The sequence below is a fragment of the Podarcis erhardii genome (assembly GCF_964252035.2).
Source record: "Podarcis erhardii genome assembly, chromosome: 8".
Lineage (NCBI taxonomy): Eukaryota > Metazoa > Chordata > Lepidosauria > Squamata > Lacertidae > Podarcis > Podarcis erhardii.
The window spans coordinates 37665385-37953742 of NC_138499.1; the positions used below are offsets into that span (position 1 = coordinate 37665385).

The 288358-nt window shown below is 39.9% G+C and overlaps 3 protein-coding genes and 1 long non-coding RNA gene across 10 annotated transcripts; 3 read left to right on the plus strand and 1 right to left on the minus strand.

Moving 5' to 3' along the window:
- The first annotated feature begins 7115 nt into the window (after positions 1-7115).
- Positions 7116-196414, plus strand: TOX (thymocyte selection associated high mobility group box). 3 transcript variants are annotated; one of them, XM_081874366.1, is made up of 10 exons: positions 7116-7984; positions 113950-114015; positions 125875-126117; positions 153582-153620; positions 157663-157941; positions 161982-162212; positions 179185-179265; positions 184580-184966; positions 191453-191604; positions 193519-196414. In XM_081874366.1, the coding sequence occupies exons 1-10, from the start codon at positions 7862-7864 to the stop codon at positions 193553-193555; spliced, it is 1638 nt and encodes a 545-aa protein (XP_081730492.1). In that variant the 5' UTR covers positions 7116-7861; the 3' UTR covers positions 193556-196414. The 3 variants fall into 3 exon arrangements, with proteins under 3 accessions (XP_081730492.1, XP_081730493.1, XP_081730494.1); XM_081874368.1 differs by lacking the exon at positions 7116-7984 and adding an exon at positions 8672-8813; XM_081874367.1 differs by lacking the exon at positions 153582-153620 and having other exon boundaries at positions 7118-7984.
- A 34587-nt stretch (positions 196415-231001) lies between these two features.
- Positions 231002-267952, plus strand: NSMAF (neutral sphingomyelinase activation associated factor). Of its 4 annotated transcripts, none has more exons than XM_081874107.1 (31): positions 231002-231152; positions 239862-239951; positions 240053-240131; positions 240224-240291; positions 240392-240428; positions 241504-241554; positions 242897-242968; positions 244101-244148; positions 244241-244293; positions 244904-245033; positions 246677-246748; positions 247335-247443; positions 248592-248768; positions 250032-250111; positions 250751-250841; positions 250929-250992; positions 251554-251605; positions 252989-253109; positions 253820-253951; positions 254409-254451; positions 256312-256475; positions 257103-257211; positions 258015-258079; positions 261343-261410; positions 262721-262788; positions 263037-263160; positions 264167-264247; positions 265266-265416; positions 266442-266544; positions 267062-267171; positions 267605-267952. In XM_081874107.1, exons 1-31 carry the CDS (start codon positions 231097-231099, stop codon positions 267697-267699), a joined length of 2763 nt encoding a protein of 920 aa, XP_081730233.1. In that variant the 5' UTR covers positions 231002-231096; the 3' UTR covers positions 267700-267952. The 4 variants fall into 4 exon arrangements, with proteins under 4 accessions (XP_081730233.1, XP_081730234.1, XP_081730231.1 ...); XM_081874108.1 differs by having other exon boundaries at positions 257112-257211; XM_081874105.1 differs by lacking the exon at positions 231002-231152 and adding an exon at positions 231376-231575.
- A 731-nt stretch (positions 267953-268683) lies between these two features.
- Positions 268684-281683, minus strand: SDCBP (syndecan binding protein). Of its 2 annotated transcripts, none has more exons than XM_081874709.1 (9): positions 281538-281683; positions 276234-276299; positions 275283-275361; positions 273979-274088; positions 273143-273301; positions 272111-272286; positions 270825-270996; positions 269863-269954; positions 268684-269349 (listed from the first exon to the last, which is right to left on the minus strand). In XM_081874709.1, exons 2-9 carry the CDS (start codon positions 276282-276284, stop codon positions 269295-269297), a joined length of 894 nt encoding a protein of 297 aa, XP_081730835.1. In that variant the 5' UTR covers positions 276285-276299; positions 281538-281683; the 3' UTR covers positions 268684-269294. The 2 variants fall into 2 exon arrangements, with proteins under 2 accessions (XP_081730835.1, XP_081730836.1); XM_081874710.1 differs by lacking the exon at positions 281538-281683 and adding an exon at positions 280846-280926.
- Positions 281684-281784: 101 nt separating this feature from the next.
- Positions 281785-283581, plus strand: LOC309349134. Its single transcript, XR_014159747.1, has 2 exons — positions 281785-282191; positions 282343-283581. It is a non-coding gene; the product is annotated as an uncharacterized lncRNA (long non-coding RNA).
- Positions 283582-288358: the final 4777 nt, after the last annotated feature.

A 288358-nucleotide genomic window follows, 5' to 3' on the forward strand; every position in this document is an offset into this window, starting at 1 on the left:
AACATTCAAAGCAAGCAAGACAGGGAGGGGAATCTGGTCATTGGCCCTGCTGGCTGGGGCTGATGGGAGTTGGACTCCAGTAACATCTGGATGTCGAAGGACCTCATCATTTGTAGGCCAATGAAGCATCCCTTAGTCCACAAGTAGATTGTAATCTGCCAGTTGGGCATCACTACAATTTAGATCTCTCTACTAAGAGAGACTTGTCTCTAGTTATGAAAAAACACAGCAAAAGAGATCATGGTAGATATTTAGGAAATGCTTGGTGTAGAGAAAGTAGACAGAGGTTTTTCTTCCTCTACCACAGTAACAGATCATGGTATCATCCCATGAAATTGATTGACAGTAAATCAGGATAAATAAACTTAAATGCTTCTTCACAGAATGGCTTAGATTGCTTCAAATAGGAATTAGATAAATTAATGTAAGAGAAGTCTGTTAGCCATGATGAAACTTCATATTCATGGGAGCTATGTCTCTCATTAACAGTTGCTGTGGACAAAAATGGGGAATTTTTTTTTTTTCCCTTTCCAGTAGCATTTGGTTGGTAACTGTGGGAAGCTGAATACTGATGGACCTTTTGGTGTAATCCAGCTGTGTTTCTCTTAAATTCTTATGAACTGAGGCCAGTCCACATATCTGAACTGGAGGTGGGAGGGAGAAGGTCTTCTGAATGGCTGAAACATTGTGAATATTCTAATATGAATACTGAATATTCCTGCATTAATCCTGATAATGAAATTTCTAAGAGAACGGGATTGCATGACTGTTTCTCCCATATAAATACAGACAACCCCATTCAAACCTAGAAAACATGTTTGTCAGGAATAAAGCTCACATGTTAGGGTTCCATGGACCAGGAGGGTTTGTTGTTACTGTATTGTTGTTTTATTATTAACCCAAGAAGCATTAAGACATGTGATACTACCGCCCAAATTTTGATACAGTTTCAAGAAAAGCCTTAATGTATAGACTGAACTTTGGAATATATTTATTTGCGGTACTCTATAAGAATATTGAGTATCATAACAAGCTTTAACATTTTTCAGTGAAACAGTAATGGAAAGAACATGCATCACTGACACATCACTGTATATTGTAAGAAAGAGGGCCAATGTGTCTCTGCCTAATTCTTCATAGAGAAATTGTTCAAGTACAGCTCAATTCTGTTAAAATTTATTTCCTTATTGCTGTCAAGGTTGTTGATGTGCTCTGTAAATGCTGATTCAGGAAATCACAATTTTCAAGGTCATCTTTGACGCGCTTTTTAAAAAGTAGACAGACCTCTCTGTTGAGCTGCTGGAGCTTAGAACAGATGCCCAAACATTCTGAAGGAGAATTATGGTTGAGATTGCCATGTTCCATTAGAGAAAGGTGCATTGAACAAATGAGAAATGAAACAAATTAGTTTTATTAATTTATTACTTCTATTCCTAGGCTGTTTACTATCCAAAGATCTTGAAGTCATTTTACAATACATGAACACACACACACACACGCGCATAATGAGTACAACAAAAACCATGTCAGCGGATTGTTAGTATTGTGGATATATCAGTGATGGTTGCTCCCTGACTCCAACTGCCCACTGCCAACAAGTGAAAACTTATTTCTACCACAGGCTGACTGAAATCTAGCTTTTCAGCCCCAGGAATGGTCATTGCTATCCTACTAACCAAAGGTTGTAAAGGTACTCCTAGCTACTTCAATCAACCCATGTTGCTAGGAAGTCTTCTTTTGTTAGCTGTTGGCAGTTTCCAGAAAACACCACTCACAAATGTCTTTGGAGGCAAGAGAGTGGGGCTGAATAGATTTGTTCACAATGCTATTGGTGCAAACAAATTTTAGTTGCCCAGAATCTATTTCTTAAAAATGGTTTTAAAATAATTACAGCTAGAAATGATTTCAGATAAAGCTATAACACCTTGGCCAATAAACCCAACCCCAGAAAGAGAGGTCTCTGCATAGAGTCCTGTGCACACAACCAACAGGGATACAGATGTGAATCTACATTGCAGACAAGAGTAGAATAGAGGTGGGGGTTACTGTGGTTGCTCCCTAGTGACAGCAGTGAGCTTCAGGGAGTGTGCAATTTTGCACCACCACTGAGCTTGAGCTTGAGTTGGGGAGCCAAAGTGAGTGTATTGCTGCCAATGGGGGCTTGCGCCCATTGGGACTGGTAGGGTGGAAGTCAGTGAGACCAACAGTAGGTGGAACCAGAGCCTATGACAGGTGGAGCCAGAGCCAATTCTACTTTGGCTACTATATTCCTCTTTGGAGAGTTAAAGAAGAACAAAACAGACTAAGGAGGAAACTGACAGACAGGGACACCCCCGGAACTGGTTGTAAGTAGAAAAGCAGGCAAGTGGGGGCTGGCACAGGGCAGACTGAAGTTGGTGAGGGCATTGCTCCATTTGCCTTAAAGGACACTGATAAATACATGATTGTATACTTGGTAGGTTGGGTTGGTTGCCTCTGTTGTATTTCTGTATTTTGGATCTGCTAGATTGGCTGTTTTAGTTTATCTCTATTCTATTCTATTCTATTCTATTCTATTCTATTCTATTCTATTCTATTCTATTCTATTCTATTCTGGGTTAATAATAATAATAATAATAATAATAATAATAATAATAATATAAATTTTATAAATATCCCACCCTCCCCGGCCAAAGCCAGGCTCAGAGCAGCTAACATCATACAAGACAATGCATAAAAACAAGTGATCAATAAATTAAGATACACCCCACAATTAATTCAAACAAATTAAAATTAAAACTGGACAAGTGGCCATCTTCAGGTTAAAATTGAAGGCGGTTACCAACTGTTTCCACTGATATTATAAGCACCTGTGAGCGGGATGGGAACCTCTTTCATGCTTGTTCTTATACAAGGAGAAAATGAGTCAGACTGAACCCTGACCAAAGGCCTGGCGGAACAGCTCTGTCTTGCAGGCCCTGCGGAAAGATGTCAAATCCCGCAGGGCCCTAGTCTCTTGTGTGAGAGCATTCCACCAAGGCAGGTTGAGGCCAGTCTGATCTCCCTGGGGCCCGGAATCTTTAGGATGCTGTTATTTGCAGAATTCAAGGTCCTCCGTGGGGCATACCAGGAGAGGCGGTCCCATAGGTACAAGGGTCCTAGGCCACATGGGACTTTAAAGGTTATCTATATTATCTAATTGTTACACTTTAAAATGTGGATTTTATATTTTTTGTATTTATTTGTGATGTTTTTGTAGATCGTTCAGAGACTTCTTTGAAATATAGAGTGGCAGATAAACTACCAAAATAATTCACCCAGACCCATTGAACTAGTAGCATACATCTTTCATTATGGATTATTACATGCAAACCAATCCAGATACTTAATGAGTTAATGTGGGTGTGTATTGTGTGTAGCAAGTCAGCTGTTTAAGGGAAAGGATCCTCCTAACTCCCACATGCTTGTTCGGCTTGCAGTTTTCTTGCACTTTCTTGTTCTCTTTTTCATACATTATAAGGCTGAGCAAGAAAAGCTGGAATTTGCTTTTTTAGGAGGGCCACAGGGGTAAATGGGAAACCAATTCCCACAGGTCTAGTGGGCAATTCAGTGAATTAATATTGCACTGGAGATTCTGCTGCTTCTGGATTATGTTGTTTTATAGCATTCGTCTTCTGTATATTGGATATACTGTCATCCTTTATTTTTATCTGTTGAGTGGGCATTTTTCCATTTTGTATATAAAGAGCAGTATTTAGGTTGAATAAAATAAAGATTTTAGGGGGAAACTGGGGAAAGTCATTTTTGGAAGGGGAAATGATATGTGGGGTTTAAAGTTTGGAGCTTAGTTATGTACTTTCGCTTTGTGCTCAGTTTACGGTCTTAAGCAAGTCACTTGTCTCCATCTAGACCAACACTTTGTTGCCCTGTTGTTGGTCTCCAGAGCTTGCATTTAGAGATATGCTGCCTCTGACATGAAGATGTTATTCAGCTACCTGTACTGATAGGAGCTGCTTCCATTGGTGTAGTATGTAGAAGGGACTTTGGGTCGGTGGGACTTAGGGAAGGTGTGATGGTAGTAGCTTGGCAGCATAAGTAGGGCTTGAAGAATCCCCACTAGCTGAAGGTACTGTCTGCTTGATGTACATATCTCATTGAGTTTATAGGAAAGCCAACTGGAATTGAAATGTTGAAGAAAAAAAGAAGTGTTGATCCACTGTTAGTTAATTCATTGTCTATCTCCCTCCTGTAAGCTATGAGCTTTTTGCTTTCCCGTGTGTTGTTCAGTTTTGTTAACTGTTTTACTGCTTATGGTTTCAAAGCTCAACAAGCTACCTGCTTAATTTCAAATCCTTTGCTTTTTTTAATTCTTCAGCTACTAGTGACAAACAGTAATCATCTTGGTGGGTTGTCAGTAAGAAAACCTGCTAAGTTCATTTAGGGTTTCCTGATTTCATTTTCAATTTAACCACCTCTATCTGTGCTTGACAACTTGACCTTGAGCTTTCTATTTCAAGAGAGACAGCATGTGCAAAGAGAACAGTATGGAGCCAGACTTTATCTCAAAGGTGATTCAAAATGGGTGGGTTGTTTGATTAAGAAGATATGGTATGTGCAGAAGAGAGTTAAACATTCTGAAATGCCACAGCTTCTGCTGTTTTAAAGAAAGCATTTGGAGCAAAGCCAGCTTAGGCCTCAAACTTAAGCACACCTACTTGGAAGTAACTCCATTTCTATTTAAATCAATGGGATTTACGTCCATGTAAATACATCTGGGTTCAGGAAACCACCTTGACAGAGTTGTACACAATGCTAAGGATTGAGGCAAATGGAATGGGAGATTGACAGAAATGTCTCCCCAAGTCTCTTTGCATTCAAATGGATTGTGGAAGGATGTGTGGGACAGAAAAGAGTAGAACTTTGAGATTCTGGAGAAAAACATAAAAAATGCTTGACATTTTACTGGGCAGGGCTGGGCCTTAGTTACCCTAATGGACCAGACTCCACTGACTTTAATAAAAAAACAGCATAAATGAAGAGTGGAAACAATGCAACAAACTAAAATACTACAATTCAACAATGGTGATTCATTGTAACTGTGTTTCAGAGGCATCCTCTCAGTTAACCACATCCTGATAACTAGGAGTGGGCTCTGCTGTACAGGTCTCTAATCCCACTCACACTACGCATACATGTAAATCTGCCACTGTGAACATGTGGTATTTGTATGTATGACTATAGGGGCAGAGACTCATCAACCGTTTTGCCCAAGCTTGCAAGGAATTCAGCCTTACAATCAGCTTGACAAACGCTGACAAATTTTCTACATGTAGGGATTTTTCTACCTGATTTCCAGAATTATAGGACCAGGACCATCTTTTGTGATAGCCCTGCAAATGCTGTACTTATTTATGTATCTAGAGCACTAAAATTATAATTCGTAAAGGTAAGAAAATGAAAAAAAAAATAAAGTTTCACTATATATACTAAAATAAAAGCTTTTATAGATCAGTTAAGCTAAATGATTATTATCAAATCCTATGAATTAATGCACATTCAGTTGTCTTTTGTGTTAAATGAATTTAATTACTTTTATAAATTAGTTTTATAAATTTTGACTACACCTGAACCACATACTTGTACCAATCCTTGAATTAAACAAAGCTAACTGGCCAAATTTGCATGACAACAAAACTAGAACAGGTTTGCTGTGGGGATTAAATGAGGGGGAGAACCGTAAACACCACCTTGAGCACCCTAGAGAAAAAGGTGGGATACAAATGCAATTAATTCAATAGTAAAAATAATGTTTTGTGTGTTCTTCTTTTTTTGGCCTCTGCTGTTGTCCCCACCCCACATGCACACTACTTTTCAAAGCTTTGCTTTACTTTCTTATGCCACTTTCCAGTTTCATTGTCCTAAATAATCATAAGAAAAAGGCTATGTTTGCAAGATGTATACGTCATCTAAAATTGTACATTCTCCAGTCCTGCTACTACCACTGCATCCGGGTGGCTGAAGTCATTATTCCCATTTTATGTGCTGGACAACTGAGACCCAAGTGGCTGAGGGAAAGATGTCACATGACTTAGGAATTCCCAAGCGCATGGGGAAGTTCCCCGTATTGTCTTACTGCTCTGTGAGCATTCAAAATCTCTTTGTGGTGTGCAGTAGGCCATGCCAGCGAAGCTTTGAATTGCCTTTTCTCAATCTTCATCTTGGCTATTAATTTCAAAATGGCTCATTTCAGTGGTAGAGCGTCTGCTTTGCATGCAAAAGCTCTCGCCTTCAATCTCAGTATCTCCAGGTAGAGATGGAAGACACTCTCTGCCTGAAACCCAGGACAGCCAGTGCAAGTCAGTGTTGACAATATTAAGAAAGATGGGCTAATGAATGGTCTGCCTTGACATAAGGCAGCTTTTTGTGCAAAATGCTTTGAAGCATCAATCTTGCATTCTGGACATAGGAAGCTTCCTTATACAATGTTGGACCACCGGACCACCTAGTCGATTTCTACCTTGCACTCACCATGACCCGTTCAGGATCTCAGACAATTTCACATCACCAGCTCCCTAGGGAGGCATGGCCCTGAACTTGCAGCTGACTGCAAGCCCAACTAGATCTGTTGGTCCGAGCATGGTGCTGATAATGCCAAGGTTTCAAGTTCGCTCCCTGTATGTGACAGCTGCATATTCCTGCATTGCAGGGGCTTGGACTCACTGGTCCTGGAGGTCCCTTTCAGCTCTGCAATTCTACACTTCTAAGCTGCAGGCTAGAGCTGCCTTGAAGAAGTTCAACTCTGCACATGCTCAGAGGCTCTCCCCTCTCTTCCACATTGCTTCCAACGGTCCAAGAGCAAAGCTAAACTACTGGGGACAGGCAGGAAATGGGGGCCCAGCCTTGCTCAAACTATCTTAAAGTCCTGGCACCCACCACCCACATTTTCTCTCTTCTTTTAATCGTCTCCTGTCTCCCCCCACCCCACCCCCCTTTTGCCTCGTTTCCCCTTCCTTCTTCCCACAGAAGCGCGGAGATGCCATAGTAACTAGCCCGGGTAAGGGCAGAAGTGCAGCAGGAGAGTTGGCAAGGGAGGCCCGGCTGGCGGGCGCCACAGCGCCCCCTGTCTGCGCTCCGCGCGCGCTCCGCGGCGAAAGCAGCAAATGGCTCTGGATTCGCGAGCTCCTTTGTGTGGAGCACACTCGCAGCGAAGCGGCCGAGGCGCACGCCGGCTGCCTCCTCTCCGCCCTGCCGCCAGCGACGCGGGGCAGCCCTGCCGGAGCCGGGGGTCCGCCTCAGTCCGAAACTCAGCGGCTCGACGGTAGCTAGCGGGGGGTGGTGCTTTTTTCCCCCCGGCTCTCTCCCTTGACTCCTCTCGAGGCGGGGAAATAAAGACCTCCGAAATAAAGCCGCTGCAAAGAGAGCGGAGAGAGCGACGAGAGGGCGCGGGCTGGGCAGGGAGAGGCGAGGGCGCCAACTCTCCTCAGGCGCAGCGCGGTCCTGGGCTGCTTCGGCGAGCGGCGCGTGTGGGGACAACGGAACTCCTCGAAGTTACCTGCCCGGCCGTGAGAGAGAGAGAGAGAGAGAGAGAGAGAGGAGGCGGCTTTTGCCTCAGGTAGCCGTCGCCGCGCCCGGCAAGACCGGTGCTTTTCGGAAGAGTTTCTCTTCCCTCCCACCAGCCCTTCTTCTCTTTTACGAACCGCAAACGGATGTGAGGCGGGGAAGGTGTTTCTTTCCCACCCCGCTCCTGCTTCTCCTCAGGCACCTCAGCTTTCAGGGGTTTCCCCGCCCCCCGCTTTCTCGCTCCCTCTCTCGTTTTGTTTTGTTTTGCCTGAACGCCGACACGAAGCGGGAAGACGAGGAGTTTGCTTGATGTTTTAGTGCGATGGACGTACGGTTTTACTCGCCGCCGCCTCAGCAGCCGCCGCCACCCTCGCAGTCCGCCGCCGCTCCGGAGACCCCTTGCCTGGGACCTTCTCCCTGCCTGGACCCCTACTACTGCAACAAGGTGATTCGGCGTGAGGGGGGGGCGGGCTACCCCCACCCCACCCTCTTCTTTCCTCGAAGGGAGTTTGGCTTGGTTGGCAGATGGCTGGGCAGCTTGAGCGAGACTTGGAGCGGGGCAGGTTGCAGGCTGGAGCCAAAGGCACCACCAGCGCCCTGTGTGTGTGTGTGTGTGTGTCTGCTTGCCTTGCCGTTGTGCAATGTTTGTGTTGTGCGCGACGGCGGGGGAGGCAACTGGGCGCTTTTGCGAAGCCCCTCTCGGCCTGTTGTGTGTGGCCTGGGCGCCTTCAAAATGCAAATCCATGAATTGGCCGAGGGAGGGAGGGAGGGGGAGGGAGAGAGAAAGCCGCCTCGGACTCGCCGCCCTTACTCGTGAGTAAGTCCCATGGCAGTTTATGGAGAATCCAACGTAGGGCAATGCTCCCGGGACTGCAGCCCTGCCTAAGCGCAAAGTCTTTTTTCAAGTGCCCCCCCCCCCACGCTTGGGATGCTCATGCGGGAGATTTAAATTCACCCCTCTTTGGGGTGTTACTTTAGGGGAGGGAGACTCGAAGGACACAGCGTGGTCAGATCGCAGGCTGGACAGAGTTGGGGTGGGTGGGTGGGTGGGGGACTGGGGGGGGGTTTCCAAATTGCAGAAGCGTGGCAAGTTTCGTATCGAATAGAAGGAAGCCCAGAATCAAACTGCACCCATACCCTTTATAACTTGATTCAGCGCCATCAGAACAAGTTTTCTCCTAAGTAGGAAAGACGAGGCGGAATTTGCAAAGCCCTGGGCAGGGCAGAAAGAGAGTGGAGTGTACTGCTCAAGAGTTTCGCGGGACTTATTCCAAGTATGTGTGCATAGGGTTGCAGTCCGGGTCGTCGTCTTCTCCTGTCTGGTTTTGTGCTACAATCTTTAACGCTTAAGGCTTCTGCCCCAGAACTTCAGGGCCACTGATTCCTTATTTTCCACATTCTTTTTTTCTCCCTGGCTTCAGCCAGCTGCTAATACTACTATGCATGATGTGCAACTCCCCCCACCCTCCTCTGTTGTAGAATGGGCAGTGCTGGCCATAGGAAATAATCAGGAAGTGCAAGCTTTCCAAAACACTCCCCCAGGAGGGGAGAGGAACAGAACTGCGAGCAAGCATTGGTAGTAAGATTTGTTTAAACCTGGGTGCCTGTTAAGCTTTTGTTTAAGCGCATAGTCTGGAAGGCTGGACCTTTTGCAGGCAGCACCAGATCTTTTTGTGCATGTGCCATATAAACTCCTCATCTGACTAATCAGCACCTGGCTATTCCTTGCTTGTTGGTGATTCTGTGCTTGGTTTGATTTGCAACAGAGAAGGCATTAAAGATGCCCTTTTACAAAAGGGGAGTGTGTTCACTTTATGTTCGAAAGTGGAGTGTGGGCATAAGCCCTGGGGTTTTTGTCTGTTGTCACCGGTGTGTTTGTGTTTAGGAGCTATTTCAAGTGTTTGTCTAAGGCAAATTGCACCTAGACATAGTGCTGTAAATACAGACTTCTGTTTGTTTTAAGAACACAAACTGTTGCACTGTGATAAAGACCCATTCACTTTTCAGGAAATATTTCCTGCATGATATCATCTGTCATTCATTATTTGAGGAACCCTGATGAGGACAAGACTTAAGAGTGTCCTAACGTCTTAAACTTGGAGCTTGATGGCAGAAATTCATTAGGTAGATTTGTGTACAGTGATCATCTGGGCTGCAGCACTTGGACTTTTAATTGTTACAATCAAGTAAAACCCTTCCTTTGAAAAAGTTACCTCTTTTATAAAGAAAGAAAGAAAAGACTGAAGTTTGCATAGCAGGAATGAACCCTGTATATGTGCCAGGCTGTTCATGCACTGAGGCTTCTTAAGTATTGAGCAATGATGATTATAGAACTACTTTCACTCTGTGACTTGCTACTATAAAATATAATCTTGATTATCTTTTATTGTGAATTGTAAGCGTGCCATGCTGAAAAGTAAAGAAGCATTGGGTAGAATTAATGACATAAGCGCCAAAGTGCCTGAAGAGCCATTTGGCAATGAAAACTGGACGAACGGTTATTAAATCTATCAGTGATTTAAAGCTTCAAAAAGAAGGTAATGACTTGAATACACATTTCGCTCATCATACTCAAGATGGTGAGCCAGATTTAATTTAAAAGTTAAATGCTTTGGAAAATCAGGAATTACGTTAATATATTAAATCATTTTCCAATTAAGTGCTTTAAATCATTTTGGGTGGCTATCATTTCTGATTGAATAAATTAATTTAGAAAGCTTCCCCCCTTCTCTGTTTGCCCTATATTCCTAGTCAGTTTTTTATTTGCCCCCCCCCCCCCGAAAAAACCTGGTTAAGTCTAAGCATAAAGAAGCAGACTTCTTTTGACTGTGAAAATGAGGCACTCTGTTTAACTTAGTCAGGACTGATAATGGATTTCAGACATGCTCAGTTGTAAGACTTGCTCTGTTCTTCTTTCTTTCTTTCTTTTTCTTTTTCTAAGCTTAGGAATGACATACCAGGAATGTTTCTTGTAAAACAACATTCTTCAAGCAATGTATATCTCTGTCAAACAGCCCTGCCAATGACCATTGATTATAGAAAATGGACTTAGAGTAGCTTTGCTGGCTGGGCCCCTATGAGGCATGTGTTGACTGAACATCTCATTTTCCTCCAGTCCCTCAGCCCCATCTATCCAGGCTGATTAACGTTGTTATAAAGCCTTAACTTTATGTGTGCTGTTGTTCTTGGGTACAAAGAACATTTTTATGAACAGCTGTTGGATAATTTCCCCCCTAAATGCTGCATCATCTTCAGCAGATTTTATGAGTACAGATGCAATGGGAAGCCCTATAACCTAGAACATGAATAGCAGACATGCCTGTGTTCACAGTTTCCTCTGAACTTTCAAGCTGATTAGACATTGCAGGGCAAACTTGTTTGCTTTGTATAAACTGTACTATAAGCTGCATTTACTTCAGAGTGATCCCTTTTAAGCCAGTAGAGTGGATCACAGTCTTAAACTTGTTTGAAATGATTGGCAATCAATCAGTGATCCTCGGGTGCAGGTCTTCTGACATACAATGTCATAGTTCATGTGTCGTATAAGAGTTGGCCGTATCTACATACGTTTGTGGCGCAAGTTAAAACGAATCACCCTTGGCCATGTTTTAAATAACATACAATAGCATAGATCTTTCTGCTCTGCTGATTTTTCTGTTGGCTGTCTTTGTTTCAAAAGATGACTGAGGTCTTTATAAACTTAAAAATAATGTCCCGAAACATTTTAGTTGGCCATTGCCATGTTTTGCCTTTCTGCATAGTGTGCTTTGTACGTATTGTATTGGATCATGTTTCTTTCCCATCAAAACCTCAGAGGGAGAAAAGTGAAAGAACAATGCAAACAATGTTGGTTATGGCAACTGTGTGAGGTATCTCTTGTACAAACAGAGAGAATGGATGGTATGCTGCTGTATATAGGTCAGCCTCTGAAATAACATAGTGAAGCTCATAGGCTGGGCAGGCAGATTTAGACTTGAGGTAATATGGTTTACCTCTGAAACTTCCAGGAGAGCTGTTTAGGGATGGAAGCCTAGATCCTCATAACTTAAATTTCCCTGGAAACAATTCTGTTGTTATATGCACAGGGCATGAGCACAGCAGTAAAATAACCCACTAGCCTTCTGCTGTTTAGAGATGTCATGCCTTTAGTTTGAAGATATATCCATAAAAACCAGTATTTACTCCTTACATATACTGATTTCTTAAGTACTGTGAGTAGACGGTTGCTTATAATTTTTGTAAAGTTGCTGTTATTTTGAGCACAGCTGAACTGTTTAAGTATCTGCTTTAATATAATTTTGTTTTGACACTGGTAATAACAGAGATGCTGACTTATGCCAACAACAGGAGGGGCATAATGGCCTTTATGGCTCCCAGTAGCTGGCATTGCAGAATTATGTACGGATTTTCTCCCACCCCCTGAGATTTACTGGTAAATATATATATGCCCATGGCTCATTTGCTGTTTACTTCTTTATACTTGTCAATGCAGTGGAAAAATACAAGCTGATGAGAGAGAGAGAGAGAGAGAGAGAGAGAGAGAGAGAGAGAGAGAAACATAGACTAAACAAAATGGGGGAAGGGAGCAATGCAACATAAGGAAATGAGTACATAAAACTTCTTTGTGGGCAAGTAGTATTTTAAAACTTCTTTGTGACTCCATAGTCAGAAAACCATAGTATTTACAACAAAGATTCTTGTTAGTCTTTAAGGAGCTATAAGACTCTTTGATATCTATGTTGCAATCTACAACACAGTGCAAAACAACTACCCCTTGGGAAATGTTTATAGTGTGTATTTTACTATTGTATCTTTATCATGCCAAACCAAAACTAAAATTGAGCTCTTTATAAAATGTCCCCAAAGTGTATCTCTTTCACAAGCATGCTTTGTTTCTGATGCCTGGTAGTCAAACTCCTACTCCCCATTGAATTCTAGGAGAGTCCCTCAGGAAAACTCTAAAGTGCTTATGTAGCTAATATTTCGAGAAATTTCAACATCTGTGTGGAATCAATTGGGTGTTGAATAAATTTTGTTCTTTATTGTTTTCTTGAAAGGGTAGTTTTGGGTGCTCGCAGAACATTTTTACTCCATTTTTACTCTTAAAGAGAGAGAAACTGTGCTTGTATTTGTTGTGTTGATGTTTTTAATAAGCTTTGATACATTTTATGGTACCAGGTAATGGCCACTTCTTATCGTGGACAAATTAGATTGCAGTATTCCAAAGAAGCTCAACAACTTTTGTTCCCCTAAAAAGCTGAACAACTTTGACCTGAACCCCCAAAAAGGGGGTAGATCACTGCCAGTTTTTAACTCTGTGAGTAGATTACAGTCTCTTGGGAGTTGGCCACCCCTGACATAGTGAGTTAGAGTCTCTAATATGTGTGTAATAATGAGTGGCTCAGACCATCGCTTTACATATAAACAGTGACTTCTGCCAGTCCTCTCTTGGGAAAGGCCTGCACGAAACATATTCTCATGAATGGATTCAGCAGGAGCTCTAGATTCCCATTCATTGCAATTCTTATGCAGCTGAAATATTTGCTATGTTGACCATGTTGAACTAGGACATGGATGAGGCCCTTCAGATGCTGTTGAACTCCAGTTCCCATTAGCTCCAGCCAGTCTGTGGTCAGGAATTATGGGAATTGTAGTCCAGCAACATCCAGAGTCTCACAGGATTCCCAAACCCTGGTGTGGGGAAATCAGGATATATTGTGCAGCTTGACCTGTCACGGTTTGAGATTTTCAGCTCTTAGGTCCTGATCTTGAAAGGCTTGTGTCCTCTGATACCAAAAAGTATTAGATAGCACAGAGCTATTTTCACAGTTACTTTTTTTAACAAACAGACCACAGAGGTTTTGATAAGAATATAACCTAATAAAAATATAACATAATAAAATATATTTAGGCTCCCTACCAAGGATACAAACCTAGTAAATGAAATGCCATTGATTCCAATAGACTTTGCTCAGAGGCATGTCTGTTTAGGATTAGGGTCTGAATACTTGCATTAGGTGAGAGACCAGAATTCCTGAAACTCTATATCCAAGGCTGACACAATAGCACATACTGAATACTCCTAGCACAAGTTTTCCCCTTTCAATCAGGGTTTTACAAACTTTTAATAGAAAGTAGGCGTCCATTCTCTTCTATCCATGCTCTTTGTGTCAAAACATATAACGGTGGCAATTTCTGACATTTTTTTTTTTTTACAAAAGTGATGCTTGCTCTGTGTGGATGTTTTCATGAAGGAATTGTTATTCATTAAGAAACCTGTTATAAGCTGATCAGTAAATGAGGTTCTCAATGCAAGTGCCAATAAACAGTTAATTATAGACAGCGAGACATGGAATTTGGTTAACCCCAAATGAGATTTTTCTGGTGGTAACATTTCCCCCCTACAACATTGGGCTTGAAAATGGCAATCTTGTAATATACTCTGCAATGAAAAGTACATTCCAGTTTGGCAACAGATTAGACAAAAAATTCTGTTCAGCTTGTTGTCTGTGCTGCAGTGTTCAGCGTAAAGTGGATAAATGATCTGGGCTGAAGAGACATCTTTTGTACTTACATTTTAAATGCCTGTTTGTATGTAGTCCTTTCATGTTCTTTTGTGTATATATATGCAAATATATAGCTATATAGTTACTTTCTTCAAATCTACTTTAGTGTATAAACCAAGTGAAGTTTGTTTTTGTATAATTGCTGTGCTCCAACCTCTTGTCCAACCATTTGATTTTGTTGGTTGTTGGGTCACCAGTCTTGAGATGATTCTGAATAGCTTGCATATCCATATTTGTGTATGAAACATGTTGGATTACCTTTACACTAGAAACCAGTAGCCAATGATTAGCCAATTTTGTTTAAATTGATGCACACACTATACATATATATTGTAGCTATTGGCTGTGTATAATACATCTCACTAGTGTTTAAATAACTACATTGTCTCCTGGTCTATTTCTGAGTACAAATTAGTTACTGCCATTAAACAAACAACTTGGCATGATGGTACTGAAGAACTGCCTTCTTCCTCATGGACTGCCTGAATGGTGAAATTCTCCTTGGAGTTCCTTTGCCCACAGAACTGGCCCTGCCATTAGGCAAAGTGACATTAAGCTGCTTCAGGCATCTGATTTTGGCTGTCACGAAAGGGCAGCAAATTATTTAATTTATTATTATTATATATTATTATTTTTAAAGGGGGGGGCAAGGTGCTTGCCAAAATAAGTGGCTGTGGGTACTTTGCACCTTTGAAGCATACCATATCCTGTTCTGTCTCAGACAGCAAAATGTTTGGGACTGGCTTTGTTCTCTGAGTCCCCAGCCTTTGAAGGTAAGGTGGATGGTCTGGCCTTTTCTGTTGAAAGGCCTTTTCTGTGGTGGTGACTCAATTATGGAACAGTATCCCCAGGGCAGCTTCTTTGTGCTAGTATTCATTGTTTTTGTTTTGTTTTGTTTTGTTTTATCATGGAGTGAAGACAGTTTTATTTGCTCAGGCCTTTTGCATTTGGTGGTTGTGCTAAGGTACAACTGGTTGTTGTTCATATTGTACTGAATTTTTTGGTCAGCAGTTTAACTACGTAGCATGAATTAATCTGAAAGCCTTTTGACAGAACAGCAGGATAGGCAATCTTTGGAATAAGTGAATAAAAGTATCAGTCATTCCTGTCCGTATCACTTCTTTGGCTGGCTTGTCCCATAGACCGTAATGCCACTGAATACAACAGCAACTTGTCATGAGAAGCCCTGTATCAGTTTCTCCCCTCAGTACTACCACCTTGTTTATTCAGTACATAGGCCTTTCTCAGGACTGTACAAACCATACATTTAAACCACTGGGAGCCAAAGGCAGTGGTTTAAATGTAGCCACTGGGACCCTTCACAGAGCTACAGTGCCCAGTACCCTTAACAACCTATAATTCCAAGGATTTTTTGGGTAAGCCATGTGCTTTAAATGTGTGATGCTTACACAGCCTCTGTCTCCTTTGCCCAACATTCTCTGCTTTTCAGTTAATAGTCTTCCATCTCTCAGCCACCACATCCTGACTTTAAACCTCCTTCTTAGCCCTCTGCTTTGACATTGCCCAGCACTTCTGTCCTTCCTTCCTATCTTATCCCTCCAAGCTGCATAAGCTATGGATTGGCAACTGGTCCAGATACCATTGGACTCTAATGCAGGGGTAGGCAACCTAAGGCCCATGGGCCGGATGCGGCCCAATTGCCTTCTCAATCCGCACGGTCCGGGAATCAGCATGTTTTTACAAGAGTAGAATGTGTCCTTTTATTTAAAATGCATCTCTGGGTTATTTGTGGGGCATAGGAATTTGTTCATCGCCCCCCAATATAGTCTGCCCACCACATGGTCTGAGGGACAGTCGACCAGCCCACAGTTGAAAAAGGTTGCTGACCCCTGCTCTAATGTCTATCAGCCCCAGGTGGTATAATCAGGGATGAAGGGAGCTGTCATCTAACAACATCTGGAGGGCCACAGGCAGCTTACACTGGCATTAACTTTTCCTGCAGTGAGCCTTGTGTAAAGGTTTCAGTGATGTGAGCCAGATAATTTTCTAGTACTTTTATTTTCCATGGGAAATTTTCCATTTCTTAAATTCATTAGTAATGATGTCAACATCTAATACCATATTGGGCAAGCTTGGAAGCTTTTAACTTCGTTGACTAACTAGAACTACAATAAACATGCTAAATTAGATAACTATCAAGAGCATCGGAAAAAATTCGTGTGCAAACTGATTCTTTTCTGATGCATCGGGTGGGGGAGGGGCGATCCAATTCTTAAAAAAAGAAGCCCACATCACTGGAAGGTTTCGCTATTTTCCTTTCTTATCCTGTCTCTAAGCTATGTATTTCCTCAGCTAAACCTAACCTCCTAGAAAATGCCTCACTCCACACAACCCCAACCTCTCTGGGGCACAAATGGTAGGAGGGAAATAGGACAGGCAAAACAAGAACAACCAAAAAAACCTGTGTACTATTTGTATACTTAATTTGTTGAAGTCTCTTATATCCAATTCAGCATTGTTTTCAAAGGTATATAAGGTACTGGCAACATACAGGGATTTACTGTATGTGTAACTTGTGTCCAAGGTGGGCCAGTGCACAGTGGTGGAGGAAGAGGAGTGTGAGGGGAGCGCCCCGCCCCCGGCAGCATGACCCCCAGGGTGCCATCGCAGCTGCTCCCCCTGTCCGTGCTGGGCGCCCCGCCCCCCGCAGGTGACGTGCCCTGCCCCCAGGACACGTGCCCCGCCCCTGCAGGTGGAGCAACCCACCCCCGCCTGCTCTCCGCCACTGCCAGTGCATACTGTGGTTCATGTAATGGGTTTCTCAACATTCGGACGGAATGCCTCCATCGTGCATGTAATGGGCAAATGGTAGAGTCCTTCTTCTTTTCCTTATTGAAACTGATACTATCGAAAGAGGGATACACTGTTTGTGTGGAAACAGCAATACCAGGGTATAGGCATCTGCCTCACTCATTCCAGCTTTCTCTACCTGTGCTCACTTTCTCACTGTTTTCACAATAGAGGAGCATAGGACGCTATCCATATCTAGCATGCCTACTTGATTATTTTGGACGCTAGTCTTCCTGCTGTGCTCGAAGAGAAGTTGATGTCCCTGCTGTCATTAGATGGGGAAAGGGATTTGGTATAAGAACATGAATTTCATTTCTTTTTTCTGCTGTGGTCAGTGCTGATTGGTGTGTCATCTAGGGCAGGGAGGGTCAGAAGATACAGTGGGATCATCGTCTACTGGTAGAACTTTGGGTGATTTGCAATAGAATGGAAGGATTTCTGCCCCCTAATTGCTAAAGAAGAGCAATACACCAAAATGATCCTTCTCCAAGAATCATTAGACTGCTGAAGTGAAAAAAAGATTTGAATAACCAGGAATGGATTTTTGTGTGAAAGGACTGTGAGTTCAGCTTATTTCTGGTACTCAAAGCAAATCCTTGTGCTCAGTAGCTGCTCAGAGGGAGGCTCCATGTTCTTGGATATTCCTTTGGAGCAGGCTACACACAGAGGAGGATCACTTTGTCTAATCCATGTAGAATTTGATTTATAGTTATAAAACATACATAAAGGGAGAAAAGAACTATCATTTTACAGGTTTCTGTGTTATATATTGTGGTTAGGCTGAGTGGTATCCTGCGTGTTCTCATCCATTAGAGTGTCCTCTCATTCACTAGTTAGTTTCACTTTATAAGCTTAAAGATTTCATACTCAGGGTCTCTTAACAGTTAAGGCATAGTTAATCTGTGTGGGGTAGCCAACATAATGCCGTACAGATGATATTGGACTATAGCTCTGATCAGCTCTAGCCATCATGGCCAATGGCCAAGGATGATAAGAGATGTAGTCCAAGAGATGTATACGGAGGGCATCATGTTGATTACTCCTGATCTATACTGAGCAATCCTCTCTGGGTTAAGAACATAAGTAATAAGTAGTTACTTGCCTATGCTTTGGAAGAATCCCAACAACACTCACACACTAATATTCCTCCAGAAACTGAACAGTCTATCTTCTGCCCATCTCCACAAGAAAACAAATCTTTATATCTGTATGTCTTCTCACCCCGTTAGTATATGATGTTAAAACTACTGAAGATGTTTTCCTAAAAATCCACATCCCTTGCTCATTTAATAGTGGAAAATAAACGACCAGTTCTGTGGTTTTTCAGCTGTGAACATAATAAATGACACTATAGTTCTCCTTCTTTCAAGTTCTAGCATTGTGATACTTCAGTATTATATTCCATCGCCGCCACCCTTTGCGAATGCAATCAAATTTTTTGAATGGGCTATAATTCTTCCACTTTGGGCAAGGCCATCCTTACATCAGACAATAAATGTTTAATGTGTTGTATTTCTCCCCCCCCTCCACAAAGATACATGTATTGTAAAGCTTGTCAATTTATTTCTGGATCAGTCCAGTTTTTGTTGTTTACAAGACTTGCTTTCCATGGAAGAGGCTTCCAATGTTACAAAGTCCCTTTGGCAAAGAATAAAATTAAGCTGATACACATTGTGCATATCAGCCTCAAGTAGCATGCTAAAAAAAAGGGGGGGGGAGTAAATGTAAAATGGCAAGAAAAACTTTCAACAAAGGTACATTTTACATTTGGCAAATGCAGTAATTAAAATTAGTCATAGAAACCTACAGATAGTAGAGCTTAGCATCATAGCTAATGATTTATTTTATGTTAATGACTTTCTGCTAGGGCATAAAAGACTGCTCATAATGGACTCTCAATGCTCTATTCAGTTGCCAAGGATAATGGGATAATCTTCCCCAAAATTAAGCTTTTTTTGAAGTATATTATGCTGTTATTTTTCAAGTTAACTCTTCAAAATTTATTGCAGCACTAATCTTTCAAGACCTACTTGTATCCTTAATGGAAATGTGTTTTAGAAACATCAGGTTCCTTGCTCGTTAACCAGGTCAGTTAATTATGTTGGAAATGTTTCATTTTATGTTTAGTTTTATATTCTAGAGATTAATATTCATGAAGTGGAAGTCTTAAATGTGGTGTTAGATTCTGTGCTGAAGCTGTAGATGTTCTAGCGGATTGCTTAAGTGAAGGGGTTGGAATATAAAGCTTTTTAGAAATTTCCAACCCATAACTAACTGACCAGTAGTGAAACCATTTTTTCATTTTGGACTGGGATGTTTGTGGGTTCTTTTTTTTAAAGAATGTTGATAATTGGTTATAACCAACACTATATTTCAATAACAGATAATTTGCCTACTGAAGTTTGCATAATGTGCTAATCATGTCTAGTGGTTAATAAAGGCCTCCTCTCTCACTCCCCTGATGGCTATAAAAGGCTATTATGTTTGTGGCAGCAGTTCAGGTACAGCTGCTGTGTGTTAATAATGCATCATTGTCCCACTAATAAACACAGCAAAGGTCATCACCCTAAGCACCTAAAATACCTATTTTCTATCCAAAATATTTATTAACACCTTAAAAGCATATCTATTCATTTTAGTTAACTGTATGTGAGTTAATGACACTCATAGCTTCTTGTGTATCAAAGCTTTTGACTCCTCTGTTGTACTGTGGACATATGTTAGTGCTGTAGGTAATCTTTTACTGCTATGTTCCCTGCCCCCACCCTTGCCCATTTTAGCAAGCTGTGCAGTATGTGAAGACTGGTCTGGCGTTGTACAATTAACTAGATATGCTGCTTAGCAGTAATGCTTAGTTTTTAGGTGGCTTAGTTGAAGATCATAGGATAAGAGATCAGGCTGGTGGGATGAGGGACAGGGGCTTTTATACCGTTGCCCTATAGCTATGGAACCCCCTTGCCGAAGATGTACAAGCAGCCACCTCCCTGAGAGTGTTTAGGTGGCCTCTGAAAACATTTTTGTTTAGGATTGCTTTTAGTGAAGGGTTTTAATAGGCAGTAGTCCCTGTTTTTAGTCTTTTGGGTGTCTGTATTATAGGGACAGAAATCCAATCACTTAGAAAGATATGAAATGTTATCATGGTGCTGTTTACATTTTATATGGTTTTAAATTGTTTCAAAAGTTGCCAGCTGTCGGGGGAAATACTGAATTTTGAACGGCACCTAGTAAAAGTATTAAATAAGTAAAAAATTTAATGAATACACAGTCTTGAAGACTGGCTGACAGTAATCATAGTTAAAATGTAGTGATGTTAATTTGTGTGTGTGGCCATGCACACATGAGTAGGGTGTGGATGAGTTTCTTGCATCTGTTTGTGCAGTACACTTATTTAAGTTTTAGCTCAGTGCTCTGTGCTGTATGTCTATGGCCTATTTGTTACTCACATATTCCCTTTTAAAAGGCAGGGATTGCTGTATTCATAAAGGCTTTATAAAATATACTTTCTCCAGACAAAGAGGATTCACATGGGATTTCCATTTTGCCAAGGAAACATGCAAATCAATAGGCCAGCACTTATCTGCATTGAAATTAGGTATACTGTAATTTATGGGCATAGCAATATTTATTCCTCTGTGTTCCATAGCCTAACATTCTTTAAGGTAACCCTGGTTATGTCTCCTTGGAGAGAAGCAACTGAACAAATCTCATTTTCATATCATGTGCTATTGTCTCATGTTTTCTGTTACTCATTTTGATAACCTTGCATTTCTCCCCTCCTGTTTTGATTTGGAAACAAATGTTCAGAGAGCAGAGTGATTCAACTGTGTTTCTATCATCAAGAGAAATGAGAAAAGCCTGACTAACTGAAGGAGTTTTATTTCTGCCGTACACAGCACACAACAGTTCATTTGTCATGGTTTAAATATATAATACAGACAATAAAATGTGTGCAGGCACAGTTGTGATATATGTAGTGTCTGGCCCCGTTCCTATTGTTCGTGGTCTCTACGGTTGTCATACATTGTTCTTTGCACATCATCCCCTTACTTTGACACAATTTCTAGCTTTCAGTGCTGTAGCATTTTCATTGCACAATATACATGAGTTTGACAGGGTGTGTTGAGGACAACTCTGGCAAGCAATTGATATTTTGAAGTGGCAAGCGTTTCAGCAGCTGCTTGCTTGTGAAAAAAGAATGATAAGATATACTGTATTGTTAGTTTCAGGCAAAGCATTAAGGTTTAAGCTCTGTAAAAATGTACACATTATTCGTCAGTGGTGAAGCAAGTCTTTTATGTTTTTTAGAGCTTAGCTCCCTGGCTGATGTGAACTAGAATGACATTGGTTTAATGGTCAGTAAATGAATAGGAGTACTTTGAATTTGAACTGCTGCCAATTTTGCACCAACAAAGAAACTGACAAAAGAAAGATTTTATGTGAAATGCAAAGCGCAAGAAATGTTTTGGAGGGAGAGGAGTAGCAAAACTCCAAAAGAAATATTCTTTAAGGCAGCGTATAATTTAAATGATACCAAAATGGTTAAATTATATTCATTTCATGTGGCTCAACAGTTTTGGACATAAGCTGTTACATTTAATGTCTTGCAGAACTTGTGTGTCTGCCCAGTCTTTTAGAATATATCTGTGTGGAATTCACAGTGTGTTTTTCTAAGTACTGCACTGTGCCCTGAAGGCCTGTTGGAAGAACATTAGCGTTGTCCACTGCTGGGGTTCCTAAGTATCTCTCGCTATCTGGTAGTGCGAAATTGTAGTTTAATCAGTTGTGGCATTTCCAGTGTGTAACATTCATTAGCAAGGCAATTTGTCATGACTGTTAATAGTCAGAATGCATCTGTTCTCCTCCTCAGTCACTGACCATGATAGGTACAAAGGCAAATATTTCCATTTCTGAACTTAACTTCTACTGAATTGTAATCCATGGTTAACTGCTTCAAGATGCATGCACCAGCAGCACATCAACAGGACTATGTTTCCCCGACTCTGCTTTTTATAGGTTTCCCCCCCCCCCATAAAGTATATTAAATGCATTAAAGGGTAGGCATTCTTTGATTAGTTGTTAAGCAGGAACTGTAAGTTATGGGTGTGGTATTATCTGTATTCTGAGAATAACACTATTTAGAGAGTATTATATATTAAAATGCATGAATATATATATTAAAATAATAGCAGCAAGTATATAGTCTGCCAGTGATTATTTATTTGGAGTGCTTCACTGATTTTATATTCACTTAATATTTTACAGCCAAAATCTTCCTTTAAATTAGAAAAAACTATTATTGTACATAGCAATATGATCAAGATCTAATTATAAAAACTTTATATGTTCACCCTATCCCTGCAAACTCCCTCGTAGTTATGGTTCTAAAAGTAAGAGGTTAATTTATTTCTGTTAGATGTTTTTTACACATAGATATTGCTCCTGTGAAAGACACAAGCTTTATGGTGCATTCTTAATTTTAATAAAAGGTCCTCTACATTTGATACTTAAAAAAAGAAGAATCTGAACCCAATGTTGATAAAATCTCTTCCTGCTGATAACAAAACTGTTACTGTTTAAGTTCTCATTTAGCAGTTAGTTGGTACGCTTCAGTGAATGTTGTCAAAAAGGCTTTTCTCTTGAGTGATAGCCTTGTAGGAATGTGAATAGAGATTTTAATTGTATGTCATGTGTGTATATCAGAGTGAGTGGATTCACTGACTCTACTTAGCTACATCTTTACAGGTCAAACATGCAAAAATACTATATATATGTGTGTGTGTGTGTGTGTGTGTATTGCTTAAAGATGCAGCCAACTACTGGGTTGCTTCCAGTATTATGTACAGTACCTTCATTTTCATTATAAAGTGACCAGAGAATGCCAGAATGTATTTTTTCATAGCCTTTGCTCAGCAAAAATTTATAGCTATCGCAAAACTAGGTTTATTTTCTAAGCCAGTGAAAATTTTAGCTGAGGCCAACTCTCCTTTAGTAACGTGGTTTCTACAGTCTTGATTCACAAATCAATAAATAGCAATGCATATGATTGAATGGGACCTGACTTGGCCTAAATCTAAGGCTGATATTTTACCTAGGATTGCACAAAGTGAGGATGACTTTGAATAAAAATGCACAAGGTTCTAGAACCAATGTGCACTCTCAACTGAGATGCCTACAAATGTGAGGAAGGAAGGAAGGAAGACCTTTCATTGCCTACAGACAGCCACCCAGTCTTAAACAACTCCTAACCCACAATAATACTACAACCAGACCTAAGACGGACACTGGCACCAGAGCCTGCAATAAACCCAGATGCCAACTTTGCTGCCACATACACCCGGACAACACCATTACTGGCCCCAACAACATCACACATACCATCTCGGGACTATTTAATTGCTCATCGTCTAACATTGTGTATGCCATAAAATGCCAACAGTGTCCTTCAGCTCTCTATATTGGACAAACAGGCCAGACCTTACGCCAAAGAATAAACGGACATAAATCGGACATCAGGAATCACAAGACAGAGAAACCAGTAGGAGAACACTTCAATCTCCCAGGACATTCTATACAAGATCTCAAAGTAGCTGTTTTACTACAAAGGAATTTCAGAAATAGACTGGAAAGAGAAGCTGCTGAATTACAACTTATCACCAAACTTAAAACCATGGAGAAACCTGGTCTGAACAAAGATCTTGGATTCTTATCTCATTATACATGACAAAGCCATTTTTCACCTTTTCACCTCTTGCTTTTTCCTGTAAGACCTATTGCAGTCGTTAAGAGTCGTCAACAGGCTCATCACAGCTATCTGCCAATCACCCATTCCCACCACCCTTCTGAGTAATACCCCTCCCCACCTTCTCACTATATAGAAGGGTCTGGAAACTTCTGTTTCAGTGTATCTGAAGAAGTGTGCATGCACACGAAAGCTCATACCAAGAACTGACTTAGTTGGTCTTTAAGGTGCTACTGGAAGGAATTTGTTTTGTTTTTACAAATGTGAAGATAGTGCAAGCCTCTTGCATGGGAGGAGATCTGGAAGCTCTGGTTTGTATTAGGAAGCAGAATGCTTGAATTACTCCACTTTCTTGTTTCTCCCTAAAGTTTCAAACATCTAGAGCTAGCTGCTCTTTCTGTGATGATTTAATGTTCGTTTTATACCACAAGGGTACTAAGCATTATAACAGTGTGAAAAGTGAAATTCTAACCAGAAAGCATAAAGCCTAATCAGGGGTCAGCAAACTTTTTCAGCAGGGGGCCGGTCCCTCAGACCTTGTGGGGGGCTGGACTATATTTTGAAAAAAACATATGAACGAATTCCTATGCCCCACAAATAACCCAGAGGTGCATTTTAAATAAAAGCACACGTTCTACTCATATAAAAACACACTGATTCCCGAACCAGGCCGGATTTAGAAGGCAGTTGGGCCAGATCCAGCCCCTGGGCCTTGGTTTGCCTACCCATGGCCTAAGTGTTAAACTACATATTACATTGAAAATCAATAGAGTACTGTGGTTTCCTGAACATTATTTAAAATTGAAATGAAGCTATTATTGGGAGAGGGGCTGCCAACTAGTTTGCAATGGTGGTGCTGAAGTTGCCCTCCTCCTCTCAATTGTTTTTACTCATATTGCCCACTATGGTTTACCTCATGAAGGGAATACCCCACCAGGCAAACAGCAGTTGCCCTTTGAAAAAGGGAAACTTGGCCCCACTCCAAAAAGATTGGCAGCTTCCAACAGCTCAGTTTGGGAAAAGAAGTCAGAGAATCCAATCACAATGTTTCATGTAAAGTGTAGCTTGTCCTTGAGTAGACTGAACAGGGCAGAAGTCAAAGGAATTTGTGACATCCCTGTAGCCTTTATCATCTTTACCCCGGTTCTGTTCTTAGCACCCCAGAAAGTCAACTGGATTTACCTCACGATTAGATCTTCCTTCAGATATTCGAGGAATCAACAGGTGATATCACTTGCTGCAAACAGTAAAACGCTTGCATACTATGAGGTAGTAGAAATCTCATTAGGATGCTTAGGTTCCAATCTTCAAGGCTGACCCTAATACAGGGTTGGCACACTGTCTCTGAAACTTGCTCATGAGCAGCACAACATCAACACAGGCCGGAGAAAAACATTTACTTGGACCAGACACTCCTGTATATGTTAACTGTGAAAGTACAGTAGTTTTTTTAAAAAATTGATTGAACATTTAATTGCAGTCGGGTGAAATGTGGAGAAAAAGTTATCTCTGCTTGCCTTGGCTGTTAATTAGGCAGGTAGGCCAACCCTGTCTTTATTTCAGTATAGTGTAAGATCTGATTGTTTTCCTTAAGTCTTTAGAGATTTGTAATAGTTCAGCATGGTTTGTAGTTGTTAGACACTCTGGTGTTTTAAGATTGTTGATGTTATTCATGGGTTTTATCTGTACTTTTGTTTTGTTATGACACTGTGTTTCAGGTGGAATTTATCTACCTTGCTCTTAAATGGATATGATATATCAATTGATTAAAAATAGTTTTACTTACTGAATAAATATCTTACATAGCACCAGGAGGTCCATAGTACCAGGTGGTAGGTATGAATTTAAAGTCTTTATTTCTGTGCACGTAGCAGAAGATGCTGCAAGGGCTACAGGGAACATAGCAAGCTAGCTCCACTGGAAGACCCTTAAGACCTGGTTGTAGCTGTATAGCACTCTGCCTAAGAAATTGATTCAAGGCCTGCTTAGGATATTGGGCCTTAGTGAGCAACATGTACTTTCCATTAGGAAAACAGGTAGATTTGGGTCTTGATGAAACAAATTACAGGTACAAATTTAGAAATAGTCTTAACATGTCTGTAATTTAATTTGTTGTATCTTGACTCTCTATGTTTTTTGAGAGTGAGATTTGATACTGAGGCCAGGGAAATGGGTGTCAGGGGATGCAGGGGAATGTCAGCAGATAGTTCAAAAAAGTAAGAACTAGATCCAGAAAGAACTTTGTCAGGAATTATGCAAGTCAGAGGGCAACTAGAACGTACAGGGTGGTGGAGGAACTAACATGCTTTCCACACTGCTTCCTCTCACACAGTAACTTAACACATAATTGGAACACCTCAGGTTAAGTACTTAATTCGTTCTGGAGGTCTGTTCTTAACCTGAAGCACCACTTTAGCTAATGGGGCCTCCTGCTGCTGCTGCGCCGCTGCTGCACGATTTCTGTTCTCATCCCGAAGCAAAATTCTTAACCCGAGGTAATATTTCTGGGTTAGCGGAGTCTGTAACCTGAAGTGTATGTAACCCGAGGTACCACTGTAAAGTTTTTGTTGATGTTTGACCAGTCCTGGACCCTAGGAATGTGTTCTAGTTTTGCCTAATGATGCTTACTTCTTACTAAGTAATGTAGCCTTTGCCAATGAATGAACCAATTATTATTTGGCTTTTTCTTTTTTATATACCAAGTGTAAAAATAGAAATTTTGTTTACATATACAGGAGCAAGGAAAGGGGGATGTCACATCCCATTGCTAACCTTGTTTATTTCTCTGTGATGAAAACTTCTGGTCTGTACTCTGCTTGTGCATAATCCCCAGCAGGAAAAACTGAAACAAGCCTGTGACACGGTTTGCTCACAGCACATCACAAATTGTTAAAAAACAAAACAAAACATGAAACCCATTGAATTACTGTACCATTCTGCAGTGTATCTGTGTTCCTGGGAATAATCCTGGGTGATTCATTCAGGAGAATGCTGTCAGATTAACTTGTGCTGTGTTCTCACCAAACTGAGGTAAATAAACGGAAGGTAAAATTACCATTAGTGAAGAAACTTCAGTTAAATGTGTGTTGCTTTTTACAGCATACTCTCATTGTCTTCACTTTCTTTCATGGCGTCCCCTGACTTTGATGCGGAAAGGGCTCATTTTTAATGCTTTTCAGTGTGACAGTCAGTCTATGCTGAAAACTGCAGCCATCTAGTTGCAAGCTGAAGTTAGCCCATATTTTTTTTAGCACAACGCTGTTACAATCTCATACTTATCCAGTTAATACAACAGTATAGTTTTGTTTATTGGTCAGAGAGTCAGGGTTTTGAACCAGAAGAGTTGGGTGCAGTACAACACTCTAATAATTTCATACAAGTCATTTTGGGCCTGCTGGGAGGAAATTTGACTTTCATAAGTCAGTGCTTGTAAACTGTTTATACTTGCAAGTATATAGTTGGATATACTATTGTAAGTGGGTGATGGAAATTACAGCATGGAAAAGCACCTTCCAAAAGAAAGTGCGTGGAAATATGTTTCATGTGAAGTCTTCTGACTGGAACACTGAATGGAAGCACTCGTGTGTTGTAGCATTCTGTTGCAGTTGCACTTGTACTTCTGAATACTAGATTCTTGGGTAAATATCTCAAGTATGCTGTTGCCTTCGTTCCCTGCTTGTACATTTGGCTAGGATTTGTGATGCCATTTGCCCAAAACAATGCAAGTGAGCGACCTTACTCCCAGCACCAACCACCAATACCCCATCATTCTTTAAAAAACTGCAACATGTGTCTCAAAATCAGTGGCATGCCATGCATGGTATGCTGTGAATTGTTTCTCCTCCAATCATAAAAGCCTAATGCATTCAGGGATCCAGTCTATAGGACAGAGCCACTAAATAAGAAGACGTCCATTCTTTATTGTGAGATGCCATACACTGACCTTTCCAAGAATTCCAACAGTAAATACAATATCCTTGGAATGCCTCTGCCTTCTGTAATAGCTTGTAGATAGCTCACTAGTAGTGAAATCCACTTTGTTGTCCTAGGGCTTTTGTGCCAGTAGAGGTGTCCCCTAATGGTGATTTTTTTTTTTTTTTTTTTTTTTTGCTGCAATACCTCTCCCTCCATGGCCTCAAAAATCTCTTTCTAGAGGGTTTTCCAATCTGCCAGATTTTCTTGTGAGTTCTGGGCACCACAGGTGGAATCTGCAAAAACATCTTCTCCACTGAATCAAAAGCCCTTGCCCAATTGAATACAACTGAAAGTTAACATTTATTTATTATACCTCACTGAGGAAGTATCTGTTTTAACACATTTATTATTTCATCTATAGATAATATCATTTATGATAATTTATTATTTTTAAAATATGTATATTTTTTAGAAGAAGCTCTGTTCACAGTAGCCTGGCTAATTTAGTAGTAGTTTATGTCTTGATTTCAAAAGATGAAGTCCACTTAAAAAGCAATTACCTGACAAAACATATTTGCAAGTAATTATGGCCAACCTTGCTTACAATAGTTCAACAAACCCTATATTTTCTTAACATGGTATGCAATTAGATTATGATTACACCTTCACAATGGTTTATTGTAAGAATTGAAATACACTCCAGGAGCTCTTATTGCATTTTAAACACTCTGTTTGCTTGGGACCACTGATGGCTGTCAGTAGCTCTTCCTTAATACAATCTCATCTCTCCGTTTTTACCTTCATGTGTTTTAAATTGAGTTCAGTGCCAATAAAATGCTTTCTTCTCTTTGTTTTTGAATTTTTAATGTTCCAGCACTTAAAATAGCTGAAAATGACACAATGCTAGCCACAGTTTGGTAGGCTATGTATGTCTTTAGAGTTGTTGGCTCACTAAAAAAAATGAAGCTACTTTTCATGTCAAAAAGAAGGGGGAGAGGATGGGTTCAGTACAGTGTGTGCCCTTTTCTTGTTTTTAATATTCATCTCTGAATTAAGAATTACCTCTTTAACATCTTTCTTACTTCACTGGTTTAAAATTTGCCTTTCATATGCAGGGCAATCTTTGGATGAGTCATTCCAAAGTGCTGGTGGTGTTTGTTCCTTCCTTATAATTGCATTTAGTGTAAAGCTCTCTGCTCTGGGTTATGTCCACTTAGTTGTTTAGATGAAATAGTGTGTTGCTGAGATGGACAGATCGCACTATTGCAATATGTTTAAATGCAACAACGCATGCAGAGTATATGTCATGTTTTTATATTAGCCATTTCCTTGGCTTCATCATAGCTTTGGGATTTTAGAAAACTTAGCACTAATAGTATATCTTAATGTCACAAGTTTCTTCCTGAAGACCTTATGCATAAATATTAAAGGAACTTTTGTCTACAAGCTCCTTTATTTTGTCAGAATTTAATTTTATTCAGGAGCAGACATAGCGTCCTAACATACATTGTAACATTTAATGTAACACGTAAATCACATCTTATTACGGATTCTATTAAATAATTAAATACTACAATGTCATATCTTGAACCTGTGACCAAAGTGTTATTGGCAAATAGATGCTTTATTGGAACCTGCAAAGAGTTTGTAGCTTTCTTCTAAGGAGGATTGACCAATGTTGTGTTTTTCTTTAAAATATTTTCCCAGAATTCTTATGCCTGTTATGCAGGTGCTAGTGTTGTTGGGCACCTAGTTTCCCATGCCACAGTCAGATGAACTGCACCACTTGAGTTAAACCACAATTTTTCCATAGTCAACAAGCACCAGGTCCATGAAGCCAGTAAACCTCATTGACACGTGCCTTGCAGTTACAAGCAGAGGACACTAAACAGTGTTATCAGTGACTACTACCAAAGCATATTCAGGGGCAGTATAATTCTGAGGACCAGAAGCTGGTGATAGGCATTGGGTGGTATTTGATTAAGTCAGACTAGATCCATGGATTTAACTTAATCCTAACACAACCCAATTAACCTCACTGAGCCCACTCTGAGCATGACATAGTTGAAAACACCCATCATTGGATTGTCATTGTCAGCTTGACTTAGTCCTAGAGGATGGATCAATTTGCATGATCAAGAAAACCATCTCTGTCTTACCTGAATTAGCAGCAGAGGATGGAAAGCCTTCCCATTAATTTATGATTTCTTCATATCTCTTAATAGGCATTTCTTGGAGTTGCCAGTGAAACTTTAGAAAGGAGCTTCTGCTGTGTGTAGTGGTTTTAATATAAAGGTCCTACTTGTGTGTGTGCAGACATGAAATGAATAATGCACCAAAACATGGATGCCGTGAGCAGACAGTGATCAACTAATCCCACTGTCAGGCCTAAGGCAGGTTCCTCAGAATACTTGTATCCATCAAAATATCTGTCCAGAACTATGAGAAAAGCAAAACTATGAGTCAATGAAATAGGTTGTCAGTTTTTGTAGTTCTGAAAGCCTTAGGGAGGCATTCATGATAAACTATGAATTCATTTTTTGTTTGTTAAAGGGAATATCTGTCTGTTGCTCTAAAAAGAGGGGGGGAAATCTATTTGTACAAATAAATTAAATTAAAATGTTTATTGTTTATAACTTTAATGTTTTTATTCAGTATTATTTACATAAAGGTTATCATCCAGAAGATAAAATTTTGTAAATAAAACAAAAAATACAGAAAATATCAAACAGATTTCTAAGTATTAAAATTAACCTAGCATAACTTCTTAAGCTGCTTGATTATGCTGTATCATATTTTTGTGGCAATTAATGTAATAAAGAATTAAGAGTAGAAAGAACAAAAAAAATGAAAACTCAAAACTATGCTGTGTTTTAAGGAAGCATAAGTTCTTCTTAAAGTATTTCAAAAATGGACTCCATTTTGCAATAAAATTGTTGTGCCCCTGTCCTATTTCCTTGGATTAAAAATAAAAATATAATCTATTTGATTTTGACCTTAGAGCAAAATCCCAAAGTTTATCAAACCATTTGGCTAATGTTTAATTCAACTGGGGACCTCTATTCCTGTATGAGCAAAACTCATATGGCAACTATCAAATGCAAAGTCAAATCTAGATGTTCTGTATTGATGATAATGATAATGATAATAATAATAATAATAATAATAATAATAATAATAATAATGGGGGAAGTGGTAATTGGTATCCCAATATGTTAAATATTAAATTTGTAGCTTTCCCACAATACCGGTATTTGTGCACTATACAGCAGGGGTTCCCAAACTGTGGACCACCAGTGGTCCATGAGCGTCATTCTCATGTTTCATGGCATGTGGCGTCAAATATTAGTGTTATTTTAAATTGTGTTTTTATTGCTTCTTTTATTTTGTATCTTGTATTTTACTGTATTACAGTTTGAATTCTATGGATTACACATTGTAATTCAATAAAATACAGGATGCAAAATAAAAGAAGCAATAAAAATACAATACAATACAATACAAACAGCATCTAGCACAGTGGATCACAACTGCAACAAAAGGCAGAGAAATCATTAAGTGGTTCTTTAAGACCATCAGCAATTTTCAAATGGTCCATTGGGGGGGGGATTTCAGAACCACTACTATACCAACACATACAGTGCTAGCCTCCAGGTTGTTTCCTACACCAACATGTTTTTGAAGAGTACATTTTATTCTATTAATTGTTACTGGAGTTAGCTACCAGCTTGACAACACCTTAATATATAATGAGAACCTAAGGGCTTTATTTCAGAGTTTTTCCCAGACTCTCTTGGAAATATTACATCCAACATCTTGTGCTCATTTTACTATTTATTCTTTCACTTGCTCATTTTAGCTTTCATATTTTAGCTTTCATTTTAGCTTTCACAGAGTGAGCTGCCATTGCTCGGTCCCTGCTCCTGCCCACCTAGCAGTTCGAAAGCATGCCAAAAAGTGCAAGTAGATAAATAGGTACCACTCTTGTGGGAAGGTAAACAGCGTTTCCCTGCACTGCTCTGGTTTCGCTAGAAGTGGCTTAGTCATGCTGGCCACATTACCGGGAAAAACTGTCTGTGGACAAACGTCGGCTCCCTCGACCAGTAAAGCAAGATGAGTGCCGAAACCCCGAGTCGTTTGCGACTGGACTTAACTGTCAGGGGTCCTTTACCTTTTATGTGAGGAGCATCCTATAAAATGCCTCTAAATGCTCGCCTGTTTCTGGCTCTCTAGCTCACTCTTCAATCCAGACCAAAAAAATCTACCCTGCATGTCAGCTACCAGGCAGGGAGTCTGAGCAGTTGAAACAAAGCTCCGTTGTACCTCCAGTCTCTTTGGGGCTTCTTCCACCCTCATGTCTTCTTCTGGCTATGGGGAAGATCTCCTCATGAGCCACAAGGACTCTCCAGGTCTCTCCTACCATTTCCTGGTATGATTTTATTCATTTATTTCCCAGCACTGCACGTATACGTGGTTGCACGTGAGTCAGTCACATGTAAGTCGGGAGACTCCTGTATTTTCTGGTGGAATTCTGTATATACTGTAGTGGCAAATTCAGGTTATGCAGTCGTTGTTGATTAAGAGACCTTGCATAACAAACCTGCGTCCTGCAAAAAGAGAGAGAGAGAGAGAGACCTTTTTGTGAAAAGGATAGTTTTGGGAGATTTGCTGGGCATTGTAGTATAACACATTGTAATCTAACCTTCCTGGAGACAAATAAGAATGAACAGGTTGTCTGGAAGGTCCTTCTGCTGTCTAACACAGCTACTTCTCTGCACGTTTTTAGCAGAACATGCATTTTCCCAAATCACATTCATATTGTCGTGTGCTCCATGTGAGCTAAATGACTAACCTTTAAATTTATAGGTCTCCTGGTCTTTTAGTCACTAAATACATTTTGGCCCAACAGCAGAGCCCTATAGTAGTTGTTCTTGGTCCATTGCCTATATTCATGCAGACAGGTTTTATAGGCGATGTGGTTTGTTTGTGGTTGTATGAAATAAATGAAAATGTTTACATTGATCTCAATTGACTGTAGATTGAATATAAATACTCCCTACTCTTTCATTTTAGAAGGAATGCACAGTTATTTAATAGTTTCTATATACTGGGAGTATCAATATTCAGTGCTGCATGAATTAATAACATTTTTAAAGTAAATATATGATGCAGCCATGCTATTTAATTTGGGGTTAATAAATGCTTGCCAGACAAATGTGCAGTCATGTAGTTGGGCAAATGCACAAAAATGTCATTAACTTGTTTATATCTCTAGGCAGTGATGTATGTGACAATGACTCTGAATTGTCTTGCTTTGCATACATCAAAAACTACCTCATTTGCCAAATAAGGCTGTGATCTTTTGTCTGTATTAATTGAGAATGGCATCCTTATTCATCATGTACAATTTTCTTTGTAACCATTAAAATACCATCCAGAAATGACCCAACTGAGGAGAACCACAGAATAATACATAGCTCTCAATGATCTGTTGTTGTAAGCTTTCAGTTTTATGCCACTGAAATGAATGAGACCAGAATGATATTTGAGTTGTAGTACAATTGCTACAGAGTAGAGATTTCTTTCTTTCTTTCTTTTCTTTTTTCTTTTTGGAATATATCAGTAACAGCATTTTGCTTAAAGCAATTTCATCAGCAGTGCATTTTTGTTGCCTCCTTTGACCTTCTGGCAAAAACAAAAGCTCATGAAAAATATATTAAGATAATTTACATTACTTGTCAAAAACTGTGTTTGTTTCTTGGATAATAAAGGTTTCATTCCCTTGATTAAATTTATGTTTATATTTGACATTTTCCTGGGGTACATAAATCCACATGGCAGTTAAAGTCTATGCACTCCCAGTACCGAGTGCCAGCTTGAGTTGAATTTGGACACATCGCATAAATAAAAGTGGTTTTACATTTCACCTTCATCTGGTAGGTAAGCACTCCACCTTTTCTTGTGAAACATAATCGCTTTTGACATGGCAAAATTAGATCCTGGCTATTTATTATTTGCTGAAATCAAAAACCATAACTGGAAAAAGCATGTGGCAAGTCCATTGGAGCAGCTTGCGTGCAGAGAGGAAAAGAGAAGACTTTCCAATTTTTTTAGCTCAAGGTGATTTTCCTCTAACACCCAGAGCATTTTAATTAATTACCCTGAAAGATAGAGTAAATTATTATTTGAATACTTTATGGCATTACATGTTAACATTTCAAGGACAAAGTGCTTTACTTGCTTTTCAACAATGCTTCATCTTTCAGAATATATCTTGTGAATTTATGCAGTATACCACAGTGTAAAGGATAGTCAGGTCTTGACTACTATGAATTATTATTAGGAGTCTTAGTAAAATTTGGTCTCCTGGAATAGAACCGAATATTTTTGAATGCTTTGTTTGGGCCTGAAAATTAGCAAAAGTGCAGATCTCTCCTGCTTCTTGCAGTTCATACAACCTTTATATGGTTGCCCCCCATTATGTCAGTATAGCATGGAGGTTTTATTGTATAGAGTTGTGTACTGATGTTGTGTATCATTTTTACAAATTTAGTATATAACAATTGTCCCCAGCCCTCAGCATAGTAGTCTTTTTTTTGTACATTTTTTTTGTACATTTATATCCCATTTATATCCCACCATTCCATTTCACAATGGAACTCAAGGCAACTGTAGATGGGGTTTCTATGCAGTCTGCTATCAAAGCACTGACCCTGACCTAAACCTGCTTAGTTTCAGCAAGGTGGCTCCATCATGTGATCTCCAGCCATGCCCTGGCACAGTGTCTGGGCCCCATGCCAGCTCTAGCTCATGTTGGGTGGGTATTTTAATGTATAATAAATAATGTAATGTATTGTAATCTGTTTAGCAACACCTCTGTGTGTGGCAACCTAGGGGGTGACACTGGGGGGGGGGAAGGGCTCTAGCGCTTTGTCCACTGTCCTTTGCTTTGTCCCATATCAGGATTGGACTGCTCCTGCATGGAGGTATAAGCTCCCATTGGGTTGTGAGGAGGATTGGGAATGCAGTGGGGCACAAAGAGCTAAAGCCCCCATACCCATACCCACCTCGGTGTTCCAATCTAGATCTTGTCTGGAAGAAAACTCCTGCGCTGAAAGACAAACTATGAGATTAATGTAATGTGTTGTTTGGCTCTTAGCTACAGTATGGCAATCAACCTTTACCTGGGCTTTGCTGTATTGCCACATCACTGATGCTAAGAAAAGATGAAAGAAGGCAAATATTCTTCTTGGTTCCACTAATCAGAACAGTTACAGTACACACCCTAAGGTGGGAGCAGTTCTTCACATTGGAAATCCAAGACTGAGATCGTGGAACCTATGTGCATTGGCCATTGAGGCTGCCATATGTGCATCTTGGAAGTGCCAGGGTGGCTCTGTTTTCTATGCATTTTTCACAATCACAGTTGTCCTATAGCAGGGAGACTTTCATCTGTGCACCACCACCTCCAAAATCTGGATGAGGCTCATAAAAATATTCAGTTTTCATGTCTGTACATTTATAGTATCTATACCTGCACCTTGTACACTATTAATGAGGACAGAACAGTGGCCTTCAGTTGTCAATTTCATTGTTGCAAACTATTGCAACTAGACTATGCATCTATTTGCCAAGTTCAGCAATGATTTCATTTGTTGGACATTAAGTGCATTTAATGAATTCCGTTTACTCCAGATTCTGTAATTTTATGCGATTAGTGAAAGAAAACAAGATATAAAGCTGACACTTGCCAGTGAGTCTACTTAGAGGTGGAAAGCACATAAAATGTCTGAGCTGTTAACTGAACTTTCTAATCAATAATAACAAGCTGTACTCAACAGATATAATATGTCTTTTGCTATAAAAGCACCACAACCTTCTCCTGACTTCAGCCAACCATCAGCAGATTAGATTAAATTCCCATTTGCTGCATTATATTAATATTTTCAGTCCAAGAAATAAATGCGTCAGTTTCTATGGCTACACTATAATGGGCACAGCCATAAGAGAATGCCTTAAGGGCACATAAAATACTTAATGTACAGATTGAATAGGTGCACATTATTTATTACTAACCTATCAAGTCAAGAATTTAGTGATCTCATTTTTTCAGATTTGCTATTTGAACCAAACTAATTTGCTTGGCCGAGGTTATTGACTATTTAAAGACACAGTGGGGTTTCTTTTTAAAAAAAACTTTTAAGGAAAATTTGGTATAGAGTCTTTTCATTATTACTCTGTCATATTTTGTTAATAATAAAACATAGCAGTCTTCTTGCATGCCAACTATCACGTGACAATAATACAATGTTTGTTAAATGGATAAGTTGTGAAGTTTAGTTCTGAAGTTTGTTTTATAAAAATATATAGCAGTTTTTACAAAACTTCTTGCTTAGTCTGTTTTATATTACTGTATGTGTATCTGAAAGCATCCTTTCCATGTGTTCCATGTTTGAGTACTCTGCTATGTCAGAAACCTACTGTACGTGGGAAGTTAGCACATTGTGGAAGATGCTAGCAAGCAAGATATGCTTTCACTGTTTAGAAATACAACTTATAACTTTTGCTATCAAAACACTGCAGACACTCACAGCACCTATATGTGGTCTCAGAATTAGGGCAATTAAAATAGTGTGTTGGTGTAGGGGAAGCCTGCCAAGCAGTTTATGAAATGCAATTGACCCTCTTGATTGGTTCTACCTTCAGTTAAAAACAAGCAGCATTCTGTCATTTGGGAAGGAAACGTCATGAACTAGTAAAGCATTATACAGTGGTGCCTGGCAAGACGAAATTAATCCGTTCCGTGAGACTCTTCGTATAGCGGTTTTTTCGTCTTGCGAAGCAAGCCCATTGACAGCTTAGCGGATTAGTGCTATTAGCGGTTTAGCGGCTTTTAGCGATCAGCTGTTAAGCGGCTTATCAGCGGAACAGCTGATAAGCAGCTTAGCGGCATAGGAAAGGGCGAAAAAAAGCGAAAAAACCCCGTGGGAACTCGCAAGATTTTTTCGTCTTGCGAAGTAACCCCATAGAGAAATTCGTTTAGCGAAGCGCCTCCAAAACAGAAAACCCTTTCGTCTAGCGGGTTTTCCGTCTTGCGAGGCGTTCGTCTTGCGGGGCACCACTGTACTTACAGGCTTTATTGGCATTTCCGGTTGATGTGCACCTAAGTCATATCCAGATCATATTTTAAAAACCTGCTGCACATGGAAAGCTAGTACATGAGAGCGAGGGCTAAAACCCTCATATATTGTGCTACTTATACTCCAAACATGTGATCCTCACCTGCAGTCTGAAGTGGTAACAATTTCAGAAGAGTGTTGCGGGTTAAGTGTCATACAAACTAGATTAGGGAATCCACCATGTTAATAACAATAATATTCAAATATGTTATATGCAATAGTTAGCTGCAGCCCTTTGACTTGCATTTTATTTCTAATGAGTCCACTGTTGTTGAACAGCATACTAGTAGCCCTCTGCTTTAGAGCTAGCAGATTTAGAAGAAGGCTTTACAAATGTGCAGGATGAGATCCCCCCCCCACTGTTTGTTGAAAGTAGTGGGGAGAGTCGATACATGGTGTCCTAGAGGAGTTGCCACAATCCTAGCAGGGCCAACTATTATGTCTGTCCTGGAGCACCCTCTAGGGGAAAAAATGACTTGTCTGGTTGCTCTGGGGCACTAAAAAAATGTAAATGGTGGCTTTTAAACCCAACTGGTTTGTGTTATTTCTGGTGCTGCTGTCCATTTTCATGACCCACCAGCAGAGTACAGGGTTCTACTAAAGGGCATTTGGGAAAATGTTGATTAGAAATTATTGAACCTGGTGCTTGCATACTCATAAACAACATCTCTGTATCAACACTAGTGTCATATCTCTTGTGGGTTTTATCATGAACAGTTGGAAGTATGTGGAATGGATTGCAACAATCCCCAACTTGTTAACATTTTTACAATAGGGTATGACTGGGAAGCCACTGAGATTGTTTCCTGACCATAGACTGTGAATATACCCATTCTGAAAGATTTGATGAAGGAAAAAGCTGTATAAAATATTATTTTGCACTTCCTATGTCTACTGATATTATGCTTGATCTTAGTATTCTAATATAACAGTAGTAGACTGCAGTGCTGCCAAGAGCTGACATTTCCAGAATTTCACATGTCAATAAAACTGTTTAAAACATTGTAGGGAGTCTGAGTGAAGACAAGAGAGACTTAGCAGAACATATTAGTGGTTTTAACAGAGGCCTCCCAATCTAGTTAAGCCTTAAAATTTATGTTGTGGAAAATCCCATTTTTAGTAAGTCAAAATAACCTTTGTGACAACTTTTATAAACATAAAATGCTAAAGAAAAGTGACAGTTATTTACAGAGCATAGCTTATGTAGAGTGTGAACATAAAGTTATAACCTATGAACTGGTTAGAATAGAGTAATATGTCCATGAAGTACTACAGACTTGGGAAAACATAGAGTGTAATGTCTTTGCCACCTCATAAGTGACTAACGTTTATAGGCCCTTTGTGGGCATTTGCCATTATCAACACTACAGTAGTCTTTTGCTTTTAAGTACTCTTGTGGATTAAATACATCTTGTTAAAACAACCAACTGACTATTAGATTCCAGAGAAAACATAACTTCTGCAGTTTTTCTGCTGCTGATGGAAAGAAATATGGAAGGAAATGAAACATCTGTAGAGTGTGCAATTGATTTAGCTAGGCTGTGTAAAGAAATACCTTCAAAGACAGTGATATTTCTGTAAAGCCACTCCTCTCTGGTGCTGTGGCAAACTATTATGATGCAACTGTTTGGATATGTTAATTACATTTAGAATATGTTACACTATCCAAGGCAAAATGTCCTGGAAAGTATGAGGAAATAGTTGCTTCATGCTCCTTTATATAACCTCCGCATGAACAAATCAGGATGAATGCTCAAGAAAAAAGGTTAACTGTAAGAGCCTGTAAGGTTAACTGTAAGAGGGGAAATAATTTAGACCGAAAGTGTTCACAGTTTTAGGTCTAATATATGCCCCATATTTGCCACTTCCAACCTCTTCTCTGGGTGGACAGGCACAAATAAGACATGAAGCAGGCATCCCATATTTGCCAACAGAGGTTTTGAATCATGTGTATACATCAACTTTATTTTGTGAGTTTCCTTTTCCCCCACTAAAGGTTGAAGGTTAGTGCAATGTAAGATACAAATAGAAACTATGTTATCAATGCAGAACATTGGCTTATGTTGTCAAGTGTCTTATCTGATTGGCAGCTGCTCTTTGAAGCTTCAGGCGGATAACTTTTGCCAGCTGTGTACCAGCAGTTTTACTGCAAACCATTCATTTTTTTTTTATAAATATTTATTAAGATTTTAAATACAAATGCAAAAATAATAAACAATGTAACATGTATCATAACATAGTTTCATAGCTTCTTTGGACTCCCTCACGTCTCCCGTTCCCACTTACATCATTATAGATTTTTACCAGCAATTTATCATCTTGTTTGCGTTCTTATGTCCCGCTCATTTAAATATAATCTAATAATTCTCCCAAAAATTTATATTTTCCTCAATCTCACTTGTCATCCTAATTCCATCTAATTTAGTGGTGCTCAATTATTTATGATCTGGCATCCTTCTTAACATTCAACCAAATTACAGTATTTTTGTAAATAAATCTTGAATTTCTTCCAGTCTTCTTCAACCTTCTCCTCTCCCAGGTCTCGGATTCTGCCGGTCATCTCAGCCAGTTCCATATAGTCTATCAGTTGCATCTGCCATTCTTCCAGTGTGGGTAGATCTTGAGTTTTCCAATGCTTGGCGATGAGTATCCTTGCTGCCGTTGTTGCATACAGGAAAAGAGTTCTGTCCTTCTTTATCACCCTCTGGTCGACAATACCCAGGAGGAAGGCCTCTGGTTTCTTAGGGAAGGTATACTTAAATACCTTTTTCAACTCATTATATATCATTTCCCAGAAAGCCTTCACTCTAGGGCACGTCCACCAGAGGTGAAAGAATGTTCCTTCTTTACTGCAAACCATTCAAATGGTGATGCCAAGCTCTGAAATATACCAAGAGAACAACCAGCATGATGTGGGCCTGGAAAACAAGTCCTGCAAGTAATGGCTACCTTTGAAGGTGACTCGGAAACTACAACTAATCCAGAATGCGGCAGCTAGACTGGTGACTGGGAGCGGCCTCGGTCCAGTATACCTGAAGGAGCGTCTCCACCCCCATCATTCTGCCCGGACGCTGAGGTCCAGCGCCGAGGGCCTTCTGGCGGTTCCCTCATTGCGAGAAGCAAAGCTACAGGGAACCAGGCAGAGGGCCTTCTCGGTAGTGGCGCCCACCCTGTGGAACGCCCTTCCAGCAGATGTCAAACTGATAAACAACTACCTGACATTCAGAAGACATCTTAAGGCAGCCCTGTTCAGGGAAGTTTTTAACGTGTGATATTTTACTGTATTTTTGGTTTTTATGTAATCCGCCCAGAGTGGCTGGGGAGGCCCAGCCAGATGGGCGGGGTATAAATAATAAATTATTATTATTATTATTATTATTATTATTATTATGGCTAGAATAGCTGGGTGTCTCTAGTATGGAGAAGAGAAGGTAGAGAGGAGACATGATACAGTGGTACCTCAGGTTACATACACTTCAGGTTACATACACTTCAGGTTACAGACTCCACTAACCCAGAAATAGTGCTTCAGGTTAAGAACTTTGCTTCAGGATGAGAACAGAAATCGTGCTCCGGTGGCACGGTGGCAGCAGGAGGCCCCATTAGCTAAAGTGGTGCTTCAAGTTAAGAACAGTTTCAGGTTAAGTATGGACCTCCGGAACGAATTAAGTACTTAACCTGAGGTACCACTGTAGTTGCTTCAAATACCTGAAAGCTTACACAACATCAGATGGAGCAGAACTGGGCAGGACTGGAACTAATGGGTGGAAACTGCAGAGAAACTGATTTTGATTAGAGATCAGGAAAACATCCTAATGGATGTTTGACACTGGAACAGACTGCCTTGGGAGGTGCTGGACCCTCCTTAACTGCAAGTATTACAGCAAAGACTAAATGGCCATCTGTCAGGGATGCTGTAGATGCAACCTGCATTTTAGATCTTAAGCTGAGCAAGGGATTGGCTTAGATGTCCTACAAGGTACCTTCCAACTTTAAAATTCTGTGATCCAGTAAAATAGATCCCAGTGTGCTAGCATGGATTGAGGCTTGGGCTTTCTTTGTCGGCAGACTGTTGAAATCTGCGCTTCAACACAGGATCGCCAAGTTACATACAAATACATCAACCAAGGCTGGCTTACTTTGCATTGCTCCCTGTGAATGATATTAATATAACACCAATAATCCAGTACAGTTATAATGATTAGTGATACTATTTGTGTATTTTTTAGTATTTATGTTTCATATCTTTTTCTCTCTTTTTTGGTAATGGGTTTATCAGTCTGAATTATCTTTAATAAGATATTACCTCTGCTGCTGGTGGTGATACTAGCTTAAAGTTAATTGCACATAATATAAATGTATATTAGGGGCTCAGTTACAGCATTTTAGTTTGCTTTTAATGAAATAAAATGGGATTACAGTATCAGGAGCAATACTTGTGTTCATGTTGCATTCTGATGCTTAGCGGTGGTGTGGGAGATAATCAGCAGAGAAAGGTATTGCTCTTCTCTCTAGGAGCATAAACAATGAGAGGTACAGGATTCTGCACTCTACCATCCTTGCTTTCATATCTTTTCCAATACAGCAGTACCAGCTGGCTTCTTCATAAATTAATAGGAAATTATTAATTGCTTGTGTTGGTGGTCTTTACTTTTTTATTTATCAGCCCTGTAAACCAATATTTTTTTTTAGGATGTAGCATTTAATCTTGTTCTGGTAGATTGGTGGGACATACCCTCCATCATTTCTTTGATGAAAAAGGGACGTCCCGTTCCATAATGATACTTTTACTATTTATACCCCACACATTTTACTGGGTTGCCCCAGCCACTCTAGACAGCTTCCAACATATACAGTGGTGCCTCGCAAGACGAAATTAATTCGTTCCACAAGTCTCTTCGTCTTGCGGTTTTTTCGTCTTGCGAAGCACGGCTATTAGCGGATTAGCACTATTAGCGGCTTAGCGGCTTAGAAAAAGGGGAAAAAAGGAAAAAAACTCGCAAGACGTTTTCGTCTTGCGAAGCAAGCCCATAGGGAAATTTGTCTTGTGAAGCACCTCGAAAAACGGAAAACCCTTTCGTCTAGCGAGTTTTTCGTCTTGCAAGGCATTCATCTTGCAGGGCACCACTGTATAAAAACATAATAAAACATTAAACATTTTTTTCTCTAAATCAGGGTTGTCCTGGGAAAATAGGGACACTTGGAGGGTCTGGTGGGATAGTGTGAGAGGGAAAAGTGACACTTAAATTCATGCAATCTGCTTTTGAGAGGAAGTTAACAAAGCTTTAGAGCAGGCATAGGCAAACTCAGCCCTCCAGATGTTTTGGGACTACAACTCCTATTATCCCTGACCACTGGTCCTGTTAGCTAGGGATGATGGGAGCTATAGTCCCAAAACATCTGGAGTTTGCCTATGCCTGCTTAAGAGCCTATGATTGAGAAGCTTTTTCTAGCCCAATACTGGTAAAATTAATGTAACAAAAGCACATATGAGCATATGGGACAAGGATTTCTAAAATGGGAACTCAAAGGATACAGTCTTAAGCAAGGAGTAAGGCCCATTGAACTGTGTGAGACTTACTTCTAAGAAAATCTGCCCAGGATTGTACTTTCATTATTGACTCAGAAAGCTATGCTTAGAGGTTTTTCACAAGTATCTATTTTCCTTGAGAGTTTCTTCTTTGTACAGTGCTACCTGAGTGGAATGCAGTGGTTCAGGTTGGCAAATGCTGCTTATCCAGCATGCATATTAAATCCCAAGTATTATGCTTATGTTTCACAAGTGTTGTTCTGTATAAAAAGTCCCACTCCACATTATCAAGGGCATTTTTGGATATTGGTTTGTAGCTTTCTCTTTGATGAAGTTCTTTTGATCCTGGCCAATATCATTGTTAATTCCATTAGCAATTATTGTAGTCCCAATTTTAAAATCCTGTATGAATAACAATATATTGAAAATGTGAAATATCAATTTGAAATTCAGTCAAAAATTCCAGGTCATTAAATTTATATTTTAAAAAATGTAACAGATTTCAAAGTACCTGATTTGTTGCCAACTTACACAGCATCAAAGCCATCAAAAAAAGTATTGATATTTTCAAAAATGCTGGGGCCATGGCAAGTCTCCATGGAGAGAAAGAGAGATCATTGTTTTCTTTCTATAATGAAATGAGTGAATAGTGTGTTCTTATGAAACAATCCATTGTTTTAGTGAGAGTGATGCCCTTTTATATACAGTACTTGAAACATAGAGAGGCAAACCCATTTCAGGTGGTCACAAAGAACATGTGGCATTGCAGCGAGTGTTTGGATGTATCCACTCCACTCCAACCTTTCAGACTTCTGCAGGAACAGTGGCATAGCTGAACACGCTTAAAAAATTCCTATCTGATAATGCAGTGTTCTTGATTGCAGGAGGCATATAAGTATATACATACAACAGAACAAACTTAGTATCTTTGCTCAACATGGAAAGGTTGTTAGTGCAGCGGGCTTCCCCAGTGCACACAGGAGTTGGAGAAGCCCCAATTACTCTTCCTAGTTTGAGCCATCCTGCACTCATTTTTAAATGCCTACATTTCTTACAACAAAAATCTTTCTCCATTTGTTCTAGTTGCATTACAATGAGCAAATCAGACCTTTGAAGTAACATCTCCCCTGTCTTCTAATAAATAATTTTCTATGCCTAGGTTAAGCACAGAGTTTTATCCTTTGAGTCATCTCTGTGCCTTTTGGAGAGACATTAGCAAAATATATTTAAATAAGAAAATGTGAATGATATATTTTGAAGCATTCTTAGAAGTGAGCTTTTGCTCCTTTCTGCTGTAGTCATTAATAATGACAGATGTATACAGTGTTCACCCACATTATTGTCAGTACCAGTGAAAGAGAGAGAATATTTATTACTTGAGGAGGAGAGAGGGAAAAGACATGAGGTTTCATTGGAAGAAAAGAACAAAGCTGAATGTGTTTCTTTCAGATATTTAACGAAGTGCCTTTGTGAGGGTTTGGAGCTCAGTAGAAGTGAATATCAATATTTATATAGCATTCGCTCACTACTTAGTCCTCTAGGTGCTTTTCAAAATATAGTGAAGTAAACTCAGTGCTTACATTATATAATAATATTTACATATCATGTGAATGTTATTATGGAGAAAAGTGTGGATATATATCCACTCACATTTTGGGGAAGGGCTTTAGCTTAGTGGTAGAGCATCTGCTTTGTATGCAGAACGTCCCAGGTTCAATCCCAGCATTATCAGGTCGGACAGGGAATCTCTTCTTCCTGAAACACTGGAATGTGGCTTCCAGTCCGTGTAGGCAATACAGCTAGATGGTCCAATTTTCCGACTTGAGACTAGATGGTTTCTCATGACCCTGAAATAGAACAGAAAATTTTAAAATAGAAATCTGTGACAAAAGAGTGAGGTTAAGAGTAAGCACTACAATTTCAGATTTCAGTAACTGTTTATAGGGGGAGTGTGATTCTTCACAGAAAGTTTTAAACTACTCCCAAAAAAAGTTCATAGGAGCATATGTTGTGGTTACTTTGTGTACCTTGTAATAACATTGCTGTAGTTATCAGCACAAATTAAACAGTCCCTACCTCTACACCCATCAAGGGTATGTAGGCCTTTGGCATGCACAACTAGTATAGATTCAGTTTTAAAGTGATTTTTAAATGTGAGAATGAAAACCAAGATAAACATTTGGAAGAAACAAGTTCCACGCTGCAGGATCTAACAAAGCAAAGGTCAGATCATTCTCTAATTTAAGATATGATGGCCTTGGCAAGTGCCTTAAAGAGGGGGTTCTTCTGCATGATCCCTACAGTGAGGCCTTAGGAGCGGGTCTACCTAGCAATATATCTTGACTTAGCTATGGTGTAGTTTTGACAGATAAATACAGGCTTAGTTCTCACTAATGTGGATCTGGAGATCCTCAGTGAAGTTCACAAAATCTTCATTAGCATGGCTGGTCTAGATGTTGCACTTAAAGAATTTAACCTGCATTTGTGTTTCTTCACATGAAGAGATTGTCAGTGATTTGGAGGGCAGTAAGAAGAGGCCTAATCATAGGGATTAAGAGATGAAATGAAAGTCAGAAAGTTGAGTCAGCTGAAAGAAACATCATATTTCAGGAGTCTGGTGGCAAAGGTTTGGAAAATCAGACAGGAGAGGGAGAATGGATCAATGGATTTTATGTAATATAAGATGTTTTTGAATGTAGTAGGAAAGAAGAGATGAGTGCAGATGAGTGATTATGTGCTTGAGAGGAGGGATACTGTCATGGGAGATAGTGACAGGGAGTTGGGAGCAGATAGGGTCAAGGGAGCGTGTAAGGGATTACACAAGGACATCACTGAATGAGATGGCAGGAGGAGGGTTGACGGTATGTAAGAGGAAGGAAAGCTAAAAGAGAAGAAAAGGGTCAGGAAAAAGAGAGAGGGGGGGGGGGAATCAAAGTGGATAGTTTCATTTTTATTGTGGAATAAGGATGCAAACTCCTGAGCAGAGAAGAAAGAGTAGTGAAATAGTGTGGACCCTGCCTTGGTAAGGCACAAAACTCTAAAGATTCTTAGCCCTGAATCATAAAGGTAAAGTAGTGTTATTTAGCCAGGTAAATGGAAGACAATAGTGCACCAACCTCCTAGGGGTGGGGGGAAAGTGTCATGTACTGGGGAGCTATAAACCCTGTTTAGATAGGATACATTCCTGTTGGCTGCTATTCTGAATATATGGTACAGATATGCATACCATTGCTGTGTTTTAGGAACATGAAAGAGCTGGCCTGGCATTTCATTGGACTTGAGGGCTTTAAAAATAAGGTGCTGAACTGAGTACTGTAGCTCTATAGGTGCTGTGGTTTAAGAGTGCTGTTCTAATACTACTCTTATTTCTCAGCTGATTTAATGACTATTATTTTTAGGGTAACGTTACTGTTGTACAGAAGATGCTTTTACAAAGGAGATGGCAGTGTAAAAGTTGTGAAATAATGATTTCCACCTGTGTTTACATATAAAAGTAACTTGGAGCATGATCTTATTACAGATTACATGATCTTATTGCCTCTATTGTGGGAGGGGGGAATATTATTTTTCTTTTTCTTTCTTTCTTTTTGGTAAACTGAGCATTTTAAAAGTTTTGTATCTATTATGGGGTTTATTTTTACAAACAAAGAATTTTAATTAGGGATATGTTTTGGGTTTTGAAAACACTGGAATGAAAGTTGAATTTAATTCATTGGGTTGGGTCCAAAGTGGGGTGAGCAGACATGATAACAATTAAAGCACACAATTATAGAGCAAAATATTTAGGTCGCTCTTTTGTATAAGGATGTTTCAGTCTGAAGCTGGAATCAATCTCTCTGATAGTGAGGAGGACTCCCTTTGCTTACGACATTTTAGGGAAGAATTTGTAGATGGCACTAGTACTGTATTATTATTATACTGTAATCAGCTCTGGTTAATTATTAACCTGCTTGATAAAATCCTGTCCTGGTCAAAATGACTGTGATACTGTTGTAAGGAACAAAGAAATAAAATGTAGGCCCCATATAGGAATCTCCAACCTTTGCGGACCACCTGAATGTCCATCTTTGACCATCATTGCTGTGAGAATCATTGAACTAGAGTCTTCAGCAATGTCTAATGGAGTCCTTGGTATGGGAATAGGGATTTTTATAAGGATGTCCCTATTGGATAAATGTTGCTTAGAGTTTACTGTGTGTGGAGCTGGGCTCATGTGGTTTTGTTTAAGGCAGTCTTCTAGTCAAGGGCCTGCTTGTGTGAACAGGGTCTAAGAAGTACTACTATGATAGTGAATGTGGTGCTGTGCTTCTGAATCATGACTCCTAACCTGTATTTACTTGTACTGTTGATTAAGCATACTCTTTTGTCATAGCTGCTTAATAATATCATTTTGGAAGTACAACAGATAGACAAAAGCAAAGATAATTGCACTATAGCAGTGATGCATGTTGACTCTATTGACATGTGACCCCCCCCCCCATCTTCCCATGCACATAAAAAAGTTAATTGACTAGGTTTCTTTTGGCTCATTACATAGAAGACATTTCTTCTAGCCAGAATCATATTCTGAATTTCTTCAAATGAGAGCAGAATGGAAATATAACAAATAAACTGTGTTCTCTTTTTGTGTTTCAAACTGCTGTGATTTTCTTTTCTTCTCTTACGAAAATGTTTCTGAAAATGCAGTTTATTTCTTGTCACAGTTTAAAATGCTGCATTATTAAAGAAGGCATGAAAGGGCTTACTATTTGCTCTTTAATTTCCTTACTAATATGTTGGCATGTTTGGTTTATTCTTAACCAAAGCAGTTCCTTTTGGAAGAAAGTAGGTTAAATGTGAGTTGTAGAGCCCCAGGGCTCTTTTTTTTGTTCAGCTTTAAAACTCCTTCAAGTGGGCCTCCTTTTAGAGACCTGGATTCATATGTTTGCGAGGTTGATCCAAATTAACATCAGAATACTTCCTTTCAACTTTTATATATACAAAGGACTGAAGAAGAAAAAAACCCCCTACTATACTAAACTAACAGGGTTTGAAATCCCTCTGAATAAAGAGAGTTAATTTTCCTTTTGCTCAACGGGATTTTTAAATGCCTGTAAGAGTATGTTAAGGTGCTGTAGAGTATAATAAAACGCTATTACTGTCAAAAAAAAGGTACATAATGAAGGCATCTGCACAAAAGGCTCGTATAAATGTCAATCACTTCCTTCTGGCTTATACTCTTAAGTGCAATATTTGAAGCAGATAATGTTTAATGTTTGGACAACATTTCAGAACCTTCCATTTTCATCAAAATATCAATCTGTCTTTATCGCACCATGGTAGAATGGCTTTGTGCGTTATTTAAGTGGCATTATTTAGGAAACAAACCAATATTGCATAAAACATTTTTAGTCCCCAAATGCATGCATGTGTGTATGTGTGCATGTACTCACATGAACACACACATAAATGCACACGTGCATGTGCACACATGTTACAGCATGTTCAGGTTGCTGCTTAAAGAAAGTGGGCAGCCATTTCCACAGTTATTTCAGTTCCTTTGTTATTTCCACCCAAGTCTCATCGCTTCCACAGTGCACAGTGCAGGTTAACTGGGAAGGCTAGGATAAGGTTGTATCCTTCATAAGATCTAGTTGTGTGTTGGTAACATGTAACGATTTGAAAAAAACAATGTGGAAACTGAGAAAACAGATTATGTTAACTTCTGTGTTCAACTGATCATATGAAAAGCAATGTTCAAAGAACATCAGATCTGATCTATAATAGGGAGATCTTTTTAGCCTTTAGAAATTATCATAGAATATATCTTACTTTACTTAAATTACTGTTATTTGGCCTTAAAACATTTAAAGACTTTGTATTACTTAGATACATACATACATTCACTCAATAAATTAAAATTGAATTTAAAAATTTAAAAATTGATGTGTTCTACTGCTCTGTGTAATCATCCAAAGTTATGCCTGAAATGTGTATAATTCCATCAACTAAGCTTATAGTTTTGCTTCTATACAGCAAATAAACACTGTGTCTGAAAGTAGCATTGTAACATCCAGTAATTGTAGGTCTCTATAGCCTGAAACTTCATGCTTATCTATTTTTATCGTCAAGTTTATTAAAAGCTCAAACATATATTATTTCAAAGCATATATCAAGAACAAACCATAGTCAAGAGCAAGTTCAGAGGATAAATAAAAACAACAATAATATTAGTTTCAATTACACACTTAAGCTTATTCACAATAGTACGTGGAGATGTACAGCTTGTGTGGAAGGCTTCATATCAAATATGAGTTTTGAGAGAAGGTTTGAAAGAAGCAAAGGAGGGGTGACTGAATTTATGGGACTGGCAGAGATGACCGGCAGAATCCGTGACCAGAGGAGAGAGACAGTGGAAGAAGACTGGAAAAAATTCAAAATCTATCTTAAAAATTGTTGTAAAATCTCGGAATGTTAAGATGTCAAGGGATTGGATATAAAGAATTACAGCTGTAAAAATTGAAATTTTAAAAAAAGCTTTAAAGAGAATTAAATATAAAAAGGGATGAAGGATTGCTAAAAAATTTTAAAATAAGGATGCAGTGAAGGGGAGGTTTGGGGAAGTCGTGTTATGTTTGTCTGTTTTTTGTTTATGTTGTAAAATTAATAAAAATTATTTTTAAAAAAAAATGAAAGAAGCAAAGGAGGTAGAATCACATAGGTGAGGGTGTTTCGAACAGAAGAGGCAGGATGGGAGAAAAGTTGGAGGGAGAAGGAGAGCTTTTGACAGCTGCAAATAAAGGGGCTGGTGGAGCAGAGCTCATGAGCAAAGATGTATTGGGATATGAGAGCAGAGAGATAAAAGAGGACAAAGCTATGGCGAGCTTTTAAGATAAACACAAGAAGCTTATGTTGTTTATGGAAATGAACAGGGATTTAAGGAGGTAAGAACATAGAACATAAGAAGCTGCCTTATTCTGGGTCAGACCATTAGTCTGTCTAGCTCAGTATTATCTACAGTTTCAGGCAGGGGTCTCTCCAAGCCGTACCTGGAGATGCTAGAGATTGAATCGGGGGCTTTCTGCATGTAAGGCATATTCTCTACCCCTCCCCAATGTTCAGTTACCCCTTTCCTCATGTGAGGTGTCCTGCATGATTAGAAGGATGAAAGAAGTGAACAGTTTAGGCAGCAGAGTACTGGATAGCTGAGGGAAAGATCAGAGGTAACTATTGTGTGGAACACCCCATAGTCACCTTTGACTGGACTTAACCATCCAGGGGTCATTTACCTTGGCAACATTCTGAATGTGGGGAGCAAAGGAGTCAAAGCTTCTTCATGTCTGCTAATCCAGGGTGTCCTGTTATTATCAATAGCTAGGGTGAGGAGTGAGGAAAGCAGGATGCCAGGCTTGGGAGAAAAGATGAGAAGCTCAGTCTCTGTACATAGTGAGTTTTAGAGGACAATGGAGCATCCAGGCAAAAATCCCACAGGCAGGTAGAGATGAGTGACTGGATCCATAGTAACATTTAAACCTGGGAAGAAAGTGGTGGTGGGAGTGTCAGCAGTTGTCAGGGAACTGCCATCGGAGAGTCAGGTGGTGGAAGGGCTCACAGAGGCTAAGAGACCCTCGGATGCAGAGGAAGGAACCAGCAGGGGGAGAGGGAGAGTTCCTGCAGAAACTCAATCGGAGGGATGGCTCCAAGATGCTTCCAGTGAAAACAGCGGGGAGGGCTCAGGACCTCCGCTGGGGACGCCTACTCCGCGCAGGAAACTGTCACGCCGAGAATCCCAAAGGAGAGTTTCCGTCAAAGAACTCTTATGTTGGCGCAAATTCCGGAAACGCCCACTGACGGATTCTGCCAGCGATTGAGGTAGCCATGCACCCATGGCTCCGCAGACTGGGAGAGTTTTAGAAACTGATTGCATGAGTTGAGAGCTCAACCATTTATGCACAAGCAGCCCCCTTAACCCATAACAGCAGTGTTGGCAGGGTTCCAGTGGCTTTCAAAAAGCTCTTTGGTTGATTTTTTAAAGGATTTAAATGCTAAGAAGGAGCAGAAGGAAACAAGGCTGTGTGTTGAACTATAACAAGGTGTCCTAGTTCTGTGCACCAGAAATGTAAGTCCACCTTAATCATCATCTTCATCTTCATCTTCATTTATTTGGATTTGATATCCCGCTTTATCACTACCCTCAGGAGTCTCAAAGCGGCTAACCTTCTCCTTTCCCTCCCCCACAACAAACACTCTGTGAGGTGAGTGAGGCTGAGAGACTTCAGAGAAGTGTGACTGGCCCAAGGTCACCCAGCAGCTGCATGTGGAGGAGCGGAGACACGAACCCGGTTCCCCAGATTACGAGTCTATCGCTCTTAACCACTACACCACACTGGCTCTCTTAAATCATATTTGAGCATTTTGTTATTTAATTTTTACATGGTAAGTTGTAAACACACTGACTAAGAGATGAGGTAATATTAAATAGAGCAATAACACTATACACCTAGGATTTCCATTTTCAACAGTTTTGTCCAATTTCTTGAATGGAGAATAAACCTTCAGTGCTTGTCAGAATTTCTGGGCTGGTTCAGACTTTAACTTTTATGCTCCATTCCACTCTTTCCCCTCCATCCATGTGGTCTGATTTCACCTCTGATCTGCTGTTTGGGCAAAGCATGGCTGTTTGTTTTATCTGAATCAACTAGAAATCATAGTTTGGAGGGCAAGCATGAAGATAAGTGTGCTGATTAAGAAGTAATGGCAAATTATGGCTTGCTTAAATAATAAAGCCATGTAGGTCTTTAGGTTATATAAAGGGCATAGGAAACACAGAAGCCCTAGCTCTTTGATCAAACAGTGGTTTGCATCTGGAGCAATCTATTATCATTTCTGAGGTCGAAAAGAAAAGGAAATGTAAGTGTAATGAGTAAATATTTGAAAATTTATACAATTTATTTAAAGGCCAAGTCTTTCTATGCTTTTTAAAGGACTGGCTCTATGGATCCTGATCTATGATGCAGCAGCAAAAATGCTATTCTAGGCTGCATCAACAAAAGTATAGCGTCCAAGAGAAGTAATAGTAGCACTCTATTCTGCATTGGTCAGACCACACCTGGAAGTCTCTGTCCAATTCTGGGCACCACAATTTAAAAAGGATGTTGACAATTTGGAAGGGCAACCAAAGGAGGGCAACCAAGATGATCAAGGATCTGGAAACCAAGCCTTATGAAGAACGGTTGAAGGAGCTGTGTATGTTTAGCCTGGAAAAATGAGACTGAGAAAATATGTGATAGCCATTCCAATATCTCAAGGGCTGTCACATGGAAGAGGGAGCAAGCTTGATTTCTCTGGTTTTGGAGGGCAGGACCCAAACCAATGGTTTGCAATAAAGGAAATACCAGCTAAACATCAGGATGAATTTTCTAATAGTAAGAGCTATTTGACAGTGGAACAGACTCCCTCTGAAGGTGGTAGCTCTCCTTCCTTGGAAGTTTTTAAGTGGTGATTGAATGGCTGTCTGCCATGGATGCTTTAGTTGAGATTCCTGCATTGCGGGGGGTTGAACTAGATGACCCTTGGAGTCCCTTCCAACTCTACAATTCTATGTTTTATGCTTTAAGTGTTCTGGCAATATTGTTCACAACCAGAGTACTTTCTGACATTTATGCAGCAGAGCTAGAGAAGTTTTTGATCAAGATAAATAAGAAGCTACGCTATTAGATACTGTTCATATTAAAAAAAGATGTTGAAGTGGTGTGCTTCTGTTTTCCGGTTACCTTGGCTGTTTTCCCAACACAGACAATCCGCTATGACTGTGAGTTGCATGTTGGGTTCTTCTGAATCTATTAGTATGTTGTGAACAAAGCAATGAAACTGGGCACCAAGGCAGTTTGCTTGAAATATTTGAAGATCAAGATAAGTTACAAGCACTTTTCATGCCACCCTTTAGGCTGCAATCCTGTACCTACTTTTTGAATAGTCATTGTGTTGTTAAGGTATGTAATAGCTCAACTACAATACGGGCACTACCAAGAAGTCCTCTGTAGATGTTAAATGGGCCTCTCAAATATGTAGGTAAGTGTAAATTATTTATTTATTTATTTATTTAAAAAACATTTTATTAAATTTATTTTATTTTATTTTATTAAATAAATAAATAAATAAAATATTTCCTTTATTACCTTTCCTTATTTCTGGGAAGGGTACAAAAGAAGCATGGAAAATATCTGCAGGAAATATTATGATGCTAAAATACATTCAGGAATTATTTGGCAACAGACTAAGAATATATTGAGGAAATGTGTAAGAGATACTTATCAACTTCATCTTGAGATGCAATAGAATTTTTCCTAAACTGTTTCAGGCTACTGTTGAAACACTACAGAAGTTATTGATATCTAAATAATTTGTAGATTATGGTACCTGGTTCCCAGGTGAGCTCTATTCTGCTGTTACTTGCAGTTAATTCTAGAATTGCCTGGCTCTAAATCTGTTTCTTTTCAGTTATTTTACTCAAGATAAAGTGGTTTTCTTTCCCTACAAATGTAGATGTTCAAAGGCACATCTTGTAGAAGGACTCATCTACAAAAATGTCTTTTATATTTCTTAGCATATATTTCTTAGCGTATCTAGTATGTATGACAAATGCAAATACCCTTTAAAACATTTATCTGGAAAGGTTTACAGATTTTAGTAAACATGTTGGATTTCCCCCCATTTTACTTAGGAACTGGATTAGCATTTTTAGACTTTTACACTTTAACAAGTTACAGATAGGTAGCCGTGTTGGTCTGCCATAGTCAAAACAAAAAATTCCTTCCAGTAGCACCTTAAAGACCAACTAAGTTAGTTCTAGGTATGAGCTTTCGTGTGCATGCACACTTCTTCAGATACACAGTGTGTATCTGAAGAAGTGTGCATGCACACGAAAGCTCATACCTAGAACTAACTTAGTTGGTCTTTAAGGTGCTACTGGAAGGAATTTTTTGTTTTGACACTTTAACAAGTTACTGTCATTGATCAGCTACTTAATTACCATTGATTCTCCATGTGAGTACATAATCTCATGGCATAGCTAGAGTAACAGTTGTTAAGAACTACCGTATTTAACATCATACTCTCCCTGTGTGTAAATATATAAAATCATTTGCTTTCCTTTTTGGGCAACATGTTTCCTAACAGCTGGGATTTTTTGAATAACTGCCATCACTTATGAAAAATGGCAAATCTTTTTGCAGATTTGTGGTCAGTGTTATTGAATTCCAATCCATATAAATGTTGATTAAAATCTGTTTAAGAGCATAAACATTCTGAGATTGTGCTGAGGATCCATGGTTTATAAAAGTAGGTTTTCTGTGTGAAAAAATATGGAGATAAACACATATATTATTAAATACATACAGCATTTCAGTGTTCGGATTTGATTATTCTGTGATTTGCCCTGAGATCTATGTAGAAAGGGCAGTATACAAATTTAATAAATAATAAGTGAACAAAATATTGATAATTATGAATCTTTGCTAAAATATGAAAGTCCTGACAATGGCAGTTTATTAGCTTTTCATTACACCTATGTTAACAATCCACTTTTTTTTTTTTGCTCAAATCCTGCTACGTGATCCATTCTGTGGTGAAGTACGTGTTTCTATGTTCAGGGCATCTTCTTGTCAAATATTTCCTATCAGGTTCTAATGTTAACATCTCAGGATGCAGTGTGTTTGGGCACAGGAGTCTCTGTCAAAGTGGAAAGGCCAGTTGAATATGACAGGGTGGTTCCTTGGGACTGCCATTGACTTCTGAGAATCAAGAGATTAAGGTGCTGAATGTCATTGGAACCTTTGGCTCAGGCTCTTGCTATCAGGAAAAGACAAATGCAGTTCCAATAGTTCACTCTCAGGTCTGCCATAGTCCATCTATTTTTCTGACCTTGAAGTCAGTATCTGTTTCAAAGATTTAAGTTATTGGACCCGTGAAGATTTAGGCATGCCTTTTGTTTTGTGGTGAAGTCTGCCAAGCTTATTTATTAAATTTGTATGCCTCCCTTCATCTGTAGATCTCAGGGTATTTCACAACACAAAATACACAATAAAAACAAAACCCACAAACCAATAAACCTCCCTTCTCCCCTTCTTCCTTCTCCTCCTAACAAATTTTTAAAGGGGTATAAATAAGATGTTAATCATTCAAAGGTCTGGTTGCTCAGGTGCCTGTATAGGTGTTACCTAGAAACCTACCTAATGGTGGTAAATCAGAGCATGTTACTCCCAGAAGTACCATAATTTCACAAGGATGGCTGGGAGACTTTATAGCACTGGGGGAACATAGTTCTTAGTTGATGGCTGGGGTCAGAGATACAGTGGTATAGCTGGGGTGAAAAAGTGGTCTTGCTACAAAATTTAATTTGCCCACTTTTCAGAAAACAGGCTTGTCCTGTTCATAATGACCATAGGCTGTGGGCCTGTTTTTGGGGTGAAGTAGTCCAAATCTACAACTGGAATTAGTGGTGTGTTACAGAGTGTTGGATCCACCACAGTGTTGGAATTTCCATTCCACCTTAAGGAGGATTGTTACGTGTCACATGTTTGTTTACATTCCAACACAGTTTGCTGGGAACCGTTGTGTATAGCTTTTGCTTTTGACTCTCTCTCTGAGGAGATGAAAGAGAGACATGTTTTCTTTGTCCTGATTTATGCTTAATAAATCTGTAGCTTGTTAGTATGCTTCCACAAGCCTCACGCCATTTCTGTTTGCGCAGTATGCTCTGCTGATATAGTGTGCTCAGGCTTTGAAGTCTGAGTCACTGATTTACATTGCACCAGAGATCGGGGGTTTGTCATGAATGGAAGGGCATGATCCAGCTGGGGGCTAGCCAGCTGGCTTCTCGACCCCCGAAGGATGCCAACACGCAGCACCCAGAGCCCTTCTGCTTGTGCTGGTCAGGTTGGAAGGTGTTGAGGGAAATGCATTTTGTTTTTTTGCTGGGCACCCCATCCATCAGCATTGCGGGGTTAAGCAGAATCATTTATACATTCTTTTAAATACTGTGGGGTTAAGCAGAATCATTTACACATTCTTTTAAGTACCACATTTTCATCATTTTTTTTAAAAAAATAAAGTTCTAAAAATGTAGTTACAGAACTAAAGTAAAGTAATAATAAATTCATCCTATGCATACTATATTTTTGGAAATGCCTAACTATTAAGACATGCCCTTGGTTACACCATGTTTATTTCACAGTAAATTACTGTAATGTTGCACAAGACATGTGTATATATCTAATGAGTCAAAAGAAACAGTAAAACAACCCAGAGTATAAAGGAACAAAAAGAATTTTCAACAAATAGAATGTATTCCCACCTTAACAAAAGAGCTTTAGAACTTCCCAAGGGTCATCAGTAGGTCAGCAACCCAGAGAAGATAAAGAATAGTATTTTGATAATGTCTGTTTGCCTTGCCTCCCACAAGTGTAATATATACACTGTTTTAAAAATTGCAGTTTTAACACTCCAACCCTTCTTCTTAATTGTTTATACCATTTCTCCATTTTATTTCACTGGGCATTATCCTGTTTTTATCTGCCTCATTACACTTATGAAAAATAGCTTTATGGCCTGATCTTATAGATTGGTGTTAACTGACATTGTCCGTTTCAGAATCATTCCTACTAGTAGACTTGTGTCTTTCTTTAAAATGGAGAACTATTGTTATCTACATACTGAAATAGCTTTCTATGCCAGCGTTCTTTCTTTCTCACAATGCTCAAGGTACATAGGAAATCCTGCACTTTTGTTCATTTAAACGCCAGTGACCATGTAAGATATATATATATATATTTGCTATAGATGGGGTGGGCGCTATGAAGATTGGAAACATATTTTTTTTCTGTTCCCCAAATATCTGTTACATGTACTGTTGAAATGGGGCAGGTTTATTGGAAGGCAAATGTTGCAGCTATCAAACATAAGCTACACTTCTTGGCTGCCAAATGTGAGTGATTGGCATAAGCTGCTTATTTCAAAATGTGTTAATTATTCACAGTTTCTGCAGAATTGTTTTCCTTCACACATGATTGGTGGCTGTGATGACCATTTTGATGAGCTGCTTATAACATTATTAGGGTGTTTTTGTTATTTGTTTTGCTTTCTGGTGCCTTGCGGGTGGGTATGCTTCTCCATCACAATTAAAGCATGTTTCTTACATGCCTAAAGCCAGAAACTGAAACACACAATTTACCAAGTCTACCTCCTTTCACTAGGTGCTCATAAATGTAAGTTATGCAAGTTCATGAATAATGATACATTAAGAGTGCTCTTTAGGACATTAAAAGTTAAGTACTGTGGTTCAGCAAAAAATATTATACAGAAGAAGATTTGTGGGGCAGAAGGAGTTTAAGGATGAGAGCATAACATATATATCATGTGTGTTTATGACTAAACAAAGATGATAGAAAGGTACACTGCATCCATAACTGCAATTTCTTGCTTGCGCTTAGTACAAGCTTGTGGCATAGTGGCAAATTCTGAAGTGCAGGCATTCTTCCTGACAACCCCATAGCCAGGTACCCTTAGCCATGCCCCTTTGTAAGACTATATAACAAAAGTGCATTTTTAATCAGTGCAGACATTATTTCTTCAGTAACAAGCTTGCTTCCCCCCTCAACCTCTGCTCTGTCTAACATCCAACTTGATGAAAAGTTCTGTTGGACTCAGTATTTTATGGTACTTGGTTGGTCACAATAAAGAGGCCTTGGAATATTACAAAATAATGCGCAGTTTAACCCTTAGCCTTGCCTGCTAATGCAACCCGCCTCTTCCTATGCTTAGCTTATTTGGTTGGATTGTAAAGAAAGTTTATTTATTTGGAGGAGGATTAGGCAATAACATCCCAAGAGATGAAATCATTGACATCTTATTGTAATTATTTGTATGGTTTTAATAGATGTTATATATGTATATCGTTTTAATTCTATCAATGTTTAATTGGTTTTCAATGATAGTTTTCTCTTTTTTGGTTTGTTTTTAATCTGTCAGCCACCTTGAGTCCTGTCAGGGAAAAAGGCAGGGTTTAAATAAATATATTATACTAATAATCAACCATACTGTGAAATAAGTGGTGACGCTGCATTCTCACTTATCCCGGCTCCATTACAATAATTACTTCTGTAACTGTGTTCATTAAGTTATTATATCAGCTTCGGAAGTTAAACTGGATCTCTTGGTTCCAAACAAACTATTATTTTAATATGCAGAATGACTTACAAATAATCGTTTTCCATCCATTATTATCACAGGTAGCAAAACTTTTGTGCTTGAATGAGGACTGCACCAGACTTTGGGGGTGTGGCATGACATGGTGCTCATGATGAGTCCTTAGCCGGACTATAGATTTATGAAACCAATAAATTTCATAGATGTAAGGGCTAGATCTTCACATTTTGGGTAACTCAGCATGTTGGGAGGCCACCACCGATAGGAGCTTCACTTCACTTCCATTTCCGAGCACAATTCAAAGTGTTGGTGCTGACCTTTAAAGCCCTAAACGGCCTCGGTCCTGTATACCTGAAGGAGCGTCTCCACCCCCATCGTTCAGCCCGGACGCTTAGGTCCAGTGCCGAGGGCCTTCTGGCGGTTCCCTCATTGCGAGAAGTAAGGTTACAGGGAACCAGGCAGAGGGCCTTCTCGGTAGTGGCACCTGCCCTGTGGAATGCCCTCCCAGCAGATGTCAAAGCAATAAACAACTATTTTACTTTTAAAAGACAACTGAAGGCAGCCCTCTTTAGGGAAGCTTTTAATGTCTGATGCTGTACTGTTTTTAATATTCAGTTGGAAGCCACCCAGAGTGGCTGGGGAAACCTAGCCAGATGGGCGGGGTATAAATAACATATTATTATTATTATTATTATTATTATTATTATTATTATTATTACTATTATTATTATTATTATTACATTTAAAACCAGCACCAGCACCTGCTCCTTAAAAGCATCCCAGGGTCTGGCAGGAGTTGTGCCAGTGCCGTGCCCCTCAAGTCCCTTGGGACCTTGGCGGGTGTCCAGGCTTGGCTTGATTGACCAGAAATTAAGGAATCTTCCGTTTTGTGTCCATACAAATAGAATGGTAGCAGGTCCCTCATATTTAAGGTACAGTGCAGAAAATGGAGGCTTTTGCTAGGGAAGAGTATGTTTTTAAAGGAATGATTTGGATTAAATTATTTATACAAGGCATCTACCCATCCTTGTTTCAATTTGCCTCTAGATGTTTGAGGCCAATGCGCTAAGAGTCACAGCTGCTGAGTTCACATGTTACATTATTCACATAAGTGCAGTTCACTTGATAGACTGAACTTGTGCTACTCCTGCCATCAGTTATTTCCCAATCCAGAGGGTATCTGTTGTGCATTTACATACTATTTGACTTAAATTGACTGAAATTATCCCCTTTGGACCATTTTACATTAGCAAGATTGTTGGAATATATCCTTTACCAGGTGTGCCATCTGCTGCCCATAGCCATATATCCCTCCAGTGGAAAGCTGAGAAACCAAGTCATCCCTGCAGCCACATTAGTCTTTTATCTGTTTGAAAGATTATGCTCCAGGAACTTGCGTAGCACATGGTGAAAAAGTTTCTTTTTCTTTATTTAAACCATTCTACGTTATTCTTTTATGCAGGCATTTTTCGACATGTTTTTGTTTCCATAGCTTCACATTAATAACTTGAGTACTCATTTCAAAGAGGTAGCAGAATAATATGATTGAATAATTTCTACCATAAACTAGATCCATAACTGTATATATACTATATCTATTTATCTATCTATCTATCTATCTATCTAAGCTGAAATTGCATATCATTTTTTCCTGGAATTATCTACAGATGTTTGTAGAATTTCCAGTCGTATGCTTTATGCAAGTTTCTTCATCCTAAGTCCCCCCCCCCCTTTTTGGGATGGAGGCAGGGCCTGCTATCTTCAGTTGCATGGATTTTAACTATAGGTTACCTAGGAACACTGGATTGATTCTAAACACTAGAATGGTGAACTTTGACCTCCTTCATAGCAGATGGAACATTTAGTGAGCAACTGGTCATGTGTAATGTTAACTCTTAGCAACTAACAAAGACACAACATATGCCCTGTGCTTTGCACACGCTGGAAATATATGTTATTAAAATTGCATCCTCCAAGCACTATACAGTTGTAACATGAAATATTATGTTCATTAGAATGGAGTAACATTTTCCTGTATTGCCTTTGCAACAACTGCACAGCATGTTTTTAAAATGAACATTAACAGACATTACACATAGCCACAGTTGTCAGTGTTTAATTAAGGAGGGTCTCTGCAATGTAGAATGTCACTGTTTGTAAATGTGTTATAAAAGGTTCAAATTAAAATGCTGTACAATTAGTTTGCATGACAAAATGACTTTGCAAGACCCCTACAATAGACAATTTAGAGAAATAACTATTCTGTGTTTAAAATACTAAAGGAGCAACAATTTAAGCAGATGGCAGTGGCTTTCCTCTTGATTATAACTTTGAGGCATGCTTTACTAAATGGAATCAGCGGGGTTCATTAAGGTCCCGTTTGATGTATCAGTATTATAAAAATACCATGTTAATTATCCTCAAACGTTGCAAGTTACCTCCATTTTCATGCAATCAGAAGATGAGAGAAACCCTGTGAAGCAAATTAGTCCTAATTGAAAGAAGACTGATTAATATTTAAATAAGGCATTGTGTGAGGGATTCTGCCATGAGAAAAATAGGCTGAACATCTGAATTAATTGCATAGCAGGTTAAATTAAATTTCATATAACGGGTTGGAAGATGAGTTGGCACAGTGCTTTAGCAAGGAACACAATGGCTGAAATACCCGTCTTTTCTTCCACTCTTGGCTGGATTCCATCAAGGTCCTTGTAGCCCTTACCTCTTTGTTGTCCCTCTTTCAATGCAAACAAAGGTACTAACAGAAAATTGCAACTACATTTTTTTAAAAAAATGTTAATCCTCCCCCTTTTTAGGGGAAAATGGAGGGAGGGGAGAAAACACCTGTCTACATTTTGTCTATTTCTCTTCCATGTTAGCTGCAAAACTAGGAAATATCAGTATCTTTCTTTCTTTTTCCCCACCCCTCTGTTCCACATTTAATGAGGATTGATGACATAAAATGCTAATGGCTGGAATTTAGTTAGAATTGTGCTATTAGTGGGTTATCACTGTCTGACATTTTCATGTACAGGAGCATACATGTGGAGCCTGTTTAAAGTGATTGGGTTACTTAAGGGTCCCTGTTAGGGATATTTAATCCAACATAAATTACTTATGCACTTTGTTAGTGTTCAAAGAGAGAGTGTCACGTTGTACATGTTGGCAGTTTTCCAGTCAAGAGCTGTTAATTACTGTACAGCTCGTGAATACATTTTGTGGCAATAGAAAGTGAGGGGGGGGGGCAGAGGAGGAGAAGAACTCTGTATCCATGGTCTGTTTTACAAAAAAAATGGCTAGGTGAGAGTGCAGGGGGACAGCAGAAAATTACACTGAAGTCATTTTCACCCTTAGGAGTTACAATGCAGTTTGTTTTCATGTTGAAAATAAAAACAAATGACAGTACAGCTCCCTAAGGGGGAGAGTACTTTAGCTTTAAAGAATCCCTGCCAAAAACAAGCCATTATCTATTTGTTTAGCAATAATAAAAAAAGATCTTCTCTAAAGCTTTATTTCAGAGTCTCACATCTTTGTAAAGTTCAGGGTTTGCTACGATACTGTTTGCTTATCAAATTGCATACAAGTGATAACTCAGGAAATTGTGCATACAACGTATCTATCATTTCTTTTAAGTGTATGACCATATATGTATAACCAAGTTCTCTTAACATTGTTGAACTTACATTAGTAAATTAGTTTTCATCCCTCAGTACAAGGGATGGGATGGGGGTGGGGAATAAGCAAATGTTGGTTGATATAGTTACACAGCTTAACCTTGGCAAGTAGCCATAAGAAATACCACTGACCAACTAAATATATTTAACATGCAGTCACATAGATCATGTTACTCTATTAGCAGGATAAAAAATATTATTGTTTTAGCAAGCTATCTGAGCACTGTGCAGATAAAGGGTCTTTTTCTGCCCTTCATTTTCGTAAAATGGAAACGAGGGGAGCTAACATTTGTCCTAAAGTAGTATCTTTCTTTCACATTGTAGTCTAACATTTCTATTACTTGCGGAGTTGTCCATAGAAATTCCTTATCATGAACACATTTCATTTTCTGTCTGTATTTTGAAAATATGCAATATTATGATTATGCAAGGGAACTGTTCTTTGCATGCATCATTTATAAAGCTGGGAGGGGGGCTTTTCCAGCAATTTTACAGATACCTTGCCCAGCTAAACACAGGCTGTGAGCTGTAGAAAATCTAACCAGCTGTTTAATAAGTTAACATACACTTGTTATGGGTCATCTTATCTGTGAACAGTTCTATTTCCTGTTTTGCAATTCATCAGAATCAGTATGAGGTCATCCAAGTAAGTTCAGGTTATGTCTTCTCTCTAGCTGAGAATGATTTTTCTGTGCCTTTTCTTTTTTGCAAGCTAGTAAACATGTGAGGAGCAAGGGTGCCAATCTCAAGCAACCCAGTACTCATTGGTACCTAAAAACATGGACCTGGCAACTGAGGAAGAAACTGGTTCCTCTTGCTCTGATGTATGCTGCTGTTAGTTGAATTTGGCATCAGCATAACTTTGTTGAATGTGTCCCACCTATTAATTCTGTTGCTTCACTTTATCTAACCCAATTACTATTTCATAGTTGAGATAATGGCCTGGTTGGAATGGCACTGTAAGCCACACTATGGCTTGCCAGGACTGTGTAAATGTGTGGCTCCCAAAGACAGAAGCTCATAGCCACTTTGCTCATAGCCCCAGTTTCCTTTACTGCTGCACTGCATGCCAACTGAACCTGGGCTCATGGCTAAACTCTCCTCAATAACTACCACCTTTAGCCAAGAACGAAGCTTGGCTACCACTCATGGTTGGTTGGATTGAAATAATAGGGACTCTTTAGATCCTTTTCCCACCTTGGGTTTGTAAAGAGCCTGGTTTTTTGCTAGAGTGTGTGATCTAAGACAGGTTTTTTTTACAATGAAGACTAGACTGGTTGTTGATTAAGATGTCCCAAAGCAGAAGTGTTGGAAATGATTGGTGGTCATTGCTGCTATTCAGCTGCTGCAAGAGCATGGGGCTTCCCATGCTTTCCCTCTAGGGCTGGTCAAAATATATACTGCCATTTTTTTCCAAAAACTATTTTTTTTTAGTGTTAACTTTACTAGAAGTCTAAAAACAAATACTTTTATCTTTCGATGCCTATATTAATTACAAAAAAATGAATTAGTTGACTGTTGTGAAATGATCAAACACTTTTTTAGGGTGGGGGGGACAAGGGTATAGAAATTTAATAAATAAAATAAATAAAATAAAGCAGCCCCCATTCCTACCCTATTAAATAAATGACACCATAATGAAATTAGAAAGGTACACTGCCACCAGCACAGTTGTATTTGTGGTTTCATATGGATGATTTACTGGTATTTTTATTATTGGATTTTATTCTTGTTTTAAATTGCATCAGGACCCCTTTTTGTGGGAAGCAATACATAAATTCAATACACCTAACCATTAAGGAAGGTTTGTAAACTGGAATAAAATAAACTGACTGACTGTGAGCAAATAATAGGTGGCTATTGGCTGATCTAACTTGTGGTCCACATCTACATAGTTCACCTCAACCTGTTGCTTGAGGTATTTTTTCATCAGGCAGGGGGAAAAAAGAACCTGGGGCAAGGGATGGAGAGGGATGTAAAGTGCAAGAGGCAGGCAAGAACCATCAGTAACTCTCTGCCAAATGTTCATTGAATGGAAGAAGTAAGCCATTTGCTTTATATGTGAATGGGGATGACATGTGCATAATGACCCTTGTGGCTTGCTTGGATCTTTGGGCACTAGCCCCGATTCTACAATTAAAACCAATTGGTTTTCTCTATATTGGTTAGCTTTCCCTTCAGTTGGTAGACGAGGACAAACCCCTGTCCTTTTTTGGCTTCTTCTAACAGTGCCTGCCCTTTCCTCACTATTAAGTGTTAAACAAGTCTGTTAGTTTAGCCTGTATTAAGCTGCAAACTTGGTCTACAGCATGTGCAGGCTAAAGTATCTATGGGATAAACAAATACACGAGGACAAAAAACCAGCAATACAGAAACCCAGAAACACTTTAAAATTCAAAAATATCCACAGCGGCCTAAGTACCAAAGTCCCACATTGACAGACACTTCAAAACAATTCACTAAAAGGACCTTTAAAAGGGTCAGTGGTTGCAACTTAATATTCAGGCACTACTGTGCTTGGATTGGCCTGTGGTTTTTCACTTGAAAGCCATGAGGGTTAATTATAGTAGTACAGATTTATATTATAAAAAATAATTGAGACAGCTTTTTTTACTAATTATTATTTAAATTTCAACTTACTGATTATTAAAGTTATTTTAACTACAGTATTATTTATGGAAGCTACGGTAATATGCAACCAGAGTATGTGCTCTGCTATTGCACCATAATCTGTAACTAGGGATCCCACTTATTCTAGCTTTCCTTCTGGAAAAGAAAAGGCAAAATTTATCTAAGGATGAATCTGTTGACGATTACAAACTGAAGTTCATTCATAGACAATTTATCATTTAATGTAAGAACTGATTCTCACAAGCCTATTCATAACTAAATTACTTCAGCTCCTGATGACATGCAGCTGAAAATGAAGTTGTCTCCCATTGAAAAATATTATGTTTCAAATGATGCCTGTTCAGAAGAAGAATATGCCTATGGCATTTGATCTCTGGAGGCTCTTTACACATATAAGCTTTAATTTGTAGCAACCATGCATGTAGAAATTCTCCTAAGAATATGGACTGACAAGAGACCACCGAGAGCCAGTGTGGATGGTTAAGAAAGCCATATGGTACAGTGCATCCAGGAACACACCTCCTCATAATGTACAGGCTGATTCATAATGAAGTATACAGTTTCCATTCACTATCAATGGAAACTGTACACAGTCATACCTCGTGTTGCGTTCTGCTCTTGTTACGGACTTTCAGCTTATGAATGTGGCAAACACGGAAGTGGTTACTTCTGGGTTCGCCACCCACGCATGCACGGAAGTGATCTGCACACATGCGGAGAAGAGCTCAGTCGTGCCGTGCACATGCGCAGAAGAGGAGCTCTAGTTGTGGACTTTTTGGGGTGCAAATGGCACCCCGAAACGGATTAAGTCCGCAACTAGAGGTACCATTGTACTTCATTATGAATCACCCTGTACTTTGCATGTATAGTATTAACATTCCATATTAAAATGGGCCTGCCACTTAAAACTAGGGTATCAGGGACAATATTGTAGCCTGCCAACACATGTGGATGGATGTAGGTGGGGGGTTGCCTGATCAAGCATTTCATAGCAGAATGACTGCAAAAATATGTGTCATTGTCTGTATCTTGTATTTGTCTAATAGAATTGAAGAACTTGATTAAAATAAACACCATAATGTACAATGTCTCCACTAAAAGACAAAGATTCACTGTTCCAAACCATGGTTATGAACAGCTGCCTAACTGTGAGAATTCCCCCCCCCCCCCCGTTTTCTTTGTAATGCCTGGTGATTTGCTTATCTTCACATTTGTTGAAAGATGTAATTAGAATATTTATTTCGTGAACAGCTTTTAATGCACAGTCAACAGTATCTGTGGTTATCTTAAAATGAAACAGTTATTACAAAGTGCTTATTGTTAAAATCAGGGACTGCAGATGCAAAGTTGTATTGTTTATTCTAGTTCTTTCTGTGCACTTTGTAAGTTCTTATAGCATGGTAAATTGTATCATCCTTGTTTGATTTCTAATTCTAGATGATTTCCACTGTTCACAAACTCAGACCCCTTAAAAAAGTTATAGGTGATAAATTTGCTGACCATAGGAATGATCAGACACTGGTTACTGAAATTTCTGGCAGATAACATATACAGTTGTACCTCGGGTTAAGAACTTAATTCGTTCCAGAGGTCCGTTCTTAACCTGAAACAGTTCTTAACCTGAGGCGCGCTTTCATTAATGGGGCTTCCTGCTGCTGCTGTGCCACTGGTGCGCGATTTCCGTTCTTATCCTGGGGCAAAGTTCTTAACCTGGAGCAACCCCTTCCTGGTTAGCGGAGTTTGTAACCCAAAGCATCTGTAACCCGAAGTACCACTGTATAGAGTGATCACAGCATTGCATTTAATGTAGTTTAGGTGGCCATCCCATTTCCATTTAAATCACAGGAAGCAATGAGAAACCTTTAAAATTAATGTATGTTTATTGTTAACATCAGCAAATATAATTGCACTGAGTGACTACAGGTTACCCAGCACACAGACACAAGTGATTTGTTTGGTGGTCTGTCTGTTCTTTAATACATCAACTTGATTCCTGTAATTTATTCCACCTTGACTTTCTGTTTTGATTATTGCAGTGCATTTCAGTTGTAGCTATCTTGGAAGATAGCTTGGAAAAGTACATATGGTAAAACCGAGTCTCTAATCTTTTTAGGAAGCATTAGCCATAGGGAACAGGTTACCCCAGTTCTTCAAAAACTTCACTGACATTGTTACTTCCAGGTCAAATTCATGTTATTTAGACTGATCTTTAAAGACGTATGTTGGCCATTACCTGTGGAACTATTTCTTAGGCTTGTTTCCTAAACTCCAAGAAAGGCAGTGCACTCGAACACCCTTTCAGTATTTTTTAATTCTTGCTTTCAATTGGAAATGACCTTTAACCTCTAAAGAAGCATGTGTGTGGGTGTCAGTCAGATCTTGCTCTTAGTTTTAAAGCAAATCTCCTGTTTCTTTACAAATAAAAAAAGAAAGTAACTGAATTAGGCAAGTGTTGTGTAAATTACAGTTTTTTCTTTGGAAACAGTTTCAAAGAAGAAACTGTAAATTACAGTTTCTTTTTCGAAGAGAATCAGCAGAGGTAAGAATAACAACGGATCTATGCAGGAAGTATTCAAATTACGGAATGTTTTGCAAAACATACATACTACTTACTAGGCAGAAGATCTCTAAGCTGTTTACAAAGGGCAATCCAAAAGATTCATTAAAGCACACGGATAAAAGGTAACATTGTTTAAAAAAATTAATATGATATTTAAAACTATAAATAAAACCATCAATTTAAAAAGTCATTATGCTTATTAAAGATCCTTGTTGGCCACATTGGTCAGAAATGTGCATATGCTCTTCATTTACTTATCACAATGTTGATTTTAACAGTGAGTTGCTTGCAGGTATTAAGTCACTCTTGTTTCATGTCCCATGCTATAAAAGTTACACCTATAAACTAGAACCATGTGCATCATGTGACAAATACAGTTGTTTTCCATCTTTACCTCCCACATATCAGATGCTAAATAACCTATAAATTGTGCCATAGAATCGATACTTTTGTGGGGTTGACTCCATAAATGTTTAATTCAACACTTCTGCTGAAATAGCTGACAGTTTTGGAGAAAGTTCACTGTTTTAAATGGACCTTTGATCTTGGTTTATTATAGCGGTTCTTATACAGTGGTACCTTGGGTTACATACGCTTCAGGTTACAGACTCCGCTAACCCATAAATAGTGCTTCAGGTTAAGAACTTTGCTTCAGGATGAGAACAGAAATTGTGCTCCGGTGGTGCGGCAGCAGCAGGAGGCCCCATTAGCTAAAGTGGTACTTCAGGTTCAGAACAGTTTCAGGTTAAGAACGGACCTCCAGAACGAATTAAGTACTTAACCCGAGATACCACTGTATTTGTGTGACGGATCCTGTGTCAGATACTAGGAGCGATGAATTAAAGGAAGATCTGGTTGCCCAGAAAAACATGTTGAAACTATATGAATAGCATTCTGTAGATTTTTCTTTCAGTGTGCAGGTACATAATTCCTCACAAAATAAGCCCAGACACCAAGTTACTTGACCCTGCTTTGTTGAAGTTGTTTGTCACAAAATAACCTCTCTGATACTATGGGTTCATAGCAACAAAAGTAGTAGGATTATGGCCTACTCTCTTCAAGACATCTTTGAAATTGGCAGAGTATCTTTAATTCTATTTCAGATTTGGGATTTAGATGTGAGTGCTTAGGTAGCTATTAGCTTGGGTGGATTCCAACACAGTAAAGAATGGAACTAAAAATCTCTAATAGCATACATGTTGAGAGAGTGTAGAGTACTTGAGTTGATAGAAGGCATCTGTAAACCAGCTGTGGTGGTGAGTGGCCTTTGTGGTCCTGGGGAATAGGTGACTAGGTGTTGAGTTTCAGTGCAAATGCACACTGTGTAGATGTTAGGCAGAAAAAGCATGAGGCAGTTTAAGCCTGCCCTGCCTCTCCATCAACCTGTCTTTGAGCACCCACCCTACCCACGTATAGGCATTGTTGGTTGCTGTTGGAGTCCAAGTAGGAATTTTTGGCTACCAGCTGATTGGTCTTGCTAGTGTGTTTTTCTACCTACTCTGTATTGATTGGGTGGCAGATTTAATTAGCTTTTGTGGGGGGGGGGACACACAGCTGTTAAATAGGTTAAATAAATGTGACCCAGTTCATCCAACCTTGTCTCCTGCTTTCTTATTTCCCTGTGTTTTCAAAATAACGGGACTAAAAATTCTCCTACAGAATGTGTTGAGAGAGTGTACGATTAAAAACAGAGCTCTATGGATTCATGGTTTCGTAGAAGCTGTCTAAAAGATTTTGATGCATTGGACTTGTTGCAGTTTGAGATAATACATTAATGCTGCAGAAACATGTAACTAACTAGATGCCACTACTAAATCTACAACTGCATGTTTTTTGAGCTATTGTTGGATGATACAAGCATCTGATTATGAGGGAAAACTTATAACTGTATTCTTATCTTTGAGAGATCCTTCTAATAAATGTTTTTGGTAAACGTGTGTTTCACATTGTGATGATCTTCTCTGTTGGCATTTGATGTTTATTTATGGTAGATTTGTTTTTGGACATCAGTGTTTTAGATTCATGACAATTCTTCTCATATGCTAAAATGACAAATTTCAAGACGTATAATATACCATTGAAGATCTCAAAGGGATCAATGATGTTTTAAGTTCTCAAACATAGGGCTAAAGTGACTTGAACTTTATCTATACATGCGTTATGATGACAGCAGATTCCAGATCTGGGTCTAGTGAAGAAGTTTAATTGATTTTCACTTCCTGGACTCAGCTACACTGGCAAAGAATATACCGTGTATATGTGTGTGTGTGTTATATGCATTATAACAATGTGACACTAGATGGCGCTGTGGAGTCCCATTTTTGCTAATACAAAGTTTAACAAACTGAAGCGGTTCTTTGATGTGTCTAGATCCAGGCCATCTTTGCTGGCAAGTGCATTACCCTAAAGCATGTAGGCTTAATTGAGGGTCAACCATGTATTCTAAATAGGGAGATAATGGGTTGTCCTAATATGCTGAATACTTAACCCTCAATAAGAATGGGTTGTTTTGGCAATCAGGCAGTTCAGCCTAGGTTGTTAGGGGTCCTGAATCTAAAATTCTGTGTGTGAAAGCCAGTGTGGTATAGTGCAGAGTATCAGACTAAGAACTGGGAGACAAGGGTTCTAGTCCCCACTTGACTGTGAAGCTCACTGGGTGACCTTGGGCCACTCACAGTCTCAGCCTAACCTACCTCACAGAGTTGTTGCAAGGATTAAATGGAGAGGGAAGGGAACTAGGTTTGCCACCTTGAGCTGCTGGGAGGAAAGGTAGAACCTAAATGAAATAAATGAATGTATGTATGTTTATGTGCCACTCCTTCTCAAAGGGTTAGGCGAGCAATGAGAATGGAAGCATATGTGACAGTCTGTGACTGTCTGTGCAGTTTATGGTGTTGAGAAGGTGCTTAAAGCTGTCAGAACTATTGGAGACTGTATTTTGGTGGGGGCAGCAGATGAAGACAAGGGGGCTTCTTGCATTATGGATATGTTTACCTCTTCCGGCTGTAAACCTCCATGTAGCAGGGCTTTCTCCTGCCAAAGACTCTTGGGAAAGTTTTTTTTTGGGGGGGGGGTGAAATAGCAAGAAAAGGCTAAAGACTTTTTTGATTCCTCTTCCCTTCTCAGCAGCACAATCATGTCTTTAGATTTTAATGATTTTGTAGCTTGCAAAAACTTTACCATATATATAAACCAAGAGTGATATCAGGTTGTCATATTCAGAGTGCACCCATTGAAATGAACCCTGAATATGACTTAGTTGTTATCACACTAATATTATAATATGTTTTTCTAAACATATTTACCCTCACTTTTTAGGATGTTGCAAGTGTTTTATACATTTGGCACAATGAAAGAGAGTGAGCTGAAATATATTTCAGCCAAGCAATCATTTTAAAATTTTCATACTTTCGACAGTGACTTTTATGCATGAAGTAAGGTAGGATGAATGGCCTACTTCTGTCTGTTTTCATTACTCCATTATTTCTCTGTGCTGCTCCATCTTTTTTTACTCTCTATGCCTTGTGGGATATTAAAATTTCTCTAATTATTTCAATAAGATCAGGGGTTATCGATTTTTAGGGTATCATTTGCTTGTTCCCTAATAAAACCTGGCTCTGTGCTGAAAGCCAACAAAGTTATTTAAAAACAAAACAAAATAAAAAAACTACCATTTTTTAGTAAAATAGATTAGAGTATATATTTAAAGGCCAAAATTATCTCACATGTAGTTTTTCTTAGCCTCACTTGTTCTAAAGGCTAGTATGTATTGCAGTTTTGGTGTTTCAAATAAAAAAATATTTAGGTTATGTGGCAAATTTCAAATATTAAGCGAACCTTTAAAATGAATAAATAGGGGACATTGGAATTTTAAAGAAGAACAAAAACAGGAACCATCAGTAAGTTTGTGTAGCATTGAAAGTTCAGAGCAGCTAACTGATTTTCTTACTTTTCATAATAAAGTATTTTATAAACATATTCCCTTAAAAATAACAGTGAAGGTGGATTAGGCAGCATACGATCTTCAAAACTATTTCATACACCCATTTATTATAGCTTACATTTATTTTTGCACCAGCCACCAAGGGCTTCTGCATAAATTGGATCTCATTAGTTCCTGCCTTGATGGCAGATTTGGCTCAACATGCATGGAATTCATTGCACTTATGATCTCACGTTAGAATGGTGGCTGACTGTGGAACCCTCAGGTAAATTCAACCTGTCTGCCTCGTCTTGCTCTCCCAAGGCCAAAGACAGTGATTCATATACATGATTATGCCTTCAGGACTTCATCAGATATGAATGATGACACAACATATACACACTGGATAGCCTTACCTAGGTAAAACACGGCAAAAAAACATAGATAACATCTTAGTTTGGGCTTTGTAGGCCACCTGTAGACCGCAATCACCCAGTAGCAGATGATGTTGGGGCAGTGGGGCTGACCTAACCTCTGGTTAGTGGCATCATTGTTGCTTACCAGGCAGCCAGAGGGAGTAAGGTAACAGTGTCATTCATGCATGGCAAGCACACTGCGGGGACACCAGATTGGCTCCACCAGTGCATTTGCACCACAGCCAACTCACTGCCCCCTTGCCCCCTCTACCTCCTAGTAAGCAGCAGCGAAACAACTGATCGGAGGGCAGCTGAGCACCCTCCAACCCACCACATTATCTGCTGCTGCAAGCTTCACTAGGAAATCCTTACAATCATAAAATATATGCAGTGTAATATATATATATATATATATCTTGATGACTGTTCCATGGCATTTGATAGGTCTTCTGCCTTGAGATTATTTTAAGTACATGAGTTTGGAATTGACTTTAGGGACATGTAATACATGTGCTAAATGTTAGCTATCTTGTCCCTCTCCCATTGTCCCATGGTAGTTCAAATTAATTATTATAACAGATTTTAGTTTGGATATAGACTACATGGTGTTTAAAGATTTTCATCACCTCAGATTTACATTATCTGGGGCAGTACTTGGGCACTGTAATAGATGAATATAATTCACATTGACATTTAAAAAGCATAGTTTATGTAGATGCTGCTAAATAATACCATAGCTTTGTTAAAAAAAAAAAAAATGGAAGCAAACTTGATGCCTGGATAAAAACCGCATTACTGTTTTTGATCAAGGCTTAAATGTTTACACATTGGGTGTTTTAACTAATGTACACAGACATCGTTTTAAGACTAACTGTGGAATTGTGCTACCTCTGACTGGAGTGCAAAGGCAATTGAGCTTTCAAATTGAGTAAAACTATACAAGCTCGTTTCTCTCTGTCTTTTGTTTTTAGCAGACATTGACATCCTACTTAACTTTCAGAAAAGATTTAAAACTATTTCTCAAAATCCTTGAGAAGATACGGAAAGCAAGCCTGTCCCTTCACGTCTCCACATAGTTTATATGTAGGCTGCAGGCATGTTTTGTCGGACTTCAACTTCCATTAGCACCAGCCAGCATTCCCAGTGGTCAGGGTGACTAAGGGAATATGGGAGGCATGGATCAGCATGTTGGCTACCCTTCATTAAAACTCTTGTTTTTACTGAAGGCACTACTTTGAAAGTTCTTTACAACCTTGCCTCCCATCTGTCTATGGTCATATATATCCCTGCTTTTGACCTTGCTTCTCCAACTTCATCAGCCCAAAGCCCCATCTTTTATTAAACAGTTCTTATTTGTTCTCCTCAGTGCCCATTGTACCACGGACACCCTCCTAGAGTTCTTAGCTGTGAACAGGGTCCACAAATTCACTTTTCATCTTTTGGCAAGCACAAGGTGGGGGTTAATCACTGACCATATGCTAGACTTTGAAGCACCTAGAAACACTGCTTTGGGGTACCTCTGAAACTGAGCTGTTTTGCAAGGCTGAAGAACTTCTGTCTTTCTCCCAGGGCAAGGGAGGTGTCTCTCTGCAATGTCTTTATTTTTATTTTAAAAATATTATACCTTCATCCATGTTTCATCTTACCTCCAAAATGAATTGAAGGCAGCTAACAAATCAATAAAAGCTATAAACCATATTAAAAATAAACATATTAATACAATATAGTTAGCAGGAAACAATACCTAGGGATAATTTTTTTAAAACCCTTTCAAATTAAACAGGAAAAATGTTCAGCCAAAGCCCTCTTTAAATAACCAAGTTTTTCTGGCCTTCCAAAACAGTGAAGAGTAAAGAACATCAGCTGACAGAGAGCAGGCACCACTACCGCTAAACTTTGCCTCTGGTAGCTGCCAGCCTCTAAGAATCTTAAGTAGAGCCTCCAAGGATAAAGGGAACATACAGAGAGGAATTTCTGAAATAAGGTTGTCCTTCAGGTACCCAGTTCCAAGCTAAACTTAACGGCTTGGACACCAGCAATTTGAACTGAACCCAGAAACAAGCCGGCAACAGTTACAGATCAAATGGGACAGGACTTCAAAGTGTCTTCAACTCTTCTAGTGGTTGCAGGTGTGATATTCTTGCCCTCATCCTGAAACTAAGAGAAGAGGAGGGTGGGATTGTTCCTTCAGTTGTGCTGAATTTTAGAGGCACCAGGAAACACCTCTTTTGGAATTCTTTCAAAGTATAATCCACAAGTGGAGAATGCTGTTGCACACAGCTTCTACTTACATACAGGATTCCCTTGAAAATCTGGTTGGCCGCTATAAGAACAAAGTGCTAAATTAGATGGGACTTTGGCCTGATTCAGAAGGGCTCTTCTTATATTTTTAGCTGCAGGATAAGTCTCAAGAGTGAAGGGGACTTTGGGAGGGGGGGAAGAGAGTTGGTGATGGCCACATTTTGGCTGACAGCAAGGCCATTCTACATTTGCTGGTTGAAGTTCTCCATCCTCAACTGAAAGTACACATTTCTTCTTTACTCCCTTGTTGCTCTTGTCTCTCTCCCTCCCATCCATCTGTTGTCACAGGAGCTTTGCCAGGAAAAACAAGCTGGAAACCCTAGCAGTGTGTAATTGTTAAGTGGAATAAAGGATACAGAGCAGTAAGATTATGCATTTAACAGTAACAGTAATTTGAGGTGAAAATAGGTTGCTTTGTCCTATTCAGCTGTTGACGTTTTCTGAAAATTGGGTGGGCTGGAGTGTGGACTCTTATGGGACAAAACTCAAAAGTAGGTGAGTGTCAATTTAAACTATGTGTGGAAGTTACTTTGCTTCAGGCAAAGCTCTAATCTATAGAGCAAGCATTTTAGCAAAATAAAACTAGTAGGTTGAAATGCCAGTTTATGCCTGGTAGGTAGCCTATGAACTACTTAGTGCATGGGGTGTGTGTATATAAAAGGGGTGAATAACTGGCTTAATTAGACATTTTAGTAACATAGCACCTAAAGCACAAGTGTAAAAACAACTTTTTCTGCTTGCTCTTTTATTTTGTGGTGGTCATAATGAAAAATAAAACAAAGTTATCGAGAGCTGAAGTAGAAGGAAACCAAGTAGTTTTTTCCATTCACCTTATTACTGAGCTGTGGTTACATGAACTTCCTTTTTTCTGTTATCAAAACCTCTCAGCTAAATGTCAGTTAAATATGCTAAATAACCAAACTGTTTCAGGCACAAAGAAACAACGTGGAGGTACCTGTGCTTGATTGATTATGGAAGGCCAAAGTGTAGTAAAGTGTAAAGTGTAGTGACTGGTGCATTTTGCATTCCTCTTTTAGTTAATTAAATTGTTGTAACATTCATAAAAAATATTTTCCAGTTGAAAAAAAGTGTTTAAAACAATAGTAAATAAATAAATAAATAAATAAATAAATAAATAAATGTTGTGGTCTTTAAAGTGGATTACTTCATAAAACTGAAAGTGTCGCATTATGACATAGCAAAGTAGTGCTGTCCAAGAGATTAAGGCTGTTATCCATTGGCTTGGGAGTAAGCTCCATTGAACTGAATAGGACTTACTTCTCAACTGACAGGTACAAAATTTCATTGTAAATATAGTAAAACTGCATAACCGCACAAGCTGTATGGGTGATACCAATGTTAGTACATCTACTGAAAGCACTGGGTGGCATTCAACTAAGTTTACTCAGAATAGACCCACTGAAATTAATTAACATGACTAAGTTAGCTCCATTGATTACAGTGAGTTGACTCTGAGTGAAACTTACTTGATTCCCGCACATTGGACATAAATCCATTGATTTCAGTGAATCTATTCTAAGTATGCCTTAGCTGGATTAGCACACTATAATTACAAGACTGTAATGCCTCAGATGGAGTAAGAAGACAAGTGCCACAGGATGGATGAACTTTGCCCCTTGGGAAGGTCTGATAACTGCCCTGAAATAATTGCCTTATAAGGTGCATTGTTGCAATAACAGAAAAATAATAATAATACAAAAGGGAATTTGACTGGAAATGAAGACATTGATCTGACATAATAAACATAAAATCAGAAATTTTGACTGAGTCTACCCTTCCAAAGCCTCTTCAGCATGTCAAATAGCATTTAATTTGGCTGACTTGGCAGAAATCTTGCTGCAGAATACTGTGTTGGTAATAGGCTTCAAATGATTTTATTGGTGCTGGTAAAGGTCATTGTGACCTCAACACCAACACCACTGAACTAACTTAAACTGATGAAAATAAAGCTTTAATGGGTTGGATCATAACATTTAATTTAATCAAACCACATTTTCTATTTATGAAATCATAACAGTATTGTGTGAAGTTCATGCTAAGGCACTGTAGATAGTGTCAGTACATAATTTATTCACAAGATGGCACTGAGTTTGGTTGTATCTGAGTGAAGTCAGGTGTTTCCTGTGACTTATTGGAGAAAGAATAATGTTCTCGTCTAGCTTCCTAACTGGTGTGTCCTCCATGTCTTCCAAGCCTTTCATGATAGGGACCAAACTGTGGGTGACCATCATTTATTGTTTACAAGCTTTGCCTCCATCCGCAGAGGTTGCAGTTTGCAATGGGAAACCTGCAGGGAAGAAGAAATTCAATTCCCACTGGTTGTTTTTCTGCTGAAAATTACCTTTTCTAAGATGCTTATTGGCTGGAAGAACAGATAATGGTACTAATTTGAGGTATGGCTTTTCCTGGGGGTGTGGGGGGGGGGACTGATGAAGATGAAAGAAGGCACTTATGGCTGGACAGTGAGAGCAATCCATATATGGCACTGGCATAGCAGTGGTATTTCAAGTACCACCACTCTACCCACCATATTTGTTTCCTGTCATGGAAATGGATGGTTTGGGATTTATTTTCACTTTCAAAATATGCCATCAAGTGATATTTTCTTGGAAACGTGCAGCATCCTTGGATATTGAGCAGAAATATTAAGTTGGATTTGGCTGCTGCTATCAGTAGCCCTGTAAGTAGCATATTGCATGTAGACTGTTTACAGCTGGTGAAAATATCGACCCCCTTCAGGCAATTCTTGAGCATCAAAATTGTTTGCAGCATGGCTGAACACTTGCACAGGCACATTCTTCCTACGCTCACAAGTCTAACCTCCCATCCCCACTAACTTGTAGTTGGGTGGTCATGTGGTAGTAGCCAGGTCAGTAAAATGTGGAGAGCAGCAGTTATGTTCAGGGTTGTGTACAAACACTGCTGCGTATGTTGAATTGATTAGATTGTCCCTTTTGTTGTCCCCTCTCCAACAAAGACTATCAGGGATACTATTCTAAAATATATTTTATTGGGGCTCTTCCAATTTTATTCTTGAGTTCCCCACCAGATATTATTATTGTAGAGCAAAAGGAACGCCAAGTACTAACAGTGTATACACATACAAACCTACTTTCATTTTCTTTTTTTCTTTCTAATCAATGAATTTGTTTTATAATGATGAAATTGCAAATGAAGTCTGTTCTAGAAAGATTAATTTAGTCCTGCTCACAGCTGTGAAGACTGTGGAAATAAATATCCCCTGCAATAATGTGTTCTTGACAAAGGGCATAACAAAAGAATGATTTCTATTCAGAGATAGGGGGAATATTTATTTTGCATGCTGGGGGGAGGGGTAGTGGTCTGTTGCTGCGACCCTGACCTAGTTTTGTAGCTGCTTATTATTCAGCTATATGTTTCAGCTCTTTCTGTAATTTAATTTGGCAACTTTTTCTGCATGTCTGCTCTGAGCTCATACCAAGAGCACCTACTGCTATGTCCCGTCCAAAATCACATTTGTGTTTTGTTTTTAAAAAACCTAACACATTCATGACTCAAAAAAGAAATTCTTTAATTGTTACCAGAGAACTGCCTGATTACAGACTGACTGTCTCGTCCAGGCCCTGCCATAATTAGTAACCACTGTTGACATTTAGATTTAAATTGAATTTTCTTCTAATTAAACCCAGAGGGGGTTGATCCTCTCAGATGTACAGGTTAATAAAATTAGTCAGAAACTGTTAAACAGTAAGCTGAAATCTCTGAGAGTGCTGTGCCAGTGTATTGTTAGAAAATCTGTAATTAATAATAAAAGGATTCATTAGATTGCAGAGTTGCCTTTTTGTTTTGGATTGCGTATGATTTTGTTGCAGTTATTTCTTTAATTGGTTCCCCCCCCCCCCGGTAACTATAGTAGTACTAATTTTTATAATACTTGTGAATATGTAATCAGAAGCACTGTAGCACTGTTCATCCATGCCTTGCAATATAATGTTTAATAACAGAATCTTTTCCCCCCAGACATGCACTGAATGGTAATGAAATACAAAAGACAAGACTCAAACGCTTAAGTTTTGAGCAATATTCTTCCTATCATCAAACCATGCAGGGCAGATAACATCTTCATTACAGTAGTGTCTTACTATTTTTGCCCAATTAATAATTTGAACTACATCTAATGAGTCTGATATTAATTTGAAATTTCTTTGCCCACATATTGCCAATTGAGTTGTGATTTACTTAATTTTTGTCTGGCCAACAATCTGTTGTTCTGCTTTCTAATCCTACTTAGAGAATGAAAGAAAAAACAATTAGGAATGTGTTAATATTGGGAAAGCTTAGTTGTCAAGACAATACAAAAACATAAACAATGGACATGCAGGAAAGGTATGGCATTTCCTGTGATAGCCAGGTTTAAAAACAAAACAGAGCAGGCAAAACTGTAGTTATCCAAGACTAAGATATAACTTTATTTCTCATATTATTATCTGCTGCTACAAATGTTTCATCTCATAGAAGATGATGGTGAGGTCACACATTGTTGTTGTTGTTTAGTCATTTAGTCGTGTCCGAGTCTTCATGACCCCATGGACCAGAGCACGCCAGGCACTCCTGTCTTCCACTGCCTCCCGCAGTTTGGTTAAACTCATATTGGTAGCTTCAAGGTCACATGTTATTCTTCATTTTAAATTTATACTACTATTAAGGCAAAAGAGCATTGGCCTAATCCAGCAGGCTCTTCTTATGTTTTTATGGCATAGCTGAGAGGTCCAAGAATCTGACCCCTTGAGGGATAGAGAGAATTCAAAGCTGTTGCTGTTCTACTTCAAAATGTCACTTGTCAAGGCTTGTTGCTTGCTATTGCTGGTGAGAAAACTGGCTATTGCTGGTGATTAGCTTTAGTCTTCTGGAGTGCACCTGCACTGTGACAGATTTTCTCTTTCCCTCCACCAGCGGAACTCCTCTCTGCCAATGGAGGCCAACAGAGAGGCACCAATGTGCCGTTCTAACCACCCACTGATCAATATAGTGGAGGGAGGGGCAGTTGGATATAATTGTTAAATCATAATTATGGTGCATGAAAGTTTTAGTTCCACCTGTACTATGGACTTGCAATGAGACCTTGATTTCTTTTCACTCCTCCATCTGTGAAATAGCAGTAATCGGACCACTTTTTTGAAGCTATTGCAATAGCATACAGAACAAAGTATTTGCAACAAGGCACACCAATGGCAGCTCCGGCTGTTTCAGAATTGAAAAATACTTCTCTGATAACCACTTGGATAGATTCATGCAGTATATATTGCATAGGTCTACCCTTGAAGATAGCTTAGGAGCTGCAACTGGAATGGAATGGCACAGCTTGATTGCTATGGGGAGCAACAAGAAGGGATCACATGGTTTTGATTCTTGAAAGAACTGCCCGAGAACCATTTTGCCCCATTCAAGGATTTGGACAGATGTATGTGAAGCCGCCCCTTCCTGTACCTTCAAACCCATGCATTGCAATGGGTTAGCCCCAATGGTGAGTAGGATGGGCTTTCTCAATGGTGGTGCCCTGCTTATGGAACTCCCTCCCAGGGGAATATGCATTTAGCCTTCACTTTAAAAGTATTTAGATATAAGTTAAATGTTGTTTTGTTGTTAATGATTTGGGGTTTGAACAATGATTTTTTAGAATTATGCTGCTGATAGTAACTCTTGCTTCTGTGAAATTCACTTTAATTTTTTGTTTTTAACTTAATTTGTTTTATTTTGTATTGTAAGTTATTTATGCTATGTTATATTGTTAGCCAACTGGAATCATTGTGTAGAAAAGGTGGGGTTACCAAACAAACCAAATATCAGAACAGAGTTTGAAGTAAGTTCTAATATTAAAGTGTAAATCAAATTGAAAAGGGCAAAGCTAGCATTCAATATAAATGGCCCACTTTTTGGCCCTGGCTTTTTATTTTTTTATTTGTAGATGGAGCAGTAAAGGAACAAGGAGAAAAACAAATGTACAATAAGTGAAATAACTCACACTGTATTCAGTACATAGAGTTGAGTACCTATATGATAATTTCAAATGGTAACTGTAGTTGCAGGTGCAGGGATTTTCTTCTAAAATGAATGGAAATTTCCTTCAAATGTGTTTGTTTTTCCTGCTTTTTTGCATATCCATTCAAATCTCTATGTAAGGTACACATATAACCTCACAAACAAAGTTAGTTAAAAGCAGCATGGGTAGTGTAGTAATATTTAAATACAAGGGTTTTTAGAATAAAATAATTGAACAGAAAATGTATTGATGAAGCACTCTTCTCATATTTTGCACTGTTAAAGTGTAGTCTAATGGGAATCATGACTAAAGGTCAGTCCACTAACACATTTTGGACTGTTCTTTATTTCTAGAGATCACAGCTCAAGAGAAAATGACCAAATTGCAAGTGTGAACAGCAAGGTCTCATAAACATTTGAAAAAACTCACATACTTAATAAATTCCATAATGATTTTTTTAGTTCAATGGCATTCTAATTACTTAAATTCCAAAATGCTAAGTACTATTATGTTATGGGTCATCATTTGAAGCTATTCTTGTTACACAGGGTGTGTTGGTACAGTTTGGTTCACCCTGCCCTATTGTCTCTGTTCCATTCACCATTCTTATACCTTTAACCTATTTTCCTATGGAAATTTGTGTAAACATTGGGTTCGTTTTATTTGCTTAATCTCAATAATTGGCACAAAGCAAAGAAACAGAAAGCTATTGCCTGAAGTCTTCACAAAATGTTAAATGGTTAAAAAGCAACCCTGATCTGGCCTCTTCATTCACATCTTCATGCAGACTATTAAAATGAAAGATTGCTTTTGCTCAGGATGTTTATATTCAATCTGTAGCAACTATTTATAGACACCTTGTGCTTTTTATTATTATTACAAGTAACCTTTGGGGTTCTGGGTATTAACCTGTAGACTAGTATCCATAAGACTAGGGGGGGATGCACAGTAGTTTCTGGGCAAATAAGTGGATCAGCCATATTGTGGAGAAAACTAAATATCTGGGGAATGGAAGAAATCTTGTTTGTTTGTATACTCCCACTTGCTAACTGTGTAGAGCGTAAGTGGGTATTGAATGTATAACTAAGTGAGGTACTGCAATTTAAATGGAAAGCTTTCAGTTCAGTTTTCTTAAAAATAGATTGTCAGGACTTCAATCCTTAAAAGAAATAAAAAAAAAACTTTTCATGAATTTCTGCTAAATGAAGATTCATCAGCACAGTGTTCTTGCTGAAACCATATAAGGTGTGCTGTGCATATGGGTTTAGTAGTACCATAGATATTCAAAGCTAATGGAGCTAAGGTTTCGGGCATGTGGCTGGAAGGTTAAGCCCCGTGCATTGGGAGCACCCATGCTGCCATCTACAGACAGCACACAGTAGTACCAATATATTTGCATGTTTTGCTCCTTGAAGCATTTAACAATGCCAGTAGACTGAGACGGCCCGAAGTGTATCATCCTGTGCTAACAGCAGGATTTATCTTGCCCTGAACACTCCAGACAACGTATCTGGGCATGCACTGCCGCTCACACTGCACAGTTCTATGGGCATATTTCCAGCACTGCTCTTGAAGTGAATAATCAATGAATATGTCTCTGTCAGTTCTGTGGTTGCCTGATATGTAAATATTCTGTTTGGCAGTTTTTGGATGACTTCCTTGTTCTTGTATAAAAGCTATGTACTCTTGTGCTGTGATTAAGCAAGGAGAAGTGTTTATGTTTGGGGGAGAAAGGCTTGCTATGGTGTGCTAGAGAAACCTGTGACTAGAATGGGAAAGGTTGTTGCTTCACTTAGAGAAACCTGTGACTAGAATGGGAAAGGTTGTTGCTTCACTTCTTTCCCCATGCACAGCCTGACTGAAGTCAGTGGAATGCCCACAAATATCATACAAAATTTCACTAAATATCGGGACTTTGCACAACAGCCTTTCACGGCAACATAAAACAATGATTTAAATGACTGGCAACTCAAGAAAATGTGTTGGCGGAAAATGTATTAAAGACACCCCTGAAAGCCCAAAGTGAGAATGCCTGCCAAATTCATACTGGAATAGTGTTCCACAGGATGAAACCAGTGGCACTAAATGCCCAAGTTCTGGATGAGGCCAGTTGGGCCTCTGTAACACGGGGGACAGTTAACAGCACTTCCTCTGTAGTAGTTATGCACATGATTCTGTTCTTGTCATTGCCATTACTTGCACAGTTGACCACTAAAGCAAACAGGAATATTACAAATAAGTGTCTTTAACTCAGCAGGCTTTCCTTTATATTTTTAAAAAAACGTAATTTGGGATTTATGATGCTTTCTGTACCTTAAAATGTATTGTGTGACAGTGATCTTCCATTTTTCAGTTTATACATAATCAATTTTTGGTGACTATTAAAGATGTTTCACCTTTTTTTGCCACTTAAGTAAAGTTTAGAATGCTAGGCAACACCAAATTATGCTTCGCCACTACATGAATGAACCTTGGATCATGAGTTTCTCTTCATGTGCTGCAGTGTCCTTACTGCCATTCTGGTTTACGGCAAGCTATAGCTTGCAAATTACATTTGAACCAGCAACCTGTGTTAACCAGGTTTGATAAACCAGAGCTTGATGCTTTGAAATGTTGGTTGTAGGGCAGGTCAGCCCATTGTTTGTCAGCTCCGTTCTGCAACATACTATGGTTTTCCACAAACAAACAAAGAAGTCAGATCATGAAAGGGGGAAGGAAGTGCATTAAATTAAGTTCATTCATGTAGTGTCAAACTACAATTTCTCTCTCTCTATATATGAACCAAGCGATAGCATAATAATTATGACCATGTTCATATAAACAATTAAATTTAGCAAAGATGCTTGAAATCTTTATTTGTTCATTATGGATAGTTCTGTACCATCCTTCCTTAAATATTCTCAGGGCACTATACATAAGAAGAAAATACACAATTAAAATACAAATCAAACAGAAGAAAGACCTTCAGATCCAGATAAAAACTATCAGAGGGTGTAATGGGAAAAGGGGGCTGCTCGTGCGTAAGCGTTTAAGCCCTCAAAGCTTTGCCATCAGTTCCTAAACTCTCCCAGTCCGCGGAGCCATGGGTGCATGGCAGAATCCATCAATGGGCGCTTCCGGAATTTACGCCAACATAAGAGTTCCTTGACGGAAACTCTCCTTCTGGATTCTCTGCGTGACAGTTTCCTGCGCGGAGTAGGCGTCCCCAGCGGAGGTTCTGAGCCCTCCCCGCTGTTCTCACTGGAAGCATCTTGGAGCCATTCCTCCGACTGAGTTTCTGCAGGAACTCTCCCTCTCCCCCTACTGGTTCCTTCCTCAGCATCCGAAGCTCTTCTAGCCTCCTTGAGCCCTTCCACCACCTGACTCTCCGATGGCAGTTCCCTGACATCCACCTCCCCTCCAGGACCCCCCTCACCCCCCATTTCCCCCTCTTCTCTGGGTGGTGAGGCTGGGAACCCCCTGAAAGAATCCTCCTCATCTTCGGATGACTCGAAAACCGCTCTCCACCTACTACTGTCCCTTCTTTCCCCATACTCTTCCCCATCTGATTCTTCTTCCTCTTCCTGTCCTGATTCTGGGCACCCCGCGAACTCCTCTTCCTCATCAGTGGTGCTGAAGTGTTCCTCCCAGAACCTAGCCAAGGGCTGAGGCTTCCTTGGGAACCGGCAATGAAACGTTCCTACTAAGACCTCATCCTTGACCGTTTCTGCCGGTAACCAGGTATTTTCGGACTCCGGTTCCCCTTCCCATGCCACTAAGTACTCCACCTGTTTCCCCTTCCACCGAGAGTCGAGTATTTCTGCTACATGACTGCTGCGCTCCCTCTCTTCTACTTGCGGTGCCGCGGGAACCTCACCTTCACGTCCCCAAAATTCCCGCCCCTCCCGGTATGGTGATAGTAATGACCTATGGAATACTGGATGCAGTTTCATGTTGTCTGGCAGGCTGAGTTTAAAGGCCACCGTATTGACCTGCTGTATAACCTCGAAGGGTCCCAGTCGTTTTGGCCGCAATTTTTTGCAACCCCCCTTGAACGGTAACCCTTGTGTTGACAACCACACCCGGTCCCCCGCCCTTATGGTCTCTCCTTCCCTTCTGCTCCTATCTGCCTGCTTCTTGTATTCTTCCTTGGCCATATCCAAATTCATTTTGAGCTGTTGATGTATTGCTTCCATTTCTTCCACAAAATGTTCCGCTGCCGGTACGCTCCATCTTTCCCCTCCTTCCCCTGGAAAGGCCCTGGGGTGACACCCATAATTAGCCAAAAATGGACTCATGCCCATGGACACATTTTCCGCATTATTGTAGGCGAATTCGGACAGGGCTAATTTCTCTACCCAATCATTCTCTCTGTCATTTACATAACACCTCAGATATTGTTGCAGAATACTGTTTGCCCTTTCCGCCTGCCCATTAGTTTCTGGGTGTCTGGCGGTTGAGAAATTGACCTCCACGTGCAGTAAGCTCATGAGCTTCCTCCAGAACCTGGACGTAATTTGTTTCCCTCTGTCTGAGACCACCCTCAAGGGGGCGCCATGCAACCTAAAAATGTGTTTTACAAACAACCTGGCGGTTTCTTCCGCCGTTACCGCATGTGAGCAAGCTATAAAGTGGCACATCTTGGTTAACAGGTCTACCACTACCATTACCGCAGTTTTCCCCTTGGATCTTGGTAAATCCGTCATAAAATCTATGGAAACTGCCTCCCATGGCCGTTCGGGTGTGGGTAATGGTTCCAGCAACCCCGCCGGTGCTGCCCTCTCCCCCTTTGCTCGCTGGCAGCGGTCGCACCCCCTCACATACTCTCGTACATCTTCCCTCACCTTGGGCCACCAGAATTGCCTGGTAACTAACCACATTGTTTTGTGTTGCCCAAAGTGCCCCGCGGTGGGGCTGTCGTGCAGTTGTTTGAGTACTCTACCCCTCAATTCCCCTTCTGGTATGTACAAGGCCCCCTTGTAGTACAACGCCCCGTTCCTTTCTTCAAACCCCCCAGTGTTCTCCCCGGCTCTCCTGAGCCCTCTGAGCTTATCTTGGGCGTATTCATCGTTCTCTATCCCTTCTACCAGTTCTCGTTGCCCCACCAATGCTGCCCCACACACCCAGTGGTCCTCGGGGATGACATGTCTCTCTTCGGGCGCTCCCTCCCCCTCCATATACTCTGGTTTTCGAGAGAGAGCGTCTGCCCTTACGTTCTCTGGCCCCGGTACGTAGCGAATCTCAAAATGGAATTTGGAAAATTCCTGTGCCCATCGCACTTGTCTCTGGTTCAGTACTCTGGCCGTTCGCCAATATTCCAGGTTCTTGTGGTCCGTGCACACCTGGACCTTGTGCTGCGCTCCTATTAGCAGGTGCCACCATCGTCGAAACGCTTCATAAATGGCGAGCAGTTCCCTGTTGTACACTGTGTAGTTCCTTTCGGATTTATTCAACTTCCGCGAGAAGAAGGCACATGGTCTCCAGTCCGACGCATCCTTCCCCGGTTGGAGCAGAACCGCCCCTACCGCTCGATCTGATGCATCTGTTTCCACCCTCATCGGTTTCTGTAGATCCATTGTTAATGTTAGTGCTGTTAAAGAAAAGAGAGAGCTGAAGAAAATTGCTGTTGACTGGAATCAAACTACACTTGTTACTTACAATTGATTGTATGTTCTTCAACCACAAAGATAAATTAGAACACAGAAATACTGCAATAGAAAAGTGGTCTAGATGTCAGCAACAGTATAGCTATTTTTATCGTTCTGTTGTAAACCATAGCTTACAGTGGCTGAAATGACATTGAACTGTTTTTCTCTTTTGATGATTTACAGCCTGTAGAGTGCATTGGAAGTAACAGATATCACGTTTTATGTATTTGAAAGTATCAACACTGATGAGTTATGCTTGAAGATTTTGAGCTTGAGTCAATATAATGTAGCAATTTCAATTTCTTAGATCTCCCCCCTCCGGTGGGGGGGGGGGACATAATAAACTACACACACAGGGAATACTATCACTATAATGAACTTTCATTTCCCACCCTAGTTTTACTAATAACAATCAAGTGTACTGAACTAGATTTTTATTTTGTGAAATATGTATTCTTTTCTACCTTAGGGAACCAATGATGAAATCTCTATTTTTACCCTTGGCTTTGCTTATGTTAGGGGCATTAAATATATGCTGTCACTCATTTACAAATATGAGTGATAAAATGCAATACAAACTGATCAAAGGACTACATTAAGGTTGTTACAATGTTAAAAGTAGACAGTGCAACCTAAACAAGTTTACTCAAAAATAAGGCTTTTTTATTTTAAAGGGACTAGCTTCCATGTAAGTGTGCATAGGATTAGAAGCTAAAGTTGCAGTACTGAACTTAATGTTGTAGGTTCCATTTAACACAGTGAGACTTACTTTTGAGTAAACATGCACAGGACTTGCCTTTAAATAATATACATAGAATTATTTCTTCTGGTTCCCTCCCCTTTTTCAGACTGATTTTATCTGAGCATTTTAGGTCAAGTTGCTGAGTCCCTTAAACGAACAAAAACACAAATTTGCATTTAAATGGAAAATGCTTTGAGCCTGAAACTTCTCTCTCTCTCCCTCCCTCCCTCCCTCCTTCCCTCCGAGAGAGAGAGAGAGAGAGAGAGAGAGAGAGAAAGAGAGAGAGATTGGAGGGCTGGGAGAGAGAGAGATAAAAACAGTTGGACAAGTAATGAAGTAAAGACCCACAAGGAATGCAGTCTCATACCACCTGTACGTGTATTTTGAGAATAAATTCCCCATATATAAGTATACATACTACTGTTGAAGGACTTGAAAATGAATGACCACAACTGAAGTCCTACTGAGCCCATGTATTCACATTACAACATTATATATATATATATATATATATATATATATATATATATATATATCCCCCACGTTTTAGCTGCTCAATGCAAAACAATAGAATTATGGAACTGTAAGAGACCTTGGAAATAATCTAGTCCAATAATGCAGGATCTGCAATGCAGAACACAACTAAACCACTGCTCACACATGGCTGTCCAGTCTCTGATTAAATACATTCAATGAAAATAGATATGTTCCACCAGCTCCCAATGCAAAACAACTCATACTATTAAAAAATTTCTCCTAATGCTTAACAGAAATACATTTCCCTTCAATTTCCACCATTCATTCTAGGTCAGCAGTAACCATGTTTTATATTTTTCCTGGTACTGCGGAATGCTCCTAGTTGCTGTTAGACAACAACAACACCTGAGTGCATGAGGGCTTTCTGTTTGTCAGGTTTTTGTTGTTGTTTAGTCATTTAGCCGTGTCCGACTCTTCATGACCCCATGGACCAGAGCACACCAGGCACTCCTGTCTTCCACTGCTTCCCGCAGCTTGGTCAAACTCATGCTGGTAGCTTCAAGATCACTGTCCAACCATCTCGTCCTCTGTCGTCCCCTTCTCCTTGTGCCCTCAATCTTTCCCAACATCAGGGTCTTTTCCAGGGAGTCTTCTCTTCTCATGAGGTGGCCAAAGTATTGGAGCCTCAGCTTCACGATCTGTCCTTCCAGTGAGCACTCAGGGCTGATTTCCTTCAGAATGGATAGGTTTGATCTTCTTGCAGTCCATGGGACTCTCAAGAGTCTCTTCCAGCACCATAATTCAAAAGCATCAATTCTTTGGCCATCAGTCTTCTTTATGGTCCAGCTCTCACTTCCATACATCACTACTGGGAAAACCATAGCTTTAACTATACGGACCTTTGTCGGCAAGGTGATGTCTCTGCTTTTTAAGATGCTGTCTAGGTTTGTCATCACTTTTCTCCCAAGAATCAGGCGTCTTTTAATTTCATGACTGCTGTCACCATCTGCAGTGATCATGGAGCCCAAGAAAGTAAAATCTCTCACTGCCTCCATTTCTTCCCCTTCTATTTGCCAGGAGGTGATGGGACCAGTGGCCATGATCTTAGGTTTTTTTGATGTTGAGCTTCAGACCATATTTTGCGCTCTCCTCTTTTACCCTCATTAAAGAGTTCTTTAATTTCTCCTCACTTTCTGCCATCAAGGTTGTGTCATCTGCATATCTGAGGTTGTTGCCTTCTATATTTGTGTTCTGCTGGCAATAGAAGACCTTTCTTTTTAAACAAGCTTTGGGTCCTTTCCTTCCTTAATTTGATTTAATTATTATTGAGGTTTTTTTGCCCTTGATGTTGCTTTTAGTCTGGTAATTTATTATTATTTGTGTAAAAATATTGTTGGTATCCATCTATCTCCAGAGACAATGGAGTGCTCCTCTGGGGGTGAAGTGAAACCACTGGAGAGTCACAGTGCCAGCTGTAGCTGCTGAGACTGGTAACCCGTAATTGCTGCCTCCTATGTTGTTCTTGCTGTGTTAGCAGTACCAAAGTCATCTCCCCTGGGGCACAAGTCTGGGTAGTGTGTATGGAGGTCCTGGGCTGTCCAGACGACAAGATCCCCCTCTTGGCTTCGGTGATATGGTCCAAAGCAAAAGAAGACCAATACATTTTGAACAGCTTGGCTGTGGGAGTTGCCAGAAGGAGGCATACAATATGTCATCCAGCCATCTTAGGGACTCCATTCCTTATTATGTAGGGCTTACTCCTCAGCCTTTTGTTCTCCAGAAGCTGTCCTACAAGATAGTGGGTATAGATTTTTCCTCACGATTTACTCCTGCCTGAATAAATAAATTGAAATTGAAATTTGTGGGCCACAGTATTAAGCACACAATACCTATTTTTATTGAGTGCAAATGTAGCTAACATTCTGTTAGTTTTTATTTGATGCACAACACTCTTGCATGTCATGGCCTGCCATAACGGGAATGTTTAATGATTTGCTGTTGCTGTGTCCAAGCAACACATTTTTAGGCCTCACATCTGTCAGTAGGCATGCTACTGCAAGTCCCTTAGCCCTGTAGAATTGGTATAAAGCTAGAATAATGAAGGCTACCCTGCAGAAGGCTTCGATAGTTTCCACCAACCTATGCATAAATCCATCAATGGCCCCTATGACGTTGGACTCAATCTTCTTTTAGATCTGCCCACTTTAGGGGCATGACACTACAAATAGGGACCATTATAAAGAAATATCCTGTATGCACAGTCAGAATTGCTGGAATTGCCCTATTTCCAGTACAGAGCCCACATCATTTTTCAAAACTGGCAAGTGCTTTTCAAGAGCAGCTCACTCCAATGAGTACAAAGTAGAACAAGTGTCTTCTCTTATGCTGGTTTTCTTCTGTTCTTTTAAAATTTCTTTCACATGTTTGCATCTGAGAAATGGCCATATCACAAGATATAGAAGGCTCATCCATGTGACAGGGAAAAGGGGGATGAGGAGTCACCACTCCCATCTCTCAGATGCACACATGTGAAAGAATACAAAAATGTTCCCCAGCTATAGAAGAAATAGTGCTCTAGACCTTTCAAAGATGTTGATTACATTACTTGTTAGTAAAAGCTGCACATTCCTGGGATTATGTGAATGTTTGTGAATTGTTTATGGGGATGGAACATGGTTCAATGGTAGAACATCTGCTTTGTCTGTAGGAGGCTCCAGATTCCGCCTTTGGTATCTATAGTTTTTTTTTAAAAAAAAATGAAATATTTCTGATAAAGACCCTGGAGAGCTACTGCCAATCAAAATAGACTATTCTGGGCAAGGTGGACAAATAGTTTGACCTAGAAGAAGGAGAGTTCATTTGTAATTTAAATTAAATGTGGCTCTACAGCCCAAAAGGAGGCCATAAGCTAAAACAGCATTACCAATTCACACCCATTGTTGTCCGAATTCTGCTCCAGAATTTGTTGGCAAATTCTGGATATGAGTAAGCACTACTAGAATATTGCTGTCAGTTGAGCCCTTCTGTTCTTTTGGGAGTCTGAAGTTTTAGAGGGTTGATGTACTCTGTTGGATAGATCTCTTCCCCCCCCCTTTCTATTAACTTGTCCAGTCACATTAGATACAAGTTACATTGCTTGCCATTATCACATCCCCATCATCTTGCTCAGTTGATGAGGTCTCTTGAAGGCAGCACATTCATTACTGAGGAGCTAAAAATAATCCTCTTGGATTTTGTGTGGTTAGCCTAAACTCTGTCGTTGAATGTGTTTGATCTAGGTGGTTTTCTTCTGCGCTTGTAAAGCCGTTGGCTCCCTAACCCTTGAAGAGAGTTGGCTGTTATCAAACCCATGATCTTGTAACTGGTTTCCCTTCTCCTGACGTCTCTAGAGAACTGTCAGAAGCTTGATCCATTTGAAGGGAAGGTACAGTGTTTCTTTCCATTCTGTATCAATATGCTTTGACATTTGTATTTTGTTATAAAACACACACACACAAATAACCCCCTGGTACCATACCAGTTGCTACTTCAGCAATGTTGATAGTCCTCCTTGTTGATGCAGTAAGCTATGTTGTAAATGTAGCAGGATTTCAACAGAATTATAAGCAATCATTAAGACAGAAATGGGGAAAGAATGTAAGTAGAAGAGAGTTGTGTTTATTTATGAGCTTTACACTTGAGGGACAAAAATGGGCAGGACAGCAAATTCTTGGAAAACTGTCATTCACAGATGCAGACTGATCTTCACTGATATATTCTGTAAGATTTACATATAGCAATCTACCAGGACACATGTCTTGTTCTTACATGTGTATGTGGTAGATATTTTTTGGTGGTGTTAGCTACCTTAAACACAGGAGAGAGCTCCCATTCCCTCCAATATATAAATCAGTACTGAATTTGTTCCGGAGGTCCGTTCTTAACCTGAAACCGTTCTTAACCTAAAGCACCACTTTAGCTAATGTGCTGCCACGCCACCGGAGCACGATTTCTGTTCTCACCCTGAAGCAAAGTTCTTAACCTGAGGTGCTATTTCTAGGTTAGTGGCTATTTCTGGGTTAGTGGTTATTTCTGTTCTCATCCTGAAGCAAAGTTCTTAACCCAAGGTACTATTTCTGGGTTAGTGGAGTCTGTAACCTGAAGCGTATGTAACCTGAAGCGTATGTAACCCAAGGTACCACTGTAGGGGACTTTTACACCTATTCTTAGCAGGTTTAGTGCTTTTAGTTGCACTGAGCTTTTCCTGTTAATTTATACACTGTGGAACAAAAAGATGTGGAGAAACTTTGATCAAAGCATGAATGACTCCCAATTCAGCGATGAAAATGGAAAGCCCAACAGATGAAGATGCATGTTGGTCAGGTTAAGGGAAATGGATAGCATGTAAAAATCATCTGTTTTTGTATGTGAATATTCAAATGTATTAATATCTATTATTCAAACCCATAGTTAAATAATCTGTTTTTCACTTCTTTTATCCTTCAATCTTGATTTCCTGAAGTTCATCAGAAGCATCTGTCAACTGACAGCACAAAGCACTATAAGAATATAATTTACCATGAGTTTTAATTACTAGTTGACTGTTCTTGTAATAGTCAATTAATTTAGCTATCATATTTGAGATATAAAATGAGTTTCTTCTCAGCTTTCTGTACTGAACTAAATGTGTGTTTTAATTTTCATTCTGCTCCTATATTGTAGATTTAGAGTTTACTGGCCTCTGGCTGAGACAGTTTAATTACCTCTAATATTTAATTTTTTCAGCATGAAAATAAACTTTCTAGACACCTGCGGCATTGTTTTAGTGCATAAAAACTTGAAAGCCAATCTGAATAGGTCTAGAGCTATGGTGCAGCCACTGTAGAAAAAAATAAATAACATGGCATAAATTTTAATTCTGATCCTTATCATGCAGGGAGAGCTAATTTTGAATTAAACTTGAGTGGAAACAATTTATGAATCACATTGGTACAGTTTTAATGTGTCCCTATTCTTGGAGATTATTTGATTTTAACTCAACTGGTTGAGCAGGTTAAAAGCAGTAGCATTTGGGTAGCCTAATTGCTTTACATTTACAATACAGTAGTTTGTGCAAGTTACGTCGTTCGTCTTTAGAAATAATATAATATGGAGGCTTTGGTTGCTTTGCTTTTATTAGCATTGTTCTCTGTTTTTACATGCTTTCAGAAAAGCAACTTCCATATTGCTTTATTCACTACAATAAAAGTGTGTTTGTGCCTCCTCTTTTCATTTGGAGGTGCCGTTCACTGACCAGTAGAAGAGACCTCTTTAGAATGCTTTCCTGTCTATAAATAATGGGATGGGGGACAAGCTTATTATCTCTCTGAGAAACAAGTTCTTTAAGGATGTGCTTTTATCAGGAATGAAGAAACTCTGCTGGATTTGTCAATCTTAATTCAGGAGCTGCTTTTTTCTGTTAAGAAAGTAGATCATTTGCTGTAAGCCAGTCATCATGAGTAGCTGTGGGGATTTTTAAGAGTTGAACTAAGCAATTAAATGTAGAACATTACAAGGGTTTTGGGGTGTGGGTGTGGGTGTGGGTGTTTTACAGTTGATCATTATGCCTTAATGGCTTAATGCATCATTTGTAGTATGGTCACTTGTGTTTGGTCATGTTTCAGTGGAACATGAATGACACAAAACTGGTACATTTCTGGGTGCTGATTTATTACATCTGAATTTAACTGATTAATAGGTGAAATTGATCCAGAGAAAGTAGAATAGATTGGATTGTAGATTTCTTACTCCACAGAAGCCAATAGCAGACCTCTGAAATCCTTATAACCTCACAACTACTGAAAGATGAACCCCTAAGTGACAAAATGGGAATAGGTTACTTTTAAAATGGTCAGATTACAAGCAGGTGTTCCATTTTTCATTTGGTTTTGCTGGATATGTTTTTTCTTACTAAGTTTTTGTTAAAGTTTTTTACAAACTCCTCAGTTATTTTAATTTGTATTCATTTAGTATTATAAGAATGTATTACATTCTGCATTTCACTGTCTCATCTGCTATATATGCATTTGTACATTTATTGTTGTTGTTTAGTCATTCAGTCGTGTCCAACTTTTCGTGACCCCATGGACCAGAGCATGCCAGGCACTTCTGTCTTCCACTGCCTCCCGCAGTTTGGTCAAACTCATGCTGGTAGCTTTGAGAACACTGTCCAACCATCTCGTCTTCTGTCGTCCCCTTCTCCTTGTGCCCTCCATCTTTCCCAACATCAGGGTCTTTTCCAGGGAGTCTTCTCTTCTCATGAGGTGGCCAAAGTATTGGAGCCTCAGCTTCACGATCTGTCCTTCCAGTGAGCACTCAGGGCTGATTTCCTTCAGAATGGATAGGTTTGATCTTCTTGCAGTCCATGGGACTCTCAAGAGTCTCCTCCAGCACCATAATTCAAAAGCATCAATTCTTCGGCGATCAGCCTTCTTTATGGTCCAGTTCTCACTTCCATACATCACTACTGGGTAAACCATAGCTTTAACTATATGGACCTTTGTTGACAAGGTGATGTCTCTACTTTTTAAGATGCTGTCTAGGTTTGTCATTGCTTTTCTCCCAAGAAGCAGGTGTCTTTTAATTTCGTGGCTGCTGTCATTTATAGTGGCCCCCAATGAATGATTTCTTTGAAACACATTGGGCCTGGATACTTCCTCTGTTTTTACCTCCAGATAACCTTCAGAAAGCTAGTTTTGAATTATATTAAGACATCATTAGAAGATAGGCAAGGACTCTTTTAATACTCTATAAGCATGTATCAACTAACATTATTTGTTCCCATTGTTATGTGGGAAACAAACCATGAGTCAGGGTTTGGACAACATGTTAAGTAAGGCTTATTGTTTGCTGTTGCTGCTATAGTATACCCAGCAGCAGAAAAAGAGCAAATGAGGGACTTTTGAAGAGTGTGCCAAGCATGCTGCTTGTTTAAATTAAACTATAGTTAAGCATTAGCTATTGTTTAACATGTCACCTTTGAACACACACAGAGAACATTTCCTTTAAATGTTTGGACATCTATAACATATTTGGGGGAGAGTGGGAACAGCTAGAATGATGTCCTGGTAATAGATTAGATAAGCCTTCCTCAACCTTGACTCTCCAATGTTGTTAGACTGCAACTCATCCCTAATTATGAGGACCAGTGGTCAGGGATGGTGGTAGCTGCAATCCAGCAATATCTGGGGAACCAGGGTTAAGAACAACAGTGCTAGATTGTTCTAAGCAGTGCTTTCTTCTGGAGGTACGCAGGGATACACATACATTTTGTGAATCTTTGTACTTTTGTTCATTTACTGTATTTATTTTCCCCGATTTGAACTATAAAATGGTGATTTTCTTGAGTCAAAATGAGAGTACCCCTTAACCTTTTTTTTTTAAAAAAAGCACTGGTTCTAAGTATAGGTGGCAACCATTTTGTTCGTGTTCAGTTGATGCATGGCCGCTGATGCACGGTTTGTTTTGGACCCAGAAGAGGCCAGAACAGGGGTGGAGCAGGGCGGGCTTATGTGCGCTGCACCAACTTGTGTGGAACCCGGAAGGCAATCCCCACAGAAGTTGGAATTTCCCTGTATAAGCACACCGTATGAATGGAATAAAATGAAATTAGGGCTTTCCTAGATACCAGATCTTTATTAAATGACCTTCCTCAAAATTTGAGGCTACAATGTTATATACATTTACCTGGCTGGGACAACCCAGTCAGATGGGCAGCATATAATATAATATATATATATTATTTAGTCCTGTTGAATTTAATGAGACTTCTAAGGATACATACCTATGATTGTATATGTTATAGTTGTATAACAACCTGTTGATTAGGTTGAGAGATAATGGTTTTTGAAGATAATGCATCATGCTTCACAGATGTGAAGCTTTGAACCTAGCTGCCTCACATCCAGTCTAGCCCCAGCTCTAAACACTGCATGAAAGAGAAGGCAAGAAATATCCTTTCAAGTGGACAAGGTGAGAAGAACCACTTGTGATACCATTCTGTCTTGGAAATGGGCATGAGAAATATGACTTTGTTATTGGCTTTGTATACTGTATATCACTAGGTCCCTGTAGTTCTGGTATTGAAAATGTCGGATTCTTTGCATTTCTTTGTAGGATGGATTCAGAAAGTGGTTGTCTGGGTGACCTCTCTGCAGTCTGCTCCAGAAGTGTGAGAGAACCTTTGGAAATTTTTGTTAATCTTAATTCAGGAGCAGCTTTCTGTTCATAGAAGCCTCTGCTTGAATCACAGCCTTTTATCACTGGAGGGACACAACTCGCTACAGCCCAGTGGGCTTTATCACAATTTATATTCTAGTGTCTTATCAGGGATGTCAACTTGAATAAAATATTGTGGGGGCCCTGGTCAGACGCACCCTGCATAATTGACCACATGACACAGTGCGCACAAATACCATTTGAATGGCAATGGCCATCAACTTTGTGGGGGCCCGACCCCTCAAATATTTTATAGTGGGGGTCGAAGCCCCCACAGCGCCTAGGAGTTGGCTCCTATCTGTCTTACAGTGACTTATGGTGCTAGAAATAGATGTAAAACATTTGTCCCTTTTGTATGGAATGTTATGTCTATTTAAAAATTAATAATACATGGCTTATGATTATGATATGGAATATAGGTTGACATATATTTTATTGGTAGTTCATACTACTATAATGCATGGTGTCATAAGAATTAAATTATATGAGAAAAGACCTATCTGCTTCTTATATCTGTTTTTTACAAAGTGAGTCACTTGAACTGAAACGGCATTAAACCAGTTGACAACCTGTATTCAAACATATCATTGTGGCGAAATGAATTTGGAACTTTAGTGCTGAGAATTCTGATGGGAATTGTGCTGTCTTGTATTCAAAATATAAGTGTAATATATATGTCATGGTAATTTGAGTTGACCTTTTCAATAAGTTTAGAATGTAAAAATTAACATTAATTTATGGTTTACAGATCTAGGATTAGGTTTGTTAGGGTGTCCTTGTAACAGTTTTTTTTTTTTATAAAAAAAAGCACATTTAAGTTTTATGTGTGTGTGAAAACAGAATGCAAAGCTGAGACAATAAAAAGTTACTTTGATTTCTTCCGCTCAAACTTCTGTTTCCTGAGGTTTCCTTCCATGTTTCCTGTAACCATTTTTATTTTAACTTCTTGCACTTTTATACCTGTCACATTTCAGCCTTTTATGTTCTGTTTGAAAACAAGTCTTTCTAAATAAGCTATAAGCTAGTTTCTTGAGCAGACCAGAAAGATAGCCTGAGGTTGTCCTGAGAGTTTTCATTTTATCATTGTTCAGAAACAGCAAGGCCTGCCAGGTACAACTAGTGTAACAAGCACTCCAGCATCTCCATCATGCAGTAAGCTGCTTCTGGCAAACAGATCCGGTACAGTGAAAACATTGGTGGAAGAGCACAGATTCTGTAAATCATGTTCCTTTCATTGATTACAATTTCAAAGTGCATTAACCCTCCTTAAGGCTCCAGGCACCACTTTAGTAAATACTAGTGATGTGTACAGCTGTTCAGGCAAGCTTTATGAAAATACATTTGTTGATGCAAAATAAATACACACAGATAAATGTACATGGACACATACCTGACTGCAGGATGTAAATATGTATCAGAGGTATCAATTACTTTCCCATTTCTATGTGTATTTACAGCTTGTAAAAAAAGAGAGAGAAAATTTCATTTGCATATATACAATGGGTGAAATTTTAAATCAGCTTTGATACATTCCATATTAAAATAATAAATCCATCAGCTATGTAAAGCAGCCTTTCCCAACCTGGTGCCCTTCAGATGTTTTATACTGTAACACCCATCAGTTCCAGTCAGCATGGGAATGATGGGAGTTGCAGTTGAAACCATCAGAGGATACCTACCACATGGGGGAACAGTAGAGTAGAGAAAGTAGAGCAGGTTATGTGGAAGCTTCAAATAATTGCATGAATTCAGGTTTTGTTTAAGTAATCAGGTTTTTATGAAGTGCAATTTGGCATCTGAGTTTTCCATAGCCTGGATTATATTTGTTTCTATTTTTTTAAAGTGCCTTTCCTGTTGGGTTTTTCATTTTTGTACTTCCATGCCAGCACTTTGAAGGCTTTAACATTTATGTGAGTTTATTCAGAAAAAAATTAGACTTCCTTTCTGCTTGAGGAGCTAAGTGATTTACTCTGTTTTTGAGCTTCAGGGCCAATGCTTAATTTTCTTTTCTTAGTTCTGTATGAAGCAATTTCCTTTAGCTTCACTGCACCAAAATACTTTGGGTTTATACTATTCACATTTTGCATTGGTTTTAGGATTCAGTTTGGGTTCTGCTATAGTGGACCCAATTTTACCTTAGTTTGTGCATAGAAAATGATAGTGAAAGGGTACAAATTTGAAATCCTAGAGTCAGGGATCTCCCTGCCCAAGGCATGAAACAAGGAAAAGGGTCTCCCATGTCCCAGGTATCAAAGAGCAAAGCATCCTTCAAAGATCTGAATATGCAACAGCATCTTGCACAGCATAGGCTTAAGCAAAGGAGTTTCTCCAGTTACTGCTGGGGGGGGGGGAGTGAAAGATTTGTGCTTTCATAAGATTCTATCCCATATTTCTTTCTATGAAGAGAAGAAAAAGTTAGATGAGTAAGTGTCCCTTCTTAGAGCTTACAATTCCTAGCAAGAACGTCAGAAAAGCCCTGGTGGATCAGGCCAGTGGTCCCTCTATCTAGTCCAACATCCTGTTCTCCCAGTGGCCAACCAGATGTTGATGGGAAGCTCTCAAGAGCTGAAGGATTTGACCTTGTCTTATAAACCGAGTATTACTTACAAGAAGATGTAGCAGTGCTTTACCAGTTTGAGTGCCATAGAAATAAAGGGATCACTGCAGAACTTAGTGCTACAGTGCAATGGTACTAAAGCGCAGTTAGTTGCTGCAGTGGTTTCCTGCTGAACTTTGAAGAGGAACACTGTAGCTTTAGTGTTCAGATTCAGAGCTGGCAGCAAATCTGACCCCTGCAATATTTCTGTTCAGGGTTTTTTCTCCCTGTTCATCATAGCACAGTCCTGTAAACTTAGGAACAAAGGCTGCTGCCTTATACTAAGTTAAACCTTTCTATTTCAAAGCCTATATTGACTGGTGGCACCTCTCTGGAATTTCAGACAGGAGTTTTTCCCAGCCCTACACTAGGGATTGGGACGTGGGTGGCGCTGTGGTCTAAACCACAGAGCTTAGGGCTTGCCGATCAGAAGGTCTGCAGTTCGAATCCCCACGTTGGGGTGAGCTCCCGTTGTTTGGTCCCTGCTCCTGCCCACCTAGCAGTTCGAAAGCACGTCAAGTGCAAGTTGATAAATAGGTACCGCTCCGGCAGGAAGGTAAACGATGTTTCCGTGCGCTGCTCTGGTTTGCCAGAAGCGGCTTAGTCATGCTGGCCACATGACCCGGAAACTGTCTGTGGACAAACGCCGGCTCCCTTGGCCTATAGAGCAAGATGAGCACGCAACTCCAGAGTTGTCCGCAACTGGACCTAATGGTCAGGGGGTACCTTTACCTTTACACCAGGGATTGAACCTGGGACCTACATGTAAGACTTTACCACTGAGCTACAGGCCTTCTCCCCAAATAGTAGCTTGCATTATACCAATTGAGACCATTTGTCCATCCAGCTCAATATTTTCTCCACTGATTGGCAGCAGCTTTCCAGGGTTTCCTACCTGGAGATGCTAGGAATCAAAATTAGGACCTTCAGCACATAAAGGAGATAATCAGTCTTCCTTGCCTGCTGTGTGCTTTATGGAATAGGTCTGAAGGAAAGTCAGTGTGGATACTGGTAGTTCAGCAGACACTGTAAACTGGGACTTTCATAGGTTTTGACAGAGTTGTTCACCAAAGGCTCCTGAACTTAGCAATCATGGGATAAGAGGCAGATCTTACGCATTTGTAACTGGTAAAAGAGCAGGAAGCAGAGAGTAGGAATTAAATAGACAGTTGTCATAATGAAGGACTGTAAGAAGTGGGTTCCCCCAAGGATTTGTATTGGGCTTTGTGCTTTTAAACACATTCATGAACAATCTAGAGCATTTGTGGCTAATCTGAAGCACAACTTCCATCATCCATGCTAGCTGGAGCTGATGGAGGTTTCCTCTGAGATTTCTATGGTTTTTGCATTGGATTCCCTCTAAAAATTGCATACAACTGCAGAAACCACCTCCATATCTTTATGAATCTAATCAGTTTGACCTAAATTGATGAGACTATATGCCTGTGACTGTGTGGTTGCAAAGATTTTGCAGTCGGTAGGTTTTGTGTGTAGTAGTATGGTTCTGGTGTGTGTGATTCTATGGTGGCAGGGTGCCCATGACAGTTTCTCAAGTTTTTTGTTTGTTTTAAAATTGTCACAGACCCCACCCCCCATCTAATGACTGTACCATACTGTTATATTCAATAATTAAAGGAATAGGCATTATGTATGTCATCCACTAGGTAGCTTCCTCTGTCAGTATTGTAGTTCTGGCAACATTTTTGCTTCAAAAATCAGTCTGTGCAATGCACTACCATATTTTACCAGAAGTTGCTGCCACAGACTTCAGTGGGGCAGGAAAATCTTAATAATGTTCAAACAACTGCTCAGATCTTTACTAAACCAATGAACTTACTTTCAAAGACTGAACAAAGAATTACATCAGTAGTTTCTCCCATAATTAAAAATAAATATGTAATTTGCCAGTTTAAAAAAATGAGTAAACTGGGAGCCAACATGTCAGTTTTAAGCACTATTTAACTTGTTCTATCTGTGTTAACTTTTATTGGATGGGTTTGAAATCTGGCACGTTCATGGACCCTGTCAGGTACACGTCTGTAAAGTTTTAAGTTAGCTCAATGGGTGCCATTTTTATAATCTATAGAATTTTGAAGCTTATTATGGTAGGTTTTTGTTTCTGTTTTGCTACTCGTGCATACTAAAAGAGCATTGTTTTTATTTGTTTCTGTGTTATGTATTTTTGTGTTTTTATTTTTTAAACCGCCTTGTGAGCCTCAGGAGAAGGGTTGTATAGAAACATAATTAATTAATAATACTTTGTCCCTTTGGTATTCAACTCAGTCTTTAAGTGTGTATTATTCCCATACTTTAATGAGGAAAAAGCTCATAAATATATAGACCAGCCATGTGTACATCTTGTTCAGGGGGCAAAATGCTATCATTCTTGATACTATGATCAGATGGTTCTTGGTGCTCCTGTTCAGCTGGGACGATCCTGAGGGGTCGTCCTGCAAGGATATAGAAGTCAGGTCTTTGCTGTGAGTTTGTGCCTTATCCATCTTCCTCCAAATGTGCTAAGAGAGCAAAAAGCCTCCTCCTAGTTGACTCTTGCTAAGCGTTTTGTTTTGGCAATGACTGCCAAGCAAGCTTTACAGTTGTCTCCTGGAAAAAAATCCTCATGTCTGCTGCTCGGACATTGTTTTGATGGTCAGGGGGTAAAGCCTTGAGACAGGATGCCTTTGCCAGTTTCTGGAAATTGTGCTCAGGTCCTGCTTTTGGACTTTACACAGACATCTGGTTGGCCACTGCGAACAGGATGCTGGACTAAATGGCCTTATCCAGGAGAACTCTTTATACATTCCTATGTTCTTGTGCAACTCTTTCCTGTGGGCTTCCTTCTAGGTCTTCACTCACCTCTCTTCACACTCAGAGCTCCGTATGAACCATTTATTGGTTAATAAGTTGTCTGACAAGGTAGCCACTTTGTACCTAATTGCTCAGTTTATTTATGTATTATTGATGAGCTCAGTCTTGAACTCCATGTTCCTTGGAGGCTGCTTGATAAATCTGTCAGCTAATCCTGTGTAAGACACAGAATTTCCTGCTGTAGCATAATACATGACATTGCTTTTACTTTGTATTCCTGAAAGAAACCTGGTTGCGCATTTTCAGTGGGCTGTGTCTGGCAGCATGAAATAAAATAAGATACATAATTCACACTGCTTTCTGCATTACCTAGAGTTCCACTGTGATGCCCTGTAATGTGGTGAATATCTGTTTAGCTTTTTAAATCAGTATTCTGGCTGTTCTGGCTTGTAAAGGGTCACCCTACTGAAAACTATTTAAGTGAGGCAAAGGAAACAGGTGTTTTTAGCCTGGAAGAAAGAAGGCAGTTTGAGTATCCAGAGGGTTCTTATGAAGAAGGACAAGGTGACAGTTTATCACAGTATCTGAGGAAATGGAGATTAGAGGGCTCAATTTGTAACAAAGAAAATTTAGGTTAGCTCTCAAAATATAAATAATGGACATTAGTCTAGAATAAGTTACCCATAAAGTTGTGAATTATCTTTCTGGGATGTTTCTAAGGCAGAATTAGGTAGTGAACTGCCTCTGGTAGGCTTAAATAGGGAACCCTTCTTGAATTTTCCAAGTTTTATGACTTTGACTTCAAACTGAAGACACATTGCCAAATGTGTGAGCCCCATTTACTTAGAGACTGTACTGAAGTAGCACACGATGGACTCTGTTCTTACCTATCTGTGAAATCTGTCTCACACAACTTGATGGGTGTTTGTAAGTGGAACTACACCTTGCTGGGAGCCACAGCCTCACATCTTCTCCGATAAAACCAGTGAAAAAAGAGTGTGTGACTTAACTGTATGCTAAGGAAGTATAGTGAGAGGGGGACTTGAGAGGGGGAGAAGGAGATCCTTTGAGGTCTTCAGAAGAGGACCCGGCTTTAGATTCCCCTATGGAACTGTGTGAGATTTATGGTGGTATATGGTAGAGCTTTCTTGGTGGTGGATAGAGCTGGGTCATATCTGGTTTCCAACATCACAATATATCACCAGCTAAACATCGTGATACACCAATATACACGATATCTGAAATAAAGATGGAGCTATGTAGAGGCATTGGCTGGCTTCAGTTTTTCCCACATTGTGATTTTTGCATAGCGCTCTCACACATCATGATTCGTGATGTATTGCCAGGTCAAAATTTATGAAACCAACATCACGATATGGACTTGAAACTGGTTTCGGGCGATATATTGATATATCACCCAGCCCTGGTGTGGGGCTGATGTACATCTGTTTTCTGTGAAAAAGTCACATCAAGCTTGTTGATGGATAGTGACACCAATTGATATTTAGTGTAAACCATTTTGTTTATTCAGACCTTTAGTAATATTTAAGTTATAAATATTACACTGACCTGTCACTGTTACATGTTCCACAAAATGGTATGACCACAGTTTACAGAACCTCAAAAAGCAAGGTCCAAAAGAGAGCGGAAAGAACAGGGAAACTGAACTCTTCACGTATACTTGTCACATGAGCAGTCTTTGCCAGGCTTGGTTCAGAGATAAACGTGACTGCTGAACTACTGTTTCCTAGATAGAACCATGCAGGTTCTGTAGTTTTTTGTATGGAGGTCAAGTACTTATATATTCTAATTCTGTGAATTTCAAAATGTGTATTGTTTTCAGAAATATATTTCCCTTGCACTTGAAGGTCACATTGAATGAAGCTGTGGGACAATGCTAGAGAACAGTCTTATTTTTCTAGGTGAAGTAATCACATCCTCTGGGAAAATAGAAAAAAAAAGACTTTGCACCATTCTTGGTTCATAACTGAGGATGAGAAAGACTTTCCAAAGGAAAATAAGCCAGAATATGAACTTTTCTTGCTGTGGCCTTGTTAGGCTGCTACCCTGCATATTGGCCAGTCTGCAAGAAATCCTACTCATTGTGGCTAACTCAAGTGTCTGAAAAACCCAAAGTTAGGAAACTAGATACATGTATGTGGTTAAGTTTTAATTAGTGAGATGGATTCTGTGTTACTAACTATCCACATAGATACTGGGGAAAGCAGGTCATTTGAACTGTATCCTTCCTCAGCCTTTTCTCATTTCTCATCCTCTAACAAAAACAAATTCACTTTCATGATGAGTCAGTTAAAGATATTAATGGAACGCCAAATTCAAGGAATCTACCCAAGAGAGGGTGCATTCAGACAGGATTATTGCATTAGTTTTCCTGGTTATAACGGTAGTGCTGCTGCACAATTTATATATTGTGTTAATGGTTGCTTTATGATACTGTAGCTTTTTAATCAATATATCACTGCGTTTATTACATTTTAAATGGCAGGGGGGAGTGTATAAGTGTCTAACCACTACATCACACTTTTGCATACAAAAGATAAAATTGTTTAATGTGTATATGACCTTCAACATACTTTATGCAGCCACCGGGTTCAACTGACAAGCCAAGTCTGGTGAGAAAACAGATGCATACTTGAGAATCCTATGTATGCCACCCTGAATTTGCAGATTGAGAAGGCAGAAATAAATATCAGTGCACCCATGAATTGTAGTGTGCCATAATTGCACCTGTACATTGTGTTCACTCTTTTGGAAAAAAAAAATGTAGCAGTGGAGAAACTTGAGATTGTGGAGAATGTAGTTTCCATAATAGTGAAGTATTATTATTTATTAGACTTTTCTGGTTTTGGTTTCCCAAATGTCTCCAAGCAACCTGCAACACGTTTAAAAACATAAACATAGATAGGTTTTATCATTGTGTAAAAATATCAAAATACATAACATTAATTAAAATATATAAATACCAAAAAAAAACCCTTCCCCAATATATTTTTGCACAGAAGGGAGAACTATGCTGGCTGTGGCCTCTCCCATGCTTTGGATTGTGAGAAGATAAAAATCTAGAAGAGAAGAAAGACATAGCTCAGCTATTCTCAACAAAACATTGCCTGCTCTTCCTTTGGCATTTCTTAAATTCATTATTTTTCTTTAATTTATTAAATCCCAGACTGTAGTATAGACAACCTGAAGAAGTTCTCACTCATAAAGAGTTCTCATCTACCATGTGACCACTGAACTTTCTTTCCCCTAAAACATAATGCAAAGTGCCAAGGGAGGATGCTTGGTGCCAGGTTATTTTGTCTTTTGGCGGATTAGAAAGTGACGGTTCAGCTTCTGCTAAAATAAATAAGTGTGTAAAATTTACTAGACATCTAGGTGCATGTTGTGCAAACGTTGTACAAATTCACAGTAAAAGGAAAGAAGCTAACTCTGTTAATGAAGGAAGTTGGACAAGCTAATGTCCCACATGAAGACTCTGCTAGACACCTATCCTAAACTCTTGAACAAGCTTGTTCTTCTTTTAATGAGGTTCCAGATTTGCATACTTATTCAGGAAAGTGGAGTAATTTGGGGATGTTCTGTAGATTATATTCTCCTTCTCACATGTCAGATAATCTGACATGCTTTATACCATGTCTGGTTATTTGTCCATCTATCCCAGTACCATCTACTCAAACTGGCAGCAGCTCTCAAGAGTCTCAGACAGAGTTCCTTCTCATTACCCGATCATCATTTATTTATTCTTAACTTGAGATGCCAGAGATTCAGCCTTGGATCTTCTGCATGTGCACTGCTACTACGTTATGGCCGTTTCCAAATCAATATGAATATAATCAGCAGATGGCACAGAAACCTGAAACTCTGGATTAAAATGACAGAAGTGATATATGGATAATTGGCAAAGTAAAGCTTTGTGCTTACACACACACACACACACACACACACACACACAGTTATTGACTCTGTTGAAATACTTAGACTTTTGTGGGGATGAGATACAATGAGAGTTCTTGATGCTAAGTTTGAATACTTTGGTTAGTGGAGAGATGCTTGCAGCGTTTGTTTTAAAATCTAAATGATTCAGAATGCCTTGACCTGGAAAAAGTGAAATGCTGCAGTTAAAATGGCCCCCTGTTGTTGGTCAGGACACAGCAGCTTAATCTGTTGCTCCTGCTTTACCCCCCATATTGCTTGCAGATGTGTAAGAGAAAATTAGGCCACTGTGGGATTTCTGTCTTTTTCTGAGTTGTTCCCAGTGCATGTAGTACAGTAGTCTGAAAGAGGTTCCTAGCGAAGCCCCACAACTGTAGGTCTTCAATAAATCCTATTAATTCAATACACAGAAGGGAAAGATCTTGTAAAGGCCAAAGCAGTGAATAATCTGGCTGGTTTAACACAGTCTTGGCTCTGGCATGGGGGAACTTGGGCAGGCTGCCCTTGATGATGGCACCCAGGTGCCGTCCATAACTTAGGCCTCTCCCTACTTGCATACTTGTGAGTTGACTTTATCCAATGGCGGTGACCCATTGCAGAATGACCACTGCTAGCTAGGTATATCTGCTTGCAAGCTAGTGCAGCTGGGAAGCTAATGGCTGTCTCTACCACAAAGCTCAATGTTCTGCAAGCAGGCTTTTTTTTGCTGTAATGGGCCTCTGCTTCTGGGTGAATGGGAGGTTGGTGGGTCCCTCTCTGTCACCCACATTTTTTCCTGTATGGTGATATCTTCCACAAAAGGAGCTAATATAAGAAAATAACAAGTTAGTCCAAGATGCAGAGCATTTAATTAATCCATCACTGACTTATTTTTTATTTGCTTGAAGTGCATATCCACTTTCCCCACCATGTACAGTGGACGCTCAGGTTGCAAATGTGATCTGTGCGGGATGCACATTAGCAACCCGCAGCCTTCGCAACCAGGGTCTGCGCACACACGGGTTGCACTTCTGCACTTCTGTGCATGTGCGACCCCCACAACCCGGAAGTAAACCGTTCCGGTACTTCCGGAATTCGGTGGTCTGTAACCCGAAAAAACGCAACCTGAAGTGGCTGTAACCCGAGGTATGACTGTATTCTAAATGGTTCACAACTGGGGGAAGGGGATAATACTAGAATCATCACTGTGATTATTTTTCTAAGATACTAAGATAAATGAAAGAACTAATACTGTATATGACCCTACAGAAAGCCATGCCCCTGAATGGAAATCCCAGATGCCAGGTGGAAAACACACACACACAAAAAGAAACCCAGAAGCTTCCCCATTCCTTCCAAATAGACAAGCAAAGAAGAATTATTGCTGAGCTCCAGAATGAGGTTGTTCTATAGCAGAAAAGGTTCTCCTTCTAGCAGCCGATTGTCATTACACAGATGGATGGTACCATGAAGCAGGTCCTAGTTTTACATGCAAAGATGGAGGAACAGTCCTTGTCATTTATTTTCAGAATTTACAGACCTAAAAAAGCTGCTCATTTAAAATGCAGTAGTTTCTCTTCCCATGAATTCTGTTTTTAAATGAATGATCATATTTATTGCTCTAAGATGTTTACAACAAGGTGCTTTTGGGATTCTACAAAACTAATCTATCCTTGAAAGGTTGAGCACATCTGCCAGAATTGGGAGGCAGCTTCAGTGTTGCCTGTCCTCTTCAGATGTGTCTGATTGCTTTCATCTCTATATTCAATAAACAGTTTATTCAGTGTTTCAGGATTTCAGTGGTCTTTTAAAAAATGCATTTAACCCACAAGGTCAAAGGAAGATGAAATCCCACAGAGAGGGTGCATAGTTCACCTCTGCATGCCCACAGCCTTACACTAAGCAATATGGTAGCCCACCCTGTGATGTCTGATATATTCACCATGTCTCTGTCTGGACTCTCCTTCTCCTCCACTTAGTTTGATCCTGCTTTTGCTAGCCTGCTGTGCTCAGTGCTGCATCTTCATTCACTGCAGAGAGAGATGACAATAATTTTGAGACTCAGCCAGGCACTGACACATGCAGCTCAAGGCAGAAAGCTAAACAGACTTACAACCTCTCTTAAAGTGTTGCATTAACTTCTGTCACAGGTACAAGAAATGAATGAAATGGAGGCTTGACCTCTGTTCTATGGCTTCAAAATTCATTCTGCTTGTATTGCACATTTAACCAAACATTCAACTCCTCTATATTTCCACAGGTTCTATAAGAACAAATTAAATGAGAAGTAAACACTCATAATTTTAATAATATTTATGTTTCTTAAGGATTGTTTTCACCACCAGTGCTATAATATGATCTTTGTGATTGACTGGAAGCAGCTTCTATGGTATTTTCCATATAACTGGCACCAATGGTGAAATCCCACTGGTGATCACTTTCATTTCAGGAGATTATTCTTCTTTTTTGTGCTATGTATACATAATCAAGTGATTAAATTGCACGGCAAAAAGGAATGTTGGTATGATTTTAATATTGAATCAGAATTCCTTTTTATGGTTGTTTTCAATTAATGTACATACATGATCATACATAATGGTAATCTGTAAGAAAAAATAAGTACTGTAAATTATATGTTCTGTATATAATTTGTATTTGCTCAGAAGTCTAGATCTTTACTTTAAAAAAGCAATGACAAGCAAAATGGAAGTATGGCAGAGCAATAGTATCAATAGTCCATAAATTGGATCATGTTGTTTAGATCTGGAGAATTTTGTCAGCATTACAACAGTTTACTTAATGATCAAAATGTATATGTGCTTTTAAACTCATGTAAAACTATTAAATATATATCTTTATTTTTGTGGAGCAGCTGAACATGAGATTGGGTTCTTAATCTGCATATTATTTTTCACAAGCATGCTCCTGCGAAAGGACTCTGTTTGTTCTGGAGTCATTTTCTGAACTTTTGAAAATTGATACATGCTGAAAGAAAAAGAAAAAAATCCCAATCACACATGCCTCAGTCATGAAACATGGGAAATGCAGCAGTCATGGCTTATTGATTTATTACCGGTAATTGCATCTATGTCTCACCTTTCCTTCAGGGAGCTGAAGTGGTGAACATATTTCTCCCCCACTTCAGTTCATCCTCTCAACAATAGCACCATGAGGTAGGCTAGGGTGTGTTATAGGAGAAGAGCATGCCATGAATAGAAGGGGAATGGAGTCTACACTACTGGCCTTGCCCATGGCATAATGTGCCTCTCCACACAATGAGCACAGGCATCTGAACTTTGCATGATCAGGGTTCCATACGGCACAAAAGCCAAGCACGTAGAGTTGAATACAGTAGCACTTCTCCTTTAAGATGAACCCTAGGAGATGATATGAATAGATAGATGATAGATAGATGATAGATGGATAGATAGATGATAGATAGATAGATAGATAGATAGATAGATAGATAGATAGATAGATAGATAGATGTATTGTCAGAAACAAAGGCTCATGCCTTTTAGGGTTTTTTGTTTATTTTGTTTACCTTCACTTGGAAATTTCATGCTGCTGTGTAAATCACATGAAGTATTGCTAAGTTAGGAGAAGATTCTGTTTCAGTTTTATAATGACATATCATTTACAGAGCCGTTCTGTTTTTAGCTATAATGGTTTCTGTAACAAGATCAATTTTTCCCCTTTAGCCTAATCAGTAGATGATTTACTTCTGTAATCTACCTTTGCTTCATCCATATTTTTCCATTTCTGACTAGCAAACCCTAGAAATTGCTCTTTCTGGATCTGGGCTTTGGGTTTGTTTTTTAAATGACTGCACTTTGAAAGCTTTTTTGGGATTAGTGTTTTACAGAAAATATAGGTTAAAAACATTAGTAACCCTCCCCAAACACATTAAAATACAAAGGATCACTAAGTGGTTATGGTTCATATTCTCTCTCTCTCTCTCTCTCTCTCTCTCTCTGTGTGTGTGTGTGTGTGTGTGTGTGTGTGTGTGTGTTTGAATTTTGTAATACTGTGCTTCCTAACAAATTGCACTATAGAGCAAAATCTTTCCTGTGTTTCTTTTAAAGAAAATTATATGCAGCTAATAAATCAAATTATAATATTGGCTAGAAGGCCAAAAATTGTAGTTATATCTAAAACTTGTGAAAATGGCTACTTTAGGTCAGCATAAGCAATCAAAATGTGCTGTCTGTTTAGAATTCTTAAGCCATTTAAAGAAGAATATACTAGCAGGAATAAAATAAAAGGAAAAGAATAATGTTCCAGGAAATATGTTTATTTGAGTTGCTTGCTCTATGTCTATAGCAACTTTGCAGAATGGAAGTTGATCACTTTATGTTGAGAAGAAAATGTGACCTTTTAGGAGAACCTGTGCACTTGGGGCCATTTGTCACATCAGCATTAATCACTTGACAATACTGTCTCTTTAAGAATTTTTAACTCTCCCCAAAACCCTTTAGTGATAGCAAAGCAAGTCAGATGATAAACTTCACTTGAATACACAAGAAAATAGTTAATCCCACCTAACAGGAACTCAGGAACTCTCTTGTCCTACTTCTAGTGAATAGGAACACACATATAAAATTGGGGTTGCTTCCATATCTTCTTAGCCCATTAGTTCCAGCAGGGTAAGTGCCCTGGCTGACATCTAGGGTCCCACTCTGCATAAAGAGCAGGCGGATCCTCAAAGACACAGGGCTCCCTTAACACATTTTTAAGTACCGGTAAGTGAAGTAAGAGATATTACCATTTCAAAAGAAGCCCCCTTCCCTTGTTAAGCTCAGGGTCTGAAATAACATAAGAATACCACTGTATTTATCTCAGTGGTGTGGACAGCCAAATGAGATGTCATCCACTATAGCTTTGTTCACAGTGAAATTGCATCAAATAAATTGCCAGTTTCTCTTGTGGGAAGACCTTCTTGCAGCACCTGTTGGTTTCATCACGATCATTGTGAGGAGTCTCACTTATAGGCCATTCCAGTCTTAAGTGACTGAACCCAGGTGGAACATATCCCAACCCAGCTGGATCTCATGTGCACCTTCCCTTAATTCTTCAACTGCTTATGTTTTCCACATCCATATTTCTTGTGTCACAGGAGGTATTCAGGTTTATCTCCCCCTCCCATCCTTAATACTATTCACAAACCTTTGAATTCCTGCTGCTGTATTATAACATTCTTCTTCAGAGATGTGAAAGCCATCACAATAATCACCTGACAATAATCCTACAATTACCCTTACAGTGGTACCTTGGGTTATAAACGCTTCAGGTTATAGACACCGCTAACCCAGAAATAGTACCTTGGGTTAAGAACTTTGCTTCAGGATGAGAACAGAAATCGTGCGGTGGCAGCAGGAGGCCCCATTAGCTAAAGTGGTACCTCAGGTTAAGAACAGTTTCAGGTTAAGACCGGACCTCCAGAACGAATTAAGTTCTTAACCCAAGGTAGCATTGTATTTATTTTCCTTTTACCTTACTCAACTTATGGAAATACACAGACCTTATCTCAGCATCCTAGAAACTATCTCCATCCCATCTATCACAGTGCTGAGAAACATCTGTTTAATGAACCTGACATCCCCTATACCCTTGGTAACAATGTATTTGTTTCATTGTTTGTATTAGGTTGTTGCCCGTCCTTCACTCTAAGGTCCCAGGGCAGGTTGCAACAACTCAAATAATATAAACAAACACAAATGCAACACCATAATAACATTGATTAATAGTTTTCAGGTAGATCACAAAAATAGTTTTCAGCTGTCATGACCAGCGAAAAGGGAAAAGTCTTGGTGAGATATGTGACCTTGATAATTCTAACTCAGGTAGAATTGAAATATTCTTTCATCTGTTGATGCAGGAGTTGAGTCTTTGAGAGGTAATGTTGGCCTTGCTCTCCCATTTGGCACTGCAACCAAGGGTAATATATTATTTATTAACTTTATTTAATAACTTCTTATTGAAAAAAAGTCTCAAAGTTTCTTATAACAAGTTGAGAATGCAAAGATTCCATAACATAGCCAAAAGCAATGAAAGCATGCATGATACTAGAAGTGTTCATCTAGCAGTAATCAAGAATAAGAAAAATACCACTCCCCACCCAACTAAAGGAACATCAAGAATAGCCCCCTCCCCCCCCCCCAAAAAAAAACAACAACTCACAAACCACACAAAGATCCAGATGCCTGGGTGAACAACAATATTTTTGCTTGGTGCTGAAAAGCTGACAACGTTGATGCTAAGTGAACCTCCTTTTGGAGAGCATTGTACAACTGGGCTGCCACTGAAAAGGCATTTTGTACATTATAGGACTGCAAGGTCTTTGGTAGGATACTTGCATCCTTTAAGTAATGTTTGTGTTGGGTAAGTACTAGTCTGCCTATGTTGGTCAGCCAAAGGACACAAGGGTATATTCAACAGTTGGGACTTGCATAACATTGACTGTAAACATCCCTGCTTTAATTACCTGTCCAAAACATAAATCCTTTGTTTGGTGACCTAGTAACAAGCATGTAATACAAATGGGCACACTTAGTTTTCACTGATTTTTTTTCAGATTTCTTAGCTGGCAGTGAGAATATTGCATATTGCAGTTTGGCAAAATGATCAGCGGCCCAAATTGAGCATTTTAGACCTTTTTATCAAGGAAGTGAAATAAAATTTACTGATGGGGGAGAAATAGCAGAAACTTTTTTGGGGGGAAAACTCTGGTGCAGATCCTGAAAACTTGAGCTGGTGGAACCATTAGAAGGCAAGATTGTACAAAGTATCAGAATTTCACTTACCATAGCAATCAAAATCCCTAAATTTTATCCACACAACTTTTTTTTAAACCTCCAACTGGAAAATTGCTAGAGCTATTTGTTAAGTGTTATTCTGCTCATAATGTTCTTTCTTTATCTCAGTCTTGGTTTTACACTTTATTTTCTGTTGCTCTCTCCATGGGTGGTCTCCCACTGTAATAGTTCTTACACCTAATTTTCTTCTGCTTGACTGTATTATATGAAGCTTTAGTATATGCAGACCTTTCATGTCCTTCACATTCTAGCTTGACATTTCTTCTTTTAAGTCTTTGAGATGTAGCATTCTAGCTGACCAGGTACATTCAAATTGCTCAATAAAAAAATATATAGCTCAGTTTGGATTTTAGTTCTCAGACACACTATTTCTGAAAACAGATAAGGATTCTTGCCATTAGTAGTGCTTCTTTCACTAGCTGGTTTTTCTTAATTAATTAATTTTTATTTTTAGTTGTTTTTAGAGGGGATAATAGTTTTCTAAAGGACTTGTACACATAAACAATGCACAATCTAATTAAGTCATTGATTACGTGGTACTAAATTGGCCTTAATTCAAATAACTTGGTTTGACAGCCTGTTTTGGACCACAATTCTCAACACAGTTACCTGAACTAAATGGGATATACTTCTGAGTAGGCATGTATAGGAGGAATATCTTGCTAATGCATGTCTGCTTGGATGTTCCACAGTACATAAAGGGTCTTACAGCCATGCTACATGACACATTCATCATATAATTTGCCCTTGAGATTCTTTTAAGAGATTGCCATGTCAGATTCAGACTGAAAACCTAGCATTTGAGGAGTGAGGGTAGGGAAGCTTTAATTATTCGCCCCTGGAGTGCTTCCAATCTGGATTGTGCACCTATACACCAACAATTTGGATTGGCAAAATTGTCCCATCAGAGTAAAAGGACGCTTTCCAGAAACAAACAAATTGCAGGCGCTGAGGAGGAGCAGTTCAGATCCCCTCATGCTAATGACCTGATTCACCAGCAGTGGTGGGGTGGAGTCACCCTCCTGACATTGGCAGGGCCGGGCTAGGAAAGAGACACAGCAAGATGAGGACTACATGTGTGTAATGGCAGGAATCTCAGCAGTGGTCAACTTGTACACTGAGATAACCTCACCACCATCCTGCCCTAGGCCCATCCAGCTAAGCAGCAGTGACTCCGGTGTCAGGAGGGCAGCTCTGAGGCTCCACTTCCCATGTGTCATCATGCTGGCAATTTGTGAAGGATGAGGTTTGCACCATGATAAAAATCAACTACTGGGTTAGTGTGCATAAGATTTTAATCAAAGTTGCAGGCACAATCACCCACTCCTTTGCCACATTAAATATTTAGTGATTTGAGTGGAAAGGGTTGACTACTTTCTGCCATACAAATTTCAGGTAAAAGTCCTACTGCAATGTTAGGGTACAGTGTTAACTGCATACTACTTTATTCATTTACAAGGTGTATAGAATTCTTCATTCATTTCAAGTTATACTAGGAATCATGCTACAGAATCCTGATAGTCTTCTTCCTATTCTTGTTGGTTTCACCCAACTGCTCATGCAGTACCAATTTAATGTGAAAAGAAAATTTGTCAGAAGTAATTTATCATGTTTGAAGTATCATATTAATTTTCATATAACAATGGGTTTCAACTAGCATGGCATTTGGAAGCCCAGATATATAAACTCAGGCTAAGTATCATATAGCTAAAGAAAGCGTAGTCAAACCAGTTAAGCCAGAGGACTATAAATATTCTTGGATTGACATCAGTCTGGCTGATGAGTTGATTCTAGTAAATTAACAGCACAGTCCCATACTGAGAGGTAGATTCCATTATATCCAATGGAATGGTTTTTGGCTTAAGAATGTCACATAAGAATCTGAATTTGAACATTTATATATGGGCAGACTTCAGGCTTGTTAGATCTAGTTTGGGGTTGTTGTTTTTAGAAATCCAGGATCTACCAACCAGAGTGTGGTGCAAAAGACATACATCTAGAAGTGAAGAACTGGGTGCCTCTGAGCACATTCCAAATTCAGGGATTATTATTTTATTCAGTATTAGAATTGAGTTCACTGCTCTTTCACACAAAAGTTCTCTGCTGGCTACCTTCATTTCAACAGCGCAGATTAGGTAGGAAAAAGACATTGTTGCTATTGTTAAACAATTGTGAGTCAGAAAACCTCACTCCAGAGTCAGTGGACTTTCTCTGGGCTGTCTAGGGCAGTAACAGACAGTTTGTTGTCTTGTAGGTACAGCAGATTAAAATTATTTTACTTTCTCCTACTGCAAATGGTTTTCAGGAAAAGTGTGAGTGAACAAGGATGGGGAGGAAGCTAGGAAAGAGTTCAATTTTAACTCCTGTCATTTTAATTCTTGTCAAGAATGATAGCAGGGCAATCCTATACATGTCTACACAGAAGCAAATCCCATTGAGTCCAGTGGTGTTTCCCAGGTCAGTGGGTATAAGATTGCATTGTAAAAAGGCTAGCTTTGCACAAGTTAAACACTGGATACAACAGGCCAGAGGGGCTTCCAAAAAAACCTAGTTTAATTAAAACTGTAATCCTACCCACATTCACTTGGAACTGTGCTCCATTCAACTCAATGGAGCTTAATGCTAATTAGACTGTATAGGATTGCATTGTTTAGTACTCTAAAATAACATGATACAGGAAAGTGATTTGGTACAAAAGGTAGGTTTTGTAACTTGAATGCTGTTGGGATAAAATCCTGGCTCCTTGTTATATACTTAAAAAACAAAACAAAAACTTTATTACTTCCTTTCTCTAACTTTATATGATCTCTTACACCTGTGAGTAAATTGAACAAAATATATCCAACCATACCTTGGAGAAACAATTTTAACAAGCATAGTACAATTCTCAGGATTTGTCTCTTAATCTTCTTCTAAAGTTAAGTAGGAAAACAATGAGAATTACATGCACATTTAGATGCATACTTAAGAGTGGAATATGAAGTATGAAATAAACAACACTTGGCGATAAAACGTGTCTTCATTTCATAGTTCTGTGTACTTGATGGTATTTATATAATAGGTTATGTAATGTTACACTGACAAAGAGATTTATCACACAACTGTATTGAATAACATGAAATGTATATCTATTCCATCAGTTTGGGGATGGTAATTTCAGTTAAGGTAGCAGAGAGTAATTTATTTTCACTCTGTCAAGTCAACTGTTGCCTTAACATGTCTTTGTTTAGCTACATATATTTACCACCTCAAATTTCTAAAGATTTTTCCTCATTTTTAAATGGGTATTTAATATATTTAATTATAAGTTGTTATTTATCAGTACTGAAACAGATTCTGTAAAGAGCCATTTTTTAACTTTTCCATTATTCTGCTTTTCTCTACCGCTTACTGCAATAAGTATACATGGTGCACAAAATGAGCCATTTTGTTTTAAAACAGATTGCAGATGAAAGGAAACCATTCATTGCCTGCTGTAATTACTAGAGCACTAATTACTCCTAATCACTGGCATCCAGGGTCAATAAGGATGACAACAGGAACATCAAAGACAAGACGTGCACTTGCAGTTACACTTTCTTTTAAACCAGGCTATAATTTTTTAATGGCGATCGTTTGTCACTTGACGCTAGAAGCGTTCAAAGTTGCTAATTTTTAATCCACAGATAGATAGATAAATAAATGTATATTTATTTCTTTTTCATTTGCAGTTTGACGGTGAGAACATGTATATGAGTATGTCAGAGCCGAGCCAGGAGTACGTGCCAGCCAGCCAGGTGGGTTAATTAATCTTCTCTGCCTTGTTTCAAATTGTAATTAAACAAATTCAAAGAGTTGCATTGCAAATGAGTGGCACTATCAGTAACTGCTGCAATCAGAAATAATCATAATTTATAAACAAAGCATTTAAGCCTTGTTTCCAGCTAATGAGATAGCACTGATAAAACGCCAGAGTTGGCAGTTGTTGAAGACACTACCTCGTTTGCTCTCCAGAATGCAAGCAGCTGTTTTGCCAGCATGATCATTCCCAAGCAGTTGTTTTACCTTTAGGAAATCCTCTTTACAGGTGCATGCTATTTGTTTATCTGACTACAGACAACTTCATCATTATAAGCCACAGGTGCCACAAATTGTTTAACTTATCGCGTTCAGGTCTGTTTGGTCTAAAGAACTGGTGTATTCAATTGCAAGGGCACCCTATTCCCCCCAATAAATTCTAACCCACCACACGGCCTGTTTAGACCTTCAGAGTTACAAAACAGACCAGACAATAAAATACTAAAAAGCAAACAAAAGTTCATGCTGAATCAGGTCTGGCTAGTCCAGACATTTGTTTCTGATGCTGGCAGGTATATATATGGCAGATGTAACATAGTATGGAATATATATATATATATTACCACACACCCACATACCCTTCATTCTGTAATTAAAAACTTTAACATGACTGGGCCATGATGTTAAATATTTTCTTTTTTAAAGCTGTGTTTAAAAAGAGAGTGTTCCCAGGAGATTACTTCCCAGTTGCCTGCTGAATTCATTTTAGAGTGCCTTTTGGAACTTCTATGATTGAACTTGCTTGGCTAAGACTGCTATAAACTCTGCACGTAGTTTTGAATAGAACTGTTTGATTAAAAATTGGGGGTGGGATATTCTTTTTTAACCTTTACATCCAAAAAACTGTCTTGACAAGTTTAGCAGTACTGTGTTAGATTAAAGCAACCAGGCATCATCTTGTTCATGCCTTAAGGGCTTTGAAGCACAAGGGCTAATTGAATTTGTTTGAAACTGTAGAAGTACAAACTCTCTGAATGATTGCTGTTACAAAGCAGCTGCTACCTTTCAGAGAATCATTATGTCTGTCTTAAATAGTTTTGAACAAAGAATGTACCTCCACATTTTCCAACTGAGCCATTTTCCTTCTGCTGATATGTCTATACTATGCATATTAAGACACCAGGTATCACTTCCTTGGGATATTTTAAGGTATTTTTAGAAGTTGGTTACACATTTTATGCCACAGGACCATCTCAGGTATTTACCAAAAGGATGCTAAAATGCCCTTTATTGATTGTGGGATTAATCTATATTTATGATTTTACTCAGAGTGTATCCATTGAAACTAGTAGACTTGAGGTTGTCATGTGCATTGTTTTCAGCAGGTATACTCTGAAAACGACTTAATGTTGTCTACAGCCTATACTTTTAAACTTTAAATACATGTATTCAAAATGCAACAAGAAAGGAAAATTCCACAGATGAAAAATGTTCATGCTGCTTCTCATGAATTTATACTTCACAATGAGAAATAAGATGAATGTACTAAGAAAGCTGAACTTCAAATTCCTTATGTTCACTAGAATGTGTTCATATTCATGGAGGCAACTTAGGGCCTTATTCTAAGGCTTTAAAAGTCAATTCATCACCTTTAGGCTAACATAAGTAAAAACTCAACTGTCAATCAGGAAAAAAGTATAACATCAAACATCTGCATAGCTTGGTAATCCAAGACAACTTGCCTCACAGCATCACTTGACAATTATCATTTCTGTTCAATTTTCAAATCAGTACATGCTTTGGGACTTATGTACTAAGTTGCTAAGTAGCAACATATGGCTCACTACAGTTCCTGTGATGTTGCTGCAAGCAAACAGCATAATTCCAGACTTGAAATGATTTCCACAGAAAGCCGTTCTTGGAAATGAGCCAGAAGTATAACTATACCATAAAAAATAATGATATTCTTTTAGTTTGTCCCAAAAGACTGTTTGATGCTGCTAAGCTTGTGTATATTTTATATATGTAAATATTGTATTCTTGGTGACAAATATCTGGTGTAATGTTATGCATCCCAGGCAGCTTTTAAAATATTCTAGCCGCTCAGATATTCATTATCACACAGTAAATGATGACGTTTTCATTAATAATTGAACTTCAGTGTGATGATATTTAAAATAGCATGGAATATGCACCCATTAGGGACTCTTTTGCCTTTGCCTCATGGCAATCTTCCATGGTCATCTGTGTGCATCTCCTGATAGTATTTTCCATGTGACATATCATGGAACTTCTTAGAGTTGAGTATTTTCTAGAAACTTGAAAAGATGACCATAGTATTTTATCAAAAGTCCCTTGGTTGTGATTATGGAATAATCACCCTGGAGAACACATCAGACATGATGCCCTACGGAATGGGCATTGCCTGTTTCTGTAAGTATCTAAGATCTAGTGCTTTAACATATAATGATGGTTATATTTGAGATTATGAATTAATTTCCACCAATTCCAGCCTCTAAATCAGTGAAACACATCTGAAAGGCTCTATAATTACTTGATAAGATGGGGCAAATTCCTTTTTATTTTTCCCCACTGCATGACCTTTGCATTTTGCTTTCTAATTTTTTTGTTGATGAATTGGTCTTCCGGGCCTGATATTGCACCCCTTTATTTTTCACACTTTTTTGTTATCCTAAACAGCTTTGATATTGGCAGTCTGGTGCCTTCCCTTTATAGTTCAATATAAGCCTGGATTACAGTTATTATTAATTTTTGTGCAAGGCTATACCTCATTAAAAATATATGTTAATTTAAACACTGTATGCTATCTATAATGTGTTATACAACTTTTATCAGCTGCAGTAGCTGGCTTCTCTGTTAATCAATAAAACAAAAATAACAAAAGCTATTATTTTATCTTCCAGAAGGCAAACAAAAAATCAATCATCCAATGATACATTTTCAGGAAAGTGCTTGGGTTATTTCCTCCCAGCTCATAATGCCTGCTTTTATTTTCTGCGTGAGATAACATACCCTTGGATGGTTCATACCCAGTATAAAATGCCCCTTAAAATATGCACTGTATGTTCTTCTGTGCTTCTTTTCAGGTGTAAAAAGTACCCTGCAGGTATCATAAAATGTAGGCTCCTTTCTAGGAAACTTTCTAGGGCAGCAGTTTAAAGATAAACAACCATGGGGAATATTGAATGAAGATGACCATCTAGGTCTATCTGTGGGCATTAAAGTATTTTGAACAACTTATTAGGCAAACGACTATAGACCTGTTCCTTGCTGCAAAGGCTCCCTCTGTAAAGTGAGCTTGACCTGTTGACCCTTGACCCAGTGAAACAATAATGATAGGAGGCTACAAATTAATCTAGTTAATCTCACAATGTCTGACATCTCAACAAGCCCAAACTAGTTACTCAAACCCGTCTTCAGCATAGCATTCAAATGATTACTCTGTGCAATCCCAGAGGTATTCATTACAGACAAAATTGCTCTTGCTGCCTTGCATACAAGCTGAGTTTTCAATGGGAAATGAAAGGCTGCCTGGAAAAATAGGACACCTAATTAAGTTAAACTACTCTAGCATTTGGCTTGACATCTTCATTACTCAAAATTAAAAAGATGCTTCACTTGAGCACACAAGTTACTATTGTTTATGTTGTTGCCTTAAATTGGCGGCTCACACGGCAGTCTGTTTTTCAGAATTATATCTTTTAATAGCTCGCATATTTCTTGCAGTTTATAAAAATGTCTGAAGAGCTACCAGAGGTACTCATAATAGTCTATATACTGTAAGTACAAATGATTGCATATCCAGTCCTAAGTCTTAGCTGTTAGATGTTGCGCTGGACTCTCACACAAGGCTTACCCATCCTGTGAGTCTTTATTGATTTAATTTTTTCTCATCCACCCTAATTTTGCAGATTAAATTGAATACTACTTCCAATAACTGTGTCCCCAAGACCAGATTCCTTCTCCTCCAAGAGGTGCTTGGGACTGTATGGCCACCTAGAGTTGTTGTTTTTTTAAGTAGTCTTTTCAACTCCCTTTGAGTGGTGCTCAGTGGAGAAGTAATACAACAAAATTGTATAGAACAGCAGTCAAAATCAGAAATTGGAAGTTTTTTGACAATAGCAGAACAGAAACTGAATCAATTTTGGCTCAATTTTACTTCTAATTCTGAATTAATGGGTTGCATCCTAAGATGGAAAGAGATTTTTACTGATTCACTTTCCCGCTTGCAGATCATATGACCCTCACCCCGAAAAACAGCATAAGAGGTAACATGGGGGATTACAAAGGAAGATGGAACTGGTGACAGTCGCCCCCTTTGTTTCCATTCAGATGCCCCTTTTGTCAGGAAATGACTGTTTGTGAGTGGAAAGTCACCTTTAGATCCAACGTGTGTGTGTGTGTCTGTCTGTTTTAACGTGCAGTAAGCCCCAGTTTACATATGGTATCATGCCTAAAGCTAAAACTGTGTGTAGTCAAAACACGTTGGGTTAAATGGGGAGTAGGTTTACCAAAGTCATTTGGTAAATGAATCCCAGTCTCTTTCCTTACCTTTTATACCCGCCCGTCCCCATTTTTTTTATTTTTTTTGCGCTACTCTCGTAAAACTGAATGCGCACAAATTAAATGTGTGTAATTTGCAGGCTTACTGTATATAGTAGAATGGAGGTGGATTCAAAAGGGAAATAATACTAAGCAAAATTTGACTGTGTTAAAATACAGCTGTCTTTGTCATATTAGGGAGTCACCTATTCACATACAGGAGTGTATTGCCCCCTCCCCCACCATCAGATTAATTCAGCTAGAAAATAGGTTCTGTAAAAATTAATAGAGAATTAGTAAGAGTAATTTTGGATTTCACCCTAGGAAACCCAATTTCCTTTCTTTCTGCATAGTACACCTTGTTGTGTTCTGATATGCATTATGACGGAATGTTTTCATAGTAAGCGACTTTAGGTTTGCAGCCTAAGACTATCACAGTAATGAGAACATATGAAAAAGCACAGCATCTTCATTGCCAGTTTTAAAATCAAAGATGTTAATGAAGCATCTGACAGGTTAAATGTGGTGTATAATATACATTGTTATGTAGTAGCAATGTTAATATTAAGACATATTTTTATGCTGCAGTTTGATTGCTACATTGTTTTTAATGGTGTAGCGTTGATTAATTCTACTGCGTTTCTTTCCCGTATAACTTAGGCTATCTGACAACCGAGTCTATAAAACAGTACTTGCAAGCAAGCATCATTGATTCCAGCAAAACTTACCGGTACTTTCAAGTACTTGTGTTCAGGGTTGAGGGATGAAAATTATCACTTGGACATTTATTTTCATACTAAAGCTCTATGCTTCACAAACACTAAAATATAAAAGTAATGGGTGGCAGACTGCATGGCTGATGCAAGGAAAGAAGAAGAGGAGCAAAAGGAAATCATTTTCAATGGGTTTTTAAAATCTTGTTTTATCTATATGTGCCACTTTGATAGCTGAAAAGTGAAGTAAAGATTTTAAAGAAAGGGGGGAGGGGAAATACTTTGAAATGTAAAAAAAGTACGTTCGGAATGGAGTGGAACATCATGAACCTCACATGTTCTAACAGGATGCAGTTTGATCTCTTTAAATATAGAATAAAAGACAACAAAAAATCACAGTTAAGAAGAAGCAAAGAAAAAAGCATGTATCATATGACAGGACTCAATTATTACTTTTGGATAGCTTTATTAGGGAAGGACAAGACTTAGTCCCTGGTAGCACTATATATTGTTGCAAGCAAATATCAGAATGCTATCTAAAAAATATTTGGGTCTACGTATATGTACAACTTTGGAAACAAACTATGAAAGACCAAACCCTGCAACAAACCCAAATACCAACTCTATCCCTGTATCCAGGAGTGGCTGGCGTGGAGGACCACAGATCTAATCACCTGACATTGTGTTGCTGACATGTACTGAGCAGTGAGGGGCAGGGCACAGTGGCAGTAAGGTCAAACTGCCCCAATCTCACGCCGCCCCCCGTCCTCACAGTCTTGATGTGTGGCAGTGACACTACTGCTATGAGGCAGCTTTGTGGGCCCAGTGCTCCCCAATGGTCATTACTGTTTTTACCTGCTTGGGCAAAACTACTACAGAACCTAATAATGTCAGCCACAACTTCAAGGACTCATTCACCTGTTCATCTTCCAATGTGATATATATTATCATCTGGCAGCAATGTCCTTCTGCATTCTGTCTTGGACAAACAGGCCAGTCTCTGCACAAAGGAGTAAATGGATACAAATCTGATATTAATATGTATATATTGCTTAAGACATTTGATAGTTTTTAAGGTGCCACAAGACTCAAACATGCCTTTTAGTATCTTTGTCAATAGTGTGCATTTTCTGCTGTTTGGAGAGAGGTAGCACGTATGCAGCAATAGGACCATACTGGTATTTCATCAGACACTGAAAAGATGTGGGCATGGTGAGGAGTCCAGTTCACATATGGGTTGTAATAATGACCACAAGGAGCTAATGCTGCTTGGTTACTTTCTGAGTAACAGTTACTAATTACCTAGTACAATCAGTGAATAGATTATTGCATCTGCAGCCATTTAGCTGCCTTAAATTTCCATGGAAATGGGGTTCTATCTGTTGGCATGGCTTTTTCCTTTTGCTGCCAGCAGCAATCCTATACACATGAGGAGTAACCCCCATTGAACTGAATGGACTTAGTTGTAAATACACATGCATAGGATTCTGATGAACCAGTTTAAGTTTGGGTTACTACCTATATGAAAATAGTTGGGGAAGCTATTCAGATGGCATGTTTAATTAATAAACACCTATTTCCTTTTAGGGCACTCTGAATTTGCCGCTTTAAAAATCAGTTATGCAGCAGTCAACATTCTCCTGGTCTTGTAGTGGAAAAATAATGTTTTGCTTGAAGCACTGCCCTTTATCTAATGTGAATTAAAGAAACTGATGAACACTTCACAGGGAAAATGTACCTTCTGCAACAATATGCTCTTGATGACTTCTACTTGACTTAATTTATTGTGTGTGTTTTTAAACGATTGTGACTTATTGCTGTTGTCTGTTCAATAAAGAAATATAAGAAATTCTTTACAGGATCATTGACTTAGACATATCAGTGATGCTGTTGGACATTTTTTGTTGAGTGTTAAGATGATTTATAAAGTAGATTAAAGTGTTGTACAGTAATGTATTATATCGAAGGAAGAGAAGCTGTCACCTTCTAGATGTTGCTGGACTACAACTCCCATCATCCCTAACCATTGGTCATGTTGATGGGAGCTGGAGTCCAATAACATCTGGTGAGCCATAGATTCCCCATCCCTGATTTTTTAGTTCCACGCTATCCTAGTTTCTTTGTGGAGTTGAAAAATGCTGACCACTGCTTGGTTCTTCAATACTCCTAACTTTCAGAAAGATGCATGTTGTGGCTTTCCCTCTGTTTTAACAAATTATGTCTACAGTCGTCTATTCCTAGCTACAAAAATACTCATTTCCATTAAAGTCACTATGATGTAAGCATGTGTAACTGGGTATAAGCTACAAGGTTTGACCCAATGAAGGTGTTAAAGAGCTTACTAATGATTAGGTTGCATTTTGCTACCACACTGAGATCACCATTCTTTCAGTAAAGTATGGTCAATAATATTCGTGTCTAATAGATTTGTGGGGAAAGAGAGGTGGACCGCAACTGCTGGAAAGCAGTCAAATTTTAGTGATTGAATTCAAGCTAGAATTAGTCACTGAACAAGCATCAGGAAACAAAGCCATTTCCATGTAACCCAAAGGAGAAAGGTGGCATATATTTATACTTAATTACTATCTTTTCATTTTCAAATACTTTGATGATAGTCAGGGTGTCATTATAATTATTATATATTAGCTTCACTTATTAAGTCATGCTCTGTGCTTTGCCATGAAGTGTTACTGGGCATATTTTACAGTCCATTTAAGAGACAATAGTTTAGACTCACTTAGCTGGTATTGTGTCAGGCAATTCACTCACATTGCTGACCTTCAGTACATACTGGAACCTGATAATTTGTTAGAATGTGAATGACTGGATCCTATAGGATATAGCATACTGTTCTGTCACAAGACCTGATATTGTAGGCAGATACATTGAGACATCTCAGTTGTATTTTAAATTAGTGGTGGGATGTGGGGTTCTGGCTTTCATAAGTTCATTGACACAGTTGGAAAAATGTTGTTGTTTAGTCATTTAGTCGTGTCTGACTCTTCGTGATCCCATGGACCAGAGCACACCAGGCACTCCTGTCTTCCACTGACTCCCGCAGTTTGGTCAAACTCATGCTGGTAGCTTCGAGAACACTATCCAACCATCTTGTCCTCTGTCATCCCCTTCTCCTTGTGCCCTCCATCTTTCCCAACATCAGGGTCTTTTTCCAAGGAATCTTCTCTACTTATGAGGTGGCCAAAGTATTGGAGCCTCAGCTTCAGGATCTGTCCTTCCAGTGAGCGTTGAAAAAATAGAAATTATCTAATTTGTTAGTTTCCACATAGTGTACATTTATTTACTATTATGTTGCGAGAGAAATATTTATAACACAGTTCCACTATGTCTAAATTATCTCCAGCAAAACATAGATTGATTTTCATGTAATAAGTGAGCGTGTGAGACTTCCATAGTGAAGTCACCATCATTTCACTCTCCTTTAAGTATTACGCAGATGCTCTTAACCTGCTCTCCATTCCGCAAATCATGGATATTCTCACAGGTGTACATATTCTTTACATATAATGCTGCTTCTCCTCCCTTCCTGTTTGGTCTATTCCTTTTGAATAGGTTATACCCCTCATTTTCTACATTCCAATAATGAGTCTCATTCTCAGGATCCAACCCTGTGTGACATGTAGCAAGGTGAAGGTGAGATAGTCACAGGTAGCTTGCTAAGAGCATTAAAACTTGTGGTTTAGTTTGTTCTACATTGCCATAAGGCAGCTCTAAAAAAGACACCATGTTAAGGTTGTCTTTTTGCTCATTCACCTTGATATACAGCACAAGTTGCTAAGAATTCCTTGTGCTTCCCTGCTGTTTTTTCAGTAAGAAGCGAACTGATTATATGTTTGGCAAAGGGGTGTTTGGGTTAGAATCTCCAAGCCACTCAGTCATCCAAGGCATGTATAACAGATTTTCAGTAGAATATCCTGATGATTCACCTCCAAACTTAGTAGCAAGTATCTGAGTCAAACCTGGCAGCCATACCTTATACTGAAGCCATACCTTATACCTTATAGGTGGGATTGATGGGCTTCTCCTGTTGACCCACAGAAGACCAATTCCCTTGTCCAGAATGTAGGGATCTTGGACTTTCCCAAGGCATTCTCAGTCTTTCATGGATATCCTAGTTTCTGTTAGGAGAGGCCCTTCCTAAGAAGTTCTTTTTTGATTGGAATACATGTATTCCCAGAACTTGACACACATGTATTTTCCTTCTCCCATTGCAACTTTGAACAGTATTGCTTACAAATTTCTGGAGAGTAGCTCAGTGGTGCCCCCCCTTGGTCAGGGTTAACATTCAGAGCATCTAAGTCATGCATAGGCAAACTAAGGCCCAGAGACCGGATCCTGCCCAATCGCCTTCTAAATCCAGCCCACGGACGGTCCAGGAATCAGCATGTTTTTACATGAGTAGAATGTGCCCTTTTACTTAAAATGCATCTCTGGGTTATTTGTGTGGCATAGGAATTCATTAATTTTTTTGCCTCCAAAATATAGTCTGGCCTCCCACAAGGTCTGAGAGACAGTGGACCGGCCCCCTGGTGAAAAAGTTTGCTAACCCCTGATCTAAGTCACATTTCCTTCTAAGCTAGTAAAGGAGAGCAATAATAACAACAACCATTTGTGGGGTATCAGAGTGCATTGCCCATTGCAGTTTCCCCTTGGCCACAATATGGCCAGAATGGAAGCAAAATAGGCAGATTGGAAGCAATAGATTGAAAGGAGATAGAATTCAGGAGAAAGCAAATTATACCTGTATATGTTCTTCAAGTCATTCAGGAATACTTGAGCATTATAAGCCATGTTGCTGTGGCTTTAAACCAGGCTTCCTCAACCTCGGCCCTCCAGATGTTTTGAAACGACAATTCCCATCATCCCTGGCCACTGGTCCTGCTAGCTATGAATCATGGGAGTTGTAGGCCCAAAACTTCTGGAGAGCCGAGGTTGAGGAAGCCTGCTTTAAACAGTGCTTCAGTAAACATGCACCTGAAGGGAGAATAATTTCAGGTGTTCTAATGCTGCTACAACAGTTTCAAAGGCTACTGTCTTACCCAACTCTCTTTCTCATGCACAAGCCCCTTTCACAAAATAGTTCAGTTATAAGAATACACTTACAAGACTTTGTGCTGATGAAAACAAACACAGCATAATTCTGAACACTTGAAGAAGAAAAGAAATGAGTTTTCCTTTGTCTTGCTGACATCCAACATAATTCAGTTGATTCACTGTTATTTAGAAAATTATTACTCTGCTTCTGTTGGATATTTACCATCTGCCTAATTAACACCACCAGCCAGCAGGAAGAAAAAAACCTTATGCAATCAAATTATCATTTAGGTGGATGACTTTACATTAATTTGTATGTAAAAATAATAATAATTGTAATTTGGAATGTGGTTACAAATATATAACTTGATCCAGCTGGATAATGCAGGCATGGAAGCAGTACTTTGTACATGGATCCAGGCTGCATCCAGTTTCTGTTGTTGGACTGAAAGTCATGAGAGCTACTGCTCCAAACAGATGGTAGGAGCTGTCAGCACCATTAATTTGTTGGGTGGACAATGGGTAGTACTGTCAACACCATTCACTCCCAAAACTGTTTGTTTGTTTGTTTGTTTGTTTGTTTGTTTGTTTGTTTGATTGTTTGTTTGTTTGTTTGTTTGTTTGATTTATATGCCACCCTTCATCATAATATCTCAGGGCTGTTCACAGATTGTAGGTCCTGGGTGGCCAAGTTGATACCACTAACAGTCTTGATTGGTGTATATGTGTGTAAGGTTAACGTTTGCATCCACAACTGTGCATAGAGCTGAATCTACTTGTAGATACCCATGTAACTGTATCAGAAACAGACTTACATTCTGTTTCTAGGTTAATTTGGTTCTTCTAGTACAGCTGAATGAATGTATTCTTCTCCTGTACACCTTAGAGCAACATTGAAGCACAATATTTCTCCTCCTCCCCCCCCACTTCTATTATTTTTGTTCTTGAGTGGCAGGGAATCTTATGAGGTCTTTTTGATCCAATGTTAATTTCATAAATTGCATTCCACTTCCAAAGTCCCCATGAAAAAGGTATTCAACCTGATCAAGACTCTGAGAAAATTGTAATGGGGCCCTTGAATTCAGCTGCTGGGGAGGGGGTTTTCTATCTAATGGAAGCTGTGAAAATATCAAAGGTTTTATGCCTTTGAGGCAATTTTTATTCTACACACAGTAGTGCAATTGCTTTATTACAGTGTAAGGGTGTTTAAAACGGTTTCTTTTCCAATGCAGAAATGACTGCTTAATACTCTATAGGATTTGAAAAGGGAATATGGTCATTTTGTTTAAAGTTTGTGGTGTTTTTATTTATCTGCTGCCTTTTATCCTGCCCTATCTTAAGGTATCTGAAGAAGTGTGCATGCACACGAAAGCTCATACCTAGAACTAACTCAGTTGGTCTTTAAGGTGCTACTGGAAGGAATTTTTTTATTTTGTTTTGACCATGGCAGACCAACACGGCTACCTATCTGTATTAAGGCTTAGGGTTCATGACATTTTAACTGAAACTCTGCTTTTCATCTTTCCACAGTCTTTTCCTGGCCCAAGTCTAGAAAGTGAAGATTTTAACATACCTCCCATCACTCCACCTTCATTACCTGACCATTCACTGGTACATTTGAATGACACAGAATCTGGTTATCCTTCACTGTGTCACCCGATCAACCATAATGGCCTGCTTCCATTCCATCCACAAAACATGGACCTACCTGAAATCACAGTCTCCAATATGCTTGGCCAAGATGGAACACTGCTTTCAAATTCACTGTCGGTGGTAAGACTTTTATCTACATCTTTTTCAAAGCATGTTTCAAGTGCCCTTATATCCTTCTGTAATTGGATTTAAGCATCTAGTACTGTTTTGCAGTTTGCATATGTAGCTTTCGTAATAGATTATGTCTGATATGCAGTGGTTTGAGCTAGTGGCTGGTGAACTCTTCCTGATTCAATTAAGAATTAGACTCAGCAAATAAAACTGCCCCCCCCCACCAAGAATCAGAAAATATTTGTTTCTCTTCCTGAGTCCAGAAACATTTAGGGTGTGTTGCTGTCCTGATGAGCAGAATCAGGCCCAAATATCAGGCCTCCCACTCCTTCCCTCAAATATACTGGGTATATGGTAGAGAGCTATTCCTTAGGCTTCCTGGTACCTGTAACACAAGGGAGAGAGGGAGGGAAAACCCTGGTTTAGGCTTCATAGTGGAACCTTTGAAGGTAAATGTATTTGATTTATAATTAAGCTAAGCATTGTGAGCTGGAAATATTTATAGTTTCCAAACCAGGCTTGTAAAAGTTTTGGTTACATCACCTGCTTAGATTTAAACCTACATTGAGACACAAGTAGAGTTCTTTCAGTTTGACTGGATATGGTCCAAAGTAGTTATCTACAGTAGAAAACCATAGATCACATTTGTACCAGTGGCAAGAAATCCACAGCTGGCCCTGCTTTTTCTTGCTTCTTCTTATCACACGTGTTGTTCATTCCAGTGTTGGAAAATAGTTGAGGACTAGACAGTCCATTGAATTTTCTGTTCTCTTTTGAGGTCAGAGCTTGACCATAGTCCTTCTATTCTACTGGGTGAAAGGTTATTTTTAGTAATTTTGGGAACTACTTCCAATTTGCTTCAGTTTCAACTTATAGATAAAATAAACTATTCCATCTTTACATAAAGGAAAGCGATCTGAATGATATGGAGGGTCTTAACAATAAAAAAGTAAAAGTACCCAGAGAAGGTAAGGGTAAGCATCTGGCACTTCAACAAAGTGCGCCAGCAGTGCTTCATGGATGTGACCTCTTCTGTACTGAAGTTAGAGTTTGGAAGCTGAGTGTTCCCTTAAGTATTGAAGCTTCATATCTGATTCTTGCAAAGAAATGGGAACAATAGAACTTTGAGAGCTTATAGATCATTGCACTGAGCAACTGCAGCAAGGGAAAGGAGAGCGAGGCCAAGGGATGCATGTAGCCAGCCTTCTTTTGAGATCTTAAAGTAGGACAGGCAGAGAGAAACTCAAAGGGGAGAAAAATGATTTAATAAGACTCAAATAGTTTGTTTTCCCTTGAATTATGTGTGATCATTGTTATTTCATCACAGGGTATTTATTTATTTTAGGAAATGGATAAAGCCATTCATATTAAAGCATTCTCTAGGCGGTGCACAATAAATAAAATGTAGAACAGCATAATCTTTGTTTAATTCATTCTTTCTCTGTGTTCATCAGAGCCCTTCCTTAACACTTCTCAGAAGGCTAAAACCTCAGTCTCGGCCAGTGGACATCAACGAGAATGTCATCCAGGGAGGAATCAAGCAGTGGAGATAGGGACTAGCCCCCTGGAACTAGTGGCAGATATTACGGGAAAGGGTACAGGCAGAATCACCAGTGATTCACACAAGCAACTTCCTTTCCAGTTATAACACACAAAACTGTATGGAGCCAACTCCTAGGGGCCAAGGTTCCTTTGCCCCCCCCATAAAATAATTGAGCACCGCCCCCCCCTGAAGTTGATGGGCATTGCCATTCAAGTGCTTTGTGTGCCCCACGTCATGTGATTAATTATGCAGGGTGGGGGAATCCAGAGATGAAGTAGGCAATTAGCTGCCAACTACTGAGTCATAATAACTATTATAGCCCCATTCTGTCACTACTCTTTTTCTTGTATCCGGCCAAACTTGCGGCGGATTTTTTCTTCCACACTTTTTCTTTACAGTCCCCAATGACCTAGCTGACCTCTTCAGCAAGTGCTCCTTCTATATCTTAAAATTCTTTTATGCTGCCTAAAACTAAACCTAATTTTCCTTGCCTAGGTCCCGAATCCATCATCCATCACACCTTTCCTTTTTCTTTAGCAGTCTGAGCTCGTTCTTGGGAGCTCATCAGTCCAAAGCAATTCAATATAGCACTTACTAGATTGTATTGAGATAAGACCTCATTCACTGACAATGGTTGTTTTGGAAAAGGTTGGTTTGGGGGGTTTTTTATTGTAAAGTAAGAAACCAAGGTTAATTTTTTTTTTTGTACCAAAGAACATCTATGTTCTTTTAAAGGTCTATTATCTGCATGGCAGTTAAAATAGAGCACATATTCTTTCAACATTATGACATATTTTGGAAACTAAAGAAGGAAAAGATAAGATGGATTTCACTTTATCTGAGTGGTTTAAATTTTTAAATTGTGAAGTTTAAAGTGAAAAAAGACAGTAAAAGGCAGTAAAAGTGATGGATTTATTTCTGAAATGCTCTTTTTTGTACTAGCAACAAAAGCTTGGATAATGCGGGTTTATTATCTAGCTTAGCATATATTCAAAGCTCCCTTTGCATTCTAAAGGCTACTGAACAAGTTTTTTGACAATGACTACATCAATAGGTAGAACAGAGGACACATGAAACTAAAGTAGAAATGTTTCTATGAGTTTGTAGCAAATGCAGCATATCAATACATTCAAATGCTTTCACTGTAGCATTTCCAATTTGCTGCTTACAGGAAAGAATGACATATTGAATAATACCACTTTCAAAGAGGACCATTGTTGTTTCCATTTCTGAAATATTCTTAAATGTTTGCCTTAATTTATTTTATATAAATTTTTCAATATGTCAGAATGTTATTTGATTTTTTAAAATCTATAGAACACCAAAGATCAGATAAAGTTACCAGATTCAGAATAACGAAATCATTCATTTAAAATAAAGTAAATATTATAGGGATTCAGTTTCTTCATACAAAAACTCAATATCACAGCATTAGCGTTCCATCATATTGGCTGCAATAAAGGCTGCAAACTGTTATATAACATTTCTGCACCAATAGCTGAAGCCTATTTTTTAATTTCTTGAGAGGACTAAAGAAAGCATCTTACAAAACACTGGAGGAAATGGAACACCTCTACTTTATTTTTCTGTATCATGTAACATGTTTATTTTTTTGTAACTGGTGGTAGTGAACCTTATGTAAGAAATGTCAGCTGTCTGTAATGACAGCAGCATTTTTTATAGTTTGAGCTAAGCTCGAGTTACTTGTGGATCTCAGCTTGCATGTACTCAGAAGGATTTTTAACTTTCTTCCTTCTCAGTACCACGTTCCCTTTAACACATCAGAAACTTCTGACCATCTCTCTCCTTCTCATCTTCCACCACTTCATGTGAAGCGAATCTGTGTGTCACATAAGTGTGAGCTGAGCTCTGAGTGCTTTATACCTTCACCTGGTGTTGGCTGATTACATTTAATTGCTGTGTCATGCTGAAAACCAGGGCTTGCAGTGTGAGAGAAAACAGAATCCCTGTGACCCAAATGTGTGGGGTAAATAACAAAATAATCAGCTGTGTGCCTGGATTCAAAACACAGGGCTAAACACAGGGCTGAACTCTGCAGCAGGGGAGAGCACCCAGTAGCAGAGTTTAAAGTCAAGCAGAAGTATAACATTAGGAATATAGTTTGTTAAACACTTTTATTTCATTTAGTCTTCTTGCAAACAGGACTTCCCTCTTTCTACACCTCTTAGCATGAACAGGACCACACACTGTAAAGTAAGTTTTAAAAGCTTTACTTACAAAACATTCCAAAGGTCAGATTAATGCATTTATCCAAGCAGCAGCAAAGAGAACACAGGCAGAATACGCTTGGGTAGAAAATAAAGATAGTTTCAAACAAGTGATCTAAGCTTGGATCTTGCTTAGACACGTCTTCCTTGGTCGTTGACATGGTGGAGAGAGAGAGGGAACAGGAAGAGAAGGTTTCGCTTCCTGCCTCATCAGAGAAGAGGGCATGTGACCTAGCCGAGTCTAGGTTTCCAGCTTTTTTGTCCTAACCCATCATACACTAACTAGTACTCATACATAGTTATGTTTGACTGCAATTTCCCACATGCAGAACTTGCTGTGACCCACTGATAATCTGTGCATTCTTCCAGAACTAGAACATTACTGAGTTGCACACACAAAGCTTATAGTTTAAACTTTAACAGAGTGGGTAGACCATAGATAGAGGGAGCAAAAAAATAGTTGCACAAGGATAATGTGTATAACATGTGAGAGAGAATTCAATTGACCATACTTAGACTTAATTTCTGCCCAATGGCACAACCCTTTACATATCTATTCTGAATGAAGCTCAACTGATTTCAGTGGACTATATCTCCAGATAAGTGTGTTAGAGATAAGGGTGTAGAGGACTGCACCCTAAAAATACTACCAAAACCATCAAATGATACAAAAGACACTTTCTATATATAATGCGCATTCCCAGTTTAAGTATCTACCCCAGATGGCTTGATTCGGAAGCTATTTCTCTATGCTGAGATAACACTATATGAAAAAAGAAAATACTGATGTCCCTCCTCATGAGAGTCCATAGAAAGTCTACACACACACACACACACACACACACACACACATTAAACCCACCAAAAAGTAATGAACAAAGTTGTCTCCTCAAAAATACACTCATGTGCAGGTATATCACAGTTTCTCATTCAGTAATGGAGGAGTACAACTGGGTAATATGGGATGATACTGCCTAGATAATATTGACTTCATTCAAGCAGCAATATTAGGAAGAATATGTAGATGCAAAATCTCTTCAGTTTTTTAAAACTGAAAAAAAACACACCCACCCGATTGTCTCTCCCAAAGCTTGCAATGAAATATCATGAAATAATCTAAGAAATGCCTGATGTTAATGCAATATGGTGCTTTATTCCCCTCTTAACAGAGATTCCATAGAGGTTGAAGGAAAAGAGAAACCAAACATTTATAAAATTGTTGCTGTAGATATAATTAGATCCATTTTAGGACCAAAAGTTTTATGTAGCAAACTGACAGAAGGATACACAATAATTATAGTTTGTTGACAAGCTGAAGAGAGTTCCCTTTTTATCTTGCAGCTTTAGAAACTAAACTGTAAATAAATATGCTATTTGACAGATTGTAATTGCCATCAGCAGGGCATCTTTTCATTTAATCAGATGGTGTTATTAAAAAGGGGGTTACAATTAAACATTTTATAATGTGACGTAGAACTCCATTAAAATTCTCCAGCAAACAGTAATTTGCATTTGATGCTTCTGCAGCCCCTTTCTATTTGCAGAAATGTTATTGGCTGTGACCTTCCACTGGATGGGTCTCTGTTTGCTGCTCTTTTCATTCTTTGATAAATGATATTGAGCATCCTGTCTCTCTCCCTCTCTGCCTGCCTCACAATGCACTTGAAAATATAGCATGTCTACATTAGATCCTTTTGACCCTTACAGTGGAACATGCAAAACAAACGAAATGAAATGTTGAATTCTCTTGATGTAGAATTAATGTTCTGGATTTATTTTGCAAATAGTAGGTTCTATCCAATTTGCTATTAAATCTGTTTCACTCAAGAGTAATAGGATTCTTTGAAAGGAAAAAATAGCAGTTAGGGCTCAACTTAGGAAATCATTTAATATCACTCAGTGAAGGATACTTTGGAGAATAAACACACACACACACACACACACACACACACACACACACACTGAGCAAGAGAGCTCACATTTCAGAAATGTTAAGGCAATGTCTCTTGCTGGGTTCCCCTTTTCACTTATATTCCTGTTCTTTACTGATGTTCTTTATAGAAAAGAACTGATTGAGTTGTAGCTCTATATCCTGCCTTCTGAATAAATACAAACCTATTTTTTTCTGTGGGTTTGTGTTGTAGAGACTATACAGTGGAGTATTTGATCCAAAGTACTGATATAGACATCTCATTTCTGGATCACCACATACATTTCTTAAGAAAAGTTAGTATATGTGGGAAGAAGAGAGAGCAGGCTGCCTGGGGTGAAGGATAAGATGGTACCCCATGATTCCACATGTAGAAGCCAACTGGAATGGCATTTCAATCTTAATTCTGAGTGGGTACATCAAGAGGAAAAAATCTAGAATTCACACATGCTTTAGCCACACGTGCTTTATTTGTTGGTCTGCATCCTTAACCTGCTTAGTCTTTTCGCCAGCCTCATTTTCTTTGTGCCTACTTTCCCCTGCCCTCTGCATTGATTTGATGGGGAACTGCTACCTATGAAAGACCAGCACTAAACACTGTGTCTTTGAATACTAATTGCTGAGGAGCAAAGTAGGGAGATTGCTGTTGCACAAATATCCTGCTAGCTTCCCATAGGAAGCTGGTTGGCCACAATGAGAATAGGATGCTGGAATGTCAGTATTCTTACCTGCCCTTCACCGTGAAGTCCCAGGGTCAGTTACAATCATCATCATCATCATCATCATCATCATCATCATCATCATCAATTAAAACTATCTAGCGAATACAGGCAATCCCCTATTTATGTGTCTTCAATATGTGCATCACACCAAACCCAGAAGTGACCCAAAATGTCACAAAAACATCTGAAAAAGGGGTGGAGTAGGGCAAGGGTGGGGAGTGGTGGGGGCAGAATGGAGTGTTTGCAGATATTTTATATAGTGCTTGAAATATATGCAGTTTCACTTAAACACATGGTGCCTTGGAAGGTACCGGTAACTCCTGTGTAAATGGGGAGTTGCCTGTAGTTCATTCTTCAGCATATAGAGGTAGTTGCTCAGTTCTTCGGATCCTGGTCATTTATTTTATTTCATCCAGTTCAAACAAGCATTCTCATCAAGCAAGCACCCACAATGTACAGATGGAGAGTGGAGACTGAAAACAACATGTCAAGCCATCCCATTTTGCAAGATTCATGATTTTGAGGCGTATTTAAATGATCTATGGTACAGCCGTAATGTTTGGCAAGATGAGCCACCTGTTGTTTGCTTTTAGCATATATAAAAAGAATTAAAATGAAGGCAGGTATTCAATTTATGTGCCCTGCTTTCTCTGGCTTTACTTTCACCATGGGTCATGTAATAGGACCTGCAATGTTAAGGCATAAATAGCTCGTGAATGGGTAACTAGTTACTACTCCTTGGTGAAAGGAGATCTGAAATGAAGTGTTGGCAGTTCCATTGAATCACAGGTTACCAGGGAGACTGTGGCTTATGTTGCATGTGCTTATGCCATAACAGAGCCATGCACAACACTCGAAGTTCAGCCAGGAGCCACAAACCAGGAGCAGGAGCTGCACCAGGGATTCCAGAGGAAAGGGAACAAGCCAATAGTCAGAGCTAAAGAATGCATGGAAACATGTCATAGAGGGGAAGACATTGTTGCTCCAAAAAGGTCCCAGCACAAACAGAAATATCAATGAGTGTCCAATTGCCAGCCTAGTTGTGTAGAGCTTAACATGGTGATCCAACCACCATCATCCCAACAAGTCCAGAGAGTGGATTAGGCAGAGGAGTACTTCTGCCCAACTCTCCTGGCTCAGCTGACCTCCTGGCAAATGAATGGCAGACCCACTGACCAGTTACTCACTGGCAGGTGCAAGTAGAAAGTCTTGAAACAGGGTGTTATGAGGTGCAGGATCCACTCGATCCAAAGCTGGTCCCACTGTTGCTGCACAACAACATCAGGCCTGGTTGTCCTGCCATCCACCTGTGAATGGCAGGGCTGCAGATGCAGCGCTGGTTCCTTTAGACTACTATACAGACAGGGAGATGTGGCAGGCAGCAGTTTTGATATGGGCAACCAAACATAAACACAAGCAAAGACTTCCAACTTGCAACCCTGACAACTCCCAATAGCTTATTGACTTTGCTTGGACTACCTGTTCCTGTTGATTCTATTAACCCAAGACCCACAGATTGGAGCATTGAGGAAGAAGGAAAAGGACTTTGCTCTAGCTGAGATTCCTGCATTGTAGGGGGTTGGACTAGATGACCCTTGCGAGTCCCTTTCAACTCTACAGTTCTATGATTTTATGACTCAGTGATAGAGAAGGCCCCAGGTTCAATCCCTGACATCTCCATGTTTAAGTGGGAAGGACTCAAAAGCCATTGTCAGTCTGTGTACGAAGCTAATAAACCAGCAATTTCGTATGAGGCAGCTCCATGTATCTGAGCTGGAAATATTTTCCCTATTCACTTTCAGTCATTATCCACTGCGCAGACAAGCCGGTATGTTCTATAAACCAGGTTCCATAAAGCTACTTTAGGCTTATGAAAGGCCTTGAGTTTAGTCACTAGGATTCTTGGCTTCACCTTTTTCTTTAAACAACAGGTACCCAATCCTCGTTGCCACATCACAAAGCTGTTTAGCATGCATCAATGTGCTGTGAACTAGATGAACAGATCTTTGGATCCTGGCTTTGAATCTGACAAATTTATACGGGTCCAAATAGGCAATGATATGGCTGATCTTACTGTACCATTTATTAGTCTGAGCAATACTAAATCTAGGCAGGAAAGAGACACAAGAAGAGAGAGAAATGACCAAACAGCCAAGTACAGTAGAATAGTTTTGTGTTTACATGTTATATTTTGTACTTTCTTGCACCCTTGTAATAAATCCTAAGCTTCTGATTATTTTCAGTTTATGTTATATGATCCTTACTGGAAATTTGAAGACTTACTCTAGACATACTCTCCCCTCCCCTTTTGTGGGGGCTTATTTACTACCCTTAGTAGTAGAAAAGTCCTATTTCAATCACGTTTGAAATACCTCATTTTAGACAAGTACGTGCTGCTCTGCTTACAAAACATATATGAGTGGAATATGCAATTACCACAACTCAGTTGCCTGCCACAGAAACATTTCAGCATTATAGCATTACAAAAATAGAATGACATGCATAATGAAAGATTTCAAGATTCACCCAAGGCATTTATTCTCTTCACCTTAATGTTCTCAGCAGAAGCAGAGTATCCATTAAAAGGTACTATGAATTATGGTTGCCTAGCAACAGGAAAGAGCTTGTAACAGCACCACAGAATGAAATGGCTGGTTGATAAAATGAATTTTCTCTGAGCATTAGCCTGTTGAAACTGCCTTTTCTTGTGGAACATAAAGTGCATTTATTTGTCTCATGCATTTTTTATTAGAAAATTATTTGAGTTCCAGAGACTTGAATCATTTTGCTACAGGAGATATTTGATTTTAATGTGTTGTACTAAAATAAGTGATAAAAGACATTTTCTTCAAAGTAAAGACACCGCACAATTCTAGGTAGCTTCTTTGAAGTAAGAAATAAAATCTTATACCGGGCATGCAATTACTTATTTCTAATTAAGAGTGACATTAAGTAGCAACAAAAGTAAACTTTTAGATTTTTCTTTGAGGGACAAAGTTTGACATAGTAGGCAATATGTGGTGAATAAGGCAAACAGTTCTGTTGTAGGTTTGACATGAGGAAAATCAGATTTTGCTTCGTTACATGGTACATCAGTCTCTATAGAAGCCTGAAATACAGAAACAGTTGTGACTATTATTCATGTCTACAGTTTACTTTAATGCTTATTTTTATCTTAAATTTCCATAAGTATTGGAGAAATGTGTGTGTGAGAGAGAGAGAGAGAGAGAGAGAGAGAGGATATGACATCTGGTAGATAGGCTTTGTTTTAGCTATTACTAGTAAATCATAGCATATAAAATATGAACAGCTTTCTTTTAAGCATTTTATTAGGATACAAGTAGCCAATCTAGTGCCCCCCATATGTTGTTGGATGTTGCGGTACAATTCCCACTCCCCAGTGGCCAGTAGGCAGGGATGAGAGAGTTGTAGTTCAACATCATTGGCTGCACCTATACTAGATTATATGTAAGGATAATCTCTAAATTATATTGTTTTCCCTTCCTGTATCTGGTTTATCTAACATCTGTAGCAGTCATGGCACAAACAGAAACTTTCTCTGTAATAGCCATAGAGTCATCCTGTGTGTGGCAAGTGGGCAGTGCTGGCCTAGAATAGGGAAGAAGTATTCTTCCTGTGGTCCCTAGTTGGGATTGAGTTTATGCCTGTATTAGGAGTCTAGCAGCCCTTAGCAAGTGGCATAGGAAGTTACAATAGCCTCATGAGCTCCACCTTTTCTCCCTTTCCTTCCTTGACAAAGTTCATAGAATCACTATAGGTACAGGGTCTAGACCTTGGATTGCAAGCTAATAAGCATGGGTAGAGAAGCTACCAGCATGAGTTTGACCAAACTGCGGGAGGCGGTGGAAGACAGGCGTGCCTGGCATGCTGTGGTCCATGGGGTCACGAAGAGTCGGACACGACTAAATGACTAAACAACAACAGAGAATACAGACTTTAGTTGCCAGTAAACATTACATTGTTTTCTTTCTTTCTTTCTTTCTTTCTTTCTTTCATTCATTCATTCTTTCATTTCTATTAAGAATTTTCAGTGTAAGAGACAATAATAGTCAAACTGGTCTAAAGAAGATAAATAGGAAAGAAGCAAGAATAAGCAGGGAATAAAGAAAAAGAAAGAGGAGAGTATAAAGAAGAGAGAATAAGCACTAGGCCTTTTGTCACAATTATATCTTAATCCTTATTCCACACACAGAAAAGTGAACCCTCCCAGCTCTCATCTGTGAGCTTCCTCCTCTTCCCCCAGCTTCCCACCCTGGGAGATCCTCTCTATCATGCCTCTCACACAGGGCCCTTCATCTTCCTGTGTGTATCTTCGTTAATCCACGAAAGGAAACTTCAAAAAAACAAAGCATAAATATAGAGAGAAAGGAAAAAAAAATTAAGATCATAGAAAAAGAAGATAAGAAATAAAAAAGAAGTGAAATAGGATATGCCAATTAATTATATTCAAAGTGTGCACTCCAGAAAACTCTAGCTATGTTAGTGTCTAACTTTTTCTCAATCTGCTGGGCATCCTTTTCCACTCAAAAAGTCCAAAAGTAACTCTTTAATTATTACTGAAGAGCTATTTGACAGTGGAACGGTCTCGCTTGGGAGGTTATAGACTCTCCTTCCTTGGAGTTTTGAAGCAGAGTAGATGACCATCTGTCAGGGATGCTTCAGCTGAGATTCCTGCATTGCAGGGGGTTGGACTGGATGGGGGTACCTTCCAACTCTACAATTCTATGGTTCTATTGTCATTAAGTGTCCAAAATAGTCTTTCTCTGGTCCAATATGATGGATTTCTCCCCAAGGGTTCCAACAGATCTTAATCATGTAATAGTACATACTTATTTGCTTGTTATGGACGCGGGTGGCACTGTGGGTTAAACCACAGAACCTAGGACTTGCCGATCAGAAGGTCGGCAGTTCGAATCCCCGCAACGGAGTGAGCTCCCATTGCTTGGTCCCTGCTCCTGCCAACCTAGCAGTTCGAAAGCACGTCAAAGTGCAAGTAGATAAATAGGTACCGCTCCGGCGGGAAGGTAAACGGCGTTTCCGTGCGCTGCTCTGGTTTGCCAGAAGGGGCTTAGTCATGCTGGCCACATGACTAAATTATATCCTTCGGCCAATAAAGTGAGATGAGCGCCGCAACCCCAGAGTCGGCCACGACTGGACCTAATGGTCAGGGGTCCCTTTACCTTTACCTATTTGCTTGTTATGTCTTCCTTAAAAAATACTCAGTGCCATATATTCCAGTCCCATTTCCTGATGTTCAAGCATCATCCTGGTTTTTTAGAAAAAAAGTTTTCCATGGTCTGAAAACTATTAATAGTACATAACATTTTAAAAGTAAAATAATGTAGCTTGCATTTAAAGGTAAGATAATTTCTGCAGGTTAAGAAAGGCTTATGCTATACAATGATAGATCAGACAACTACTAAGGCAAAATTTGATATTTTCATCTGTGATCCACCCTTTTGCACCATACTGGAGGGGTTTGCATTGCCTGGAGGTGTTTCTCTACCCAGTCCTCCTACCTTCACCCACAAAGTGATGACAGCATCACTCCACTGGTACAGAGCTCCCCATTCTGCCCACCAAAGGGACAAGTAAGCTGGATCCCAAATTACTGCACCACCTCCAGGCAGACACAGTGGTTTGCCTTCCCCAAGCTTCCAACCTGGCTGACATGAGCAATGGGGCTGTGAACGAGGTGGTGGCTCCACCAGGCTGTCACATCCTATTGTTGTCTGGAGGAGGCTTGGATTGTCTTAATTGGACAGTTTGGTTAACAATATTCAATAAAAAAAAATACTTTAACAGATAACTGTAACACACTTTAATTGCTGGCAGATCCTGTTTCTAACTTTTAAAGTTCTTTACTGTGCTTTCCTATGCATATACATTCAGAATTAAGTTCCACTGAATTCAGCAGGAAGGGGAAAGGAATAGGATTGCAGTCTTTCATAGTGGAAATTGTTTAGTCTTATGTCACATTATAAAGGACAGGTAAAGTGCGTGTGATTTATTTTAAACCATTTTGAAACAGTTCTTCATTAGGTTACATGCTGAGGTGCTGTAATTTAGTACTGAACCTTTTATTAACTTTGTGGATCAATGCAACAGATTGATACTGATTGCAAACAAAATATTCCATTTATACAGATAATTTATTATGTTATTAGTATTTAAGGTGTTAAAAGAAGATTATTCTGTCAGCTCTAGTTTATTAATAATACTGCTTCTAGATGAAGTCATTTCACACTAATTTGCTGTTTCATTGTTTTTCCCCCTTACAGAAGACAGATGTTCATAACATTTTTTCTTAAGATTCCAATGCTTTGCTAACCATAACATTATTTATTACTTGTTGTGTTTCATTGCATTCTTGAATCTTTTTTGGAAAGGTATAAGACTTTGTATGGGAAAACCTGCATAGCAAAAACTAAGATTAAATTAGAACACCTCATTTAAAATGATGTGGCTTGTTTTCCAGTACTTTACCATTTGACAATGCATATATTTAATATGATGGGTATGTTCTTCTGAAGAGTAGCTTTTAAAGGGCTTCCTGGTTGCATACGGCTTTGATTCATAGATATGGAGCCAGGGGCTCTTTGGGTTACTTTGACTTCTACATGACTTAGAAACTATGAATACAAGATCAGAAATCGCTGGAATATATATTTTTTTGTCCACATGGTTATTTATTGTTGCTGTTCACAAACCAACTGACCAAGCTGTTTGAATGCTTTGATTTCAGCAAAACGTTTTATGCCTTTTGTTTCATTTATTCTCTTTATCAAAGCCAAGTCTTTTAAAGAATTGGCTAGAAATACCATTCTGGAGTGTACAGTCAGAATGAGACATATGGTAGATAAAAATGTGTAAAGAAATAGCTAAATGTGGTTGTAAGTATTTCTCAAACATTCATCCTAATAGATGGAATCAAAGATACATAAACACTACCCACAGCCAAATTTAAACAATGGGTCTGCCAAAACAGATAATATAGTAACAACATGACAGTATGCAGCATGCTGTTGAACCAAATCTTTATTTGTCTCTTGTGTTGTTAATTATCATGCGCTGTAACTAAAGGAGTTGCAATAGAATCTACACTATTCAGTTATATTGCAAAGAGTTGTGTGCCAAATAAGGCAGATCAGGAAAAAAACTTTATAAATAATGTTGAAAAAAATGCTTATTATGTAGCAGGAACTTAAGGGAGCATACCTTGCAGCATCTGGTTTGCATAACTACATCACCAGGAAAAAAAGCAAAGTATTCAAGGGCAGAGAACCTGCTGTTTTTCACCCTTTAAGCCTGAAAAATTCATAATCGGATGCAGGACTGAATTCTGAGCCTCAGAACCAAACCACACTTTGAGAGAAGTAAATTTCACTGAAACCAGTTACCTTTATTTCCAGGTAAATGTATAGCACTTAAAGCAGGAAGCGTGGTCCTCTTTCAGGTTCCAAGTCTCCCATAGATACTAACACAGATACTGTTCATCCATTCATCATTCATTCATTTTATTTGTATGCCTCCTATACACAACAAAATCATGTTCAATGTGGCCAATAACAAAGAAACAGATGCATCTCAAACAAACACTACAAAAATAATTTCTTAATATGTCCCAGGGGCGTGGTGAGCGTCCTGGAGGCATGGCGTGCCGGCCACAGGGGCGCAGGCGGGGGGAAGCCATGATGGCACCCCACCGGGATCGCACTGCCGGGGACGGTGCGCTCCCCCCGTACTCCTCTTCCTCCACCACTGATCATAACCCAGTGGCACATGTTTTGCACACACAAGGCTCCAGGTTCAATGATCCTGGAGAGCTATTACAAGTCAGAGCAGATAGTACTGGTGTTCTAACTACTAGCCCAGTGTTCTTCAATCTTGGTTCTCCAGATGTTGGGATACAACTCCAACCATCCCCAGACAGCTTAGCCAACAGGCAGGACTGATGGGAATTGCAGTCTTAACAACATCTGGGGGCTCAAGGTTGAGGAACATTTGCCTAACCTGATACTAGATTGTTTCCTATGTTCTTATGGAATCCCTTGTACCTAGGTATTTTTAGAAATGAATGTATACTATAACATTATTTATTGAGGACTGTAACTTAGTGGTAGAGCAGCTGCCTTGTAAGCAGAAGACCACAGGTTCAACCCCAGCATCTCCAGGTAGGGCTGGGAGGAGATCTCTGCCTGAAACCCTAAAGAGCTACTGACAATCAAGGGTCAGTATAGACAGTACTGAGCTAGATGGAGCAATGGTCTGTTATCTATTTACATTAATATAGTACCTTCAACATTCAGAGAGTAACAGAAGCAAAGAGAGAGGCATGGAGAAGGGGGCAGCGAAAACATTATTTCCTGCCTCAAACTAAACTTATTCCCAAACACGTACTGCCAGTGGCATTGCTAGAAACTTAAATGAATCAGTGTCCAGAGCTATTACACAAATTTGTGCATAATTTGCAAATACTAATTCATATGGAATTGATAAATTTGTGGGCCTCTGAGAAGATGGTGCATGCCGATCTTGCTGGCACTGCATTTTGTGGCAATGTGGAGCCACCCTACAAGCAAAGTATTTTTAAAAAGCTTATTTTTTTAAGGAAATGGAGGAAATGGCAAGAAACTTGGAACCCAGCAGAAGAGACCCATTGCTCAGGCCTCACTGGGCCATTGCCTAACAGTGTCACAGCGTACAACATATTAAAATGCACAGTCAAAACATCTAAGAGGTAAGCAGATATTGCTTAAGACACTGCTAAAATAATCAAACTTGTTTGGAAGTAGGTGTCATTGAGGTCAGTGAAACTCAGTTCCGTGTATACTTACTTAGGCTTAGGCTTCATGTGACATAGATGGATTTGTTCACATATTTACCAACACAACAAAAGAAAAGTTTTGTATACTTCTAATAGGTCCCTTTTTCAAAGTGTAACCATAGTTACAGTATGCAATTTTTGGCTGCAGGTATAATCACAGAGCAACACTTGATCTCTGCAGTTTAACAATTTGCTTAGCCAATGATCATGAAGGTGGTGTACAGATGATTGGAGACAGTATTATAAGCAAGAAAAAAAGTATGATGTGTAAAACTGCACAGGTGCAGGATTAGTAATTATCTCTATAAAGCAAAAACTGTCTAAACTGCCTTTCCCCAACCTGGCACCCTCCAGGTGTTTTGAACTACAACCCCCATCTGGTACATCCATTGGAAACTGTAGTTCCGAAACAGCTGGAGGGAAGCAAGTTGAAAACAACTGGCCTGTATAAGTTGGTATGAGGTTTTTTAAAAAAGAAAGAAAAAGAAAAAGCTTCCTGTCTTGTTCCAAGGGTACATTTTCTTCAGAGGATGAACACAATAAGAATATTCTGTTATAAAGTAGAAAATAAAGGAAGAGACAGACTTTTGCTCAATAATATAGAGGTCATTGGAGAAAAGGTTGTTTTCTCTCTTATTTTGCACCTTAAATGATGAGCATTTAAGGTCCCCAACCCCATTTTGTGGGTTGCCATCTGAATGGATTTTATTCTGATCCTGATCTGATTTTAGGATGTATTTTGTGTGATTTTATGTTAATGTGTTATACATTTGATGTTAGCTGCTCTGAGCCCTGTTTTGGCCGGGGAGGGTGGGGTATAAATAAACATCATCATCATCATCATCATCATCATCATCATCATCATTATTTAACTGGAGAAAGTTCTTAGCAATCCCCTAAGGTACCCTTACATGTGTCAGGAAGATTTTTTAAATCTCTCTTCCTGGTTTAGTTATCTTATGCTTTGTACTAGGGATGGAGAACCTCTGCCTCTCCAGATGTTGTGGATTCCATAATCCATGACTGTTGGCAATGCTGACTGGGGCTGATGAGAGCAGGAACACACCAACCTCTGGAGGACCACAGATTCTCTCTTTTTATTAATAAATATTAATTGTGCACCTGTGTGGTTTCTTTCTCTCACACACATGGTTGGTAGTGCAGGATTTATTTATTTATTTATTTATTTAGTAATGGTAAAGCTGTCATTGTTCAAGATACAGATACTGAGTGTCTGTGTGTCCCATCTTGATCTCCGATCATACTGGTTTGATTGGTCATTTTAACATTTCATGCTTTCCAGAATGGTGAAAAAACTCCAGTGAGCCTCACTTCTTGAATTATGACCCGCTTTGCTGTAATAGGCATCAGCTAATTTGGATATGACTCTGGAAACTGTTTATAAGGAGGAAATGCATACCTATCTTCCACGTACAAAATACTTTTTAAAAAATCATATATATTTAAAGTCCGTGAAAAGGGTGTTTAAATGCAAGGTGGCCTCCCCTCAGCAGAATTGATTAGAATGTATATATAGTCTGATTTCCTTTATGTGTGAAACTGATAGAACAGAACATGTTTCCAACTCTGGTTTGGTCAGATTTCACCACTCCAGTGAGGTGCTTGGGACTAAAAGAAACAACTACAATTAGAAACTAGGGGAAAAAATGAACTAACAAGCTTTCTCGCCTGCAGCAAGCCTCCCCCATTATGTCTGAACATTTATGAAGCTACCAGTGGTTGATTTATTACTGCTGTAATGAACTTCACAGGCATCAACAGATTAGTATCTACTTTGACAAAAAGCCATTGTCAAATCTTGTTGGACTGCCTGATCAGTTTACTTTTGTTATTAATGACTCTGGCCAGCTTTCTTGATCTATGAGCAATACTGTTAGATGACAGAGGTCTTCCATTTGGGCAGGAAAAAGAGAGAGAGAAAGAATCAATGCAGACACAAAATAAAGCATTTTGTTTCCCAGCATTTTGTTTCCTATCAATGTTGTTGATCATATAGATTTGTAATTTCAAACAAAGTCATTAAAGTAAGTACTTCTAGTGTATGAAATCTTCTGTGTTATTTCCCCAATGTGAGCTTACCTGTGGACTGTGTTTTCTGTAGCTGTTGGAATAAATGGATTGTCAAATGTTCCTTTCAGTTGTCCTTACCTACTGTTCAGAATACAGTTAACTACTTATTAAACTTCTTCTTCTTCTTCTTCTCTTTGGAATGTCACAAATAAACCTCAGTGACTAGACCAAAATAGTTATTACCATGTTGCTTGCTTTCCAGTGTTCCAAAATGTCAGACATTTGACCTGCGTAGCTTTTAAACATGACCTCATTGCTGCTTTCCATTCATTAAGCTATCCCCTTTTGCTCTCTTGTCATAAAAGATAAATGAAGATTCACACAATCTTGGTGTGAGTGAAGATTTATTGTTTACATTAATGTAGATTAAGTAGAAACAAACCAATTATAAATCATGCCAATCTTGTCATTTTAAGACTCCATCAGTTTTCTTATTCCCATGATTACAATTTCTGGCCCTTTATAGCACTTCAAAGATGAACAACTCAGACTACTTTCCAAGTTATAGTTAGCAATTAGAGTGTATTCTGCAGTAGAGTTCCGAGATTTAATTATGCAAAATTCGTGCTTTCTCCAATTAAATTAATAAATATATCAGACTTGTCTTTTATGCAATCGATGATAAAATGTTCTCAGCTCTGTATGTGAACAATGCCTCTGGAAGCAAATAAAAACATTAGTTCTGCCTCTGAGATTTACCGAATAACCTACATCTTTGGTGGGTGGGAATTCAGTTAGTCAGTGTTTTGGTGGCTTGTTTCCCTCAAGGAAACAGATTTGTAAACTACTAAAGATAAAAATACTGGCATTGGAACAGCATTCTAGAACTTTTCTGTGTGCTCCATTTGACTCTTTCGTTTACTACTGGAAAGTGATCACACCTAGATATGGGATGTGAATACAGATGGATCTGAATCCTACAACCATCTGCAGAGTTGTAATTGCTATCTGTACCCACTAGTTGTGGACATATTACTCTGCATGGATTCCACATTATTATTTTTGTTTGTTACTTAGTGCCACCCACTATATCTGCCCCTCTTTTTTTTAATACCAGTAAACTACTGGGGGTTCTGAACCAGTGCCTCAAGAGGGTAAGGATCTGGATGAGGAATAGCACACTGAAGTTCACTCCAAACAAGACATGTGCACCTTTTCTGGAGGAATACAGGCTTGTAAACAGAACTTGTTTTGAATGGAATTCTACTCCACTTGGGAGTTCTTCCGGATTCAGCTTTACATTTGAGCAGGTAGCAGCAGTGGCCAGGATTGCATTTACTGTATCAGACTGGCATATCACTCATTCCTCCATTATCAGTTACTTCAGTGCACTCTTCATGAGTCTGCTGCTGGTGAATTTTTGAAAGCTGCAGTCAGTCCAGATTTCAGCAGCAATTATGTTTGTGGGCATATACTTATATATGTTTGTGGGCATATACTTACATAATTTTTTTGCCATTTCTCATAACACTAAAAAAAACAAGGTTCACCAAATAACTTGAACATTGGGAAATTCAACACAGATAATAAGAATTGCTTTTTGCAACAGTGAATCATAAAACTATGGGATTAGCTACCACAGGATATCATGGTGGCCACCAATCTAGACAGCTTTAAAAGGGTTAGACAGCTTTGTAGATGGTAGGATTATTAGCAGCGGCTGGCATTGCCTCCAGCAACAGAGGCCACTGAATACAAGTTGCTTAGGAGCATGAATGGGGAGTGCTGTTCATGTGTTGCCTTAGGGGCTTCCTATAGGGATCTGGTTGACCCCTGTGAAAACTGAATGGTAGACTAGATATACTTTTGGTCTGATCCAGCAGGGCTATTCTTATGTCCATGTGCAAATGGCATTTTCTGACTGGCATGCAGAAAGTTGATCCATCCTGTTATGTTGCTGTCTTGGGCCATGGTAGTTGCAGATGCACCCAGTCCTCACCACACGTTAAGATATTTGTGTGACTTAAAGTTATTGTACAGAAGAGGCAGCAGGATTACCCTTTATGAACTGCTCTATAGGCCAAGACTTGTTAGAGAAATGGTCTGCTGCTATTATTCAGCTGAGAGATGTAAGGAAACATCATAAGTTGATGCAGTGTTCATGCTCACAGGGAATAAAATGTGTTAGCCTACAAAAGTATCTTTCCTGGATTTATGGATCTGCCCAGCAAAAAAAAATAAACCACTCATTATGCACATCAGACCTGTTGGGAGGAATTCAACATAGTGCTATAGAAATTGTTCTGTCAGTGCAAACATTTCAGCTTGCCAGATAGAATAGTCTCCTCTCCCTCCTCTCCCTGCACTCTGTTCTGGAGGTTTTCCCAACCACCCTGAGACAATCTGTGGAAGATGGGGGCATGGGGAAAGAGAGAGGGGAAAGTCCCGTTGTGCTAGCAGAAGTCCTTGCAGTGGCTTCTGCTAGCGGGACTCATTAGTTGAAACTGGCCCATTGCATCTTGAAGATAACTTGTGGGTTACATTTCTCCAGCTCTGACCTTTGAGATAAGTGGAATTAAATATTACTTTCTTTGTTATGTATCTGTTACTATGACTCTTCCACAACTACAAAAGCTATACTTATAGTATCACATCATCTGTCATGCAGAGGAAATACCAGAATGATGCAGCTTCAAAAAGCACAATAATGTTGGGAAGCAGAAAAGAAAAATAATTTGATTTCTTAATCAGTGCACAGTTCAGTGATGTTAGACTTTTGATATATAACATGAAGAGCAAGATCAGATTTGGCAAGTGTTCACAAGTTAATTAGCCGGTGTTACAGTTTCACAGATGCTGTGGACGAAAACAACCTGCAGTTATATAATGTGTACACAAAATGCTACAAAATGTGGTATACTAGAGCAATTGTGAAGCAAATTCATTGTTGCAGGGTGAAGCAGCAAATTGGGCATCAGACTGAAAGCACTGTAGAACATTTCTATTCTTGTTTCAGAGTACTCTTATTTGTGCTACCTACCATCCTGACATCTTGCAACTGTCACTGTGAACGAGGGACCTTCTGCATGCATATCATATATTCTGTGGCCCTTCTTCAGGAAAATTGAAGCATAATAATTTAATCTTTTTGATCATTAAGCAACTATAGAAGTTTTAATACAACTGTTTCAGTTTTACATCAACCTGGAACCCCATCGATACTACTAAGACCTGTAGAGATTTATAATGTATAAGTGATGGCTTCTTGCTGAACTATACAATGTTCTTTGTAAATGACATGGAATTGTAGAGTTTCAAAGGGTTCAGGGGTCCAACCTCTGAATAAAAGACAAATTTCTTGCCTTGTTTTTGTTGCACAGCAACACAGATTTATTATTTCTAGTGATTCTTAGGGGCCCAAGGTGAAGCTGGGGATGGTGTGGCATTCAAGATCTGCTTTAATAAACCATTGCAGAGTACCAGATGGCAAGTTTGGTCTGAAGAGAATGGACATGCAGAAAATGTTAAGGTTTTAAAAATCTTTGGAAATACTAGATACTGTATAAGCTTTCTAAGGCAAAAGGGGAGTGAGTGATGCATTCATCTGAAATGGCACATCACTGCATTTCCCCTTAGAAACTGCACCTGAGGGCAGAGCATGGGTGGGGACAGATTCTTTCAGATTCTGACTTAGCATAGCAAGAGTAAAATGAGATACTGCAGTGATGGGAATTGTCACTCCTGGAACAGAGCTAAAACTGCATATTACGTTGCAATTACTTCTTGTCATTGACAGGTATCAAATTACATGGCTGGACTTGTTAGAAAAAATGAGTGAACAAAGTATTAAGAAAGAGGTTGAAGAAGGATTGCAGGAAAGGAGATGCTGCATAAATATTGGAGCAGAAGAAGTAGCCAACCAAGGAAGCTACAGCAAGGGATGTCAAGAAGGCATTAAGACCTTTACCTATCATGCAAGAAGATTAAGCATCAGTCACTGAATAAATAGATACATGAGATGAAGAGATTTCTCTCTCTCTCTCTTTCTGACATGCTGAATTTTGCAGAATTCTCATTTGGGTCTTCTGAGAGCTTCATGCCAGGAAACATGTATATGATCCCAGTTTAGATTCCCTACATTGTCACCTAAGAAACATTGGTTGTGTTTGGGTTGAAATGAGTACACTGTGATGTGAAGAGAATCACCACACAACATTACTGTGGGTCACACCCTAGAAACAGGGATAGCTTTCCATATAGATAAGCCCAGGAGCGAGCTTTTCAAAATTGAGAATTAAGATTTAGAAGCAGAGCCATGTATGCAGTATAAAGGGCACTCTAGACTGAAGTGTGTTTTCTAAGTATGTTACTGTATTCTTTGTTTTATTATTTTAACCTATATATTCAATTCTAGTGTTGTTCTTAAATAGCTTGCCCAAGGTTGACATTCCTTGCTTTATTTTCACTCTGAATTGCTTTGATACATTTTCTTTCAGAGAGCCATTGAATGAGCCAAGTATATTTTTTTCTTAAGACCGGCATAAATGTCACTTGAGATTAGATAAGTTGTTTTAGATCGCCATGGGCTGTTTTATCTGTTTTACAATGTGATCCTATACATATCTGCTCAGAAGTAAGCCCTGTTGGTCGAAGCCTTAAGCTGCTCTGGCAATAAATTTTACCATTTTTCTCCAAGGGGAAAGTTGGGTGAATGATGGGGCTTGATTTGCATGAAAGTGGGGGTGATAAGTAAGTGGGAGGGCCAAATAGCAAAGATTTGAACTTGCCCTTAAATGGCTGCGGTTCTGGTAATCAAGCCTGTGCTCTTGCATGGGAGAATTGCCATTGCTGGTTTGGTTATGGAATGTTCATGGAGTTCCCAACTGCTGTAAGCTGTGAATGAGAATCTTGAGGATATATATGTCTATATGTGGTTCGTTTCCTTGTTGGACTCTGTCAATGAGCATTTGTGGGGAATATTGGTCTATCTGTCCTGTTGACAGAGACTTACATTGAAACACATTGGCAGTGGTGATGTTAGCTAGACATTGCTAGCTGAAAACAAGTTGCTCTGGTGATACCGTTTGCTCATTATGAGGCTTGAAAGGGATTCTCTCCCCACCCCCACCCCATATCCAAAACTGGTTCAAAAAGCCACTGATTTATTTATTTATTTCACATTCATTGAGGTATGGGGCCGCTTTGCAAGCTTAATCCTGGTTTTCCTCTCATATAATGAATAAGTAATCTGTGTTTGGCCTTGTGTATTGATTTTTGTCAATTATGTAACTAATAGCTGTTTTTATTTTAATAATGCAGATCTTTCAGTGCTTCGTTCTGAAATCAAACCTTTTCACATTGGCTTACTCTCCTGTTCCAAACTACTTGTCTTTTATTCCCTCTTTGTTCTGTCTCCAGCCACTGAAGCTTCAAATTATTTTATTCTGCAACCTCTTATTTTTCTTTTTCCTCTTTCAGAACTCATTGTCAGTACCCCAGTCTCACTTTAAAACTAAAGCACATCTTATCCACATGATGGGTAAAATATTTCTGCTAGTTTTTTGTTAGATTTCTCCAGTTGTAGTTCACAGGGCTAGGCTTTGGCAGTACATATAGAGAGGAGAGGCGTTTTATCTTAAGAATGGTTGATTTTACTGTACGGGATGCAAGAGGATGAAGGAAGTGCTACAAAACTGGTTTCAACACAATACCTGTTAATTGGAAATGGGTACATTCTTTCTGAGATGTTGGGTCATTTGTAAAATGTCAGCAAGATGACAATGATAATAAGAATCTCTATTTGCCTCATTATATATATATATATATATATATATATATATATATATATATATATATGAATAGCAAATGCGTATGAAATAACCTAATGTCTGCATATCCTCTTGTTTAATGAGATATGGCATGATTTCCCTTATTCTTTGTTTTTTTAAAAAAAAATATTTATTACCTTTTCCAACAATTTAAACACTACAAAAAAGAAAAACCATACAATACAATACAATACAATACAATACAATACAATACAATACAATACAATACAATACAATACAATACAATACAATACAATACAAAAAAGAAACACTACATTACACTAACAAAACACTAACATTAAACTAACAAAACAAAACAAACACAATTTAAAACACATCAAATAGTTTCAATATCTTATCTTTCATTCACTTATTTTGCAACCTCCTCACACCTCCCTTTTTGTATTCCACTTCTATTAATTTTTTCAGCAATTCCTTTCCATCTTCCTCTATCTTTAATCCTATAATTATCTTAACACATTCCAACCTTATTTTCCCTTTAATACTCTATTAATCTATTTATCCTCAATTCCTTATAACATTTCTACTAAAGCCATATAACTTCATTCCAACATGATTTCCCTTATTCTTTGAAGACTGTGGCCATTTCTTTTCCAAATACAGCAAAACCAAATCATTAAGTTTTCCTGTTTTTAAATATACAGTGCTTGGGGTGGCAAACTGCAGTCACATTATTATCCTGCAGATATTAATAAGACAAAGTTGTAAATAATACAATACAGGAGAAAGAGAGACTTATTAGCATATCATTAAACCACTTTAGTCCCCAGAGCAAAACCCATTTTTTATCACTTACTAGAAGTGTCTTGCCTTATAATTATACATATATGAAATTGACAAAGGCACAACATTTGACTGGGATGCTGGGTAGCTTGTTCATTTTGCCATAAAAAGACATAGTCAGAATATTTAAATTGCTGCTATTCTTATTAATATCAGCACGGTCATATACGTGTCTACTCAGAAGCAGGTTCCATTGAATTCAGAGGGAATTGCTACTAGGTAAGCAAGTACTGTATAGGATTGCAGCTTGAGACATTTAGGGTACTGTTATTGCTCATAAGTATTTGAGCACTGTTTTCAGTTAATAATTCTGGGAGGAAATGTAATTACCTTAGTATTGTTACATGTAATAATATCTGTGATTTCTTATGTAGTTTAATTATAGAATGTTATATTATAAACCCCCTTGATGACTCTGAAGAGTCTTATAGTGCCCATAATTTCCCACCACCTCACTGGACAGTGGAATGTTGATGAATGAAATAACCACTACTCCTAAATCAATACATTTAAGAAAGAAACTTCACTTACTAGGCCATTTAGCTTTAAATTGTTTGATAACTTGCTTAAAATAAAAAGCAAAATGGTCTTGCATATGTTTTCTTCTCAAGTATTTAATGAAACGCATCTTCATACTATAGGAGGTGCTTCAGAGTTACCGTACTTCTCTATGGTTTCACCACTGTTGTTGCAGATCGTGTCCTTCCTAAAAGTGGGCACGTGTTGCAGTGAGATCTGGAGACCGACCTCCTGTGTTGTGGGTGGGTAAGGTTGGGTAGCCACAACACCCGATTGGTAGGTCCATTGATGTTGGGTTTAATCTGGCCAATGGGTCCAAACGGATCGAGGGACCTATATATACCCATGCACATGACCCAGAGCTTCCTCTTTCGGTTCGTGCATTCGGAACACCTGCCCACCTCTCCCTACTTTTAGGGCATTTTTTGCAATTGACCTTGCTATGCCGTCATGTGTCGTCTGTTGTTGGGACAGGGGCACGGCAGGAATTTTCCCCACTTGGCTGATTGGCTGGTGCCATTTGGCTTTTACCTGCCGCATAGCAAATCGTCACAACTTGTAAGTTGCGGATAGGCACTGGTTCAGGTGATAGGGATGGGAGAATGGTCTCGCCATCCCTATGTGAAGGGTATTCCATTAAAGGAATCCAGGGACTCAACTTGGTTTGGTCAACCCCCAAGAGGGGATTGTGCCTGTGCCTGAGTCCAGGGGAGCATCTAGAGGGTGAACATAGTCTGTTCCTGGCTTTTCGCCTACCCAGGAGTTCACCCTTGGCTGACCTATGCTGGTGCCCTGGGTCAGCGCTGCCTGCAAGGGTGCAGGGAGCTAGTTGAACCAGAGCCTATGCAACCACTCACTTCCTATAATCAATAAAGTTGTGGCCTAAATTCTGCCAAAAAAACAAAACTAAAATTTGAGTCAAATGTGTTTTTATTTAGGGGGGAAGTATCTGGGTCTGAACACGCAATAACATTGAAAAGCCTGGTACTATGCGGTAGGACCAATGTCTTTTCCATTGTATCATCATATTGAACCATAGGCAATGGTTCAATGGGGCTGCATGACTGGTCCTTCTGACATGGTGCCAAGCCTTTAAATACTTGGACTACCGAATGAAGCAGCTCTAGCATATATGAAGGATACCTGATTTGGTGTTATAATGCAATATGCTGCTGGCTTAGGAGTTCTAGGAAAGTGATTTTAAAATATGAAATAAGGACTTCCCTTTTCACCTGTGATTCAGGCTTAAGTTATAATTAAGTGTAAAGTGTCGATAAAGGCAAGTATGCTAGTATATAGGCTCACGTATTAAAATATTAACCTATTAGAATTAGGATGCACTGGGTTTGGTTTTTCTAAGATTCCCCATTAATTCTTCAAAATGAGTCACAATTAGAAGTTTTATTGATTGCTAAGAGGGTCCAAATGAGTGGACCCTGAAAGATGAAACTAAATTAAAGGCATCTGTCCAAATTAAAATGGAAGCATGCATGAAGAATATACTAAATGAACATGTATGCTCCTGTAATAATACTTTTATTATCTTCAGCTTGCAGGCCAGACTTTTAATTATGACCTCTTTTTATATATCAAGGAAAAGCATGTATTTGGGATTAAAAACCTATTTCTTTAACTAGTCAGGTTAAAGGCTGTGGCTTGATACATTCCAGGCTGCAACTTTTATAAAAACCAGAGAACACTTCTAATAACACTTTTCTAATTTAATGGTTCAGTGCACAGTCAGTAAAGATTTAAATAATTCAGAAAGAAAGCCTATTTTCTTCCTTTATTGGAAGTTTGAGTCAGGCAAATTCTTTGACATTTAATAGGTTTTAACCCTTTTAATAACTTCTTATAATGAAATTTATTGGAGGTTGTTTTAAATAAAGGGTTATTATATTAGAGTGAATAGCAGTCAGTGTGTTTTTTATGATTAGTTTTGAGACCTTGGCCCTGTGTGACTCAAAAGGTTATTAACACATCAAGTAGAAGAGAATGTTAATATTCACAAAATTAAGTGTGTACCAAGAAATGTTACGCTAGTACATTTGTGTCATTACATGATCATGCTCTAAAAACCTGCTGTTAACATTTGAGTATTTAATTGTTTTAAAGAAGCTTACGGTCACTTACAAGAGCTGATATGGTGAAAGACAAGATGGCTTCCTTCAAGAGAGCATTACCCAATGTTAATAGTAGAAACCAATAATTGAATGTTATTTTTTCTTGGTTTTTTTATTACTGAGAAATTTATTTTAAGCCTTATAATTTCAGTTACTTAAGAATAAGATTAGTTTCTCATCAAATTATATTTTGATTCTAGCCTGAAGCAGATGAGGTTATTTAAACTGCAGCATGCTATAAACCAGAGATCCAGGCGATGTACATCTTTTGTTACTTAAACTTTATCAGTAAATCACTAACTCCTTTAACAAATCTATGAATATTTCCTGTATTAAGGGTATATTTTGCACCTGTCATGGTCATCTTTAATTATCATATTCAGACCACTTTTTTATTTCATCCTTTTGAATTATTCTATTGCAGTCCATTCAAAATTCAGCTACAGATTTCAATCATTACTGCTGTGACTAAAATGCACAGGCAGGTTTGTGAGGCCTTCAAAAACGTGTTTTCCTCGATACAAGAGGACTGTTGATCTGGAAAAATATTTCAAGCCTTGGGTGAAAGCATGACATTCTTAGAGCAATGGAAGTTCCTTTGTTGCATTTGGCCCATATGACCTCTTTGTCAAGGTCTGGGTGGGAGGTAGGGATGCCTGTTTTAAGAAGCTTGCTGTGCTCAGTGCTGAACAGTGAGATTCCCTGTTGTTATTACTGAAAACTGTCCTACCACATCCTGCCACTAGCCATCCATGCAACTTTTAAAAGTTAATAAGGAGTGAACAAATGGATTTTTAAATGAATGCTTATGTAGCACTTAAAAACTTTAAAGGATGGATAGCTCACCTGGAGAATACAGAAGGGCAAAACTAATCACAGGCATGTCTTTTATTTCAGCTGCGAAACTGGACTAACATGGCAGCTGAAGAATTTGCTGTGAGCTCTGTTTTTATATTACATCTGTCTTTTCCCTTGGCTTTGGGGTTAATTTCCATCTTGCTTCAGCTAGCATGTATAGCGGGGTGGGCGACCTGTGGCCCTTAGCCTTATTTTATGTGGTCCTTGACCAAATTCAGAAGCCCTCTGCAAGTGGTCAGCTCAGACCTCGTGACAAGAGCCATCTGTTCCTCCCTGGCAGCTGCTGGGTAAAGAAGAAAAGTGAGAAAGAAGGTGTTGAAAAAGTGTCCATTTTTAGTTCTAGCCTCACCAACAGCCAGTTTTGGTCCCACACACAATTGATGTGAGGTTCCTGACAAATTGCCCCAAACATTACCCACCTCTAACTTGGATGCCTTGTGGAATTGGAAAGGTACCTGAATTCACACAAAATGTACTCCCAAATTTCCACCAATTTACTCCTTCCATTGAAGCTCAACACTCCATCTCACTTTGTTCAAGAATGTCTCCCAACAATTGGCAGTGGCATTTGAGCATTTGCAGAGACGTGCAGTAAGGAAGAAGGGGTGGGAAAGCCATTTTCTTTGGAATCAAGGTATTATGATTCATGTAAGCATTATTACTGCGATCTAAATCAAAAGAACAACTTTGGTTGTTCTGTGCTCTAATAACTAATGCCATTAAAGCCATAGTTATTTACAATTCATACTTACCTGATCCTTGTTTAGTTCTATGCTTTTTTCTCGATTAAGTCAGTTTGTGCAATGGGAACAATTGGTCGGGCAAAGGCCCAGTGGTAGATCATGCGCTTTGCATGCAAACGATCTCTGGAATCTTCAGGTAGAACTGGGAAACCTTGGAGAGCTGCTGCCGGTCAATGAAGACTATACTGAATTAGGTTGACCATTGACCCAACTCAGTATAAGACATTTTCACATATTTCTGTAAATTAAGAACAGCTAACTGCAGCCCCAAACAAATACTGCCATAGAGATTTGCTGCCACTATTTCTTTCCATATTTGATCACTTATCAGCATTACTAGATTGAACCTATTAACAAACTGCCTCACTCGCTGCCCCAATAGCTGTCTTACTCATTTCTTACACAATATGGTCTTCTTCTTCCTCTATATGCAAGCTCCTTTTTCCTTCTAGTTGACTATGGTGCTATGTTTCAACTGCACAGATACCAGCCGTGGGTAGTTTTTTAACTAGGGTAGGGCAATAAGCAAAAGTGGCTGGATACTGCTAATTTTACCTTTGTACAGTAGGCTTCTTTCTACCTGCACACACACTGCCCTTCATCCAGGAAAAGAAGAAGCATTATCAGTGTTCACTGACACATTCCAGCCAGACAGAAATGCCACGTAAGAATGCAAGGCAGGGCCCATGGGGAGAATGGCCTGAGAGAAGGAGTTGTGGCTGGAGAGGTGGCCAGATAGAGATGCCTGGGGCCTGAAGTTCCACACAAACACATTCTCTAGCTGTACTGTTTTGTAATTGCAGGAAACAGGATGTGGTGGTGTTAATGTGTGGATTACAATTTCAGCTATCTATTTTAACAAAACTCAGCTCTAACTTTGCCTCATTTCAAATTTTTTTTTTTTAAAAATGCTATGATAATGTGCCACTGCAATGTATCCAAAAGGCCCTGTAGATAAGTGCTGGGAGGGTGGGAATACTCTGTTGAGTAATTGTACAGTATAAGCGTTAGTCACACTTTAACTCCTGCAATGCATTTCAGTAGCCTTGAGGAAAACTCTCTCCAGCGTTCAGGGTCAAACGATAACAGGCCGGGCTAAATGGAAGGGCTTCAGAGATGCCTCACTTCTCCTTGTTCTTGCTGCATCTGGCACACTTCCAGGCCTTTCCTGCTAACACCACAGAAAGCAGCAGCTGGTGACTAACATTAGCAAATAAGGCCTCAGGGCTGCCCATATTCGAGTTCTTCATTCACCAACTGCTATTCAGCAAAACAGCTGGATCAGAAGCGATACAGCCAAGAAGTAGTTAGAGTTTTATGTGTACAACTGTTCAGATATAGATTGTCTGCTAGAGGCAGAGATAATGATAGCTTTCAAGGCTTATATGTTTGACTAGGATGGAGCTGGTGTTTGAACGAAGAGATTAAAGTGCCAGTAACAATCACAAAATGTTTTTCAAGATTCAAATGTAAACCATTGGTTGACAGTATACATTGATTTCCCTCTCTCCTCTTTCCTTTCCCCCTCCCCCCTCCCTAAGTATCAATTCTACACATGCCAGAAATTTTATTACACAAATCTGTACAAAGTCTGTTAAAAGTGATAATTCATATTGCAATGTTCCACATTAAAATGTTTGGGTGAAAAATAAAACTACAGTGCATGTTCTGGGACTTCTAGATACAGCTGGCATGAATGTGTTGCAATCCATGTGCATGCCAAAAAAATTAAAATAAAGCAGATCAAATCCTAATCTCCATAGCATTTCATAACCTATAGTCAAGTCTTGATGGAAATATTACAATATTATAATGAATATCCTACCTGTCGTCAATAGTTATATGATGATCTCTGAGGGTTGTATGAGATGCAAGCATGTCTGTGTCCAATCTAGTTCCGACATAGTTGGAAGAAATGTTTCCTGCTTGGATGCTGAACCACAGTGAACCTCAGGCTCCCCATTTCTCCCTCTTTATTCCGTCTTCCTTCCCTCCTTCTTTCTTTCAGATGACATTTAATGCTTCTGATTTTAAACTATCCACATTTCCTCATGATGTTCAAACTTGGGGAACTGTGATTTGCTAAAATTATGAGCTAAGATCAAGCCAAGGTAAAATCATGGTTATAGACCCTGGCTTGTTCTCAATTCAAGTTTTAAACAAAGCTCACTTTTCCAAATTCAGACATCATAGGGAACTGTGGTTACCTTCTGTTGCATGAATAAGCAGAGGGAAGTAAACAAGCCCAAAGCTCTCCATGCCTCATTCTCATGCAGGAAACGTGGCTCCTTCACAGGGCCTATGTTTTCATAACCAAATGTGTAAACTTCCTGGAATTTAAATGTTATGATAAAATATAAATCTGAGAGAAAATTTAGTTATTTGCAACCAGTAGTTTATCATTAGACTGACATTACTACTTTCTGCTATATATGTTGGGCAGACTTCCAGACTGTGCCCCTTCATTAAATATCTAGAGTTGTTCTGTATTGTGCAACACTTGAAAATAAATACATTTACAATTTCCAGTCAAATACAGAAGCACGTCTATCATTACTTACATCACCGATTTGTTTACTTGGATCTCCTAGAACTTCTAGGGTTGTGTCCAATCCTGTGCCAGCAGAGTTTCACTGGTACAACAGGACTTGTTTCCTTTCTTCCCCTGCGTCCCCACAGAATATACTCTGGAGGTGACAGGAGAGGAGGGCCTGCTGCGTGCTCAGAAGTCAGTTGAGCCAGCGAATTACAGTAGGACATTGTGGGATATCCATGGACAAGTATATTTGTCTTCTGGAGAAGTAAAGCACTTCATTGTCCATTGATTACTCCTCATCTCAGCAAATTTGGATTCATTGCTTGAATTAAAAAAACAAAATCAGAAGTCCATTAAGGTAAAAGCAGTGACCCAAATAACGCAATGGATTAATTTGTTGGGTTCAGAACTTGAAAGCTCTTTGCATTCATTTATGATTAGTCAGTTCAATGATAGCATTTCTGAAATCAGAATAGTTCCTCAGGCAGTTTGGGGTATATTAGAACTACAATACCATCTACTGAAGAATTTTGCAGGCCTCATATTTAAACCCCATTGATTTAGGAAAAGTTAAGATTTAAATCTAATTATACAATTGCAGCTCATAATTTTTCTGTGCTTGGAGTGTTTTTCAAGGCATGATACATGAAGGGATATTCTTCACTGAAGTCATTAGAATTTCCTTAAGCACTGAGCTATTAAACACTGTTGTTCTTAAATGCTGCAATGTTGTTTTAAAGGTTAAGCAAAATATTTTCAAACTCCTAATGAGACAGAATACTTTCAATAGTGGTATAATAATGATACACTCTCACTTTACAAATTCTCCTTTTTCTTTTAGATGCAAGAATTACGGAATACAGAAGGAGCTCAGTATAGTTCCCACCCCCAGATAGCAGCCATGAGACCAAGGGTTCAACCCGGAGATATGAGGCAGCCTGGAATGCTGCAACATGGTCAGCTGACAACCATTAACCAGTCACAACTAAGTGCTCAGCTTGGTTTGAACATGGGTGGAAACAATGTTCCACATAACTCCCCATCTCCTCCTGGAAGCAAGTCTGCAACTCCTTCACCATCCAGTTCAGTTCATGAAGACGAAGGAGATGATGCTTCAAAGGTATGACTAGCAACATACTTTTGTTTTTCAAGGTTTGCAACCAGCAGAACATCACAGTGTAAGCGGTTCTATAGTAAATATTTCATTCAGTTGTATGATATTGTTTAAAATTATTTCCATCAAAACAGCATATTTCTGAAATGCGCTAACAAGAAAGATGAGGTTCAAGGCTGGAGTAAGAAGTATGGCAGGAGAGCTGTTCAGCAAGAAAGAATTCTAGATTTTTCTTGCGATGTGTTTGTTTTAATGAATGAGAGCATGGGGACATGTTGACAGAAGCAGAAGAGGACAGGAGAATAGCACAGAAAGGGAATGTGAATTCATGCAAACAATATGTAATGATGGCCACCAGCTCAGGGGCGAATGAAGGCATCATGACACCTGGGGCGGGGCGTCACTACGCAGGGCACATGTGCAGCATTGCTATGTGCCAGGATCCTCTGCTCATGGCTGCAGCCACAAACTGAGGATTCTCTACATGCGGCTGTAGTGGAGATGGAGGGATCCCACCGCCATCCGTACAGCGCTGGAGCGGTGCTGCCAGCAAACCGCTATGTACAGCGCATGCGTGTTGTCGTTACGTACAGCACATATGTGCAACACCGCACATGCACTATACATAGTTGTTTGCCACTGGCACAGGGATCCCCCATTAGCTAAAGTGGTACCTCAGGTTAAGAACAATTTCAGGTTAAGAACGGACCTCCAAAACAAATCAAGTTCTTAACCCGAGGTACCACTGTATTGCTATTTATAATTGTGACACATTAGATGCTTTGTATGATCACAAATCCGTATTCCTAACTAGACAGATGACTGTGTGTTGCATGGTTGTTTGAATTTCACTTATGAAAGGATTTCATGGAATTTAGAGAACAGAGAGTAATGAGAGGACTGTAAACAGCAAATGTTAACTAACTGAAACATGATCACTAAAGTACTACTGCAGCCTATTCTGTTTATGTAGCAGAGGCTTTACCATTTTTACTTTATATGGTAAGTTATAAGTAGAATTTTATGTTGTTTGTTCAGTCTATTATGCAGATGGTACTTGATTAAAATCTATTTTAAACTATGGTGATTACTGCGAGATAGTGTGAACGAAACAGCTCTCTTACTGCCATTAAAGGCCTTGGAACTATTGCAGTTTATTTTAAATATGCTTATAGGCGTTCCTTAACTTCTCAGGGGACATTTAGATATCAACAATGTGCCTTATTTGATAGTCTTAAATCCTCTACTATATATCCTTGTGATCTATTATTTGTGCAACATGGTTAATACACACATTTTTAAAGTGAGAGACTATTGCTTTCTTGTGATAAATAAGTTAAATACATCACTATAATTAAGCAATAAGGCCTGACAGGAGGTGGATTACCATGAGCTAACTACACCTCTAGGGATTTTGAAGCACAAGTCTATGCTTAGCAGAATAAGTATGAGGATTTTTTTTAATTATTTCCCATCTGTCTCTGTTTTGGTGGTTAGCAGAAAAGTCTGTGTAACTGCTAGATGCTTGTAAGCATAAGGTAGAACATCATCCCCATTATTTTCAAGGTTATTAGTTGTGGAATTCTTTTTAATTTCCACGTTATAAAAAGAAAAAAGAAAAGAAAGAAGAGAATTTCCCCGAGGAATATTCACTCTGCAGCATGGTAGAGAGCCAAATCAAAGCCAATGGATCATTTAAACTCCTTCAGAGATGTTCAATTTGCCAAGTAACCATTTCCATACTTAACCTTTTGTGAACATTAAAAGTTACTCACAAGGCTAAGCAGTGAGTTATAATTGTAGCCCAAATATGTAAGATTTTATTTAGATGCTTTTGAAAAAGTTGAATTTCCCCTTAGTGCTATATTTCTGGCATGATAATGTGTTGCCATCTGAACACGACCACTCCAGCAGGGGAAATGCTTCGGAGTTGTACATGGGAAGATGGCAGCCTGACAATTGTGAAAACACGCTAGTGCTTAGGTATTTAGGGAACAATCCCAACTCGCTCCAGTGGGGCAACCACTACATCACTAACGCTGCTTCCCACAGTGCTAGGGGATAAGGTGGGGCAGACAGCCTATGGAATCTTCTACCCCAAGGTGTAGTAATGGCCACCAATTTGGATTGACCAAAAGGATTAGACAAATTCATGGAAGATAAAGCTGTCAGTGACAACTAGGTAAGGTGGCAATGTTCTACCTGCACTCTGGATGGCAGCATGCCTCTGAATAGCAGTTGCTGGTGAGCACAAGTGCAGAGAGTGCTGTTGTACTCACGACCTGCTTATGGTGCTACCTATGGACATCTGTTTGGCCACTATAAGAACAGGACGTTGGATCAGATGAGCCTTTGGCAACAGGTTTCTTATGTTCTTATGAGTCTAAGAGCTCATGTTTGGGTGCTTGCCCAGGCCAAAACCTTCCAGCAGGTGAAAAGCTACCACATCAGATAGATTGTTAGGCTTGCATATTTTCCACTACAATGCTGCTATTAGACCAGAAATAGCTATTACATAAGTAATCAATTTGCGGCATAAGATGGAAGATTTAAACAACAAAATTTAAGTTGAATGAGCCTTGCTCTTTTTCTTGAGGTTTCTCCAACTTTTTGGTAATGGTAGGCAAACAGATTTAGTTTAATAATCCATATTGGGCATGCAGCTTGATTACTTCCATTTCATTCCCCCTCTGATGCAAGCAGGCAAACAAACCAGGGGGCGGGGGCGCTTAGTCCAAACTCAGGATCATGACTTGTTTCTATCTAGTCATGATCGTCTGCCAAACTTAACTCATATTTGTTGACAGTTTATGGTTATTGGTTTTTTAGACAGCAACAAACCACAATCCCAGGTTCACATATGGTGCCTCCCCCAGTGTGAAGCAAACTGGAAGCAACAAAACTGTGTGACCCAGCTTCAGGGCCTGTGTAATATTGGCTACAGTGACAACCATTTTAAGACTGCAACCATAGCAGACTTTATGGTCTAAGCCAGCTTTTTGCTTGCTTGCTTTTTCTCTCTTCCCCGCTCCCCCTCGACCCCACACATTGCTTTCCTTAATATTTTTGGAAAACTCAAAAGCTTCTCACTAAACCTTTGATATTTGAAGATCTGAAGAAGAATTATATGGAAGATTTTCCCTATTTGTCAGCAACACCATCTTTATACTTGCTCTCTGATTCTTTCTTGGCTTCAGTGGGAGTGGCATTTAGAACATAAATAACATTGTGCTTCTAAATGAATTGTTGGAATTATCTTACCCCAGCACCAGTATCAAAGTTTTAATAAAGCTGTTTTCTGTTCTCTTGTCTGGCAACTGAACCTCTAGGGAAAAGCACAATAGACATTTGACCTTGAAAGGCAAAGTGATAAAAAAATGATACCCCTGGCCATACAGTTATGTTGATCAGCAGCCACATAATAGAGATTCTTTTAAGTATCCAACTTCAGATACTGTTACACAAACAAGATTTCAAAAATAGTTTCATGGTTTTTGATACAGCTAAATTGCAATCATATACAATTCATGTCCAATCCCATCCCTATTAAATCAGGAGGAAGGCACATTGATTCTTAGGGGGTTTTTTAAAGCATGCATACAATTGCTTCCAGTACTAAAGAAGGAGGGAAGAAATCTCCATCAGAGAGAATGTAACTTTTACTGCACATGGATTGTCCCAGTGGTTGAACTATAAGCCAGTGTATAATGTGTTATGAAACACTTTGCAGTGATGTCATGCCATTAGCAGTAAGACTTGAAAAAGATGAAAAGCTAAGCCAGAACTTAGATGCTGCAATGAAATGAAAGCAAACTGTAAATGTATAATAAAATTATGAAAATAAGATTACATAACCAAAAATACCTAAAATGCATTTTATAGATGAAATCATGTAAGATGCCAACAATTTGGATTATGAAAAGCACTCTAATTAAAATACAATTTCCAGCAGAACCCCAGATGCATATTGGTTGAGAAATGGGGATTTAGTTTGCTCTATGATCGTGATAGTTTGTATTGTAATATAGTCTTTGCTTTCTTTGCAGATCAATGGGGGAGAAAAAAGACCTGCCTCCGATATGGGAAAGAAGCCCAAAACTCCCAAAAAGAAGAAGAAGAAGGACCCTAATGAGCCACAGAAACCTGTTTCTGCCTATGCATTATTTTTCCGAGATACTCAAGCTGCCATCAAAGGCCAAAACCCAAATGCTACCTTTGGCGAAGTTTCTAAAATTGTCGCTTCCATGTGGGATGGCTTGGGAGAAGAACAAAAGCAGGTACAGTAATACACATATACATATATTAAGTTGATTTAACTTTCCATTAGAAATGGGTCTATTGGCTACTGTGTTTCTTTGATTCCAAAGAGAATCAGTGTGCCACATCAGAATATGAGTCACAAAAGGAAAACTTGCTAGAGGAAAACTGGATCAGCTGCATTAGCATCCTTGCCTATAACTTGACAGTGTTGTTGTGATTGCACGAGCTCTGGGCCTAGATTCAACTGCTGTTATATTAGGAGAGTTTTGGCACAGTTATGACCAAACAGCTGCAATTTTGGTGCTCATCCCAGGCACATTCCACCTTAGAAGTTGATTCTGATCTGTTGATCTTTTCAGGACTTGCCTCTTCTAGCCTATCCTTCTTTGCTGGTTTGAAAATTCCCGCAGGATCATACCAAAGGAGTGTCTGCATGTTCCTTCCATATGACTGCCCGTGCACTCTGCTCTTTTATAGGAGAGCCTGTATTTCCTTTTAGTCAGTGCCAGTCGTCCATCAAAGGAAGCCCTTCCCAGTAATATCTGATATTCTTCTGGCTCCAGCAGAATATGATTGCTGTAGCACACTGATGTGCAAAGTGTTATTCTGTTTTTAACATATCTATATGTTGTGTGCCTGGGCCCTTGTCAGCAGAATAGGCGCCCATGATACACATGCAGTCCCATTCCAGACATCATTTGGAATGGCTATTGTTTGAGAAAATTGCATTTCCCAAATGACAATGTGTTTCTGTTTAAGTAGTAGGAAAGTGTGATTTCCTCATCACAAAAGAAACCTTTAAGAAAAGATATCTGGATTACTTTGCAATAACTGTGAAATTATTGTATAATAAAAAGATGTCTAGAAGGGCCCAGGCCATGTCTTGGGCTTGAAAGAATTAGCAGCTACCTTTGTAATGCAGCCCTTCTGTGGAAAAGAGAAGTGAAAGTCTGTGATTTCAGATGTGTGTGGGGAGGGTATTATTTTAACACAAATGCAAAAAGGAACTCTCAGCACTTCTTTATATTCCACCTGATTGTCTCTTCCAACCACTTTGGGACTTTCTTCAAGTGAATGGTGAGGGAAAACTATAAATGAGACCTGTGAAATCAAATGATAAGGAATACAACAATTTCTAGACTCCTAATGTCATTTTTTAAAAAAAATAAAAAATAGAAACAGTATCTTCCATATACAGAAGAAAAATGCATTTCTTGACCACATGTCTGCTACTTAGCTATTCCCTCTGTACTGTTGCTGCTGGTTCTGCTTGCTTTTTGACACAGTCTAAAATTTTAGTTGAGTTTTGCTATGTACTGTGTGGCTTATTTGTTGTTTTAAGCTGAATAGAACCCGACTTGAGGCTGCATGGTGAAGGGCAGGCTATAAATGATTTTAGATGTTTCCATGAGCCCCAGCCAGCATGATCCATCCCAGTCAGGGATGATAGGAGCTGTAATCCAGCACCACTCATAGGGCCACAGGTTCCTCACAACTTCATAATGCAACAAGAGAAGGTCCCTGTTACCATTCACAGAAAGAATTACCATATTTTTCGCTCTATAAGACGCACCAGACCATAAGACGCACCTAGTTTTTGGAGGAGGGGAACAAGAAAAAAATATTCTGAATCTCAGAAGCCAGAACAACAAGAGGGATTGCTGCACAGTGAAAGCAGCGATCCCTCTTGCTGTTCTGGCTTCTGGGATAGCTGCACAGCCTGCATTCGCTCCATAAGACGCACACACATTTCCCCTTACTTTTTAGGAGGGAAAAAGTGAGTCTTATAGAGCAAAAAATACGGTAATTCCCCTCCACTACCACCACCATACAATGCTGCCCCATCCTCAGGCCATGGCTATATCCCACCTTAGTTCCCCTAGGGATAGGTAACAGAGATCTTGCAATCTGAAAAGACAGAAGGTAGTGGAAGCCCAAGAACTACTAGGAATACACTCCCCTCCACCCCTTAAAAAAACAACCCTTCTCCTGTCCCATTATAGGGAATTCACAACAAGAAGCCAGTCAGCTGAGATGAACAAATTTGTCCCTTGTTTAGAATTTACACAGAAATGGTTGCATACAATTATTTTCTTTTGAGTATTTGCCAGACATGTTACATTAATTGACGGAAACATCCAGGGGTTTCTCATTTTCCAGCTGTGTTTATTTGACTAGCATATGGGAGCATGCAAATTATTAAAGGAAAGCTGTGTTAATCACTTGGCTTTGGCAGTTTCTCTTTGTGAATTGCAGAGAAACCAATGTGTATTCCATTAAAGAACACATAGTACAGCCATCTGAAAGTTGCTACCTATTGTCATGTAAGTCTTAAACCTTCAAGCCTAATTCAAGTCAGTGACCACTTTGGCATTATCTTCAACCAAACAAGATTTTGCCCTAGGAATCTGTCGAGAAAGGTTATTCTTCTTAGCCATCATTATTATTTATGTGTGGCTTATAGGGACAACTAAATTGGCTAGTGGGCCAAACACTGGGGCAATGGATAGCTTGTCCAGGTGCATTAAGGAAGGATTTTCCCCCCTCTTCAATACTCTAATGTATACAGCAATGTCTATTGCTTGAAGTAACATGCTGGGTTGAATGGACTTTTGTCCATTTCAATACAGGAATTTTTCTATAATATGTGAATATATTATATTTCAGTATCATGTGAGTGGCTGCCTGCTTCAGGCTTCTAAAGTGCATGCTGTGTTCAGACTAAAGCTCAGGAGCAAAATAAGCTGTGGCCTCCTTAATCTCCCACCCTCTTCTCCCAAGGCCAGCATTAAAATGATAGAATCATGGAACTTCAAGAAGCCTCAAAAACTTTTCCAGAAATATATTTTCCTTCGGAAAAGACAGTCTGTCAAGACCAAGATGTGAGTGGCCTTTGTATATCCTTGCTGGATGTAGGATCTGGGAAGAATCTTATATCATTTAAGCATAGAATATACAAAGTTGATCAGCAGTATTTTTGTTAACGGGCCAGTCTAGGATTGAACAAAGGGGCACTGCAGGTCCTTTGGATGGGCTTTCATATGGCAATAATTACTTTTCACCACAACCCATGCTTTGGTCCTGTCCAGGCTAGACTACTGCAAAGTGCTCTACTTGGAGGCTGCCTTTGAAGGTGGTTCAGAAACTTCAGCTGGTTCAGAATGTAGCTGCCTGACTACTATTAGACAGCTTTATTATATCAGCTGCACTAATTACCAGTGGGTTTCTGAACCAATTCCATGGGTTTTGACCTTTAAGGACCTAAGCTGTTTCCCTGCAAAGCTGTTTATTTGACTGCCTGCACTCATATTTCCTTGTCCACGTCTTATGATCTGTTTTGTAGACTTTCCTGCTGTGCCCATCCCCATGGTCAGTAAAGTGGGTGGCCACAAGAGATAGGTCCATTTCTGTGGTGGCACCATGACTATGGTATTCCTTCTTATTGGACCTGCACCAAATCTCTAGGCTGCTGGCTTTTCTGAAGGCCCTGAAAAGGAATCTTTTCCAACTGCCCTTCCAGGCATGATGTTTGTTAGCTGAGTGACAGTCTGACAGTTATGTTCTCCCCTGTTCTGTATTTTTTAAACTCAAGTGTTGATTTGCAGTGTTTTTAATTTTCTATGGCTTTTAATCTTTTGTTTTATCTATACACTGGTTTGGACAGGCAAGCTGCCTAAAGATACTTTAAATGAATAAAATGAAATAAAAACTTCCCGCATTATTTGTGAAAGAAATATTGCTTGCAACTCTTATGGTGTTAGCATCTTCCATGTACATCTCTGAGCAAGACAAGACTGGCTTAGGTCATCTTGCCACCACTTTATCCCTATATTTCTTTTCAGCTGTGCCTTCAAATATTTACGACATGGGTTCTAAGCTCTGCCACTGAATCTTTTAGCCACTTGTGGTTTGGTTTTAGGAATGTTGCCCTCTGTTCCCCCTCCACATCACTTGGCGTGCCCCTTTGGTTTCTTTGTAAGTAAACTTACACTGGCCATTTTTCTCTGCTCATGCAAAACATGCACGTGGCAATTAAGAGTTAAAAGTATTGTGATAAATGGAGCTTTCCTTGGCTTTCAGACAGAAATCTGAGTTAAAAGGCAGTGTAGGTAATTTTTCTTCCCCATTCTGGGAGTCTAAGAAAAAAAACCAACAACTTAAATCCAAACCAGATGTAAATGTAAATTGAAACTTAAATTCCTAATTGGAGACCCAGTGAAGCTATAATAGAATGAACAAATTACAAACAAAATGTTCTTGTTTACATTAATATAACTGACTTCATGGCTTCAGCCAAAAGAGCTCAGTAAAACATGCCATTATGCTAAAAATGGAACGGCATGGCCACTCCAAAGTGTGCTGCGCAAAGTTCACCTCTTATTTGTAATGCCACTGTTGTCAGTTGAGTCAAAGCAGGAATGGCCTGGTCCCAATATATGTGCATTTGCACGTGTATGTTTATTTAAACCTTGTACTTGGACCTTGTAGGAGGAAGACCAGTCTATGTTCCTAGGGACCCACTGCTTAATGATCAGATAAGACATGCCAGGGAACTGTTGAAGTGCTGTAACATATGCTTTCTTACAGGCTGCATAATTTGTTCTCAGTAATATTAGCTGCAACAGTTCAGCTCAATAGCAACACCTCATTATTTTATCCCTCAGTATTTATTCCTATGTTTGACGCCTCATGAAATTACTGTTAATGTGTTTATATAAGGGCAGATCTGACACAAGTGGGAAGGATTTAATTTCCCACTCAGTCTTTCCTGCTGATATGTCCTCTTTCCCCCTGGTAGAAGTGGCAAGTGTAAATAGTTAATTTGCTTCAATTATGAGCCTGTCCTGCTAAATTAGAAGCAGCAGGGATATGAAGAGCTAGAATTATACTTCTGAGGCAGCTGACAAATCCTCTGAGCCCACAAAATCAAATCATTTACTCCTCGCTGGTGTTCAAACACCCACTAGACAAATGCTGCAGCTTATTCTGTATCATTGGATGAAACTCAGATTTTATCCTGCCAATACTTAAGGAAATCAAAAGCATTTTGATGATACTGTCAACGTTGGTGTTGCTGTCTGCTTCTTCTTTACCACACTGAAAGCTTACAAGGGTTTGAAACATGGCTACTAAACATTTCTCATATTGCGTAAACACATGCAACCTGAAAACATGCTCATATTGATGGATTAAGGAGTAAAGGAGTGCACCTTTAGTTGAAACAAGTGCAATGGGGGGGGTAAACCCCATTCATTATTTTTCTATATATTATTCTATATTTTGTAACAATGACAACCTGTTGAGTCAATGACTTGAAATTTGTCATATGGTTTTCCTGATGAGGTCTATGAATGTGCCAAATTTTAAAAGTGGCCGGAGGTACAGCAAGTGCTGAAAATAGATCCTTTGACCTTCTGGTGGAGGCTATATGTAATGCTTACTCCTTTCGTTATGGGATATGACAGTGTGGTGCGTTGGTTAGATGTGGGGTCACCAATCTTTGGACACAAACAACCTGTTCCCTGCCTCACAACACCTGTCTCTGCAGCCCCGCTCCCACACATGCAGGTAAATAGCACATATAGCAGAATTTTTAAACACTATTTTAAAATAGTTTTAAATATTTTAATATATTATTAATCCGTTGTATTTTATAGTATTCTTTAAAATTTTAATATATTTAATCCATTTCATTTTTAAATACCATGCAAAGTCAATTATAAAAAAACACCTTATGGTTTATGACCAGAGCTAAGGCTACCTTGTGTTGGATCAAGTCTCCAAAGCCAGCTACTGATGTTCAGACATAGATAAATTCACAGGGCGATTCCTCTAGCAATACAGTTAAGGCTCAGACAGCAAAACAGGACCAAGAAAACTGTGTGAGTTATCATCCTCTAATCATCTGGATTGAGCCTGAAAGACCAAGGAAAGATATTGGTGTGCAGAGGCTAAGTTGTAAGCAAAACCATTTAAGAATACCAATGTCATAATACTAAAAGCCTAAGAACCAGCACCAAAATAAACTACAGTAAAGCATAGTGTTAGTAAAAACCAGCCAGACACGTGACACAGCAGTCATAGTTTTAACTATGAATATTCATTTCCAGGACATTTATTCATTTTTTATTCATCATCAACACATTTAATTATTATTTTTATTGCTCATAGAATGAAAGCATTGTATCTTCTCACACACTCACACAGGAAATAAGAATGAGTTGTGTCCAAACATTGTGTGAATTGAAATCTGTTTGTGTGATATGTTTTCTCACTCCCTCCCAGGCCAGCATACCCCAGCCCTGAAAAGTCTTGCATCCCTCTTGTCCATACATCAGGAAGGGCCTGGCATGAGAGGTTGCAGTGGGAAGAGGCAATCACAGAAAAGTGGGCAAGAGGAAGCTGTATCATTTGTTTATATTTTGTTTCAATAAGACCTCTTTCTGATAAAATAGTTTAATAAACCACTTTTTAAAAACGGCATTCATTTAGATACAAAAACAGCCATACTGCTTTACTTTAGACATTTGGTTTCTTCATTGATTTCTACTCCTTTGGATGCAACTGTGCTTAATGAACTGCAACCCAAGTAGCTTGATAAAATATGTCAACTGATGGTGAGATACTAGCATATTTACCTAATAGGAACACTGAAGTCTATGCAAACTAAGTTTGTTCCCACTGGGTCCTGTGTGATGTTCCCAATAATTTCTGTGGGAGTCAGATTTCAACATCTACAAGAGGATTCATAGACTGAAAATTATCAGCAATTTTGCACAATTACATTTGAGATTTGTTTTCATATTTCTTTCAAATGTCTATCAAAATACAGTTAACTCTTTCCACTTGTAATAAGTTTCCATGAAAGATGACACATTTAAGTTTAGGGAAGTTTTTAATGTTTAATGCTGTATTGTGTTTTTAATATTCATTTGGGAGCTGCCCAGAGTGTCTGGGGAAACCCAGCCAGATGGGTAGGGTATAAATAATAAATTATTATTATAAGCATGTTATGTTTAGGCTGTCTGAAACTTCCTACACCCCAACACCATTGATGCAAAATCCTGGTGCTATCAACAAACCACTTGCTGATTCTTGCTATGAAGTAATGTGTTTATTAAAATGAGCATTTATCTCCCTTTTAAAATTATGTATTGACTTCTTAATATGTTCCTTCAATACACAGCAAGTATAATATTTAGCCTCAATACCTTCTAGTTTATTGATCATAATATATCCAATATAGAGTGTATTAATTATCTACATAAGTCTCAAGATTGAGCAAGATTGCCAGCCTGGATCTAAAAATTGCCTTGATGGGACACTGCCTGGAAACTCTAGCCTATGGAAACTCTTCAGTTCCATAAACTGAGTGGAGCCCAGTTCATTGAATGGGCTTTCTTACCCCAAATGTCTCCCTTTCCTTTGCAGCCCCATGAAAATCCACTCTTAGCACTTGGACAACCCTCAAGAATGCCATGGCATGAGGGGCTGCTATCTGTCTTTGAAAGCTTGCCAAACCCTCTGAATTTGAATGTAGTAGCAGAGTAAGAGGTTACAAGAAAGATAATATTGTCCTGGATGACTTTCCTTAAACACAGTCTCTGTATTTAAGAAGCCCCAAAGTCATGTTGTTGCCTGAGTAAGAGCCAAATTGTCCTATTAAATTTCTGTGTTGAATAGACGTGTGGAGAATTCAGCTCTTTGTGAGACTGTTGTGCAATTTCTCCATCAATCACCATCAGGTTCATTAGTCAACTCACATTTAAGGCATCACCACTGACTCTACTTTTAGTAGCTTCACCGAGTGCAGTAAGCAATAAGTGAAACGTGATTTGTCTTAACATACTTACCATGAACATCACTTGAATTTTTTTAAAGTTTCTTGTAGCTTAATTTCCCATGAGAGTCCTGGTGAGATCCCATGGAGAAGAGTCCTGCCTTCATATTCCATTTCACCAGGCCCTAATTCTAGGGTTCACCATAATGAGGCTTAAAAATAATAATCCAAAGCTTATTGTGGTTCGGGAGCGGAGGTGTATCAGCAGAGGGTTGCAGCTGGGTGTTAACCCTTCCCTTTTCAGCTATATCCCCTTAAAATGTCTCTCTGCTGCTGCAGTGCAGCTTGAAAAAGCCTTCCATTGGCTCCAGTTGAAAGCTTCCCTGCCTGCGCCCCCCCCCCCAATTCTTGAAGATTAAAGATGGGAAGGATGAATTCTTCCTCCGTAGCTGAACTTTCCAGAATAATTAAACACACACACAAAATTAGGCTTGGGGGGTCAGGGAAACAAAAGTAAAGTTTTTTTATTTTTTAAAAATCATATTCATGGGAGGGGCAGCAGATAATGTGTGAGCATGTGATTATAGTATACAGTCATACCTTGGGTTGAATGTGCTTCAGGTTGAGCGCTTTCGGGTTGCGCTCCATGGCAACCCAGAAGTAACGGAGCGCATTACTTACGGGTTTCGCCGCTCATGCATGCACAGACACTCAAAATGACGTCACGCGCATGCACGGAAGCGGCAAAATGTGACCCGTGCACGCACGGATGCGCCTTCGCATCTTACGTTCCATTCAGGATGCAAACGGGGCTCCAGAACGGATCCCATTCGCATCCCAACGTACCACTGTATATAGTTGCAGTGCATGTGGTTATGGTTTTTATGTAGTGCCCAGTTTATCCCAAAAATAGAATTTGTTGTGGTTGTTGTTGTTTAGTCGTTTAGTCATATCCAACTCTTCGTGACCCCATGGAGCAGAGCACGCCAGGCACTTCTGTCTTCCACTGCCTCCCGCAGTGATTTGTTAGGATTTGAGATCTAAATAGAATATAGATATAGAATATAGATCTCAAATATAGAATATGGATCTCAAATTCTAACAATCAATGACACTAATGGGAAACCTGTGGCCCTTCAGATGTTGCTGGGCTACCACTTCCATCACCCCTGACCATTGACCATGTCGGCTAGAGCTGATGGGAGTTAAGAGTGCAACAAAATTTGGAGGAGCACAGGTTCCACCTCCCTGATTTAAGAGTGTTAGCCCAAAGCTACATAACAAAATTTCTCCACAAAAACCACTCAGAGAAAGGTCAGGAGGGAGAGAGAGAGATTTGAGGCCTTCCAGAAAACCTGATTAGTTGTAGTGAAGAACTACAAGATTCAACAGATTTTACTTCATTTTGAGAAATGATTTTACACCCCCCCCCAAAAAAACCCTCCCAATCCTTCCCACTTGCAGTATGTGGAATGACTAGGAGCTACATATTATGTTAGTTAAAATTAGTAGTACAGTAGTAGTAGTAGTAGTTAGTCGCTTTATCTTGCCCAAGGCAACCCAAAGTGACTTGCAACTAAATATTAAAAGCAAAACATCTAGCCTAGCACATAAAAAGAAGCAGCACAAATAACTTATGTATTCACTTTCATGCTTCTGAGTAATATGATAAACAAAAACAGGAGGCTGCTTGAACTCCATATGTAGTAAGAGAAGAACAACAAGTGTTTAGGTTGCCCTTAACTAGTTGTCTTTCCAATTCTCTATTTTTTACAACTCTAATGGGCCATGGTTGTGCTTTGTTGTTGTTTAGTCGTTTAGTCATGTCCGACTCTTCGTGACCCCATGGACCAGAGCACACCAGGCACTCCTGTCTATTGTTGTGCTTACCATCTCTAAACGTGGAAGGAGGCATTCTCACAATGATAAAATGCAGTTTTGAATATTATCTCTCACCTGCAAGTCTTTTAATCTACAATTTATGCCTGTAATATTTGGCATCTGCAAAAAGAATATGGGTGGAACACACTGTCTTTCGTAAGTATTTTATGTGCTGCAATTGCCACCCATCTTGTGTCTCCAGCTGCCTGCAGTCTATGGGGCATGCTGAGGCTGGCGCAAAAGGTGAAGATCTGGCTTTTGCTGCCAACAGACTGCATTCCCATTCAGACTTGTGTTCTAGTCAATATTGGTTGTACATACCAAACCTTTGATGGGCCTATACAGCCAAACGCTTCCCACCTACAGCTCAGACACTAGAAATTCCTCAATTCACCTTTACCCGGGTGCTTGAAAATGGCCTAGTAAGCCCTAAACGCAGTTGATTCTACTGTTGTATCCATGGATAACATGGTTTAGCCTGCCAAGAGGAACTATGCTCCAGAAGGGAATTGATTGGGGAGGGTTAAGGTGAATTGGTGGGGACGCGGGTGGCGCTGTGGGTTAAACCACAGAACCTAGGACTTGCCATTCAGAAGGTCGGCGGTTCGAATCCCCGCGACGGGGTGAGCTCCTGTTGCTCGGTCCCTGCTCCTGCCAACCTAGCAGTTCAAAAGCACGTCAAAGTGCAAGTAGATAAATAGGTACCGCTCTGGCGGGAAGGTAAACGGTGTTTCCGTGCGCTGCTCTCGTTCGCCAGAAGCGGCTTAGTCATGCTGGCCACATGACCTGGAAGCTGTACGCCGGCTCCCTCGGCCAATAAAGCGAGATGAGCGCCGCAACCCCAGAGTCAGTCACAACTGGACCTAATGGTCAGGGGTCCCTTTACCTTTACCTTAAGATAAATTGGATTAAATCAGAACAGTGTGAATCGTGATTCAAACTACTAGTGATCTAAATCTTCTGGTTCATATATTTCCTCAGCAACTTTAACAGCTAATTGGTTGTTACACTAGTTAAAGCACCCAAGTTTATATTTGAACGTAATCCAAAAATTTTAACTATTCATTTCTAACTTCTAACATTCATTTTTGCTGTACAGATTTGAGGTTTGATCCAGGCTAAATTAGCTGAAATCAATGGGGAAAGTTGTAATTCCCACTGAAACTAGTTGGATCTAGTTCATCTAACTTAGTATGGATCTGTCCATCATAGTTGCTTAAAGACAAGAAAGCACTTGTGAAATCAATTATTTGTTTAAGGACACTGTATAAGGACACTAAGCAAAATCTAGCTAATGCAATGAGGTAGGATAGACCACGAGTCACAAAGTACTTCTCTGCACAGCTCATAATTAATTTTCTTCCAGAAGATGAAGTAATGGCCACCAAACTAAGCTGCTTACAAACTGGGCTACGTGACCATCAGCATTAGAGGCAATATGCCTCTGTGTACCAGTTGCAGGGAAACTGCAGTTGCAAAGCAATACAGAGCTCATATCCTGCTGTTGGGCTTTCCATAAGTATCTGAGTGGCCATTGTGGGAAATGGGATGGTAGACTAGATCAGCCTTTGGTCTTATCGTGTCTTTATGTTTTATTAATGCTTGCAGTACATGGATATAGCTAAATGGAGACGGCTTCCCCAGTCTTAATTTCTAATGCAGTTACTGTCAGGCCCCTGATACCAACAGTTGTTTTTTTTTAACTTCCTTCAATTCAAAACCACATGGAAGTACAATCAAAACTGAACTCTGCATAGTCAATAGCCCTTTATTGTGAATGTTGCACCCGTATCAAAATAAAATGTGTGGTAAAATGTGAGTTTTCACATGATATTTGAATCTTGGGACTTGAGCCTACCATGTGTCTACAGGATTATTCTACTTTAGTCATAATATTTTCCTGTCACGGCTGTCCTGTTTAAACTATAAGACTAAGACTAGTTTTATTGCACCACAATCTTAAAAGAAACCCAGAAGGTGCTTAGAAATGCTTAGCACCTAAGACTGTGCATGACTGGATAGGGGAAATGGCACTATGTTTGTATGATAGGATGCCATAATCATGCTTGCATAAAAAGCTCTATAGAAATACCATTAATTGGACTTACAAAATGAGAAATGCCAGGAATAAATCTCTGTGATCTTTTATTCTTATTGGGCTCTATTTTTTGTTTTGAAAACGAAATAACACAATTATGCAGATGTATTCAAACAGAGAGTGCAATTTGCATTCTTGCCTCTTCTTTCAGGTCAGGCAAATTTAATTTTAGCTGCTGGGGAGGGGAAAAACCTGTCAGCTAACGGGTGTTTCATTTCCTTGAAACAAACAATACGTTTTAGCAATAACCACAAACAATCAACTCAGAAACGCAACTTGTTATAAAACCTTTCTGAAACAAAATGAGCTCAGCTTTGTAATCTGAAGAAATTGCAAAAGAATGCACACATGCCGTTGCACAGCTAGAACCAATCTATTATATTTATTCCTCTCTCGATATATACAGCTTTAGTATCCTAGGATGCCTGTTTCTCCATTATGATCTTATGTTTCCCTGGGATGCAAAATCTTTAATCCTTTTAAGCAACCTCTGGGTTTTCCCAGCAGAGATCAGAGGGACCTGCATGCTCTTGAAAACACAGCTTTGATGGAATAAAATAAAGCACATTTCATAGGAATAATGTGGCACCACTTCACAAATAATTCTGCAGTTTAGAAATCTAATTAGGAGTATGTATGTGTTCTTCTTCTTTGGTGATCATTCGTAGCCAAGTAAGATTGTCTTCCATGAACACAGTCTTAACAGTGTAAGTGACTGTAGAGACCAATTCTGGATCCACATATCCTTCCACAATAGAGATATAGGCTTCCAGATGGGAGCTGATCATGGTGAGGGTTTGCCAAACGTTCCTTTGTCTTAGCACATTTCTCCTTTTCATCCTGAGTTTGAGCATTTTCAAAATCCATGACACCTTTTGTAAAGGCTGTTCTCCAATTGGAGTGCTCACAGGCCAGTGTTTCCCAACTGTCAGTGTTTATACTATATTTTTAAAGATTTGCACTGAGAGAGTCTTTGTTGACCACCAGCATTACGGTTTCCATTTTTAAATTCGGAATATAGTAGTTGCTTTGGAAGATGATAATCAAGCATCTGAACAACATGACCAGTCAGTCCAATGAAGTTGTTGTTGAAGAATCATTGCTTCAACACTGGTGATCTTTGCATCTTCCAGTACACTGGCATTAGTTTGCCTGTATTCCCAAGTGATATGTTAAATTTTTCGGAGACACCGTTGATGGAATCTTTCGATGGAATCAGTCGGAGATGGCATTTATAAGTGGTCCATGTTTCACAAGCATATAGTAAGGTTGGCAGTACAATAGCTTTGTAAACAAACATTTTGGTTTCCCTGTGAATGTCCCAGTCCTCAAACACTCTGCACTTCAATTGAGAGAAAGCTGCACTCGCAGAGCTCAGGTGATGCTGGATTTTGGCATCAATGTCGGCCCTTGTGTAAAGAGAACTGCCCAGGTAGGAGAAGTGATCAACACTTTCCAACGTTACACCAGTGAGTTGGATTTGTGCTGCTGCAGAGTGGTTGTTTTGTGCTTGTTGGTGCAGCACTTTGGTTTTTGGGATGTTGAGAGATAGGCCAAAGCTTTTCATAAGCTTCTGCAAATAAAATTAGGATGGTTTGGAGGTCTTCCTTTGAGTGTGCACACACTACATTGTCATCAGCATACTGAAATTCTATGATGGAAGTTATAGTAACCTTACTCTTTGCTTTCAGCCTACTCAGATTAAAGAGCTTTCCATCTGTTTGATATATGATTTCTAGTCTGGTGGTGAATTTCCCTTCTACAAAATTTAGAATCATGGCAATGAAAATAATAAATAGAGTTGGGGCGAAAACACAACACTGTTTAACACCTGATCCCACTGTGAATGGTTTGCGTTGAGAGCCATTGTTATCTTCAATTGTTGTTGTCATATTATCATGGAGGAGCTGAAGGATGTTCACAAATTTATCTGGGCAGCCAAATTTCAGAAGGACAGTCCACAGGGCATTACAATTTAGTGTTGAAGGCCCTAGTCAGGTCAATAAACATCATATACAGGGTTTGATTTTGCTCTCTGCATTTTTCTTGTAGCTGTCGAGCGGTGAAAATCATGTCCACTGTTCCCCCTAGAAGGTTGAAAACCATTTTGGGATTCAAGAAGCATAGCCTCAGATATTGTTAGAAGATAGTTTGCTAAGATCCTTGCCAGAATTTTGCTTGCTGCAGCTAATAAATAGATGCCTTAATAGTTTCCACAATCTGTTCTATCACCTTTCTAAAAAAAGAAATTGATAATTTCTGCTGGGATCTCCAAGATTTTTTTGATGAGCTTGTGAAGTTGTTGTGTACACTTAATTCTGCCCTCTTCGGCAGGCATCCCATCAGATCCACTGGCTTTGTTGTTTTTCATTGGTTAATAGCTGTACACAACTCTCCCAGATCTGGAGATACTGCAAGCTCATCTCTAATTTGTTTTTGCGGAATTTGTGAGAAGACCTCAGCAGCTATGGGGGAGTTGTGGATAAAGAGATGCTGTTAATGTTCTTTCCAGCTTGTGCAATAGCTTATCTTTTAGAAGTGTGGTACCATCTGTTGAGGATAGGGGGCATATGCCATGATTTATTGACCCATAGATGGTCTTTGTGGCTTTAAAGAAACTCTGTGCATCATGAGTGCCTGCTAAGTGCTGGATATCTTGAGGGTTTTTTATCCACCAGGTGTTCTTTAGTTCTCTGGCTCTGTGTATGCATGCACTATATTAAAATAATATGGAATCAGAATATCAGAAGGGATCAATTTAAAATTGCAGGAATTGTGCTTACTCTAAAACATGAGTAGGGAACACTATAGTCTTTGTGGAGATCATGAAACTGCCTCCCCTCTTCCAATGACCTTCTTTTGGACACGCAAAATGATTGTGCTCCTTTGGACCACATCAGCAAGGCCAAGAGGGTGTGTGTCTTGCCATCTGAACAGCCCAGGACCTCCATACACACTTCTCAGGCTTGCATCCCAGAGAGCTCACTTTGATGCTACTAACACAGTGGTTTGCCTTTAGCCCAATGGGCACACTCCATTGTCTCATGAGACAGATGAATGCCAACAACAATTTACTGTTCCCGTCAAATTCAAACAATTGAAAATAATGAGTTAGAGAAGATGTGTAGCTGGAAGTATCAATAGGTAGGTTGTTATACCTGCCGCCAAACTATGTAGAAAGAGCTCTGTTGCTTTATTTCCAGTAACAAATAGAGGTAAGCAGGATAACGTCCCTTCTTCCACATCCTTTGTCCAACTCCATCTTTTCCACATGAAGTATCCTGTTCCTTTAATTCTCATTCCCAATTGAAATACAGTACAGGTAGCTTCATCTGCCCACATCCTTCTGTATCTATGCCTGTGTCTTGTTCCTTCATTCTGCTTTTTGCCCTATTATCTCTTTGGGATTGTAAGCTCCTTGGGGGCAGGGACTTGTCTTTATTGCCCATGTAACTCGGTAAGAATCTGTGTTCACTGAAGGTAATGCATAAATGGTAATATTAGTAGAAATAGTAAATATTAATAATAATTAATAGTTCACTCTATTTCTGACATTCAGAGGTGAATGTTCTGACTTATATAGCCGAAATGGCAATACAGTGCTACCTCGGGTTAAGAACTTAATTTGTTCTGGAGGTCTGTTCTTAACCTTAAACTGTTCTTAACTTGAGGTACCACTTTAGCTAATGGGGCGTCCTGCTGCCACTGCACCACCAGCGCACAATTTCTGTTCTCATCCTGAAGCAAAGTTCTTAACCCGAGGTGCTATTTCTGGGTAAGCGGAGTCTGTAACCTGAAGCGTATGTAGCCTGAAGTGTATGTAACCCAAGGTACCACTGTATCCCTACACAATAAGGAGTTTCTGAGAAACACAAACATTTACAGAAGTACAGTAAAAAGCTCTTTGGCCATAGAATGCTGACTGTCTATTGTGGAAGAAAAACAGGAATGTATGGGAGAAGGAGTGGAATGGAGTCTGGTGGAGGGCATTGCTGGCTGGCTGAATCACTGATTGGGAGCTCTGTACACTGCAACAGCTTGTTGTAGGTCCTACATGTTGATAATGCCAATAAATGAAAATCAACCAGGAGGTAGCCATGACTAAGTTCCAACATAAATTGGCACAGATAACTTCAGTATTATGATTTTCAAGTTTGTAATTAGATTGGAGACATTTCTCATTCTGACATTAGCAGCTCCTATTGCTTTTTTTATAAGATAGGTGACTTATGATGCAAAATAGCTACCATAGATCAACAAACTTGGCTTCCTTATTACATGAGTGCAGTACGCACTCTGTGGAGATGAGTGAGTACCTCAGGTGATAATCTTACCACTTTTTAATTAGCATCTCAAAATGGCCGCGCAAATTATTTCTTAGGGCAGCTAGTTCTGTTCTGACTTGTTGAAAGAAGAAGGTGCAGAGACATGGTGAACTTTGCCCTATGTAGGACTAAATGTGTGGTTAAATGTGGTCAGGATCTGACTTGTTTAATTTAGGTCAGCCCAAGAGAGTTTCTTTCATTATGACCACCATATAGTAATTGCTGGAAATACTTCACTGTGGCAGGTTATATGGCCATATACCAGTGCCAGCCACTCCCAGGAATCTGTGGCATGAAAACATACATGCTCAAAGTGATCAGAGTGAACTGTAGGTCAGCCCAAGTGACTCTTGCCACTCCACAGAGCCCCTCCCATGCAGGAAACATTTCAAGGAGCCTCTACAAGATGACAGTAACATAAAAGCGGCGTTTGAGTAAACCAAACTAATCCTAATTGCATATTATTATTCTTACTGCATTTATTCATCATTTACAATATAAAATGTCTCAAGGCGAACTACAAAAGCATATATAATACAGAATGTAATATACATCAAAAATATATGAGAACATATGTTCATCCTAATGTAATAAAAGATTCTCAAAATATAGTAGCTTTGATCAACCACATTAAAAAAAAATATTCACTCTCCATTCATTTTTTAGCTTTATTTTTTAATTGGATCATGGTGTTTTTGTCATGTGGATAGTGTTGAGTGTTGTTTTTCACATTTCAACTGCTATCTTGCTTGCTTAGTTAACAAACAAGCAAAAGTTTGCAAGGTAAAAAAGATAAAGAGAATAGGGAAGTTTGCTGCTGCTGTGTAAATATTGCAGGTTATGATGTTTTAATTTATAGCCCAACAAGCCTAGTTGCTGATTTGCCACTCTTCCTTCTTTTTCAGGTGTATAAAAAGAAAACTGAAGCTGCTAAGAAGGAATATCTGAAGCAGTTAGCTGCATACAGAGCAAGCCTTGTATCCAAGGTAACATGTTTTTAATATTTAATATTGAAAGTCACCCTGATAAGTTGTTTTTTTAATGGCCGGGTGTAAACCTTAATAATTAATTAATTAATTAATTAATTAATTAATTAATTAATAGGCATTGGGTGGATTATAGGTTTTCCAGCCATATTTTTTTATTGTCCAGCTGTGTAATATGTAAAAAACAATTATTGCTTCTCTAAGCTTTTAAGCTAATTCTGGGAATTGCTGCTTAATACAAACAGCTGTTTGTTTATGCTAGATGGCAAACCCTATCCCCCTTTCATTTCCATAGCTTAGAGGCATGAGCAGGACCACAAATGAAAGATAAAATTGACTATTGATAAATCTTACATCTGCCAATGGAAAGTTGGACCGCAACCAGTAACTGGCTGTTTTGATTTCCAGTAGCTTGTGTGTACTTGTACAACATGATCACCACCTTGTAGGTGACAAATGGACTAGTTGTACATGGCGTGGGCTTGGATTAATGCCTTGTACTAATGGAAAAGCCACTTTTGAAAAGGCAAGGTAGCTTCTCCACCCTTCAGTTTCTGCCATTACCTTCCTCCTGCTGCAGCCCTCTGCGCCTTTTCCAATGCTGTTCCAAAGTGTTCCTTGACCTTCAGGAGTCAGGGTGCAGAGGGTATATAGAGGAGGATTGGTGTACAAGAGAAGCTGTGTTTCCAGTTTGGATCCAATCCATTTTTCTCCCCCCTCTCTCTTTTTTTCTCTCCGCCCCCCCCCCCACAATAAATGTACCTATATGTTATCCTTTATCTATGTAACCCATTGTAAGCATCCGTATGCTGGTGCAGCAAGTCTTAACAACATATTTGAAAGTCCTATATATTCAACTACAGTGGCTTGAAATGAGAAGTGTTTTCATGCTGATGAGTCTAAAATTTGATATTTCAATACTCTAGATTTATTTTATTTTATTTGTTAGGATTACCAGTTGCCAAAAGGTGACCACTGTTCACTTGGAATTGATGATACAAATGTACATTAGTCTCCATTAAATATATTACAATGTTTGCTAGAGCTTTTCTCAAAGCCTATTCCCCACTCCTGTCTTAGAATTATTGAAATTAATGGGGCTACAGTCAAGCTGTTTGATGTGTGTGGAAATAAATATATAAAGTAAAAAATCACATTACAAAGCTTTTTTTATAATGCTATTCAGATTATGATATTATTTATAATACTGACTAAGCTTTTGCATTGCCCTTAGTTGCAACTTTTACTACTTTTGCTAGTAGTTTGTATAGCAAATTGTATAGCCTTATTTAAAATGCTGTGAATTGCAATTTTGAATTTTAAAAAACAAGCACTTTTATTGCTTAACATGGCATTTTTGTGTTCAAGCTGATAGTAGATATGTTAGTTTACCTGTTGAGTCGATATTTATAAAGTATTTTATGGAGGCAGCTCTAGAAGCTTAGGATATAAAACATGCCTTATTTTATTTCAAAAGATATAATGTGCTATTTAGATCAAACTGGGGCCCCTTCTACATGCAATCAAATATAGTATCTAACATGTAACATTCATTTCATGAATGATTTAGGCATTACGTTTCCTCCTTTGGAGAACAGCTAAATTTGTTAGGGGGCTACTTTGGGACTCAGGTGCAGGATGTTGAGTCCATACTCCAACTGGCATCAAGTCTCTTTTAATAATATTTTAATCTGTTTATTCAAATATTTACATAAGAGACTACATATATTATTATGAATAAAAGAAAATAGATATATGAGATCATCCAAGATATAAACAGGTAAAAATATAAATCAACCAGTGTTTATAAAAGCATGTATGTAGATAATTTCATTCCTTGTAAAACCCTATCGTTATTCAAATCTGCAGACACATAAAAATCCCCATTGAAACCTGAATAAAGGGTATTATCATAACAGTATTTAGATAGCTAAAAATATAAACAAATATTACTATATGTCCTCTAAAGAATATGAATTAATTAAGTCTTGCACTTTGTTATTATGATTGCCCTTTTGCCAGAGCTGCCTGCCTGTCCATGTCTACAAGTCTGATATCCCAAGACTTGGCACAGATATTTTAAACACTTTACAAATATTAGACTGTCTTTGAAAGACATAGAACAAATAAACCAGATAGGTCTTTCTTTCCAAATTTAGTAACAAGTTTCACTTTCTGAACCACTGAAGTCTTTCCCCTTAAGCTGGTAAAACCTTTCAGCTTTCAAACAAACGTCCTCACACCATCACTGATGCTGCACTTCCAATGCCTGGGTCCCAGGATCCTTAATCTGTCACTTCCCAGTTCTGGTACTCTGGATTCTTGGCCCCATCTCCTCTCTACCATCACCACTCCCTGCTTTTTCTCCAGCCCTCCATTGCTGGCTGCAGCCTAAAGAGGCAGGGGTCTAGGATCATAGAATTGTTGCATTAGAAGGGACCCCAGGGGTCATCTCGTCCAACTTCCTCAGAGAACAATTAACCTCCAACCCAACCAGGCAAGCTGGTAATTCTATCTCTAGCCCAGGCTTCCTCAACCTCAGCCCTCAAGATGTTTTGGGCCTACAACTCCCATGATCCCTAGCTAGCAGGACCAGTGGTCAGGGATGATGGGAATTGTAGTCTCAAAACATCTGGAGGGCTGAGGTTGAGGAAGCCTGTAGCCCCTGAGACTCTGCCCAGGCCAAGCTGCACTCTTCACTGAACCTCACCTGTTTCCTCTTCTAGTGTTTTTACGTGGCTAGAATGTGATAATTACTCTTGCTTGCCTGTATGGAGGGTGGAGTGTGTCTGACCACACCTATTTTGCCACACCCGCCATAAGTGCATGCCTCCACCCCACCAATAAGGTTGCATTTGAGGGAATGCAGTTCTAAGGCTGAAGAAGGTTCCCCACCCTAGTGGGGTACATAACACCGGAACAGCGAAACAATGCTATTAGTCAATCCCCACTCAGTTTAAGAGAGCTTTAGAGAACGTTAAAACCCTTCACATTGAGAAAGAAAATGACTCCCACTCAGTATGGTCCAACATTTCTTTTATGCCACCGTAATAATAATAATAATAATAATAATAATAATAATAATAGAGAGAGCTACATTTTAAATCTATTGCCTTGTGTTTGGGTTTTCTGTGTGCAAGTGGAGTAGTATATCACATTGGGTGCAGGTGGAACGCATATTCTTACCTATGCGCCGAGAATTGAATTCCCTTTATCATTTCCATTTAATTTTGCTCAGTTTACTGGAGAAAATACGTTTTTGTTGCCATCATTACTACAGCTTGACTTGGGCAAATGAAGTTATCATCTTTTTCATTGTATATCATTGCGCATAATGAACCAATTTCTGTAATGTGCATATTGGCTGATTGGTGGTGATGGTGCATACATCAAAAGGAATACAAATGGTTCTTCACAGGCTCCAGTGACCCCAGAGTGCCTGGAGTAACATTAAACTTATTTTGACTTGTAAATGGAGGAAATGTGACATGGAGGTTATAGAATAAGGGCATATATGCATCTTCCAACTCTTGTTTTGACATAGTACTGCCTTCTTTCAAAGGAACATTTTATCTCTCTCTTTTTTCCCTGGCATGTTTCACCTTCCACTAGTTATTCATTCAACTTCTCCCTAAGAGATGAATTATTATTCAGGTACATATCCAGTGGCAAGCCCCGGGGGAGTTAATCTCTTGCTCTTTGCTGCATTTATGTGAGCACATCTAGTTTATAAGTCAGCTCTGATGAAATGACTGTGGGGAAAACTGATGTAAATAAACTTTTAAATATATATATGTTATATGGAAGTTATTAGGAAACACAAGTATCCACTGATTGTTCCAAAAAGTTTCTTTTTTAAAGAAATGTTGCTGGATAACTTTGTGTTCATAAATGTATATTGGGTTGATGACCTAGAATTAGTAGAGCTGAGCCTGCTGCAGGTAATTTCTGAGACCTTGCATAGACTTCTCTCTAGGGCAGAGATGAGGAGTGCAACTCCCATCCTTCTGGGCTCAATGGAGTTGGAGTCTCACAGCACCTGGAAGGCCACAGGTCCCATGTCCCATATCAGTTCCACAGGCGTTCGGTAATGAGTCTGCTTCATCCTGCTTGAGATCTATAGAAGGAGCTTCTGTGTAGCTGCAGAAAAACCCTCTAAGCACAAGTCTTGGTTTGTTTTTACTTATTTTATTTAACAAATTTTATATATTGCTTGATTGTAAGCAGAACCTCTAAGAGGTCTACAAACAGTAGTGCGGTCAGTATCACAATGTCATTCACAAATAGTGATGTGATAATTACTGAACAGTCGTTCATTACTTTTCTTTTCGAAGTAATAATAATAAAAGCCATGTCCCCCTCCTTTCTCAGTGTCCTTGGCCATACTTTGGAGGAGATGCTCACCTAGGCACTTCATCTGCTCTTGTCCCACCCTTTCTCTCATTTCCATCTACCACTCAATGCCTCTCAATGGGCCACCTGGAATGAGCAAGGATTCATATGCAAATCAGCTACAGAACGTAGAAACAACAGTAAGGACTTGGCCATGCCTCCTCTTATCCCACTGCTTTCCCCCAGGGAAAACTGTTCTTTAGTGATCAGTCAGAGCAAACAGCAATTCCAGTTTTCCCCAGATTGCCATTTGTTCTGATCTATCGCTAAAGAGCAGGTTTGAGAGGGGGAAACTGCTCGGACCCATATCTAGAAAGCGTGGCTCAAGCAGAAAACTGCTTGGACCTGTGCTTTCTAGGCTTGGCACAAACAGAAATGTGGGTAAGCCCAAAGACTTCAACTCAATGAGAATGAAGGTGAATGCAGAGGCAAGAGATAATAGGAGGAAAACAATGGGGTCAGGGAGAGAGAGAAAATATTAAGGATGCATTTGCATGCCTTCTCAGAGGTAGTAACTACATCATGCAAGTCAATAAGTGGTATGTTACATAGCTGGACATATTCATGACAGGAAAATGTTTGTCTAATTCCAGGCTCTTGTTTTCAAGGTCATGTACAACTTCTTGTTTTGACTTGCCTTTAGGTTTCCATTGCTGTGTCTTTTATTATTTTACATTTGGGCGAGCAGAAGAAACTAAGAGCTTGTTGCAGTCGAGCTCTGCTTTAGTCTTTACATAAGCATCTGCTTAGCCTCTGTGAGAACAGAATGCTGGACTAGACAGCCCTTTGCTCTGATTCAGCAGGGCCCTTTGTACATTCGTAACCATGTCATGCATTCATTCACTTTGGCTATAATGCTTACAGCACTAACAGCCTTTAAGTATTGTCTGGTGTTTTTGTTTTATTTTTTTTTTCTGAACAGAGCTACAATGAACCTGTGGATGTTAAGGTATCCCAGCAACCTCAGATGATGAACACAAAGCAGTCAGTATTCCATGGATCTACACAGCCTCATTCGGCATTGTATCTAAGTTCCCATTACCACCAACAAGGAGGAATGAATCCTCACATAACAGCCATACATCCCAATATTCCTAGGAATATAGCACCTAAGCCTAACAGCCAAATGCCAGTGACTGTTTCCATAGCCAATATGGCTGTGTCTCCACCTCCATCCCTTCAGATGAGTCCTCCTCTTCACCCACACCTCAGTATACAACAACACCAGCCACTTACAATGCAGCAGTCCATTGGGAACCAGCTACCAATGCAGGTCCAGTCTGCTTTGCATTCACCTACAATGCAACAAGTAAGTCCTACCTGTGTTTCTAATCTCTGATGATGCATTAATATTTGTGTTACTTCCCATTTTTGCATTGGCTCAGAGTTCCAGGTTTCATATTGCAGCTGCGAGTTATGATCCCCAGAAATCTGCTTCTCCCTATGGAGGAAAACCAGATGGTTCCTGTTCTCTAACCATATAAAAAGTCACACATGTGTAGACAACTTGCAGGCTAGCATGAGCAAGGCAGAAGCTTAGCTGCTTATTGTATGTGAACCTACCTTCTTCCAAGCTTGTGGCCGCTTTGTAGCCTTGTTGAACACAGGAAGCTGCCTTAGCTTGAGTCAGATCATTGGTTTGTCTACCCAAGTATTGCTCACTGTGACTAGCAGTGCCTTTCCAGACCCTCAGCTGGAGATGCCAAGAACAGAACCTGGGACTTTCTGCATGCAATGCATGTACCAAAGTCCTGATGCCCCACAACCATGCTACTTCCTTTGTGATAGCAACAAGTGAGCTAGTTCATTGCATAGAAGTAGGGAGATGCCAGGAGGTTCTGCGCTCTTGCTTCCCCTGACCATTTCTGGTGTGTATGTGAATGCTATTAGAACTTATGCAAACAAAGGAGAGAAATGTTGTGGCAATTAGAGCTATAATTCATACCATTAATCATTCTGAATTCCAGTACTGTGTTTTATTCTTTTTATTCATCAACAACACTTAAGAGGAGTCTTCCCCTAAGCTTACAGCTCCCATATCTCTGACCATTGGCTGTGCAAGCTGGGCCTGATGGCAGCTGAAATTCAAAACTCCTGGAAAGCACCCAGTCAGGGGGAAATGCATAGTAAAGTTCAGATGGGCCTTATTCTACATTGTGTTATTTCAACTAGAGTATCAAAGTACTTGTTCCTCGGCCCCAAAATAAAATAACTCCATTATTTTCACTTTATATTCTCTTAGTCTTTTCTTTCTGATATACTTTTTTTTAACATTAAAAGACGGGTTATAAGAGGCATACCATCAATTTATATTACAGTATGAAATCAGTAGCATCTTGTTTGTGGACTTTTGTGTCCCTGCCCTCAGTGCTAGGCATTATTCAGATGTTTTCATTTAGTGTGCACTCAGGTGACCAGAGCTTTTTCCTAAGCGGTGTCAGTTAATTTAGATTCTCAATATATGAAGGTTTCCCCAATTATTTCCTCCCAATGTGCTTTAACTTATATATGTTATAATGAACCCATTATGTTGCTCATTCACTTAGATTCATTGCCCCTCTCAGAAGTTTCTCACAGGTCACCTGTCAGATATTACCTTCTAAATCATGAGCTTCATTAGAAAAATGCAACCTAAATGAAGTCTAGCTAAATTAGTCACATTTCTTTTGATTTTTCATAGGCTAACAAGACATTTATACAGGAATTTTGTGTTCACACTGAAAACAAAAAGCACTACAATTCTTTTTTAAAAAAACAACAACACACACACACCATACCATTTCCCCACATCTTCTAGAGAATTTGGTAACAGAAACATTGTTGCCATTATGTGTGTAACTGTCTGGTTTTTGGTAACACAGATACTCCTAAAATGAGTGATAGATACACATAAAATGAATCAACAGTCCCAATGAAATTCCATTGCTGTTTTCAATAAAACAGAACAAAAGTCGTGTATAGGGAGCCCAAAGTCTACCTACTGAATGTCTACTGTGTGTTTGCAAAGATTTGCAAGCACTCTGGTTAACTTCCTAGAATATTGAAGTTCATGGATCTGACTATGAGCCAACTCCCTTCTCACCCATCCCACTAAGACCAAACTGCCTGCCTGCCCTGTGAAAGCCTTCTTTCATACAGCTTTTTGTCATTTATTACATGAGTGGTAACTATCACATACCTCTATCCTCATAGTGCTAGTATGCTGTTCATTCTCCTGTTCTGTCACACCAGCCTTCCCCAAGCTGGTGACCTCTGGATGTTTTGGTCCGTAACTTCCACCATTAGCCTCAGCCAGCTTGGTCAGGGATGAGGGAACTTGTAGTTCCACACCATGCAGAGGTCACCAGCTTGGGGAAGGCTGTGTTGAACTAGAGATAGAAGTACTGATCTACTAAGCTGTTGTTTTTCTATGTTACCATGATAGAAGGCCTACAATTCCATTATTTATTTTTATCACTTCCGTTGCAATGTGATCACATGGGTGGCCTTTTCAGACATTGCAGCTTCACTTCTTCCGATCTGTTTTTATCCCGTCAGTTCTCGGGCATGCTGCATTTTCACCACTCTTTATTTCCCCTGCCCTCCATTTCCCCCCACGTACCATGTTTCTGAATGTGGCTAACAGGCATGGGGAGAGGGAATCATTAATATCTGTCAACTGTCCTTATAACCTTAAGGGAAAATCTTTGTATGATATCACACAGACATATTTTCAATTTCCTTGTGTAATAAACAGATGCTTTAGGATTTGGATGCAATTTAAAGGTTTAAAAAACATCACATTGAGATTGATGAATAAATCAGTTGTGAAGACAAAAACATTGATGCCTGTTGAAAATACCTCTCCAGACAGGCAGGAAATGAAATTAGTTCCCGGTAAAGTGTAGAGATGAGGATCGCACTTTAGGTTCTGCTGCAGGCTTTTTAGTACTTGCTACAGTCGCACACAAAAACCCCAGCTAGGGATACAGAAATCTAATTAAAGAGCAAATGTCCCGTCTGACATCAAATTAATCTTTATCAAGTCCCCTATTTTTATTTCAATCTGGCGCAAGAAAATGAAACATAAAATTCGAGGCATGTTGCAAAACAGTTGCTGATTTTATCTTGAGCATTACAAAGCAAAACATTTGGCATTGTCTCATTAGCCCACAGAGCATCCATTTTCTGATATTTTTTATTGCATTGTTGTTTGCAAAACCCTTACATGAAATTCTATTTAAGCCATTCTGCATCAGAGTGGCACAAGCGTCCAGTGACTATTATAGACTGCTTGAAACAGTAGCCAAGAAATTTGGCCTTTTGTTAGCTTTGCAATTCTAAAATTCTTCAGTTATATTTTGTTAGCTTTGGCTTAAGCCTTTTCGGCAAATATTAGAACAGCAACATGATTTCCTGGGTTGTGGGAAGCTCCTACATCTGTTCTGTTGGCTTGTAACAGGGGAGAAGGGAGCCTTCATTAATAAGGAATCCTGATAACCCAAGGTTCAAAGAACTATTAATTATGGTATGACATATTTTGTTCCTTGTTGTTTTCAATCAGTATCCATAACTGTGACTGCTTTTGTACATAGGAAAAACAAACGAAAGTAAGAGCCATTAGTCGAAATTCAAGAAAAGCCACTAATCAGAGCTGACAGTTCCAATATAAGCCTCAAATTAGACAGTTCCAAAGCACTTCCAATATAAACATCAAATCACACACTTGACAGCTGAAGGAGCTATACTATACGAAATATAGGCTCCATTTGCATTGTCAGCTTTAGTACATGCTTTGACTTAAGAATACTAAAATCACAATTTAGTGAGACAGTTGTTGTTTGTCTGAGGGTTGAAGCTTATAGATGAGCATGTAGAAGCTTGTAGACAAGTCAACAAAGCAGGCACAGCATAGTATTCTGATTTAGGCTGCATCTTCTGCATGTGTAACCCCTAATTGAAATTGGGGATTTATTTTGAAGTAAGGAATCATTGGATCAAGTTACTAGTCCATTTGACTTCATTTGTAGCCTTGGACAAAGTATTCCATACACTTGGTTCCATAGGGTCACTGGAGAATATTTTAAAACTGATTTTTTTTTTTAAAGGGTTTTCAATTGACCCATAATGTTGGCTTTGCCTTAACTGCCTGAACACTTGGTTTTATTTCATTTATCTAAAATATTTCATTTATCTAAAATGTCACTAGTGCCCATGTTCTGTGAACTAGTGACATTTTAGACAAAGCGAGCAAAGGGTGTTTTTTCCTGGACTATGGGCAATCATGGGGAAGTACTGGTGCTTTGGGGAAAAGGCAAGTGTTGCAATTAGATTACCGTATTTTTCGCTCTATAAGACGCACCAGACCACAAGACGCACCTAGTTTTTGGAGGAGGAAAACAAGAAAAAAAATATTCTGAATCTCAGAAGCCAGAACAGCAAGAGGGATTGCTGCGCAGTGAAAGCAGCAATCCCTCTTGCTGTTCTGGCTTCTGGGATAGCTGTGCAGCCTGCATTTGCTCCATAAGATGCACACACATCTCCCCTTCCTTTTTAGGAGGGAAAAAGTGAGTCTTATAGAGCATAAAATACGGTATATGTGCAGAGGCCTCTGCTTGGCTGTTGTGGGAAACAGGGTTCTGGACCAGCAAGGATCTGTTGGTCTCACCATAAGCTTAAAAGATGGAGAAAGGGACCATGTAACACCAATACTGAAAGATCTTTATTGCCTGCCTCTACGTTTCTGAGCTGATTTTAAGCTGCTGGTGCTAACATGTAGAGCTGTAAATGCATTGGAACCCAAATATATGAAGGCATGTTTCTCCCTCTATCAGCCTCCTTTATCAGGTGCCACCATTAGAGTCCCGCCAAAGGAAGATACACCTTGTGGTGACATGAGATAGGGCCTTTTCTGTGGTGGTTGTGAAATACCCTCTTCCTGGAAACACAATGGGTGCTGATTTTGTTAGCATTCCAGTGCCATGTAAACATATATCTGTTTCACAAATCCTTTCAGGCATTTTAGTCTGGCACTGCAGTGAAAAGGGCCGTAGCTCAGTGGTAGAACATCTGTTTTGTATGCAGGTGGTCCCTGATTCAGTTCCCAGCATCTGCAGGTAGGGCTGAGAAAGACTCCCTGTCTGAAACCCTTGAGAGCCACTGCCACCCAGGTCAGACAGAATGGCGGCTTTTAATGAGATGTTCTTTGAGGTTTTCTGTTATGCTGGTTTTATCATCGCTTTTATCTGCTCTTTTCACTTTCTGTTTTATTGACTGTGATTTTAACAGAAGCATAACCTGCCTTAAGATCATTGGATGAAGGGTGGGACTAAAATATTTTAAATAAATAAATAGCCATAATGTTACTTTGACTTTAGTGCCAGTGAACTATTTAAGAGAGAATTTGCTCAAGGGAAGTGAGGATCTGTGAAATGGGAGTGCTAGTTCTCAGCAATGGTTTCTGAATAACGCTTAGGAGCCACAGTTACATCTGCACCAATCCTATATTTTAGGTAGCAACATTAGATTTCATCTTATGGTAGAAAAGTGGATCCAAGTTTGTTAATAATGAACTCCTCTTTATTTTTTAAATATTTATTATTACATGTATATTTCAACTTTGTCTCCAAGGATCTCAAAGTGCGGCAAATAATTCTTCCCTTTCTCAATTTATACTCACAACCAACCTATGAGGTAGGCTAGGGTGAGAGACAGTGAATGACCCAAGGTCACCCAGTGGGAATTTGTGCCCTGGTCTACCATCTACTCTAACTACTACATCAAGCAGATTTAAATAATGGGATTTCAAAAGAAAAAGCAAGAGTGTTCTAACAACTCTCCATTTATATGTTAACCTCTTGGTTTGAACTAGGCATTTATTGTATTTGCCAAATGCAAACAAGGGTCATAAAATGTACCATTTCAACCAGATAGGTTCTACGTAGCAAAATGAAACCTTTATTTTAGTTAGTGTACCTCCTTCTGATGTCACCGGGAGGTTCATCTCTGTTCTCTTCTAGTCAAAATTGGTGGGTGTATAATAGTGTTTCTGCACAAAAAGTGCTTCTAACCTTTCAGCAATGCTCTCTGTATATTTAAGCTAAATACTGTACTGCAAATCAATGCATACCATTCTTGAAAATCTGATCTACTCCGCTGATTTTGGCAAACAGCATTTAGGCATTCTCACTCTTGGCTGAAAACAACAGCAAGTTGGGGTTTTATGCTGCTTTTGCTACATTAGTCCAACAACTGTTAAAGAGCCTTAGCTGAATTTTTGTGTAGTTGAGAAAGAAGTGCAAATAAAAGAAGGAGCAGATGGTCCTTTTGTGACTGAACCAAATAAAAGGGGTTTGAGAACAATAATTGTGAATAGGTGTAGTCTAATAAAACACTCAGCCACCTGCTGCCTGCATCCTTCAAAAAGATTCTGTTGCATATTCTTGGAATTAACTAATAGTGTATCCTTGGGTTGAATCGAAATACGAGCTGTAAGAGACACACAGACCTTTCTTTTATTTTCCCGTGTTGAATGAGTTGTTTTTCATGGCTTTAAAATGTCTCTGTTCTTTGTCTCCGAGTTCTACACTATTGCAGTGTTATCTAGCATTTCTTCTCAACCAATTAAAAAAAAAGTGTGTGGTTTTTTTTTTCCTTTTGGAAAAGCACAAGCATCCTTCTATTTCCTTTTCTTTTTTTTCAAGTTTGAAAATGTAGAAGTACAACATTGGTACTTTGTCAGAACTTTCAGTTAAGAGGTTAACTTCGATCTGCAAACCTTATTTTGAATGCTCTCTCCCCCCCCCCCTTTTTTTAGGGTTTTACTCTCCAGCCTGATTACCAGAATATTATCAACCCAACATCTACAGCTGCGCAAGTTGTTACCCAAGCGATGGAGTATGTTCGTTCAGGGTGCAGAAATCCCCCAGCACAGAGTGTGGACTGGAATAATGATTACTGCAGTAATGGGTGAGCAGCCAGTGAACGCCACCTTGTGTTGAGTAATATTTATGACAAAAGCTGGGCAACAATTGTGGCATCTATTTTTATATTTATCATCTAGCTCAGATTACAGGGTTCTGATGCCTTTGGTTACTAACAGATGTCTAGTGAAAATAATAATAAACAAGCAGTGGCTGGCTTTACATCAGACCAATATATTTTACTATTAGGGAGACTGTTATGTAAGAGAACAAGGGCTGCAGTACTGCACATAATTAATTGCAAATAAGACTCGCCCTCCACTGAAATCAATGAGAGAAATGGAAAATGGTGTCCAACCACTTACAGTAAACAGAAGAGAATATTACCTTGATAGCCATATACTTGTTGGCAGCTGTCTGTCTCGGGAGGCAATGAAGGAGTGCACATTTGGGGAATGAAGTCAACCTGCTGGAAGGTTACAGTGGCTGTAGAGACCAATATGAGAGAGACATGTTTTGTTGCAGCTGGGGCAGAAGAAGGCACCCAGTTGTGCTGCTGCAGATGCACCATGGCGTTTCTTCTCTCTGCACTCCTCCTAGTGGTCGCAGACTACACACTCCTTATCCAATACAGTGGTACCTCGGGTTAAGAATGTAATTCATTCTGGAGATCCGTTCTTAACCTGAAACTGTTCTTAACCTGAGATACCACTTTAGCTAATGGGGCCTCCCGCTGCCGCCGCGCCGCCACCACGCGATTTCTGTTCTCATCCTGAAGTAAAGTTCTTAACCTGAGGTACTATTTCTGGGTTCACCTAAAGTGATAGGGTTCTGGGATATTGGTCAACTTGCTTAACTAAGGAAGAATATTACAGTGGTGCCCCGCAAGACGAACGCCTCACAAGACGGAAAACCCGCTAGACGAAAGGGTTTTCCGTTTTGGAGGCGCTTTGCAAAACGAATTTCCCTATGGGCTTGCTTCGCAAGACGAAAATGTCTTGCGAGTTCCTGCGGGGGTTTTTCCCTCTCCCCCCCCTTTTCCTAAGCCCTAAGCCGCTTATCAGCTGATCCGCTAATAAGCCGCTTATCAGCTGATCCGCTAAAAGCCGCTAAACCGCTAATAGCGCTAATCCGCTAAGCTGTCAATGGGCTTGCTTCGCAAGACGAAAAAACCGCTATACGAAGAGCCTCACGGAATGGATTAATTTCGTCTTGTGAGGCACCACTGTAAACATGTCTAATACAGGGATGGGGAAGCTGTAGCCCTCTAGATGTTGTCGGACGCTCTTCTCTGCCAAATGCAGACCAGGGTGCTTTTCCCATCAACCCCAGACAGGATGGCCATTGGTCAGGGGTGATGGGGATGATAGTCCAAACAACATGTGGAGGGCCAGAGTTTCCCCAGCATTAGAAAGAGCATGTGCTTTTCTGTTTTCATGTTCACAGCCAAGCAAAGATGCTTTGTGTCAAGAGCATTTATGTTCTGGTGGGAAGGGGCAATCAGACAGGCTGGTTTATAAAGGGGCACAGGCTTACTCTCTGCTGGGCTGAGGTGCTCCCTGGAGCCTTGGCTAGAATTGCATGCCTGTCTTTGGCCCAAAACTGGGGGACTTTGAAGAGAAGAAGAAGAGTTTGGATTTGATATCCCGCCTTTCACTCCCCTTCAGGTGTCTCAAGGCAGCTAACATTCTCCTTTCCCTTCCGCCCCCACAACAAACACTCTGTGAGGTGAGTGGGGCCCAAGGTCACCCAGCAGCTGCATGTGGAGGAGCGGAGACGCGAACCCAGTTCCCCAGATTATGAGACTACCGCTCTTAACCACTACACCACACTTTGCTAACACTTCTGGCCTGCTTAAGATATCAAAACACTGATCTCAAGGCTTAACATGTGGTTTTGAATGTCAACATTAAATGTAATTTTCTTTTCTCTCCCCCTCCCCCAAATTCTTTCTGAACAGGGCCATGCAGAGGGACAAAGCTTTGTACCTTACCTGAACAGTTTGGGAAAGCGCCTCTTCTTTCCACTGAGGAATGCAGGGAAGTCTTTTCATCCCAGATTGCTATATGCAGTCAAGGCAGTTCTGCATTTATTTAGAAAATACAAGTTGCTAAGCACTTAGGACTATTTAAGCTGGTGGGTCATTCACTCTGGGGGGAAAAATAGTCTTGCTCCTTCCTCCACCCCCTTGTTTCTTTTTCTTTCTCCTTCAGCATCCTTTAAATGGACGTTGCTTTTCTTCTTTCATTTAGGAAGGAGGCTTGGACCATTCAGATTTTATGTTGGTTTTTATTTTTGCTGTGAAGTGCTGCGCTAGTAACTGCCTTAGCAACTGTAGATGTCTTGGATAAAAGTCCTGGATTTTCCATTGGTTTTCATAATGGGTGTTTATATGAAACTACTAAAGACTTTTTAAATGGCTTGATGTAGCAGTCATAGCAAGTTTGTAAATAGCATCTATGTTACACTCTCCTAGAGTATAAAATGTGAATGTTTTTGTAGCTAATTGTAATTTGAAACTGGCTCATTCCAGTTTATTGATTTCACAAAGGGGGTTAAATTGGCAAACATTCATATTTTTACTTCATTTTTAAGCAACTGACTAATAGTTCTATATTTTCAAACTCTTTGAAAGAAAAAAGGAAAATTATTCCCAAATGAATTTAATTAAACAGAAATTGGCTTTCTGTCATTAGTTATACAAAAAAAAGTTTAGTGTTGGGAAAAGAGCAAACACATTTATTTTGTACTGCCTAAAACTGCTTTTTTATCACTTTATGTGTAATGGTTAGTAAACGTCATTTACGTCCTCTTATGTATAAAATGGCCAAATGCTTTCTTGATATTTTATTAGATGCTGAAACAGATTGGAAACATCTAAATTATAACCTTTACATACAGCTATGTATTATTGTTTCTTCATACTGTGTCTGTATTTAATCTTTTTTATGGAAGCTGTTGCGCCTATTTATGAAATAATAAATATAGGTGTTTGTAAGTAAATTTGTTAGCATCTTAAAGAAGATTTTTTTAAAACTACTTTTGTTGGCATCAATGTATTTGCTGCTGGTGTGAATACTTTTAGTTTAGTTTTTACAGTGATATGAATAAAGCCAAACCAGCTTTTCATGGGAGAAAATGAAGGTAATCAACATTTATTCTATACTTCCTAAGTTGATCTGTGACCAAAAAAATAAGTAGAGGGGGGGAGCTAAATCCTTAACAAACTTCCCTGTATCTCTAGTCACAAGTTACCTAGATCACATTAGTGAAGACTAAATAAGGAGATATAGTATGTCAAAAGTCTGATGTGCACAGGGACTTCCTCATTCTCTTCTATGAAGGGAAGCTTTCTGCACATAGGTAGGAATGGTGTTACATGCACAGGTCATTCCTGTGCCTACAGGCAACAGCAAAGAAGCCCCTACATGAGTGCAGCTCCATATAATGTATTGAGGCAGCTGGAGCAGTGCCACTGTTTTAAATGGATGCCTTTGGCATTCAGAGAACATTTGCCCAAAAAAACAAAGGTGAATTATAATGGAAAAAAGAAACCAAAATGTAAAGTTACCAAAAAATACTTCAGTTATGAAGGCAAAAAGGGCTAGGTCATAATTTTTATGAGTAGGAAGTAGCAAGGACAGGACTAAATTCTTCAGTAACCACTGAATGGCCCAAGAGTAGAATAGTGATTAAGAGAGGCCAAAACTGAGTATTTTTACCACTTAGATTAAGGGAAGCCCAACATAGTACCCTCCAGATAATATTGGACCACAGCTCCCATAAACCCTGACTATTAGTCACATTGGGGATGATGAAAGTTGTAGTCCAATACTATCTGGAGGAACCACATTGGCTACCCCTTGGTTTAGAACATGAATAGTTATGAATAACCCATTCTGAGATGAATCCATCCATGGTCCTCCAAATGGGAATGGGCCTACTTAGGAAGGGATGAATAAGGGATGTTGTAGGTGTGTCAAACACTGCCAGTTCTCCCATCTGTATATTGACTATGCCAGAGACAGAGTTAACCAATCATTCTCCAATTAACATTGAAGGTAGCACTCTTAATTTTTGGACCCTATCTTTGTTTCCTTAAGAGTTCTCCTTCTCCCCATCCAAACAGAGCATCAAATTATGTTTTGAGCAAGCTGGTGCAATTTCTGTTTCCTTTTGTCCACTTACTCTTGGCTACAAGCTCTGCCAGGCAATTCATATCTCCTGTTTGGGAAAATCTAGTATTCTCATCTTAAGGGATGCTCAGGGTGGCAAACTTGTACTGGTTAAATTGCGAATCAGCTGGCTTCTATTTCATATGTGAAATAGAGATATTGTGTTAATCCAATCCAAAAGAAAAAGATGTAAAATGCCTGAAAAGTACATTATGTTGGCTTTGAAATGAAATTAGGCAATGTACAAACTTGAATCACTTGAGCATGTAATAACTAATAAATAATGCAGATCAGATGTGATTATTCAAATGGCTATAGCTGAGTTCTAATTTTCTTGTCTTGAATCCATATAGGAAGTCACAATTACATTCATGGTTTTATAGTCTTTATGTTGAGTACTTTAGAAATAAACCAGCACTAACAATTAGCTAATATTTCCCATTAAATTCTGTTATAGTAAAATTTCATTTCCCACTCAGAATAATTCTACAAAGAGAGAAGCAGTTGGCAGTTATGGCAATCAGCTTCAACAGGATTTGATGGGAGAGTGCTGTGTTATCAATATCTTTGCTAGAGAGGCTGTGCTGTCACAGAATACCATTTATTAATTTCAGTAACCAACCAAGGTTCAAACTAGAAGCAAATATCAATGTCAATAAAACGTATGTCATAATTAAAGAACGTCTGTGTGGTGGTGTTGCTGTTCAAGTATATACTGGAGGTTAAAACCTCACCCCTTTACACTGCTTGGAGGTATTTTAGTCATGTTTCCATAGAGCAAATGGACATTACATAACTGCATGAGTGGTTGTTCCCTAACACACATTCTGTGGAAATTTGGCCTGATTAGTGCAATGTGCTATTTCGCATTATAACTGCACAGACAAATGTCCCAGCCTAGAGATCAAAATTGCAGTCTTGAAAATGAGAGTAGCTATTTACTTGCCTAGAGCAATCAGCTGCCCTTATAATAACATCCTAAATACTCACCTAAATGTCCGACTAAGTGCATATTTGCACACCAACCACTTTTAAATATGATTTCTATATAGTGCAATCTTATATTTATCTACCCATAAATAAGTCCTACTGAGTTTATGTACCTGGAAGTGAGTATAAGATTGCAGCCATACCCATGTTATCAAGCTTTCTGGAAAGCACCAAAGCACCATGCATTTAAAGCATTTTGCATGTTAAGTATTGCATCACTGGTAAAATATTTTGAATGACAGATGGAGGACTAAAACATATATTTCAAACTGCAACCATGAAAATAGTTTAGTTATATGAAAAATGTCCACAAATTATACAAGAGGCTAGCAACACTTTCAAATTTCAGTACCCAATGCTACACATATGCATGTCAATGAAAGAGACCCAGCATGCAGTGGCGTAGCAAGGTCAGCTGTTACCCGGTGTGGAAAATTTCTTGCCCCCCCCCCCCATGCTAGAACAGAACATTTGTAAGGAGAGATGAAAATGTTTGTCATCAACACTGACAACTTGGGACTTTGGGGGTTTTCATGCAGTATCCTGCCAGGTGTGAAGCAGCGCATGTGGTTGATTTTGCCGAAGGCAAACATGGGCAGGAATGCACAGGAACCAGTAAAACATTTACCCAATGCTGGAAAAGGATTTCATCAAGGTTCATCACTTATCTTAGAGCACTGGTATAATGTTACAGGACTTCTGGCAAAAAATAAATAAATTGTAATCCTCTTATCACTACACATGGCACAGTGTATCCTCCTTAGCAAGGTTATTTTTCTGTTTTCAGGCATGCTAAATTATAAGTGAAATGTAGTCCTTTTATGGAAGTAGAAAAATTCCCAAACTTTACTGTTGGTATTTTAGAATTCTGTCAAGGTTGCTGCTAAATGAAAAGAAACCCACCACTATTTATGTACATCAGCACAAATTGATATTAACTGGTGATCGCATTTTGCCAAGGACTTCATACTTGGAACATCAATTCATTCATGATATGCTACATTTTAAAAGGGGTTTAGAAAATTAAAAGTTGAACCAGCAAACATGAAGCAGAGCATAAGGGAACGTGCATTTACTGTGTATTTGTTATGTTAATAGCTCATCTTTTTCTTCAAGGAGCTCAGGTTGGTGTACGTGGTTTCTCCTCCTCATTTAATCCCCACAGTGCCCCTGTGAGGTAGGTTAGGCTGAGAGGCAGTGTCTGGCCCAAGGTCACCCAGTAAGTTTCATGGTTCAATGAGGATTACACCACATTGGCTCCCAAATGTACGTAGCTCCAGTCTATTCCAGAACAAAGGGTTCATCGTTTAATTCAAATTTACATTGAAACCAAGCATAATTGTCCTGGTGGGCTGTCAAGGCAAATATTAATTTGGCAAAGATTAATATTGACTTGCTAAGATTAGAATTGACTTGTTAAAGCTGTCTAGCAGCTGCATTTGGCAACATTCCTGCAAGTGCATGTCATATCAGAGTATAAGGCTCAGACGTGGTTGCTTGCCAGCTGTTACTTAAAGCACCCTTACACCATTTTGAGTATTCTTGTTCTCCAGGCTAAACAGCAAGGCATTGCCAACTGAGAGTCTTTTATCTGACCGAAAGTTAAACTTTCAGTTCATGGCTGAGCTGATAACAAGTACCGGAAGCCAGTAGGTGGTTAGGATGGTATTTGAAACTCAGGTTCCCTCTGCTGAATGTGGTTGTGCTGTTTCTTTCCTTAAAAAGTCAGAAAAACCACAGTGAGTAACTGTTTCATGCAAGGGGCTTAAAGCAATAACAACATATAGTTTGAGATTCATGGAGCTGCTTAGATTCATGCAATGGACTTGAGCAAAGCTAGTGCATTTTTTGACACTTTCTTTGTTCTTTTTGACACACTCACAGTCTGCTTTTGAAATTGAGACTGCAATCCTGTGCAGCCTTATTACCCGCAATTAAGCCTCACCGATTTGAGGACTTACTTCTGAGTAAATTGGGATCATACTGCTCCCCAAGTTTCTAAAGCAGATTGCCAACAAACAAGGGGGGGGGCAAATCTAAAGCCCCTTAGATTTATGGAACTAGTTTCATGGTATTTGGGCTCCTATTCATATATACCTTATGCTTTCTCACAACATACCCATCTGCTGTACACTCTATTGGCAAAGTTAAACACAGGTGGGTAATGTATTACCAGCACACAGCATATAAAAGCCAGGCACAGATCTTTCTTAAACATATGCATGGAATATCCTCGGTCAGTGAAACTAACCTTAAGCTGTTTAAGTTATGCAACATAAAGCACAGTTTAGCATCAAATATAAGCAATCACAGAGATTCTGGAGTAAAACAAACATTAGCAATGAAAAGAATAATGCTCCGCTGTGGCTAAATGTCAATATAAATAGCAATGTGCTACAATTAAAGTTGATTTGGCCTTTCCAATAGAAGTCTGATTTTCTGGGATTAATCTCGACCTTTTCAAGTTGCATCAGGCTGAAATAAGTTGTCAGAACAGATGTGAATTTTATTTGCAAAGAACAATTGTAATGTTGTAACCCTTAGAGGGCCAATGTTCTCCAGATTGCCTGGCAGATGAATGCATCAGACATGGACATTTTGATAATTGTAGTCATGGAGCAAAATCCTTCCATGTCAAAAGATGATAATGATTTTAATTTTCATAAAAGAAAGATGTACAGTGGATGTGTTTACCTTGGATGACTGCTTCTGCAGCACTGAGACATTTTCCCTTGTATATCTTTGTAATATGGCTGAGATCTCAACACCCAAGCATTATCATATCTCCATGAATTGTTTTTTTTTGGGGGGGGGTACCCTGGCCCTATTACAAGATCTTTTACCTATTACGTAGTTTTGGAAGTCTAGGGGATTCAATTCATTAGACTCAATTTAGGTAGAATTGGCTGGAAATTATGGCTTTCACTAAAGCTCCCCCACCATACCTTTCACCCCATAATTCAAACACTGTCTCTGTGCAACAATTCACAAAGTAAGAAATTTTTTCTTAATCTAAATAGGCAGAAAACCCTGAATTATATTACAGAATTTAGAAATTTACAGAAGAAGAGAAGTGCTGCCACCACCAGATGCCAAAAATGAGGCTGCAATCTTATGCATATAATTGTAACAGCCCACTGAAACTTATAAACAAGCACAGGATTGAGCTACAATTGTAAGCATACCACTAAAACCAAAAGGACTTACTTCGGCTGAATGGGGCTTAGTCCCAGAGAAATGAGTACAGCGGTACCTCGGGTTAAGAACTTAATTCATTCTGGAAGTCTGTTCTTAACCTCAAACTGTTCTTAACCTGAAGCACCACTTCAGCTAATGGGGCCTCCTGCTGCCGCTGCGCCACCGCTGCACGATTTCTGTTCTCATCCTGAAGCAAAGTTCTTAACCCAAGGTACTATTTCTGGGTTAGCGGAGTCTGTAACCTGAAGCGTATGTAACCTGAAGCGTATGTAACCCGAGCTACCACTGTATACAACTGCAGCCTTCAATGGGGATGCCAAGTTTCATTTCTCCTTATTCCCCCCCCCATCCCATTCTAACATTTGGTTTGTACGATTTTGATAGAGCTGATCTCCATGCAGTACCATTTCCACAGGAAGAAAAAATGCCCCCTTTCTCTGCATAGATCTGAATAATGTGCTGATTACAGTCTCAAGATGCTGGAAACGGGTGGGGAAAAGATTTGCAGGAGAGGGGTAAATTTAAATCAAGTTTGCTTCCTAAGTGGAATCTGCCAGTGTCAGTGCCGGATTTACCTATAAGCTAAACAAGCTATAGCTTAGGGCCCCACTCTCTTGGGGGGGGCCCAAAAAAATTAAAGGGGAAAAAAACCTGGGTGTACATTTCCAAAATATAAGATAAAAAACAAAGAAAATAAAACTTACATACAGTAACAGTGCTTTGTTGTTGTGTAGGCTCCTGTGATGTAAGTAATGGGCTGGGCCCCACTTGCTAGCCTGCTCCCTAAAATATCACTGGTTTGCTCATTTCTGTATCAGTTACTTTGATAAAATACATATTTTGTTATGTGCAAATGGCATTAGGTCCATAAATTACCATATAGCATATATTCAACACAAAAAACAGCTACAATTTGTTGTTGACAAAGAACAACTGGACATATAAAGGGTCCCATTACCTTCAGTAGCTTAGGGCCTCTTCAAACCTAAATCTGGCCCTGGCTAGTGTAGAGGGCCAGAGACACCTTTCTGACACCAGCGTCACTGCAACTTATCTAAGTGGTTCTAGGGAGAAGCTTGGTTATCTGGACGCACCAGTGGAACCAATCCAGCCCTGCCACCAGTGCGTCTGTGCAGCCCAAACTTCACAACTACCCCACCCTAGTCCCCATTCAAGTAAGCTGCAGGGACACCAGTGTTGGGGGGGCAGCTGCTTATGCACCAAACTGACCACTAATGATCCTATGATAAGTATTTGCTGTACGTATGCATGAACACCAGTGGATGGCACTAGTCGCTGTACAAGATGTCAGAGACAAAGCAAGACTACGCAGCTCACTTCCCCTTCCACATTCATCTGGACATGCTACGTGATTGGTCACAGAAAAGAAAAACCGTGTTGCAGGGCCAATCACTGGATCTGGACTATGAGTTGGAGGCAGAAAGCTTTGAACTTTTGCTCTTGCTATAGTTCCAAATGGAACCAACCCCTCACCTCCCATCCATATTGTTTGCAATGGGATTTCTTTCCATTACAAGTTGCAAGTGTGTCTGTACAGGGAGGGGGGAATCTGATTGCAGTCAGGACCATGGAGCAATCCAGTTTGTTGACAATGCCCGCCCACCCCACCCCCTGCACCATGCCAGCTATTGTTTAATGAAAAAGCAACTATGCAAGACCAAACTACATGACAAAACATCACATCTACTTTAGTCCAAAATTGTACCAACTCTGAAATTATATTCAAGATTTTTTATCCAAAGTGGACATCTTGCAACTCAAAGAATTGTAGTTGCAGGTCATTACCTTATTTGCATTTGCTTATTTTTATTTTTTAACTTTAGAGTCTTCCATTTGGATTTTGCATTTAAAAAGAAAGCAAAAGTGGATGTTGTTGCGAGTGTAATTCCCTGTGGAGGTTTATCTAAAAGGAAATAACCTTTCTCAAACATATCCTCCCAGCCAAGCACACAACTCTGATTCTTGAAATGAATTTGTTTATTATTTTGTCTTTCTGGGACCTTAACCTCTATGCCCAGAGAACTCTGGAAACTAGAGTATTTTTGTTGACAAAGACAAGGTAATTGGTCTGAATTGGCTCTCTGGTGAGCTGGACCTTAGACAGACGAGGGGAAAGACAGAGCATCCTTTTTCTTTTTCTTTTATGTATAGCCGTCAGAAGATGTCTCTGAGGCTTCCTATACGTGACTTCACATTCTAATGCGTTTGCACCAACAGATGGTTTAGATACAAATCTGTTAACTTCATTTGGGCAAATGGTCCCATACCAGAAACAAAATCCAGTTTTTAAAAAAACACATTTTGCTTGAAGCTGTAAGTTAACATTTTCAAAGAAGTTGGAAAAAATTTTACTAGTGTCTATTATGTTAATCATCATACCTGTCATCAGATAATAGGCTTCTGTAACAGACGGGGACTCTAAAAGGAAATTTATGCTTTTTAAAAGGGCATTAAAATGTCTTTGTACATTTTGATTTATGTGTCTTACACACACACACACACACACACACACTTTTACATGTTTGCAATTTCCCATCAGTTTTGTTATGATCATTTCTGCTTCAGAATAAGTTAGTATCTGCTCTGTCAAGCATAATGAGGCAGGTTCTTCTTTTGCTGTTGTTGTTGTTATATTAAAAAAAAGTGTCATTGCTGGGAAGGATCTGATCAGTGAATGAAAGCTGGGGAAAAGACTGCTTGGGGAAACCTAATTACTCCTCAGGGAACTTCCAACATCTCTGAGTCCTTTCTTGACAAGGTAGCCTATTGGGTAGCTGCCATGAAAAGCAAAAGTATGGCTTTTATGGGTGTTCAACTGTGTTCTGCAGGAGCTCAAAAACAGCAAGGCCAGAGGATTTACTACATGGGGCCGACTTTTCTATTCTTGCTGATATTACACTACTGTAGCTGTTATAACTCAACAGCCTTCACACACACACACACACACACACACACACACACAGGCTGAATTTGTCATTACGGATGTGATTACAGATGCAATTAAATGCTTTAAAATCAGATAGATTAGAATGGACAATTGAACACATGTGTAACTGCTACTCAATTCTGGTAAGCATTATCGGGAGTCTCACCTCTCTCTCCACCATCAGAGGTGCCTTTGGATTAAAGCGGATTTCAGATGTTCAGGTCTGAAAGGCAACTGCCATAGGGACCTGTCTCCTCACAGACAGAATGGTAGTATTTGCTGATGTCTGTAGTCAAAGCTATGGCAGGAGCATCACCAAGTGAGCAGCTACTCAGACCCTGCCAGAATGTGCCACATATGCACATTTTCCAGGCTAGCCCCAATGACAACTTGTGCTTGCATGATTATGCCTGTTTTCTTTGGGAAATAGGCAAATTGCATTTATTCGTTTTCTAAATGGAACTGTTCCCAGAGCTTTGAGTAGGTTATAGGGTGAAACTGGGTTTTCTCAATGGGCTTAGAACAGGAGCCTCTGAGAAGAAAATGCAGAGCCCTCCATCCCCATGATCACCAGCCTAGTCCCCTGCACCAGCATGCTTGTTTGTATTAAATTCTCCAAAGGGAAAAATGATCATGATGAGGTTGCTATTAGTGACTTTCAAAGTTCATCAGTAGAAAATATAAAGCGGAAAGAACTAACAAAAGCCAGGGCAGTGATTTAGAATTGCATAGTTGGGATTTTAATAGCTACAACTACAGAACTCTAAATGCCAAAAGGAAACAAGCAATGTGTGAATAGAGTAGCAACATTTCCCACTACCTGTACTCAAAATACAGAAGAGATCATTGGTGCTCTGTGGGTGGATATGCCAGGACTTTAAAAATATTTCAAATATGGATGTTAGGTTATTTGGATATCATAGCTGGCTATCAGTTTCCTAGAAGGGGCTGCTATTTTTAAAATCAGATGCCTCCTAGTGGCTTGCTCTGTGTCTGCCTTTGTATCCTAGAATTTAATAACTTAAGAGGCTCTGAAAGCTGACTCTAAATCCTGCTCTGCAACAGATATTCTAGGAGTCCCAAAAACTTACAAGGGAATCGGCATTTTACAAAAAACAACAAAACAGGATGGATTTATTACTGTACCAAGACAAAATGCTTCATCCCACATAACATAGCTTTACTTACTAAGCTAGTACAGGGCTAGAAAACCTCTTGCCCAGATGTGGGGAACGTTTAGCCCTCCATATGCTGCTGAACTACAACTCTAGCAAGCATCAGTTAGCAAGCATGGCCAATAGCCAGGGATGGTCCCATTGAAATCAGTGCAGCTTACTTCTGAGTAGATATGCACTGGATTGCAGTGTGGGAGTTGGAAGATCAAAATGGCACTAGCATGTGTGTGCCTGATGTTGCACAACTGATATTTGCTGCCCTTTATTTTCAACCCTATCTAATGCCAGGAGGTGAATCACTTCACCCTGCCTAATGGCATTACAACCTTGATATCAACTCTTCAGTTATGCAGGTGTATGGAAACTTTTTTGTTTGATGGAACCGATGCTAGACAAAACTTGGTTGGAAAAAACTAAAGCATCTGGTGGGAAATTGAATAGATATGCACCAGGGCAGTTTCCTATTGCTGTACATTATTATTACAATCAATATCACTTATGTTCAGTCATGTGGATTGTCTTCATATTAGTTATGCTTCATTTTGTATTATGAAAAAGGATATATTTGAAAACTGATCAACATAAATTATGCAGCTCCTAAGTAATTTCTGACTGTGTTTCATATGGTGAATTACTAGTCTAGAGTTATCTTGATTTCAATGTACTTAATTTGTGTTACATTAAAACTGGAGAGGGTGTTACATTTATTCCATTAAGAGTAACTATGTTGGGTCAAGCAAGCAAGGGTCAACTCTGTCACTGATCTGGCTTATAGGACAGAAACCACACCCCACAATTATATATGAGAAGTCACTTCAAAGTTAGAATCCTCTCAATACTAATGGATGTTTGATTTCAGAAGTTTGCTTTCTTAGGAAAAACCAGGAACTTGATCTCAATAAGGAAACAGATCAAGTCTGTGCCTTGGAAGACAATCAAGTGAAAGATAGAATTCAGCTTTTATAACAGCCATGTCTACTCAGAAGTAAGTTCTATCGAATTCATTGTGCCTTATTCCCAGGGTAAGTAGATTTTGAATCAGAGGTAGCAGGTGTGCTGGCTTATTGCCACGACACTTTCTTCTATTCTGCCTGAACTATGTTCTTATTTAGTTCATGAGTATTTAAGCCTATAGGCATGAAGCTAAAATCAAATCTGTTCTAACGCAGTAGAGCTCAGGGTTATGTTTGGGAAATGGAAGTTTTCCACTCTCACCCTGTACCCTTCTTATGAAACATAACCCATAGGCTTCTCATACAAATCCTTCCATTAGGTAGAGTGATTCAGGTGCCTCAGGCAGCAGCTGCTGAGGGATGACAAGATCCTGGAGTACAGAGCTGTGTGTGCCATGTGGTCTGGGCTTGTGCCCTCTAAGCTTGCCTGTTGCCCACAGGTGCTGTGGCAGCACCAATCTGATCAGCTTCCATACATGGAACGGGAAAGTAGCACTATCTTCTGCTTTGCCTCAGGTGGCAAAATAACTTAAGCTGTCCCTGCATATAAAATCTAAAAAAATGTTATGATTGTGTACCTGCCTGCCCCAATATTGCTCTAGCCCAGCAGTTTTGTATACAAAACCACTATACTTGGTTTCACTGAGCAATGGCATGCATATCTCCACAGACCAAATAAGAGATATTGAGATATCCACCCTGGGTATCACATTGCAGCCCTGGTGGGAATAACAGCTTATATGGTTGTTTGACATATATATCTGTGTGTTCCAAAGAATGTATAAAGCAGCCATACAGTGGTGTGTATCAAAGACATTACAAACTTTAGGTCTGGTCCAGAAACATATAAATGAACCTAAGTCCTGATCAGTGGGATCATTAAGTATTTAAAGCCCATGGAACACAAGAAACTATCTTTTTTCAGCTCACTGTTTTTTACACTTGGATTCATAGAGCTGGAATTAGTCCAACCCTTTGCCAATGTAAGAAACCTACAGCAACTACAGCATCCTGATAGGCAGTCATCCAGCTGCTGTTCCTAAAAACAGCTAATAAAGAAGAATCCATTACTTTCCGAGGCAACCTATTCGACTGTCAAACAGCTTATACCATCCAAGGGTTCTTCCTAATCTTTAGTCTAAAGAATTTTTATTTTTATTAGAATCCATTGGTTTGGGTGCAGAGCAACAGAAAACAAATTTGCTCCATCCGTTCAGTTATTCTATAAAATGCTCACCTGAATTTACATATATACAACCCTACATTTCTAAGCTGTGGTTGAAAGCAACTCTGTACTGGTAAGTAAGAACATCATTTCGACAGCAAACAAGAGTGGAAACCACTTTAGACTCTTGGAGTAAAGTCACTTTACTTTGGGATAAGAGCTGCTAGTATGTACAATGTCCACACACACTAATGGTGCTTTCACATGGTCAATGTAGTCACAGCAGAAGCATAAGGAGAAGTCTTCTGGATCAAAACAAGAGGGCACCTGCGTTAGCATCATGCTTCCCACTATACCAGACTTTTGGGAAGTCAACAGTGAAGGCAATGACTGGCCACAGTAACTGGTATTCAGAGGTACACAACTTCTGAATATGGAGAGTCCATTGAGTTAGCATGGCTAAAGGCCACTGAAAAGCCTATTCACTAATGTCCTAGCACACACTGCTTCCACGTCAGGCCTACCTGCATTCAGTATGGAAGTCCAAAGGCGTTTCTAAGTGTATTCAGGTGATCACACTTAGAATCCTTCCAGCAATCAGAAACCCTTTGTTGTCAGGGTACCTGACCACAGAGAAGATGCTATGCATTAGCATTCAAACATATATAGGCATATTCAGCTTCTCATGCTGTGAACAGGAAGACTTGAAGCGGAGCCAGTGCATGCTGGGACACTGGGTACAATGCTTCTTTTCATGAAGCCTCTCTCAACTTTATGCCCACATGCATTTGCCCCAAAAGGATGGATAGGACTACTGTGTTGCAATGGAAGGGGAAATGCTTCCTTGGAAATGTGGCTCAGTTTCAGAGCACTAAATGATGAGAAGCCCTTTCTGTTTTGAAATCTGGTAACCTATGGCTCTCTGTGTGCTTGGAAACCTCAGCAACTGTATTAGTAAAACGGCCATGCAGCAGTAGAAGGAAAATAGGTTGCTCTGGCTTCATGCCACTACATTACCATCTGAGTAAATGGTAGCTAGCCATGTGTTCTGTCAAATACACAAGGCATGAAATTGGTCTAAGATTAGCCCTATGTGCCATTAATCCCGGAGTAGTTCTGGCCTTACAACAGCATACGATGAAGGAGACTTCTGATTGGTTGGAGAATATTCTGTATCAGGAGCACATCATTCCTTGGTTGTTTATTATAAGACTGAAAAGAAGCCACATGCCCATCTTGCTTTATGTTTTCCCTTTGCCAGCGGGGAGGGAATCAGTTAAATAGAATAAGCAAGCAGCTCACAAAAGGTAAACACCAAGAAGAGAAGATAACCAGATGGGATACTGTCAAGGTAGGTTGCATTTTTCTCTCAATTTAATGATAAACTCTTACAATTGATAAAATCTTCAAGCCAGCCTATGTTTGGTACAGAAAATAATTTGTGCAAGGGAAGCATCTGTTCATTATCATTCAAGGGTTTAATTGTATGTTTCTTATAACCTAGAGGTGTTTATATACTAACCACATGCATTTCCGTATGTCCAACATCTAAGAGAGAACAGGTTTTGTTTTGTTTTTTTGTCTCACAAAGAAAGGTAGCTTCAAATTAGGAAAGAGACAATATACAAGGAATGGAAGCTTGTGAAAACTCAAATGATTGTTCAACGAATTCTACAACACCAAAAACCTATGAATGGTTTCTAGGGATGGAAGGGTCAGTTTATTCTGGTCCACATCAATTTCACATGTACTTATTCATAAGTCCATTTCTTTTTTCCATTTGAATTTTTAATATATATATTTGGGAATTCATATGTAAATTTGTATTTAATATGTACTTAAATACCCATTTTATCACAAAATATGTACTTAAATATACCATTTTATCTCAATGTGAATGCTTTAAAAACTTATTTTATCCTAAATACAAAATTTTAAAACGCTTTTTGGTACTTTCTTGAGTCAAGAACTATATCACAAAATTGGGGAAGTGTGAAAACTGAAGGCTAATTATGTTCTGATCTGTAAATTTGTCTGGAAAATTTGAATTAGATCAGGTCACTTAAAAATGTGGACCATTCTTCTCTAGCCCTAGAGGTATCAAGTCTAAGTCGGTAGTGGGCAACTTTGGGCCCATGGGCCAAAGCAGGCCAGCCAAGCCTTTGTGGTTGGCCAACAGGCTGCCTGGGTGAACCAAATCCACCTTTCCTATGCTTGACCATCATATGACTTCAGGTGTGCACAAGACGAGAAAGTTCATAAGAGGAATTCAAACTGTGGCTGCAAAGGAAGAATCAGGAACGCACCCCAAGAGACAGAAAAAGGCTTCAAATTCAAAAATTACCCAGTTCAAGCTGCATATGTTTCAACCACCCGACATCTAACTTTCCCCCACTGCTCTTGTGCTGATGTAGATGGTGGGGGAAAGGCATTGGCAGCTTTCTGCCCCATGCCAAAGCCCCTCTACTACCCACCACTTGACAGGGTTCTGAACCAGCTGCTCCTCCTGTGCTGGAAACTTTAGGGAGAAAAGTACTGAACTCAAGGGCAACTGACACAATAAATGTCAGATGCAGTTTTGAAGTTACAAGATTTATTGCTGAGGTCTCAGTCCCATTTCCAGAGTTATTTCTTTTTGTTTATGGCTTGTACTCATATATTTACAGTGTAGTATTGATGGAATGTATTCAGTAATATTCTCCACTCCAGGTGCAATAAAAAATGACCTCAAAGAATGTGCTGTGGGGCATTTATCTATACTTTCATTGCAGCTTCCTGTATAGAATTAAGTGAAATTTTAAGCCTGACTTGCTTTAATACCTTTAAGGGGCCCCAAATGAGTTCTTGTCCAAGGGCTCCGAAACTCTAGGGCCACCATTGCCTGCTTAGATGTTTAATCGCTGAAGGACATGGTAATGAACATAGGACAGAGCTGTAGAACCTTCAGCACTATTCAAAGATGGTAGTGCCTTGCACAGCATATCTTGGTAAGACAATACATGTAACACTAGCATATGCCTATGGAATTTTGGACAGAATGCATATCAATGATACCTATTTCCCCAAATGAAGTTGTTAAGTATAATTGTTTAATTTCACACAGAAATGGAGAAAATTCCACTGGTGTTCTCTGCTAGCATTCACTTGAGTGTTTAACCTTAGAACATGTGACTAAGGTTTTTAATCACAAATTCACCATTCTGAAGGTAGTTGCCTTTGCCTTTTGTTCCTAGGCACCGTGAGAGAAAGAGTTGGTAAGATGCCTCTCCAGGAACTGCATAGCCTTAGGCTGGATGCAGGCTATGCAAACTATGGGAGAGACAGAACATTTATTTCAGCTCTGATCATAATTACGTTATATATTTAAGAAAAAGAATCTATGCTTCCATATGCATATGATTTATACAACTTTCTGGATGTATCATTGATGTTTTTGTGCCTGTTTTTGAAGAAGTTCTGGTTTGAAGAATAATTATGGGTCTGGACAATTTTTATTCCAAAAGGATTCAGTTTTTATGCATCCAATTGCTTCATGCTGAACAATATTAATATCCGCAATAGTTGTTTTAGCTCATATTGAATCCAATAATGTCAGGTGACCCAGGCCTTTATAGTCATGGCTTTACAGGACAGACAAGACTAGATACAACTAATGAAATTAATCACCAGGGGAACCATTTTTAAATATCCATCAACCCTCCCACTAACACACTTTTTTTAGATGAAAGGATGCAAAATAATAATAATAATGAGATCCTCCAAGGACAGGCCCAGTCCTCATGGGTTGCCTTGTAGATATAGGGGAAGGACCATGGCTATGCTTGCCCCTCTATCATGTATACTGGATTCTGAGCAATGTGAACAATAAGAATGATACATGATGAGTAAATATAAGCATGATCTACTTTAGTTCAATCACTATCAGTATTAGAAACATAGAAAAGTGAAGTGCCCCAGTATAGAATTCAAAAAGATGACATCAGAATTTACTGTAAGTGGATACATATTCTAATAGTTTGATTCACAACTATAGCCTATAAGCAAAAATACACAAAATATATTAGCAGCAGCGATTCATGAATGTAAATGTGGTGCTAATCAGGAAAAAGAGACTAAGGAGTTACAGTACATAAATCCCCCAAAGCCCTCAGCCTAATTAGTGAAGATAAACTGGTTGACAGATTGCACAGCTCGAAAAACATACAGCAAAGAAGGTTATAATATTTATTATTGTGGTATAAAGAGACTGATTAGACAGCTCTCACCCCCCCATACATATAGATCTAATCGCTAGCTTCCACAAAGGATAACAACTTGCTCTGTCTGCTTGGTTTGATAAATTAATCCAGATCAGGTCCAAATAAAGGGATTTGCATTCTTTAGAGAATAATGAACTTCATGCTAGTAGAGAAGCATCCTCACCAAATGTGTTAATTGCATCGCTGCTAACTAGAACAAAATACACCATTGCAGAACTGAGGGCAACTTCTCAGATTATACAAACACATCCATATGTAGGGAAATGTGCCAATCCAAAGTGTTGGGGAAGTGTTGGGAGTTTAGCGTCCCTGGTATGATGCGAATATAATAATAATAATAAGAAGAAGAATAATAAGAATAATAATAATTTATTATTTATACCCCGTCCACATTGGAAACTCTGGGTGGTTTCCAACCGAATATTAAAAACACAATACAGCGTCAAACATTAAAAGCTTCCCTAAACAGGGTCGCCTTCAGATGTCTTTTAAAAGTAAAATAGTTGCTTATTGCCTTGACATCTGCTGGGAGGGCATTCCACAAGGCAGGTGCCACTACCAAGAAGGCCCTCTGCCTGGTACCCTGTAACTTCACTTCTCGCAGCGAGGGAACCGCCAGAAGGCCCTCAGCGCTGGACCTCAGTGTCCGGACTGAACGATATAAGCTCATAGATCACCACTCAGGCACAACCACACATTTATCAAGGTGGGTGCCTAGACTTGCACAGGGTTCCTGCAACTTGGACATTCATATGTAAGGAAACTGTAATACCTGAAGAAGCCTATGATTGTCCAAACACTATTCAAACTAGAGATGGATGAGCTTTCCCCCACTCAATTCAGATTCTGAAAGCCTCTGAGGCTTGGAAACATCCTCCCCACCTGTCCCCCTTAATCGCCAAAGCATTCTCGTTGCCAGCCTGCCCCTTTCTATCTAAACCAGTGATTCCTAACCTTTTTTTAGCCATTTCCCACCTAAGCATCTCTAAAGTCCTGATGCATTCCTCCCTGTGACATATAATTCTTATTATTCAAAAAATAAACTCCTATTCACATGGAGGAAGCCCAAAACTCTGCTTCGAAAAATGGCGACCGCTCCAACTGAGGAGCTACAGAGTGGTCGCATTCAGGGGGAAATTCCACAACTGTTGACTGAGGGCTCCCGGAGCACTACTCCCTCCTAAATGTGCCAAGTGTATTTTCTGCTTAGATAACCTTTTCTGTTTAGATAACCCCTTCATTATTACCAGCTGACCGCTCTGTACATTGTGATTTTAATTTTAAAAACATGTATGTCACAATATATATTTATATACTGTATATGAGCATAAAGCTGGACCATAAAGAAGGCTGACTGCCGAAGAATTGATGCTTTTGAATTATGGTGCTGGAGGAGACTTTTGAGAGTCCCATGGACTGCAAGAAGATCAAACCTATCCATTCTGAAGGAAATCAGCCCTGAGTGCTCACTGGAAGGACAGATCCTGAAGCTGAGGCCACCTCATGAGAAGAGAAGACTCCATGGAAAAGACCCTGATGTTGGGAAAGATTGAGGGCACAAAGAGAAGGGGACGACAGAGGACAAGATGGACAGTGTTCTCGAAGCTATGAACATGAGTTTGACCAAACTGCGGGAGGCAGTGGAAGGAGTGCCTGGCGTGCTCCATGGGGTCACGAAGAGTGGGACACGACTAAATGACTAAACAACAACTGTATAAGGAACCATAAGGAAATGCAAAAAAAATATAAATCACTGTTAATAACTCATTCTCAAATTGCCCCCTTAAAAATCAAATTGCCCCCTGTGTGTGGGGTGCCCCACATTGGGAACCACCGCTCTAAACTCTCTCCTCCTCTTCCCTGTAAGGTTTTTCTTGTTCCAGGCAGCTGTGGCAGGAGCACTCATGGTAGGCTCAGGAAAAGAGAAGGAGGAATGTTTTCTTCTCTTTGGCCCACCTGCTGTTATGGACCACTGTTGTGTTAATGTTCCTGGGCCTGGTGATCAAAATTAGAAATGAGCTCTTTTTTGAAGCATGTTTTTTTTTTTTTAACCCCCAAAGTTCATTTCAAAGTTTGGGTCAGAAGAACTTTACTAGCACTCCTCATCAATACCAGTTATGTGAGCATTTAGTAAATGTTTGTCCCTAGCATAGATATTGGTAACAAGCAGTAACAGTAAAGGATAACCGAAATGATTGGAGTAATTCCCCTGTGATGAAAGGTAAGGAGTATGGGAAAGGGGGAAAGTGATAGAGGTGCATAAAATTGTGCACAGTGTGAAAAAAGTAGATAAGAAAAAGTTGTTCTCCCGCTTGGGTAATACTAGGACTCAGAGCCATCCTATGAAGCTGAATGCTGGAAGTTCTGAGGGAGGCAAAGGACCACTTCATGGGGGATAAGGTTGTCATTGGCTACTGGCTATTCAACCTTGCTGGAAGTTGGGGAAGTGCTGCTCTACTCAAATTCTGCTTGTCAGCTTCCCATAGGTATCTTGCTGGCCACTGTGAGACTAGGATGCTGGACTAGACAGACCATTGACCTGATCCTTCTGACTCTTGGGTTATTCTCTTCATGCAAAACCTTATTGCTGGGCCATGCTATACCAGAGCCAGAGACATGCCCAGCAAATATGGGGCTTGCATGGCATGAATTTGGGCAGCCACAAGAAATCTTTAGACATTACTGCTTCCAGAAAAAGTACTGCCACAGAGAAGAATTGTTCACTGGCACTAACATGGAGAGAACGAAGCAATTAGAAGCAATGAAGTTCTAAAAACTGGCACAGTAAGAATATTTTATGCAGTAGAACCATTTCTCATCATGAATGTTCAGGAGTAGTTTGACACAAAAGGATATTACTGCCTCCACGCCCATCATTAAGGAAACTCTGCAATAATTCAGCATTGTGAACAGCGAGGAGACTGTTGCCAAGCAGGGTGTGGTAGGAGATGAAGGATAAAATGGATGGCAACCGGAGTCATTATAGGACCGATCTGGAAAGAGACCACCCATGAAGAATAGGTGATAGCTCTTTTATGTAGCAGCAAATTATGTGATGTGCTGTAGCTGGTGCAACTGCCAAGAACTTCATTCTGCAGGTGGAGTATGTTGTAGGAGAGCCTGGAGGTTTTCCAGAAAGCAAAAATGCCTTGTGAACGTGTTTCTGCACCTCAGGTGCTTCTAGTGGAAAAGTGCCTCAAATTCTGCTAAATATAGATTATTCTAGGGTATAAAACATGCTTGAACCAAAACCATAGCCATTAACAGCTGCCAAAAGTGGGATCTGGTAATTGTTTAAGGACTAAAAGAGCTTTCTTTCACCTCCAAACTATAGTACAGACATCATTAGTATTAAAAACAATAACTGCTACTTTATGGGAGTGGTCAAGTACTGAATGATGCTAGAGAGCTTCAAAAACGTAAGAGCTGTGTATGCAACCATAGGGAAAGGACCAAGCTTGCTACATGGTTGCATTCTTAGAATACAGGATGTGTAGTAAGAAAACATCTAAAAGTAGCACTCAAACAAGACTTTGGTCATTAGACTTTACTATGTCCTCAGAGACATCTCAATCTAACACGAACCCTCTCATGGATAAAGAGATATTTGCTAAGCAATGATTGCCCCTCAAATATTTTTGAGGGTGTTCATTTTGTTAGTTTTGCTTTTAGAAAGTCGACATAATGTAATTGGCCAGGTGCCATATGCCTTGGCTTTTGTTTTGTGTTTTATATATTTCCTAGAAGCAAACAAGAAATTATCCATACTGAAGGCAAGATGCTAGAGCTAGATAGACCCAGCAGATGCACTGCTCTCATAAAAGCTGCACTAAATTTTGATAATTATATCTGATTTCAACTAATAATACTCTAACATGCAGAGCCTATTTATGAAAACTGAATTTCAATATTTATAGAATGTTTCATACTTTCAAAAAATAGGCAATATGGGAATTATTCTTGGAAAGATGCCTTTGTCTAATCTGCAATATCACCTTCTGGTCTCCTTCTACTCCCCAAAACCATCTGTTTCACTGATAGAGAGGATATATGAGAGAAGTACATCTGGTTATATATATATATACTTGAAACATCAGAGAAGATAAAAGTCAAATGTTACATCTGTATAATATATTATACAAAATTATCCTTAGAATATATTTACTATTACTCAGCCTTCAATATTAATTTGACCTCATTTTATGGCAACATTTCCAGCCTCTCTTGGGTCAAGATTTAGTGTTCTTAAATATGACTGTTCATCACGCATACTGGTTTTTGTCTGGTGAAAAAAAACATGCTTATAGGTCCTTATGTACAGAGCTGAGTATGGATGCAGAGGGCAAATGTACGTACTTCAGGCAGCACAATGTGTGGAATGGGGAGAGTGAGAAAATGAAAGCAGAAATTGGTGTCTGAATGGTGCAGCAAGTCTTTTTAATGTGTTGGCCCTATAGGAAGGCAGAAGGAGGAGGAGAGGACAATCAGATGCCTAGGGGAAGTCTATTCTCCACAGTTTTGTTCCTCATTAACTGGATTTTCAAAGGCACACTGTCTCCAACAGTGGTGGCAGAACATACCTATCATGGCTACTGGCCAGAGTTAGCCTTATTATCCATGGAGTTACCGTATCTTCTTTAAAAGGTGACTTATACTGCCTCAGTTTGCACATAGCACTAAGCCAAACCCATGGCTAACTATAAATGAGTGAAAGCAACCAAGAACAAAATAAACCACAAGCTTGGGCTCGGGTGTAGCACTAAGCCAAACCATGGCTTAGCTCCAGGCAGCATGGCAGCAAGGCCAGGGGAGGAGTCAAGCAGCTGTGGTTTTTGCTCTGAGCACTTCCACGCTTGCTTGTTCATGCTTAGCCATGGTTTGACTTGCATGTGAACAGAGCCCCTGAGCCGGAACTGGGGTCTAGCTCAGTATTGTGTAAATTGAGTGGCTGTGGCTCTCTTCAGAAAGGGGTCTTTCCTGGCCCTACCTGAAAATGTTGGGGGTTCAACCCTGGAAAATTAGAATGTAAAGCAAGTGCTCTACCACTCACCTATGGCATCTATAACTACTTAAAGCATGGAATCAAAGTTTTGTTTGGTAAATTGCAGTAAAGATATGGAGTCCAGCCATCTCTAGTTGCAGTCTACCTCTTCAGTTTCCCTGGTTCCAAGTCCAAAAATATCAAAAAGTAAGCCACAAAGCTTACTCCTTTCTGATATCCTAATATTCCTTTCTGAGCAAAAATTATCACTGGAATTTATCTAAATTATCTGGTTTTTCAACCTGGCAAATAATCCATCTTGTGGCTATAACATCTAACACAGTTTGCTGCGCTGCACAAATTTCTGGGCTTGTATGGTTTGGGGGACTTATCGAGGGCAGCTGGATGCAGTGTAAAGAATGCCCAAATAATAATTATGTCCTACAGGTTGGGGGGGTGTTATTATTATTTTCATTTATGAATTTCTTCCTAAGAAGCATCTTGAAGTGATTTCACAATACTATAAAACGGTTAAAACAACTGCAGGCATACCACCACCACGCCAAGCAACAGAAATTATGAGGTATCTATTTAAAAAAAAAAAAAAACTCCACTCAGAAGGCTTGGTGAAAGAGGACAGTCTTCATTAGATGCCAAAATGACAACAAAGATGGCACCAGCTTGATATTTAACGTGTTGTTTAGTTGTTTAGTCGTGTCCGACTCTTCGTGACCCCATGGACCAGAGAACGCCAGGCACTCCTGTCCTCCACTGCCTCCCGCAGTTTGGTCAGACTCATGCTGGTAACCTCGAAAACACTATCCAACCATCTCGTCCTCTGTCGCCCCCTTCTCCTTGTGCCCTCCATCTTTCCCAACATCAGGGTCTTCTCCAGGGAGTCTTCTCTTCTCATGAGGTGGCCAAAGTACTGGAGCCTCAGCTTCGTGAGTCCCAAAGGGATTACTTGCCACATGGAGGCCTTAAGCAGTTCTCTTCCATGCCGAACTGCACAACATGGGCCAGTTTTGGCATTTCTTGATTTAAGTTTAGAGACTCTTAACAACAGCAGAATGTGGAGGTTTAATTGTCTCATTGCACAGAGAAATCTTCTGGAAACTCTGAAAACTAGGGTTCAAATCAAATCAAAGTGGACAATTCTCTAGAACCACCTGCCATTTTCATAGTATTCCAGCTCATTTGCTCTCCCAGTTTCTTGAGTATTATCCCGTTAAGTAAAAGAAGATAATGCCTGCTGTTTTCAGATAGCTGTTACTTCTCTTGAACGTTTCATATCATATTGGGTTCTTTCCCCACCCCCTTCCAATTCAAGCCACACTTCTTCTCAGAAATTATCAGAGGATTGGCCCTTGTTTCATCTTGCTCAGCATCTATTAATAGAACTTCTTTTGATCATTAAGAAAAAGAGCATTTTATGCCCTTTTTATTGCCTCATAATATTGATGAATTCGACCCACATTGTGATTCATCGCTTCAGTTGGTTTGATGTACTATAAGATGCTTTTAACAGGCCTGTTGACTAGAAGGTGCCTTGGGTTTTTTTGTTTTATTTTTATATTCTTTATTAAAAATAAAAATAATTATAAGACAGAAGAAGACAGAAAAGAATATAAAGATCCCCCCCTAACAATAGAGATTCCTTGGTTTTTGAAGCTTTTAAAGCTTTCCTGCGGACAGTCTCTGGCTGAGAAAGATAAGAAGTAGTTGTCCCAAATATGTAATTGTCTCTCTAATATTAAGGACCTCTCTTTCCACCTTAATTTCCAGACAGGCTCTTTTTTCACAGCCTGCCTTAACTCTCCTTGGCCTCCCTCCCTCCCAAATATCAAGACTGCTGGTAGCTGCACAGATCACAAGTTATAGAGATCTTTATTTGTTAATCTGCCAATTTATAGCACTCTAGTCTGCAGGATTGGGACAGGTCACAACAACACATTAAAATATAACAAACTGAATGCTCTTAAATGTCAAACAGGACAGAAATCTAAACTACAGTTCTCCAATAACACTTGAATCCTGTCTACTCAACAATGTTTCTGGCTTGTGGTCAGGTTGAGCTGATTTGTCACCTGAGAAACACATTCTAAAAGAGTAGCCATGTTTAGTTTCTTAAAGAAGAAAAAGGTACCCATTGATACCATGAAGATAAAGAAATGCATTGTGGGGTGAGCTTTCAGACACAAAGACAAAAATAGCCACAATCAAAATTTACCCTCTGAATACAATTTCTTCTTTACAAAATTAGAAGGCCATGAGATTATGTTACATACATTTCTGTGTTAGGTTAGTGAGATAGTGCATGGTGTAAGTAAAGGTAAAGGGACCCTGAGCATTAGGTCCAGTCGTGACCGACTCTGGGGTTGCAGCGTTCATCTCACTTTATTGGCCAAGGGAGCCGGCGTACAGCTTCCAGGTCATGTGGCCAGCATGACTAAGCCGCTTCTGGCGAACCAGAGCAGCACATGGAAATGCCGTTTACCTTCCCGCCGGAGAGGTACCTATTTATCTACTTGCACTGCTTTCGAACTGCTAGGTTGGCAGGAGCAGGGACCAAGCAACAGGAGCTCACCCCGTTGTGGGGATTTGAACCGCCAACCTTCTGATCAGCAAGTCTTAGGCTCTGTGGTTTAACCCACAGCGCCACCCATGTCCCCAGTGCATGGTGTAGATTAGGGCAAAACAAGGCAACGGTTTGAGGATTCAATAGCACCCTAGACACATCCATACAGGACGCAGGCGAGAAGTCCCGTAAGAAAAAAAAGGACAAGAGTTGTTTCAGCAGCAGTCAACCTCAGACAGAGGTAGCTGTAACTGTAGCTAGCTGTAACTTAGCTAGCTAGTTATGCCTTTAGTGACAGCAGCTTCCTCAACCTGTTTTAGTAATTGGCTCAGAAAGACACGGAGAGACTGTGGTTTTTACTGGTGTTCTGCGCTAGCAGCCTTGCACCCAACCTTGCTTGAAGATTCTAAGAAACCAAGAAATCAGTGCAGTTTTGAAATCAGCAGTGAAAATCGGTGCATATTTGAAAGATTCAGTTCTCCATTTTGATTCAGAATGGCATTCACTGTTATGAACTGGCAGGATGGCAGGGAGGAGGAAGAGGATCCCGGCAAAGGGTGTCCCGGGACTGGGACACATCGGGGCGAGGAGATGGGGAGGAAATACTGACAGGGTGATGGAGGATGGCATGGGGATGGAGGTCAGGGCACAGGAACCAGAGCAGCAGGACCCATCACCAGAGGACATGGCAGACTCCAAGGCATAGGGAGCAGCAGGAGAGGCACTCTAGGAGGCTGAGACAAACAGGGGCCCACAACCCAGCTCTCTAGCTGGCCAGGTGGGGCTCATTAGCTCTGTGATTCCTCAGCTGGAGTAGGCTAGGAACAGGTGAGGGTCACATGTCTCATCAAGTGCAGGTGCTGCAATCAGCATGCAGAGTACAGAAGGGGCACAGAGCTGAGGTGCTGTATCTGCTCAACTGCCTATGTTGATGAACCTTGACTCAGATGCCCCTGCACCTCTATGGGACTGTTCTTTGGGTTTGACTCTGGACTGTATCTTGACTGGGAGACTTCAGACTTGGCTACTTGGATTGACCCTGGACTGCATTTCCTGGCCTTTGCTTGTGTGGATTGATACTCAGACTTTGAACTTTGGACTTGCTGCCAGGTAGGCCAGGGGTTCAGGACATCCACTTACTTCCAAACATAGATGAAGAACTTCTCCTTGGTCTTCAGAAACATCATGTAAAATTTGGTTCTGATATCTTAAGCGGTACAAATGTGATAGCTTAAGAAGTCCAAATGCAGAGCAGACAAATAATTCCGTAAAATAGATAGTACAGTAGATTGTTCTGCTTCATATCTGTTTTATTACAGCATACTTGCATAGTGGGTATATCTTTGTTTATAAGAGCAGCGAACCTCACTTCCTGGTGGACAGTAATGCTAAGCCTTCATAGGTGAGAGACCTGATTCTATGGCTACAATCCTATCCACACTTACTTGGTAGTATTCCCATTGACCTCAATGGAGCTTACTATGAAGTAAACATGTATGAGATTGGACTGTTAGGTTCTCCCCCACCCGTACAATAGCTGTTGGAAACTTCAGTTAAATCCAGATGATTACCTTTGCAGGGGAAAAACATCACTTGGTCAGAGAAGACTTCACCAAATGTCATTGATATATGTCGAGTCCCACCTCCCCAAACCTCAGAATGGCTTTGCTGAGCAGCTTATATCTCTTCATCCCATTTCTAGGTTATATAATTTAGAAGCCATTGCAAAGAAATGAAATGTAGCAATGCCCCTAGAGATCAATTATAGGATGCTACAGATGTCTGCATTCCACTGCTCTGACTTCAAAAATACTAATGATTATGAGAAGAGGGAGTAGAAATTGTGTATAAAACATTTTACCAGCATTGCACCATTACCAGCTTTTTGTATAGGATGGACACTTTGCTTTCAGCGAGGGGATCATGGGACCATAGGAAAGTTGTGCCTACCTGGAAAAGCATCATGGCAAGGAAAAGGTCAACCTGGCCCCATCCACCAAGCAAGGAACAAACAGCCGCAGGAAGCTCCATTCTCCCCATCCTAGCAAGAACAACTCTGGCTCCCCCTGCCAGCGGCCCTGACAGGGGTAGACTTTGGTCTTCCAAATTTCAGCTGCGCCCTGTGTGAGGCCTTCTGTTCTGCTCAATTCACGATGAATAGTTATGAATATGTCATAGTTATGGTGCCCTGCAGCACCCCCTATGCTCGGTACCCCTTGTGACGGGACTGGTTGTGCTGTCCTAAATCTGACTCTGGCCCTGAGACCTCAGAAGCAATGGGAAGATAACCCTAGCCTCTGGCAATGGCCAGAGGAACAAGGGCTCTTACGGCATTTGTTTGTTGTTGTTGAGATGGTTGTAATTTGTTGTCTTCTGCCTTGGAGATAATTTGATCAAAAGGCAGGGCATGCATTTATAAAATAAACTCAATACATATACGGTAATCTGTTCTTCTCTATCACACCAAGGCCTTTTTTCCTACCGCTGATTTTATCATTGAGGTGGGGAGGATTATTTTCCTGGAGATTGCAGCTGGGGAGGGAAGGGTAAAACATTCCACCCCCTTGTGCTGTGGTCCTGATAAAAATCTCCTCCCTACACTTACTGTTTCTGAAGGGGTAGTCATCTTAGTCTGCTGCAGAAAATGCAACATGGACTCTAGTGAGTGGTAGCTTGAAGACTAACCAATTTTATTGTGGCATAGGTTTTCATGGACTAAAGTTCACCACTTCATCAATAAGCAGAAACACCTGATATGGTTCATAGTGATACATTAAGCAACAACATACCCACAAAATTGCTACAATGAATACACTAACACAGCTTCTCCCAAACTGTGGTCCATGATCTTCATTCAGGTGATCCATGGTGTGTCAGTGGATTTGTGGTTGAATATGAGAGATGGCAGGTCCATTGCATTAAATACTCATGTTGATTTTAATTGTATTTTACTGCTTTTTTTATTCCCTATATTGCATTTTATTGTATTACAATTTGATAATTAAATCTAGCAAAGCACATTACAATTGCTATAACAGGAAGTCATTAAGTAGTCCTTTTCTGGTTAGCAATTTTCAGGTGACCTGGGGGTGAGAACCAGTGCACTAGTAAAATTAGCACCAAGACCACTTGATAGGGTTTTTTTTAATGGCCAAATACATATCGGTTATTTTGGATCAGGGATCAGCTCTGGATATTATATGTGAAACCTTAGCAAATAGTGTGCCTGTGAGCATCAGCAGTATATTATTGCTTCATCACTGAGTAACCACTGAGTAACAGAGACAGTTTTGTGCCCTGGCAACTCTCCTTATAAATTAAACACTACAGACATGTAAACATTAAGCACCACTCTTGCCAGACTCGGTTTCTTGACAGAGTTCCAAGTTTCAAGCAAGCAGCAGTTCTCTAAAAGTTGATATAGCTTAGCAAAAGAAAAAAGACGCTTTAGAGGTAGGGGTGTGTGTGTGTTTCTTTCTCTAAAAGGGAAACACACACAATCTCTAAAGCTTCATTTTTTCTTTTTGCTAAGCCATCTCAACTAAAGCTTGCCAGCAGAGTTAGCCCAGCTTGGGTTCCGTTTCAGTCACTTTCCCAAACCCTATTACTGCTGAGTTGTGGATTATCCTTTTCTTACAAACTCAAGCCACCTTTGCATGAAGGTGAAACTTATAAATTATCAAAAGAACCACAAACAGTGCATAAATTAGGGGCAATGTAAATTGAGAGGTTAAGGTGCATAACAGTTGGTCATTGTGCACACTCACCAGGCCTGAACGTGCATGAAATCTGTCCAAGAAATTGTGAATATCACCTGATCTGTATACACGCTCTCCAACAGCTCTTGGTGAATGTGCATGCGTCAACTGAATTTTGTAGGTTATGCAACCATGAATAATCCTCGATAGACTTTGGTTAATCTCAAGATAGCCTGGGGGGGTGCATATGTCAACTGCATTTTGTACATTCTCCAGGCAGCATGCACATTATCTAGTCAGTATGCACAGTCTCCAGGAAACATGCCCTTGTTTTCTACCTCTAGTCCAGAAGTGTGCAATCTGTACCACTTGGATTGCTTCTAACCTACTGCTTGACCTTGCCTGGGGCACAACAAACCCTCCCACTGATCAGCTGGGCAGTGAGAAGAATGGGTGAGGCTCCAGTACACCTGAAGCAGTCGAGCTTCATATTTCACCATAGTGAACAAGAGAGAGAGAAAACAAGTGCATGCTCTAGAGTGGAGCAGAGCTGGGGAACGTGATCCTCCAGTTGTTGTTGGGCTACAACTTCTAATATCCCTCCCCACTGACCATGCTGGCTGAGGCTGATGAGATTCTAGGATGCCACAAGTTCTCTATCCCTGTTCTGGAAGTTGCACTTTTGAATTGGAGTGAGGTTTTCAATACCATTGCCTTCCCAAAGAAAGAAAAACTGGCCAAGCTAGTTGTTAGAAGAAGAAACAACCCAATCATTTTCTCTCCCACTGGAACAGCACCAGCTTTGAGTCTTCTTGCCCCCATTCTCTGATGTAGTGCCACTTTGGAGCATTTGTGGAAAAATGAAACAGTAGCTCCGATCTGCTCAAGTGTTCACTACAGCATAAAAAAACGAGTCCAGAATATATGGGGGTGGAGGGAGAGCTGTCAAAGCTCAGGAGTGCAAGCAGTTTCCTGAAGAAAATATAAAATATACACAGAGCCACCACTGAAAAGGCCTTTCTTGGGTACCTGCAGTTTCTCTCTCATCCAATGCAGGGGCTGTTAGGGAGGGTCTCATTTGCTGATCCAAGGTTTTTTCACACTTTATTGGCTGCCACTTTGGGGGATGATATCACAAGTTTTTACTTAGACATTACTGAGGAAAAGCAAGAGGAAGAAGAAGGAATTCATGTTTTTGTCACACTCTGTTCCACCTTGTAATTCCCATGATTTATTTAACAAGATTTATATAACACTTAATTTAGAAAGCCTCTAAATAGTTACATAATAATATATAAAAATACCAGCCATATGAACATACTTAAAAAATACATAGGCATAACAAAATTATTAAAATACTGATGAAACCAACTGTTTTGAAAACAAATATAGAGATTTTTTTTAAAATGCATCTTTCATTTTTCAGCAACAAATCTTTTTTGCTAGATTCTTAGTTATCTCCCATTTGTAATGTCAAAATGCTCACAAATAGGTGTGGAAAGATGACATGGTGTTTGAAATTCATGCCTAGTACAAATGAACAAGCAATAACATTATCAGCATACTGTGATTGTATTTCATGTTCAGTTTAGTGCAGACCCTTCTAACCAGACTGACTCATATTAGGGAAAACATGTGCATTTTGTCAAGTTTTTCACAAAACTGTTTGAGAGTTGAAGTTGGAACAGAAAGTTATGGGCTAATAAAAACCAGCTTTCTTATCCCATTCACTTGTCCAGTCCTTTTCAAAGGAAAACCACCCATGCAGATAGAAGGTAGTTTAATATTCAGTTGGTGGAGCTCATGTTTCCAGGTTCTTCCAAATAAATACTTCTTACTCCTGAATAAAGGAGCTTTATATTTAATCTGGATGCAGGAATGTTCATGCTAATGTAAAAGTTCCATCACAAGAGGATTTAAACACTTCCTAGCAAAATGGGGGGTGGGGGGCATAGCTGTCAACTTTTCCCTTTTCTTGCAAGGAATCCTATTCGGAATAAGGGGATTTCCCTTTTAAAAAGGGAAACGTTGACAGCTATGGTGGGGAGAAATAACTGCATGGTTTCATTTCAACTTAGACCAGACTCAATTTAGCCTATGATCGATTTACCCTCCTTATAGCCACGTAAGCATTGAGATAATTACAGTCAGTTATCAATCATTATCATGCAAAGAATAGAGCTACCATACACGAAGTCAAGCCCATTAAGGAGTGTGTCTTAATATTAGGCATGACATACCTTCAGAAAAAGTTTCCAGATATCCTCATTGTGTAATTGTGTTGTCCAATTCTACCAAGTCAAATAAGACATTAATGATTTCTGATGGCTTCATAAAGCATGGTAAAAGCACAGCTCCTGTGTTACGCTGCTTCCCTGGAGAACGAGGGGTGGGGGTGGGGCTAAAATGATCCCCAAACTGCATATTTTCTTCCTTCCTTTCCCAGTTTTTTTATTGGACCTTCCTGCTTCCTATGGCAAGGTAGTATAGGAAAGGGAATAAACATATTATAGGAAGCAGCAAGGCAGGAGGGGAAAAGAGCTTGTTTTGAGCAAATAGAGCCTTGCTCATAATCTACTGGGACTCCAAAAACGATACTAAAAGACCTTTCTTTCCTTTTGTACAAAATATTTCCTCCCCTTCTTTTCTTTTCTTTTCTTTTCTTTTCTTTTCTTTTCTTTTCTTTTCTTTTCTTGACAATACTGGAATCTTCCCATGAGATTTTTCATATTAAACAAATCTTGCTTTCCCGATAAACACTTAGCTTTAGATTTTCTTCTTTTCATTAACATGATCAGACAGTTCTCTAGAGATTGATGCTGAATTAACATCATCATCGCAGAAGCTGAGAGGGGAAAGCAGTTTAAGAATAAACTGGCCATGTACAACCTAAAGTCACACTGAAGCATGATCAAATAAAACAATAAAGGATGTCAGATTGTTGATGTTTCTATTGCCTGCTCTTGATGGGTTTACACTAGATAGGTATGTAAAAAGGTAAAGGGACCCCTGACTGTTAGGTCCAGTCGCGAATGACTCTGGGGTTGCGGCACTCATCTTGCTCTATAGGCCGAGGGAGCCAGCGTTTCTCCACAGACAGTTTCCGGGTCATGTGGCCAGCATGACTAAGCCACTTCTGGTGAACCAGAGCAGCGCACGGAAACGCCATTTACTTTGACGCGCTTTCAAACTGCTAGGTTGGCAGGAGCAGGGACAGAGCAACGGGAGCTCACCCCATCTCGGGGATTTGAACCACCAACCTTCTGATTGGCAAGCCCTAGGCTCTGGTTTAGACCACAGCGCCACCTGTGTCCTTTGATAGGTATGTAGCTTATGGGTATTTCCGGAGCCAATACTGTTGCTTGAGGCTCAGGTGGCCTTCCATTAGCTTCAGCTGGAAAGGGATAGCCTAACTTCTGTTGCCTATGCTCTGGTAACCTGTAAATGAGATTACTGCAAGATGTATATGTTTTGGAAGCTTCCGCTGGTGCAGAATTTTGCAACCAGGTTGCTCACTGGGCAAGATGGTTTGAGCATATTACACTGATCCTGGTCCGACTGCACTGGCTGCCAATTAGTGTCCAGGCCCAATTCAAATTCCTGGTTTTGACCGATAAAGCCTTAAATTGCTCAGGACCACAATGCCTCAAGGACCACCTCTCCCTTTATGAACCAACCCAGACCCTGAGATTGTCATCTGAGGCCCTTCTTCATGTGTCTCCTTCACAAGAAGTCCAGAGGGTAGCAACATGAGAACGAGCCTTTTCTGCATGGGCTCCTTGCTTGTCAAATGCTCTCCCCAGGGGGCCTTCAGAAGCAGCATGGCCAGTTCACCTGCAATGGGCACCAAGCCAAGAGGGCCCTGCAGGGGCCACTGGAACAATGACTTAGAACAAAAGGTGAGGTGGGGGGGAACAAGTTTTTGTGTTGCACAAGGTGCTGCTGAAATTTGAAATCCCAAAGTCCACCACCGGAGGCTTGCCTGGTGCCACCATTATATATCTTTAGACAGAAATGTTGTTAAATGGGATTGGGGGAACCTGGAAAATGGTAAGGCAGCACAATAATTGTGCTCTGTCTTCCTGTATACCTGAAGGAGTGTCTCCACCCCCATCGTTCAGCCCGGACACTGAGATCCAGCGCCGAGGGCCTTCTGGCGGTTCCCTCATTGCGAGAAGTGAGGTTACAGGGAACCAGACAGAGGGCCTTCTTGGTAGTGGTGCCCACCCTGTGGAACACCCTCCTTTCAGATGTGAAGGAAATAAGCAGCTATCCTATCTTTAAAAGACATCTGACAGCAGCCCTGTTCAGGGAACTTTTTAATATTTAATGCTGTACTGTTTTTAACATTTAGATTGGGAGCTGCCCAGAGTGGCTGGGGAAAGTCAGCCAGATGGGCGGGGTATAAATAATAAATTATTCTTATTATTTTGCCAGAAAAGCCTAGCAGGATACTGGAAATGGCAGTTGCTTAGAGTCTTCACAGAATTTTGTACGAGGGAGTTAAAAAGAAACGAGGTTGGAAACATGATGAGGCTTCACCAGATTAACAATACAAAAACTGAGCAAATAGGTTTTTTAAGCATGTCGATATCAAGGGGTTGGTGGAGGTTTTGTAATTTGTTCATTCATTTCCGATTAGGACTTGCCTGCTGTATTTTGATGAATTTTTAAGTATATTCTTCCATTGCCAAAATCTAGCCCCAAAGAACACGAAACACAAACATTAACATTACCAGTTTACATTATGGCATAGCACCTTCCAATGTTGGGTTAAGATGTATATTGTGTTAGTTTAGTGCCATCAAGTGTCCAAAAATGAGAAAAGGCTCTGAATATTTCTTTGTAAAACACCATGCCTGTGGAGGCATTGATCTCTCAGCCTCCTTCCAACAGAAGCTGCAAGCTTGCCCTTATTCCCATGGGCATCCCTGGTGACCCTGATGCCACATTGATTCTGGTCCTGCTATTATGCTAGCTCATCCTCAGCTACTTTACCAGCCAATATCAGCATGTGCGCAAATAAATATTTTTCCACTGATGTAGTTTAACCAGCGTGTGGCTATGGAAACATGTGTGCTTGTTTGTGTGCCTCCACAAAACTGTACTGATCATGGGGAAGGGGTGTAGCTCAGTGTCACTGCATGCAGATTGGCACAATGCAAAGGTTGCAAGGTTTTTAGCTGGGGCAATCAGAATAAGGTCCACTATTCAGGACCCTAAAGTGTGTTTTATATAATTGACTTTTTATTTCTGTTCTTTGTATATTGCTTTGCTGTTTTGTTGCTATGGCCAGTGGCTGACACAAATAAAGATTCATTCATTCATTCACTGCATGCAGGAGGTCAGATTCAATCCCATGCACCTTCAGGCAGGACTGGGACAGAACCCTGCCCAAAATCATGGAGAGACACCCATGTCAGTGTAATCAATAATGACCTAGATGAGGGATCTTCAAACTTTTCCAACCCAAACGTGCATTTGGGGACCCATTTCTTCATTTTTTACCTTATCATTGCATGGTGGAAGTGCCTCTGCTGTAACCCAGTTATTTATGCCTTTCAAGTGTTATGGTTCCATTAGCTGCATCCAGTCAAAATGTAGCTCTGTGCTTGCACAGATGTTTGGGTGTCTTCAGCATGTACTACTTCACAACATTTCGTTGAAATATTAGATAGCGAACATCATGAGGATAGCATATATATCTAGAAAAATCAGTATGTTATAGTGTGATGTGCAGTTGCCATCTTAAGCACGGTTACTCAGAAACAAATCTTACCAACTCCCTTGTGAATATGTTCAGGATTGTGGTCTTAGGCTGCAGTCCTGGGCAGACTTACCTGGGAGTAAATCCCATGGAATTTGCTTCCCAGTGAATGTATTCATGTGATTGCACTGTTAATATAGCAAAACAAACAAAAACATCACTTTAAAAGGGTTACAGTCTGGATTTGTCTTGTGGTCTTGTTCCAACGAGACATTTGGTTTTCACCAATGCTTCCCTTTTGAAAATGATTCCATGCAGGACCACACATGGAAATCTTCTTCAGTCACATAACTTTTTAATCAGCACAGTCTTGTGGCATTTTCAGGGCCATCTTTAGCATATGTGCCGCCAGGGTGCAAAGATCCACCCAGCACTCCCAAATTTAGTTTAGCCCCCCCCCCCCCATAAACCTTTATTATGCTTATGTCACTACAGTGGTACCTCAGGTTAAGTACTTAATTCGTTCCGGAGGTCTGTTCTTAACCTGAAACTGTTCTTAACCTGAAGCACCACTTTAGCTAATGGGGCCTCCCACTGCCGCCGCGCCGCTGGAGCACGATTTCTGTTCTCATTTCTGAGATATTATTTCTGGGTTAGCGGAGTCTGTAACCTGAAGCGTATGTAACCCAAGGTACCACTGTATTATCATTTGATAAATACAGCTCGTGCCTGCACGGTTCCAAAAGGAGGGGTTTTTTGTGTTTTTTGTTTAAAACCAGCTTTTCTAAAGAAGACAAAGAACCCATTGGGAGTTGGTGTAAAGACTCCATGCATGCGCTTACGGTTGTAGGGAAGTGTCTGAAAGATGAGACGGGCGGGCACTGTGCACATGCGTGGGAGAGCTATCTAGGTCAGTCTTTCAGTGGCAGGCAGGCAGAGCGAGATCAGTCGTGTCAAAGGTGCCTCTGACCCCGCTGCCACATAGCAGCTCAATACAATACACTTAGGCGGCTTCAGCAGCAGGCGCCTGGCACCCCCCAAAATTCAGCGCCCAGGTGTCCCGCACCCCTTGTACCCCCCGGGTAAAGATGGCCCTAGGCATCTTAGAATAAAAATAAATTATCGCATCTTCTTACATACATAGGATTGTTTAACATGTGATTCCTCCATCACCAAAGGTTAAAAAGGGAACTGAACTAAAGCCAACAGCAACCCATGATCTCATGGTAATGGATCATGACTGTAAAGAAAAACAAGTAATCTCTGTTTGCAAGGAGACATTTGTCTTCAATTAGCCACTAAGCTAACCAATTTTAATTGCTTAAGAGAACTTATTTCTGCGGCAGTCAATCCTTAATGAAGTGCTTTTATTGAACTAACTTTCTAATTAACTAACTTCAAGATGAAGTACCTGCTCTGTGTTTCATTTAAGGACGTTATGTGTTGTAACCATACATGACCACAAGGAGGAGCTCTAAATCTGGGTTTTTCGTGTGTACGGTATTCAACATGCTAACATGTTTTCTTGTAACAGAAGTGTTATTCTACATTAAAAACAAACCAACAAACCATTGTTGGTTCAAAAGTATGGGTAGTTGAAATATACTCAGAGTCGCAAAGTGATTTCATGCTCTTTATTCAGCTCATAGTGGTGAGGAGGAATGAATGAAAGTCCCCTCAAAGTATCTGCTTTATATACAAAACAAAATAAAAAAATTCCTTCCAGTAGCACCTTAAAGACCAACTGAGTTAGTTCTAGGTATGAGCTTTCGTGTGCATGCACACTTCTTCAGATACACTGAAACAGAAGTCACCGGACCTTTCTATATAGTGAGAAGGTGGGGAGGGGTATTACTCAGAAGGGTGGTGGGAATGGGTGATTGGCAGATAGCTGCGATGAGCCTGTTGACGACTCTTAACGACTGCAATAGGTCTAACAGGAAAAAGCAAGGGGTGAGAAGGTGAAAAATGGCTTTGTCATGTATAATGAGATAAGAATCCAATGTCTTTGTTCAAACCAGGTCTCTCCATAGTTTTAAGTTTGGTGATAAGTTGCAATTCAGCAGCTTCTCTTTCCAGTCTATTTCTGAAATTCCTTTGTAATAGAACAGCTACTTTGAGATCTTGTATAGAATGTCCTGGGAGATTGAAGTGTTCTCCTACTGGTTTCTCTGTCTTGTGGTTCCTGATGTCGGATTTATGTCCGTTTATTCTTTGGCGTAAGGTTTGGCCTGTTTGTCCAATATAGAGAGCTGAAGGACACTGTTGGCATTTGATGGCATACACAATGTTAGACGATGAGCAATTAAATAGTCCCGAGATGGTATGTGTGGTGTTGTTGGGGCCAGTAATGGTGTTGTCCGGGTGTATGTGGCAGCAAAGTTGGCATCTGGGTTTATTGCAGGCTCTGGTGCCAGTGTCCGTGTTAAGTCTGGTTATAGTATTATTGTGGGTTAGGAGTTGTTTAAGATTGGGGGGCTGTCTGTAGGCAATGAAAGGTCTTCCTCCCAGAGCTTGAGAAAGAGAACTGTCATTGTCCAGGAGAGGTTGTAGATCTCTGATGATGCTTTATATACATTATTTACACAATGGGCTGCACATGATTGACTAATTCTGGAATTCTACTGTAAGCCAATCAGGTTGTGGATTCACTTATATCTGGAGCATGATTGGGTGGTTCCTGCCAACCAATCATACTGCTGCATTGTTCTAGGACCAATCAGACTGCTGAATTCTGAATCCTATTGTTCTAGGACCAATCAGACTGCTGCAATTTGGATCCTATTGTTCTAGGATCAATCAGACTGCTGCAGTTTGGATCCTATTCAACTCAGTACATAACAGTAGTTTAATTATGGGCCATGACAGCATGCAATCCACACACCATACTGTAGAATAACAACTTTCCTTCTACCAGAGTAAATGATTTCTGCTCTAGAACAGCGTTTTATGAGTTGTTGATGAAGAAACTTGAGCTCACATTTTCCTTGAGGCTGGTTTGTAGCCAGAGCTCTGGAAAATACTACAGCTGTCTGTGAACACATGCCTAGGGCACAGGGCACCCGTGACTCTCCGGATGTCGATGGGCCCCAAACATTGCAAATGCAGTCGCACCACAGACTTGTGTATGGGCAGTATGACATCAGCAGTTTTATTTTCAATTCCTTTACGAACACCCGCCAGCCTGGAATCTGGGCTTCTCACAGCTGCAGCACATTGGGTCAGCATCCTCATTGCGCCATCCACTGCGACCCCGTTGCTCAGCCAGTGCCATTTCAGACCTCATGAACCTGTAGGCGAAACAGACGTGCCTCCCCTTGCGCTGGCAGGATCACTCCCTGCCTCTTCCCAATTGCTCTGGAGAGCGCGGCGCTTGGGCCTAAAGGCACTGGCCAGGGCGGAGGGGGAAGACGAGGGCGCAGCGACAGCGTAGCGCTGAGACACCGCCGGCCTTTCCCCACCGGAGGGCTCTTGGTTTCCGAGGGCCAAGAGAGAGCGCGACGCTGTGGTGTGGCTGCCTTGAAATCCCCGCGCGCGGCCGAGAGAGGGCAGGCGACGCTTGGCAGCAGCCCAGCCCGAGCCGAGCGCCTGGGACGGCGGCCTCTGCAGTATAAATGGCCGGCGCTGGCACTGCGCGGGGCCCCTGGCGGTGAGCGCGCGGCGTGCGCGCTACAAAGGAGCTGCCCAGCGGAAGCGGCGCCGACTCGCCTCCATGGCCTTCATTCGGAAGCGGCGGCAGGAGCAGCAGCAGCTCTACTCCAAGGAGAGGTGCGTGAAGCGCGCTTCCTCCCCCGGCCCGTTGTGAGGGAGCGGGGCCGCCCTTCTCAAGCCTGGCGGGGGCGGCTCGGGCGTCATGCCGGCCGGCTGCTCAGAAGAGCCCCGGAGTCCCGGTAAAGCTCAAGCCGGGCTGGCGAGGGTGGGACGCCTGCGACAGAAGAGCCACCTCGGTCCTTGCCCCACGCTTTAGGCCTCGCCCTCCCGGCCGCTCAGATGGGGGGCGACCAAGATGCGAGGGGGCGGCGAGGAGGGCTGCCTCCTTTGGGGGCGAGCGAAAGCGGCCCGCTTGGCCAGACCCGTAGTGCTGCGAAGGCGGCCCTGCGACGCGGAAGTCGAGCGGCGCTGCTTTTCTTGGGGCACCGCAGTGCCTGCTCGCTGCCGACTCGGCTCCGAAAGCTGCAAAGGATGCGCAAGGTGCGGCGAAAGCAAGGGGGGGGGAGGCCTTTGCGAGGGCCTCGGATGGCGCGGCGTGTTTGGAAGAGGCTTCCCTTCTCGCGCGCAAACCCGGCCGCGTAAAATTCCGCCCACTCGCCTTCGCTTTTTTCTGCTTACGAAAAAAGAGCAACTTTCTCACTCTCTATCGTTTGGGTGTTCCTGGCGGTGCTTTGAGTAGAAAGTTACAGGCCAATAAACTTTCGGTTGTATTTACTGGTGTAGCTGGGAGCTTTGGAGTTGTTTGTATTGCTCCAGGTGTGATCCATTTGTTCCCCGTCTTTAGTTTGTGCCAGACCTGACTTCCGTAACCGGGACTGTCATGCAAGGAATGTGAAGCATTTGAGCATGTGCAGAATGCATTTCCCTTCGTCACCGAGTAGCTGCTGCAACTTGTGTTATAAACTTAGGATCATGGCTCACAGGCAGGCATTTTTGGGGTGAGGGGCATGAGAGGATCAGATTCATTTCCATAGCTGAAATATAGATTGAAACATTAGGCTAAGGACATTTAGCTGTACTGGATATTAACTTTTTTATAAGTGTGGAAATATTTGCTTGTCTGCTATTCTAGGACCTCATTGCACATACCGGCCAAAACGTTGGCACTGATTGTACCCTCTCAACATTTCATGGATGAATAGAGGAAACAATTATTCCCATAGCCGAGAACTTGGGTAGGGCTTTGGTACCGTCTGGTAAGGTCAGGGAGATGGGTCCATAGTGTGCCCTAGTTGGAGAATGGAGAGTTAGAACCAGGCACAGGCCCGGCACAAATGGGCACTTAGCGTTCCTACATCTTGGCATCTAACGGGGATAGTAAACTTTCTGTACCTCCATTAATTCTCCATTCACCTCCAGATCACTGCTTTCCTGCACTTCCCACTCCCTCAGTCTGGATTTTCTCATACCTGAGATACTATGACAAAAAAAAAAAAAAATCTTAGAATTGTAGAGCTGGAAGGAACCCCAAGGGCCATCAAGTCCAACCCCCGCAATGCAAGAATCCTGCCCACAGCTGTTCCTGGGTGGGCTTGAAGCACCAGCCTTCTAGTTAACAGCCAGACACACCCACTTGCACCACAGGAGGAGAGGGTATTTTCTCTTGGATTTAAACTATGTTTTAGAATGATTTATCGTGTTAATATTTATGTGCTCTATTAATATTTAAAGTTTTGACTCTTGTGTTACTGTTTGTGAACCACCCACAGGGCATGGTTAATGGGCAGTCAGTAGATATCTAAATAAATGTCAGCTGATGTGGTGGGACCCTAAACAGGAGCACTCCATACTGCAACTCTTTGTTGCAGGTCCCGCTTGTATAATTGGCAGCATATGGTATAATGATAGGGGGTTGCAGCATGATATTTTGCATTAGAAAGTTTAATGGGACTTCCAAATCTGAACGCAGTTGTAGTCTTAATTGTGTGTCTCTTTCACTACTATGCAACATTGTTCTGTTCCCAGCACCAGGTATGTGATTTTGCCTGCAAGTAAGTCCAACTAACTTCCATGGGCCTTAAAAACACGCTTTGGCTATTTAAGATGCAAGGCTTCCAGAGCACATAGTGTAATTCCAAGTCAGGCTTAATCTATGATGTTTTTCTAAAGAAAATAATAAAAAAATGGTACAATGGAATAATTTATTCCCTTACCGCACCTTCCTCTTCTCCACTTTCTTTTTAAAAAGCAAGCTTAATATGTTTCATACTTCTGTACAAACTTCAGGTTACCCCAAAGTACAAACATATATCTTAGCTTTTTAACTGTAAACATATCCTCCATATTTGTATCTTGCATCATGCCTTACTGTATTTTCAGTATGACTTTTTGATTCCTGAAATTCATTTTGATTGTGCAGATAAAATATAACAGATAGACTTCTATAGGGTATGTAGCTAGTGTGTGAAAATAGTCAAGATCTAAGGATCCTCAGGCATGAAGACCAGACGATGAAGACCTCAGGTGCCATCCTGGCACCCAGGCATATTCACTTGGTTGCAAATGGCCGATAGGTGCAAAATATATCTGGTGCCTGGCGAATTTCAAACACTCCTTCTATGGTTCAGTGCCTAAGGTAAGAAGCACTGTGTAATGCAGTGGGCTATCAAGGATGGGATTTAGAAAGCCCCTTCTGTCCCAGGTGAAATTGGAACCATTGGAGCAAGTCCTGAGAAGGGCCATTTCTAAGAGACTCTTGTCTGAAACTCTGCAAAGCTACTGCTTAAAGTAGATGCTTAAGTAGATAAATCAATGGTCTGACTCTGTAATCAGCTTCCTAGGACCACATTTACTTCTTACTGACTACTTGAATAGACTGCTGCCTAAACTCTCTTCCTTGAATCTATGCAGACTAAAGGGAAAATCTGTACTCTGGCTGAAGCTGGCATTTTCGTGTTTTGTTTGTGGGTAATCCCATAGTTGTACTAAAGGGGGATTTTTCACTGCAGATCACAGTTTGTAGCTTGGGCCTCACTGTTTGTGGTTTCCCCACCTACGCGGGGGAATGCCTTTGTGTGAAGACTCCAATACTCCCTGCAATTCCTTTCTGAGCAATCATGCTGGAGGAGGAGGCGGCACTGGTCACATGCAAATGTTTCACAGATGAAGCTTCTGATGCAAAAGCATCTCTGCATTCTTAGCGTTAACACAGAGGTCACCAGCTGCTCAACCTTAGAAGAAATATCACATGGGTATGAGGCAGTGGAAATGGTTGAGGAAGAAAAGGATAGGTAGGCTGGACCTAGAATATTATGAAAAGTAAGTTAGCTGTCTGCTTAAGAGTTAGTAGATCTATTATGGAAAGAGCCATAAGTTATTGACAGTTGTGGGTTTTTTAAATGAAAGTTTTTAGGACTGAAGGAAATTTCTTTCTTATTTTGCTTGAAATCTTACATATCTTAAGAGTATAGAAAGTAAAACGCTCTGAGCAGAGTTTAATTGCATTTTCTACAATGTATTTCAAGTGTTTGTTACATTTATGATCTTACAACAGCTCCCTGCATTACTATCTTCCTATTGCAAGGGTTGTGGGTTGCCTAAGGTCACCAAGTGCCTAAGATGAACTGGGCACTGGCACTGTCCGGCCAGCTGTATATCTTTAATACATATGCGACCTGCAACAGCCTGTTGCATTGGGGCTAACCACTTGTGCCCTTTTCCAGAAAGCTCCTTTCCATTCCCTACCACACATCATTTTTCATTTCCTCCCCTTTAAAATCCTATGGCCACTGATCATGCTTAACCCACCTTATCATGTGTCTGTCTGTCTGTCTGTCCCTCCTTAGAAAAACCATTCCAACATATTTTTGTACTTCTTCAAACCTAGGGGTTCCCCAAGCCATGGCATGTACCCTACTATTGTGTGGATGATGCCCACTCAGAGAATTAGTCCGCTCTCAGTACATCCATAACCTAACCTATAATATCTAATGAAGAACTTTCAAATCATAATCATCAAATAGAGAGCATGAGGCCATGCAACAACATTTCAGACCTCTGTAAGAATCGTGCCCTTGGAATTAATAGAGTCTGTGTAGCCACAAATGCCTAGAGGGTTGTCCTTTTAATTCTTACTTGGCAAGCTAAATCCGATATTTGAGATTTGCAGATGCTGTATATACACACTGTTAACATTTATTTTCTGTATTGCTTTATGCCCCAAAGAAGTCTGAATGTGGTTTACAGTATTATAAAACATGCCAAAAAAATACCACAACAAAAATTCCACATTTTGAAGCAGCATGGAACAATCAGATAAGATGCTCTTAAAACATAAATGCATACTAAAATAAAAATATGTGAGAGTCCATAATAACTGCCAGCACACTTAAAGAAAGAAAGCAGACACTACTAGCCCTACCCGTCCAATATGCAAGCCTGCCTTTTGTAAGTAGCAGTAGCACTCTCACTTCTGCTGTTGTATCTCCAGTTTAAACTCACAATAAAAGGTGGGGCAAAATTACACACTTCCCATCCCTGGTGCTCACTTGCATTCCCTAGGGAGCACTTACAATCATTCTTCCCCCTAATGGTACCCACAAAAACAGCAATCAAAGGTAGTGGTGGTGCTATAGCCCTTGGTGGAACCCAAAAGAGTTGACTTCATATTAATAAATATACAGATTGTAGGTAAAGGTGCCTTGAGTTGCTTGGAGTGAGAGCATTTAATAAGCAATAGTAATAAGTATCACCTAGAAATGTGTTGGTATACAGTTTTTCACATGTGAGCATGCACATACAGGTTCTACCCATGAAAGCTTATACCATAATAAGTCTATTAGTCTAGAATACTCTTTTTGTGTGTATTTGCTCTTTGCAGGTGTACACAGGTTTTTTTTTATGATAATAGGCTACCACACTTTCCCCTCTAAATCTTACATTATCACTAACGATAGATTATCACTGCCAGATGGTGTAATTTGTGTTCTGTTTCCTGACAGATTAATCATAATATTTCAAGATCTGGTTGCTGGCGGAGGAAAGTTTTTATATTTGAGCAGGATGGACATTTGGCAACAGACTGCTTAAAAGAAACAACACCCAGTGTTCAGCTCAAAGTGGTCAGCTGCTGAAACCCCATGAAACCCCTGATCCTAGCTGCTTCCTTAATACTTCATGCGCCAATGTGTGGCAATTAGAGGATGACTTGCCAATTGCTGTGTCAGTGCAACTTAGCAATGTTTTGAATTAGGATGTGGATCCATGCATCTATAACAGGCATCCCCAACCTGCGGCCCTCCAGACGTTTAGGCCTACAACTCCCATGATCCCTAGCTAACAGGACAAGTGGTCAGGCATGATGGGAACTGTAGTCTCAGAACATCTGAAGGGCCGAAGGTTTGGGGATGCCTGATCTATAATCTCAAATCCTTGTGAAAGTTGTGCTCCAGTCCAATGTGCGGATTTGTTTTTTTACTGTTCCTTTCATGGTATGGAAACAGTGGGTGGAAGACAAGTTTGCTATGTTTTACCTCTCTACTATCAGGGTCATCATGCTTTTGAATACTGCCTAGTTTGCAAACTTCCCACAAGCATCTGGTTGGCCACTGTGAGAATAGGATGCTGGACTAAATGGGCCATTGGCCTGATAACAGCAGGTTGTTCTGTCCTTGTGTCCTTGAATGTTCATTCAGCTAATGATAGAGAGAGTCAGAACTTCTTGGAGGCCCAAGTACTGCTGCAGGTAGCCTTATCTCAGTCTACCCTAAAGGGTTTATTGCTTTGGATGATTGGTAGTTTAACTGGAAAAGCAAATTTTAAAATGACCTGGAAATTCTGTAAGTGCAGTGAATAGTATCCTGAAAAACATACTTTGTTAAGAGATTTGCTTTATCAAATGGAGTTCTTCGTTTTGTATATTTATGTAACTGATAATATTATGCAGTCATTGTTTCCCTTATGCTTATGGTTTGAATGAAAAATGATTGTGTTGTGCTCAGATAAACTTGTACTGGTCCGTGCTGCTGCTTTGCTTCCTGTTTAGAAATCTCAACGGCTTATTCTTTCATGTTGAGTGTTGCAGCTGTAGTGCCACATGTTCCTTAAAAGGCAAAGCACAATGTGAGTGTGTGTGCATGCATTCACCAGCCTTGTAAACAGGCCCACAAAACTTAATAGGGTCACATCTATATCACACATTTAAAGTACATGGCTTCCACCGTTTTCCTGAAAAAATATATATTGGGAACCATAATTTACCCCTCACAGAACTACAGTTCCCAACACCCAGCACTATAGTTAGTTCCCTGGATTCTTTGAGGGAAGCTCTGTCCTTTATATATATGGCATGGATATTTCCTGCTTGCTGGGGTCTGGCAGAAGAGAGATGGAGAGCTCCATCCGTCCTCCAGCAGCCTGCTACATTTCCCTGCTGGGTGCAGAGGAGGGACAAAGTGTTTTGTCCCTTCTTTGCCTATCCATTCACTTGGGCTGCATGAGTTTCCTTATTGCCTATGGCTATTGGGTATGTGCGTTAAATACAAGGCTGGTGTACATGCACACTTCATCATCCATACCTAATGCCATGAACAGAAGTTCAGAAATCTATTGTCAAGACATATGACAAGAAATTGGTAGTATAGAAAGTAAAATTTCCATCATAATCTGCTTTTTAAATAAATAATGTGGCTAAACTAAATCAAGGGAGTTCATCATATTTGTTTTACCTTTCTGATGCACTTCATCTTCCATAGTATTTTCACCTGGTTCTATAACTTATGTCTTTAAGAAGCCAGAACTGGAATGCAATCTTGAGAATGGCCCTAAGTGCAGGTACCATATATTGGCTCATACTAAACAGCTTTAAAAAGAGAGAATTGGATTTGTCCAATTTTCAGATCTGAAATAATACTTCGTGTTAAATTAGGCCTTAGAAAGGAAGGAGACTTGATGGATGAAGATAATTTCATAATTCACTGAAGCTTTAGAGTCTGCATATTGATTAAACATTTAAATTAAAGCCAAGAGCCCAATCCACAGCCTAGCTTTTATTGAAGTGTACCTCGTTTAATTGAGTTTACCTGCAGGCTAAGTAGCACGGTTGGAAATTGGTTCCACTAAAATCCATGCATGTTTTCCATTGGTGTATATCTTGCTTTTAGTTGAAGTAGTTTGGTACAGCTTGGACTTTTGAAACTCAATATGATCAGCATGGGGAGGAGAGGAAGTTGGGAGGAGGCCTGGTGTTTGCTTACTTCCTTACCTTTCACCTTTCTGATTCTACAAGCCTTAAGACTAATTCATGTAATCTCATCTATCACATGTTTACTGCCACTTTCGTAATAGTTCTGTTATTTGAAATTGGTGTTAATGGGCCTGACATTATAATTCATCTTCTTGCAACGGAATGATATGTCTGTTGATGGAAGCAAATTTAATGAACAATGATCACCGGGTGGCAAGATGATAATTCAACTGGTAGTAAGACTTGGTCATTTTAGTGTTTTAGGAACATAGTGCTGAATAATCAAGTAATTTGATAGGGTGTTTGTTCCCAAGAATCTCAAGAGAGGATAAGCATCTCACCACACAGATAAATGGAGGAACCACTTAGTGATTCTCTGCAAGCTACTCTTCGTTACCATGCAATGATTTATTCAGTACTTTGCATTATTATTGTCTATTCATCTTGTGATTAGAAGTGAGAGAAGCTTCAGTCATATTATAAACCCATGTTGTTCAATTTCTGCTTTCTCTTGCTCAAATTATCCAAAGCTGAGCTTTGCAGTGTTTATGGGACACCATCTGACCTCTGAGAAGAAAGACAAGAGCAAAGGATTCAGACAATTCTAACAGCTCTGCAGCATCTCCTGAGTCAGATGGAATGGAGAGAGAGAGAGAGAGATGTGTCTGCTCCCAATTTCTTCATATAGATCTTGAATAGCATAGGAGACAGAATGGACCTTTGAGGGGCTTGGACTAGATGACCTTTGGGGTCTCTTCCAACTCTGCAGTTCTATGATTCTGGATCCAGAGAAGACCTCTTCAAAGGAAGATGCACCTCTGCCTCTTTCAAGGCAGTGGGAATTACTTCCCTCACATGACTGCATTAATTATACCCTGTGCCCATCCAGTCAAGCCCTTTGTACTAGATATTACCAGCCATAATGGGAAGGGATCAAAAGGACAATAGACTTTCCCCACCTATGAAGATCATAGATAGTGGTTAACTACAAGCTTTTCTTTTTTTACAGACTTGCCTGGCTTAATTTTGTATATGTGACTGAAGGATGGCCCTGCTCCTGTTTTTTGGGAGCTGCTCTGTTCTCTAGATTAGACTTTGCCAACCTGGTGCCCTCCAGATGTTTAAAACTGTAACTCCCACTAGCTCCTTCTAAAATGTGGTAGCTGGCTGGGGCTGATGGCAATTATGGCAAAAAGATATCAGGAGAGCGCAAGGCTGCTAATGGTGATTTGAGGGTCTGAAGTATATTTCGTCAAGTCTTCGTGAGTGGCCAGAGGTTGGCATCCCCCATTAGCAGAGGACTTCACAGTTATGGAGTCCATTGCCCCAGGGATAAGCCATTAAAATATAGATTAGCTCTTTCTCTAAAAACATTTTTCTTCATGTTTGCATGAAAGCTGTGGACAAAGTAAATATTTTCTGAATAATTGGGGTGGGGAACCTGTGCAAAACGGCCAGTGGCGAGGGATCTTAGAAACTGTAGTTCAACAACACCTGGAAGGTCACACGTTCCTCACTCCTTTAGTAAACCGTAAAGTGCTGTGATAGTCAAAAAATAATAATTTTGCTTTTATTGTTTGCAGGTTTTCCTTGCTACTCCTTAATCTGGAGGAATACTACTTCGAACAGCATACAGCTAATTACATTTTTAACAAGGATGGCAGAGAAAGAAGGTACAATAGCACTTCCATAAAACTGAGAAGACTGGAGGAGTTATGGTGTTACATCTGCTTAGAATTCTGCAATAACTTGTAAATGTTTTTTCAACTCTTAGGAAAATCAGGGGGTCATTAAAAATCTGCTCAAAATCAGTGATATTTGAACCTGATGAAATAAGCCACCCCATTATTAAAGTAAGTACATTAGTAAGTGATGACAATGGATTGTGGTCTGCTTCAGTTTCAAAACAAAATAATTTAATGTATATTTATGTAAATTCATATAGATTCCATTGAGAGACTGCATTAAAATAGAAGCACCAGAGGATAGTGATACAAATGATTTCTATGCAGGGTATGTGATTTTTTGAAAGCGTTTATAGATAATTTTTCCTTTTCTTTTTAGCTTGTGGTTTTAATTGGTGTGGTGATTGGTTTTCACATCTGTGTTTTAGGGCACTCCCTGGACAGATTTCTATTTTATCCAATCAGGTAAGTTCCTCATTCTCCAGAATTTAGTAAAGGGTTTGGTGCAACAGAATCCTAAACTCATTTAGTTTAGGATTCTGTTGCACCTAAACTCATTTGGTTGAAAATCAGTGTAACAAGGGACTTGCTTGTTGTGTGGCTTTAAAAATACATATACATAGTATTGCAATCACAGTCCATCATGTTAATTTGTGGGGAAATCTACCCATAGCAATGTTTTTAATGATAGGGTGTTAGCTGTTAGGTAACATTGACATACAAATGAGTTTATTCTGCTGCTGAATAAACCTGACAGAAAATATATTTGAACAGAGATATCAGATAAATTGTGGTTGTGAATAATGGGAGGGCACACATTAGAGCTACAGGTAAGATGACTTATCCAAAAAATGCAGTTCATGTAACCATTAAAAGTCTTCTAATAATATGATAACTGAAAAACAAAGATGGTAGGTGGGAGGAGATTGAGCAGGAGTGGCAGGATGTTGGGGGTTGACATGGAAGTCTTCTGCATGCAAAGCAGTTGCCCCACCCCTGAGCTATGAGCCTTCAAGAGGAAAATAACCAACTGGCTAACAGCTGTTGAGATGGTCTCTTGACAAGGAAAGGTATGATTTAAAAGTTTTGTTTAAATTTATTTCAATTTTAACTTCTGAATAAGATGGGTTTTAGAAATGGCTTTAAGAAGATAGGTGATGGGAGGTGCATTTCAAGTAATAGGAAGAGAAAAATTCAAGGAGGACTAATTATAATAAATATAATTAATGCAATACAATACAATACATTTATACCCCACCCATCTGGCTGGGTTGCCCCAGACACTCTGGGTGGCTTCCAACACTTATAAAAACATAATAAAACAATCGGGTTTGGTAAGTGGGGGGGAGGGGAATGAGATGTTGAAACATGGATGTAATTTTACATTACGAAAGAGAAAGATGAGAGAACATTTAAGGACTGAAAACTGTAGCATTTGGGGAACAATGAAGAAAGACAAATACGAAAATTTATTCTAAATATAGTTTTTTAAAAATTCAAAAAACCAAAAGCACTCTCAATAAACTATTCTCTTTCTTAGGCTTTTCTTACGAAAGAGCAAAATGTCATTGCACCCTTTAAAATGGAAAGAGTGAGTATATATTTACCCTGCTCCTTGCATGCAAATATCTTAACGTCATAAAGCCTGTTCCTGAAAGAACAGTAGCAGTAAGTTTTTTGAGGAAGTTCACTAAAAGAAAGCAAAGACTTGTGTTTGAGCGAGAGAGAACGCAGATATGTAGCATTAGCTGGCACTTGCCTTTGTGAATTTTTATATATTAATTTATTAATTACAATGTGAAATTTAAACAGATGCTGGTGCCTATTTAAAAAAAAAATGTTCTTGGGGAAATAGATGAATGGTGTTTGTAAAGGCATTTGTTTTGTTCACCAAATACTGCAAGCATGAGAAAGAGTTTGAAGAAACTAGGGGGCTGGTAAAACAGCTAATATAGATCCTATATTGCTGTTCAGGGAAGTAAAAATATTACACTGAAATATAGAAGGTGACTTGGGTGCCTGCTTTATCTGAATTGAAATCATGGAATTATAGAGTTGGGAGGGACCTGAGGGTCATCTAGTCCAACCCCTCCAATGCAGGAATCTTAACTAAAGTATCCATGATAGATGCCCACCCAACCTCTCCTTAAAAACCTTCAAATATGTTAGAACCAGTTTTAAGGGCAGTTCATGTTACCCACAAGGTGATATTTGTAACTTCCCCATTCTGTCTGTTATTGCATGAAGTGCAAAAAGCTGATATATGAGTCCCTTGTACATCTTCTCATCCGGAAACTTCCATTCTCTGACATTTGAACAGTATAGTCAGCTTCATGTCAGGTTACTTGCAAAGGGGTATTTATGTGTATGACATCATACGCAACCTCGTGAAAACTCTTGCTTTGCAGTTCATATCCTAATGTGAACGGCCTGGAAATCCTCAGAAGAGGGCAGCCCATAACTCGCAAATGCAGTGGGTAGCATCACTGCTGTGCAAGTGTAACAAGTTCACAGACTGGAGGACAAGCATGCTTTTCTAAAAAGAATATACAGACTCAGACCATTGGTCCATTTAGCTCAGTATTGTCTATGCAGAGATGGCCAAGCTGGTGCCTTCTAGACATAATGGGCTCAAACTCCCATTGTTCCCACTGGCATGGCCTGTGGTCAGGGGTGATGGAAATTGTAGTCTAGCAGCCTCTGGAGTGCACCAAGGTGGTTATCCCTGCTCTATCTAGAGTGTCAGCATCTCTCTGACATTTCACGCAGGAGTCTTTGCAGATTCCTGGGACCTTTTTCATAAAGAGCATGTGCTGGACCACTGAGCTATAGCCCTTGCCTATTTTAACAGTTATTTTTCTTTAAAAGTGCGGCAAGTGGGTGTGCCCCCTGGGTTTCAGTGTAATTTTTAATGGTTCACTTTTCTTTGTTAGGGTAAAACTGAATACCTATTTCAACTGGACGTTGCTGGGAAAGTTGACGATGTTCTGCATACCCTTCACCAGGTGAGAATTCAATTTGACATGATAGCAAATGGCAATTGTGCATTATTTTGGTACCTACAAAGGAGCATAAAATCCCCTTTGTAGTAAAAAAAAATGAGCAGATAGCTCATACAGGTGCAAATAGTTCCTCCTCAGCAAAGGCTCAAGTTTGTTCTTGTCCATAACCAAATCTTGAACTACAAATTTTCCTGGTCCAGGAAATGGCCGTAGCTGCCATGCCAATCTCAGCTGGTATGTGGCACTTCTCGCCACTGAGGCTACCTAGGCCTCCAGTGACAGAGCTAGATCCAGAAGTTATCTCCAGACTGCAAACCTCCAAGGAGGGTGGGTCCCCATCCAGAATAGGCAGTTGACCAATTTCTTGGAAATGGGGACCACTCACCCTCAGTACCTCATTCTTGCCAGGATTCAATCTCAGATTGTTTTCCTCGTCCATCTCACCACTGCATCCAAGATGCGTCCAAGCACTGGCCAATGGACTAGACCAGGGGTGTCCAACAGGTCAATTGCGATCTACTGGTAGATCCCTGGGAGGTTTTGGTAGATCACGGTAGATCGCTGACTCCCTTTCCTTAGCGGTGGTAAAATAGAATCTGACCATGCCCTGTCCTCTATTGTTGCACGATCTCCAGAACGGAAGACGGAGTTTTCTTAGGCTGATTGTTTCCTTAGTGCTCTTTCGGTGAGCAACTTTTCCCCTTTCTCACTAATAAAGCTCTGCAACTTTGCCCTGAACCCCTAAAAAACCAGGACTTTCCTCCCTAAAAAAAGCTGAACAACTTTGACCTGAACTGTGAGTAGATTGCAGTCTCTTAGGAGTTGGCCGTCTCTGGACTAGGCAATGTCTCCTGATTCAGATGTTAAAGAGAAATAAAGCTGAGTGTCGCAAGCATACTGATGCTGCCTTGCCCTCAAACCTATAATGAGCGCTCCCAGAGGATTCATATAGGTATTAAATAGTGACTCTTGTGGTTGTGGAGGCAGCTGTTCCAGAGACACATGCCTGGAGGTGGAAATGAATCTGGTGCAGAATGCTTTTCTACAGGCCTGACCTATCCCTGGGGACTTCAGGTGCATTAGATATCTTTAAAGAAACTCTTTTTTTAATCTTCTTGCTTTTATTTTTAAACAGCTGTACAGGGCATCTCACCTGGACAAACTGGGGGACCAGGCTGCTATGGTAAATATATACTATGGATGTTGTATTAGTGGAAACTAATGTCTTAGGTTCATGTCCAAAGCATAATGTATTGTTTCCTTTTTTCAAATTAGATAACTGCTATATTGCAGTCACGTTTGGCCAGGACACCATTTGATAAGAACAGGTATGCTTCTTAATATAAATAATCCACATCATAAAAATTCCTTGCTTTTGAATTTCATTTCCTGTTTTTATAAACCATCTGCATAGGATGATGTAAGGCAAATAGTGTGCTAGCAGCAGGAGTCATCTGCTTCCTTTAATGCTTCCCTAACCAGTTACACACTAGGCCAGGCTTCCTCAACTTCTCCCTCCAGATGTTTTGAGACTACAATTCCCATCATCCCTGACCACTGGTCCTGCTAGCTAGGGATCATGGGAGTTGTAGGCCAAAAACATCTGGAGGGCCGAGTTTGAGGAAACCTGTCCTAGGAGTTCCCCTGTTCCCCTTCCCTCTTCCAATATTTTTTAAGTTCTACACATTTCATATGAATGCTGGAGTAAAGTAATTCATTATTGAGACCAGAGAAAATGTCCAAATATGCCTAAATGTGAAAAATGTGAAAAAAGATTATAAAGGTGAGGTAAAGAGAATTATTATTTGTTAATAGAAAATAGAAAATTGAAGTGAACTTTGTCTTTTAAAAAACACATTAAGAGGTGTGAAATAACCCAGCTAACCTTTAGCAGGTGATTGCATTGAACAAAATAATTGTAGTTTGTTCCTCTTCTAGATTTCAAAATGTTTCTGAAACGTTGCATATGGAATGCAAAGCTGAAATGGTCACTCCGTTGGTGACTAATCCAGGACTTGTATGCATCACTGATGCAAACTTGTATTTCCAGCCTCTTAATGGCTACCCTGTAAGTAACCTGCACTAAAAATTTCCATCCTGCTGTTCTTTGAACCATGAGCAAATAACTGTCTAAAGTGTCTCAAAGTGCTTATGTGAGGTTTTCCTATGAGCCACACAAGTGAGCATCAGGGGCAGCCTTGATGGAGCTCTAGCTTGAGTCTGTGGAAGTTTCCAAATTCTCAGTTCTGTTTCTCCATAATTCAAAATTCACATGCCAGGGCTAAGTTTCTCCAATGAAAGCTGTCACTGTGCCCATTTTGAATTTCCAGTTGGGGAATCATACCAGTCATTATATTTCAGGTAGAACAAGTGTGGGGACCCTCTGAGCCTCCAGATATTGTTGAACGATGCCTCACATGCATGATTGTTGGCCATGCTGGCTGGCATTGATGGGAGCGAGTTCAACACCTGGAGTCTCAAAGGTTCTCCACTATGGAGGCAAATAGTGCTCTGCCACTCACTGGTGGCGTACTGAAGTTCATCCCTTCTTGTCTCTCCTCCACCCTTTGAATATTTTTGTAGTGTGTAGAGGTGGGGAATCCTAAACCCCTGGCTTCTGTTTGAGCTCTGAGTTGGGTTACTACCAGTTGAAGTTAGGATATAGATTTCAGGTTCCACTTAGAAATGTCACATTTTCAGATGCTTCATCTAGTGAACATTACCTTCAACTTTTTGTCTGTTGTTGATGTTCACTGATTCAACCAGAATGTTAAAGAAGTTGAGACTGTTAGCAAACTATAAATACTACAATTCCTCATAAATGAGGCACACTGTGCTGTCTTGTTTCTTCGTTTTCAAAACAGTATGTGTAGTGAGCTGTTCACTTATGCCATTGGGTGTTTCATATATTAGATTTGGAGTCCGTGTAAAATGTGGAAATGGATTCTTAATCCTTAGTCACAAGTTTGATTTCCCCAGCCAACAAACAGCTTATCCATCAAACTATTTTAAGTTGGCCTTTCTTGGAATGCATATAGGTAACCTAGGTAATTAATTACAAATGCAACTCCTTTGCAACTAATAGGCTTTGATTTTGATTTGATTTTTAAATTCACTATTTATTTTTTGCATGTAAAATCAGCTCTGGATAACAATGGAATATAGGGGGAAATTCCCAATCCTGTAAAATGGAGAAGGTTTACCTAAGCCCTCAGAAGCAGCCCTCAAGGCCTCTCTGCCAGGCCTCTGGGATTTCCCAGACCACGCCCACTTCCTTTCTTCCCAGGCCACAGCCCTTACCAGTTCTGCTTTGCAGCCTCCTTGGGTGTTTTTGCCTGTCTCAAATGAGTCCTTACATAGTATTTTCTTGCTTGAACTGGCTAGCTCAATTGGTTAGAGCATGGTGCTGATAACATCAAGGTCTTGGGTCCAATCCCTATACGGGACAGCTGCGTATTCTTACATTACATAGATGATCCTCAGGGTACCTTCCAGCTCTGTGATTCTATAATTAAGGAACTAGATTACACAGTACAAAGCCCAAATTCACATTTGTTGCTCTGCCTAGTTTTGCCTCAGGCCCCACCCACCAATGGCATGCGGCCCCCAGAAGCTTGAGTGGTGGAAAGGCAGCCCCGCCACTGCTATAAACAATGCATGCAGAAATTTGGGAGTATTATATATATTTTTGTTCTGTGCATTTTGTTACAGAAACCGGTGGTTCAGGTGATGCTGCATAGTGTCAGACGTATCTATAAAAGAAGGCACGGTCTATTGCCGTTGGTAAGAGTAAATTTTACTATTGTCCCTTGGTCACACAAATGTGCTTCGTTGTTTAAACTTGCATCTTGACATTCCAAAGAGAACACTTTTTGCGCCATCCCTCAAACTGTGGCTCCAGTTTGACATTCATGTTGGCTTATCTGTGTCAACCGTATGATTGGGGAATAAAGGTACCTGGTTACAGTGCAGTTGCTCAGTAATTTATGGAATAATAAGTCCTATCATGGATTAAAGCACCTCATATCATGTTGCAACGTTCATATCTATTTCATATTTCTATAAAACCCATGATAGCTCTTGTGAACAAATGTGTTGAGCAGAGAAAATTTGACAGAAAAAATTGAAAGTAGCAACAATTGCCCTTCTAGTAAAAGCATAGTAGGTTTAAAACTACATTATATGCTGTACCTTTCATTCGTGTATAGAGAATAGCTTGTATTCCTCTGACAAGCAAATTCTAATATTATGAGGACAACAACAAAAATACCAGAGGCTTTGCTTCACCTGAACTATACTGTGCTAGTATCCTGAATTATAAAGCTGCCTGATTAACTTTTTCACTTCTGTCTCTCTCCAATTTTGAAAGGGTCTCGAAGTATTTTGCACTGAGAACAATCTGTGTTCGGACATCTATTTGAAGTTCTACAACACTCAGGACAGAGACAATGCCTATTTCTTCATCGCAACATATTTAGGTATAAATAACTGTTCTCTTTGGCAAAATGGTGTGTGTGAGATAAAGTTTGTCTCGTGTTTGTTTGTTTGTTTGTTTTGTTTTGGTATAGATTTAAACTTGAGGGGAAGTTAAGTGTGTATTATTTTGGAATGAATGTGAAGTTGGAATGAAATTAACGCTAACATGTTGAATTAGAAGTTGTTTTTGGCTTTGTGGAGATCTTTGTGGAAAATTTTGAGCACCACCTTAAAGCAGTAATGTGTAGGATAAGTAGTAGAAAGCAATTGGACATTTGCAACTGGTCAAATGCTGCCTTAAGTTGTAGGGTAAGTAACAGTAATGTGGGTTTCATAGAGAATTTTGCATTTGATTTTTTCAAATGAAGGTTAGGGTAGTATGCATCAGAAAAAAATCCAATGCAAACCGATTTCCCCCAGTGCATATTACCTAAGAGAATGATCAAAATTAGCATGTTTATTTTACTTGTATTTAGTAAACAAAACTAAAAATTTTGATGATGTGAAGCCTGCCTAATATTTATTTGCAGTTGGCATGCATTGTTATCCATGAACGTATGAAAGTGGAAAAAATCCCTTACTCATCACCGACAAACATCTTCCTACATACAGAACTCCTAACCTGTATTTTCCTGCAAGAGTGCTGCCCCGGGCTTCTGTTCCCTGTTGTAGCCTTTTATCCCTCTCTCTTCTGTCCTTAAGTATTGCCATCTCAGCCTACCCGTGTCTGCTTTCTTTAGTTCCCATTAAATGCTACTTTGTGAAGCCCTTGCCAAAAAGATTAAGGGAGTGGAATCGCTGTCCGACAATATATTGTTCTCACTGTCATGATTCCTTTCTTCCCTGCCCCCATGTTATCCTTCTTATTTCATAACTGGGCGCACATGCTATAGAAAGACCAGGAAAGACTTGTTAGTAAATTTGAGGGAGATTGTTTAATCCGCTCGTCTTGGTGGTCAGTGAACAGTTTGTCAGACCAGTGGTCTGCCTTGCTTCATGAGTGATGACTGAAAGCCCTAGATGCCTTGAAGGATAAGTGTAGAGAAAACTAATAGTGCACCCGTTATGCCCGTTAGGTATGCAGTGCTTCCAGAAGAGTCGTTTCAAATGGCATTTATTTCTCCTCTGCTTTCTGTTGTCTGGTGTCTAGAGAATCATGTTACAGAGCACACAGCAGAGAGTTACATGTTACAATGGCAACGAGGGCATATTTCCAACTACCAGTACCTCCTTCACCTCAACAATCTGGCTGATCGGAGCTGCAATGACCTCTCCCAGTATCCCGTGTTTCCATGGATCATAGCTGATTATTCTAGTTCAGAATTGGGTAAGAACCTGTGTAGAAGAACAAGAGCAAGGAATTGCTAGTTTCTTTTTCAAGAGCGAATGTCGTGGGATGGTGCAGAGCATGCTTCTTGTGAATTCTGATTCTTACGTTGCCAGAGGCTGCTTCTTATTCCAGACTCTTCATTGCATTGCATTCATCTGTCCATGGTGTCAGTGGTGCAGAGCACTCAGTTAAGTAGTTGCTCGGCATTCAGTGGTTTAGTGTACTTCATATAAGGAATATGCAGGTTTTGTCATGAAAATTTGAAACAGAATCAGCGAAAAGGTGAGGGTCAAATGCTAATGATCATAGTACATGGAGCTAAGCAGAATTTGAGTAATCCAATAAACATTGCTGCATAGCCTCTGTTCATTCGGCAAGGCTTGCACAAAATCCAGTGGAGTTTGAGATCATTATCAACAGTTTGGGGATACCTGTGTTTAGAACTTTCAAAGCATGTATGTTAAGCTAGATCTGCCTTTGCCTCAACTTGCTTACCTCAGGAAGAGTAAAACATCTGTCAAACCATTTTGGAGAACTATTAACTTGCTTGATATAAATGCTGTTTTGAGATATTGAAGGAAGCATAACTGAGTTGACAATTTCACAGACAGGCTACCATTCAGAACTAAAATGGCTCCAAAAGTAAAATGGGTATCTTAATTCTCTGCCTTCCTGATTTGGTAAACTTGAGGCAAACCCAGATGTACGCATGCATAGCCAAACCACTGAGCGCAAGCTTAGCAAAAAGCAGAAGTGTGGGGATCTCCTTTGTTCACTAAATGGAGTATGCTGTGGATGAAAGTAGAATCTGCCCTCTTTCTCCTGCCCCCTCCCTTTATCTTCAGGTACTTTGCTGCTTCAGTCTTTCCTCTCTCTAGACTGGCTCTGATTCCAGGAGTCCATCAACTTGGTGGGGTGGAGAGTCTTCAAAAGCAGAGAAAGCGGGAGAAAGGGATATTTTTGCTCCCATTCCACTGCACTCCATTTTGTGGTAAAAGTGGATCCTTATTCTCGGTTCATAGTCAATCCAATGAGTGAATGTTAGTGAACACATGCGTGTCTTGATTTGTCCCAATTCCTGCAAAATGAAACTTGCAGTTGTGATTTTAAAAGATTAAGGGCTAATATGAGAAAGTTGGCAGTTGGATAAGATTTGCCATGGTAGTACTTTTCCAAATGCACTGGAAAGGAGAGAGAAAATCACTGGCCATTGCTGTTTAGTTGTTGCAGAAGATTTATTCTTTTGAACTCTTTTTGTAGACTTGACAAAGCCAGAAACCTTTCGGGACCTCAGTAAGCCAGTAGGTGCACTAAATAAAGAAAGGCTGGAAAGGCTGTTGGTATGTATTTGTTTTCTGTGATTTTTTACACTTCGTATTTTTTTTAAAAAAAAAAACAGCTGATCTAGTGCATTTCTAAATATGGACAGTTATGTTATAATGGATAAGAAATATTTCATGTTTCAGTAAATTTCAGTGTATTTCCTATTGAACTGCAACTTAGTATATAGAATTATTTGGCTCTGACCCTTCCCTTCCCTTCCCTTCCCTTCCTTTCCCTTCCCTACCCAAAGCAGTTAAGCCACCTGTTCCTATCAAACTGCAGGATCTAAACAGCATAAAGTGTTTGCCCAATGTTGACATGCTTTGATATTTGCACAAAGAGTGGCAGGATCCACAGAGGCAGCAGATCCGGCCTCCAAGGATGCATCATCCACTGCTGCTCCCTCAGTGGCAATAACTTCAACATGTTCCTTGGAGGCTGGATTTGCCCATCTCCTCACCTCCCACCCCTGTTTCCAGTGTAGAGCTTCACATACACCCCTCATACTTCTTCCCTGGCTGGGGACGGCACCATTTTGTGGCTCACCTCAGGCACCAAATTGTATTGGGCCAGACCTGATTCCCAGCCTCTTAACAAACCACCAAAGGAAATTGTCACTGAGCAATTTTTCTCCCTCTCTCTTTCTCCGCTGATAGATACGTTATCGGGAAATGCCAGAACCAAAGTTTATGTATGGGAGCCACTACTCGTCACCAGGTTACGTTCTGTTTTATCTTGTCAGAGTTGGTAAGTCACCTGCCAAGGTTCTCCTGAGTTTGTGGTCGTCAAGTTTGACTCATCTGGTGTGAAATCTGAGCTGTCTTGCTTCCACAGCACCAGAATACATGCTTTGCTTACAAAATGGAAAGTTCGATCATCCTGACAGAATGTTCAACAGGTTTGTTTCTTGTATTTTAATGGCATTGCTGTGTTTTTGTTGAGTATCTAAGTTAGTACATATCAGGAGGGGTAGAATAGCACAGGGGTGAACAATGCCTCATTTGCATGCAGAAGGTCTTGTTTCAGTCCTCAGCATCTTCAGATAGAAAAGGGAAAGACCCTTGTCTGAATATGCCGGGAAGCCACAGCCTGTCAGTGTGGACAAGTACTAAACTGGATGAGACAGTGGCCTCACTCTGTATAAGGGAGCCTTCTGTTTCCAAAGTTCCTAAGTATTACTTGAAGGTTGAGGAGCTTATTTTAGTCTCTGTTATAATCTACCCTAATGGAATTATTGTAATCCTTTTATGTATCGGTGTTGTTTTTTGTGTGCTGATACAGCATTTGATATATTGTTTTATTTGTGTTTTGATTTTGTAGACTAAATTTTTGCATGGCTCCTAAAAGATTAGTTGACATAAAATAAATAAATAACCTATTTTGCTACCAAAATCTTGTTCTGAAATAAGACATATCTGAAACTTTATTTTTGTTTTATTCTCCTGCTATTCATATCCAGTATTGCAGAAACCTGGAAGAACTGTTTAGATGGAGCAACAGACTTCAAAGAGGTAACTTGCTTCCATTCTACCTCTGAGAGCCAGTGTGGTGTAGTGGTTAAGAGCGGTAGTCTCGTAATCTGGGGAACCGGGTTCGCGTCTCCGCTCCTCCACATGTAGCTGCTGGGTGACCTTGGGCCAGTCACACTTCTTTGAAGTCTCTCAGCCCCACTCACCTCACAGAGTGTTTGTTGTGGGGGAGGAAGGGAAAGGAGAATGTTAGCCGCTTTGAGACTCCTTAAAGGGAGTGAAAGGCGGGATATCAAATCCAAATTCTTCTTCTTCTTCTCTTGCCTACTGAGAGTTTGCAGCATTCCCTTTTTAAAAGTACAGAATGCAGAAACAATTTACAATAAATCAGTTCAGGGCCTTATCAGAACCATTGGGATGGGGCCACAGCTCAATGGTAGAGCACATGCTTTGAATGCAGAAGGTCCCATGTTGAATCCCAACATTTCTGGTTATAAGGATCAGATTATATGGGACCTCTTCATGACTGATCTGTAGTCAGACAATAATACTGAATTACATGGACAAGTGTCCCAATTTGGCAGAACGCAGCTGCTTAATCTTGAAACCTGGCAGAGCACCTTCATGATCTCAGTGGTGTCTTTTGACATATTATGTGTAGGCTGCTGTTTATGATAAGCCTTCTAGACTAATCTACTAGATTCTGGTAGGTTCACTGGCAAAACCATGCAGGCCACCTGGATTCTATTTTTAGGTCTGAATGCACTTCCAGGATCTAGATTAGGAGTCTGCTTATGACCAGGTAAGCCTGGAGCGCAAACCAGCAGCAATATAAGGGCATCTTGACATCAATTTTTCCTCTGCAATTTGTAGCAGTACATACCTGTATTGTGGCATTGAATTAATACTTTTCCCTACTGGCCAGTGAACTATAGTGGGAAACTTGTGCAATGTGTCATCAATAAGTGTTCCTAAATATTGCAGAGGAGATGGGAAGAACTTGCCAGGGATGCAGTCTTTGGCAGCATTGTCATATTTTGCCCACAATCTGCAGTTCCAGTCCATGTTTATAAGGTGACCTTTATGCTGAATGGGACCCAATTAGGTTCTGGATAGTGGCCAATGCTGATGCTTGTTTCCTCTTAAGTGGTGGTCTGTACTTGGCAAGGGAGCTGAGTCATCCAGTTCTGCTTGATGCGTAGGTTTTCTGTTTCATTTTTCAAATCAAAACCCAGAGCAGCGAACATAAGTCAAGCTGTGAGATACCTTTTGAAACACTGAAGTCTGTTGTGTGGTCACATCCAATATGAATTTTCCCCCCCTGTGTGCTAAGTTTGGAAACACTGATTATAGTTTTTAAGTACTGCAGCAGTAATAATAATAATAACAACACAATCTTCTTCCACACTTTATATTTATTTTTAGTTGATTCCTGAGTTCTATGAAAATGATTCCAGTTTCCTACTGAATAGTCTGAAATTGGACTTGGGGAAGACGCAAGGAGGAAAGATTGTGGACAATGTAGAACTTCCCCCTTGGGCATCGGGTAAATAGAATTTTGGAAGCACTTAATAATCTGCTTTGGAGATCTGCTTTCATTCATCTCAAGAGCTTGTGAAATAGTCGGTGTATTTGTACCATTCCTTCTCCCATGTATCCAGAGTAGTTCTTTTCATTATTTAAATACGATGGGTGAAATCCGGTTTGTGCCTTTGCACTCACAGAAGGATCTTTTGATCTAGCTGATGACTTCAGTAACAGCAGAAAAGAGGCAGTTTTTGCCAGTTCCCTCTCCCACCTGCAACCATCAGGGTGGAAGGTGACATGGAGGGGGGAAGACAATGGGCAAATTGGCCGGAATCCCCTCCCTCCAGGTATCCACTGGATCAAAAAGAGCAATCAAATGAAACTTTAACACATGGCATGATAAAAGTTTGTAATTTTGTCAGGACAAGTTATTCGTTGTTTACTGTTGCAACAATTGTTTTCTCAAAATTTATCTTCTGTACCATGAAAATAAATAAAAACATTTTTAAAAATCCTTCTGTTAATGCAAGGCCACCAAAAGGATTCCACTGGGTATGTTTAATAAAAAGTTGTATCCTGAAAAAGGATTCTTCGAAACATGTCTGAAGTGCTGATTAGTATTATCACCCAACGCTTCTAGTGAGTTCTTTTTAAAAAAAGCTGAGAGGGAAGAGGGAGTGGGGGTTTTATTCTCACTTAACAAGGAAACATTGGCACCATCTCTTTCAGATGCTGATGATTTTCTCCAGAAGAGCCAAGACGCCTTAGAAAGCCAGTATGTGTCAGAACATCTCCATGAATGGATTGACTTAGTGTTTGGCTACAAGCAGAAGGGAAACGAGGCCATTGCAGCTCAGAACGGTGATTCCCCCCTACCCCACTTTTATAAAAAGAAAATGCAAACGGATACTTTAAACTGTTAAACTCTGTGGTGGTATATCAGGGTTTTTCATGAAGGAACACGGTGTGCAGAGCATATCAGTTAGGAAATTCTTCTATGTACGCTGTAAATTATAGCCATGATAAAGTCAGATATGCGAATTTTTAAAAAAATAAAGAGAAGGTATCTGAAGGTATCTGAAGAAGTGTGCATGCACACGAAAGCTCATACCTAGAACTAACTCAGTTGGTCTTTAAGGTGCTACTGGAAGGAATTTTTTTATTTTGTTTTAAAAAAATAAAGTTAGTTGAAATTTACTATGTATGAGGTGACAGGGTTGTGAGAATGACAGAGTGTTGTAGTATTGTTTTGTTGAACCAACAGTCCTGTAATCAGAAACATTTTCACTTTGTGTGTCTGCTCTCTGCTTCTTTTTAGTATTTCATCCATTAACCTATGAAGGAGGAGTAGACTTGAACAGGTAACTGAGTTAACAGTAAAGGACTGGGTGGGCAGATTACCTCCAGCTTTAATTAAAAATATTATGTTCTCTTCCAACATAAAATGTTTTCATACCAGTTTTCGTTGTGGTGAGCTTTTTGCATGTATCTTGATAGAATGGGGCTGTTTGTTGCTGGATTCTTTAAAAAGTCAGGCATATGTGCTAATAGCAACCTTCTCTGGGAGTAGTTAAAACAGCACCATCCATGCATAAAAGGAAGGTATTAGCAGGCTTGGGAAATCTTCAGGGTTTGTAGAAGTTAAGCAAACAAACCAATTCCTGGGAAACCCCACCGAATAGTCCAGTGAGGATGCTCATTGGCCACAGAAAGCTGATGGACTGTCAGAGACTGTCAGAGTGTATGTGTGTACAAAATCTAGAAGGGAATATCATGGAAGAAGGCATGGCTAGCTCGCTTGAAGAGGCACTCTGCACTACAACATTGCGTTGCAGGTCCCACTTGTAATTGCAAACAGTTGGTGAGGTGCCCTTTACCACAGAGCTGGTGGCATCTAAACTGCAGGCACTGCAGATAGGGAAAAATAATTTCTCATAACTTACAAAGAAAAGTTGAAAAGCTGCAAGTTTCCTGCTTCTACAGTAAGAAACACATGGAATCACTTAGACTGCAGCTTTCTTGGCTGGCTAAACTGGCCAGAAATGAGCACTGGGCCCGCACCCCTTGCCATCCTTGTATCCACTTGCACACTGTCCTCAGCATGGAGATGCTGATTTGTTTCAACCGGAGTGGGTGGCACTGTGGTCTAAACCAGGGGTCAGCAACCTTTTTCAGTCCTGGGCCCAGTCCACTGTCCCTCAGACCATGTGGCGGGCCGACTATATTTTTTGGGGGGAATATGAATAAATTCCTATGTCCCACAAATAACCCAGAGATGCATTTTAAATAAAAGGACACATTCTACTCATGTAAAAACATGCTGATTCCCGGACCGTCCATAGGCCGGATTGAGAAGGTGATTGAGCCGCATCTGGCCCACGAGCCTTAGGTTGCCTACCCCTGGTCTAAACCACTGAGCCTCTTGAACTTGTTGATTTGAATCCGCACAACTGGGTGAGCTCCTGTTGCTCTGCCCCAGCTTCTGGCAACCTAGCAGTTCAAAAGCATACCAGTGCAAGTAGATAAATAGGGAGCACTGTGGTGGGAAGGTAAACAGTGTTTCCGTGTGCTCTCGCACTCATCACGGTCCTCTGTGCCAGTAGCAGTTTAGTCATGCTAGCCACATGGCCCGGAAAGCTGTCTGTGTACAAACGCCGGCTCCCTCAGCCTGAAAAGCAAGATGAGCAAGGCATTCCATAGTCACCTTTGACTGGACTTAATCGTTCAGGGGTCCTTTATCTTTTACCGTCTTAACCTCCCAGGAACCTCTATTTTGAACACCCAAGAACTCCACACTGAAGCTAGTGTACATAAGCTGGTAATGCAAAAATGCTTATGAAAATGGGAACATTGTACCCTATCAGCTCATTACAAGCATAATTTCTTTCTCTAAGGCCTTACAATGTACTCATGATAAAGTAGTTTTGCCAGCTATTTTGAACAATTGTCTTGTGGCTTCCATTTTTGTTCTGTAAGGTCCATAAATCTGATGTGCATGTCAGCAGGAACAATGCTTACTGCATACATGCATGACATATTTGGGGAGTTAATATAAAATCCATTTGCATACACAAGTAAGAGAAAAAGCAGTTCTGGTTAATGTATGCCTGTCGTTGTCATAACATATAAACTGGAGTTATAGATACTTCCTGTTCTTGATGGATTAATGTGGTATAACCAAATTTGATATCCATACGTTTCTCTTCTCTTTTTCCATGAAGTATTATGGACCCAAATGAGCGAGTAGCACTGTTGACACAAATCCTAGAGTTTGGACAGACTCCAAAACAGTTATTTACAATCCCTCATCCTCGGAGGATTATCCCGAAGTTCAAAAGTTTTCCTCGAGCATCCAGTCACGATTTTTCGATGCCTGAGTCTCCAGGTAAGTTTGGTGGGGCTACAGATATTGCTGTTAGAATGATAGAATTGCAGAGTTGGAAGGGGCCCTGAGGGTCTATGTACTGTATTTGATAATGCAGCTGACTTTAATTGTGTTTCTTTGTCCAACAAGTTCAATATAAAGATTTAGGTCAGACGCTCTGAAAAATAGTGGTGTATCAGTTTGCAAAAATCCCTTCCAGCAGTCAGAGTGGGAAAGGGGCTTTTGTATGCTATTATTATTGCCTAGGAAGTTGCATTTCGGGGGGAAGGGGGTATGTAGAGATAAATTGGCCCTTCCTTGGAAGGAAAAAACCCCACAGTTTCTTAATGTGATACCTCAAGTTTCAGCCTACTTTTTAAGCTTTGGTGCTCTTCTGGCACTTTAACAGTGTGGCCTTCCATTGCTTCAACCATGTCTCACACCACACCCCACATTGGTTAAACTGGTAGGGTATCATAAAATGCTCTTTAGGAGGCATCATGGAGACAGAAGGGAATGTGAGAGAGGCTGAATAACTGTAGTTGGCTCACTATATGAAATCTGTAATATATCTCTTCCCTGCTACTGTATTTTGTTTGGGGGGGGGGAGGGATTCATTATTAGTTGACATATTTTATTGTCTGTTAGTTTCTCCAGGTGAAGAATCTTTTGAAGATCTAACAGAAGAAAGTATAATGCTTGCTTGGAACCACATGACCAGATTAAAGATAGATGGGCAACACAAGATTCACAGAGGGTAAACTTTGTAGCATACAGCATACAGAGGAGGTGTCTAGAATGAGACAGTAAAACACTTTGAACCTTGTAGAACACAGTGCAGCCTAGTCAATTAGAAGAAAAATGTAATATTTTGAGGGAGGGGGATTTTGCTTTGTTGGAACGGGGTCAAATATGTGGATTTGCAATGCAAGGATTAGGCTAAATGACATGATTGTCCTTATTGATATCAGTTGGGTTTTTCTTATTTACTGCATATTTTTATCCTGACATCTTATAAAATATTCAGAGCAGCAAATAAATATACAGAAACTAAAGTGATTAAATCAAATATTAAAAAGCGATACTCAGTTACAAGATTGAAAATAATACAAAAGCAGCAGCTGTCAAATATCGATTTCAAAAGGCAATGCCTATTTGGAAAGAGATGCCTCTTAAGTGCATTAGACCCAGGCAGTTTAAGACTTTAAAAGCCCAAACCCAGCATATTAAATGAGCCTGGAAACAAATGTGTAGCCAACACAGATAGCAAACATAGTTATGGCTGGCATATCAGCATTAGCCAGCCACCATCAGGAAGCACAGATGACTTACTAGTTTGACACCAGAATATTCTACTTGCCTCAGTAGGGGTGTCTTGGGCAACAGATTGCTGGAATTTTGTGATTTATGCGATTCCAGAACTGTGTAAAAGTGTATCAACATTTTCAGATGCAAACAGCACACTTAACCATTGAATTTGGTGGGACTTACTACTTAGTAGACCTGATTAGGTTTACACTGCCAGATATTAATCACAGTTCCTTGCTATGTTTTGAACAGGGCAATCACTGGAATTGCTGTGCCTTACAGTTCCAACCAGTCTTCTATTTTCACTACATCTCAAGGTGAGTCATGCTGTCAAGCCTCAGTAATATGAACATTATTCAGTGACACTGTGTAGCCCCTTTCCAATGGTCAGCATAGAATTCCTCTTTGAATAGACTCAGCAGAGACCCATGATCTGTAAAAGCAGTATTTGTGGTTTTCCCCCACACTATATTCCTAGAAGCCTTGGGTCAGAGTTGTAGGTTGTGTGCAGAAAAAGCACAGGGTAGGCATGGTACCAGGGGCACCGACTTATAAAAAATATTGGGGGGGCCCATACCGGGGTCCTGCCCCGGGAAGTTTTCTAAATTTTAGATGAAAATTAGTGAGTTTTAAAGTTTTTTAAAAGTATTTTAGAGTCATATGATCAACATTAGAACCCCGAAAACTCGACTCTCTATAACTCCACACTCCGGGAAACTCGACAAGCCTGAAACACTTTTTGGCTTTGAAAAAAGAAACAAAACATAAACACGCACGGTATTTTTGTAAAAAGCTAATTTAATTTACAGTAACAATTATGCTTATAGACTATTACAGAGCAGTGAATATATAGCTCTGAAAAGACTGAAATGATATTTAAATAAATCCTAAACTATCATTAAAAGAATAAAACATAAAATATTGCTGTCGCACAGTAATAGCACTTTGATTAATAAGTGAAATAGCTAATTTAAGCTTACTTTGAATAAGGCTGAGGGTTTATTAAATAAAAATAATATCTCAAAGTTAATGCTTTAATACAGTTAATAAAGTTAATACAGTATGCCTAATACTGTATGTAAATACTGTAATACTGTATGTAAATAACGGGCTTTAATTGGGTCTTACACCCTAAAAATATTTAAGTATTTGAAAATAACTAATACAGTACTATAGTAATATAGAAATACAGTACTAAACTAGTACTAATATTTCAAAACTGAAAATTTAACATTCTGTATGTATTTAATTCTCTATTTTATAAAGATTTTTAATATCTGACAGTGAGTTTGGAGTAGCCCAATGCAAAAATCCTGAGGATCCATGTGGATCCATGCTTTGTAACCACGTTTTTGCACCACTGTGACCCTAGGCAACAGTGGGTGCGTGATTTTTTTGGTGCAAGATGTAGCCATGAACATGCTATGTGATCTGATGGTGAATTTGGGGTGACCCAATGCAAAAATCCTGAGGATCCATGTGGATCCGTGCTTTGTAACCACGTTTTTGCACCATTGTGGCCCCAGGCCACAGTGGGTGCGTGATTTTTTTGGTGCAGGCTGTAGCCATGGACATGCTATGTTATCTGATGGTGAATTTGGGGTGACTCAGTGCAAAGATCCTGTGGATCCATGCTTTGTAACCACGTTTTTGCACCATTGCAGCCCCAGGCAACAGTGGGTGCGTGATTTTTTTGGTACAGACTGTAGCCATGGACATGTAATGTGATCTGATGGTGAATTTGGGGTGACCCAATGCAAAAATCCTGAGGATCCATGTGGATCCGTGCTTTGTCACCACGTTTTAAATGGGGAGGGAAGGAAAAACACAGAAGGGACAAGAAGCACAAGAGGGGTGTGCGGAGAAGCAGCTGGCTAAGAATGCAGGGGAGGAGTTTAACGGGGTGGGGGGGAGGAAAGGAAGGCAAAAGTCCCCCCCCCCAAGCCAGCCCTCTCTCTCTCTCTCTCTCTCCCACCATGTTTTTTCGGCTGCCTGCGAGTCCCTAGAGCACGGAGAGGAGGAGGAGGTGGGCTGGAGCCTGCACGCAGTGTGACTAGGAAAGAATTAGAAGGAAGGACTCGATCCTTTACTTAACCCTCTGCTTGCCAGGAGGGCAGGGGATTCCCTGCTCTTTGTTGAGTTTGAGCAAACGCAGCAACAGAAGCGGGTGGGCAGTAAGACCCTGAGGCAGAATGCAGGAAAGCAGCAGCTTCCGCCTTCCCTCCACCCGCCCGCCCGCCCGCCCGATCGATCTTATTTTTGCCTGATTTTTGCCTATTTTTGCCCCTGCGCTCCGGCGAGTCAGCTCCAGGGACCACACATTCGCTCAATAACACGCACAGACCTTTCCCCTTACTTTGTAGGAGAAAAAATCTGCGTGTTATAGAGCGAAATTTACGGTAATAATTTTTTTAAATTATTGGGGGGGCAGAGCCCCCCCAAACGATTTTTTGAGGGGGCTCGGGCCCCCTCAGGCCCCATGGAGTCGGTGCCTATGCATGGTACGTGGTCAGAAGCTGGCTTTCTTTTCTTTTTTAAATCAGTTTTTGTTGTTTTTCTTAAAAAAGTATCCCACATCATGTTTTTATCTCTGATTACTATGACAGAGTTCACAGTTCACATCAATGCTTACTGACATTTCATAAGCTAGGGAAGCTCTACAAAGCAACGTTTTCAAAGGTTGGCAATTGAATTTTAGTATCCCACATTGTTTATTGCCTCTCCCCATGATGGGAGAAAAAAAATACAGCATAAATTATGCAGAACAGGATGATCTATGCAGGATGATCTATACTAATAGCAAAATCAATCTGAGTGCTGATATTTATGTAGCTAAAAAGAAAGTGTCCTTTCTGTTCTGAGGAGAACTGGCCAGGAAAGGACACTGTTAGCAGCACACCCCTTCCAGAGCAGCTTCTCCTTGCTCTGGGCAGCCTCTCCACCTGTAGAGGTGCTTTGAAAGCTCAGACAGCTGGCCTGATCTGTGGCTCAGAGTCACAGTCGAGAGAGAGAACATGTGGGGGACAATCCAGAGGACAGAAATTTTTTTGCCCCTGTGGGGAGGGGACCCGTGTTTATACTCAGGCTGGGCAAAATATCCTCCCCATTGCAGCACCATTCAGCCCCACAAAAGTGGATTCTCAGGGAGAGGTGCAAATGCGATAACTTTTTGGGTGGGAGATGGACTTACCATTGAAGACAGGGTGGCCAAAGTTTGTTTTTCTAGGTTTTCTCTAATAGGGGAAAAAAGTTTTGCTGCTGTTTCTAGTGGCGGTTTGGCTGCCCGCAGCACTCTGCTGCTGTTCTTCTGGTAACTGGGGACAGATTGCCTCAGGGGAACCATGATATATTCCTTGTGCAAGAAATAAAAGCATAGTGCAAATATTAATTTTGCATGTGTCAGCAGTTCCACGTGTAGTCTCAGTGTGTGTGGCCTCACACATGGCTCAGTCTGGCTCTGCATAGAAGTATACTCCAGCAGTTTGCTGATGGGATATTTGCATCTTGTTGATTTGATAAAACAATTTGGAAATCACTGATATGGTGCTGCTTTCCATTCTTCTCTCAAAATCTGCATTAGATTCAACCCTGAAGATGTTTTCTGCTGAATCAAAAATGCTGCAGCGGAGTATATCCTTTTCAAACATGGTGAGTGCTTCCAGGCTTGTATAATCTTACAGCTGATCTTGTGGAATGTCTCCATCATTTAATACAACGTATTCCGCCCCCCGCCCCCGGGTAACTACTGTAGCTTACCAGTTTAATTCTAGCAGGTATGCTGTAATTGAACTTTTTCGCTGCTCAAATGTCTAGAGAGCTACTTCCAACTCTTAATAGACATTGTGTAGTAAACCTATAACTCACAAGTGAACATCACACAGCCATATGTGCCTCTCACCTTGTGTTGTCCCCCAGTTGACAATCTGCTCCATCTAGGCAGGAGGAAAAAACTGAGTAGAGCAGTAGAGTAGACCTCCCACAAATCATTGTTCCTGCCTACAGCAGGGCACGTGATTGGAATAGAACCCAACCCAGTTAACCCCTTGCCAACCTACGGAAATTTACCACAGTTGCAGTCAATCTTGCAGCTTCCCCTGTCCATTTGCAGGTTCCTTCCGTGCTCTGGCAGCAGCTCATAACAACCAGATAATGTTAAGACTCCTGACTCTCATCAGCCCCAGGCAGCATGACAAGAGATCTGGAAAGAGAGGGAGCTGGGAGTCCAACAAGAGTGAGGTCATAGGCTCCCATAGCATCTTCTGGATGCTTTGTGTTGTGTACTCTGTTGTTGAACACTGAAGCTGTACCATTTGATACGGAAGCGAGGGGAAGACGATAGTGGCAGAGTGCAGTGTTGGGGGATGGGGAGTGACTGGTAAGTACTTCATTCGGATATACCAGCTGGATTTGTTGCAGTAGAGTCTCTGAGAGCAGAAGCTGGAGTGTGTGTATGTTAGTGTGTTTCTGGGGAAAGGAAGCACCTCCCTCTTTTTTCCACCCTGGATGAATCAGTGGATGGGCAATCTCTGTTAATGACCATTATCTTTTTAACCTGGAGACAGAAGAGCATCACTCAGGAGTCCAATATAGTGGGGGTAGGAAAGGGAGAGGCTTGTAAGAATATGTGTGCTGTACCTCTGTGTGCAGCCCCGGACCCACCAACATGCATGTGCAACAGAGCTTAAAATGCTTTCCACCCCTTCTGTAGCTCCATTACCTTAGAGTTTCATCTCTGCACACAAACAAATTGTGTTATAAGCTTCTAGTAATAGATATTTGTTCAAATGTGTTTATTTTCTCTTCTTTTTCACAATAGCAAAATTGGTTTGTGCCGCTGCACAATCAGATCTTGAGCTCCTAGGATACAGATGGTGCTTGCGATGAGACGGGCTCGTAATGTACTAATGTGTTCTTGCAAGTCTATCATTAAATTGAACATTGTCATCTTTTTGTCATAGGCTCTGTCATCTTGTTTAATTCTACCGGGCGATACTACTGTCGTATGTTCTTCATGGGACAACAATATGTATGTAATTTTACCTTGTACCAAATTGTATATAATACCAGTTGGCAGCTTTTATATTAAAGAGCTAAAAATGAATATATTTCACCTGCTAACTGCCTTACTGGGGAGGTAAGGCCTTTTTATATTGGAAGCACTTTTTCAAAGTTGGAAACGTGGACTGATTAAAATAATAAATGAACTGAATAAAAATTTGTGCTCTGAAATATAACTATTTAAAATATTTATATCTATTTTATTATTTCTGTTAGCTATTTCTATTCAATAGCTTTTGCAAGGAGGCAGGATACATTAATGGGACACGATGATGCTGTCAGCAAGATCTGTTGGCACAATGATCGTTTATATTCTGCATCTTGGGATTCAACTGTAAAGGTACGTAGAGTTCTCCACTTGATATGAATTTGCTGTGATGAAAGCTTTTAATCATTTGAGCAAGGATTGCCATTGTATCCTAGATTTGTCAGAAACGGCTCTGGTTGTCCATGTAAGTCACCTGTTTGTGGTGGCAGGACTGACTGTTCCAACTATTAGGAAGTAGTGAGAGAAGCATGGGGTAAGAAATACAGTAGGATCACCATTTTAGGGTAATTAACAAACGAATTGCCTGAATCCCTAGATTCAAAGCATTGGCCTAAACATTTTAAAATAATTTCTATGTGGTGGTTATTTCCTGTAGTGCCTGTTGGGTAGTTCATCCATGAATTTCCCCCATTTTTTCCATGCTGCTGTTGCTGAGAATTTAAAACAGGACTGGGCAGCCTCCAGATGCTGCTGTTATAGAATCATAGACGAAGAGACCCAAGGTCTCTAGTCATCTGGTCCAACCCCCTGCTATGCAGGAATCTCAGCTAAAGCATCCATGACAGATGGCCATCCAACCTCTGCTAAAAAATCTCCAAGGAAAAGAAGTCCACAACCTCCCACCATGGAACAGCTCTTATTGTCAGAAAGTTCCCACTGATGTTTAGTTGGAATCTCCTTTCTTGTAACTTGAAGCCATTGGTTTGAGTCCTACCCTCCAGAGCAGGAGAGAACAAGCTTGCTCCATCTTCCGTGTGACAGCCCCTTAGGAGATTTGATAGCCATCTTCAAATATCTATCAGTCTCCTCTTACCCAGGCCAAACATATGCAACTCCCCCAACTGTAAGGCTTGGTTTGCATCACACCGTTGACTCATGTTGTTGGCTTAATCTGCCATTATTCTTGACAACTAGCAGTGCTGGCTGATGCCGATGGAATTTGGGAGTCCAGCAACATCTGGAAAGCCACAAGCTCTCCATCCCAAAAATTACAAATTAGCTCTTACTTTTAGGTTATTTAAATTGTCATATCTGGCCAAAGGAGAAGCTTACGTCAGTTCAAATATTTGTGTTCTAGGTGTGGCAGTGCATTCCTGCAGACTTACTGGGCACCAAGAAGCGGTTTGAATTGCTTGCTGAATTGGAACATGATGTTAGTGTGAGTATTAAGATACTTGTGTGCACATATATTTTGTTTCAATTCAAACTTCAGCAAAACAAATTTTGGGGGTGGGGCAGGAGGGAAGTCTGTGTGAAGGCTTATTTTAAAGATGTATTGCCATTGCCTGAAAGGTCAGAATTGGTAACAGCAATATGCAAATATAATGGGATGTTTTCTTCGTATTCCAGTGATTATTTAGACATAGGTTTGAGAAACCACGGGAAGTAGGAAGAGGGGCACACACATGTGCACATGCATACACACATGTATGAGAAACCTTTTTCCTGGTTTTAAATGAAAACTTGATTTTAGTTTTCCACTTGTGGAAAATGCTCTGTGTTTGATTATCTTTACATACTACCATCTATATATCTGCTGCTTTACGTAGATTCTTACGTAGGTTCTTATGGGTTTACAATCTCGGTCTCAAAAAGCAATATGAAAGCCACTCCTCTTGATGATTTTAGCATAGGTATGTTGGCAGTGTCTGTATATTTGGAATTGTTTAATACATAAAACAAGTGTATCTAGATTAGATTAACCCAGCAATGTATCTTCATGAAGAAAAACTAATGTATAATTTTTTTAATCATTTACATGTTGAGCTTAAATTTTGAAAATGCAGTTATCTGCATCTTAACAAATTATGCCTGTATTCCTGGAATATAGATCTGTAACACTAGGAGAATTCAGTAATAGTTCCCCGAAGCATTGCCAAAAAGGACCATGTAGAAGATTTGTTTATTTGACTTGTTAGCATCTCACTACAAGAGTCTTTAAGCAGCTTACAAAAAATTAAGAATCAAAGGATAAAAACAAAAAAATACATTACAATAAAGCCATTACATTGACTGTTTATAAGACCATAGGATCCAGGCCACTGTGCATATTGCCTTGAATGTTTAAGTGCTCTAGTCATGACTGGCTGCCTTTTAGATGCTTGCTTACTTGCCTTTCTTGCTTCATGGTGCTTGTTACTTCTTTAATCATCTCATACATATGCCTAATTACCTAGGTAAATACAATCAACTTGAATGCTGCATATACCCTGCTGGCATCAGGAACAAAAGAAGGATCTATTAGTATCTGGGATGTTACTACTGCTTCTATCTTGCATCAACTTCCATGCCATTCAGGGACTGTCTCTGATGCTGCTTTTAGTCCCGGTATGTTATGTGTTAATGTCTTCTAAAATACATACATTGTGAAGAGAAAAATACTTCAGTCTGCTGCGAGATTATTCAGAGACATTCGTATTGAATTGATATATCCAGTGTGACCATATGCATGTTTATTCAGAAGCAAGTTCCAGTGTGTTCAGTTGGGCTTACTCCTACGTAAAGTGTGTGTAGGATTGCAACCAACTTGCTCCCCTCTGATTAGGGCTTTGTAATTTTAGTGTGTATCCACCCTCACTCTGCAGTCATACAAAAGACCGGAAATGAAGTAACCCATGAAAATTGGGAGTAGCTTGCCTACCAAAACATCCTAATGTTAAATCATTTGTATTGCGTTGTTGGCCTGAAACAAAAAAGCCATCCAAATAATTTTGTTTGCTTAAAGAAACCTTTCTGCCAAGTCATGTAGAGATGTTTTGGTAAAGCAAGCCACCAGCTAAGTTGGATTTATAAGCACCCATCCAGTTGCCTATGGTAGTTTAAAAATAAAAATAAAACACTGCTAGTTTAGATTATTTTTAAGAGGAATTGTGCTGATGCCTAGGAGATGGTTTGTTCTTTACTCAAACAAGTAATTGATAAAGCTGCCTATTTTAAAACTACACACAATGGGTATTCATACATAACATTGAGTAAGTGTAGTGTTAGTGAAACCGTAAACACAATACTGGAACTGTACACTCAGCTATTACCATGTAATGTTAAAGTGTAGAGTCTGTTTTATTGTGTACAACCGTTGAGCTGTACAAATTAGTGTACACTCATATAAACAGTTGTTCATGTGTCAAGACAGCTTGTATCTGTGTTCAGTGTCCTATGTGAACAAGCCTCCTGTTGCACCACGTGAGTTGAGTTTTGGCACTGCAGCCTTTATGGTGCCATGCAATGGGATTTGCTCACTAGTAGCTATCCATAGAACTTAATGAGACCTGTTTTAAATATGCATGGGAATGGACTGAATGTATTTTGTGGGGTTGATTTAAATAATCCAGAGCAGTTACCTTGTTTCACAGATAGCCGGCACCTACTAAGCACAGGAGAAGATGGCTACTTTAAAGTGACAGATGTGCAAACTGGAATGATCATCTCTTCCATGCGCTCGGAGGAACCCCAAAGGTAAGTTTTGGAATGCACTGCTGTTTCATATAGGGATTTGCAGTAGAATCATGGATAGCCATCAACATGCATGCCCTCCAGATTCTGTGCGACTTCCATCAGTCTTGGGCAGCATGGCCAATAGACAAGGATGGTAGGAGCTGTAATCCAGCAGGCATTAAGTTCTTTGCTCCTGAGTTAGATCAAGTTATTCCAATGACCTCCATCAGTATTGGTGTGTTTAGATAGTGAAAAACATCACTTTATGCAATGGTGTGCGTGCACATGCATACATGGATACTTACATAAGAATGTATTTTGTGTGTAGCATTTGCTCAAAGGGTTTAATGTATATGTCCAGTATGGCTTCAGATTGGATGGGAAACAGTGCGTTGAGATTCCTACATTGCAGGGGGGTTAACTAGATGTCTTCTAGAACTTGGGCACACAGCAGCTGCTTGGCTAAAAATGAGGCTGAGGGTTGGTTTTAAGTAGCATTGTCTGACTCACTTGTGATCTAACAACTTGCTTTTTGCAGATGTTTCAAATGGGATGGCAACACCATCTTATCAGGAAGTCAGTCAGGAGAATTGTTGGTTTGGGATATTGTTGGAGGGAAGATAGTAGAAAGAATCACAGGACATTCTGGTATGTGTGAAATTCTCAACTTTTAAAACTCTGCAAGTATACTTTGAAATCTTTTAAGTAGTGGGATATTAATATATTGATCCTGGTTAGGTGTGTTTGAATGTATTATACCCTGGGGCTCTGTTTTATACCTTAGAACTTAATGTGAAGTACTTTCCATTGTACAGCCTGAGAAACAAAAGGCCAGAATTCATCAAAATATGGATGTATAGCTGTGGCCCTAGAATCTGAAATGGCACCTGAAAGTTGGTTGCAATGATGATCTCTGGCTCAGGGCCTATAATATATATGCACAACCATAGTGTGGAGTGCAGCTCTAGATGATTATGGGCAAATCTAGCAATGCATTAACCAAATAAGACCAAGATTTAATGATAAGGATAATAAATGGTAAGTGAAACAAGTATCTGATGCACACCTGTCTCTTTCCTAGGTACTGTAACTTGTATGTGGATGAATGAACGATGCAGCAGCATAATCACAGGAGGGGAAGACAGACAAATCATGTTCTGGAAACAGCAATACTAAATAGTGCCTTCTCACTCAAACACATATGGATATTTTAAAGTGAACTTTTTAAAGGACCTTCTTCGCAAGTAGCAATGCCTGCTGAAGTTCAAAGAGCTGAGATTGGGTCTAGCTCCACTGTCTAGTTGAAAACTGCAATTACAATGCTGAACTACAGTATGCACTTGTATTTCCTTATGAATGTTATTATTGCCTGTAATGCTTGTCAAATAAAGACTTATTTTTCAGTAACCAAAGCGGTTCTAACTTGCAACCACGGTAATCTACTTAACATTATTTGTCTATATTTTTTCCACAAAATGGAGATAAACCTCAGGCCTTAGCCAAAATACAAGTGTATCCTATCTCTGAATTTAATCCTGATCATTACAAACGTATCTTTACTAGTATCCTTGCAGCTAGATACAGCATCACTGTCATTTCAGATGTTGTTGGACTACAACTATCATTCCTGGCCTTTGGCCATGTAGATGTGGGCTGCTGGCTGGTCCAACTGCATCTTGCAAGCCCTGCTCTAATGCTCCTTTTAAAGCATCAGGATTCAGTTATGTAGAGAAGTACTTTTTAATAGGAACATAGCAGCATTCATTACCTGTAAAAATGGGGGTTAAGGCCTTTGTGTTATACAATCCCACCTTCCAAAACTCCTCACCAGCAGACTGAAATGGCTATGTAATAGGGACCGGCAATGTAAACAACTTCAACCACTGTAGAAAGCTTTAAAGTCTTGAGCAGCAGCCTTCAAAGAAAATGTCAGTTGCCAAATAGCTGTACACAAACTAATAAAATTCAGAAAGGCAAGAAATTAAGGTAACACTCTTTCAAAAGTAAAATGATTTATGTTAGTGTACATACTGTTCCAAGCTAGGATCCACACCTCAACATGACAGCTCACCCCCCTTTCCACTACTAATTAAGTTATTGGCTTTGGGGGGGGGGGAGAAATTTAGGGACCGTCATCAGTATAGTTAGAAAATGAAAACCTTGTTTTTCAGACTTTATTTCTGTTTAACATGGTTAAGGCAGCATAATTTAAGCACATCAGAACAACTTGTAAAAGAGCAGCAGTAAGACAAAACCTAAATGCTCACCTCTGCTATTTAAAATGTCTATGGAATGATATGTTATGCTCAGTTTAACTGGCATGCTTTGTAAACATGGTTACTAAAATCAGCAGTTAACAAGCACTACAAGTCATAAATGTAAATATCCTTCCTAGCAGAAGGTAGTAGAAAAACTAATTCGTCTGAAAAAGTACAAAGGGCAGCAATGTGCTTGGATCACAGATAGCAAAAGACACAAGATACATTAGTTTTCATTCCAATGGCTTATATAAAGTGTTGAATTAAACAGTATAACCCTATGAAAAAGAGTTATACTGGTTTTTGTGAGACAAGTATAAGGCTACAAAATTCATAGTTTGAGCAAGGTAATATGTTGGATTGTGACATTCCCAGCCATAATAATGTAAATACTCAAGGCAGTATATCTGCTTTGGGCTTAAAGAAAGGCTCATGTGCAGAACGTAAAAGTTGTAGACTAAGTAGCCCATGTTTAGCGAAGTTCTCATTACAGATGCACCCAAAAACAGATTTCTAGACTTCAGGGATGGTGTGATCCATCAGGTTTTTCATAATGCTTGAAGCCATCCTGAAAATAATAATGAATCTTTAACAATGTGTAAAAAGCAGATTAATTCCAAAGCTGCAAAAATATCGCAGCAAGGAGTGCAACACTGGAGTCATTTGTTACAAGGCACAAGACCATATGCTGTAAACTCAAAAGCTGAAGGCAAGCTTACTGCAGTAGCTTCTCAACCCATTTCCTGGCAGCAAAAGAAAAAACTAAGTTCTACATTCCTTCACTCCTAGAATTAGTTTTAGTGCCAATAACACTTTAAAATCAATAGTGGTATGAAGCATTTATAAGCTTCATTCTAAGCTGAAATTTGCCTTTTTGTTTTGAAATTTCAGGAAGCAGCTTGACAAGAATAGTTAAAGATTTTCAGACTCTCTGCCACTGTTAGCCACATTTGTATAAGAGTTTAACACCACATGCATATTACATTTGTTGATATTTATTCTGAAGATCCTACAATCAAAGCATGCCTATTCTTTTAAGAGATTGTTAGTCTATTTAAATGGAGAAGTATTTTACACGTACCTCTTGATTATGTGTTCAAAAATTTGAGAAGGCATGATAGTGATGGTCACCACGTTTCCAGCTGATGTTAGTATGTCTGCAATTTGGGCATCCTATGAAGCAAGATAGAAAGTCATGAATTCTAACTTGAAGCTTGGCACTTACGGATGTTATCGTGGATGTAGCTTCCACAATAGTTTTAATTGTTATTAGCTGTCTTAAGCACTACTGAGGTGATAAATTCTGAACACATATACACATGTACAGCTGGACTGGGGAATGTGTGACTCCCCTGATGTTGCTAAACTACAACTCCCAATACCCCTGACCACTAGCTATACCATCTGGGGCTGATGGGAGTCCTACATAATCTGGAGGGCCACAGGTTCCCCATTCCCTGAGGTAGTAGATAGTGTAAACAGCCCCTTTCATAAAAAGCTGGACTATATTCTGGAATGTAGTTTGCTAAATTAAAAGTCTAAGCTCTCACTTAATCACCTATAGCAAACCTACAGCGTATCCCACTGCTGTCATCATTGCCTTCATACTACATGCTACTAGTACTTCCAAGCAGCAGAACAACCAGTAAGACAAAAATTATGTGTTAATGTCATTAATAGGGAAGTGAATGTACAATTCTGTTTAATTTCCTTTCACTAGCCTGAGGAACCAGCAACCTTTTTGAAAGAAGAGAGCCTGATCTATGCAGGTCTAGCAGCAAGAATACTTTGTAGGGCAAAGGATCAGGATGTTTTAGCTGCTGTTGAATCTCTGCTGTTGAACCATGGAAGGTGGTTGAAGGTGCAATGACCCCTGACACACACTCCCAGGGACCACAGGATTGCAGGTCCTGTTTTCTATCAATCAAATAAATTTATATGGACAAGCTTTTGCATGTGTCTTCTGCCCATTTAAAACAATATCGCTTTCACTTTTCAAAATACATTACTTGCTGAGTGTGTATTATCTTGCATGTTACTCACCTTAAGGCCAATTACATTCTGACCATTTATTTCACAGATGTTGTGTTCTGTCAGAAGTCCATTTCTAGCAGCAGAACTGTCCTTTGCTATTGAAGTTATCTTTCCATTTTTGAATATAAAGCCAACATGCCCAGTACTATCCTTGTGCATGGTAATAGTTCGCTCAAAAGGCCTGTAAGAAAAACGTTCACGGTTTATTGTTTGGAGTATTTACTTAATGTCCTAAATCACTAACCTGTATCCAAAGGTATTAGGCTGTGTACACTTCCCAATTTTACTATTCTATGATTCTATGACACGGCAGTTTAAAATAGATTCAATACATCCCACGTGTACATGCCTTTTGTGTCATCCATGTGACACTGTCATTATCCAAGCAACAATCCAACCTGGATTCTCCCAATCTGTAGTTAATATACACAGTGGTAACTTGGTTCTTGAATGGCTTAGTTCTCAAACAAATCGGCTCCCAAACACTGCAAACAGGGAAGTTAGTGTTCCGGTTTGCGAACATTTTTCAGAAGCTGAACATCCGACGCGGCTTCCGCTTGAGCACAGGAATCAGAAGTTGCACCTGGTTTGCGAACGGTTACAGGAGTTGAATGGACTCCTGGAATGGATTAAGTTCGAGAACCAAGGTACCACTGTAATCCAATGTATAATCCAGACATACTGAAGCACATTGGGCAGTTGGGCTTTTACGTGTGGGGTGTGTGTGAGATGTTCTGCTGGGTGCTATCTATTGCCACACATCCTACTTCTGTTAGCAAGGCACTACTTGGTAGGCTGCTGGCAGAGCCAGGCATGACCCATGATTTTTTTTAAAAAAAAAATAGTTTTATCAGGTGTTTTGTGCATGTCTGTTATTTTAGAAATAAAATTGGCCGAATGCACAGGGAACCAAATATCTGAACACATGCCCACAATGGACCTGAGTTTTCTGGAACTCAGGGAGGGTGGGTAAATATTAATTTCAGGGAGGAGACAACACATAGTGCAAATCTCATCAAGCACCAGTCACTTGTGTGGACTGGAAAGCACTTGGGCAGATGAACGTGCACATGGAAAAATCAGATCTGTACATGGAAAAATCAGATATGTGTGACCTATTGGCATATTAACACACCTTTGTGTGCACAACCTTAGGCCCTGACCTTAAGCTAGTCACAGTAGGAAACTGAGGTTGGGGGGGGGGGACCCAACACATTCAACTTCTAGGCCCTCCTTAACAACTATGAAACTCCAAAGATGTCTAAGAAGGTGTGTAACATTTCTGGATGGTTTACCTGTCACGGATGATCATTGAAATTCTCTCTCCAGGTGCTTGCTTCAGAATTTTGTGGGCTTTATCAGAGCTCCAACCTGCACAGTTTTCACTGTTAATTTGCAGAACCTGGTCCCCAAACCGCAAGCCAACTAGTGATGATGGAGAGTTGGCCTGAACCAACTGGACAAAAATACCCTAAACACAAAGATATGTCCACATATGAAAGTAAATTAACATCCAGTATCTTTCCAATGCATTTAGAGAAAACATGCAAGAGCAGCACAGTAAAAAAACAGAATACATGCATCACATACACATTTGGCAACAGCTACCATTAAAAAGGGAGTGGGTGGGTAGTTGTGGTTTTAATTAACATGCACATACATTTCATTTTATTCTAGAAATATAATTAATTAATAAACAAGATATCCAGCCAATATTAGACTCTCTTAAGAAAGTTGAGTAAGCTGCAAAGTTGATTATCTGTGGAAGGGCTCCATTCAAGAATGCCAATGATTTTTGGCATGCTTGCTGAGGCTGATGGGAGTTGAAGTTCAGCAACATGTTGGCAGCCACATGCGGATAGCTTTCCACACCATACTTTCAGCAGAGCATTATGAGTGTATTAGATTAGGAATCATTCATCTGGCAAGCTGAAATCTTATGTAGATGGTATTTGTGCATGGCTTCAGTTGATGGGGCTCATTAGGTGAATCTTACCCTGTATGTTTTGCTTAAAATCTGTTTTCCTACATGCTCATGCTGAGAAATGATCCAAATTGATGAATATCCACATTATTTTGATTACTTTAAATGCTTTGATGTTTTTAAATGCAAAGTGTTTTATTATATTTTTACTTGCACATCTGTACAATATTTTATATGATTAACAGTTAAAAATAAACAGAACATTTAGTGAAACATGCAAATTCAGCCATAAAATTAACATCTAGATTAGCAATTATATAGCAACTTGACTGTGTTCAGTTCTAGACAGCTGAAATTAATGGGTCACTTTTTATTTTTTAAAAATCAGATTTATCATACATACATTGTCCACTGATTTAAGACGAAGTCCAATTTTTCCATCCTGATCTTTACACAGTATTACTTCACGGATTCCTTGCTTAATTTCCGCTCTGCGAACTCCAACATCATTTCCAGTTACTGGAGCCACCATGTAATTCACTGCAGAAGGGCTTGCAACAAGCTGAGAATTAGAAGACCTTAAAATAAGCAGACCTTACAAACTGGCAGAATAAAGTCTCATTTATAGGCCTTTTCTTTAAATGGGACAAACCCATGAGTGACTTCAGGACAACAATTTTGTGCTTTATAAAAGTTGTATTATTTTAGAATCCTTAGGATCACAGGTATTGATGGGAGCAGGAGCCAACAAACTGGGTTCCCAAGGCAGACTCATTTGATGCACACCAACGTGCAGATTGGGGGTTTATTTCCAAGTTGTTGGATTCCTTCAGCCCTGAAGCAAATTGGGAAATTCACTGCAACTAAAAGCAAACAAAATATCTCCCACCTCCCCACTTTCCTCAAAGCTCTGGGTGATTACTCAGTCAGTTTGGTCTAGTTTCTCAGAAAAGCTGGGTAAATCTGGTGTGTGTGTGTGTGTGTGTGTGTGTGTGTGTGTGTGTGTGTGTTTAAAAAATGTTGCAACTGTGCTTCTTGGAGGGTTTGAAGCCCCCTGCTATGACTTATTAAGGGCACAATCTGACCCAGGACTTGAATCACCCCAATGTGTATCATCATTTGGGGTACAAGAGAGGATGCACACCCCTAATATTTCAGCTCTTGCTTTTATAATGTTCTTTTATTTTAGCAAAACACAAGGAAACCTAAATTAGTCCTACTTAGATGGTTGATACTTACCCCCTGAGAATTTACAGCAGGCACCATTGCCATGTTTCTTTGTATCTCTTCTTCATTTAGGCTTAGACCCATATACTGGGCAAGTTCAGGATACAGTTTGGGATACAAGTCTATAGAAAGTAAACAAAAATAATGTTAAACTATTACTATTATTTAGAGCCTGTTGAGATGATACTTGTTCTTAATTTCACAGGTGAGAAGACAAGTATCCGACTAAAGCAATCCTATACTCCCTTACAACATGCTGACAGTTACCACTGCACTTGGAGCTACTGGATTTACATATTGAAAGCTTATTAGGATCACTGACCAGCAACTCTCAGATTAGAAAATCCACATAAGGATTTTACAAGGTAGCCCGAGGACTGCCTTTAAAGGGGAAAAAAAACTTTTTCAAAACAGTTAATAGCTGCTTCAAGCGGCCACAAAGCACAGCTGATGCCAGGTATGTTGAAAATAGGGTTTCATATGCCACTGGGAGCAGTGACATACCTTCCCTCCCAGGAACAACATATGCAAAAAAAAAACCCCTACCCTGTCATCACATCCCAATGCTCCCGGGGGCAATTGAGGCTCCCATTGTGAATATGTGCAGCAGCAGCTAGACTTTCTAGCCACTTGGAAAGGGTATTATAGGTAAGAAGAAGACAACATTCATTAAAAGGCAGCCCCCAGGCTGCTTCATAAATACTTTTAAACAATATTGTGCAGGGTCCCCCCCCTCAAAAAAAAAATTCACACATTTAATGCAGGAGGAGGATGGAACAGAAATCCTTATGAACACATGCAAAAGTAATTCAAACAGATTTAGACTGACAAGCACCCTACACCATTTAATTCTCTTTAAAGCAATTATCTTTATACAGCCTATCCTTATCATTTCCAGAGATCAATAAAAACCTCTCACTTCAAACCAGTGAAATAAATACCGTATTTTTCGCTCTATAAGACGCACCAGACCACAAGATGCACCTAGTTTTTGGAGGGGGAAAACAAGAAAAAAAAATATTCTGAATCTCAGAAGCCAGAACAGCAAGAGGGATCGCTGTGCAGTGAAAGCAGCAATCCCTCTTGCTGTTCTGGCTTCTGGGATAGCTGCGCAGCCTGCATTCACTCCATAAGACGCACACACATTTCCCCTTACTTTTTAGGAGAGAAAAAGTGAGTCTTATAGAGCAAAAAATACGGTAGTTTAGCGAGAACTTGTGTTATGTCTACTGACTTTTGTTAAGGTTGTATTTTTTTGGTGCAATACATATTTAGCTTCTGCTACCTCATATTTTCTTAGCACTAAAGTAACTTACTTCCATGTTGAAGGGCAGGTGCTGTGGCTTCAGATAAAATTGCTGGATTGGCTGGGTTTGAAGCAAAAGATGTCTGTGCCTGCACAGGAAGATAAAGTAAAAAAAAAACTTTTTAAAGTTTAGAAACAGACATAGTTCTATAATACGAGAGGCATGTGGGTTGCATAGCCAAAAACTTTTAATTATGCCTTTAGGTTACATAAATATATATTTAGTTACAAACCAATATGTTCCAGTTGTTAAGAGTAACAAGTTACATTACGTTTGCTTGCTCACAAAAATATGTGAATTTCAAAATGGGGAACTTATTTTCAAAACAATTTTCTAACCTGTTTAGGAGTAACTTTGTTTGAGGAGTGGGACTTAATAATGCTGAGGAAACACACGCCTTATTCTATAATAGCTACTTTTATCAAAACACATATTGAATGTGTACTACAAATACTTTTATTCTTTATCCTTTGCTTTACTTTTGAGTTTCCTTAATACAAATTTGGGAATTTATCTGATAAATAAAAACAGATCAGGCTCTAAAGAACTATACTAAAGAATTAGTTCCATACACCTAAGAGGCTTTGGATTTGTGACCCATTGTGCATGGTAAAGTTACTTTTCAAACAGAGTGAATTTCAAGGCAATTTGTGACAGTGTTTGGAACCGCAGCAAAAATAATTCAAGTATTACATCAGAAAGGTTCATAGGGTGCCTGCGTATCCATCCACACACACATACTTGGAGAGGCCTAAACTGTCCGAGCACACACTTAGCATAATTATTATAACAGCAGAAACTATGCACATAATGAAAAGATAATCTTTATACAAGAATATATTTTTATGTGCTGGTCTAGAATATACAGAAAGATGTTTTTCAGAAATAGAATTTTCAAATGGTTACTGTTTTGACCTTCAGCAAACATTGGTTTCCCCCATAAAATATATTTTGACATACCTGAATTACTTTGTCCACCTTCAGATCCTCCAGGGAAGGATACAGCGACATTTTCACAGAATTAGCCTGAAAGAAATAAAACAAAAAGTCTTAAAATGAACGAGGAAGTAGCACTTATATGCAAGTTGGGTACAGAATTGCCTAGCATAGCTTTTTGTTTTTAATCCCTCAGAAATTTTTACTTGATGCTGAAAAAACTAACTTTTTTCAAGTCATATCTGTGCACCATGCAAATAACAGCACAATTCCATGCAAACTTACTAAAAAGCAAGTTCAGCAATATACAACAGGTCTTACTACCAGGTAAACATCAATATGACTGCACTGTTACATATGCTTTACAGCACAAGGAACTTGCATGGCACACAAGACAGTCTTGACGGACACGGGAAAGAATAGCCTTTCCATTCCTTGCAATACCCTCTTATGCTGTCTCTATGCATACCAATTATACTTTCACACTGACAGAAGTACAGTGGTACCTCTGGTTGCGAACGGATCCATTCCGGAGGCCCGTTCGCAACCTGAAAGGAATGCAACCCACGTCTGTGCGTGCGCATGTTGCGATTCGCCGCTTTTGCGTGTGACGTCATTTTGCGCGTCTGCGTATGCGGTGAAACCCAGAAGTAACCCTTTCCGGTACTTCCAGAACGTCATGGGACACAACCTGAAAACGCTCAACTTGAAGCAAACCTAACATGAGGTATGACTTTATGGAGAAAGTAAGGCTCTCTTGTATCCATTGAGATTCCTTCACGTGCATGTTTTGCACCTGCACTTGAGTAAATTGAGCCTCGGTTTTTTAAATATATAGTTGGTTATCCTATCCTAGAATGAATATCACACTAGAAACATGCACTTTCCATTACAATATCTAATGCAAATATGCAACTCTTCAGCAGTCCAACAGAAATCAGATGTTTTGAGAGCTAGTCACCATTTGTAGGCACAAATGTATCTTGCAGAAATCTTATCAGTTGTAATTGATGAAAGAGTACTGAAAGAGCATTGGGGAGGCTGAATTTTGTTTTAAAACACTATTTTACAGTTCAGATTGTTATCTTTTCCCATCTACCCCACTAGAAGGGAATATTTGATTGCATACTGGAATCCTCACTTTCTGAATAGTAGCCAAGGTTGTCAATTTGAGCTACAAATGAATCCATCTTTTTACTGGGTTAATTTTACAGATTCCCTCCTCTCCATCTTTTCATCCAATACAAACTGACTGCACAGGGAGTCAAAGGGACATTATACAGTGGTGCCTCAGGATGCGAACGGGATCTGTTCCGGATCCCCAATCACATCCTGAATGCAACGTAAGATGCGTCTCGCGTTTTGCCGCTTCCGCGCATGACGTCGTTTTGAGCGTCTGCGCATGCGGCAAAACCCGGAAGTAACGCGCTCCGTTACTTCCGGGCTTTGCCGTGGAGCACAACTCGAATGCGCTCAATCCGAAACATGCTCAACCCAAGGTATGACTATAATAGATGTGAACTAATAATTCCAAAACCTTTGATCCAACTCTACAATTCTATGATTCTCTCTTTCTACTTTTCTACTCTTTCCTGGATAAGTTTTACAACCATTTATTAGGAAGTATTATTCCTCCCCTTTCCCTATTAGGTTGGAGCAAAAAGAGAGTTGCCCTCAACATGCCCCAGGATATGGACAAATATTGGCTTGGTTTACTTGGTTCAATTAACCTTACTAACAACTTATGTTTGAAAAGAAACACAAAAAATTCACACTAAAAGCCAAGCTTCTAAAATATTTCAGGATTTGCATGTAACCTAGGAGATAATTAGCCAGTAGCTAAATGCTTGGATTATGTGCGCGCTCACCCCGCCCGCCCCCGCAAGAGACCTTGGAAGTTGTTTAAAAACACAATATTAGAAGCTCAATATTAGAAGCTGCAAATCAGGAAATGTACCACAAGGACCAAGAGGATGCCAGCATGCTTAGAGACAAGAAAGCTTCCTTCAAAAATTTAAGTATCGTCCAAATTAAGAGAACAAAAAGGAACACAAACTTTGACCAAAAAAGTGAAAGCAGACAAAAGGTTCTTAAAATATATTAGTAGCAGGAGAGTCTAGGGAGGTGGTGTGCTACAGAAGGATAGTAAGATTGCAGAGAAGCTGAATGAACTCTCTGCATCTGTTTTCACAATGCAAGATATATGACAGATCCCAGTGCCTGAACTAACTTTTACTAAAGGTAAGTCTGAGGAACTGAGGCAGAGATAATGGTGACGAGAGATGAAGTTCTCGCCCTTATTGGCACAATAAAAAGTGACAAATTGCTGGGTCTGGATGGCATCCAACCAAGAGTTCTCAAATAACTCAACTGTGAAATTGCTGATCTTCTAACAAATGTATGCAATTTATTCCTCAGATCAGCCTCCATTCCTGAGGACTGTAGCCAATGTAACACTTTTTAAAAAACAGATTGGGCAGGGAGAGAGGATCCTTCCTAGAAATTAAAAGCTAGTTAGCTTAACGTCTGTCCTCCCCAAAAAACTGGTGTAAAATACTGCTAAAGATAAAATAACCAAGCATGCAGAAGAACAAACCTGAAACAAAGCCAGCATGGCTTCTGCAAGGGTGAGTCCTATCTAACATATAACAATTATTTGAGAGCGTCAACAAGCATGTAGATAGAGGTGATCTGGTTGATGTTGAGTACTTGTACTTTCAAAAAGCTTTTGACAAGTTACCTCACCAAATATTCCTGGGTAACCTTAACAGTTGTTTAATAAAAGGAGAGGTCATCTTGTGGATCAATAATTGGTTAAGTAGCAGGAACCAGAAAGTAGGAATAAATGAAGAATTCTCCAAATGGAGAATGTAGAAAGTGGGAGTCCTTCAAGGGTCAGTATTGGAACGTATGCTTTTAAACTTATTCATAAACAATCTAGAGTAAGGAGTGAGCAACACAGTGGCCAAGTTTGCTGATAACACTGAATTGTTCAGGGTTGTTAAAAGAAAAAGACATTGTGAAAATCTCAAAAGAGAATCTCTCCAAACTGAATGAATGGACAGTAAAATAGCAAATTCAATTCAATGTAAACAAGTGTAAAGTGTCAGGGCAAAAACCCTTAAATTTCACATATATGCTCATGGGGTCTGAACTTGCAGCGACTGATTAGGAACAAGACCTTGAGGTCACAGTAAATAGCCTGATGAAGATGGCAACCCAGTGCGCAGAGGCCATGAAAAAAGCAAATTCCATGCTAGGGATCATTAGGAAAGAAACTGAAATTAAAACTGCCAATATCATGGTGCCATTATACAAATCTATGGTGTGACAACATTTGGAATACTGTGGACAGTTCTGGCTGTCTAACCTCAATCAATCAATTAATCAGTAAATCAGTAGAGTTGGAAAAGGTTCAGAAAAGAGCAACCAAAATGATCAAGGTGATGGAGTGACTCCCCTATGATAAATGGTTGCAGAATATGGGACTTTTTAGAGAAAGGTTGAGCAGAAATGACATGAAGGAGATGTTTATAAAAAATTATACATGGTATGGAGAAAGTGAATGCAGAAAATGTTTCCTCTTTCTCTCATATCACAACTGTCCTTTGTTTTTTTCTGGTGTTATGTTTCGCTGACTAGCTGTACGAACCAATCTGGTCTGTGACCGTTTAATAAAATCTGATTCTGATTCTCATATCACAAGAGTGCATGCATATTCAGCATAGATAAATTACTTCTTCATGCAACACAGTTAAACTATGGAACTTACTCCCACAAGAGACAGTGATGCCCATCATCTTGGATGATTTTAAAAGAAGACTGGACAAATTCATGGAGAATAAGATTACCAATGGCTACTAGCCATGATAGCCATGCTCTGCCTCCAAAGTCAGAGACAGTGATGTTTCTGAATATCAGCTGCTACAGGATGGGAGAGTGCTCTTGTGCCCAGGTCCTGCTTGCAGGTTTCCCACAAGCATCTGGTTGGCTGCTGTGAGAGAAGGATGCTGGATTTCGCGTATTTTAAAAAATGACTGAACAAATACAGCCAAAGTGTCAATTTATATTGAGAGAGAAAAAGTGGAGTTATGGGCAGGAGAAAAGTCTGCCAAAATATGAAGTACAGCTTCATTCAAAAAGACTGTGTATTTCATCTAAGTATACATTTGGAACGGACAGCACAGATCCTCTAAAGTTGCAATCCTGAACACTCATACTAGAAAGTTAGGCTAATTGAAAACTAGAAAGTTAGCCTAATTGAAAACACACTTTCACATATAGGACTGTGTTAGATAGAATTCAAAAAGAAAACAAATCCCATTCATTTTTCCAGAGGGGTAGTTGTGTTAGCCTGCTGCAGTAAACCCAACAAGGAGTCTCGTGGCAATCAAATGTATTATGGCCTACGCTTTTGTGGACTACAGTCCATCCCATCAGCATGCAACACCCACTAAATTCAACATCTTTGATAAAATGGCCTGTGGCTCATAAAAGCTTATGCCACAATAAATAGATAGATAGATCCCTGTAGGGTTTGCTGTGAACATCAAAACAGATCCTGACTTTCAGAGGACGTAAATCACATGAGTGGAAAGCGCGCTGCGCTACTCACAGAAATACTTCCTTCTCCCACCTTTAAAGTAAACAGTCTACGTAACGAAACCGAATCGACCCGAGTCTTGCTTCCTCCGCCGACCTCAACTTCGCTCTCTGAGCCAAAAGACAACCCTCCCCGACCCCGCGCTAAACCCCCTGCCCTGGATTGGCCCGACTCCTCCCCTCCGATTTCAACCTTGTTCCCCGCCCCTCGAGGGAGACGGAGGTCCGCGGGGGCCGCCCGCCCTCCTTCCCCGCCGATCAAAAGCCCGGGAGCCCCGCCAAGCTGCCGCTCCCCCTTCGCCCTCGCGAGACTTAGGGGAAAGGGGCTTGCTTCCGACCAGGCTTCCCGCCCCGCCACCCGCGCCGTTACGGGGGGGGGGCGCAAAACACCCGCGCAGATACCAGGGGCGTCGCCTCCCGAAGCCCTTTTTCTGACCCGAGGCGCGCCTCTGAGCAGACGGAGAGCGCGCTCCCCAGGGCCCGCGCCGCTCAGCCGGAGCCGGAGGGGGCTGTTTCCGTCTCAAGCGGGTCTGGCCTAAGCCCTCGCGCCGCTTTACCGAGGGAGGGAGACGCTGCTGCCCCCTCAGCGCCTTTCAGGGCCGCCCCCCGGCCCAGCCGCCAAGGGAGAACAGAGGGCCCGGCCCAGCCTGCTTCAGGCCTCTCGCCCACCCGCCCCGCTTCTCCCGCGCCCTCCGCCGACGGTGTCCTAAAAGACGAGAGGCTCACCGAACGAATCGAGGGCGACGACTTCGATTCCCGGACCGTTAAGCGCAAGGCTGGCTGTGAGGCGGAGGCTCTTGCTTCGGGTCCTGGCGTTTCCTCTATGAGGAGGAGGCGGCGTCGGGCGAAACACAAGCCAGCTGGCGGAGAGTCCTGCGCGCATGCGCCACCAGCGGAGGGAGGGGGGCGGGCTGGTGGTTGTCTTAGGCAGGCTTGTTTGATCAGGCCTGCTGGGCTCAGTGGGGCACCCCGCGCCCCCAGCACAAGTCAGGTAGCTCGAAGCACGGGACTCGCTTTGTGTATGTGTGTTAAGGCAAGGCTGGCCCAAGACATTTTGGCACAATTGCAGCTCCATCCCCACCAGGGAAGAAGGGGTGAGGAATCAGGAACAAAGCAGGAAAGGATGTTGGCATTGGGATCTGCTGTCCCCTGTGGATGCCGCTGCCTGAGGCAGTCACCTCAGCTTGTCTCATGGGTGCCCTGGAATAAAGATCTACATCAAGATCTGCTGCCCCCTGTGGATCCTGCTGCCTGAGGCAGCTGCCTCAACTTGTCTCATGGGTAGGCTGGCCCAATGTGAATGTCTAGCTGCCAATGGAGTGCTGAACTTGGGCTCAGCTCTTTCATACACACTTTAGCTGATGAATGTGCCCCATATCAGTGGCGTAGCGGGGGTGCAGGGGGGGCCGGCCGCACCGGGCACAACATCTGGGGATTAGGGTTGGGGGTGCAAATCCACGGGTTAGGGGGCGCAAATTACTTGCCTTGCCCCGGGTGCTGACAACCCACGCTACGCCACTGCCCCATGTAGAGATGGACTTGCTTTATAGATCATAAAGGTGTACATGGACATAAAGAAAGGGGGGACCTTATAGCAACATTGGTCTTTGAATCACATTAATATATTTTGAACAGCATTTATCTTTGTCAAGTTCACTCACTAGAAAAATAGTGTGACTAAGGTTCTGCAATTTCCCATAAGTTCTATAAAGCAGTCTCATGACAAGCGGCAAAGTTCCTCAAATTTCATGCGTGTTATGCATCATTCAAATAAGAACTTTCATAACAGCAGCTGATTTCTAAAGGTCATGGATTTCTAGAAGCAGCCCACTGTTGATGTCAGTTCATTTCCACAGTATAGCTCTTTTCGATAATTCTTTTTCACACATGAAACAAAAAATTGATTTCATACTTACAATATTGCATCTCAATTTACACCAGACCAAGTTTACAATTTTGTTATTGACTTTTAATGTCCTAAACCAGTGATTTTCAGTCTGTGTGCCATGGCACCCTGGGGTGCCTTGAATGATGGTCAGGGATGCCATGAGCAACACTGTCCCTCTCTCCTTACCTGCCTCCTCTGACACCCTCTTGCATCTCTGCCTCCCAAAGGCTTGCACAGCTGTTTATTGCATCAGCCCTGGCTGTAAGTTCTGCAGGTGAATGGTGCCTCTGAGAGCCACCTCTCTTTGGGGCAACGGAGGAGGGGCAGCTCAGAGACCAGGGATGGCAGCAGCTGCTGCCCAGAGGACTCCCAAGGAGAGAGGAGAGGAGGCTGAAGGAACACTCCACAAGGGAGGGTGTTTGACAAGGGTGAGAGGCTGCCAGCTCTGGAGGCAAGGGGTGACATAACTGGGCTCCTGAACCCCACAGGGCTGCCACAGAAAGAAATGTAGTTGGTTAAGGAATCCGTGGATTCAAAAAAGGTTGCCCTTAACAACTTGGACGCCTCCCTGATATATCTTTCCATTCATTAAGTGATTTGGATGAGGGCCTCCTGTTGTGTTGCAGATTGCTGATGTTCATATTGAGCAGGGTCTTTTCTGAGTTGTTGCCCAGCTTGTAGAATCCTCTCCTTTCGGAAAGAAGATAAGCACCAGCTTGCTAAAAAACATACTTATTGGCCCAAGCATCTGATGGTTGTTGGTTATTGTAGATACTGCTGTCCTCTGGATTTAATGGCAGATTTTATTTAATTTGTTCTGTATTATTCATGGAATCAATTTAATGAAAGGTGCTATAGAAGTGTATTCAATAAATAAATAAACTTCCTTCATGATCAAATTATATCACAGTTCTGGGGCACCAATGTTTTTGTGCAGGAGATATCAGTTGTATTTGATGCGGAAATGATGATATTAAATTTTGAGTGTCATGAGAAAATGCTATTTATGTTAATCCATTACTGGATATTGCAGTCAGAATTACATTTTTCTTAGAAGAATCTGGATTTTTCTTACAAAAACTGAACTCTGGGTTGTACCCATTGAAATTGTCCCATCATGCAATGGGGCTTTCTCTCTCTGTGCACTCCCCAATTCTGTTCTTGGGGTTCTCCCAACTCTCCAGAACAGATGTGGAAGAGGGTACACAGAGAGGAGAGGAATTTCCATTGCACAGTCAGAAGTCCTTGTGCTGATGGGATGACTTTGCACGATACTGCACTATTTCATTATGATCAGCCTTCCTGGTGACTCATCCTGAGAACTAGCTTCCCTGCCTTCAGTACTTGAAATTGTATCTCTAAACATCTTTCTTGTCCTTCAGAAACCTCTGACATAGTGCATCTCTGTCACACTAGAAACTGTAGTGTTCATCATCATCATCATCATCATCATCATCATCATGATAAAAATCTGAACTACCGTAATCTATTGGGAATGTTTGGTCAGAAAGAATTTGGTGTTTACATGCTCTTCAGTTCTATAAGTCTTGTGGAATTCAATTTAATACCTATTTGCATATCTTCTTTCTCCTTTATTGTGTCCTGTCACCCCTTTTCTTTCCCTCTGATTCTGAAACTAGTTTTCTTTGCTTAAGAAATTTCTGGTGTTTCTATTTCCATTCCCATTATTTAATAATGCATTCTGTTAAATATTTTACATCACTGAGTATGCAGCTCTTGAGTGAACCACAAACACATTGTAACATTTGTGGTTTGAGTATGTCACATTTGAACTATTCTACCACCACAAAAGTGAATTCAGGACACTTGTAGATGGTTTATTTTTAAAAGTCTGTTCAGTAAACCCACAGTCTGAGGGAGGCTTGCGTAAATATTTATTCAATGATTTTAGCTACATGCTAAATTTATAGATGTGTTCTATATATAAACAACATGCAAATGAGGTGGGCAACAAAAGCCTGTGGTTTCTTGTGAAAAATAACACAATATAACACATATATATGCCATATATATATATAATTGCAGGCAAATCTCAATTTGCTAAATCCCAGTTTTTTCAACGAGACTTTCGGGTGTATGATTAGACTTTCAGCCTGAAGTTGGAAACACTGAAACAAAAAACATCAAGGACAAATGCAAATAGGATCTATGCCAAACTTTTTTCTTCCTTATCTACCCGCAGGGACAAGGAGACAACCTGAATATTAGAACTCATGCAAGCAACCCCAGATTCAATCATTGGCATCTCCAGGATCATACAGCCTTTCCCAAACTGGCATCCTTGAGATGTTGGATTCACATGAGGTCTAGCCAGCATTGTCAATGGTCAGGCATGATGGGAGCTGAAGGGCACCAGCTTGGGGAAAGCAGGAAAGAGCTGGTTCTGAGACCTTGGATTGCTTGCTGCTAGAGTAGGCAATACTGTGCTCAATGGCTAGATAGTGTGACTGCTATAGGGGACGTTTTGATATTCTAGCTTCACTAACAGAACAAGTCTTCCCTGTCTGTTGCTGTGAGTCACAGAGAACCTAATTACTTGCGTTTTAGGCCTCACTACCCTATAACTGGGACGCGGGTGGCACTGTGGGTTAAACCACAGAGCCTGGGACTTGCCAGTCAGAAGGTCGGTGGTTTGAATCCCCATGGCGGGGATTCCCGTTGCTCGGTCCCTGCTCCTGCCCACCTAGCAGTTCAAAAGCATGTGAAAGTGCAAGTAGATAAATAGGTACCGCTCCGGCGGAAAGGTAAATGGCGTTTCTGTGCGCTGCTCTGGTTCGCCAGAAGCAGCTTAGTCATGCTGGCCACATGACCCATAAGCTGTACGCCGGCTCCCTTGGCCAGTAAAGCAAGCGCCGCAACCCCAGAGTCAGGGGTCCCTTTACCTTTTAACCTATACAAAATACACTCAGCGGTGGGATAGTTTGTGCTTTTCTTAATTAGTTTCTGTTTCCATTAAATTGCTGCTAATGTTATTTTGGCCTGGCCTTACGTGTACAAGAAGACAGGAAGAAACGTGACAAAGTGGAGGAACAAAAATGACTGGAGGTAGAAGTTGCACTACCTTCCACTACCTTTTCCTTGCAATCGTTTATCATGTAGGCTTTGAAAATATTTGCACAAGGACAGGTGACTTAGCAACCTGAGAGAAATGTAAATACAGTGTTAAACAAAGAACAATGCTGTTGGATATTCATACATTGAAAAGGCCAAAAATAACCCTAGGTCTCTATAACTAAGACAATCCAGATAATGATTCTATGAAAAGAATTACACAAAAGTATACAGTTCCTCAAGCTAACTTACTTAGATGCTGTCCTAAAACTAGGCATTGTTAAAACTACTAATATTAAACTCAACTGAATACTCAAAATATTCTATTTATGAAGCAATAAAAAGAGTGATAATGCTGCCCATATATTATATGTGCATTATATGTGAGTGAAAGTTATTAGCAGTGGTGTGCGGTGAACTTTTTTTTGTAGGGGAACAGTTAGGGCCAGAGGCAGCAGCTTCCAAGGCTGATTGAGTTGGGAGCAGACATTGCATGTGTGAACATCATACCTCCCTCCCTAAGATGGGCAGAAGCTTCTCGGGCTTTGGGAAGGAGGCACCAGGCCACCTGACAGGATGCTGAAGCTCTGCTGCCACCTTCCCAAAGCCAGGTGGGCTTTGAGGAGGTGGCAGGAGTGCTCTTGGACCCTTTAGGGGGCTAGCCTAGTCCCCTAGTCCATTGACCGCACACCACTACCAATGATATTTGTTGTTGTGTCACATCACGCCCACTGTTGTGAATGAAATTTAGTGCAAGATGCTATTAGGCTTGTCAAAAAGCCACAGTTCCATAAAGCAGCAGGTCAACTGCAGTGTGAAAGAAAAGTTAGCACAGAAGTGCTAGCTCTATAAACAGGAAAACTAACCCAATATTCTCCATGTCGGAATGCACCCTCAGTTCTCATACTTCAAGAACATCAGAACAATAACTTTGAACAATTTCACCCATTCACTTCATTTCTTTTAACCAATTCAAAATCAGGCTGCACCACAATCTATTTCAAGATTCCCTGGTCTTTTCCTTTTCTTTTTTGAGAATGGATCCCACCCCCTCCAGAATAAGGGGTCGACTGTGATATGACTTAGTACAGTGGTTTTCAAAGGGTATTCCAGGAGAGGATGGCAAGTGTGGCATGAAGATTCAAGGACAATCAAAGAAACATTGAAACGTATAGTATAGTATAGTATAGTATAGTATAGTATAGTATAGTATAGTATAGTATAGTATAGTATCAAAAAAAAATTGCAGAATATGGATAGATAGCTTTTCAAGCACTGTTCAGAGCTGGTTTGTTTGTTTGTTTTGTTTCCCAATGTATGTCCTAAAAAAACAAAAAACAAAACAAAAAAAACACCAGTGTGGCACGAGCAAATTTTTATTCTGAAAGTGTAGCCCAGGGGAAAAACCAATGGCTTTGTAGGATACAATATTTTTAAGTCCAGAGTTCCCAAATATATCCATCTGGTTTGGTAAGTGAACTCATTTGAGAAGAGAAGGTCCTTTGGGTGTTCGCATCCCCGGCTGTGTAACGTTTGAAAGCTGAAACCAATTCCTTAAACTGGGCCTAGAAGCAAATTGGAAACCAGAGTAACTAGCACAAACTAGTTTGAATAGGTGCCTGCATCCCAACACAGTGGAAATGTCCAGCAGCTCCATGCAGAGTGAATTGTAGTAACCAAGTCTGGAATATGCAGACACATGGACCAGTGTAACAAAGTTTGGCAGGGAGAAGGGGGGAGGGGACTATTATTAGCCAAAGATAGAAGAAGATACACTTCAGAACAACATTGACTTCGTTTTCAATGCTCCCCCAGATTCTTTGGTTGATCAAGATAACAGAGATTCCATCAATCAGGTACATGTTTCTATCAGGTGCATGACATTCCCTTACCCAGTGCTTTTCCCCCTAGAAAAATAGGTGCCGGTACTCACCATGAAGTTGTTACAGTAAATGCCACACTATTTAACAACAACAACAACAACAACACCAAAATAGGTGCCAGTACTGCGTCCTTTTCAGTACCCCCTGAAAAAAATACAAACTGCCCTTACCAGTATTACGTACCTCCATGTTGTCTATATCACATCCTAGTCTATTCTCCCTCCTCCAATTGTCCACAAACTTCCAGCACTGGTTCAGGACTGAGACAGTTGCTCCTGGAGGCTTATCGATGCTGTTTAACTTAGGAAAGAGGGTCAATTAAATTACTATAACCATAGCTGCACCTAAAAGCCTGTGGACCTGTCTTCACAGTGTTTATTACAGAGGAGCAATGATAGCTCATTTGTTCTGTGGCTTTCTCATCACCCACAAACTATTATTTATATAGTCATGAATTGCCGTTTCCATCTGCCACACAGTAGAGAAATTACAGCATGTTGAGGAAAGAAAGGAAAAGCACAGCAGGTCATGACAATGCACTTACTGCTGCTTTCTGCATCACTATAAAAAGAAACAGGAATTTGGACCCTGTCAGAGAATCAAAGACAGGAAAGGCCTATCAGGAAGTGGGCAGAGAAACATGCTATTACCGTAACTAAAACCTCAAGTGGAATTTTACCTCAAGACACAGTAATGGGATTATG

Excerpts from the sequence above, each read along its gene's own strand:
- TOX (XM_081874366.1), top strand. The coding sequence starts at position 7,862 with ATGGACGTACGGTTTTACTCGCCGCCGCCTCAGCAGCCGCCGCCACCC. Across the intron at positions 7,985-113,949 it reads ACCCCTACTACTGCAACAAG|TTTGACGGTGAGAACATGTA; the intron begins GTGATTCGGCGT and ends TTTCATTTGCAG. Across the intron at positions 179,266-184,579 it reads GAGCAAGCCTTGTATCCAAG|AGCTACAATGAACCTGTGGA; the intron begins GTAACATGTTTT and ends TTTTCTGAACAG.
- NSMAF (XM_081874105.1), top strand. The coding sequence starts at position 231,391 with ATGCGAGGGGGCGGCGAGGAGGGCTGCCTCCTTTGGGGGCGAGCGAAA. Across the intron at positions 240,292-240,391 it reads ACAAATGATTTCTATGCAGG|GGCACTCCCTGGACAGATTT; the intron begins GTATGTGATTTT and ends TCTGTGTTTTAG. Across the intron at positions 264,248-265,265 it reads AATTGGAACATGATGTTAGT|GTAAATACAATCAACTTGAA; the intron begins GTGAGTATTAAG and ends CTAATTACCTAG.
- SDCBP (XM_081874709.1), bottom strand. The coding sequence starts at position 276,284 with ATGTCGCTGTATCCTTCCCTGGAGGATCTGAAGGTGGACAAAGTAATT. Across the intron at positions 272,287-273,142 it reads GTCTTAAATCAGTGGACAAT|GGTATTTTTGTCCAGTTGGT; the intron begins GTATGTATGATA and ends CTTTGTGTTTAG. Across the intron at positions 269,350-269,862 it reads TTTGAACACATAATCAAGAG|GATGGCTTCAAGCATTATGA; the intron begins GTACGTGTAAAA and ends TATTATTTTCAG.